This window comes from Podarcis erhardii (assembly GCF_964252035.2).
Source record: "Podarcis erhardii genome assembly, chromosome: 13".
NCBI lineage: Eukaryota > Metazoa > Chordata > Lepidosauria > Squamata > Lacertidae > Podarcis > Podarcis erhardii.
Window position 1 is genome coordinate 20,611,573 of NC_138502.1, and position 258,064 is coordinate 20,869,636.

Here is a 258,064-nt window from a genome sequence, read left to right on the forward strand (position 1 = left end):
ACATCTCAGGTCCATCTAATCCAGCATGCTGTTCTCACAGTGGCTAACTGCAAGCTTGCAAGCAGGACTTGAGTACAACAGCATCTCCTGTGGTTTTCTAGCAACTGGCATTCAAAAGCATTACTGCCTCTGTCAGTTGAGGCAGAGCAAAGCCACCAAGAATCCCATTACAGTTTGGAGTGTTTTCGTGCTCATTTGGGAAGTGTACAACAGTTAAGTTCACATAGACCATGGTTTTGGAAGGAAGCTATTGGTCTGGTGCCGCAACAGCATCCTCTAGAGTCCATCTAGCCCTCTTTTTTAACCACCACAGAGGGGGCAGATAATTCAATGGCATTGCAGAGATGTATGTAAACTGCTCCTCCGGCTGAATGCTTTTAGGGACCTTAGAAACATAGAATGCTGGCAACTTGTAAATTCCTAGACACTGTACTCCAGGTGTAGTCTGACCAAGGCAGAACAGAGCAGTACTATTACTTCCCTTGATTGGGATCCTATACTTCTCTTGATGCAGCCTAGAATAACATTAGCTATTTTAGCTTCTGCATCATACTGTTAACTCATGCTAAGCTTGTGGTCTACTTCGACCCCTAGATCTTTCTCCTATAAATGAGCACGTGCAAATCTGTGTTTACAGCAATGCCCCTGTTATGGGATCTACCATCTAACTCCTACCAACCTGTCTGAAATTATTTATTCCCATTGCTGCACCTATTTTTTTAATCAAACACACACAAACATATGCAAATACAAAGATGCCTTAAGCATAACACCTTTTTTTCTATAGAGCAATTGTGAAAATTTATGTAGGCTTAATCAATGAATTAATTCATTGACTATAGACCGCACAATTAATCACCCAAGGTTTCTGTAATGAGTTAGCAGCCTTCACCAAAGCATCTGGGACACTTATGTAAAGCTAATCTCTGATGATATTGAGTGAACGTGCCAGAGGTTTAGCTGCCAGCCCAGATTTACCGCAGAATTTCCATGAAATTCCTCTGCTCAGGACTGGGAAACAGAACTGGAATTCTTCCAGCAGGTCTTGCATGCACTAGGTTTACTATATTAAAAACACATCCCTTTGAAACCAATACTATACAAATAGTGTCGCCAGCACATGAGGACTATAGCTCAGTGGCAAAGCACAAGTTTTTCAAGCAAAAAGCACTAAATTCAGTCCCTGCCTATACTCTGGTTCTTTCTGCATTTACTCTTTATAGTGGTATAGATGCTGTTTCTTCTTCTTCTTCTTCTTCTTCTTCTTCTTCTTCTTCTTCTTCTTCTTCAATTTTTGGCATGCTGCCAAACGACATAGAATAATAGAATTGCAGAGTTGGAAGGGACCTGATGGTCATCTAGTCCAACCTCCTGCAATGCAGGAGGAATCCTGCACACAGCTGTCCCTGGTTGGGCACTGACCTATTGTACCCATCATTATTCAACTAGTTTTCCAAATTAATGTACTCAAGGAAACGCTTCTACCACCCCAAAAAAATCTGACATTTGTGAACAAACCAGAATGGATCCTGAATATTTTCATTAGCTGGGCATGTCTAAAAGTATCATTCTGGTTTCTTTGTTGAGGGTAGGGGTTGATGGGCATGGTTTTAGAGATGCCACTTCCCTTTCTCTGGTGTGAACTGTCAATCTGAGAGTTTAGTTCAGAGGACGGACATGGCAGACAGAGACAATGGTACTGAAGCAAAGTACTGCTCATGACAGCAATCATTAGCTGCAGGCAAAGCCTCATCACATTCACCAGGTTCACCATAGCTCAGGCAGACACATAGCTCCTCTTCTAATCCCACAAGATTAGAATTATTGAGTACATAAAAATAAAATATACTCATACTCATAATCCCAATATTTACTGGCTGGAGGAACATGGAGATGCCAAGAGGTATCACTACGGCCACTGAATTTTTCTCAGTTTGGGCAGAACCTGCCATTACTGTGGAAAGGAGAACCCAGAACTCATAACAACAGTGACACGTGACCAAAAGGGCAGATGAGCAGCTACAAGTTGTTATTATTTAAAATGTCTGATCGAACAGCAACTATACTGCTATAAATGTTAAGTGCAGAAACACCCTAGGAAGGGCCAAGAAAAATCCCAGTCTGGCATCCTCGCAAGCTGCTGCCAGTCTGTGTAAACAGTACTGAATGAGCTAGATGGCCCGACTCAGTCAGTACAAGGCAATTTCCTTCGGAGGTATGTCTTGATTGTTTGTAACAGCCTTTACCCCAACTGTAGTATATAATCCAGTGTGGGGGTTGCTTCTAAACATCAGCATCAGTTCTGAATGTTCCCCGTGAACATTGTATACAAATTTCAACCAGCTGTGTCTTGAAATCCACATTACCTCATCCTTAGAAATCTCAACCAGATGGCTCCAATTTTGAAATCACAGTAAAGAGAATTTGTCTTTCTGCCTGAGGGAAGAGTTATGCCAAGCATTTATTAGTTTGCTTTTACTCCAGTTCTCCACAGACCTCTCATGAGTGGACTCACAAATCCTACCAACATCTATTTTCAGCTGCAAATAACTTTCCCTTGTGTCTCCATCAGGAGAATATATATCTTAGTAAACCTCCCTACCTCCCTGGATTGTTCTAACATTTGCTTGATGGTCTATTAATTTTACAAGTTCTTGTGTCCTTCATTGGCATCAGGTCAGCCAGTGTTCCCTCTAATCGGTTTCTTAACACTCCTCCAGGACATATTTTCAGAAACATTCCATCTTCCCCTTACAGACATTAAATCATTCTGCCTCCCTTTATGTCTTATGATGGCTTTGCTTGGCTTTTTTGCTGACTGCCTCCAAGTTCTCTTTTTTCCCTCCTGCTTCACCCTTTGATCTCTGTTGATTATTCCTGTGTGGTTGTGGTTTTGTAGAGATTCTAATCAGCGATCTTATAGTTGCCTTACCTGCTTTGTGCTGCCTTATAGCTTAACTGCAGCTGGTTGTTATTATAAGTAAAGCATTTAGACATTCTCCTATCCTTTCAACTGTAGAGAAACTTAATTTTTATCCAGTTCCCACTCTTTTTCCATAGTTCTTCTTCAGCTCAACTTTTTTCTTTTTGGTTCTCCCATCAACCTTGCAAAGTAGATTAAGTTCACAGATTTCCAGAGCCCAAGGTTACACTGTGAACTTCATGCCTGAGCAAAGATATGAACCTGGATCTACCTTACATTCTAACCACTACTGCACCCATCTTCTGGGATAGGTGAACCAACGTTGTGAAACTGGGCCTAGTTGGGTCTAGATCTTTGGCCTGGCCTACACATACAGCAGAATGAGGTGGTAGAATAGATGACACTACTTCACACTGCAGGTGAGGGCTCCATTTTATTTAACACTGCTCCTTGTCACAACCCCCTGTAAGTTGAAAAGTCATGCACTGAGGTCAAAGATTCTACTCTATCCCTCTTCCTGCTGAGCTTGGCTTCATTTTTAACACAGGGAAATATTCAAAAATGTGATTCCCACCCACCTGTAGTCTGAAGTGCTACAGCCCATTCTACCACCTCAGCCCCCAGCACTTGACCACTTGATTCCCATCTCATTTGCTGCTTGAGCAGGCCCAGCCACCTCATTCTGTGGCTCATTATGCTGCTTGGTATTGCTGGGGTTAACCCTTTTCCTTTACATCACTGCAAATCAGTTGCCATTTCCTCTGGAGGTTTTCAAGTCAATGGCTGAATCTTGTAGCATGTGAGGCAATCGGAAAACATCTCTGAACATGTCTGATGTGCCTCTGAATAACTGCAGCACACCCTCCAGATCAAAATAAGGATACACTTGTTAATAGTGGCAGAGAAAACCCAGCCAGATGGGCAGGGTATATTATTATTATTATTATTATTATTATTATTATTATTATTATTATTCCTCCTCCAATTTTCTCATACCAAGTTAGGGGGCATGGGAATTACCATTATATCAGATGAAACCATTGCTCCATCTCAGTATTGTCTATGGCAGCAGCATTGCCCTTCTTTTTTTAACAATTAAGATCCACCCTCTATTGTGTGGGCAGGTAATCCCTCCCCTTACCTGGCCTGGTTTCCCTGGCAACACTTCCCCCAGGTGGGATTGGACAACTCGCTGGGGTAGGCGGGGACCTCCAGGTATCCCACCTGAGGGAAGGCAAAGCCTATGCTGATGGGGCCACTCCAGATCCAGGGCTGCACGCGTCCACACAAAGGGCGCCCCCCGTTTTAAGTGGGGAGCGGTCATTACTGAAGAAGAAGAGTTTGGATTTGATATCCCGCCTTTCACTCCCTTTAAGGAGTCTCAAAGCGGCTAACATTCTCCTTTCCCTTCCTCCCCCACAACAAACACTCTGTGAGGTGAGTGGGGCTGAGAGACTTCAAAGGAGTGTGACTGGCCCAAGGTCACCCAGCAGCTGCATGTGGAGGAGCGGAGACTCGAACCCGGTTCTCCAGATTACGAGACTACCGCTCTTAACCACTACACCACACTGGCTCTCATACTGGCAGCCTCATACCCAGCATTGCTTGGTGCAGGCCCACAATCTAAAGTTTAGTGAGGGTGGTGGAGAGATGAAACCATTATAAACCATCCATGCTTGGAAGTTCTAAGAAACCCAAAAAAAATTACTGCAGTTTTCAGATCAATGGTTAAAATCAATGCTGTTTTGAAAGGTCCTCACCACTCTTTCATTCAAAATGGTGTCCACTTGTAGCCAAACATGTATGAAAATCTGCTCCTTGATCTCAAGAACCAGTATACAAATTTTGCCTACTATATCTTATGACTTATAATGAGCAATCAACTTTCCAAAATATAAAGTAGATTTTAACTTTATCCCACCATAATTTCAATTGATTTCATTTCAAACAAGGTGAAATGAAACATTTTTGGCCATACTCACATTTCCTCACCCACTTTCACCTTTGACCCAGTCTGCTGCTGGAATGCTGACCTGAAAGGGTTGGCTACGTTTGAATCATTAAATGTTCCCTGCTTTAGGTCTACACTGCCTGCCAGTAGCTCTCTTAAGTTTTCAGATGAAGACTTTCCTGACCCTACTTGGAGATCCAACAATGTGAACAAGGCTCTTTTGCATGCAAAGCATGCATTCTAATCTACCAGTGACTTGTGGTGCCAAGCATCAATGCCAATGCTTCCTCATCCATTATTACACTGTTGCTCAAGTCTCTCTTCTACCTGTTGTATGCTGCATTCATTTATTCTGCAGCTGCTTGAAATCCACTGATTGAAAACCAAGGCATGTTTGTTCCTTGGCTTAATAATGCAATTTTTCTGAGTAGAGAGAAGTTCTAGACCCAGTGCATAAGGCAGCTCCTAGGGCTGGCTTATCTACCTGAATAAAGTTGTGAGACTTAACAAATTCTCTCTGCCTCTGACTTCAGAGGAACTCAAGACCTGAGGGAAAATTTGTGGCTTAGTTTTTGTTGCTTCTCCTCCTTTTTAAAGTCAGACACTGGAGAGACCTGTCAGGAGTAAGCATGGACCAATGGTATAAAATAGTATGGGAAACAGCTTTATCAGAAAAAACTAACTAATAAACTGAAACTGACATGGAGACAAATAGAAGAAGATGCCTTCACCCCGGTATAGTTCTTCTTTATCACATGCCCATCCCAACAAAACAACAACAACAATCCGCCAACAGCATACGAATCAATCTGGCTAACTTGATTCAAAAATACACACACACCCCGCTCACACACAAAAGCCAAATCTCACTACAGCCAACCAAAGACAACCAACCACACCCTAAGCCACCCCAACCTCTCTCACCAGCAAGGAAATACAACAAGCGAATAGTAAGAGAACCCATACAAGTAACGCTGACACAAAACCCCACACATACACTAAGTAGAAGAATAGAAGAATAACCACCTGACCCCACCCCACTTACCGTTCCCCCTTTCCCTAACCTAACACTGTATGTCACACTAATGTCTCACAACAAATGAAACTGATCTGCAGAAAACACAACTTGAAAAAAGAGACAACACGTGTATTTTTGTAAACTAAGAAACCTTTAATAAAACTATATTTAAAAAAAGAAAAAAATACTAACAAGCAGAGAGATACCATCTTAACGATCCTGCACCAGACATGTGTCTGCAAGGAAGAGCCATTAATTGAGATGAAAGAGACATCATAATAGTTTCTTTAGTTGATTTTGATGATGTTATAATTGGGTTTCAGGGTGTTGCCAGGTAGGTGGGGGAAAGTAAATTACGGCTTTGCTAAATTAGTGTTCGAGAGAGAGGTTACTTTGGGAGCACAGGTTCTTGACTGGAACGGAAATTGTGATGCCACAGTACAGAAGGAGAGGCTGGTATGATCAAGATGGACAAGGTAGCATAGATGTCCCAGACAGTGAGGAATTATGAAGCATACCAGTCTATTGTTTCCCAATTGCAACTGGAGACATGGATGTATGTGGGCTGTTGGGATGAAGATATGGGCTAGACTTGCAGTCGGCTTAGCTGCCCCACCTCAAGCCCAGCTAGAGCCAACAATCCACATACAACCACCCTGTTGACCTGCCTCATAATCCTGTATAATTGCTGCCCACTTCCCAGTTAAAGGCCAAACAGAATATGTGTCTGTGTGCTGTAATTTCTGAGAAAGAAAAGAGAAGGGATTTTCCAGTCCCACCCAGGAGACAGGAATATGTATACAACAGGAGAAACTTTTCATTCGGGATTTCAGCTGAATGAGCTGCTTGTTTTGGTTTGATTCTGGTAGAACCAGTTTTTGTTGATGTCTACCATTTTACTAAGATCATTAAAAAAGAATTAATCCCATCCTCTAAAATGTTTGCACTCCCTCCCAATTCTGATTCATCTGCAAATTTGATACATTAATGCAACCTGCTCATTTGTCAAGACTGATGTCAGGACATCAAGAGATCAAAACATACCTAGAGAGCTTTTATCTGGCACATTCACTGGGAAAGGGAATGATGATGACTACTGATGGTCCATAGAGTTGTACATATTGTTGTGTTGGCGTTGGGACGTCCTGGAGGGAATGTATGTTGTCTTTTTCAAGGATGCTTCCTGTCTCAAGAGCATTGGCTTGGAATAAAGTAGAGCTGCTGTTTGGAGATACAGTGCAGCTACGCCAATGAGTCTTAGATCCAGTGAATCTCATCAAATTTCTTGGCACCCTCTCACTGCTGTCCTGTCATGTTGCAGGTCTGCAAGAAGTTCAGGCTACCAGTGGTGAGTGTACATTTTCTGCATTTCTCTTCCTTCTGTTTCAAATGTATTGATGCATGTCACCCCAATCTCTAAACGGTTTGAGATTTCAGGGGTTGAAGGCTTTTATGCAGGGTTTGTGTTTCCCCTCCAAATTCAGTTTTTTCATTTGAAAATATTTGGATTAGCAATTACTTTGTCTAGTAATTGCCCAGCTGTGTATTGGAGCATATATGTGAGGCATGGAATAAGTAATTTAAATATTTTTTTGCATGTCGTGAGCCCAGATTGTTCATCCACAGAGAAGTCTTCTAAGGAGCTGTTTTGCTAGCACTGAGTAATTTTTTTCTCGTTTCTGCCTTGGGGCAAGTGAAGCACAGATTACCTTTTGATGCAGAGACACTGCAGGGGTGCCAACTAGAATAAATATAGGAGGCAGATAAGCCCTGCCCTGCACAATTAATCACATGATGCGGTGCATGCACATTATTTGAATGGCAATTGAAATCAACTTTGGGGGCCCTAGCCCCTCAAATATTTTATTGGGGTGCTGAAGGGAACCTGGCCCCTAGGAGTTGGCTCCTATGAGAGACGGAATTCCCCCGCCTTAATGAGATTCTGCCCATTGCACCTATATAAGAGTCACTGCTGTTGGCTTGCTTTTTTCTCACCAGCGATACTGTAATGATGAAGGTGCCCATATGATTATGTGAATGTGCTGTTAAGGTTGCGTCAAACCTGTCTCCACTATATTATCAATTAGAATCCATATGATCTCAGTGTCTCCTCTGCATGCTAACCTCATGGCAGTTTGAATGAATCTTTGTCCTTTCTTGCAGCCTGTGGGCGGCCTCATGTCAGCCTCAACCGGATTGTGAAGGGACAGGACACAGTGCCAGGGGAGTTCCCCTGGCAGATCAGCTTACAGCTGAACAAAAGGCATGTGTGTGGAGGGTCCCTCATCTCCGACGAGTGGGTGATAACCGCAGCACACTGTTTCTATCAGTGAGTATACAGGGTGGGATGGCAAACCTGGGTTACTGGTGCCTTTGGATCCCGCATCCCAGAATACTTGATCTGGCAGAGTTGCCATATTTCAAAAAGTGAAAATCTGGACACAAAGGTTGTTGAGCATTTGGGGGGGGGGGGGGCGGGTGTGCAAATCAGAAACCAACATTGCTGACACGTGTTGCAATATGTCCGGATTTTTTCAGACATTTAGCTGATTTCTGATAGGACACTGCTTCTGACTACAGTATTCCGGGTATATCTGGGAAATTCCGGATGTATGGCAATCTGGCCTTTTGAGAAGGAAAGGACACGCAAAGAAGTTACCACAGCTTGCTCTGGCTTGCTTTTCTCCCACTCATCCCCCACTCCACCCACAGGGTCAACTATCAAACTCACACTTTCTGAAACAAGATGCAAACTGACACAGAGCCATCATTCAAAATGTGCACTGATCCAGATTTTGCAGTGCAGTTCTCCAGCAAAATTTTGCTCCAAAATCCAGCTCCAAATCCCATTCATTCACCTATCCCCACTCTTTCTGTCATGTTTCCAGGTTCAGGGATCTCTCCCAGTACCAGGTCCTCCTAGGGGCCAACCAGCTATCCAATCCTGGCCCCCAGTCATGCTGCTTGGGAGTGAAGAAGGTCATTGTAAACCCAACTTACGCAGGACAGACCAGCAGCGGGGACATCGCTCTTGTGCAGTTGGCCAGGAAGGTCCACTATTCAGAATTTATCCTACCCATTTGCCTGCCTGATGCTTCTGTGAAGTTTCCTCCAGGCAAAGTTTGCTGGGTCACCGGCTGGGGCAACCTGCGTCATTCAGGTTTGTTCGTGTGTGTGTATGTGTGTGTGTGTGAGAGAGAGGGGGGGGAGGAGGAGGAGGAGGAGGAGGAGGAGACAGGGGCAGGAACTTGTGTGGAGGAAAAAGATATAGTAATAACTTCACAATAGAAATCAGGGTACCCAGTAAAATTGCTTTATATTAAATTAAAATCTAAAATTGAATATGAATACCCTATACCAAGGAAAGCAAAGGTGGGAGGGGTGGCGTGGCGATGTCACCCCCCCCCTCGGGGATGACATCCAGAGCAGACTGCACCCCTCGCACCCCCTTCCTCCGCCAGTGACAGTAGGAGGGAGAAAGAAAAGGAGGAGTGGCTAAGAGACCCTGTTTGGTATAGTGATTTGAGTGTTGTACTAGGGCCTGACATATTCAAGTTCAAATCCCCACTCAGCCACAAAACATACTGGGTGACAGTGGGACAATCACTTTCTGCCAGTCTAACCCAGTGGCGAAGCTACATGGGGATGGACAGCAGGCAGGGGTGCGGCTGGCACCCCCAGGGGTGTGGCACGCGTTCTGGAAGCATGGTGCCCGGCACACGGGGGTGCGGTGCGTGTCCGGGGGGGGGGCCGCCGTGATGGCATCCTACTGGAATAGTGGTCCCAGGGGTGGTCTGCTACCTCCACACTCCTGTTCCTCCGCCAGTGTCTAACCAACTACATAAGGTTGTTAGTGAGGATAAAATGAGTAAGGGGAGAACCATGTACACAACACTAGGCTATTTGGAGGGAGGTAGGATATTAATGTGATAAATAAATGAAGAGAATAGATTGGTAAATATGAGAAATGATGGGACAGAGAAGCTCAATGCATGTCACTGTATGTATGTGAGGACACACACTCCCTCCCCAAAAGTGCATTTAAGGGGGGGGGAGTGCTTCAGCTGTGTATGTTGTTGTCATTACAGTCGACCTTCCATCCCCACAAACCCTGCAGAAGTTGCAGGTGCCCATTATTGACTCCAAGACATGCAGTGCCCTCTACCGCACCAACATAGCTGATGGCCCGATCCCACGGGTGATCAAGGATGATATGATCTGTGCTGGCTTTGCAGAGGGCAGGAAAGATGCATGCAAGGTGAGAGTGCTTATCTGTTCATTCACTTCTAAAAATGTGTAAATACTCCTCCTGATCCTCTATTATTGCTTGGCAACTTCTGCTGCTAGCACAGATGGATATTTGTGTGTATGTCTTAGGAGAGTTGAAAGTAGTTTGAAGGCCAAACTAGATATGGCAGGAAGGCGGGATTGCATTTAATGTTTTTGGGTTTTTTTAAAAAAAAAATCAAATAAAAACTACAGAGGGGAGGAATCACAGAATGCAGGAGTGATTAGCTCTCCCTTCCCACTGTGGTTTCAATTAAAATTTGATGGCCCCCATAGCTGCTGTTAGCTACAAGAATAGCTGCAAGAATAGAGATGGTGTTTCAGTTTTGGTTCTGTTAATTTTTCATTTCCCCAACTCAATTCTCTACTCCTTCAGCTTCCAGCATCAGACAAAATGCACCCTGGCCTATTGTTCTCCTTCCTAGGATGAAGTGGTATCAAACCAGGTCAGGGGTGGGGTGTAGAAATGCTTATTCCCCCCCCCCAAGCATTTTTTATTTCTCATTATGACATCATCTTATCTTACTCTTTGAGATGCCGATGAAGCCAGCCAAGGCAAAGCAACTGGTTCGAGCAGTTCACCAGGTTTTTTATTTCAGTTTCTAACCTCACAGACACAGGATCAGAGGCCTGGAAGGGACCCCACGGATATAATTCAGATTGACCAGTCCCCCTCCCCCTCAAAAAAATATAACAACTGTCATGGCATGCTAAATTTCAATTACAACAGTGGGCATGGTGTGACACAACAGCAGATGTCAATGGAAATGTTGCAACTTTTTATTTGCATGTGTGCTTCTGTTCCCCTAAGATTGCCTCATGAAAACGGGGGGTGGGGTCGGGTGGGGTAAATAACTGTATGCTGGAACACTGCCTCAAGTTTCATCACATGCTGTGAACCACACAAACACCACAAAACTCCTGCACTTTTCAGGGTTTACACAGTTGCAAGTATTTTTGTTCTGGAACCAATCAATATAGGAATAAGTACGGAACTCCTGCTAGCTTTCATGTGCTTTTTATGTCACGTGAAAAGCACATAAAATGCAGCATTCATTGGGTAAGAAAACATTGGGGACACAAAATAAATTGCTGTCTAAATGCAGTCTTAGTTCATTCTGCAGTGCAAAAAATAGAATGGAAATAAACCAGAACATTTGTGGTATAAAAAGTTATGGGATTTCAGCTGAAAGTCAAGGGATATGCACTCACTGGAAATGGTAGGTGACTGTTCCAAATCTTCTGCACGCACAAACAGTACTGATAGTAGGATTGTGTGTGACAGCCCCAACAGCATCATGGGTGCAAATCATCATGAATGTGCATTAAATGTTCATTTCTGTTTCTTTGCTTCACAGGGTGATTCTGGAGGCCCCATGGTATGCCCAGTTGGCCAGTCATGGGTCTTGGCTGGCATTGTGAGCTGGGGTGAAGGATGTGCCATTGAGAACCGCCCTGGTGTGTATAGTCGGCTCACGTACTACCAAAAGTGGATCCACAGCCATATCCCAGGCATCCAATTTGTCAAAGACCCTAATAGCCATGGACTACGCGAATGGCGTGACATACATTACTGGAGGTCAGACACCAGTGGGCAAAAGCATCCCGGAGTCCACTTACCTTCCCACGCCTCTTCTCTCAGTGCCAACCTTCTGATGTTCTTGCTGTGTCTACTGATTCTCGTATAACCAAAAGACAGCAGGGAATGTGTTTCCTAACCAGCAAGATTATGAAACAGAAGGATGCCATCAGGCTTCTCACTGACCTTTCTGAGGTGTGGTCTTTATTCCCCAGTGAAGCATCCCCATTAGCTGTACCAAACAAGCTGGCTTTCATTATCTCCTTTTTCAAAGGGGGGTGAGGGGGGGGAGATCATTATTTTTATTTATTGTTGGAATTTTTTTATTAGAATTACTGCTTTCTCTGATGTGAGAGACATTTCAAGAACTTCTAGGCAAGACAAGCAAACCAGTTAAACCAAACATTGTTCTTCAAATGCAAAGGATGATTATTAAGTTGGGTAGAAATTAGGGCTTTATTTTTATATTTGTGCATGGTCAATGAGGATTTTTGCTGGCAGTTTCTTACTTATCAGTACAAAATATGGTGAATATTTCCTTAACCTGTCAACTTCCTGTATGTAAAATATGTTTTCATATTCTGGAGTTATCAAAAGTTTCTATCTGCTTTATACACACACACACACACACACACACACACACACACACACACTAACTGCATTTCATCCTGGTTTAACATTTTCAAATGTGACTCTGAACACTGGATTTAAATTCTGGAAATACTAAAGGTTTTTTCTCCATTTTGAACCTGTATTTCAGCTGGGCATATTTGACAAGTCTTAAGCCAGATGTTGAAAGAATCAGGGTTCTGTGTTTCTTTCTTTCTTTGTTTGTTTGTTTGTGTGGTGGGTGGAGAATCATATTTAATTAGTGGAACTTGGTTTGTTTGTTTTTTGCAATCTTCTTTTTCACGCCATGTTGTAATTTAAATTATTTCTCCAGTAGTACTGAGAGGTGTATTTGTATGGGTGTGTGTTGATTGTCTAGTTCAGTGTACACAGAGATTTCAGGGGGTGGGGGCCTAAAACAATCAGGCACTGTCAGGCCCTGGATTTAATCTTTATAAATGTCTCATTTTCTCCCCAATCACTCCGCTCCACAAGTATGTTATGCTATATTGCATGGGCCACATTAGTTGGTTCCTTAATTGCACTGAAGGGAATCTCACTATGCATGCTGGAGTCACTGAATGTGTGACAAAGAACCTCTTGATTGGGCTGTGTGACTCTCTATGATACATAGTCATGGGAAAAAGAACATGCACCCTCTTTGAATTCTGTGGTTTTACATATGAAGACATAATAACAATAATCTGTTCCTTAGCAGGTCTTAAAATTAGGTGATTACAACCTCAGATAAAAAACAACACATGGCAAATTACATTGTGTCATGATTTATTTAAGAGGGATAAAGCCAAAATGGAAAAGTCATGTGTGAAAAATGACATTCTCTTAGACTGTTAGATATTGTGTTATTTTCAAGACAACAAACAAATGACCAACTCCAGCAATGTATTTCACTTCATAAAGTATTAGATCAGTGTGTCCAAAACTTCTGACACCTACTAGTGCAACAGTCCAAGCCCTTAACCTTCAAGGCAGCGGATTTTACTTTGTGTCTCTATTATGTGTACAGATAGTGCCAAGCAGAAAACCTCCATTTCACAGTTGTTCCCCTAAGCACAAATTCCATAGTGGAAAAAGGACATGGATTCCATTGCCAGAGATTTTGGCTTATGTCCTTGGGTAGCACAACAGCTCTATTTAGCTGTAAAAAATATTATGCCTTTGAATTGTTACAGGAAGCAGTTAGCGTGCATGCATGTTCAAGAAATAGATGAATTATAAAGTTGGGAACTGGATTTAAATCAACCCCGTTTCTGGGTGAATTAAATTATAATTCAGATGCAAGACATAAGTTGCCTTGATTTAAATGGATCCATCCTGAAAAAGGACACAAAGCCAAGGATTTGTGTAGAAATTGGTCAGGCTGACAGGAATTGGGGTTTGAGCCCACTAAGATCAAGGAGGAATCTACATACATATAAAAAATACCGTGAAAATGCTTTTTTTAAAAAAAAACAACAACACGTTTTGAAAAATATATTAAATTTCCCATAGCTTACCATCACCATCTAGTGTCACAATTGTATACTGCACTTTACAACACACTTAAAATGTTTTATTTGCAGCTGTATAGCTGAGTCCCTAGAAGGCTACAAGCTCCCTACCCTGCTGTGTGACTACACCAGGCATAGGCAAACTCGGCCCTCCAGATGTTTTGGGACCACAACTCCAATCATCCCTGACCACTGGTCCTGTTAGCTAGGGACGATGGGATTTGTAGTCCCAAAACATCTGAGGGCTGAGTTTGCCTATGCCTAGCTTAGGGGTTGTGTAAGTAAACTGCTAAGAGTTTCCTTTTTAATGGTTGCTTATACAGTGGAAGGAAAGGGAGCTCATCCTAACTATTTTAAAGGCATTTGCAATATCCCCTCCCCTCTAAAGGCAAATCTGGGTGAAGAGGACCCACTGGTTTGCTAGGAACAGATACCAGAAATCAGGTATTTTCCTCAGTAACAATGATGAGGACTTTGTTACATATGTAGTCATAAAACACTGGGTGTGCCTGAGACTATCAACATCACAACATCCATGGGCTTGTTAATATCTGCTGATTGAATCTTGTTAACTTCAGTGGATTGATCCAGGCATGATATCTCTATGTTTCAACATATGTCACTTCACTTTATCTTTTCAATCTCCCCCTTGCAGAAGAGTTTCTTCCCACCACCGCCCCAATCCATGTGTACATCTTGCACCCAACCTATTCACTTTATCTATCAGGCAAAGTTGTTTCTTGCCTATAAAACCTCGTGTCAGAATTACTGTGTTCAGCAGTGCCAAGGGTTTAAACTAGCACTATTACACTCCCACTTATTACTTCCACCAAATGTGATACCACCATCAGATACTACCAAATGTGATGTGTTACTGTGTGTGATGCACGCAAACATTGCTCCCCTGCTCACTAATCCCCTTTTCACTGCCTTTCCCAGCATTTCTTCTACACAGGGGTCAGCAAACCTTTTCAGCAGGGGGCCAGTCCACTGTCCCTCAGACCTAGTGGAGGGCCAGACTATATATATTTTTGGGGGGTGGGTGGGAAATGAACAAATTCCTATGCCCCACAAATAACCCAGAGGTGCATTTTAAATAAAAGGACACACTCTACTCATGTAAAAAACACGCTGATTTCTGGACCATCAGTGGGCTGGATTTAGAAGGCGGTTGGGCTGGATTCGGCCCCCGGGCCTTAGTTTGCCTACCCATGTTCTACAACATGACAATACCCTGCCTCATTTCCTATCCCAAAGATAGGAATTGTGTTCTTTTTCTCTCTCAGCTTCTGAACCCACCCAAGGATCACAACATCCCCCCTACCACCAGCCAAGCTTTCTCCCATCCACAACTTGTCCCCCAGAAAGGACAACACTATTATCTCTTCTCCCTCTTCCAAGTTTCTCTCTCTCTCTCTCTCTCTCTCTCTCTCTCTCTCTCTCTCTCTCTCTCACACACACACACACACACACACACACACACACGTATGACTAAAAGCCTCCCACAGTGTCAAAGAGGAAGGAGAGCCCATCTGGCAGTGCTTCCCTTCCTATGCTCCTCCTCCATCAAAGGTGACCCAAAGGTGACCCAAGGAGTGTGGTGGAGTCTCCTTCTTTGGAGGTCTTTAAGCAGAGGCTTGACAACCATGTCAGGAGTGCTCTGATGGTGTTTCCTGCTTGGCAGGGGGTTGGACTCGATGGCCCTTGTGGTCTCTTCCAACTCTATGATTCTATGATTTGAACGCTGTGGCGGATTCCTGTAAGTGCCAGCTTTCAAGTCCTAGCTCAAGCCACATGATTCTTGTGCCTTCTAGTGGCTCAGACTGTCATCACAGCATGATGACAGGCCAATGTGTGTATATATTTACACCCCCACCCCTATTACCCCACCCCTTCCATTCTTACACAATTTACTTATTTGTTCAATCTTCCCCATCCCTTGCCATCATGTATTTAAATTGCCAGTCAACAATAAACCTCATTCCACCCATTAGAAGCAGTGGTACAAAACAGCACAGCCACTATTTTAAAGTGGGGGGGAAAGTAAGTTGCATTTTACTATTGAATAACAATTAATAAGAACAGATGGTCTTGCTGGCTTGAATGGTTATTATGTAATTGAACTTGGCTACTGTTGCTTCAAATCAAATGTTTACTAGGTTGTTACTTTACAAAGGCAGCCCTGATAATTTCAGCTTGTCCCCCTATTTAAACCTATAGGAATGCAGCCTCAACTGTAAAAAAGAATATTATTTACTGGTGTAACAATTGCATTAGCATGGACAGGCAGAGTCCCCCCAACCCCAGGCGACCCGGGTGGAATAATGACTCAAGACACTGTGTTATGGGATTAAAATTGGCCACAACTTATTAAAACTTCAGATGTAGGGAGACCTTGGCTTAGGCATTGGGTGTTTATGCCTCCCAGTCCCTGGCCTGGGATCTGGGGAACATCAGAGTTATCCAGAATGTGTGGGAATTGGGCTGGCTCTGGAGAACATATGTTCAAGCAGAGAGCCTGCCCCCCGTTTCGCCGCCATTGGAGGGGAGAGCAATGACAACCTCTCGGCGTATGGCCAATGCCTCTCCTCAAGACCCCTTTAACGGGAAACCCTGGGATCAGCGCTGCAAGGGGGGCGTGGGTCACTGCTTCACGCCTCCCCCCCCCCCCATTTAGGAAGACAGGCTAAAGGATTCTGCCCAAGGCCTGAAACCGCCAAAGTTGTGACGTTTTGCTACAGGGAAGGCAAAACCTGCCAATGCAGGAAAATTGATTTCCAGTCCTTCAACAGCGACCATGACATAGCAGCGCCCGCATAACTGGAGAAGAGGTTAAACTGCAAAAGAAAGCTTAAATGAGGGAGGGCAGGGTGGGAGAAGCTCTGGAGCCAACTGAGGATTCCCAGGTAAGTTCCTCCCTCTATTGTGTGGACAGGCCGGTCCCTCCCCTTACCTGGCCAAATCACCTGGCAACGCCTCCTCAGTTGGGATTGGATAACTGGCAGAGGTACACAGCGACCTCCAGGTGTCCAGTTGGGGGGTGAGCCAGGCTGTACTGCCGGGAGCCACATAGGTCCAGGGGGGCTGCGCTCAAGCATGCAAAAGGTGCCTCTCATTTGATGTGGGGAGCGGTCATTGCAGTGAGAGCAGCCAATTTGTGATAGTCCCATGGTTTTATATATTTACTCTAAGGTGGGATCACAACGTTTTAAAGAAATGAATTCCATAAATGAATGGAAAACGTGGATATCCAAAGGTGGAGACCCATTCATTGGGCTACCTTCCAATCTTTGGTCTCACTTTGAAAGGGGTGCCTTATGAATCAATCCTAAGTGAAAACAATGCTTTTGGGCAACAACAAAACGATTACAGTGAATCTCCCACCAAGAGAAGGCATCTGATTTTCCTGGAACATGCAGAGGCTGAGTGTTCTTTCTTCTTGCTTCTCTCTCACACACTTTGTTTTTCCAACTCTCCAGTTCTGTCTGAGAGCTAATTGGAAACAGAGGAGGGGTTTCAGCTTCCTATGGCCCTCAGCCAACACCCCAATGTGGCCTCAGGTGAATTGTTGGTGGGAACAGAAAGGATGTGGAGGGCAACTCAGGCCCATCTGGCTTTGACATGCATATGAATAAGGATGCTGGGGGACATGCTGGCTGGTTGGGATCCAGCTCTGGGTGAACCTGAAAGACCCAGCCAGCTGCTGCTGAAGCAAAAGTCATATAATTAAAAGCAGAGGAGAAAGTTGCATTCTCTTTGGACAGTGCCAAAAAAACCTCTGGCTCCAGCTCCCAGCTTCCCACCCCATCCCTGCCTGGGAGCTGATATAGATAGGATAGTGTCCTTTTCAAGCTCAGCTTATTTCCCTTCATTCATCCCACTGATGTGTCCAGTCACCAGATTAGTGCCCACACAGCATCTCCTGATTGTCATGTTCTGGAGAAGTAGATCTCAGTGTCATCGGTGTCCTGATGGCATTTTGCCCCAAACTCTTAATGACCACTCACAGCAGCTTCATGCAGATATTGAATAGCATTGGGGATAAAGTAGTGCCCTGCTTGGTGTTTGGTTGGCTTTGGAGTGAGACCTCTTTCACTTGCCTTCTGGACTTCATCTTGCTTGCTTCACAGCCTGAAGACCCCCCCACCCAAATACCAAGAAGCCATTCAGACTTCCACAACACTGAACTGAGTGCTCAGGGAGTCATTGTGTCAAACCCCCATTCTTGCATCAAGAAGCCTATATACATCTGAAATCTATAGGACTATAAAATCTATAGCAACATCAGAAGAAGAAGAAATACAACATGGCTGTGGCCAAGCAGATGGTGTTGAGGAGGGCATCAGCAATAGTGTGCAGAAGGCTCCTTCCCTTAGTCGGGCATCAGTTCTGCTTGGCTCCCTGGCTTCTTTCTTTACCATTGAACATCAAGTTCCTTCAGAGGTCTTTGTTCCCAGGCTCTTTACTTTCTAACCACTAAAGCTCCCTCACCGAACCCAGGAAAGTTGGCTCCTATAATTCCAACACTCCACTGGATTCCACAGACCACTGGATCCCACAGGCTGTTGGAGAAGAGTCTTGATCGCCAATAATTCTACTCTCTCCATCCAAAGTTTGAAGTTAGCCCTCCCTTATTGTGCACACACACACACAACTTCTTGCACGTGCGTGTGAAGGGTGAATAATGAAAACTTGTCTGTGCCAAGAGCCCTGGACAGCGTCTAAGCTCTTGGCTTGTTTAGTCTCTCTCTCCCGCTCTCCCCCAACTTTCATTTCCTGTCTTGCAGTTATTTTATAGGCCCCCCCCCCTCCACACACACACACTCCCAACCCTCCTGGCTTCTTATTCTTGCAGGACTATAAATCCAGGATTTACATATTGTCTCCGATCCCTGGCCTTGGGGGGTGTTAGTGGGCAGGCATTGGGAGTGGGAAGGGGTAAATAGACAACCTGTTTGCAGCTGCATGCCAGACCCGGCAAGAGGAGAAGAGGAAGGTGGGTGGGAGAAACAGCTTCTAAAGGAGCAGGGAAAAGATCTGCACACCAGACTTATAAATACAGGAACAAGAACAGTAAAGGAAGAGGAACTGTAGGACAACATGAAGGTAATGTAGTATCTGAGGGAAGGGTATTTGATATGTGTGGTGGTGGCTGGTGTGGAAAGCTGGGTCTAATTTTCTTCACAGGGCTTTTCAATATCCCCCCTATTATCAGTGGCTTTTGGCCGTGATCTACATAAGTGTAAGATTTATTTAATTCATGGGATTCACTGATCAAAGACTTGCAATGGCCTGAGAGTAATTGTTTTTAAAAGAGGAGAGGGCTAACAATGGTTGTTACTCATCGTAGTACCTTGTGGAGCTTCCAGCTTCAGTGATAGTATATCTCTTAAAACCAGACACTGATGAGGGCTACTGAACTCATGTCTGTCCTGCGTGCACCATGGATTATTCAGGCTAGCTGCAGTGACAAGCAGAATGCAGGGCTAGAGAAACTTTGTGTTTGATCCAGGAGGGCTTTTCTTGCATTCCTAAATCTAGTCATTTGTTCTACAATTGACATCCCCCCCAAGCCACAGGTATGCTTATTCTACTAGCCATATGTCTAACAATATCTAGTGCCTGCTTTCTAAATGGAGAAATTCCACCGGAATACTAGAGCTTTGATCCAAAACAAGCAAGCGATCTGTATCCAGGATGTATGGAGTTATGGAGGACTCATCAATCAATGATGGTGCTGGTGATATGTGACACTATTCACATATCATAACCATAATAGAGACTGGCAAATTAGCAGAAGCACAACTCTTTAATTTTGACTGGAAAGGTGATGAGACAAGGAGAGCAAGGACAAGTAAGGTTAAATTAAATAAGGGGGAGAAAAAGAATGAGAGACGCACAAGTTGTAAAAGCAGTGGCACCATTAGCTAATTTTAAAATACAGATTTAATGAGGTCATATCCAGTTAAGTCATACCAAGAGCAGACCCACTGAAATAAAGAGACTCAAGTTGCTTAAGTCCCTTGGGTCTGCTCTGAGTATGAATAACACTGAATATCACCCAAAGTACATCTGGTTGTTTGTACAAACTCTGCAACTTTTGCAGATTGCACAGAGAAAGCCTCCCCACTCCCACTGTGTGTGCAGAAGTTGTTATATAGGTAGCAATTGGGAGCAAGAATGGAAGGCAATGATCCCTATTCCTCCCATCACAAATTCAATGAACATCTGAAAAAGGAGGATAGTTTAATGCCACTGCGGGTATTCCATTGCATATAATATTTGCCCTACCTTCCTAAAAAGGGGGGGTGGCTCAAGGGGGGTCGTGAAAGCTTCAGAACAAGCCATAAAACAAAGATTAAGCCATGCATTTGAAGATTAAAAATGTATGTCCATTTTAAGTTTCAGTCTGAGGGAAGAGGGAGCTGTTTCAAGCAAGATTGGCATGAATGCTAACTTAGATTTCTTTGTGGTGCGTTCTTGCTGGATGTCAGGCCGTTGGCCAAAACTTCCAGTTCAATTCCAAGTAAAACAAAGTGGTGGCTTTCTCACTCAGATTTCTTTGAGGGAAATCTCAGCACAGGATCCCCAGCATAGGACCAAACTAGCCGACAATCTTTCCCTGAAATTTTGTTAGTAGTAGTTACAAGCGAAATCTTCAACAAAATGTCAGGATTGCAGTGACTGTCCCATTCACCTCAAAGAACTTTTCTGTCCCCACCCCTCACCAGAAGACAGCCAGCATCTTGTAGCCACTGAGTAAGCTCTGTCCTTGCTGGTTTGTTTCTGGATCTTCCTCCCCTGCTTAGTTCTCCCCACTAATTTGTTGTGAAATTGTTCTGCAATTTTCAGTGTTCCTCCAAGCCTACTGATGCTTCCCTTTTGTGAATGGGTGGTAGCCTTTTGGATACATAGGCAATAACACTCACAGCTTGGAAATAGAGAATGATTGATCACATTTTTATCTTGCCTTTCCTTCAGTGAATACAAGGCAATCTACACACACACACACCACAACCACTGTATCCTTACTACATAGGATGTTGCCTTATGCCAAGTCAGATTATTGCTCCAGCTACCCTGGAGAGCACCTCTCCATGTTTTCTGTTTTGTCCCCAGTATGCACCATGTTTTAAAATACCATGCTCTTTCCTCTTGGCTCTCCCAGGCCTCTCTATTCCAGCCAGGCTTGCTGTTCCTCCTCCTCCTTGTTCAGTTGCCCACCTCACAAGGACAGGCCATCAACCCTGAAGGTAAGACCTGCTGACTCTGCTATGTGGAGCCTGCCCAAGCCCCTCATGTTTATTGTCTGCCATTCCTATCTCTTCCCATTGGGGCCATATAGCTCAGGGACCCTTTGCATGAAAAAGATCCCATCTTCAATCTCTGGCATCTCCTCTGATGGTTGGTTGATGGAAACCAGCTACCTATCCATCGCCTTCTTTGCCAGACCACACTCACATCCTTGAGTGGGGGCTGAGCATAAACATTTTGGCAGCTGAAATATACAGCAGTGAAAAGATAAGTTTATTTTGTGTTTGTGTTCTTTTTGATATAGAGGGTTGGGGTTGTTTTTTTGCAATGGGGGTCTCTTAGGGCACACTCTTGCTTTGGGGGGGGCATTAATGGTACACCAAAGACTAGCAGAATTCGACAAGACACATAAGAAGCAGCTGCCTTAGAATCATAGAATCATAGAATCATAGAATCATAGAATCATAGAGTTGGAAGAGACCACAAGGGCCATCGAGTCCAACCCCCTGCCAAGCAGGAAATGCCATCAGAGTACTCCTGACATATGGTCGTCAAGCCTCTGCTTAAAGACCTCCAAAGAAGGAGACTCCACCACACACCTTGGCAGCAAATTCCACTGTCGAACAGCTCTCACTGTCAGGAAGTTCTTCCTAATGTTTAGGTGGAATCTTCTTTCTTGTAGTTTGGATCCATTGCTCCGTGTCCGCTTCTCTGGAGCAGCAGAAAACAACCTTTCTCCTTCCTCTATGTGACATCCTTTTATATATTTGAACATGGCTATCATATCACCCCTTAACCTCCTCTTCTCCAGGCTAAACATGCCCAGCTCCCTTAGCCGTTCCTCATAAGGCATCGTTTCCAGGCCTTTGACCATTTTGGTTGCCCTCCTCTGGACACGTTCCAGTTTGTCAGTGTCCTTCTTGAACTGTGGTGCCCAGAACTGGACACAGTACTCCAGGTGAGGTCTGACCAGAGCAGAATACAGTGGCACTATTACTTCCCTTGATCTAGATGCTATACTCCTATTGATGCAGCCCAGAATTGCTTTGGCTTTTTTAGCTGCCGCGTCACACTGTTGGCTCATGTCAAGTTTGTGGTCAACCAAGACTCCTAGATCCTTTTCACATGTACTGCTCTCAAGCCAGGTGTCACCCATCTTGTATTTGTGCCTCTCATTTTTTTTGCCCAAGTGCAATACTTTACATTTCTCCCTATTAAAATTCATCTTGTTTGTTTTGGCCCAGTTCTCTAATCTGTCAAGGTCGTTTTGAAGTGTGATCCTGTCCTCTGGGATGTTAGCCACCCCTCCCAGTTTGGTGTCATCTGCAAATTTGATCAGGATGCCCTTGAGTCCATCATCCAAGTCGTTGATAAAGATGTTGAATAAGACCGGGCCCAAGACAGAACCCTGTGGCACCCCACTAGTCACTCTTCTCCAGGATGAAGAGGAACCATTGATGAGCACCCTTTGGGTTCGGTCAGTCAGCCAGTTACAAATCCACTGAGTGGTAGCATAGTCAAGACCGCATTTTACCAGCTTCTTTACAAGAATATCATGGGGCACCTTGTCAAATGCCTTGCTGAAATCAAGGTAGACTACATCCACTGCGTTCCCTTCATCTACCAGGCTTGTAATTCTGTCAAAAAACGAGATCAGGTTAGTCTGACATGACTTATTTTTCAGAAATCCATGCTGACTATTGGTGATCACAGCATTCCTTTCTAGGTGCTCACAGACTGTTTGCTTAATGATCTGCTCCAGAATCTTCCCTGGTATTGATGTCAGACTGACTGGGCGGTAATTATTTGGGTCCTCTCTTTTTCCCTTTTTGAAAATAGGGACAACATTTGCCCTCCTCCAGTCTGCCGGGACTTCGCCTGTTCTCCAGGAATTCTCAAAGATGAGTGCCAGTGGTTCTGAGATCACATCTGCCAGTTCTTTTAATACTCTTGGATGCAGTTCATCTGGCCCTGGAGACTTGAATACATCTAAACTAGCCAAGTATTCTTGTACTATCTCCTTAGTTATTCTGGGCTGTGTTTCCTCTGCTGAATCATTTGCTCCAAATTCTTCAGGTCGGGCATTGTTTTCTTTATCGGAGAAGACTGAGGCAAAGAAGGCATTGAGGAGTTCAGCCCTTTCTGTATCCCCTGTTTGCATTTCACCATCTTCTCCTCTGAGCGACCCCACTATTTCTTTGTTCTTCCTTTTGCTACGAACATACCCATAAAAGCCTTTTTTGTTGCTTTTAACCTCTCTAGCAAGCCTGAGTTCATTCTGTGCTTTAGCTTTTCTGACTTTGTGTCTACACGTGCTGGCTATTTGTTTGAATTCCTCTTTGGTGGTTTCCCCCCTTTTCCATTTTTTGTACACATCCTTTTTTAATCTTAGCTAGGTTAAGAGTTCTTTAGATAGCCACCCTGGCTTCTTTAGGCACCTTCCATGTTTCCGTCTCATTGGTATTGCCTGAAGTTGTGCTTTTACTATCTCCCTCTTAACAAACTCCCAGCCATCATGAACTCCCTTTCCTTTTAGTATTACTGTCCATGGGATCTCACCCAGCACTTCCCTAAGTTTTATGAAGTCGGCTTTCTTAAAGTCAAGAAATTGAGTCCTAGTATGCTTGGCTGCTCCTTTCCGCTGTATAGTAAACTTCAGGAGAGCATGATCACTCGCGCCTAATGATCCTTCCACTTCTACCCCACTAACCAGGTCATCGACATTGGTTAGGACCAGATCTAAAATGGCTGTTCCTCTTGTTGCTTCTCCCACTTTCTGGACAATGAAGTTGTCTGCAAGGCCAGTGAGGAATCTGTTTGACCTTATGCTCTTGGCTGAGTTTGACATCCAGCAAATATTTGGGTAATTGAAGTCCCCCATTACTACTATCTCCCTTCCTTTTGCATGCTTGGCCATCTGTTCCAGGAAGGCATCATCTATGTCCTCCGTTTGGCTTGGGGATCTATAGTAAACTCCCACAATGAGGTCCCTGTTATTCTTCTCTCCCTTAATTTTGACCCAAATGCTCTCACTTTGGCTTTGAGGTTCTAAATCTTGGATCTCTTCACAGGTATACACATCCCTGACATATAACGCCACTCCTCCTCCTTTCTTGTCTGGTCTGTTTCTCTGAAATAGATTGTATCCCTCCATTATTACATTCCAGTCGTGGGACTTATCCCACCAGGTTTCAGTGATGCCTATTATGTCATATTTAGTTTGCTGTACCAAGAGCTCAAGCTCATCTTGTTTATTACCCATGCTTTGCGCATTAGTGTACAGACATTGAAGTCCATTAATCATTCCCCCGTGTCTCTTATTTAAGGATTTTTTCCTCCCATCACTAGGTCTGCGTGCTGTTTGCTCCATTCGGTCTATGACATTTGGACTCCTACCTTCAGGAGCACTGTCTCCCTCCCCCTACCTTCAGGAGCACTGTCCTTATATTAAGTCAGACCATTGGTCCATCTAGCTGATAGTCTACACTGACTGCACACCCTCCAATGCAGTGCGGCCCCAATCCAGGACATCTTCCGGGTTCAAAATCCTGCACAAGTCACATGACCAGTGCAAGATCATACACCTGGAGAAAATGCTTTTTTGGGGGTGAGATCTTGGCCCGAAATCACAAGAGAGCAAGGCGCCAATTATGGATGCCATGCTCTCGCAGGAAAAAAAACCAGGATGTCCCAGTTTTTCCAGGGCATGTGACTGGAAGTTGGTCTTCAGGGTTTCAGGCAGGACTTCCTGAAGATGTGGGTTATTGAACTTGGGACCTTCTCCATGCAAAGCTGATACTGTTCCACTGAGCTAGAGTCTCCCCCCCCCCCAATGTTGGATGTTTGGCTGCTTCCCGGAGCTGATTTACATTTGTAAATAAACAGACTTTACAAATCATGGCCTTACAATCCAGTGCAACCAATAGACTTAGGTGTGTCTTACACTGAGTAGCTTTCAAGTCTCCAGGAATCTTTTCTTTACAAGGGAATTGATCCTGTAAAAGGTACTCCCTGAAACATCCCACTGCTTGGAAAAGCTGATAGACTAAAACAACACTGTCACACAATCCCCACTTCAAGGATTGGTGTGAGGTTCCGGGGAGCACAGAAAGTTTTGATTTCCTTCCAAGAGTGTGCTTTAAACTTATAAACCCTATTCAGCAATTCTACTCCACATGTGAGGAGTTAGATGAATGCAGAGGAGGAGCGATGACTCTCCCACAACATCCCTACATTGAGCACATACATTTAACCTCTGTTAATATATATATATTGCCTCCACTGCGGCAGCCCGGCAGCCACAACACTGCGAAGATGGCCTTCCACTAGACTGTGAAGACATTTATGACCAAGGCTCTGAGACAGATGGCGTGTACCTTATTTATCCCGCGGGCCCCAATATCCCTGTGCCTGTGTACTGCGATATGACCACCGACGATGGAAAATGGACGGTAACAAGAGCAAAGTGTGGGATGGGAGGTCCACCTCAACCTGGCAGTAGGGATCACAGGGTTGGGGCAGATTAATGGAGGTAGCTCAGCTGTTTCTGTGTTTTCCCAGGTGTTTCACTGTGGCCCTAAAAGACACCACAATGAAACAAAGTTTGTGTGTGATTTTTGGTAAATAATTTCATCTCTCTCCTCTTTTTGACCATTGTCCTCTCTCTCTCGTTCTCTCTTTGTCTTTCTCATTTGTGAGTATATGGATGCATAATTGCACTCACTCACTGTAGTGCATAGTTACAATGTTTCCTGTTTTTAGCCTTTGGATTTTTTAAATACCCTAGTTGAAATTTTCTTATGTTTCATTTTTTATATTCTGTTGTGTTTCACTGTTTACATTTTTCCACCTTCATGAGTATTTGGCAGCAGGAAAGGCAGGCTTTAAATACAGTTTACTTTTAAAAACACAGGAGGGAGTGAATGTTTATGGGAAGAAGGGATCTTTGTTTTTATACCTTGAAGGCACACCATCTCCTTCATGTAACCACCACTTTGGGATTCCTGTTTTCCATGGTGATGGGAGGAATGCCATTGGTGGCAGGGATGAGGAAGATGATTGGGTACCAGTTCATTAGAAATTAATGCTGTCATTTCCCTTCCGCCACATTTTCCAGGTTTTCCAGAAACGATTCAATGGTTCAATCAGTTTCTTTCGGGGATGGAATGACTATCGGTTTGGCTTTGGCAGAGCAGACAGTGAATACTGGCTGGGTAAATAGAAATGAGTAACGGGAAATACCTTCTTTCTCCCCCCTCCTTTTAAACAACAACAACGACAACAATAAAACAGACAATATGAATCATTGACAACCAAAAAGTAACATGAATTCAATACAAGGAGGTTTTGATGATAAAATCCAAAAGCCAATTGGTCAAAAATCATGAGTAAATGGAATGGATATTGGGCTCATCCACACTTACCATTTGCCCTGCACTTTTTAGGCACAGATCCATGCTTTAAAGTTGAGTACTTTTCTTTCCCCATGAAAACCTGCTCTTTTAACACAATTCAAGTTTTCTGTGGGTTGCAGTTTGTTCTGATTTAGTGGTAAAGAGAAGGTTTTCATGGGGAAAGTATTGGGGCAAACAAGAAAACCCAACAAAACACTCTTGGGCCCTTTGAAGTGTGGACCTGTGCCTAGAAACATGGCACACAAGAGTGTCTGAATGAGCCCATAATTACGAAGTTGTCAGAGGGGTGGAAAAACTCAGCTTACATTGCACAACAAAGCAAATAAGAGGAAAGGGGTTCCAGCCCATTTACAGACAAGGATTTGTCACCTGAGTGACTGTGTTGTCACGTAGTTAATAAATAACCGCTAAGAACAGGTAGAGTCAGAAAGATCAGCATCACCTTTAGTTGCATGAAGATTACAATTTCTTTGAGATAGTGATGAACATAACTTTCTTGAACCAGTTATCTAGGCTATAACGTGAGACCTTTTTCCAGCCCTCTTTTTCTCTTCTCAGCAGGCCATGGGTTTTTTTCTCTCTCCCCCCCCCCCCCGCCCCCGGCTCTTGACACAGACATTTTACTTTGCCAGGACATTCTGGAACACCAAATGTTTGGGTTTCTTCCCTAAGCAGCTGAAACATGTTCCTGGGCCCAGACAATTCCAATGTAAAATGTGAGCATGTTTACAGTGTCTTTGAGCCAGGAGATGCAGCCAAGTTCCCCTTAATTTTTCTGCCTGCCCACCACTTTTCTGTCCAAAGACACTGGCTCAGACAATACATAGCTCCCAACAAAAAGAGTGGGTGGTTGCGTGGCTGTCTTTTGTTCTGTGTGTATACAGTTTGGGTTCCTACATAATACTTCTTATCTGCTCTATGGTCCAGGGCTGCAAAATATCCACCTCCTGACCCTGAAGCAGAAGTATGAACTACGTGTGGAGCTGGAGGACTTTGAGAACAGTACAGTCTTTGCCAGATATACGGACTTCTCACTGTCGCCACATGCTATAAGTGCAGAAGAGGATGGCTACACACTGCATGTGTCTGGCTTTATTGATGGGGGAGCAGGTGAGGGGCTGTGGGTGCCAAGTTACTAGTCATCCCTTTCTACTGTTACTTCAGCCCCCCACCCCATAGCCAGGATTGGGCAGGGTGCTAGCTCCTAACACATTGGCTCTACCCCCTGAAATAGATCCTTCAACTACAATAGCAAGGGTGGAGAGCTTCAGGCCCTCAAAATGTTGTTGGATTTCAAATTCCATCAGTCTTAGCCAGCATGGACAATTGTCAGGGATATGTGGAGTTGGAGTGCAGCACTGAGGAACGTGTGGACCTCCATATGTTGGACTCCTAACTTCCATCTGCCCCAGCCAGTATAGCTGATGGGGGTCCAGGAACAGACTCCCTGCTACTGTTATAGAGAGTCCTGAAGTGACCTCCAATCCCATTCAACACCATATAATCCAGAAGTCCGGTTATGAGTCACATAAGGACAATGCATTGGATCAAACTCCCCTCCCAGGGATTGGTTCTTAACTTTGGGGGAATTTTCTATACATCAGTGTGGTTAAGTATAATTGCCCCGAAACTCAGATCACAAGAAAGTCCACTCATCGGAAAGCATGCCAACAGCCAGTTGTATCAAGCTAGGCCCCCTAGCTGCAAGTGAATCTACTCTAAAGTAAGCACACTACTCCAGCTTTTTATTCCAGCTGGCTTCATGGCAGATAGCTGACCTCAAATGTTGCAGAGCTAAAGCTCCCATCATCCTTGACTGCTGGCCTTCACAATGAGCTTGTGGGAGTCTAGCAATATCTGAGGTGCCACAAATTACCCACCCTTGCTTTATGGAATCCACATTTTTGTCACACCATTGTCTTTGTGCTCCCACCAGGTGACTCATTGACCTACCACAATGGCCAGAAGTTCTCCACGTTTGACAGGGACCAAGACCTTTTTGTGCAGAACTGCGCGGCGCTGTCTTCGGGTGCCTGGTGGTTCAAGAGCTGTCATGTTTCCAACCTGAATGGCTTCTACCTTGGTGGGGCCCACCTCTCCTATGCAAGTGGCATTAACTGGGCCCAGTGGAAGGGCTTCTACTATTCCCTCAAGAGAAGTGAGATGAAAATACGCCGTGTCTGAGAGACGGGGTGGCCTCTCCCATTCCTTCTTTCCAGTGGCCTTCTGAAGATGAATTTCCATTGAAACCAAAACAAAAATAACTATATTGTGGATAAGGTTGTGGAACTGGGATTGAGCAGGTGGGGACTAGGGCTGTGATGGAACTAAAGCCATTGCCAACACAAACAACTTTAACCTTGTCTTAAACTTGTGCTGTGCTGAAATCTGTCTTCTAATTCCTTGAAAATTTCCTTTCCCAGAGAAAGATGCTTGCATTTTTCTGCCTCTTTCTCAGTGCACTTCAGAAAGTATTTGCAGTTACGGTGAGTTGGGGGTGAGCTTACTTACTTTTATCATTCATTGCAAAGGTGGCCAGTAGTGGTAGGGTTTTGTTTTTTTGTTTCAATCAATTTCTCCAGCACTCTGTGGCCATCTTGCCTGTCTGTGCTTCCTGATCTGAAAAAGCCACATGGGAGGAGTTATGATTTCTTTCCTTGGGCTTAAGTCAAACTGGAGGAAGCTGAGGAGGTTGGCTACCAACTGCATGAAACTGGTCTGTCCTTTTACCTTAAAATCAAAACACAATGCCACAACATCCACATAAGGATCACTTTAAAAATAAAAGAAGATGTTACTTTAAAAACATCAACCATCAGGCAGCTATCGTGGGCATGGTAGACAACCTCTACAATTTCTAGTGCTTTCAGGAAACCTCACCCAAGGAAGTCATGAGATGCTCAGGAAGTACAGACTACAGATTGCAGACCACCAGAGGGATGTTTTGAAGAAAAGGAAGAAACAGGCCACGCCAAAAGTCATGTGAGTGCAACAAAACTCCCATACCACACTAATAATGATTTCACCCAAAGTCTGATCATTTTCAAATGCAATTTCTTTTTACAAAAAACAGACAATCATTTTAAAAAGAGCTCTCTCTTTTTTGTAAAGCATTGTTTCAAACCTGTTTAACTGCCATGACTACAAAGCAATGCTCTGGATAATCCTTTAAGGAAGGTTTTCTAATACTCTCAGAAAATGATTCTCAGAGCTCTTTGGGAAACAGTGAAGCTACTCTGAAACTCACAAGTGCACAAGAGAGACATACCTAAATCTGCTAAGGGGAAGAGATGATCTTCATTTTGTTTGAGGCCAGGATTAAGAGTCTGCAGCACAGATGACTGGATTAGCATTCAAGAGTGATAAAATGGTGGGAAGAGGGGAATAACACAGGCAAAAGCAGCCCAACCAGTTTTCCAAGTTTAAGAATAATTATAATCCTTTGTACCCCTTTGGTTTTTACTTTGAAATAAAGCCACATTCTCTGAAACTGAGACAGTGATACAACTGGGTTTTTTTTGGGGGGGGGAGCTTTTTTGAGGCCAGGAGTGAAAAATCTGTAGCCTTCCAGATGTCATCCCTGATTGTTGGCCATACTGATGGGAGTTAGTACAGCAACATCTGGAGAGTGACAGGTTCCCCTCCCCAGGTTTAGGTAATTTGTTGTTTCTTTACTGGTCAACCTCCCTGCACCAAGAAAAAGAGCATTAGTTCTTCAAAATGTGTGCTTCTTTTGACATCTGGCTGGCCTGTGTAACCATCCAAACTGCAAAGGAAACTTAGAAGATGGAAATGAAGACTAAACACTGCTTTCCCCAGCCTTCTCGTGTCCTGCCAATAAGCTTGTTTTGACTCCAGGCTGTTCACATCTGGATTTTGTCCCCTGCAATTAAGGCAAAAGTCACCTGAGGCTACAGCATTGTGATGGCTGAGAACCAGGATATATGGTGTTCTTTTTGTGTTCTCATAAAACTGGTTGTGTTTTTGGTGTGTGTAGCGGGGGTGGGGAGATGGGAGGGGGAGGAAACAGTGGTGGAAAGACCTACCACACAGGTTTGGATCTTGAGCTGCAGTCTGAGCAAGAAGGGGGTGGAAAAACCACACACAAAGCCAAGCCAGGTGAAATAAATAAATGTATTTCCTGAAACATGAGCCAAGACAGGCTGGGTGGGCAGGCGAAAGTAATAAGCAGCCCCCAAAGCCAAGGCACTTGGATATAATGCCGGGAATATAGAGTATTTCTGACAATGAATTAGCTTTCCTAAAACGTGTTGCGTCAGAACATCAAGTTTCTGGGCGCTTCAGAATACACTATGGAGAATCAATGGGAAGGTTTCCCTGAGGATGAGAGAGGCTTTGTTCCCATGAACCAGTGCAAATTTCCCAGCAGCCTTTCCTGTTCAATAGAATCGGGAACTGCATCCCTCACTCACCTGACATTGCATACCTGAGAGACAATCAGCAGGGTGCTGAAACTGATTAACCCCCCATGAACATAGTAACAGCTGAAAGGTTTTGACCTAAAATAAAATGCAGGGAGAGGGTGCAGCTTAACTACATGAAGAAGAAAATAACTTCTTTCCATTCCCTGACTTCACACTAGAGGCTAAAGTGAGGGCTCACTTTTCAATATGTACCTCTTTAAAGAGGTGGCAGTAATGTTTCTCCCAGGATGCCCTTCTAGGATGCCACTAGGCTGCTCCCTAGCTTGTGTTGCTGGTGCTACAGATAGGCCAAGGAAAAAATAGGAAGGGACCAATTTCCCCGTCCCCTCTGCTCTGCTTATTATCTCAGCAAAGGTGTTGGGAGCAAAAGTAACCTGCAAAAGGTTCCATGATACTCCAGAGGCCTCCTGTTCTGCACTACCTGTCCTGGGCACTGAAGGAAGCTGGAAATGGACACAGAAGGAAGCACTGCTCCCTTACCTACCACTAGAGAGAATGCAATCACCCTAGCATCAGAAGGCCGCATTACTAGGCCTCAAGTCATCACTAGTGTGTCACCTCTCCATGTTGATGAACACTAAGGGCATGCTATTTTGCTATCCCTTAATCAGCCACGAGAGGGAGAGGGAGAACAATTCTTAATGTGTTTTACAGGACAGTATGTAAGATCCATTCCCCTGCCGCCATCCACACCCTTGGAGATATGCCTGAATGAGAAAAGGAGAGGTGTGCAGGCTACAGTGATCTGCCACTTGTTTGCAGGGAAGCTGTAGGTCATAGGACTGCCTCTTTGTCAACCCTAAGGTGAGTTCCGTGACCCAATGAGGCATCTTTCGTCTGAGAGGCTGGTCTCCTCTTCACCTTCAGGGTCATCTTCACTCACATTCTTGGCCTCCTGGGTCCTCCTCTCCCCAATGCTGCTCCCCACGCCAGCCCCCACACCACCCCCAATGACTGCAAAGGTGCTTGCACCAGCCATGGTCCCAATGGCAAACGTAGCGGCAGTGCCAGTGCTCAGTGCAATAGCTTCTGCGGCCAACACGGCAGCTGCCACGCCAGCCCCGATGGCTCCACCAGCTAACCCCACAGCACCCACGCCAATTGCCATCCCAGCTTTGAGGGCATGGGACTTGTAGCGACGGTGGTAGCGCTCCTTAAAAATTTGAGCTTCGTGCTTCAGGTGGTCCTCCAGCGACAAGATGGACTCTGTCCGGCCCGGCTCATCACCCTGCAGAGACTCCTCACACCGCCGCATTAATTCGCACTGCTTGCTCAGAAGGCGCCGCGTCATGGACTTGGGAGTCACTTGCAGGCCAGCAATCATGGGACGACAGAGCTCGTCCTGAGTGGAAGAAGGAAAAGATGTGTCAGGGTTACAGAACTGGGTAGGAGGGAAGGGAAACAGAAAGGAGATGCCAGTTCATGACCCAAGACAATCCCACTTCATAGTAATACAATTGTATTTCTCATGCCCTTTCTCCCAGAGGACCATATGGCACGCATAGGGAACCTTAGGCCTGGGGGCTAAATGTAACTCTCCAGGCCTTTCTATCTGGCCCTTGGGGACTTTCCCCAAGCATAGCTAGGTCCCCTCTTTGCTAGTCACAGGCCTCACCACTCCTACTTCAAGCCCTTCATTGCGAGTTTGTTGTTGTTTTGCCTCGCTGTAATGTGTCCATGAATTCTGGCAATGCCTGGTGCTTGCCTGGATATCGGATAGATAGAGATGTGTGAGTGTGTGCAGAAACTAGCCTACCATACAAAAGTAAAGTCACTCCTGGAGTTTCACATCCTATCCAAATCATCTAAAAATTTAAATGTTCCTGGGCAGTTCTCTCAAATGGATCCTGCAGACGACACCACCTGTTATCCCTAAAGTGCAACCAACAGTGGTCCAATATTATAAATATGTCCTGCCACCAACAACCTGCACAGCACATTTATTTCCTTCTCCCAAATCCAACCCTCAGAAATTCCTCAAAATCTTCTTTGCCAACATTTGTCTTAACCCACAGCCGCACCTGTTGATTTGGTTCTGCTCATACCTGGTTTCTGATGAACTCTGCAAACTCCTGCCGCAGTTTTTCCTGGGTGTCCAGATTGTGTAAGGTGATGGCCATCTGGGGAGGGTGGAAGGAAAGAATGGAAGATTCTCATTTTTCAGTTGAGTCCCCTCAAACCCCATTGCCAGAAGAGGCAAAGGAAGGTAAGTGTTCATTCATGTACCAATCCTGCTTGTGCTGGCCATCTTCTTCAGTTTGCATATGACATATTCCTTGTGGGGATGGACAGGACTAGAGGCAACTGCCTTACACCAAGCAAACCATTGGTCCATGTGGCTCAGTGTTGTACTCACTGACTGGGAGTGGCTCTCCAGGGTTTCAGACAGTAGTCACTCCCAGCCTTACCTGGAGCTGCCAGGGATTGAACCCTGAACTTTCTGCATGCATAATGAATAGTCTACCACTGAATTACAGCCCTTCCCTATAGATAACACAGCAACAGAAGCTGTCAACCCCCCCCCCACTCACTGACCTCTCAGTCCCATCTCAAGAAGGTTTTTATTTTATTTATCAAGTGATGAACACCAGTGGTCTGCTATCCAAGCACTAACCAAACCCAGAGCTGCTTAGCTTCAGCAAGGTTATTGTATTATTTGCCATTGAAATATACCCTGGCTGATGGATGCAGTGTCCAAAAATGCAGTGTCTGCTTAAATAGATCAAACAGGTAAGCCAAACAACAAGCAATATGGGGGCCTGGTCAAGGAAACAGAAGCAGGGCTGATCATGGACATCAGATGATGAGAGTGAAGTTTGATACCTGAGTGACTGAAGAGAAGCCAAACTTATACTTCTTCATCAGAGAGGAGAAATTCTGAAAAGGAGAGAGAAGAAAAGGAGTGGCATCTGAGGATGGGGTTTACAACTGTCTCCTCATACCAAAAGACAGTCACATACTGTCAGAAGCCACAGTGCTGCAGTTAAATACATTCACAGTTCACACGTACATCACATTTGTTTTCCCACACTGGGAGTTTGTACATTCATTTGCTTTTTTTTACAAACAATGTTTTGACTTTCAGCCCTAATAAGGCAACCTCACAGTTAAAAAGACCTTAACATTTAATTAATACAACTAGGATAATAAAAATATCAAGATTGCAATGAGATTTAGAACAAACAAACATAAGAAGCAGAACCAATGACAAACACAAGAGAAATGGAGTTCAAGCTAGGGCAACTGACAAATCCCAAAAAGGGAGAGAAAAACAAAAAACAAATCTTGACTTTGGCATCATGGCCTAAGTTCCACTGCTGTGGAGTTGCAGCTCAGCCTGTGTGCTAGGACAAGCCACACCCACACTAACATTTGGACATGCTGAAGGGAGTCAACGGCACCACTGAATTGCAGCAGTGTGCCTGACGGAGAGGTCTCATATCTCGAATTTAGCAATAGCAGCACTGGCTACACTAGACCTGAAGTACAGCTTAGCAAGTGAGGTGAGTGGTAGGGATGGAAATGAGTTGGTCCCTGTCCCAAAATACATAGGAAGCTGCTTTATACTGAGTCAGGCCATTGGGTCCATCTAGCTCAGTACAGTGGTACCTCGGGTTAAGTACTTAATTCGTTCTGGAGGTCCGTTCTTAACCTGAAACTGTTCTTAACCTGAGGTACCACTTTAGCTAATGGGGCCTCCAGTTGCCGCCACACCGCCGCTGTGCGATTTCTGTTCACATCCTGAAGCAAAGTTCTTAACTCAAGGCACTATTTCCGGGTTAGCGGAGTCTGTAACCTGAAACGTCTGTAACCCGAAGTACCACTGTACTGTCTGTACTGTATGCTGGCCAGCAGTGGTTCTCCAGGATTTTAGGCAGGAATCTTTCCTACCTAGAGATCAAATCTTCTGTATGCAAAGGTGTTGCTCTAACACTGAGCTATGGATGCTCCTAATTAATACAGGATGTAGCAAAGTCAGAGTCCATCGGGCTCAGTACTGTCTACACTGACTGGCAGCATCTCTCCAAGGCTTCAGGCAGGAGTCTCTCCCAGACTTACCTGGAGATGCTAAGAACTGAATCTGGGACCTCCTGCATTCAAGGCAGATGTTCTGCCACTGAGTTACATCCACCCATTGAATATCAGCCAGGTCTAAATTATTTTTAGATTAGAACCAGTGGGTATCTCTTTTTCCAAGAGTACACCCATCTATACACATACATACTTCCAGCCTTTCTTCACATAGCCAAAACAGCATCACACAGACACCGAATCTTACTTCAACCGTGTGTTGCAACAGTTACATTTCAGAGAAAAACTAGACTTTGACTGGCCAGCTTTTAAGTCAGCCCCTACAGCTGTGCATTTAACAGTCACACGGTGTCCAGCTATTAGCATGCAATAATGTTTAGCTCTGGGCTGTGAAAAACTTCACCTGCTGAAAAGCAACACAGGGATGAAGAACACCTGCCCTGCCACCAATGCTTATGGATTACAGCTCCCACCATCTCTGACCACTGGCCAAATTGGCTGGGGCTGATGGATCTTGGAGTCCGACAACAAGAGGGCCAACAGATCAAATTTCTGTCATATGTACATGTACATGTTAGGGCAATGCTTTTATTGGTCAATCTCTTTTAGCACATGCCTATACTTTAGTGCAATTAAACTCTAATTAACAGGAGAGCCTCTACTTCTTAATGGCAGTGTAGGGGGGTTTTCGGCAGGCAAAGTGCTTTTGCACTCAGCGTCTCCTTGCCCCCCACATTCCATGCCGGAGTAAGAGCCAGGTACCAAGACGAACTACCCCCATCCCCCCAATCCCTGTGTGGGGGGGGAGGATTTGCAAGGATAATTACCCTCAATCGTCCTTGTTTTCCCTTTGCCAACAATCTCCTGCTGTCATGGGGTCTTCCTCCATTAAGGCAGAGCGGAACCAAAAGCCTCTACTCTTTTATATAAGCCTACCCTAAGCCATCTCTTTGCACATAGCACATCTTCTTTGCCTATCAGAGCAGTGTGATGGGCAGAAATCCAACAGGTGGAATTCTCCATGTTCTGTCCAGATTAGAGACTTGATTCTGCATCTCCTACCTTCACCTTGGCTGCAAGTTGTGCCCCTGTAAGGGCTCTTCCCTCCTGGTCACTCTTTACATGCGTTACAGCTGTTCTGGCTATGTCGTTCCCATAAGCCTTCAGGCAATCTCTAAAATCCTTATCCATGTCTGGAAGGGGAAACAAAAACAAAGCAGGCAATTCAGGCAAAGGAACTGTAACAAATGATGCTCTCAGAACAGCTGCTCCCCCTGGTGGCCACAAAGAATGATGCTGAAGGTTCAGTAGCCCTCCCCAATTTTACATTTGACCACGCCACTGAATATAAGGAGTGAGAAACCTAAAAGCACGTGAACAGAGCATTTGGAGCAGTAACTTAGAACCACAGAATTGTAGAGTTGGAAGAGACCCTGAGGGTCATCTAGTCCAACGTCCTGCACTGCCATCCATGGGTGGACTCGAACCACCAACCTTCCGGTTAAAGGTTTGCATTCAATACCAGGAATGGGTAACATGGGGTCTGCCAGATGTTTTTGAACTCCAGCTCCCATCAACCCCAGTCAGAATGGTCAGTGGTCAGCGTTGATGACATGTCACATGTTCAGCTACCTTGGTCTGGGGCTAGGCAATGAGAAGCTGTAGCTTCCACCCTCCTGCAGCCTGATCCAGGCTGCTGCTGCCCAGTTAGATCTGGGTGGGAGAAAGTGAGAAGAAATGGTAGATCAAAGTGACAGATAACATTTGTTTGCATCACATTTAGGTTTGGCATAAGTGATGCCAAAGCCTGAGAAACTGGAAGGATTAAAGGACCCAAGTTATTGCAAGTTGTTTTAAACTTTTTTTAACATTTTGTGTTTGTTCTTGCGACCCACCCTGGGGCCTTGAAGTGAAGGGTTGGTAAATAATGAAAGAAACGTCACTTCTTCTTTTTTTACATGATAGAAGTGGGGAAATGCTTTTCTATTGCTTTGGGGTTAAGTAGTACATGCTGTACTCTTTTCTATGGGCAGACTAAAGAAACAATGAGGACATCAAAGGGAACCAGTAATTCCAGCCGCCAGATAGCAGAATTAAGCAGTTTTCTCCTCTTTAAAGTCTTTGGCTAGCAAGGAGAAAACGCCACTATGGATTAACAAAGGAGTTTATTATGGAACCAAAGCTCCACTTAGTGGATGAATGAGTGAACAGCTCACATGCTGCACAGAGCTAATGCAGATTAGAGGAGCAAGAGTTGGATTTGGAGCTACTTGTGGAAATGATGGAAAGAGAAGAGGTTCTTACCTGCAAGTGTGCCCTCAGTTCCCACCACCAGCCTCTTGCCAGGGAAGGGCATCAGGTAGCAGCGGGTGCTGGTGCTCCTGAGGGCCTCCAGGGCCCGTGGGTGCCTTTTGGGATCCAGTTTCTGAGGAGAAAGAATGAGAGAGAATTAGATGTAGCCATCCAAAAGCAACCACCCGGAGCCAGGCTTGTTGTGAATGGGACTTCTCAAGCACTCTTCCAAAGCAGCTAGTTGGGTTGAATTGATATATTCATATTCATATTTGTATTCATATTCATACCCCACACATCCGGCTGGGTTTCCCCAGCTACTCTGGGCAGCTCCCAAAAGATTAAAAACAGAATGAAACATCAAACATTAAAAACTTCCCTAAGCAAGGCTACCTTCAGATGTCTTCTAAAAGTCAGATAGTTGTTTATTTCCTTGACATCTGATGGGAGGGCATTCCACAGGGTGGGCGCCACTTTTATCTCTGCATGGTTTTCTAATCCATTCAACAAGCCATAACTTCAACAGTAAAAATAATAGAGCCGATGAGCAAATGATAACTAATACAAACAGCAGTTGGAATAAAAATCCAGAATCCTACATAAGTCCAGAAGCTAAAAGCAATTAGAACAGAAAATCAGGAAGGGGGAAAGTACTTGGTGCAAGAATTTAAATATGCCTATTGCAATCAAAGCAGTGGCCCAGTTACACCCACCAGGACATTTCAGCCAAGCCATGCCCACTTACCCTAGACCTGTCATCATATTTGATGCCAGGTGTGGGGTAGGTAAAGATGTGACTGGGCCCAAAGGGCATCTCCTATCAACAGCACCTGAAAAGTACAAAGCTGTGCCCTTCAAAGTATGTGGACAAAAATGAGTTATCTGCATCACTGTGATGACAGATGAGTGATCCTACCCACCAGTTCAAGCTGCCCATGAAGGTAGATGAGATAAGGACCCACCCCACCAGTTGGATCTCATTCCCCATCCCTGAATCAATGGGTCTGGATAAACAAAATGACCTTCTATTCAACCCTAAAAGGCCATAGATTGGGTACCAGGCAAGTGTTCCTTCAGAAGGCATTCTATAAAATGGGGTGCCACCAACAAAAAGGCCCTCTCCCTGGTAACCACCTTACTCACATGGTTGGAATGGAGAAACTGGAGAACGGCTCTCCATCCAATGCTTCCACTGTCACATTTACCTGTATGGTACTTTGGAGGTAATTCTGTCCCTCCTGGAATCCAAATTCAGGTGGGAAGAACCAGTCACGCACCAGGACATCAAGATGCTGTAATAGAGAGACGAAGCATGTGAACTGCTTTTCCTACAGCTACAATATGCTTCTATTCCTCTTACACAATTCCTTTCAATGACCACACTTTGAATACTGTGTCCAGCTCAGGCACTGAGTCTGAAAAGGGATAATGTAAGGCTGTGCAGAAAAGTGCAACCCAAATGATGCAAACAATATATCATTTAAATCAGAACCAGTGAAAGCAGTGGATGTCCTGTGTGAGTGTCTGGAGGTGGTTGGAAGGTGGATGGTGGTTAACAGACTGAGATTGAATCCCAACAAGACAGACATTTCTAGGGGGACAGGGCAGGTGTGGGGTCTCCCTGGATCTGCACTGAGTAACTGCCACTAAAGGACCAGTTTGCATTTCTTAGTGCAGAAAGTATTGATCTGATGTGTAGAGATCATTCCTATTCTGATTAATACAAGAGGATTCTAGAAGCTACTAGAATTTTCTGTGTGTGAGAGAAGCAAGCAGAAGGGTCATGATTGTTTTGGTTATACCTTCTGGAAGCTGAGTACAGCTGGTTTGAACTGGTTCTCTTATTATGCTGACTATAAATATAGGCCAGAAAGAGCCTGGGTTTTACTTTCTCTTTCTACCTCTCTTCCTTCTGGTGTGGTGTTCTGTACATAGTACGTTTACTGTTAAGTTTTTGTACTGTAAGTTCTGCAACTGGATTTTTATGGACTGTGCCAATCCTGAATGTACTGGATTTGTAACCATTTATGCTCATTTGCCTTCAGCACCAGTAAAGCTCTGCTGGATGAAGTACAATTGCTTCTGGTCTATTTTTGGAAACTGCATCGTGTTTAAGTTTTTCCTCCACACATATGACAATGCATAGCCACTGGTTCTTTTGGACTCACCGCTGTCAATGGAAGCACAGGTTAACCCAGACAGATGGGTGGCTAATATTATTATTATTATTAACGGTTGCATTTGTGCATTTTTACCTTAGGAAAAATGTGAATAATGGGGAACATGACAGAGGCATAGAAAACAATGCCTGGTGTTGAGTAATACAGAGAGGGACATGCTCTTTTTCCTGTCTCATAATACACAGGGTCATCCATGAACGGTGTGAAATTCAGAACAACAATGGAGAATCTTTCCTCACATGGAGCATTGTTTTAACTATGGAAGATGCAGCGGCGACCATCAACCTGGTCAGGATAAAGTTACCAATCGCTACCATTGCTACTGCTCAGGTATCACAGGCAATACCAACTGCTGGAGAATGCCATTGTGCTCGGGTTCTCTTTGCAAGCTGAATAAAGCCAAACATGGGAAGATTCAGGGCAAAGAAAAGGAGGCATGCCTTCACACAGCACATACTTAAATGATGGGATTCTCCCCAAGCCATACTCCCTCCTTTGAGCCCTCCTTGCATTCTGATAACGTCTCTTGCTTGCCTAGATTAAGGACAGAGAGGGGAATGCAAGTGTCTGCAGAAACTTGCCTACAGTACAAAGGTAAAAGGCACGTCCCTTGGTCTTCTCATGTGTGCTTCTGGCCCTACTCACCATTGGCATGTGACACCTGGAAAGTGACCTAGAAAGAAGCATGGCCCTTTGCATGAATGAAATTCCCAACCTTGGGATAGGCAGAATTGCCCAGAGCTGATTTACATATGAATTGGGTGGACAAATCAATGTCTGCCCAATTATATATCATTTTTGCCTTTTTTCATTCCATATAGAGGTGTTATTTTGGGTTTGTGACACTCTCCTTATGACTGAAAAGAAATGCAAAGGGGTGTTTTAAAAAGCAACAACAAAAACAGTGGGAAGAGCAAATTATTGGGCGCTTGCAAATGAGAGAAAAAGAGATGTGGGTGCCAGGCAGAGGAACACGAGGCTGGGAGAGGTGGCTGAGGCGATGGGAACCCAGGAACAAAGGAGCTCTTTGACAGATTGGCGAGGCGGAGAACATGAACAACATGGCAATCGTAGAAGGAAAAGAGAATGGAACAAAGAGAAGGAAGTGGAACAGCCGGTGCGCATTACCTGAAAGGGCTTTAATCTGCAGGAGCCTCCTACCGTCTCAGCTACATACATGAACATCTGTGGGCAGAGGAAGTGGGAGACCCACCCAGGAAATGAAGAAATCTGGTTTACTTAGTCCTTTAGCCCAGCCCACAAGATCTATTCCCCTCTCAAGAGGCTATGGGCTTCAGAAGCAAGGAGCCAAAACCAGACAGGATAAATTTATGGCTATGGTATTTATTATATTGTGGTATTAGTTATGTACATCACCATTTGTATCCCCACCCCCACAACAATAGTTAGAGTCATCTCATTTTATGGTCATAATATCCCTTGGAGGTAGGCAAAGCTGAGGAAGTCTTGACTGGTCCATGATTGAACAACATTCAAACTCAGTCCACAGCAATCTTGGTCCAAAAACTCCATCCACAACATCTGGAGAGCTACAGGTCAGGGAAAGGTGCCCTAGGGATTTATTGCCTTTCACTGTGGTGTACAGCATGGCTTGCTCAAGCCATCTCTTGGCATCTGCTTTTCCAGCATTTTCTGGCAGTGCACGGATTCTCTGCTTGCAGTGTGAGGCTGTTTTGGCTGCATGGATTGTTCTGCTGGGCAGAAACCTGCCTTTTGTCTAACAGGGACTGTTAGTCAAAAAGAAACTTTGTCCCTTCCAGTTCTATGTATCCAGCCTTCTGCTTCCCTGAAACTTGGGGGAACTCAGGGATTCTGGATCTTGCCCACCCACCTTTCCATCCCACATGGAGAGAACCAGGTATTTTTATTCCAGCCAACTATTTTCCTCATCCTTCCCCTGGATAATGCCCAATCCACCTTTTCCCTTTTACAATCCTACTCACCTCCAGGTATTCCAAATCTGGGTCCTTCATCATGGTGGCTAAATTGAGTATCTAGGAAGAAACAACAGGGGTGTCAGAAGATGTTCTGAACTTACTTTTGCAGCAGGAAGGAAGAAGTGACTGCACACCTAGAAAGGAGGGATCTGGTAGGAACCCACCTGATAGGAGCTGAGCAGCATGGAGAAAGCTGAGAGCTTGACACCATCTTCAACGTTTCTTTCCACATCCATCGACCCCTCTGTGTCCACCAAGAACATGGCAATCTAAAGGGACAGTAAGATATTAATGGACTCTCATAGGAGAAGTTTCCTGAGAGAAAAGGAATTAGTTTGGCCAGCAGGCTCCAAAGTACCTACTTATAGCTTATAGGTGGCATGTGTCTGTTGTGGATGGTAAGCCATATTGGCTCCTTGTCCATTGCTGAGCCCAAGTGAGTGGTATGTGCCTTGAACATCCTAAATGTCTTGGGATCCAAATTCCCCATGAAGTTCTTCTCACACTCACCTGCCAATGTCATGAGATCTTCCAGAGAGGCCCTGATCTAAATGCCCACCATAGAATTTAGAGGATGTGCAGTGTAGTATAATGGTTAGAATATCAAACTATGATCTGGAAGGCCAGAGTTCACTCAGCCACAAAGCTCACCAGATAACCACAAAAAAGTCACTGTCTCTTAGCCTAACAGACTTCACAGGGTGGTTGTAATTCTGCAAGGAGAATTCTGCCTTTTCTGTGGTGTCACTCCAACTTCAATCCCCAAGGCTGCAGTTCCAGTACTAACATTATAAGCTCTACAGTGCAAGGAGAAGACCTTCCCATTTGCCTGGGCATTTTAGTACTTTGGACCACGACTCCAGTACTGTCTGAGGCTTATGGGAACTGTAGTCCACAACATCTAAAGAACAGCAGGATGGGGAAGGCTGAGTCAGGATGCGAGGAGTGTGGGGCAGAGATTATGTGGAATGGAAGTATTTCATGAGGACATCTCCAGGGGGCTGGGATGACCAGAATTTCCAGGATTTCCACTGAGGGAGAGAAGCTTTCTTGCTCTTGTTCTTTCTCTAGTTACCTTCACAGCCTGTGCTGTGCTGTTCTTACCTTTTCATGTTCACTCTGGACCCAAAATGGCCGACTCCATATCCACACACCCTTGGTGGTGGTGTTAGGTCCTGGTTGCCATTCAAAACCCGTCAGTGCTTCATCTTCCTGACCCATCCATGATCCGTCCTCAGCCTCCTGTCAACAAGGAAGAAAGGCAGAGGATGGTGATCTTGTTAAACCCACAGAATGTTCATGAAGACAGGGGATGGAAAGGCAAGCTATGTGGTACTGAGCTAGATAGGACAATACCACTCTCTGGTTCAAAGCCCATAAGGGTGGAAGAGAGCAAGAGTGTCTCTGGTTGCCCTTCCCATCCACCTGGAGCATCTGCCCTGCATACAATGTATATCTATAAATACCAATTGTAGAGAACTGCAAGTGGGGAGAGGGCTGTTGTATTCAGGTTCTATTTGAAGGCTTCCCATAAGTATCTAGGTGGCCACTGTGAAAACAGGATGGACTACATGAAACTTTGCCCTGATCCATCTTCTTATACCTCTGATATCCTTAGATGTCCACAAAGCTGCTTAACCTCTGCTCTGACCCCAAATGTGTCCCAGGGTATAATTTGAAGGTGCATGTGGTCACCACTTTGTTAAAGCTAAGCAGGTCTGGGTCTGGATGGCTGACCACATGCACACTGCCCTTATTTAAAATGTCAGGATATAAACAAAATAAAATAAATAATATTTCAGCTCTGACTTGCACTTGCACAAAAGCCCATTTTGTACAGCTGATTACCTAGATGACATGGGGCAACATGATCTGTGAAGGACATTCATCCAAGTCAGACCCTTTTCAAATGGAAATTCTGCAAGCATCACCTACTGACCCCCCCCCCCTAACAACACACACAGAGAGAAGTTCCCATGCATTTGTTCTCACCAGGTTCTGAAGCCGCCGCAGAAGAAAGTTCAGCAGGAAGGATTTCCCTCGCCGTTGCTCCCCAAGAATGGAGACGAGGCAGACAGGGGCGTTCTTCACCTGCCCCTGCTCCAAGCAGCGGCTCAAGGCTTCCTCATCCAGGCAGAGATCTCCATCATCATCCAAGCCCACCAGCTGCACTGGCTTTCCTGGCTCCAGTATCTCCTGAAAGAGAAGGGAGATGGATAGGTCACCCAGATCTGAAGATGCTCCACAGTCTGGCAACCCCATGCATCTTAGAGACGTCAACACAGAAGAAAGCACAGCAGATCAATTTATAATCATGATCAGTTTTACATCAGGCTGGCAACTGAGCATCCGTGCACCAAAATCATGCTAGCACATGACGACTGTTGGCCACCCACTGTATATACAGATCTTCCTTTCTTGACCAATAAATCTCACCACAGCAGGCTAGAATTTTAAGGTGTTTTAGGGCATATTGCTATTTGGAGGTGAGCATTCATACCATTCATTTTCTATTGGGAAAACTCATTGTTAGAGGAGGAGCTAGGAAAATGCAAAATATGATTCCCCAGCCAGCACTTGCATTGATGCTGTGATCCCTTCATGTTGCATCAAGTGTCCTAGTGGAAACGGTATAAGATGGTTACTTATATAAGCCAGATTGGGTCTTACCAGTTCCTCCTCAACCACCTCTTTTACAGGCAACTGTCCAATTTTTTCCACCAGGCTCCGCAGCCGAGTGTCCGGGATCATCCTCTCCCGGCTGCAGGGATGGCGGCATTCGGGGCAGCGGTACCCATAGCGCGAGGTTCCACTCCAGTGGGCAGAGAGGCAGACCCTGCAGAAATTGTGCCCACAGTCAATGGATACAGGGTCTTCAAAGGGTTCGAGGCAGATGGAACAAGTTATGTCCTCTTTCAGGTCCTGGATCATGCCTCCTGCAGATGTCTTTGTGGGGCTTGCCAGTGAGCTCAGCCTGCAAAAAGCAAACAGATAAAATACAAAGCTGAACAGTGAAACTCTGGTTTCTGACAGTACCTCATTCTGCTGTGTCCACAAATAAGGCCTTGGTTAAAACCCAACTGTAATCATGTTTACGCATTTCACTCAGTTAATTGTCTGGGATGTGACCTCCCCTTGCTGAATGCTCTTTCTTGGAAGAACAAAGTTGAAGAAGCCATTTGCAATGTGCTCCCAATGAATATCAGGCTTCTGCTTAGACTCTGAAGGACCCTGAATTCTGTTTTTGCCAGCTGCTGTGGAAAAGAGAGGTGGGGTACATAAGCAAATCCACCTGCTCATTTCCACCTGGCAACCCTGCTGATCTTGAGGCCCATAAGTTTCCTCAGGATTGGGAAGGGGGAAGAAACACCAGCTGTGGCTTACTACCTGATTTTCAGCCTAGAGATGCCATCTCTCAAGACATTGGAGGATCCTGAATTCTATTTATGCAGGCTGATATGGGGAAGAGTGATGGGGTAGGTGAGTAAACCTGTCAACATTTCTCTACCTGGTAGCCCTACAGATTTTGAAGCCTATGAGTTTTGTTGTGACAGAGAGTGAAAGAGAAACACCAGTTAAGGCTTATTGCTTAGACAAGGAGCTATAAACCCCAGACCTGTTCTTAGATTGCCTCTGGGCAGGGCAGGCAGTCTGAGGAGGATGACTCATAGAAAAAGCTTCCTGGAGTTAACTCCTTATGCACACACCAAGGTGGACACACCAAGGGTACAAAAATGAACTTCAGGAGACTTGAGTCCTACAGTGACACATGGGAATGCTCCCCTCTGCAAAAGAAGAAGAAGAAGAAGAAGAAGAAGAAGAAGAAGAAGAAGAAGAAGAAGAAGAAGAAGAATTGTCCCTTGAACTAAAGACATCTTAGCAGCGATGTGCCCATCATAGTATTATTACACTTAGAACTCACCAGTGATTCCAGTGAAGTCAAGGTGTCCCAACTCAACCCACTTTTATCCTCTCAACAACTCTGTACCATTCCCTAGGCCAGTGGTGGCAAACCTTTTGGAGATATAGTGCCCAAACTGCAACCCAAAACCTACTAATTTATCATAAAGTGCCAACATAGCAATTTAATATGGGATGATAATTCACATACCATAATAAAATGAGCTGGGGGGCTGCCCTGAGTTGTTGAGCTCTTTGGGGGGGCTTGGGACACAGTTTTTTTTGGGGGGGGGAGAAAAACACTCTCACACATTATAAACGCTTCCTATGGCACACAGAGCAGAAACAACACATAGTCTCAAGGATCGCAGGCAGCAACCAATCAACAAAAACCCTTGACAAAGTCACCAATCACAGGAACTACAGCCTGCTGGCTGCAAAAAATCCCACCAATTGCTGGGGGTGGGGCAGGAATACAGCTGCTTTGTGGAGGTAAACTGCCTCTAAGCTGCTGCCGGGGGGGGGAGTGGTTTACTCACAAGGAGGCATGGGGGGAAGTGGCTGCCCAATTTGAAAACCCCAAACAGCACTGCTGGCATGATGGCACGTGCCAACAGAGAGGGCTCTGCATGCCCACTCTGGCACCTGTGCCATAGGTTCGCAACCACTGGCCTAGGCAGATAGTGATTGATCTGCTGTCCACCCATCAAAGGACAAGGATGATTAGGGATTTGACTCTGGGTTTCCCCAGTCCCAGTCTGACACTCTCATTCCTATGCTACAGTGGCAGTAATAATCATGGGGGGAAAAAGGTTGAATCAAATCTAGATATTGTGCTGATTCTTTCAGACATCATTCCCTAAGACATGCATTTCTTTTTCTCAGTGGCGTAGCGTGGGGGGTGCGGGGGGGGGCAGCCGCACCGGGCGCAACATCTGGGGGTTAGGGTTAGGGGGTGCAAATCCACGGGTTAGGGGGCGCAAATTACTTGCCTTGCCCCGGGTGCTGACAACCCACGCTACGCCACTGCTTTTTCTTTCCTGGTAGAGCCAGTGTGGTGTAGTGGTTAAGAGCAGTGAACTTGTAATATGATGAACTGGGTTCGCTTCCCTGCTCCTCCATATGCAGCTTCTAGGTGACCTTGGGCTAGTCACACTTCTCTGAAGTCTCTCAGCCTCACTCACCTCACAGAGTGTTTGTTGTGGGGGAGGAAGGGAAAGGAGAATGTTAGCCGTTTTGAGACTCCTTAAGGAGAGTAAAAGGTGGGATATCAAGTCCAAACTCTTCTTCTTTTCTAGTAGGGTTGGTGGGTGGGTGAGGAGAATAGCTAAACAAGAGCCAACTCACGGTTTAGTATTTGTGTTTCCCATCCTGGGGATAGGATGATGCTGGCAGCCTCCCACAGTATAACCTTCCCTGCTCCTAGAACAAAAAGATAGTGTTACTGTTAGCCAGTGCTTCCTTTCCTCAGTATCCTCTGGTGTAATGTAAGGAATAGAGAAACAAAGGAGCAGCAGCAGGAGGTGGTAAGGGTGCATAGGAGATCACTAAAACACATGGAGATCCCCCTCTTTCACCTTATTTGGGATGCAATAATTATTTATTTCATTATTCATTTATTACATTTCTATCCCACTTTTCCTCCAAGGAACTCAAAGTGATGTACATACTTCTCCTCCCAGTGTTTTTGTTTTTTAAGAAAAAAAGGTGCAGCTACTCACCACGAAGCTGTTACAGTAAATGTCACACTTTTAGCATGGGGGGGGGGGGATGCCACCCACATGTAAAAGAAAGAGAGTAAGAGACTTGGGAAAACCCAAAGGTTTGCCAAGGTAGAAGAAATAAGGGGGAAACTTAAAGGGGAGGGTGAACCCCCACAAACAGCCCAATGCTAAGTAGCCATGGCATGCAGACTATTTAGAGAAAGAGAAAATGGACTGGAGTCACTAGAATTCTGAACAAAAGCACTCCATGTTGCAATATTTAGCTGCAGGTACTACATAGGTATATTTTTTCCTATTTACTTGTCATGTCTGGCCTGCCATCATTATAATCATCTTACACTTGTAAGTCATCATGCGGCGAGTATGAAAGTGTGAACCATCAGCTCAAAACGATGGCGTTACATAGGATCCAATGGAGTCACTTCTGTGTTTGGGGATACAGAAGGCATTTATACAGGTGCAACTTAAAGGATGGGGCCAGGGAGAGCGAAGTTCAAATCGCCACTCATCTATGAAGTGCCAATCACATCCAACCTACCTTACAAAGATGCTGTGAGGGTAAAATGGGCAGGTGGGAGAACTACAGCTGTTGCCTTGAACTCCTCGAAGGAAGAATTTTCTTTTTTCTTTTTAAATGTCATGAAAAAAACAAACTGAATAAAATGAAATGGAGGATGGCGGAGGCTGAAGCTGATGATATGTTTGTGTGTATGCTGCTCTCCCAGACTGAATAATCTACCAGTGGGCCAAAAACGTTTCAGGAAGTCTCTGCTGTAAGGGTGTTGCTCACAACAGGCTGGCGGTTAGAGATATCAACTCCACAAACTACCAACTTTAATCTTTTAAGTCGTAATGAAGCTCCAACTGAGGCACCCTTCCTGTAGTAGTTTTCTTTTTCTTTTTCTGTTTTTAAAATTTTATTTGCTTAATTCAAATAAACAAAAGAAAGATTCTTCATCATCCATTAATACAAAATTATAAAGCAAATCAACTAAAAGGGGGAAAACCCTAATATAATAAAATAAAGAATATCTTCTTACTTTACATATAACTTCCCATCCACTCCATTTTTCACAAATTCATTATTAACTTATTGCCAAAACTTGTCAGATTGTAATGAAGCTCCAACTGAGGCACCTTTCCTGTAGTTATCAGGCTAATCTAGACAAGCATGCCTACACAGAGAAGCAGAAGTGAGAAAAATCTACTCCAAAGCTATTCTATGATTGTTTTTTATATTGTCATTTTATGTTGTAAACCGACCTGAGATCTACAGAAAAAATACATACAGTGGTACCTTGGTTCTTGAACTTAATCCATTCTGGGAGTCCCAAAACCATTCGAAAACCAAACTGTAGCTTCCAATGGGCTGCAAGAGCTTCCTGCACTCAAGCGGAAGCTGTGTTGGATGTTTGGCTTCCGAAAAACATTTGCAAACCAGAACAAGCAGCAGAGAAAGCCAATTGGGCACCTGGGGCGGTGTGTATGCCCTGGGCCCAGAGGTGGGGGCAGCAACCCACAGGGCGGGGCGAGCCTGGGCAGAAAGCTCCATGGGGCCTCCAAGGAGTCTGCCTGCCTCCTCCCACTCAGCTGCCTTACAGCTGGACTGTTTGGGGCAGAGCGGAGCCTGCGGGCACCCAAGCCACTGTGCCACTCCCAGGAGAGATGCATGGCTCGGGTGCGCTACAGGCCCCATGCTGACTGCTGCCTGGCATTTTGTCACTCCCCTCAGTGGTGACACCCGGGGCAGACCTCCACCCCCACCTCACCCCCCCTTCCTCCACCCCTGACTGGAACACTTCTGGGTTTGAGGCGTTCGGGAGCCAAAACGTATGAGTACCAAGGTGTTCGAGAACCAAGGTATGACTGTACTACTGTAGCAACAACAACAAACAACAACACAGTTTTAAAGGCCATAGATTGAGGATCTTAAGGGCTGCATGTGGCCCTCGTGTTTTTTATTTGACCAACCCTGCCTGTTTGGCCAAATGGTGGCACAGGGATAAGCACTGAACACTAGCAAATATTTTGTATTGCAGTACAACTCCCATTAGCACCAGCATTGGGGTAGATTGTTTGGAGGGCACCAGGTTGCAGAGACCCACCTAGATATAGGGAAAGACCTGAAAATGCCCTTGAATTAATGGAGCAGTCATGCAAGCCTCTGCATTAAAAAGAGATGAGGAGAAACTGTGTCGGAGGCGAGGAAACAGATGGCAAAGATAAGTTAGGCACTTCTTTGTTTTGTTCTCTTGGTTTAAATGCTGCCTGGTGCAAAACTGGGCTTGCATGAATGTCTGAGAGAACCAGGTATGAGTGGGCAAGAGATAGGGGCAGAGGAAATCCTCCTTGGTGGTGGTTTAAATTCACAATATTTCTTCTGCTCAGTTTGCCAACTTCTGAAATAAGATACCGGGCATCTTCTCCAAAGGATGCAGAAAACTCTTTGCCGCTGGATGTAAAGATCTGCATGTGCTCAGAGGCACTTATGCATCAGGTTATGTGACCTTTACTTCCAGTGGAGAGAGCAGCTTCCCTGTACAAAAACCTGCACATGGAGGACTGTCCTAGAATTATAGAGTTGGAAGGGACCCTGAGGATCATCTAGTCCAACCCCCTGCAATGCAAGAATATGCAACTGTCAAACCAGCAACCTTGGCATTATCAGCACCACACTCTAACCAACTGAGCCAGGAAGCCATTTCAAATATGAAAGCTCCACACATGCATGGGAGCCCCTGCAATCAGTTTGCACCATCAAAAGTGGCACTTTATAATTAAATTCCAACCCTGTGCAAAAATGACCAAAGGCACATTTATTGAACGTTAGAGAATTCACTGCACACACATTAACTCGGTGATCTTGCCCTTTAATTTCCTTAAAATTATTGTGGTTTCCTTCATTAAGTGGAAGAACGTTGGCAGATTACCTAATTGCTCTCTCTCTCTTGCGGATATTTACTAACAGTACAGCATGCAGGCCTTCAAGACTTGTGCAACCTTCTCCTTGAGGGTTCCTTGAGGTGCCCGTTCCTTCAGATGTCTGATTTGGCCACAGCAGCATACGCCTTAGTTACATCCTGTTTGTATTACTATAACCCGTTCTGTGTGGGGCTGCCTTTCAAAAATGCTCAGAAACTTCAACTTGCTCAAAGAGCTGCAGCCAGTTTGTTGACTGGGGCTCATTATAGGGAGCATATGACTCCCTTGCTAAGGCGGTCTGCTTCTAAGGACAACTCAAAGTGCTGGCTGTGACCTATAATGCTGTACAAGGCTTAGATCCAAGCTATCTGAAATACCATATTCTCTTATATGAACCTGCCTGGGTTCAGAGATTTTCAAGGGAAGTCTTTTTCTTAGTCCTGCCAGCATCTCTGGCACACTTGGTTGGGGACATGGGAAGAGGCCTTCTTGGTGACTTCTCCCAGATTTTGGATCTCCCTTCCTGGACAAGCTAGGCTGGCTCCCTCCTTGTTGTCCTGCTGCTGACATGTGAATACCCTTTTGTTCCCACAGGCTTTTGGGAATTGACAGCTTTTATGGAAAGGGCTGGTGCTGTGCTGTTTTTTATTGTAATTATTTGAATGTTTTAAATAGATTTTATATCTGTATATACAATTAATTCTATTATTATTATTATTATTATTATTATTATTATTATTATTAATCATTGTAATGATCGTTTTTCCTGAGTTTAAAGTGATTATAGTTTTTATCTGTAAGCCACATAGGTGCCAGCTCCCTGGGGCCCTATGTGCCTGAGCACCCACAAAATCCCCCATGAAGGGGCCGGGCACCCACAAATTCCAGTGCCAGGGCCATGCACACTGCATGGCACCCATGGCCACAGGGCCAAGCTGTAAGGTGAAATGGCAGGGTATAAATAAATACATTATTATAATAATAATTTGTCCTTTCAGGCCAGTCACCGTATTTTACCCATTCACTGCACATATGCAGAGTTTCTCTCCCTCTTTCTGTTTAGAGGTGCAAAATCTACACAGAAAGTCATCAGCACTCTCCATACTCCCAAAGGTATGCTCCAAATTATTGCACTGTTATATTGTAGGAGAACCAGGGGTCAAGGATGAAAGAGAGTGACATGCCTAAAGCCAACTAGCAAGTTGTGACTGAGGGATTTTGGCTCCCTGCAATACAGCTCAGTATCTTACAATCTGATCCAACCCGTGAATTGTGCCATCAAGTTATCCCCAGATGACTGGGTTTGAAATTACAGTCTTAGTCAGACACCAGTACACTACAGTGGCTCTGGTCATTAAACCTCAGTAGCAACAATAAAGGGTGTTGGCAGCCTTTAAGTTATTGGGCATTGTTGCTGAGTTATTCTCTCTGTTAGTATAGGAGGTATAAATAGCAGACTTTATCTGGGAAAGGAGGAAGGGAGGGATGGACCTCTACTCAGGGAGGAGGATGTTGTCTTCATGGAGAAAGGGAGGGAGGAACCAACCTCTACTTGGGGATGGAGGTATTCTCTTTAGTGATGAAATGGGAATAACTGAGCAAGAACAGGATTTTCATCCCTTAAGGATATAAACAAACAAGGAAGCTTCATTATACCAAGTTAGACCATGGATACATCTAGCTCATATTGATATCAACCAGCATCAGCTCTCCAAGGTCTCTGGCAGGGAATTTTTTTCAGCCCTGCTGGAGACTGAACTAGCCAAGTATCTTTTGCATATGGAACAATGCGCTAGTGCGAAGCTATATGTGTCTGAGGAACTCTAATTTTGGAAAGAGGATCTACACCTACTTCCTCTCAGTCTTCAGCTTAATTTGAATCAGGGACACCTAAAGTGTTAAGCCCAGAACTGTTACCTTCACTGCCAGCACCTAACCTCACAGCATCCAAAGCAAGAACATCAGGCTGGATCCAGAGGTTAAGTTAGCTACACTTTTGTCCCAATGGAATATAAAGTCAAGCCATGGCCATTGATTTCAACAGGACTACAGAGTAGCTTGAACTTTCTTTGTATCCAACCCACAGTGTCTGTGAGCATTTACGAAATGGCTCAATGAGTCAGTGTGTCTGGTTCTTAACCAGAAGGTTGGTGGTTCAAGCCCACCCAGGGATAGATGTGAACAGGATTCCTGATTTTGCGGGGGGTTGGACTAATTAATCCTTGAGGTACCTTCCAACTCTACAGATACTACTATGATCACTGACACACAGAAGACATGCATAGGACACCATATATTGGCCTTCCTATGCAAAAAGGCTGATAGGATACATTTTGTACAGGAGTAGAGCTAGAAATGTGTGCTTGAAGGTGAGCCCTGCCTTTCCTTGAGATAATACCCTTCATTTATTCACTGGATTTCCATACCAACGTTGATACAAATATTACCGAGGCAGTTTACAGTAAAAACATAAAGCAACTAGAATTTCAAGGGAGGAGGGAAGGTTGCCATTTATCATTTCTGCTAGCCCTTCATTGACTATAATGGGTACAAAGTATAGGAACCAACCCCTAGGGTTTGTGGGGACTTCAGCCCCCACAATAAAATATTTGAGGGGGCCGGACCCTCTCAAAGTTGGTGGGCATTCCCATTCAAATAGTGTGTGTGTGTGTGCGCGCGCACACACACACACACACACACACACACACACACACTGTGTCATGTGATCAGTTATGTGGAACGGGGCTTACCTGGGCCCCCACAATATTTTATTCAAGTTGGCACCCCTGGTGTAATGATCAGAATGGCTATAAAGGTATGTTTGGTGAGAAATTGGCTCTCTTCCTCTTTTTACCGCTTAACTTAGCAACTTTTAGAAGTGACACATTTCAGGCAAATTGAACCAAGGAATTGGAGACGCAGGCACCAATGCTATAAGCCCACTTAACAGGTCATGGATAGCCAATGTCTGACATGCCCTCCAGATAATTTAAACTACAACCCCCATCTGCCCCAGCCAGTATAAATTACTGGTCAGGAATTATTGGAATTGTAGGCACCAAGTTGTCTAACCCGGGACTAGGAGGTAAGGCAAAGAGAACAGTGCAGCACGAAGCTTTCTTAACATTGCAATAACACCGAAATGATCCCTAAACGTTCACTTCGATGTTTTTATGCCCAATCCTGTCCCCAAGCCGTCCTCTCTCCTGCTTCGTATCAAAATGCACTCGTAAAGCATCTAAGGGGAAGAAATGCATTGACACACCCACACCCCGCACTTTGTGCACCTTCCTCTTTTTTAAAAAAACAACAACAACAAAACAAAACCTGCACTTGTCAAAGGTGGAGCTGAAATCCCACCCGATCTTCAGGACGCGAAGTTTCCCAAGCAACGAAGGCAGAAAGACGAGGAGGCTAAATCTATCTTTAAAACACAAGCAAAAGAAGAAAGAAGCCCACGAGGAACGAGGAAGAAGGGACGGGAGGCTCCCTCTCCGTCAGCTGAGCATGACAATGCATGGCACAAGGATCAGCCTCCTGCATGCCAGAGGAGGCAGGAAAAGGGGGCGGGGGCGGAAAGAAAAGCCCCTTACACAGGAGGATTCATCTGCGGGTGCACGCTCCTACCTGCTCCCGATCACGCTCCGCAGACCCCTCAACAATGCCTGCGGGCGAAGGCGTAAGAAGTGAAAGTAAAAACATCGTTGTTGCACGAAGAACGCACAGCTACTTCCCCATTCTGGCGATGCTTCTGAGAAGGCAGGAGCGATTGGCCAATAGAAGGTGACTCCGGACTGTGTCTTTTTCGGGGGGGGGGGGAGAGAGACTTGGAGGAGACAGACAGAGGGGCGGGGCAGCGAGAAGAAAGGATAAAGGAAAGATAAAGGAAATGGACAAGAAAAAGTGAGTCAAGTTGTTTTAACATTCTAAGTCAGGGCTTTGGCGGGGTGGGGACGGATGAATCAATCCTGTCTGATTCTAGCCCCCTCTCCCCTCATGCACGCGCACACAACTCCTGCTGACACAAGTCAACTTTCCCAGTTTCCCTCTCACTCCACCGTCCTTCCTGGTTTGTTTTAAAACTGCTTTGCATGTCATCTCTGCCCTCTCCGCAAAGGTGGAGATCGTTGTTAAACTGAGCCACCCTATGATAAAAATCGAGTGTGGCAGGTGCATGGCCTGGGGCGCTATCGTCCCTCTCTGACTGCCCCCTTCCCTCCCATGAAATGGATTTTGGTATTCTGATACAAGTTCTTATCCTCATAGGAGCCAATTCCTAGGGCCAGAGGTCTCTTCGCCCCCCTCCTATAAAATTTTGGAGCCTTCTTCACCCACCCCAGTTGATGGGCATTGCCATTAAAATGGTGTGCTTGTGCCACGTCTTGTGGGGTGGGGGTTACCTGCGGCCCCCCCCCCCCAATATTTTCCTCAAGTTGAAATCCCTGCTTACCCGCCACCAGAAATTTAGTGAACCATTTTTTCCTTTCTTGTACATGCATGACAGATGAATATCTCTGGAACCTAGCTTTCTTTGAATAGTGAGATTTGGTTTTTTAAAGAATAATCACCTCTGTGTCTCAGTAAGAGTACGGGGCTGTATCCAAGCAAATGTTTACTTCACACTCTGGAGTTTGTTGAAATAGTTACAGTTTCGTTTCCTGAGTGCTTCTGAATCTATGGCAGCCACACACAACATCTGCAGTCTGGGTACATTGATAGATACAGATATATAATTGGGTGGGGGCAAGGAGTATGTAATTTTGCTCCACAGTTTGGTCTGAGCTTCAGTTTGGGAAATAGTGGTTGTGGTTGGGGTGTTTGAGAGAGTTACTGGAATTCCTTTATTGCCGATAATTTGATTTTTACTAGCTTCTCACATTTTTACCAGGTAGTGAAAAAGTAGGTTCAGAATAGAATAGAATTGTATTGTGTTGGAAGGGACCACGAGCATCTAGTCCAACCTCCCCTTGCCTCCGAAAATATACTCTGTCACCAGTATATGCTCCCTGCTCACGTTTTCCTACCATTCAAGGAACAGTGTGAAACTCCTGTAATTTTACTTTAAAGTGCAGTGATCCACAAAAGAATTGTGGAGGCTTAGGGAATATGGCATGGGCAGAAAGAGTAAATCTACAGTTAGATTATCAAAAGATTTCACATATTGATTTAACTTAACCAGGGGAAATGAAACTCGTTGTGCAAGTGAGTTAACCCCGACATCTAGTGGCTGATGTAATGATTGCATATGTTGCAACATGAAAAAAGGCTTTAAAAATAAACAAAAATAAAACAAAGAAGAAAAATAAGCAACAAAAGAGATAAAAAGTACAATGAAAGAAGTAATGAAATTATTACCAAATCAGGCATCATTTTGGCAATTTACAATTTCCAAAAGCACTTTTGCTCAGAGCCTTGCACCAGCTAATGCAGAGAGCCAACCTATAAATAAAAGAAATAAAAAGAAATCTAGTGTCTGACAATTGATAACACATATTTTTCTTTCATTGTACAGTTTTTGATGCCTGCTAACCAGACATATAATTTAACGTGCAATATTATTATGTACATTTGTTTTAAAATATATTCGTTTCCAGTGCTTTTTCTTTGGGGGAAAAGGTCTCGGTACTCACAATGAAGTTGTTACAGTGCCACACTTTTAACATTTGGAGGGGAAGCACTGATCGTTTTATATTTTGATAATTTTATTATGTTTACTATTAAAAGTCTGTTTCAATGCACATTTTATACCACAATATGTACATTGTTTTGAGATTTTTTAAAAATTAAGCAGTAAATAAATTTTGCTATATAAGAATAAACATATTTTCTGGGATAGAGCACTTTGTGTGCCATCCCAGTAAAGCTGTGTCTAGAACAGGGTCCCAAGTACAAAAGTGTGCAGCGTGGAATCTCTCTTATCTCACTGGTTCCACAAATTCATCTATGATGAGCCAGAGGCATCTGACGATGTTAGCTATTAGTCATGGATAATAGCATAATCTGAAAACAGAGAGTCATAAAACAGAGGTGGGGGACCTCAGGCCTAAGTGCCAAATGCAGCCCTCCTTATGACATCACTTCTCTCCCAGCCAATGCCTCACACCAGCCCTGCTTTGCACCTTCTTTGAGTGTTTTTGCCTGGTTGAAATGAGTCCTTGAACTTTCATAATGCCTCTTGCCTCCCTCAGTGGAGGACAGAGAAGGGTGTGTGTGTAGAAACTAGTCTACTGCGCCAAGATAAAAATTACTTCCACTCTTGCCCTGCCTTTCATTTGTATGTGGCCCCTGGCAGGGCGCCCAGAAGGAAATGCCATCCTCAGGCTGAGAAATGTGCTCCACTCCTGCATTAAAGGTTTGCTTGAGCTTGGAGAAAAGTAAGATTAACAAAAGAGGAACCTCCACATGCATTTCTCCAATGAAAATAAGGAAGCCCTGTAATAATAATAATAATATAATAAAAAATAAAAAATAAAAAAATAAAAAATGTTGCTATTTTAGCCCCAGCAGCTCCAACATATATAAAAACACAATATAACATTAAACATTTAAAAACTTCCCTATACAGGACTCTCTTCAGATGTGTTCTGAAGGTTGTATACCATATTTTTCGCTCTATAAGACGCACCAGACCACAAGACACACCTAGTTTTTGGAGGAGTAAAACAAGAAAAAAAATATTCTGAATCTCTGAAGCCAGAACAGCAAGAGGAATCGCTATGCAGTGAAAGCAGCAATCCCTCTTGCTGTTCTGGCTTCTGGGATAGCTGTGCAGCCTGCATTCGCTCCATAACACACACACACATTTCCCCTTACTTTTTAGGAGGGAAAAAGTGAGTCTTATAGAGCAAAAGATACGGTAGTTACTTATATCCTTGGCTCGGGGGGGTGTGTGCATAACTCCTTACCCTCCAACATTTCTCTGATGAAAATAGGGACATCCTAAGGAAAAGCAGAACATCCTGGGATCAAATCAGAACCTGGGGTAGCTTCTGCAAATCCAGGACTGTCCCTGGAAATTAGGGACACTTGGAGGGTTTGCCCTCTAGCTTAGCCCTCCAAAGACTTGGGCAAGTGTATCCAGATGTGTTCCCCAAAAGATGTGTCCCCACTCTGCACAGACTAGTTGCAGGCTAGCAGGCCATGTAGAAGAAATAATAGTATATTGCATTCACAGTTGGTTTCAAAGTCAGAGAGAGAGGTTAGGTCTGCTAAGCTGCAAGAGGGAAAGAAAGTTTGGCCAATTCATGCCGAGATAATAAGAATCAGCATACGATTCGGTTAATTTGTTTATTGCTCCTCTTAACAGTAAAAGATTGTTGTCCTCTGTAGGCAGTAATAAATAACTGCTGAATTTGGATACATCTGCTGTGTCATGTTGTTTCCCACTGAGAACATTGTGAAATTGTCTGATGCTGGGAAACCATCTGAGGCAAAACTAGACTTTCATATCCTCATCACACACTTCTCCATTTTGCTGCTGTGGGAAAACAACAACAACATTGGGCCATGTTGCAGAATTTTATGTGTGTATCTTCTGCTTCTAGGTTCAGAACAGAAGCATGTGATCCTACTGACTGTCTATGGGTGAAGAAAGGAGAGGCTATTGTCCACCTACTTTTCCAAGCCTACACTGAACTTTGCTGAAGGCACATTTCTGTCCATGGTCCTCCATGCTTCACAGTGGCTTCTCTTCTATAAGCTTGATCAGCAAGCTGAAGGCTGTTTTGCGTGTTCAGACCCAGAGACCTCCCTCCTAAATAAGGACACATTTGACTCAAACTTTAGTTTTGGTTTTTGGCAGAATTTAGGCCATTGCATAGTGATTGCATAGGCTCTGGTTCGACTAGCTCCCTACACCCTTACAGGTAGTGCTGACCCAGAGCTCTATCATAGGTCAGCCAAGGGTGAACACCTGAGGCAAGTGAAAGGCCTGGGAACAGACTCTGTTCACTCCCCAGATGTTCCCCTGGACTCAGGCACGGGCACAACCCCCTCTTGGGGGGTTGACCAAACCAAGTTGAGTCCCTGGATTCCTTTAACAGAATACCCTTCACATAGGGATGGTGAGACCATTCTCCCATCCCTATCACATGAACCAGTGCCTATCCGCAACCTTACAAGTTGTGACAAATTGCTACATGGCAGGCGAAACCCAAATGGCAACAGCCAATCAGCCAAGTGGGGAAAATTCCTGCCGTGCCCCTGTCCCAATGACAGATGACACACGACGGCATAGCAAGGTCAATCGCAAAATGCCCTAAAATTAGGGATAGGTGGGTGGGTGTTCCGATGCATGAGCTGAAAGAGGAAGCTATGGGACATGTGCATAGGTCTATCTAGGTCCCTCGATCCGTTTAGACAGCACCCATTGGCCAGATTAAACCCAGCAATGAGGGACCTACCAATCGGGTGTTGTGGTTATCCAATAGACCCTCAGGCAGCAAAATGGCTTGGGTCACTTACATACTTATGGCCAAACATCCATACTTTCTCCCCCTGCCCTAAACAAGACAGCTAATCCCTGCTCTCTCTCCTGCCCTGTGCTGAGGGTCCTGTGCTGCCCTGTGCTGCGGGATTCAGAAGTCCTACCTGTTGGCGAGGTTTATATCAAAGAAATAATCCCCAGTCAATAGCAACAGACAACTTCCTAGGGCTGTTGTGATGAGTCAACATTACATTACAAAGTCCACTGAGGAGGCTAGGTTACAGTTCTATCTATATTCTTCTATATTTCCTCTACATGCTGAGCATTGCCTCTATTGAGAGTCACTCAGTCAAGTCAGGACGTCCTTAAGCGGAAGATGTGTTCTCTTAGGATACAGGAGCTCATAATCTTCTCCATTCTGATTGGTAAGAAAATATTTCTGTCTCAGCACACCTGTTTTCAGAATGTGAAGCTGGGGGATGTGCAGGGATCCACAGAGCCACCTCTTCTTCTCTGCTTTCACTTTCCAGGCTCTCCCAAGGCAGATCTGAATTATTATTATTATTATTATTATTATTAGGGGGGAGAGTATGTTGAAGGTTTAGGTTGAGAAATTCCACTACATTTGGTGATCTTACTGAATTATGTGGAAAGACCAGTGGGGTTAATAATAATAAATTCTGGGCAGCTTTCAACAGAACATTAAAAACAGAATAAAACTTCAAACATTAAAAACTTCCCTAAACAGGGCTGCCTTCAGATGTCTTCTGAAAGTTGGATAATTGTTTATTACCTTGACATCTGACAGGAGGGTGTTACACAGGACGAACGCCACTACTGAGAAGGCCCTCTGCCTGGTTCCCTGGAACCTCACTTTTCACAGTGAGGGAACAGTCAGAAGGCCCTCAGAGCTGGACCTCAGTGTCCAGGCTGAACGATGGGGGTAGAGATGCTCATTCAGGTATACAGGACCAAAGCCAAATCATAAAGAACTAGCATCTTATATGCTGGCAGCAGCAAATACTCTTTGCAAGGACAGGGAGGCTGCCAATTACCGGTATATATCATCAGTTAAAGAATGGCTTGATTTGCTTTAGTGGCCATATTCAACACATTTTCTTTAGCATAACTTTAGGATTAAATGGGGTAACTTTACCAAATTCAGCAATAAAAATGGGTTACTATCAAACACATGCTATGTGTGTACGATATTTTAATAGTAATAAAGAAAAAAGCTGGGCTAACTGCCCTAATTTTTATTACACAGAGAGATAAGTTATCATTGTGTTATCAAACAGGTTAGATAATGTAGAATTACCTTCATATTTTCATCCACAAGCTTTGACTGAACATTTTGTTAAATCATATATAAATTGTATTTCATACGTACAATTCTGTTGTCTTAATAAAGAAAGTAAATGAGAAGTTTCCTGGATTGGCAGAGACATGGAAGGTGTGTTGTAATGTGATCTGAAGGTTTGTCTATTTCATTTGCTGCTGTCCTAGGGACTTTCCCATTTCACTTGATGTACTGTTAATTTCCTTGTTAAAAACAAAAAATTCTATTCCTCCAAAGAGGTCAGAATGGCATGTATGATTTTCCCCATTCTGTGAGATAGGTTAGGCTGACACCAACCAGGGGTGCCAACTTGGAAAAAATATTGAGGGGCACAGACTCTGACAGAAAGGAGCCAGACGCTGCAGCAGTTACACAGCAACTGCCCGGTCCTTCTATTGCAAGCACTCCTCCTTCTCTGACACGGACGCCACAAAGAGCCTTGCACATTGCTGAGCAACGGGCCAGACAAGCCCAAGGGGGAGGAGTCCCTTCTTCTCACCTTAGTTTACATCTGCTTGTGAGGAGTCTGGAGGAAGAGGGCTAGAGAGCAAAGGTGGGCCATTGTGTCTCGAGTCCAGTTCTGGGCACCACAGTTCAAGAAGGACATTGACAAACTGGAACGTGTCCAGAGGAGGGCAACCAAAATGGTCAAAGGCCTGGAAACGATGCCTTATGAGGAACGGCTAAGGGAGCTGGGCATGTTTAGCCTGGAGAAGAGGAGGTTAAGGGGTGATATGATAGCCATGTTCAAATATATAAAAGGATGTCACATAGAGGAGGGAGAAAGGTTGTTTTCTGCTGCTCCAGAGAAGCGGACACGGAACAATGGTTCCAAACTATAAGAAAGAAGATTCCACCTAAACATTAGGAAGAACTTCCTGACAGTAAGAGCTGTTTGACAGTGGAATTTGCTGCCAAGGAGTGTGGTGGAGTCTCCATCTTTGGAGGTCTTTAAGCAGAGGCTTGACAACCATATGTCAGGAGTGCTCTGATGGTGTTTCCTGCTTGGCAGGGGGTTGGACTCGATGGCCTTTGTGGTCTCTTCCAACTCTATGATTCTATGAGTCTTCATTCTTTTTTTCTTTTTTTGGTTAGATAATTTATTCATTTTCAATAACTTCCAATTAATGACAAATCAAATCAGTCCAAATTACAATAATAACAATACACCAATTATATTTTCCAATTATAAAAAATTTCTTGGGACTTCCCATGTTCCAGATGTCTGAAGATAACCATCATTCATGTCTCTGCATTTTCGGTATTTTTCAAATTCAAAACTAATATTATCCATCCTTCTTCTCAGTCTTATCAGCCGTTGTTTCTGTGGCTCACATCTTGTAGCAAAGTTTCCATGTAGTTAACCCGCAAGAGGCATTTTTTAAATCATCTTATTCTCAGGTTAAGAACAGTTTCAGGTTAAGAACAGACCTCCAGAACGAATTAAGTTCTTAACCTGAGGTACCACTGTATATTTTAGAACAAAATACACCCCAAGTCCAAAGGAGCTCTTTTCCATAAGAATTCATTTCTTTTGTAGCTGCGCAATAATAATCACCATTTTGTTTCCATCTTCAGCCCGAGTTGCCATATCTGATCTTGTTTTGCCAACTTCTCAGAGTTTTCCATTGAGGGCTGTGGATCATGCATTCAATTATAATTTTCGTCTCTTGTGTTTTGTTTAAGTAATTAAATTCTTTCTGGCTGAGCTTCGCTAAATCATGATGTAACATAGCAAATACGAAAAGATAGTGGTTGCTCACCTCCTTAATCCATGTTTCAAGATGAGAGTCCGTTTAAAGTCCAAAATTCAACATCCAGCGACTGTATAATTTTGCATGTCCCCCCCCCTTTTCCTCCTCCATCTGGAACATGCCTGCCCCCCCAATCTTATAATTATGAATAAAAGGTGTCTGTTGTGTGTATGAGTGGCTCTGGAGAGTGCTAGCCGTGCTGTTCTCTTAGACCCAGCGTCCCTGCCGCTTACACCTTGATGCAAGCTGACAGATCACGGACGATCTGCGGGTCTGTGAGACACTTCTCCCCCACCCTGGGAAGTCTGCCGGGGCTAATTACACCCATATCAACCCTGAATTACTAGCACGGCTAGGGTCCGCTCGTGTGGGAGGCAGCCATTTCCCATAGCAAGAGACCAGAAGTTTGAGTCTTCATTCTGACCTGAAGATGGACCCGCCTGCCTGACAGCCCTGACACTTACACATCATCAGAAAGAGGAAATGTGTTGTCAAAAAGAGGATAACTGAGGATATAGATTTGCCCAAATGTTGCATATGCTAATTTATGTAAATTAATGCAAATGTATAAATAATTACTGCAAGAAGAAATACAATACATCAAACCATAGTGGGGGCAGCTGTGGCTAGGTGGCCTGTGTCTGCTGCCCAGGTGCTAAGCCTTGCTGGCCTATTCCACGGCCCTTGCTCTCCCTTCTCATTATTCTTTATCTTTAAACTTGACTATGATCAGATAATGTCCTTCATATAGAGGATACTTTCTGACAGCCAAGAGGATAGCTCAGTCGGTAGAGTGTGAGACTCTTAATCTCAGGTCAGGGTCATGGGTTTGAGCCCCACGTTGGGCAAAATATTCCTAGATTGAGGGGTTGCACCAAATTATCCTTGTGGTCCCTCCAAACTCTACAACTCTATAATTCAAATAGAGAGCCATTCTTTGTAAAGGGGGACACATAGCCTTCTCTATGTAAAGGAGGACCTGAGACCATAGAGGGATGCGGTAACTCAGACTAGACAATACTGAGCTGAATGTTCCAGTAATCCTATTCAATATAAAACAGCTCCTTTGCATACAGCCACTCTCTCATTACAACCATTTGTGGCCAAAAATGATGGAAAGTTGTGGCTTCTAATATTTTTTTCCTCCCTTGTCTTTGCAGGTATTAGAGAAGCTGAGCCATCACCAGGTGAGTAACAACTTCTTTGATGGGGTTTGTCTTTTTGGGGGGGATCTCCTTTCCAATATGCTCACCAGCCCATCTTGCTCTCTCCACAGCCTGTGGCCAACTGGTCCCCTCTGCCCGCATTGTAGGTGGTGAGGAGGCTGAGGTGGGTGCATGGCCATGGCAGGCCAGCTTGCAGTTATTCGACTCACACCAATGTGGGGGAACCCTCATCGCCTCACGCTGGGTACTCACAGCTGCACATTGCTTTAGCAGGTGAGAAGAGAGCCCCCAGACTTCTCTATCTTCTTAGGGAAACCTGGAGACCTTGTTTCCATCTTTTTTTATTTTTTTACCTGTAAAATGATACTCCCCTTTCAGACAATCCAGGCATTCTGGTAGCCATCTTCTCTCATTTCCTCACCAAGGTGGTTGTCATTTGCTATATATCAGGGTTGGGAAACCTCAGGTCTGAGGGGCCAAATGCAACCCTCCTTTCCTCTTTATCAGACCCCTCAGGAGTCTCCCAGGCCATGCCCTCTCCCCTTCATTAAGCCCCCTTGCTAATCCTGCTTTGACTCATCCTCATTCTGGTTGGAATGTACCATTGAAGGTGTCTTCCCCTTTTCCTTTCTCACAGGACTCTGGAAGTATTTTTACTCATCTGCTCTCATTTCTTCTCCCCTTCTTCTTTCACACTTTTGTACCCTATTGCCACCCCCAAATTGACAGTTTCCTTGAAACCAGAGCTCTGAATACACTACTGCACTTTCTCCTCTTGTGTTTTATTAGCCAGCATCTTTGTCTATAGTATTACAGATCCCTCCTTGTTTGTCGTCATATTGGGAGCCCACAATCTCTCATACCCTGGACCTGAAGCTGTGTCAGTTCTTGTGAAGCAAATCATCATCCACACTGACTTCTTGGGATACAGGGATGGCAATGATATTGCGCTTATGGAACTGGAAGGCCCCGTCAACTTCACCCACCGCATCCAGCCTGCCTGCATCCCAGGACCTTCCATCTCCTTCCTTCCAAGGTTGGGGTGTTGGGTCGCAGGCTGGGGAAACATCCAATCGGGAGGTGAGGAAGTCAGGGCTGGCTACACATTTGATGGGGCTCTGGGAGGGCTCCTCTGCTGTGCCTCTCTCTCCCATGTTGCTGGAAAATCTTTGCCTGGAAATAACTGGTGAGCAGCAAAAGTACCACCACCACTTTTATTTTCCACGATGCTCTGAAATTTTGGGATATTAAAATGGCAGCTAGACCCAGTCACCTGATGCTGCTCAAGGCACTGGACCAGGAAAAACCTTTCCAAAGGAAACCCAGGACACCAATCAGCAATGGGCTCTTCGAGGGTGCTAGGATCCAAGCTACTCAAGGCTGCCACCTGCCGGCATCAGATTTGTTAGCAGTACACCAGAGTTCCTATTTACCTAGGATAGTTCCTGCTTTCTTTTACCTGTCCCTGGCAAATCACTATGCTTGATGTTTGCCTCTGGGGGGCTGGCCATTTGGGTGGGTGGGTGCTTTTAATAAAGAAAGAAATCTTAGGGAGAACGTGTATTCCATCCTCTGTGTTAGTAAAATGGTGGCTAAAATGGAAACACTCAAGGTCACTTTGTCAACTCATTAGTTAGAGTTTAGTAGCCAGAAAGTCCTGTTTCAAAAAGTGCAGAGCAGGTTTCAGGAATGAGTCTTTGCTCAAAGTACACCTTGGACAAAATTGCATTATCTCCCACCTCTCTCTCTTTCTCTCTCTCTCCCAGTCCCATTACCTGAGCCAGAGCTCCTACAGGAAGTGCTGCTTCCGCTGATGGATACAGCTACCTGTGAGGCCCTTTACAGTGACTATAAAGATGAAAAAACTCCAAGTACTAGTGTAATTAAGGATGACATGATGTGTGCAGGATATGTGGAAGGGAAAAGGGATGCCTGCCAGGTACAGTGTATTCATTTATGACATTTTTATCCTACCTTTCCTCCAATTAGCTCAACCTTCTGCCCTCCTGAAACACATTTCATCCTTACAACAGCTTAGACTGAGAGAGGCACTTGCTCACCTTTCATGGCTGAAGAGAAATTTAATTGGATGCTTACTTCTTCCTGGGTGGGTGCCTGTTGCAGCCTCTCACGCTCAGTCACCGTTGGGGGCATTTCCCACTGAGTTCCCACTGACTGCTGCATCTCAAATTGGCCAATCAACGGCCTCTTTTGGGGGTGTACCTTGCAGGCTGAGAGAACATTGGCTGCACACATGCCCTCACAACCAGTGAGGCATAAAAGCCGGGCGTGGTGGCCCTGTCTAAGCACTTCCTGAAGCTAGTGTGACACTAGTGCAATGACTATCAGTGGCACAGTTAGGTAATTTTGAAACTGGACTTAATTGTCTTGTGCCTCTCTTCTTTAGATGGCAATGATATTGCTTCACATCCTCTGATATTACTTTCTCTGAATACCAGTTACTGGGAAACATAGATGGGGCATATGGTTGGCCTCTGTGAGAACAGAGTGCTGGACTAGATGGGTGTTCGGCCTGATCCAGCCATGTTCTTAGGAAGATCCTGTTGGATCACACCAAAGATGAACCTAGTCTAGCAATCTTGTTCCCACCATGGCTAGCCTGAGTACAACAGCACTCTCACCACTTTTGATGAGCAGCAAGTGGTATTCAGGGACATATCACCTCCTCTGGAGGTAGGATGTAGTCATCGTGTCTAGCAGCTTTTGATAGTTATTCTCTGAAAACTTGTCTAAAATCAATGTCTGTGCCCATCAGAATGGGTGCTATATATTTCATCAGATAATTGCAAATGGGTGATTGGCAACAGGTTTTAATTTAAATGGTAAACATCAATCCAGATTAAATGGGAATGAAAATAGAGGCTGGAATTTTCATAACAACATCATGTGGATGCTGAGAAAAATTTGCATACATGAGGCACACCAATACAGCACCCTCGTTGAAGCACCCTACATCTTGCAGAGAACTCCATAATGTGTGCATTGTTTAAAAAAACAAACAAAACGAAAAAACAATAACACCCTTCTGGCCCTCCAGTTGTTGATGGACTACAATTTATGTCATCCTTGACCCATAGCAATGATGGCGGGGGCTGATGGGAGCTGGCATCCACCATCATGTGGAAGGCCACTAGTTCCTAATTACTGTATTAGTCCTTCCTGGGCTGGCCTTCCTTGCCAGACTTCTGCTAGAGATATCCACATAGCTTTTGGGTCCTGGAGGCAAATATCTGAGACACTATTGGAGCAAGGATCTTCATATTCTCTTGTCCCTTCTTTGTTATCCTAATGCACCAGAACAGTTTAGCATGGAAGAGTAAAAAGTATGCCCATAATGGTTGACCTAACCAATGGTTGACCTCTGAAGAAGTGTGCATGCACACGAAAGCTCATACCAAGAACTGACTTAGTTGGTCTTTAAGGTGCTACTGGAAGGAATTTGTTTTGTTTTGACAATGGTTGACCTCACCACTGATGAGTTGACACATCTATAGTTTGCAGCTTTCAGTCCTATTTTGTATAGTAATCAAGCTACTGAAAGAAGAGCTGGGCTAGTAGTGCTCTTAAAGTAAAAGGGAAATAAATTACATCAGAAACAGCCAGCATGGTGCCCTCTATATATTATCGTACCACCACCATTGTCCAACAACATCTGGAGGGCATTACAGTGTTTATCACCCATGTATTACACTTTGTAGCTGGGCACAGCTGGCTGTGTCTAACAGCACCTTCTCAAAATCATTTTTTTTAATGACCAGCAACATAGAAACAAAATAGGAAACACATAAAAAACCCAAATGCATATAATAGAGTAGAATGGGGATGGGGTGGGGGAATAAGGTAGGGGAAAAAATAGCATAGAGTAAAATAAGCAACTTAAAAACTTAGAATCCTGTCACAAACTCCAAAGAGGAAAATTACAAAATGTCTAGAATCAGTTCCTGGTAGGTTTTGCTTGCTGCAGCACAGTGCTTGGCCACACAGAGAGTGAGAGATGCATGTTGATCCAAAAGGAGCTAAAGGATGTAAAATGCATCTGATCATCCTGGCAGATTTGATAAGAAAGGTTCAATAGACACTGTGCACCATTCACAATAAAAGGAGCCATACAGGAGGACATGAGTCACTAATCTGATCTCTCTGGAGTCATGGGGGCACTTCTGCTTGTGGGAGGGGGTGCTTGTGTTTTTTTCATCTCCAAGGTTTCTGCAGAGAGGACATTTAGCACTTCCTGCATAAGATGCAAGTGGTGGCAGTGGTGGGATTGGGGTTATGTATTCCTGGTGGATAACCATTTATTCCTTTATTTTTCCTTACAGGGGGACTCAGGAGGACCACTGATTTGCCCGTGGGGTGGGGCTTGGCTTGTGGCTGGTGTGGTGAGCTGGGGGGATATTTGTGGTGCCCCTAAGCGTCCTGGTATCTATACCCGGGTCAGTGCCCACAGCAGTTGGATCTTGAGACATGCCCCAGAAGTGACTGCCAATTTCATCAATGGTGCCTCAAGCAGGGGTTGTGCCCAGTTTCTGGTACTAATAGTGCTACACTGCCTTCATTAACTACCAACAGTATGCAGGGTGCAGGTCAGGATTGCTATGGCTTCTTTGCTGTGTCCAATATCTGGCAAAGGTGACTGGGGAAGCATTTTTGGATATATGAAATACCTGGAGTTCTGGGAAACATCATAAAACAATGGTACCTCATCTGTGTTACAGGAGAGAGCTATCCTATAGACTTTCTGTCAGCTTTACATTGTATTAAACCTAACCTTAATTTATTTTAATGACTTGCCACCAAGCAAGTGGCAGGTGTCTCTAACTTTGGTCCATGTGACTGTTACAGTTCTTCCTGTAGTCAAGTTCAATTTGAATAGTTCCCACATCCAAGCTTGATGAGAAGTCTTGCTTGTAAATGCAAAGGCTTTCTGTAAACTGTCAATCATCTGAGTAGCTGTGTCACAATTGTTGGTGTGAGCCAGTTAGGAGTGTGAAAGACTATCCATAATAAAAGACACTGCTATATCATTTAGATGTCCCCATAGGCTTATTGATGTTGCAACATCTGTAGGCTTCTCATGTTTGATCCAAGAAATGACCCCTCTTATTCTCAGAGTGACTTCCAATCTTCTCATCCATTGGGTAAAGTTACTCGCTGTGAGTCTAAGCCATGGGTAGGCAAACTAAGGCCTGGGGGCCAGATCCGGCCCAATCACCTTCTAAATCCGGCCCGTGGACGGTCGGGGAATCAGCATGTTTTTACATGAGTAGAATGTGCCCTTTTATTTAAAATGCATCTCTGGGGCATAGAAATTCGTTTGTGGGGCACAAGAATTCTTTCATTTATTTATTTTTTCAAAATATAGTCCCCCCCCTCCAAGGTCTAAAGGACAGTGAACTGGCCCCCTGCTGAAAAAGTTTGCTGACCCCTGGTCTAAGCAGTCTGGGACTATGAGCAACAGTGGGATTTTGGAAATATATTGTAAACACACACACATACCAAAAAGAATTTAAATAATGGCAGACAAAAATGCCAAATATTGAAAGATTGTTCTCAAACCTGGAAAGAAATAAAGGTCTAAAAAATAAAAAGTGGCTCAACTGAAAGCTTACTTTGTGTTGTCTGACTCCACATATGTTGCCAGAACCAACATAGTACAAGACATAGATTCAAGACACTATTTTTATGGAATTTTTAGCCAGGACACCTTCAGACGAGAGAGCACTTCTATGCACAAATAGATGATTAGTGATTTCAGCTGCAATTCTAGCCCCATTTAGCAGGGTGTGAATCAGATTAAATTAAATGAGACTCAATGGTCATTTGGAGCAGATGTTCAGGCATGTTTAGCACCTATGATTATTGTCTCTAAGACAAATTCTCATCTCATTTAAGTGGAAGGGGAAATGTCTGCTCAGATGTAACAAGGGATTTTATTCAGCATTTCCACAGGTAATCCCTGACTTTCAACTGGTTATTACCTTCCCCTTTAATTATCACGAGGACTGCAATTAATGCTGCTGCTTAAAAAAAACACCATGTGAAATTGCAGTTGCCAAAAGTAGCGGGGAAAGGAGTGATATAAATATATCACTTAGCATTTGGTGCTGGGGCTAGGAAAAGAATAGCCAAGACACTTTCAGTTTGATCTCTGATGCTTTGGCTTTTATTTTAAATTCAAACCTTCAAAGATGGCAATAGTTGTATCAAAATGGTACTGAAAATGGTGAATATTGTTTTCTTGATTCTGTTACTGCTTCCTCATATGGCATGCAAGGCACATATTGTCAGATGCATGGTTCAAGATCCACACCCTCCGCTTCATGAATATCATCAGTCAGGTGACCTCTTTATTGGTGGAATTGCTTCTCACAGCTTCATTGTCTCCAATTTCATCCCCTTCAAAACTGTACCCCCACAGGCATCCTATGAGGAGCTTATGTAAGGCGATTTGTTTCTCTCTCTCTCTTGTATTGTGTCCTGGAAACTGTCATTGGTGCATCTGATTGGGTCTTCTTTTTTCAAAAAGCAAAGCAGTTAAAAGTGTCAAAATTAAATTACTTCATAACTGGAATTTAAGCTCCTCCCACATCTCCTTCTGCTTCTCCCCAGTTTTCTTCATGATTACGTTGCCCCATCTCATGTCTTTGTCTATGTCTCATATTCTGCTGTCCTTGCTGTCTTCTTCTAATCCTCCTCCTCCTCCTCCTCCTCCTCCTCCTCCTCCTCCTCCTCCTTCTTCTTCTATGTTGTTTTGAAGGTGCAGGGAAGGTGTGTTTGCTATTGTATTATAAGTGAACATGTGAAATAACTCCTGATATTTCCAGTGGTTCTCATTCTAGTGTGTTGCCTAAGAATTATCAGCATATCTTGGCTTTGGCATTTGCAGTCAAGGAGATCAATGAAAACCCTCAGATGTTACTCAATGTCACCTTGGGCTTCTACATATATGACAGTTATTTCACTATAAAATGGACCTACCATGCAACTTTGCTACTTATACAAACATTGGAGAAGTTTGTTCCCAATTATAAATGTAATATTGCATATAACCTGATTGCGGTCATAGGGGGATTGGACCCCCTAACCTCCCTTCATGTGGCAACTGTTGTGGATACTTATAAGATCCCACAGGTAGGATGTATGTGTGTTGGTCTCTGTGTGTGCTGAATATAGAATTTTAACTGTTTTGAAAGAGATGGGGTAGGAAGAAGAAAGAGGCAGAGATGCATGCTGAAATGGGCATTCTTTTTGAGTGAGCATCAAATCTTCCCTAAGAAATACAGCCACGTGGGTTATTCATAAATCAGAAACAAGACAAAGTAAACCCTTCCTCAGAAGTACTTGTTCTCTCACTGTTCTTGTAATAATAATAAAAATACCAACACATTGTTTGAACAAGCTAATACCTGGTGACAATGCATATGAAAATGTGACAAGAATAAACCATGTTCTAATGATTACTGATATGATATTTGTGAATTACTTTCAACACTTGGAAGCGTGAAATGAATGCTATTATCTTCTTTTCCCCTCCACATCTATCTTTAGCTTATTTATGGCCCTCCTCCAGTGATGAATGATAAAACACCAGGGCTTTCCTTCTACCAGATGGCCCCCAAGGAAGATTGGCAGTATGCAGGGATTCTCTCTTTGCTCCTGCATTTCAGGTGGACATGGATTGGGATCCTTACCTCTAATGATGAATATGGAGATAGATTTCTACAAACTGTGGTTCCAGAGTTTACTCAAAGTGGTATCTGTTTTGCCTTCATAGAAAAAAGTCACACACATATGATTTTCACTGAAATTAATGACATGTTCAATCAGGGAGCAAAGCTACATGATAACATTATTGACAGCAAAGCCAATGTAGTAGTGGTTTATGGAGAATCTCATACTATTATGTTTTTGAGATGGTTTCCATATCTATCAGGGCAAGAGCACATGACAAATAAACAGAAAGGCATAGTGTGGATAGTAACAGCCCAGATGGAGCTGACTTCCATTGCTTATCAAAGGACCTGGGATACAGACATCCTTCATGGTGTTCTGTCTTTCACAATTCATTCCAATAACCCACCAGGATTTCACAAATTTATTGACAGTAGAAAACATCTTGAAACCAAAGGAGATGGTTTTATCAGACACTTCTGGCAACATGCATTCAGCTGTGTATTTCCAAATTCAGCGATGAGCAATGTGGATGGGGATATTTGTACAGGGGAAGAGAAGCTGAGCGATCTTCCTGGGCCATTTTTTGAAATGAGCATGACTGGCCATAGCTACAGCATCTACAATAGCGTGTATGCCGTGGCCCATGCGTTAAATGCAATGTCCTCATCTAGACACAAATATCGAACAATGGCTGTCGATGGAGGACTGAAGTTTCCAAATCTAAAGTTGTGGCAGGTAATGGGGGGGGGGAAGGTTACATTGCTTGCTCCATTTTTAATATTTCTTCCTTTCCACGTGAGCTAGAAATACACATGACTCTTTTTTAAAAAGACCAAAGCTCAGAACATTTACTTTTAATAATAAATTGATAAATAATAATTATTTTAAGAGTTCCAGTTCCACATGTCCATAAACTAATTCCAGTTCACCTTAGACCCTTTACAAAATGAACTAGTTCTGTTTACATTCAGTTCACTATTCAATTCAGATTCATTCAAATGATCCTTGAATTCAGAATGATACAAGCTGCTGTGATTAAGTATATAATATTTTTTTTAACACACTAAGAAAACTTCAAAACATGCACAGTGGAATGTGAGCAGTTTAATTTATTTCCCCGTGTGATTATTATCTTTAAACTTAAAGACTCAAATTGTCTGAAGAGGGAAAAACATATGCAAGAAAATGAGCTTGAAGATGAAATAGAAATACTTTAGAATTCTACCCAGAATGAACTTAATTCAAATGCAGTTTTATGAACTGGTTCATTCCAAGCACTGAAAAAGAAAAACATACCATTCCTTTTATTCCCATTTCTCTTTCATTTTTTTCTGGATTCCTACACTGAATAGGCAATGCAATACTGAGAGGATCCATTCTCTATAAGGTACTATTTAGCTGAAACTTATAAACTTTCAAATATGAAAAAGTATTGTTTTATTATCCACGGCAGGGGGAAGGAACTGGATCTGGCTATTGGCAACTTGGTAGTTCAGCCAATACAGCAGACTTGACCTCACCATCTGTCAAGTGATAGGTGGTTACTTTAAGTCCTGCTTATGGCTGGGGTTAGCTCTGCTAGTGAATTCAGTGTGAGGAGCTCAGTAGCACAGCAGATCCTTCCAAAGTTGCTATCACCAACCATCAACTGTTTGGTGATGACAGCAAACCTCCCTTGCCAGTGACCAATCAGGAGTGCCACATTAGGGCTTCACACCTGACATCACATATGACCTCAGGTGTAGGGCAGGTGGATGTGATTTCTGGAAATGGCCTTATGGGTCTAACTGGGATCCATGCAGGATCTAATAGGTATTGGGCTGGAAGTTCCCCAACCATGGTCTATGACATTGTTGGTCTGGGAAAAAAATGAAAACAGTTTTGACAAAGAGACAATAGTCTTATACTCTGAAAGATCCAGAACACTGTTGTCTAATCACAGCCTTACCTAAACTTTTGTGTTGGCTTTTTCAATCTAGCTCCATCACTATCTGAGAGGTGTTTCCTTTAACAACAGCTCTGGTGATAAGGTTTCTTTAGACCAGAATGGGGAGTTAATCACTGGATATGATATTATAAACTGGCTTTTTTCTTCAAACCAATCCTTTCACAGAGTGAAAGTTGGGAAGATTGATCCACAAGTTTCACCAGACCAAGCATTCACCATCAATGAGAATGTCATAGAATGGCACCATTGGTTTAAACAGGTAGGGTCTTCAGATTATGTGACATTGTGCTGTTCTGGGCAACATCAGACCCCTCCCCCCATCTCCTTCCCAAGTCAGCATGTCTGATACCTATTCATTTGTGCCCAAATTTACTAGGCTTCAGACAAGCATTCTGTTTTTCATACTAGGTTGAAGTCTTAAAATGTGGGAAAATACTGTTGAGCATCTACAGCTGGGATGGGCAACCTTTTTGAAGATATGTTTCCATGTTTTCGCATCACGGCACTGTGGTAATATTTGAAAGACCGAAACTAGGTAGAGGGTGACTACCACACACACCTCATTATAATGGATAATTGGGTGGAAATCCCCTAGACAATACTAACACACTTCTACAATTTCCAGCATTAGCATAGTGGCATAAATTAAATACATGCAACATAATTTCTTTCATGTCTTCATCCCATAGCACCATGATAGCATTTGAAAGTCCATGGTAGCATACAAAATATTGCAAATGGGTGGAGGATCTTTCAGACCTAGTTATAGGCCTCCTTTCCCAGTCTAGTGGCAATAGGATGGATGCACATAGGTCATTGAATGCACCATCATGCTCCTATGATGTTCAACATTAACACGGTGGTATATGCTTAAGTTATTCAACAATGGTTCAAATTTCATTTTCAGTTACAGGATATATGTACATAGGTGGGTATATATATATATATAGAGAGAGAGAGAGATTTACATCTATGAGGATCTAAATTGATTTTTCTCAAGATTAACATTCTGCTCTTTCATTTCTGGATCAGGTTAAGCCTCTTTCTGTATGTAGTGAGAGTTGCCATCCCGGTTCGAGCAAGAAAATGAAAGAGGGGGAGCCATTTTGCTGCTATGATTGCACCCCATGTCCAGAAGGGAAGTTTTCAGAGCAGGAGGGTAAGAAATATACTGTGTAAAGTTATCGTGTAATTTGGCCAGAATGAAGAGGACTCATCAAAGTGCAGCATCACAAAGCAAAAACAAAGGAGAATGAGGAGGATGCAGCAGACTAATTTATTTCTCCAAACTGCATAAACATAAATCCCAACATATTTCAAACACCAGACCTTCATTAGGGTAGCGTAAAAAATGTATATTTAAATATTGCAATGAATGTTGTGAAAATTGTTTTCTAGCAAACCTTGTTTGACATGTATTGGACTTGCTTTGCAGTGCTATCAGTTATTCTCTCACACCTCTTATATGCTCATGTGTTTCTTTAAGTCAAAATAAATTACACATAAAATAACTGTCAAAAGTAGTATCTAAATGGAATATTCATTCACCAGCCAGTCTACGATCATTAGGTAAAAAAGGATCACATATGTGTTCAGGGGAGGGGGAATCTTGTGCAGATATGAGTGAATTTGGTCATCCTGTCTGCAAGTCCAGTCCCCACTGAATAATACATAAAATACTGTACATAGGAAAGTGAACACAAATAAATGCATAGAAACAAGCTGGTTGCTTGAGACTGGAGATTTTGGCATTAGATAAATAGAGCTGGTCAAATGAAATGGGCAAACTTTAGAGATCCAGCCATTCACAATGGCTTTCACCAGTAGTTCCCTCTGCCAACCAATAAAGGTAGGCACGAGGTGTTCAATACTACAAAATAAGGGATTGTGTTGAGCCGTGTTTGGGCATTAACCTGAAACTGGGCTGAAACTATGGGTGAAGGTATGGGAGTGCATGGGCGTTCACACCCTCAACCTCTAGATGTGCGGACTCCGCTTCAGATCTTTAAGTATTTGGCATGAATGGCTGAAGGGGGTTTCTAAGTACATTCAGTTGAATCCCCTTAGAAACATTCATGCAAACACTTGAACACAGTTTTGTTGTGCTGCCTATCCTGTTACTTAACAGCTCATGAAAATTATTCTTAGCATGTTGTTGGATAGCCATGGACTTCTGTGCTGGGATAGTCGCTTGTGAGAGATTATTCCTTATGTGACTCCTTTCCTCCCTCAATGTTACATAATGTGAGTGGAAGTGCCATATCAATTGCATACCACTTATTCCACTTCAAAACAAAAGGAGAAAAGCCTCAGGAATGAACAAAGGAAATGATAAATACATAAATAAATATGTTGTTCGAAAGGACATGAGGATGCTAGGTAATGAATGGTAACCTACTCCACACATTTCAAAGGATTGACCTTAAAAGGATTCCCTAATAAGAATTGGTTTTTTTAAAAAAAACCTTATAAGATAAAGAGTTACAACATGTTTGGCTTGTATTTGAAATTGTGGTAACTAATTTGTTTTTCAGACATGAACGACTGTTCTACATGTACGGACAAAACCTATCCAAGCAACAGACAGGATTTTTGTATTCCTAAGGTCATTGCATTTTTGTCTTACACAGAACCTTTGGGGATCAGTTTTACCTTTTTGGTCCTTTCTTTTTTTTTATCACAGCTGTGGTGCTAGGAATGTTTATGAAGCACAATGACACTCCCATTGTCAAGGCCAACAATCGCAATCTCACCTACACTCTCCTTTGCTCCCTCCTGCTCTGCTTTCTCTGTGCATTACTATTCATTGGCCAGCCTGGGGAGATGACATGTCTCCTTCGACAAACTGCTTTTGGCGTCATCTTTTCAGAGGCTGTTTCTTGTGTGCTGGCCAAAACCATCACAGTGCTTCTGGCTTTTATGGCCACTAAACCTGGATCTAGGATGAGGAAGTGGGTGGGGAAAAGACTTGCCTCCTTCTTTGTTCTTTTCTGCACCCTTCTTCAAGCAGGCATTTGTGCTGTGTGGATAGTAACCTCTCCCCCATTTCCAGATGTTGACATGTGGTCAGTAATGGAGGAAATTGTCCTGGAATGTAATGAGGGTTCAGTGACTATGTTTTATTGTGTTTTGGGCTATATGGGCTTCCTGGCAATTATCAGTTTCATTGTGGCTTTCCTTGCCAGGAAGTTACCTGACAGTTTCAATGAAGCCAAATTCATCACTTTCAGCATGTTGGTCTTTTGCAGTGTTTGGCTATCCTTTGTTCCAGCCTACCTGAGCTCCAAGGGTAAATACCTAGTTGCTGTGGAGATCTTTTCTATCTTGGCCTCCAGTGCTGGACTGTTGAGTTGCATCTTTGCCCCAAAATGCTACATTATTGTGTTGAGGCCTGAGCTGAACAACAGGGAACAGCTAATAAGAAAGAAAGCATGAAGATATATTTAACCCTATTCAGGCATTAGAACAAGTGGTGTAGCTCCCCCCCCCACCTATTTTCATGGCCCTCGTTTCATGCAGGGTAAGTGTATGAATTAGAGAGCATCCTATATCCACTGAGGTTCCTAATACAGTGGTACCTTGGGTTAAGAACTTAATTCATTCTGGAGGTCCGTTCTTAACCTGAAACTGTTCTTAACCTGAGGTATCTCTTTAGCTAATGGGGCCTCTCGCTGCTGCCGCGCGATTTCTGTTCTCATCCTGAAGCAAAGTTCTTAACCCGATGTACTATTTCTGGGTTAGCAGAGTCTATAACCTGAAGTGTCTGGAACCCAAGATACCACTGTATGTTTATGATGATATGTTGTTGCTTGTCAGTTTCACTGACTCCAGATTTCCCTTTAGAGCTGTAGTTTAACAAATGGAGAGGTCCAGAGCACTGTCTGTTCCATCTGTACAGTATCAGTTTCAGTTATTGAAACCTGAGTACAAGATGTTTGCAGTTGTACATACATAAAACATTCAGAATAATTCCTAAAAATCATTAATAGTTCTCCTCACCATAACCATGCAAAGAGTACACCACTAAACAGGCCCCTGTGTCATGTGGTTGTCTGTACAGTCATACCTTGGATCCTGAAAGCCTTGGTACTCAGACATTTTGGCTCCTGAACACCGCAAACCCAGAAGTGAGTGTTCCGGTTTTCAAACGTTCTTTGGAACCTGAATGCCCGGCGGGGCTTCAGCAGCTTCCTGCAGTCAATCAGAAGCCGCACTTTGTTTTCCGAACATTTTGGAAGTCGAACGGACTTCTGAAATGGATTCCATTCGACTTCCAAGATACGACTTATAGTTCTTTGTCCTAGGGTTTCTCAAAGTTCACAGTTCCAGTAGATTAACTGGCCAAAATTGCAGGTTCCTTCTTTTTGGAGCTGTTCAAATTCTCCAAAGAAAACTCCCTAGCTGCCTGCACAGCATCATGAAGAAACAATGTTGGAAAAATTGTGATCATATCTTCTTTCTTACTAACACTGTGGGGTACCTCTCCAATTTTCTCCCCTTTGCTACCCCAGGGCAAATCTACTTCATCTTCTGCCCCACACCACAAATCAAAATCCTGCCACCAGGCTTTGTCTGGAGGCACCTAATTTAGAAACCCCTGGCACAGCTCACTCAGATTGGTGGCTAGAAATCGCTCGATGCTTACTCCAATCATCTCTGAAGAGCTTCAATGGGCTAAACAAAGGCATATGACTTTCCCAGGGACTTTTGACATCCAAACACATGGGTGATCTGGGCTGCTTTCCGTAGCATTGGGAAGCACACCCCCACCCCACAAAGCCATCTGGAAGTACCCAAAGGGCAACATCACTGGCACTTTTTACTTCACCAAAATCAGCAAGAGACTCCTGCTCTCCTGGCGCATGCAGGCACATCTCTTGGAGGTTTGCCTATGTGTTTCCCCCCACTGAGGGAAAACTGCAGCATCAACTTGAAGTGCTCAAAAAGTGTTGCCGGCACTCTCATCCAATAAAACTGAATGTTGGAAAATCCATGCCAGTCAAAAGGAAGTACATTTTTGGGGCCCTGAAGTTTGAACTGTTATGGAGTCTCCTTTGTTCAGATGCCTCAAACTTCTTTTTCCAACTCCATTTGTGAAAAACAATTTTAAGTTGATGATTACCTTCTCCTGTAATTTTGAAAAGGACTGTAATTAATTCAACTACTTGGCAATGCTTCTTCCCGAGGAGTTTCAGTGGACAGAAGCAAAAGTAATAGCACAGTGTATGAAGGATAATATAAATATTCAATTTAATAGTTAGTTGTAGGAGCAGGAACTTTGGGGGGGGGAAGCAAGGAACCACCTGTTTGAGTCTAAACACAATCTCTGCTTAGAGAGGACATTTGTACTGAGGATGGTGACATTAGTAGTCTCGATATTGGTACTACTTCCTCACATGGCATGCAAGCCTCACATTAACTGCATGGTAAGAGCTCCACACAATCCAATTCACGAGTATCATCAGTTGGGAGGCAACATAATTGGTGGCATCACTTCTCAGACCTTCATAATCTCCAACTCGCTAACCTTCACTGAAGCACCTCCACCCGTGTTGTTTGAAGAGCTCGCGTAAGACCTTGATGTTACTATTGTTGGTTGTTACAGTTTCTGTTTCCATTAAGGATGTGAATTACAGTCTTTCTCCAAGTTTGTCAAACAATTTTCATGTGAACTTAAATACTAATTTAATTATATTCAGAATGGAGACAGATCAAGTTAATCTGATTTTGACAGTACTAGTGATGGCTTCCTTCACTTAAATATTTTAGAAACTACTATCAATGAAGCCAGAGATATTAATGGTCAGTGATAAGCTATCTTAATTTGTATTTCTTACCACTTGCTCTGATTGATGTCATTTTTTTAATAGAATTTCAAAATGTCTTTGTAAGAGAGCTGGGGTGTTTATATATTTGTATATAATAAGGAAGGAGATGTCAAGGGAGATGCAACAGTTTTACAAAACATGGAAGTTTCTCAAATACAGAATACAACTCTAATTCTAGTACAGTTATCACCACACTCTGAACATGTACTTAAAATATGGATTTCATCTTCAACTGTTGGAGGTACTTCGCCAAGAACTTATAAAGTGTTCTGTATTCTGATGCATTCTTAAGAAAAGATCCAGTAATGTCATAGAATAAGATATATATCAAGAATGGGAGTAGGTGTTCACATGCATCGAATACAGCCTTCTGAAAATGTCAAATCGCATTGTTCATTATAACACATGTAACTTTATATTGGTAACTTATCAATAAACTATATTGAGTGCATTGTTGTAAAGGAGAATACAGTTGTCTAATATTTGTGCAGCCTACTTAGGGCTAAGAATTGCCTAAAGAAAGTTTGTACATAAATACTGTAAGGAAGTATAGGGAGTACAACATAGTCCACATTTTACAATGTGTGGGATAACCTAATATGCTGCCCTTTTTTTTTTTTCTTTTTTTTTTAGGGTAGTGCCTAAGAATTACCAGCACATCCTGGCTTTGGCATTTGCTGTAAAGGAGATAAATGAAAACTCTCAGATTTTACCCAATACTTCCTTGGGCTTCCACATTTACGACAGTTACTTCAATGCAAAGAATACCTATCATGCCACAATGCAGCTTATGTCTTCAAAAGAAAAAATAGTTCCCAACTACATATGTGATGTCCAAAATAAATTAATAGCAATTGTTGGGGGGCTGGACCCTCTAATTTCTCATTATATTGCAACTGTATTGGATATCTACAAGATTCCACAGGTAGATTGTGTAGATGTCTCTATCTTTATGTGGAATGTGGGAGTTCATCCATTTAAATGCTTTTTTTCACCACACAGGCAAGATTGTGGGTTTGGAAACTGAAGTGGGTGAAGGCATGTAGGAAATATTTCCTTGTTTAGGAATGTCAAATGGAAGCTGAGATACAGTTCATTATAAATGAGAGTTTTGGAAATATAACAGCACCTACAGAAGAAAGTAAATTGTCAAGTGATGGTGGTAGGTGGAAGAAAGAAAATCAGCAATAATTACAGCCACAGCATATGACAGGCAGACCAATCCCCTGACTTGTTGTAAGTAAGATGGCAGCCAGATGTAGACTTTCTGAGAAAAGACAGAGGTTGATAAAGCATTACCCCATTTGCCATACTGAACCAGCCTCCATTAAAACAATTCCTGTGCTTGTAATAAAAATTTATATACCAACAGTTTGAAGAAAGGGGTTCTGTGGGCCAAAGTTGGGCTTCTAGTTAGTTAGTTAGTTAGTTAGTTAGTTAGTTAGTTATTCATTCTTATTTCCTTTTTTTAGCTTATATATGGCCCTGCTCCAGTGATGAATGATAAAACCACAGGCCTTTCGTTCTACCAAATGTCTCCTAAAGATGCTCTTCAGCATGCAGGCATTCTGACTTTGCTTCTCCATTTCAATTGGACATGGATTGGGATCCTTACATCCAATGATGAATATGGAGAAAGATTTGTGCAGACAGTGTTTCCTGTATTCTCCAGAAAGGGTATTTGTTTTGCCTTCATAGAAAGAAGCAACAAATTTACCATTGTCACAGAAATGTATGATAAGCTACATGAGGGAGCCAAAATAAATGATAGAATCATTGACAGCAAAGCCAATGTAGTGGTTGCTAATGGAGAATCCTATCTCATTGTGTATTTGAGGTGGCTACCATATGCCTCAGAAAGAGAATGTACAGTAAATAAAGTGTGGATATTAACAGCTCAGATAGAGCTCACTTCAATGGTGTTTCAAAGAACCTGGGATACAGACATAGTCCATGGTGTTCTGTCCTTCTCTGTTCACTCCAGTGATCTACCAGGATTCAAGACATTTATTGAAAGCAAAAGCCCTTCATTCACAACAGGAGATGGCTTTATCAGGGATTTCTGGCAGCAGGCCTTTGGTTGTGTATTCCAAAGTATAGATGGGGATAAGGTGGATGGAGACATTTGCACAGGAAAAGAGAAGTTGGAAAGCCTTCCTGGGACATTTTTTGAAATGAGCTTGACTGGCCACAGCTACAGCATCTACAATGCTGTTTATGCTGTGGCACATGCTTTACACTCTATGTCTTCATCTCGACTGAATCATCCATCAGTGGTTGAAGGAAGGTGGAGGAACCTTCAGAATCAGCAGGTGTTGCAGGTAATGGAATTGAATTCCTCCTGTTGGATGGCAACATATCTCTCAGAATATATAACAATATGCTCCAATCAGATCTTTCTTGTGGGCTTCCCATTGACATCTGGTTGGGCATTGTAAGAACCATACACTGCACTTGATAGGCTATGGACTGATCTAGTAGGTATCTATTCTGTTTGGTAAAAGGTCTCCACAAACTCTTCCCATCCTCTCATTGGCATGTTCTTTCTCATGTTACTGTGAGCAGGCTCTGAGACTATAGAATTGTAGAGTTTGAAGGGACTACTAGGGTAATCTTGTCCAATCCTGTAATCTACTATAAGAACTGTATGCTGGACCAGGGAGGATTTTTGACTTATCTAGCAGGTCTTTTTTTTGACGAGAACCAGCTCGCCATCAGTAAGAATCAGTCTCACACAGAGATGGGTTGAAGAATTCTGGCTGCCCTAGAGCTGCTGCAGCACAGCCTTTATTGAGTAAAGTCCGAAAGATACAAAATACAAGGAATGCAACTTTTTCTAAGCCAACAGATAAGGGCCATCGCACTAGACCACACAGACGATCAGGCTATGTACGTGGACCAATCATTAGGACAGCATGAGCTGTCCGCACGTTGATCATGCTCCAATGATGCTTTTAGCTATGAAAGCACCCTGCAATATTAAGAACTTTGCTCATGCTCTTATGTACAAGCAATCATTTTCCCACATTTTTTTTATTCTGTCTAATAAAAGGTCTCCCCAAACTAGGGTTGCCATATTTCAAAAGCTGAAAATCTGGACACAAAAATTGTTCTGCTTTTTTGGGCAAAGTTATTGAACATTGGCAAAGTTGTTGAACATTTTAGCCACTTTCAGAATATTCCACCTGATTTCAATTCTGAACCTAAGGCAGACCTACCCCAAACTCTGTTCATTCTCTCCTTTCCATCTTCTTTCTCTATTTTAGTGTTAATATGTTCTGAGATTATAGAATTGTAGAGTTGGAAGGGGCCACTAGGGTAATCTATTTGCCCAACGTGGGGCTAGAACTCCCAGCCCTGAGACTAGGAGTCTCATACTCAACCGACTGCTTCCCTCTTTTTCCACTGGTGAACTTAAAATATACACATTATAGTTTTGCTGCTATACATTTACTAATTCATGCTACCTCTGATTCATGCTGCCTCTTGGCTCTCAGAAACTGCCACAACTACACTGTGAGTCTGTTAAGAAGTCTGTGTATTTGCTGGTAAGAGGCTTTCAGATTCAGTAATGTTGTGTTTAGAAGAGACAGGTTTCTTTAGAAGAAGATGTTGTCCAGTAGAAGTAAGATAGAACCTTTGAAACTCCGCAACTACAGCCAGAATCCAGTTTACTAAGGGCAGCCCTACTATGTTTTTTGACCAGTAATGTTGAATAAGTTTAGGAAGTGCTAAATTAATTGTATATGGTGAAAAAGGCGATGGATTTAGAAAATGCATTTGATACCTAATTTAAAGTGCACTCTTTAACCTTTAAAACACTAAATGACCTTTAATCAAGAGTGACTGGCCCAAAGTGCAAAGTGAGGCAACTGCCTTAGGTGGCAGGATCCATTCGGGCAGCAGAGCCTGATGTTGGTATTTCTTTCCCCTTTGCTCCTAATGCATATCTTCTCTCACCCATTCTTTCCTGGAGCCATTTCGGGGTCCTGCAATTCAGAATGGGATGTAAATGGGTTGCTTCCACCCGGGGAAGATGTTTGTATGATTTGCTGTAAAAGATTCCACAGAAATGCAGCCTCTCCTAAGCTTCTTTTCCTTTTCAACTCAGCTCCATCACTTTCTGAGAATTGTCTCCTTTAACAACAGTGCTGGAGACAAGATCTCCTTTGACCAGAATGGAGAGTTAGTGACTGGATTTGATATTATTAACTGGATTATTTCCTCAAACCAATCCTTTCATAGAGTGAAAGTTGGGAGAATGGATCCCCAGGGTTCTCCAGACCAAGTGTTCACCATCAACAAGGATGCCATCACATGGCACAATTGGTTTAATCAGGTAGGATTCAGTTGGGAACTGCTTGGGAAACTATTCAGTTTCATCGAATGAACAATGTTCAGCCCATGACAAATACCGAGTTTTGATTAGAAATGATAAAACTTATGTAGAAATTAAGACTCAAAAAACTTTTGCACTGTTTGCTTTGCTGTTGAGTATATTAAATGTGGTGAAAAAAATAAACATATGTTTGTGCTAGTTGGATTACACACACCATGCCACAACAGGCAACAAGATGTCTATGAGAAGACTGAAAGCAGGACTTGAGAGCAGAAGTGTTCTGTCCATTTGCAATTTGTAGTGATTGGTATAATAATAATAATAATAATAATAATAATAATAATAATAATAATAATAATTTATTTATACCCCAGCCATTCTGGGCGGCTCCCAACAGAATATTGAAAACATGATAAAAGATCGAGTATTAAAAACTTCCCTAAACAGAGCTGCTTTTAGATTTTTTCTAAAAGCCATATAGTTTTTTAGTTCCTTGACATCAGATGATAGGGCATTCCACAAGGTGGGCACCACTACTGAGAAGGCCCTCTGTCTGGTTCAGACAATTGTTGCTTCCAACAGTTGTGGTAAAAATTAGCTAGTGGCCCTTGGTAGACTTATTCTCCATGAATTTGTCTAATCCTCTTTTCTAAGCTAAAAATCCCCAAATATTGTAATCTTTCCACATAGGTTTTCTTTCCTTTAAATTTGTTTCTAAATGTTTAAAATTTTTTATTTTAATAGTGTATTAAGATAAAGGGCTTGTTAAGGATGATGATGACAATGATGTAGTTGCTCCAGCACTTTGATGACTTTGCTTATTCTTCTCTGAACCCTTTTCAGTTCATCAATATTCTTTTTGAGGTGCAGTATCTAGAACTCTTCTGAACATTCCAGCTGTGGTCTCACATTAAATTTGTGACTGAGCATGAAAGAGACATTCGCATCAATGTGTGTACCTCACTGAAGATATTGATCAAGTGTGCAACAGCTGTGAAAAAGCCAAATTCTAAATTAGGGAACATTAGGAAGGGGGGTGGAAAATTCTGTCTTGTTGACAGAATTAAAACCTATGGTGTGACCACACTTGGAATACCTTGCACAGCCCTGGATATTTCACATCTCAGAAGAATGCTAGATAAAGTTATGGATGAGTGGTTTCAGTTATACATGAGTGGTTTCAGTTATACATGAAGATCATCTTAAGAACTTGAGACTTCTTTTCAAGATAATCATTCTACTCTTTCACTTACAAATTAGGTCCAGCCTCTTTCTGTATGTTCTGAAAGTTGCTATCCCGGTTCCAGCAAGAAAGTGAAGGAGGGAAAACCGTTTTGCTGCTATGATTGCATCCCATGTCCAGAAGGAAAGTTTTCAGACCAATGGGGTAAGAAATAGAGTGAACAAAGCTGGGGAAAGTTTGGTCATGATCAAGGAAACACATCAAAATTGTAGCACCACAAAGCAGAAGCAAAAGTGAATGTGATAGATGCAGAAGACTTGGTCCAAATGATATACATGCTAACTTCAATGTGTTTCAAACACTGCTTGTTCATCTGGGGATTATATTAAAAGGTGTAAAAATTCATATGAGTTGCATCCAGTTGGTGTTCATCTGCACACATACATTCAATTCTTGTGGTGTCCAAAAACAAGTAAAGTCCCATGTTGATGGAATATATCCACTGGGTTTAGATCACTCCAAATCTTTACAACAGGAGTCGGCTAGTGTTGAACCAAGACATGTTGCAATGCAAGGTCTCACTGGGGAAGCAAGGTCTCACTGGGGAACCAGGATGTAGATTCCAACCAGGCAGTTGCTGAACCCACGCTTGGGTTTGCCATGGTCAATCCTCTCCTCAGGCACCTAATGGGGGCATCCTATACTATGTTGATCCTGCCCAATGCCATTTCCGCCCTCATACAAACAATATTATTCTGCCTAACCAGGGAAATCCATGATTTCACTGAGGCAAAGGTGAAGAAAAAACCCAACCATGTGCCAATTGGGTTGAGAGAAAAGAAATCCTTTCCAGCCCTCTCAAAGCAAAATGGCTGTGACCTCCAAGGGAAGAAGCCTTATGTAGGCTTTCCCCTCCTATCTGCAGCAAGGGCTCATGGGCCAGATTTTTCCCAGCAGTCCACCACCCAGAGAAGATACTGAATAAAACCTTGGCCAGTATTTTGCTGCAATCTGTGGGCCACAGCGCTGCTCGGCAAAGGTACCCCATGCTTAATAGGCATGGGATGTCTCTAATGTCTCTAATCTTAGCTCACTACCTTGCAGATTCAACTAATGGTGCAGATGTGCATTCAAAGAGCTCTAAAATACATGAGATCATAACATTTCCAGGAAGGTGAATGGGAATTCACATAACCAACTCCTCACCTTCCATAGTTTGAGAAGACTGACACCAAAGTAATACCCTAAAATGAATGGATTATTTCAGATGTAGAAGAGAAAACATGCTTGTGAGATGTCTGGAATCAATTTGAAATGAAGCCCATGTCTTTTCTTTTTCAGACCTGAATGCCTGTTCTATGTGCACTGCAAAAACCTATCCAAGTAAAACCAGGGATTTCTGTATTCCCAAATTCATTTCCTTTTTATCGTATAAAGAACCACTGAGCATCAGTTTAGCCTTTTTTGCTCTTTTCTTTTGTCTGATAACAGTCTTGGTGCTAGGAATATTTCTGAAGCACCACAACACTCCCATTGTCAAGGCCAACAACCGGAACCTTGCCTATACTCTCCTTATCTCAATCCTGCTCTGCTTCCTTTCTGCATTGCTATTCATTGGACATCCTAAGCAGGTGTTGTGTCTCCTCCGACAAACCACTTTTGGCATGATCTTCTCTGTGGCTGTTTCTTGTGTGTTGGCAAAAACCACTACTGTGGTTCTTGCTTTTATGGCCACCAAACCAGGTTCCAGGATGAAGAAGTGGGTGGGGAGAAGACTTGCCACTGCCATTGTTCTTTCCTGCTCCCTTATTCAAGCAGGCATTTGTACTGTATGGTTGGTCACCTCTCCCCCATTCCCAGATGTCGACATGCACTCAGTTGCTGAAGAAATTATATTTGAATGCAATGAGGGGTCCATGACTATGTTTTACTGTGTTTTGGGTTATATCAGTTTCCTGGCCATAATCAGCTTTGTTGTGGCGTTCTTGAGTGATTTCTTGAGTGATATCCTGAGTACCACTTAGGTGGGTCATTAGGTGTGGATTAGTTGTTAAAGTCTTTGTGTCTTGACCTCTTGAACTTTGTGAAGAGTTTTCCTGAGAAGATGGCTGTACTGTACTTAGTTGTGCTCTGGCTTGGCTTCGTGTATAGGGGCGAGCTGTGGTTTTGTGGCTTGTGTCAGCCAGATCTGTGTAGGGATTGCAGGGGGGTGCAGCATCCGGAGGTGCCACCATGGATTGGCTACTGGATGGTGTCTGTAATTCATCTGTGGAGAGGGTCTGGGTTTGGGTCTGGTGTGGTTGATTGGTGTTGGCGTTCTGTGTGCCTCTGGATCTGGTGTCAGTTTTTGTGGGGAGGGCTAATTTCCAGATGTCTGGCAAGCGGGATGTGTCGTCACGCTTGTTCATGTTGTGAGGGTGTTTCTCTATCTCGATGGCTTCCATGATTATTCTCTTGTGGTGATGTTCCGTGTTAAAGAGCAATTTGGAATCTGCAAAATTAATTTCGTGTCCTGTTTCTTTCATGTGTTGGAAAAGAGAGGAAGTTTTTTCTTCTTTTTTGACGGCATTCTTGTGTTCTGCGATACGTGCATTTATTCGTCTGTTTGTTTGTCCAATGTACGTGGCTGGGCAGACTTTGCAGGGTATTTCATAGATTCAACTAATCCACACCTAATGACCCACCTAAGTGGTACTCAGGATATCACTCAAGAAATCACTCAAGATATCTCTCAAGTAATTAAGGAACAAAAGAAGAAAAGGCACACTAGCCTGGGAACTTCCTCTCTGCCCAGAACATTGGAGGCTATACACCACACCCCCTCTACAGTATTTATAGGAACTCAAACACTGAGATCCTGCTCTGTTCCAGTAACAAGAAGCCGAAAGCACCAGCCTGAAGATGACGAGTGAGACCTCGTCGAAACGTCGCCTAGACACCCCAACTTTTACACGGGAAGACACCCGAGGACACCAAAACCTGCATTCCTGTACCCGTGAAAATCTACGAAAGCATATATATATATATATATATATATATATATATATATATATATATATATTTCAATGAATGTTGTTGTGAAAATTGTTTTGCATGACCAGGCCCAGCTCCCAGGGATAACCCAGAAAGGAAAAAAGACTTGTGATAACGTTTTATGGAATTAAAATTTGGCCACAATTTTATTAAACTTTTAAATGTAGGAAGACCTTGGCTTAGGCATTGGGCGTGTTTCCCTCCCAGCCCCACAGCCAGGGAGGAACTGAGGCTCATCAGGGTAAATGGCATATGTGGGTGCCCTGCAGGCAGCCCTCCCCATATCCCCGCACGCAGGGTAGTTCAATGACAACCTTTCAGTGTATGGCCAGTGACACCCATAATAAACCCCTTTAAGAGTTGCTGGAATTGCTGTTGTGTGTGTGGAGGGGTGATGAGTCACCACTTCACATCCACCACCATTTAGGGAAGAAAAGACTAAAGGATTCTGCCCAAGGCTTTGGGAAGACAAAATCTGCCAATGCAGGAAAATTTATTCCTGGTTCTTCAACAGCAACCAGTCAAAAGACAGTAGCAGTGCCCGCTAAACAGGAAGAAAAAGGTTAACCTGCAAACCAGAAACATTAAACAAAGGGAGGGGCTGGGTGGGTGAAGCTCCTGAGCTGACTGCCTGGCTGCTGCCGGCTCCACCCCCTATTTATGCAACTGGCCCCACCTCCCAGCAGTGGAGGTAGTGAACCTCCAAAGAATAAACTGAAAAGCAGGCCAGCCCATACAACTGGTAATTTCCCTGGGGTCCAAAGTGCCACGCGTGATCCCGCAAAGGGCACCCACAGTGTAAAGTGTGTGTGAGTGCTCATTCTAGCAAATCTCATTTGACATGTATTGGACTTGCTATGTGGTTCTATCAGTTATCCTCTCACACCTGTTATATGTTCAGGTGTTTCTTTAAGTCAAAATAAATTGCATATAAAATAACTGTCAATAGTAGTATCTAAATGGAATATTCATTCACCTGCTAGTCAACAATCAGTAGGTAAAAAAGGATTGCCTATGTGTTCAGGGGAGGCGGAATCTTGTGCAGATATGAGTGAATCGGGTCATCCTTTCTGCAAGTCACCGATTCTGCATCCAGTCCCCACTGAATAATACATAGAATACATAGGAAACTGAATACAAATAAATGCATAGAAACAAGCTGGTTGCTTGAGACTGGAGTTTTGGCATTAGATAAATAAAGCTGGTCAAATGAAATGGGCAAACTTTAGAGATCTACCCATTCACAATGGTTTTCACTAGCAGTTCCCTCTGACAACCAATAAAGGTAGGCATGAGGTTTAAATACTACAAGTGTTTCAGTTAAAAGTGTTGTAAATGTCATATGAGAAACTGGGTTGGCAAAACTGGACTGGTGTCATAATGAATATACAATGCTTATAAAGTGCTTTTTCTTTCTCAATGTAGCTGAGTCCCTAATTACTTCCAAACTACAGCCAACTTGTCCTTCTCTGAGACATTCTCCTTGCCTTCAGCTACAGATTGCATCTCTACATAGTCCAAGCCCTTTAACCTCCCATCCACATTGTGGGTCTCTCTGGCCACCCCTTCCTTTTGGGTACCTGGCAGCTGGGCTCCAGGGTCACTTGCAGACTCCCATAGCATCTCACCAGACAAGGTTCCCACCTCACAGAGAGCCATACTTTTCTCTGCAAGGAGACTTCTAATGCACTCTGCTTGCAGCTGCTTCAATTCATTGAAGCACTGGTTCTGCCACTGCCCCATTAGGTCAAGCTGCAGGCTTTGCCATTGCTCCATTCCCTCATGCTGCCTATGCTGCTTTAGCATCAACTTGAATTGCTCAAGAAGTGTTGCTGGCACTGTCATCCAATAAAACTGAATGTTGGAAAAACCATGCCAGTCAAAAGGAAGTACATTTGGGGGGCCATAAAGTTATGGGCACCCTCCATTACCTCATGCTGCCTTTGCTGCGGTAGCATCAACATGAACTGCTCAAGAAGTTGGCAGATCCATGCCAGTCAAAATAAAGTACATTTCTGGGGCCCTGAAGTTTGAATGGGGGGGGGGGCATCCTAACCACCTCCATGGAAAAAGAAAAAACCTCTGTTCAGATGCCATTCTCTCTCTCTCTCTCTCTCTCTCTCTCTCTTTCTTTCTTTCTTTCTTTTTGCAACTCCATTTGTGAACACCAATATTAAGTTGATGATTACCTACTCCTGTAATTAGGAAAAGGGCTGTAATTAATTCAACTACTTGGCGAAGCTCCTCCCCGAGGATTTTCAGTGGAGAAAAGCAAAAGTAATAGCACTGTTTATGAAGGATAATATAAATAATCACTTTATAAGTTAGTTGTAGAAGCAGGAACTCAGAAAAATCAAGGAATTACCTGTTTGAGTCTCCTAAGATGGAATAGAACAATCTGTGTTTAGAGAGATAATTGGTACTGAGGATGGTGATATTAGTAGTCTTGATACTGGTACTACTTTCTCACATGGCATGCAAGTTTCACAATAACTGCATGGTAAGAGATCCACACAATCCACTTCATGAGTATCATCAGTTGAGAGGCAACATAATTGGTGGCATCACTTCTCAGACCTTCATAATCTCCAACACACTAACCTTCATTGAAGCACCTCCACCCGTGTTGTTTGAAGAGCTCGCGTAAGACCTTGTTGTTATTGTTTGTTGTTTCTATTTCTGTTTCCACTAAGGATGTGAATTACAGTCTTTGCCCAAGTTTTTCAAACAATTTTCAAGTGGTGAACTTGAAATATTAATTTAATTATATTCAGAATGGAGACAGATCAAGTTCATCTGGTTTTGACAATACTAGTGATGGCTTCCTCCACTTAAACATTTTAGAAACTACTATCAATGAAGGCAGAAATATTAATGAATCAATGATAAGCTCTCTTAATTTCTATTTCTTACCACTTGCTCTGATTGATGTCATTTACAATTTCAAAATGTCTTTGTAAGAGAGCTGGGTGTGTGTGTTGAATTCAAAGCTAAGTCTGTATATATGTGTAAATAATAAGGAAGGGGATGCCAAGGGAGAAGCAACAGTTTTACAAGACATGGTAGTTTCTCAAAATAAAGAATACAACTCTAATTCTAGTGCAGTTATCACCACACTCTGAACATGTTCTTAAGATGTAAATTTCACCTTAAACTGGTGCTGGTACCAAGAACTTATAAAGTGTTCTGTATTCTGAGGCTTAAGAAAGAAAGAAAGAAAGAAAGAAAGAAAGAAAGAAAGAGAGTAGGTTTGACCTATGGAAAATGTAACTTGAAAAAAAAGACATTGCGCATCCCTTTGTAAACGAAGAAAACTTTAATAAAAAAAATACAGCCTTCTGAAAATGTCAAATCGTATGGTTCGTGATAACACACGGAACTTTATATTGGTAATTTATAAATAAAGTATATTAAGTGCATTGTTGTAAAGGAGAATACCGTTGTCTAAGATTTGAGCAACCCACCAAAGGCTAAGCATTGCCTAAAGAACGTTTGTACACAAATACTGTAGGTAATAATAAGGAAGGAGAGGCAGGACAACATAGTCCACATTTTACAATGTTTGAGATAGCCTAATAATCTGTACTATTTTTTAGTGTAGTGCCTAAGTATTACCAGCACATCCTGGCTTTGGCATTTGCTGTAAAGGAGATAAATGAAAACTCTCAGATTTTACCCAATACTTCCCTGGGCTTCCATATTTACGACAGTTACTTCACTGCAAAGAATACCTATCATGCCACAATGCAGCTTATGTCCTCAAAAGAAAAAATAGTTCCCAACTACATATGTGACATCCAGAACAAATTAATAGCGGTTGTTGGGGGACTGGAGCCTCTAATTTCTCGTTATATTGCAACTGTATTGGATATCTACAAGATTCCACAGGTAGGTTGTGTAGATGTCTCTATTTCTTTGTGGAATATGGGTTTCATCCATTTAAATGCTTATTTTCACCACACAGAAAAGATTGTGGGTGTGGAAACAGAAGTGGTTGAAAGCATGTGGGAAATATTTCTTTGTGTAGGAATGTAAAATGGAAGCTGAGATATAGGTCTTCATAAATGAGAGGCACCTACAGAAGAAAGTACATTCTCTAGTGACAGAAGGTAGGTGGAAGACAGGCATATCAGCAATAATTACAGCCAGAGCCAATGACAGGCAGAGAAATCACCTGACCTTTTGTAAGAGGCAAGCAGGTGTAGACTTTCTGAGAAAAGGCAGCACCCCATTTTCCCTACTGAAACAGCCTCCATTGAAAATGTTCTAGTGCATGTAATTAAAAATTTATGCATCAACTTTTTGAAGAAAATGTGGGCCAAAGTTGGGCTCCTATTCATTCATTCATTCATTCATTCATTCATTCATTCATTCATTCATTCATATTTCCTTTACTTAGCTCATATATGGCCCTGCTCCAGTGATGAATGATAAAACCACAGGCCTTTCCTTCTACCAAATGTCTCCTAAAGATGCTCTTCAGCATGCAGGCATTCTGACTTTGCTTCTCCATTTCAATTGGACGTGGATTGGGATCCTTACATCCAATGATGAATATGGAGAAAGATTTGTGCAGACAGTGTTTCCAGTATTCTCCAGCAAGGGTATTTGTTTTGCCTTCATAGAAAGAACCAGTAAATTTACCATTGTCACAGAAATTAATGACATGCTACATGAGAGAGCCAAAATATATGATAAAATCATTGACAGCAAAGCCAATGTAGTGGTTGCTAATGCAGAATCTTATCTCATTGTTTTTTTGAGGTGGCTACCATATATCTCAGAAAGAGAATGCACAATAAATAAAGGAAAAGTGTGGATAGTAACAGCTCAGATAGAGCTCACTTCAATGGTGTATCAAAGAACATGGGATACAGATATAGTCCATGGTGTTCTGTCCTTCTCTATTCACTCCAGTGATCTGCCAGGATTCAAGACATTTATCGAAAGCAAAAGCCCTTCATTTAAAACAGGAGATGGCTTTATCAGGGATTTCTGGCAGCAGGCCTTTGGTTGTGTATTCCTAAGTGTAGATGGGGACAAGGTGGATGGAGACATTTGCACAGGAAAAGAGAAGTTGGAAAGCCTTCCTGGGACACTTTTTGAAATGAGCTTGACTGGCCACAGCTACAGCATCTACAATGCTGTTCATGCTGTGGCACATGCTTTACACTCTATGTCTTCATCTCGACTGAATCACCACTCATTGGTTGATGGAAGGTGGATGAACTTTCAGAATCAGCAGGTGTTGCAGGTAATGGGATGACGTTCCTCCTGTTGGAAGGCAAAATACTTCCAAAATGCTTTTTGGCAAAGTTGTTGAGATTTTAGCCGTTTCAGAAAATTCTGCCCAGACACAATACTGAACCTATGGCAGCCCTAACCCAAACTCTGCCCATCCTCTCCATCTTCTTTCTCTATATTAATTTGAGCATGTTCTGAGATTATACAGTTGTGGAGTTATAAGGGGTCACTAGGCTTTAAATGAAGGATCCACCAGGGCAGCAAATCCTGATGTTGGTATTTCTTTCCCCTTTGCTCCTATTGTATATCTTCTATCACCCGTTCTTCCCTGGTGCCATCTTTGGGTCCTGTGATTCACACTGGGACTTCAGTGTGTAGTTGGTTAAAAAAAAAAAAGCCCAAGACTCACCCCACACGAGATACTTCTACAAAACAACAATATTGCAATGAAGTGTTGTTGGGCAAATGTGACACTGACTTTCATATGTCTGAGCATGAAAACAAAGAACTATGCTGCTTCCACCCAGGGAAGATGTTTGCATGACATACTGTGAAAGATTCCACAGAGATGCAGCCTCTACTAAGCTTCTTTTCCTTTTCAACTCAGCTCCATCACTTTCTGAAAATTGTCTCCTTTAACAACAGTGCTGGAGACAAGATCTCCTTTGACCAGAATGGGGAGTTAGTGACTGGATTTGATATTATTAACTGGATTATTTCCTCAAACCAATCCTTTCATAGAGTGAAAGTTGGGAGAATGGATCCCCAGGGTTCTCCAGACCAAGTGTTCACCATCAACAAGGATGCCATCACATGGCACAATTGGTTTAATCAGGTAGGATTCAGTTGGGAACTGCTTGGGAAACCATTCAGTTTCATCGAATGGGCAATGTTCAGCCCATAACAAATACCGAGTTTTGATTAGAAATGATACAACCTATGTAGAAAGTAAGACTCAAAAAATATCTGCACTATTTCCTTTGCTGTTTAATATATTAAATGTGTTGAAAAGAATAAACATATGTTTCTGCTAGTTTGATTACATATTCAATGCCACAACAGGCAACTAGATGTCTTTGAGAAGACTGAATGCAGGATGTAATTGCAGAAGTGTTCTCTCCACTTGCAATTTCTTTTTTTAGAATAATAATAATATTTATTAAGTTTTCCAATTTTACAATCAAATAAAGGCCACATTAAAGACATTCTGAATTATAAAATAATCAAACAGTCCAAATATTAAGCCAAATCATAAATCTTTGTTTGTCTTCCCATGCTCTGAGGTTGGACGATTGCCATCATCTCACATTTGCGCTGCTTTCTTAATTAGTCCAGGTGGTTCCCTAAAATCAATCCTATGTTAATCCGTTCATTTCCACAGCCTCTGAGTTCGTCAAGCAAGCAAGTTATATCAAAACAGTATCTTTCTGTGTGGGTGTTTATTTTCTTCCATGTCTTTCACTTTTGCTTTTTCATGCCAGTAGTTATCCAATATGACACGTCCCAAAATGGAGGAAATCTGGCTTTCTGCCAGTTGTTCCAGGAATATGTCCAAACCTTTTCATTTCATCTTATACCAGAACAGATAAGCCTGTACTTTGCCTAGAAGCCTCTTCGGCTTTTAACAACCCATCAGAATTAATTGCAAGTTTGTAAATCTTTTCCACACAGTTAATAATTGTGTACCTAATCAATCTGTATTCAGACTTTCCAGGGGGGGTTGCCAAGTAAAGTCGCAAATACACAATATATCAAAAAGAAACAAAGGTGGCTCCCCCCTTTTTTGTTCTGACATAAAAGTTCCATAGTAAAGATAATCTCTCTTCCACTTGAATCCTTTGGCTCCTCAGTGGCTGAATCAGTTAGCAGAGTAGTTTATCTCCCCTCACTCAGAGTATGCCCATTAATTAAGTCCAAATTATCATATTAAAAAACTGGAGTTTGTTCACTCAGGCGGTGACTTTGGAGAGCTACCAAAGAGACACATGGTGTTTTCCACCCAGAGCCCCCTGCCACCTCATTCCTACTACATTGGGGCAGGTGTTGGGTGATCTGCTTGTGAAGCTGCCCCCACTAGCCCCAGAGTTGGGGGGTTGGGAGGATGATTACTCCCATCTCATCCTCAAAATATCCCATGTAAAACAACACAGATGTAATCAACAGCCTCAGCCATGGCAAGCCAAACCAGAAGTTCCCCACTTGCAATTTCTAGAGATTGGTATTCAGAGACTTGTTGCTTACAATGGTTGAGGTAGTAGCCCTTGGTAGAATTATCCTCTACGAATTTGTCTAATCCTTTTTAAAGGCATCCAGGTTTGTAGCCAGTGCTCATTTTGGTGAATTTTGGATTTTAACTATTTTGTTTTATGAAGAAGTACATCTTTTTGTTATGAATATTACAACATTCAGCTTCAGTGTAAGATATTTTGTTGTTGCTGTTGTTTAGTCGTTTAGTCGTATCCGACTCTTCGTGACCCCATGGACCAGAGCACGCCAGGCACTTCTGTCTTCCACTGCCTCCCACAGTTTGGTCAGACTCATGTTTGTAGCTTCGAGAACGCTGTCCAACCATCTCGTCCTCTGTCGTCCCCTTCTCCTTGTGCCCTCAATCTTTCCCAACATCAGGGTCTTTTCCAGGGAGTCTTCTCTTCTCATGAGGTGGCCAAAGTATTGCAGCCTCAACTTAAAGCTTTTGCAGATGACCTAGTTTTGACCCTGCAGGAGCCAGAATCTAGTACGAAAAGAGTATTACAATTGATTCAAGACTTTGGTCGGGTGGCGGGATTTAAATTAAACAAACAGAAAACCAAGGTATTGGAAAAAAAATTGACAGATACAGAGTCAGAACGGTTTCAGAGAGAGACAGAATTAAATGTGGTTAAAAAAGTAAAGTACCTAGGGGTAAACATAACAGCAAAAAATCTGAGTCTTTTTAAGGACAATTATGAAAAATGTTGGTCAGAAATTAAGAGAGACTTAGATAGTTGGACAAAATTGAAACTTTCTTTGTTAGGCCGAATTGCTGCTATCAAGATGAATGTATTGCCAAAAATGTTGTTTTTGTTTCAAACACTACAGATTGTGGACAAGATGGAGTGCTTCCGGAAGTGGCAGAGAGACATTTCTAAGTTTGTCTGGCAGAGCAAAAAGCCCAGAATTAAGTTTAAGATATTAACTGATGCGAAAGAAAGAGGGGGCTTTGCCCTGCCAGACTTAAAGTTGTACTATGAGGCCGCAGCTTTCTGCTGGCTAAAAGATTGGCTACTTCTCGAAGACACTGATGTATTGGATCTGGAAGGTTTTAACAATGCTTTTGGTTGGCATGCATATTTATGGTATGACAAGGTTAAGATCAATAAGGCCTTTAAGAACCATATTGTCAGAAAAGCAGTGTTTAATGTCTGGACAAAATATAAAGACTTATTGGAAAATAAAACTCCAAGGTGGCTTTCACCGCTGGAAGCTAAGGCCCGAAAAAGACCCAATATGGAGGCCAAATGGCCAAAATATTGGGAAATATTAGAAAAAGATGGAGACAATTGGAAATTGCAGAGTTTGGAGAAAATGAAGGATAAAGTGCGAGACTGGTTACACTACGCTCAGATTAATGAAGTTTTTAAAAATGACAAAAAGTTAGGGTTCCAGGTGGAGAAATCGAAATTGGAAACAGAACTGTTAGAACCTAAGACTAAGGTACTTTCAAGAATGTATAACTTGCTGTTAAAATGGAATACACAAGATGAAATGGTTAAATCGGCTATGATAAAGTGGGCACAGGACATAGGGCATAATATCATGTTTGAGGACTGGGAAAGGTTGTGGACCACTGGGCTGAACTTCACTGCATGTAATGCTTTGAAGGAAAATGTAATGAAAATGATATATAGATGGTACATGACCCCAGTTAAACTTGCCAAAATATACCATTTGTCTGATAACAAATGTTGGAAATGTAAGGAAAATGATGGAACATTCTTTCACCTCTGGTGGACTTGCCCCAGAGTGAAGGCCTTCTGGGAAATGATATATAATGAGCTGAAAAAGGTATTTAAGTATACCTTCACTAAGAAACCAGAGGCCTTCCTTTTGGGTATTGTCGACCAGAAGGTGTTAAAGAAGGACCGAACTTTTTTTATGTATGCAACAACGGCAGCAAGGATACTCATCGCTAAGCACTGGAAAACTCAAGATCTACCCACACTGGAAGAGTGGCAGATGCAACTGATAGACTATATGGAACTAGCCGAGATGACCGGCAGAATCCGAGACCTGGGAGAAGAGAAGGTTGAAGAAGATTGGAAGAAATTTAAGATTTATTTAAAAAAGCATTGTAATTTGGTTGAATATTAAGATGGAGGCTAGATCATAAATAATTGACCACCACTAAATTAGATGCAATTAGGATGATAAGTGAGATTGAGGAAAAATCATAAATCTTTGGGAGAACTATTAGATTATATTCTAAATGAATGGGACATAAGAATGTAAACAAGATGATAAATTGCGGGCAAGAATTGACAATGATGCAAGTGGGAGCGGAAGACGTGAGGGAGTCCAAAGAAGTTAAGAAACTATGTTATGATATATGTTACATTGTTTATTATATTTGCATTTATGTTTAAAAATCTTAATAAAAAAATTATTTAAAAACAAACAAAAAACAAAGTATTGCAGCCTCAGCTTCACGATCTGTCCTTCCAGTGGGCACTCAGGGCTGATTTCCTTAAGAATGGATGCGTTTGATCTTCTTGCAGTCTCTGGGACTCTCAAGAGTCTCCTCCAGCACCATGATTCAAAAGCATCAATTCTTTGGCGATCAGCCTTCTTTATGGTCCAGCTCTCACTTCCATACATATTTAGGCTTTATAAATGTATGATTTCATGTATCCTTACTCTTTCCTCTCATCTGCCTTATTTCTAAGCTTAAAAGCCCCAAATCTTTCCCCATAGGCTTCCTTTCCTTTAAATTTGTTTTAAAATGTTTTTAATTTTTAATTTTAATGGTTGTAACCACACTTGGAATACCTTGCACAGCCTGGTTATTTCACATCTCCGATGGATGTCAAATGAAGTTACGAAAGAGTGGTCCCAATTTGGTTTCAATTATACATGAAGATCATCTTAAGAACTTGAGACTGCTTCTCAAGATAATCATTCTACTCTTTCAATTTCAAATTAGGTCCAGCCTCTTTCTGTATGTTCTGAGAGTTGCTATCCTGGTTCCAGCAAGAAAGTGAAGGAGGGAAAACCATTTTGTTGCTATGATTGCATCCCATGTCCAGAAGGAAAGTTTTCAGACCAGAATGGTAAGAAATAGAGTGTAGAAAGCTGGGAAAAGTTTGGTCATGGTCAAGGAAACACATCAAAATTGCAGCACCACAAAGCAGAAGCAAAAGTGAATGTGATAGATGCAGAATACTTGGACCAAATGGTATACATGCTAACCTCAATGTGTTTCAAACACAGGTTGTTCATCAGGGGAATACATTAAAATGTGTAGAAATTCATATGAGCTGTATCCAGTTGGTATTCATCTGCACACATACTTTCGATTCTTGTGGTGTCCAAAAACAAGTAAATATGATGTTATACTTTGAGATGGTACACAAATCCTTTCCTTGTATACTGCTCTGTTATTTGATAAAATTGGTTTTTTTTTATTTCTTTTGGAATTGAATTCTTTTGGAATTGAAAGTGGGAAAACTGTATCTAAACTTCACAAATGAGCAAAGAAATTTTCCAAGCAGGAACATTATGTGATCTGTTAGAGCAGCAAAATAACCAGACTGAACAATGGTGATGGGATAAAATCGGGCCAAATCTTTATTGACAGCAGAATGCAGGACAAAGGTTGGCATGGGTCCCAGGATCAGTTCATCATTTCACAAGCCCCATGTTGATGGAATGCATCTGCTGGGTTTGGATCACTCCAAATCTGTATGATGGGAGTTGGCCAGTGTGGAATCTTGCCATGTTGCAATGCAAGGAAGCAAGGTCTCACTGGGGAACCAGGATGCAGATTCTAACCAGGCAGATACTGAACCCACGCTTGGGTTTGCAATGGTCAATCCTCTCCTCAGGCCCCTCAGGGCCCTATACTATGGTGATGCTGCCCAATGCCATTTCCACCCTCATACAAACAATATTATTGTGTCTAAAAAAGGAACACCATAATTTCACTGAGGGAAAGGTGAATAAAAAAACCCAACCAGGTGCCAATCGGGTTGAGAGAAAAGAAATCCTTTCCAGCCCTTTCAAAGCAAAATGGCTGTGACATCCAAGAGAAGCAGCCTTATATAGGCTTACCCCTCCTCGCTGCAGCAAGGGCTCATGGGACAGCTTTTTCCCATTAACCCATCACACAGAGAAGATACAATGGTACCTCGGGTTACAAACGCTTCAGGTTACATACGCTTCAGGTTACAGTCTTTGCTAACCCAGAAATATTACCTCGGGTTAAGAACTTTGCTTTGGGATAAGAACAGAAATTGTGCAGCGGTGGCACAGCGGCAGCAGGAGGCCCCATAAGCTAAAGTGGTGCTTCAGGTTAAGAACAGTTTCAGGTTAAGAACGGACCCCAAGAATGAATTAAGTACTTAACCCGAGGTACCACTGTAGTTGACAAAACCTTGCCCAGTATTTTGCTGCAATCTGTGGGCCACAGTGCTGCTGGGCAAAGGTGTCCTCTGCTTATTGGACACAGAACGGTGCTTATAAACAAAAAAAAGTCTCTAATCTTAGCTCACTACCTTGCAGATTCAACTAATGAGGCAGCTGTGCATCCACAGAGCTCTAAAGTACATGAGACCATAACATTTCCAGAAAGATAGATGGCAATCCACATAATCAACTCCTCACCTTCCTTATTTTGAGAAGACTGAAACCAAAGGAATATCCTAGTATGAATGGATTGTTTTAGATGTAGAAGAGAAAACATTGCAGTATGCTTGTGAAATGTCTGGAATCAATTTGAAATGAAGCCCATGCCTTTTCTTTTTCAGACATGAATGCCTGTTCTACATGCACAGCAAAAGCCTATCCAAGCAAAACCAGGGATTTCTGTATTCCCAAATTAATTTCCTTTTTATCGTATAAAGAACCACTGGGCATCAGTTTAGCCTTTTTTGCTCTTTTCTTTTGTCTGATAACAGTCTTGGTGCTAGGAATATTTCTGAAGCACCACAACACTCCCATTGTCAAGGCCAACAACCGGAACCTTGCCTACACTCTCCTTATCTCAATCCTGCTCTGCTTCCTTTCTGCATTGCTATTCATTGGACATCCTAAGCAGGTGTTGTGTCTCCTCCGACAAACCACTTTTGGCATGATCTTCTCTGTGGCTGTTTCTTGTGTGTTGGCAAAAACCACTACTGTGGTTCTTGCTTTTATGGCCACCAAACCAGGTTCCAGGATGAGGAAGTGGGTGGGGAGAAGACTTGCCAGTGCCATTGTTCTTTCCTGCTCCCTTATTCAAGCAGGCATTTGTACCATATGGTTGGTCACCTCTCCCCCATTCCCAGATGTTGACATGCACTCAGTTGCTGAAGAAATTATATTCGAATGCAATGAGGGGTCCATGACTATGTTTTACTGTGTTTTGGGTTATATCAGTTTCCTGGCCATAATCAGCTTTGTTGTGGCCTTCTTTGCCAGGAAATTGCCCAATAGTTTCAATGAAGCCAAATTCATTACTTTCAGCATGTTGGTATTTTGCAGTGTTTGGCTCTCCTTTATTCCATCCTACCTGAGTTCAAAGGGGAAATATATGGTAGCTGTGGAAATCTTTTCTATCTTAGCCTCCAGTGCTGGGCTCCTAGGTTGTATCTTTCTCCCCAAATGTTATATCATTGTGCTGAGGCCTGAGCTGAACAACAGAGAACAACTAATAAGAAGGAAGGTCTGAATAATCTCAGTGTCTTTGTTTTTTGCTATTTTGTGCCACTCAGGAAAATTTGTGCATGAATTATCATTCAGACCTTTACTGTATTGCTAGAGAAGACTTCTTTTAAATGTCACTGTCCATTACACTTTCTCTGCACTTGGATACTTGTGTGAAGGTAGCTCTGTAAACACTTACAACTCATTTAGGAGAGTTTTTTCTGGAAACATTGAACAGTAACTGAAGTTATTCTTTTAGAGATGAAACACTCACTGGTGCCTTGAAATCTGAGTCAAGAGTTTTATTACTTGATCAGTTACAAAAGCATTACGGTAGCAACTATTTACAATCATTAAAGCAAACAGCTATAGCAGCACGCTTTCAGTTACAGTTTCTCTCTCTCCAGTCTGTAATCAGAGATACATCAGCAGTCCTGACTCAGCGGATTTTCAGGCAGCACTCATTTGTCAGATGTCTTCCATCTGCAAAAGCAAAACCGATAGTTCCTCTTTTTATTGGCACTTCCAGCCGAAACTACACATGCTCAGAGTGCCACTCCCATGCATAAACGAATGTTCTGGAAACTTCTACCTGTTTCTGACTCAACGAGTCCCTAACACCCCCTCTCACTCATACAGAAACAGAAGGTATAATGACCATGTACAGAGTGTTTACACATTATGTATCACAAGTCCCAACTTTTCAACTAGTTGTGCATGTCTCTCAAAAAGTAAGAGATTTTGTAAACACATCAGCACCATTTTGTCTGCTTTCACAATACTGCAGTTGTATCTGATTTTGCTTCACATTCTCTTTCACGTTTTGGTATTTAATATCCATGTGTTTCATTCTACTTTTAAACTGTTCAGACTCCATCACTGCAATGACTGCCTGATTATCCTCCCATACCTGCCCTGGATATGTACACTTTACTCCCATGTCAGTGAGAATTTGTACATCGTACTTCAATTCATTAATAGATCAGATTGAGCACTGATCTATTATTATTCATCTTCTGTGGAAGAAGTGGCTACAATCCCTGGACTTCCACCCCACCAAAGAATTGCCAAATTGAAATACCATCCCAGACACTGATTTCCTGTCTGGTAAATTTGCCCTATCACTATCAACAAAACACAGTAATTCGACTGATCCTGAGGATGACAACTTGAGACAATAATCAAGTGCATTCTGTAAATAACGGAAAATGTGTTTTACCTGCTTATTGCTTTTAACAGTATAAAGTAAATCAAAGACATATGAAAGACACAGATCATACTTATCATGTTTGTCACCAAAGGGTCTACATACAGTTGTCAGCTATACTTCTTTTGAAACAAAGTTTAACTTCAAAACACTGTCAAGACATTCATTCCAATATCTGACACATTGTCTGAGCTCATAGATCACTTTATACAATCTGTATACAGAACCCTGTTCACCTGCCTTGAACCCAGGTGCTTGACTCATGAATATTTCCTCTTGAAAACCTGCATTGAGGTAAGCAGTTTCAATATCAAAATTATTCATCTTGAACCCGCATTGTGCTGCTACAGCCAGCAACAAACACACACTCTCATTCCTTGCAGTTGGAGAAAAGGTTTCATCAAAACTTTCTCCTTTTCTTTGAGTAAAACTGCATGCTACTATCCAAGCTTTGTATTTAATACTTCCATTGGCAAAGTTTTTAATCTATACACCCATCTACAGCCCACTGCCCTTTTCCTTCTGCCAATGGTTCAACTGTAAACATGTTATCTTCTACCAAAGACTTCATCTGATTTAACATATGCCTTTATGTTGCTTACATTCCTGGTGGGCAGGATGGGTTCAATAATGGGATTTAAAACACATACACACACTCCCACCCCAAACCCCATAATCTATCCTCTTCAACCAAGCACAATTCAAAGAGTTGGTGCTGACCTTTAAAGCCCTAAATGGCCTTGGTCCAATATATTTGAAGGAGCGTCTCCACCCACATTGTTCTACCCGGAAACTGAGGTCCAGTGCCGAGGGCCTTCTGGCGGTTTCCTGACCATTAGGTCCGGTCGTGACCAACTCTGGGGTTGCGGCGCTCATCTCGCTTTATTGGCCGAGGGAGCCGGCGTACAGCTTCCGGGTCGTGTGGCCAGCATGACTAAGCTGCTTCTGGCAAACCAGAGCAGTGCAAGGAAATGCCGTTTACCTTCTCGCCCGATCAGTACCTATTTATCTACTTGCACTTTGACATGGTTTCGAACTGCTAGGTTGGCAGGGGCAGGGACCGAGCAACGGGAGATCACCCTGTTGCGGGGATTTGAACCGCTGACCTTCTGATCAGCAAGTCCTAGGCTCTGCGGTTTAACCCACAGCGCCACCCACGTACTTTTTAATGGTTTACTGTATTTTAATATTTTGTTGGAAGCCGCCCAGTGTGGCTGGGGAAACAGCCAGATGAGAGGGGTATAAATCACCATCATCATCATCATCATCAAGCAAAAGTGCATTTTGGCAGTAAGGGTCATATTGATGATCAGGAGGAATGCAGTGCTTAATCATATATCTTTCAGTGCATATGTTGGCTAGTAATCCTTCAGCTCTTAAATGTACTCCCCAGTTTTTACAAAGAATACCAAGCTAGTCCAGGGTTTCCAAACCAACCAGCTATTTTTGGACTAAAATTCCCATCATCCCTGACCATTGTGATGTTCTGTGCAATGTCAGCCCCCACCCCAATCTCCTTCCCAAGTCAGCATGTCTGATACCTATTCATTTGTGCCCCAGATTTACTGGGCTTCAGACAAGCATTCTGTTTTTCACACTAGGTTGAAGTCTTAAAATGTGGGATAATACTGTTGAGCATCTACAGCTGGGAAGGGCAACCTTTTTGAAGATATATTTCCATGTTTTCATAATGCACCACTGTGGTAATATTTGAAAGACCAAAACTAGGTAGAGGGTGACTACCACACACACCTCATTATAGTGGATAATTGTATGGAAATCCCCTAGACAATACTAAGACACTCCTACAATTTCCAGCATTAGCATAGTGGCATAAATTGTTAGAGTGGGATTTGCCACTGGTGGCAGATGACAGAGACTGTGACACCATGAGACCGGTGTAAAACCAAATTAAATAAAGGTTTTATTTCAAAACAACAAACAAAAAAGTTTGTGCGTGTTTTTCCTGCAGGCAAAGTACAAACTGCAGCTTTTCTCCTTTTGTAGCCATGGCCAGCTGCACCCAATCAGCCCACAGCTTACAGAAACTCTTCTTAAAGGTACAAACATGTTTCTGTGCAGAATGATTCTTTCCCAACATAAATTAAATACATGTAACATAATTTCCATGTCTTCATCCCATAGCACCATGATAGCATTTGAATGTCCATGGTAGCATACAAAATATTGCAAATAGGTGGAGGATCTATCAGATGTAATTATAGGCCTCCTTTCCCAGTCTAGTGGCAATTGGATGGATGCACATAGGTCATGGAATGCACCATCATGCTCCTTGGCCAAGTATTCCTGAAGGACCGTCTCCACCGCCATCATTCTGCTTGGACACTGAGGTCCAGCTCTGAAAGCCTTCTGGCGGTTCCCTCACTGCGAGAAGTGAGGTTATAGGGAACCAGGCAGAGGGCCTTCTCAGTAGTGGCACCTTCCCTGTGGAATGCCCTCCCATCAGATGTCAAGGAAACAAACAACTATCTGACTTTTAGAAGACATCTGAAGGCAGCCCTGTTTAGGGAAGATCTCTCTGGCCTCCACTTCCTTTTGGGTATCTGGCAGCTGGGCTCCAGGGTGACTTCCAGACCTCCATAGCCAGTGCTTTCTTTCTGACGGGATGCAGGGGTACACATATACCAAAAGATTTTGTAAATCTCTGTACTGTTGTTCATTTACTGTATTTAATTTTTTCTTGATTTGAATTATAAAATGCTGATTTTTGTGAGTCAAAATTAAAGTACCACTAAACATTTTTTTAGAAAAAAAGCACTGCCCACAGCATCTCACCAGGCAGGGTTTCCACCTCAATGACTTTTCCTCTGCTTGCAGCTGCTTTATTTCACTGAAGCACTGGTTCTGCCACTACCCCATCTGGTCAAGCCACTGGCTTTGTCATTGCTCCATTCCCTCATGCTGCCTTTGCTGCTTTAGCATCAACTTGAATTGCTCAAGAAGTGTTGCTGGCACTGTCATCCAATAAAACAGAATGTTGGGAAATCCATGCCAGTCAAAAGGAAGTACAGTTTTGGGGCCTTGAAGTTTGAACTGTTATGGAGGCCCCTTTCTATCCAACTACATGGAAGGAGAAAAAACCTCTGTTCAGATGCCCCAAGCTCCCCCCCCTTTTTAAACTCCATTTGTGAACACCAATATTAAGTTGATGACTCCTTACTCCTGCAATTGGGAAAAGGGCTGTAATTAATTCAAGTACTTGGCAATGCTCCTCCCCAAGGATTTTCAGTGGGCAGAAGCAAAAATAATAGCAAAATGTATGAAGGATAATATAAATATTCACTTTGTAGAAGCAGGGACTCAGAAAAATCAAAGAAACTACTGCTTTGATTCTCCTGAGAGGGAATAGAACAATCTGTGTTTAGAGAGAAAATTGGTACTCAGGATGGTGACATTACTTGTCTTGATACTGGTACTACTTCCTCACATGGCATGCAAGCCTCACAATAACTGCATGGTAAGACATCCACACAATCCACTTCACGAGTATTATCAGTTGGGAGGCATCATAATTGGTGGCATCACTTCTCAGACCTTCATAATCTCCAACACACTAACCTTCACTGAAGCACCTCCACCCGTGTTGTTTGAAGAGCTCGCGTAAGACCTTGTTGTTATTGTTTGTTGTAAGCTCTCTTAATTTCTATTTCTTACCACTTGCTCTGATTGATGTCATTTACAATTTCAAAATGTCTTTGTAAGAGAGCTGGGGGGGGTGTTGAATTCAAAGTTAAGTCTGTATATATGTGTAAATAATAAGGAAGGGGATGCCAAGGGAGAAGCAACAGTTTTACAAGACATGGAAGTTTCTCCAAATACAGAATACAACTCTAATTCTAGTGCAGTTATCACCACACTCTGAACATGTTCTTAAAATGTAGATTTCACCTTAAACTGGTGCTGGTACTTCACCAAGAACTTATAAAGTGTTCTGTATTCTGAGGCATTCTTAAGAAACGATCCAGTATTGTCATAGAATTAGATAAATATCAAGAATGGGAGTAGATGTTCACATGCATCAAATACATCCTTCTGAAAATGTCAAATTGTATAGTTCGTGATAACGCATGGAAGTTTATATTGGTAACTTATCAATAAAGGATATTTAGTGCATTGTTGTAAAGGAGAATACAGTTGTCTAATATTTGTGCAGTCCACATAAGGCTAAGCATTGCCTAAAGAACGTTTGTACACAAATACTGTAAGTAATAATAAGGAAGGAGAGGCAGGACAACATAGTCCACATTTTACAATATTTGAGATAGCCTAATAATCTGTACTATTTTTTTAGTGTAGTGCCTAAGTATTACCAGCACATCCTGGCTTTGGCATTTGCTGTAAAGGAGATAAATGAAAACTCTCAGATTTTACCCAATACTTCCTTGGGCTTCCATATTTACGACAGTTACTTCAGTGCAAAGAATACCTATCATGCTACAATGCAGCTTATGTCCTCAAAAGAAAAAATAGTTCCCAACTACATATGTGACATCCAGAATACATTAATAGCAGTTGTTGGGGGACTGGAGCCTCTAATTTCTCATTATATTGCAACTGTCTTGGATATCTACAAGATTCCACAGGTAGGTTGTGCAGATGTCTCTATCTGTATGTTGAATATGGGATTTCATCCATTTAAATGCTTATTTTCACCACACAGGCAAGATTCTGGGTGTGGAAACTGAAGTGGGCGAAGGCATGTAGGAAATGTTTCCTTGTTTAGGAACGTCAAATGGAAGCTTTGATACAGATAATTATAAATGAGAGTGTTGGAAATATAACAGCACCTACAGTAGAAAGTAAATTGTCTAGTGATGGGGGGAAGGTGGAAGAAAGGAATATCAGCAATAATTGCAGCCACAGCATATGACAGGCAGACCAATCCCCTGACTTGTTGTAAGTAAGATGGCAGGCAGGGGTAGACTTTCTGAGAAAAGGCAGAGGTTAAAAAGGCAGCGCCCCATTTTCCCTACGGAAACAGCTTCCATTGAAAATCCTCTTGTGTTTGTAATTTAAAACTTATACATCAACTGTTTGAAGAAAGGGATTCTGTGGGACAAATTTTGGCTCCTATTTTTTCGTTCGTTCATTCATTCATTCGTTCATTCATTCATTCATTCATTCATTCATTTGTTCATATTTCCTTTTATTTAGCTCATATATGGCCCTGCTCCAGTGATGAATGATAAAACCACAGGCCTTTCCTTCTACCAAATGTCTCCTAAAGATGCTCTTCAGCATGCAGGCATTCTGACTTTGCTTCTCCATTTCAATTGGACATGGATTGGGATCCTTACATCCAATGATGAATATGGAGAAAGATTTGTGCAGACAGTGTTTCCAGTATTCTCCAGCAAGGGTATTTGTTTTGCCTTCATAGAAAGAACCAGTAAATTTACCATTGTCACAGAAATTAATGACAAGCTACATGAGCGAGCCAAAATATATGATAGAATCATTGAAAGCAAAGCCAATGTAGTGGTTGCTAATGGAGAATCATATCAAATTGTGTTTTTGAAGTGGCTACAATTTATCTCAGATAGAGAATGGACAATGAATAAAGGAAAAGTGTGGATAGTAACAGCTCAGATAGAGCTCACTTCAATGGTGTATCAAAGAACATGGGATACAGATATAGTCCATGGTGTTCTGTCCTTCTCTATTCACTCCAGTGATCTGCCAGGATTCAAGACATTTATCGAAAGCAAAAGCCCTTCATTCACAACAGGAGATGGCTTTATCAAGGATTTCTGGCAGCAGGCCTTTGCTTGTGTATTCCCAAGTATAGATGGGGACAAGGTAGATGGAGACATTTGCACAGGAAAAGAGAAGTTGGAAAGCCTTCCTGGGACATTTTTTGAAATGAGCTTGACTGGCCACAGCTACAGCATCTACAATGCTGTTTATGCTGTGGCACATGCTTTACACTCTATGTCTTCATCTCGACTGAATCACCACTCATTGGTTGATGGAAGGTGGATGAACTTTCAGAATCAGCAGGTGTTGCAGGTAATGGGATGACGTTCCTCCTGTTGGAAGGCAAAATACCTCTCAGAATATATAACAATATGCTCCAATCAGATCCTTCTTGTGGACTTCCCATTGGCATATGGTTGGGCATTGTAGGATCCCTACATTGGACTAGATAGGCTTTTAGACTGATCTAGCAGGTCTCTTTTTATTCTGTCAAATAAAAGGTTTCCCTAAACTAGGGTTGCCATATTTAAAATAGTGAAAATCCAGTTAGAGAAATTCCTGCTGGACACAATTTTTGAAGGGCGAATCCCATCTATATCTGGGAAATTCCAGACATATGGCATCTCTATCCCAAACTAGGCCATCATCTCCTTTCCATCTTCTTTCTTTATATTAGTGTTGGCATGTTCTGAGATTATAGAATTGTAGAGTTGGAAGGGGCCATTAGGTTAATCTAGTCCAACCACTGCAATGCAGAAATCTTTTGCCCAACGTGGGGCTGGAACCCACAGCATTGAGATTAAGAGTCTCATGCTCATCCGACTGAGCTGTTTCCCTCTTTTTTCTAATGGTGAACTTAAAGTATACACATCATACTTTTGCTGCTATATATTTGCCAATTAATGCTAACTCTGGTTCATGCTGCCTTTTGGCTCACAGAAACTGCCACAACTACATTTTGAGGTCCTTAAGAAAAGTCTGTATTTGGAAATTGGTTGGAAGTCTTCTTGCTCTGTGTATCTCTTTTGAGTCACTTGGGAGAAATAGGTGGTATATTGAATTTTTAAAGTAAATAAATAAATATTTTTCCATGGGTGAGGAAGAAGGCAGTATGGCAGAGAATAGGCAATGATTCTTGGACTAGTGTGCTCTTAATATTTGTAGGAGGGGTGTTTAGCTCCTAAGACTTGTCTCCTAGATGGCTGTTGGGATGCTGCTGGTAAGAGGCTTTCAGAATCAGTAATGTTGTGTGTAGAAGAGACAGGTGTCATTTAGAAGAAGGTGTTGTCCGGTAGAAGCAAGATAAAACCATTGAAACTCTACAACTACAGCCAGAATCCAGTTTACAAAGGCAGCTTTGAGCTCTACTATGTTTTTGGACCATTAATGTTGAATAAGTTTAGGAAGTATTTCATTAATTGTATACAGTGAAAAAGGCCATTGATTTAGAAAATACAGTTGATATGTAATTTAAAGCTCATTATTTAACCTTTAAAACACTAAATGGCTTTAAATAAAGTGTGCCTGGCCAAAAAGGAAAAGTGAAGCAACTGCCTTACATGCCAGGATCCACCGGGGCAGCAGATCCTGATGTTGGTATTTCTTTCCCCTTTGCTCCTATTGTATATCTTCTCTCACCCGTTCTTCCTTGGTACCATTTTGGGTTTCTGTAAATCAGACTTGGAGTTAAAGACTGACCCCACATGACATTCAGACTGGCAGGTCAAGACTCACCCCACATGAGATACTTCTTAAAAACAAGAGTACTGCAATGAACAGTTATTTGAAAAATGTCACATCATCTTTCACAAGTCTGAGCATGAAAACAAAGAACTGTGTTGCTTCCACCCAGGGAAGATGTTTGTATGACTTACTGTGAAAGATTCCACAGAAATGCAGCCTCTCCTAAGCTTCTTTTCCTTTTCAACTCAGCTCCATCACTTTCTGAAAATTGTCTCCTTTAACAACAGTGCTGGAGACAAGATCTCCTTTGACCAGAATGGGGAGTTAGTGACTGGATTTGATATTATTAACTGGATTATTTCCTCAAACCAATCCTTTCATAGAGTGAAAGTTGGGAGAATGGATCCCCAGGGTTCTCCGGACCAAGTGTTCACCATCAACAAGGATGCCATCACATGGCACAATTGGTTTAATTCAATTGTGAAGTGCTTGGCAAACCATTCAGTTTCATTGAATGGACAATGTTCAGCCCATGACAAATACTGAGTTTTGATTAGAAATGATACAACTTATGTAGAAAGTAAGACTCAAAAAACTTCTGCACTGTTTCCTTTGCTGTTGAATATATCACCGGTAAATGTGTTGAAAAGAATAAACATATGTTTGTGCTAGTTTGATTACATACTCAATGCCACAACAGGCAACTAGATGTCTATTAAGAGATTGAAAGCAGGACCTGAGTGCAGCAGAGTTCTTCCCATTTGCAATTTCTAGAGATTGGTATTCAGAGGCTTGTTGCTTCCAATGGTTGAGGTAGAAATTAGCTAGTAGCCCTTGATAGCCTTATCCTCTATGAATTTGTCTAATCCTTTTTTAAAGGCGTCCAGGTTTGTAGCCAGTGCTAACTTTGGTGAATTTTAGAGTTTAACTATGTGTTGTATGAAGAAATACATCGTTTTGTTATGAATATTCTAACATTCAGCTTCAGTGTATGATATTTTGACTTTATAAATATGTATTCTTATTTATTTTTTCTAAAATAAAAATGCCCAAATTTTGTAATATTACCCCATAGGCTTCCTTTCATTTCAATTTGTTTTTAAAATGTTTTTAATATTTTATTTTAATGGTTGTAACCACACTTGGAATACCTTGCACAGCCCTGGATATTTCACATCTCAGAAGGATGTCAGTTGAAGTTACGGAAGAGTGGTTCCAATTTGGTTTCAGTTATACATGAAGATCATCTTAAAAACATGAGACTCCTTCTCAAGATAATCATTCTACTCTTTCACTTTCGAATAAGGCCCAGCCTCTTTCTGTGTGTTCTGAGAGTTGCTATCCCGGTTCCAGCAAGAAAGTGAAGGAGGGAAAACCATTTTGTTGCTATGATTGCATCCCATGTCCAGAAGGAAAGTTTTCAGACCAGAAGGGTAAGAAATAGAGTGCAGAAAGCTGGGAAAAGTTTGTTCACGATCAAGGAAACACAACAAAATTACAGCACAACAAAGCAGAAGCAAAAGTGAATGTGTTAGATGCAGAAGACTTGGACCAAATGGTAGACATGCTAACCTCAATGTGTTTCAAACACAGGTTGTTCATCAGGGGATTATATTAAAAGGTGTAGAAATTCATATGTGTTGTATCCAGTTGGTGTTCATCTGCACACAAACATTCAATTCTTGTGGTGTCAAAAAACAAGTAAGGATGATGTTACGTTATGAGATGGTATACAAGTCCTTTCCTTGTATACTGCTCTGTTATTTGATAAAATGGTTTCTTTCTTTCTTTTGTATAGCACTTTGGAATTGAAAGTGGGAAAACTGTATCTAAACTTCACAAATGAGCAAAGAAATTGTCCAGGCAGGCACTTTATGTGACTCTTGAGAGCAGCAAAATAACCAGACTGAACAATGGTGATGGGATAAAATCAGGCCAAATCTTTATTGACAGCTGCAGATGGGGCAAGGGTTGGCATGGCATTGGGTCCCAGGATTAGTTCATCACTTCACAAGCCCCATGTTGATGAAATGGATCTGCTGGGTTTGGATCGCTCCAAATCTGTATGACGGGAGTCAGTTAATGTTGAACAATGCTATGTTGCAAGGCAAGCAAGCAGGGGTTTCACTGGGGGACCAGGGTGCAGATTCCAACCAGGCAGATACTGAAACCATGCTTGGGTTTGCCATGGTCAATCCTCTCCTCAGGCCTCTTATGCCCCCCCCCATACTATGTTGATCCTGCCCAATGCCATTTCCACCCTCATAAAAACAATATTGTGATTCGAGGACCCTCCGCCCTCCTGAGGATAAGAAAGACACATGGACGCAGTATATTAGGTTAATGGGCTAAAAAAGGCCACAACTTTATTGATTACAGCGTGTGAGAGGTATTGGCTTAGGCATTGGATAAAACAGCAGAGCTTGACTCCATCCCCTCAGGAAGGGATGAGTCTAACAAGGGTTAGCCACCAGTAGCAGGAGACTGTTGATGCAAATGCAACTGTAAGATCCCTCTGATGTCACTGGGGGTCATGCCATGGCCCTAGTCACCAGCAAGGGAATCGGACAGGATCCACAACCACCAGATTCCTTTAACAGAATACCCATAAAGTGGAGGGGTAGGCGATGGCCACACCCTGCCCTCCAACACACCAACAACATATTTGAATGCCTAAACGCCAATAAGTAAAAGTTGTGATGATTTGCTACGAGGTAGGCTGTGCTAGTCCGGGGGAAGGGTTACTGTTGGCATAGTCAAAGTCCGGTCCTGGGTCACTAGCCTGGAAACAGTCCACAAGGAGTGGGGTGAGGTCCGAAGCAGGAAGCCGGGCGGGAACAGGAACACTGGAGAGTCAGGTCTGGGTCTGGGCAGGAACAGGCACTCAACAACGACGTTGCTCCCACAACCTGGGACCGGGCTGACTGGCCTTTATCTGCTCTGAGGCCAGGGGTGGTCCCGGCCCCCAGGAGACCCGCGTCTCTTGGCCTTAAGGCAAGCACTCCTCCTGGGAGAAACCAGTTCCCTTCGCCTCTCTGCCCTGAGCCTCTGCAGTTCAGGAGAGGCTGAAGGGTTAGTGGGCCCAGGGGGGGACTCACCTGCAGGCACTGAGTCCTCAATCACCTCTGGAGCCAGAGTGGAATCACCTGGTGCCTGCTCCTGAGGATCCGGCACAGGTGCAGGCACTTCATAATCAAGGCGCTGCCCCAGATCAGCCGGCCCTGGAGGCGGGGACTCCTGTGCAGGCTGGGATTCCTCTGGTTCAGCCTCTGAATCGGAACCCCAGGCCATCACATAGGTGAAAAACCAAGTGGCTGGTGCCAATTTGGCAGTTGAATAAAAATTCCTACCATGCCCCTTGAACAACCAAGGTAACCAACTACAGACCCATAGCAAGGTCAAGCACGAAGCAAAGAACTAAAGGGAAGGGTGGGTGGGTGATCCGTTGACACCCGGCAGCGAAATGAGGGGAAAGTGCTGCTGTGGCTGCATTTTAGCAGCTAAACCCTGCCCCCAAGCCTCCCCTTGATTGGTTGGCTGCCTGGGGACACGGCGTGGCAGCAGGGACAGCCAAGCAGGGGCCGGTATGTGCAAAACACAGGAAACGGCTCCTGCTCACAACTCCTTCCCTCCTTCCCTTCTTCTGCCTAACAAAGAAAGCCATGATTTCACTGAGGGAAAGGTGAATAAAAAATCCCAACCAGGTGCCAATGGGACAGCTTTTTCCCATGAGCCCACCACAAAGGGAGGTACTGGGTAAAACCTTGTCCAGTATTTTGCTGCAATCTATGGGCCACAGCCCAGTCAGACAAAGGTGTCCCATGCTTATTGGGCACGGAACGGGGCTTATAAACATGAATTGGCTGTAATCTTAGCTCACTACTTTGCAGATTCACAGAGCTCTAAAATACATGAGATAATGACATTCCCAGGAAGGTGAATGGGAATTCACATAACCATCTCCTCACCTTCCATATTTTGAGAAGACTGACACCAAAGGAATATCCTAGTATGAATGGATTGTTTTAGATGTAAAATAGAAAACACTGCAGTACACTTGTGAGATGTCTGGAATCAATTTGAAATGAAGCGCATGCCTTTTCTTTTTCAGACATGAATGCCTGTTCTACATGCACAGTGAAAGCCTATCCAAGCAAAACCAGGGATTTCTGTATTCCCAAATTCATTTCCTTTTTATCGTATAAAGAACCACTGAGCATCAGTTTAGCCTTCTTTGCTCTTTTCTTTTGTCTGATAACAGTCTTGGTGCTAGGAATATTTCTGAAGCACCACAACACTCCCATTGTCAAGGCCAACAACCGGAACCTTGCCTACACTCTCCTTATCTCAATCCTGCTCTGCTTCCTTTCTGCATTGCTATTCATTGGACATCCTAAGCAGGTGTTGTGTCTCCTCCGACAAACCACTTTTGGCATGATCTTCTCTGTGGCTGTTTCTTGTGTGTTGGCAAAAACCACTACTGTGGTTCTTGCTTTTATGGCCACCAAACCAGGTTCCAGGATGAGGAAGTGGGTGGGGAGAAGACTTGCCACTGCCATTGTTCTTTCCTGCTCCCTTATTCAAGCAGGCATTTGTACCATATGGTTGGTCACCTCTCCCCCATTCCCAGATGTCGACATGCACTCAGTTGCTGAAGAAATTATATTCGAATGCAATGAGGGGTCCATGACTATGTTTTACTGTGTTTTGGGTTATATCAGTTTCCTGGCCATAATCAGCTTTGTTGTGGCGTTCTTTGCCAGGAAATTGCCCAATAGTTTCAATGAAGCCAAATTCATTACTTTCAGCATGTTGGTATTTTGCAGTGTTTGGCTCTCCTTTATTCCATCCTACCTGAGTTCAAAGGGGAAATATATGGTATCTGTGGAAATCTTTTCTATCTTAGCCTCCAGTGCTGGGCTCCTAGGTTGCATCTTTCTCCCCAAATGTTATATCATTGTGCTGAGGCCTGAGCTGAACAACAGAGAACAACTAATAAGAAGGAAGGTCTGAATAATCTCAGTGTCTTTGTGATTTGCTATTATCTGCCACTCAGGAAATTTTGTGTATGAATTATCATTCAGACCTTTACTGTATTGCTAGAGAAAACTTCTTTTAAATGTCACTGTCCATTACACTTTCTCTGCACTTGGATACTTGTGTGAAGGTAGCTCTGTAAAGACTTACAACTCATTTAGGAGAGTTTTTTCTGGAAACATTGAACAGTAACTGAAGTTATTCTTTTAGAGGGAACAACTAATAACAAGGAAGGTCTGAATAATCTCAATGTCTTTGTGTTTTGCTATTTTGTGCCACTCAGGAAATTTTGTCTATGAATTATCTTTCAGATCTTTACTGTATTGGTAAAGAAAGCCTCATCTGAGTTAACATATGCCTTTATGTTTCATACATCCCTGATGTGCAGGATGGGTTCAATAATGGGATTTAAAACACAACCCCTCCCCCCCCAAAAAAAACCCTGTATCCTCTTCATAGATTTAAGTAAAAGCACATTTTGGCAGTGAGGGTCATATTGATGTTCAGGAGGAATGCATTGCTTAATCATCTATCTTTCGGTGCATATATTGGACATTGCTTCTTCAGCTCTTAAATGTACTCCCAGGTTTTTGCATAGAATATAAAGCTAGACATGGGTTTTCCAACCTTCCAACTCTTTTTGGACTACAATTCCCATCATTCCTGACCACTGCTCCTGCTAGCTAGGAATTATGGGAGTCGTAATCCAAAAACATTTGGAGATCCAAGTTTGGGAAACCCTGAGGCAGACCAACCTTTGTCCCAGCATGACTCCTGAGCTCTCTGTCTGCTGCTGATCCATTCTATATCATTATCTGCATGAATAAAAATCTATTTCTCATTTACAAGTAAGAGTCTCTTGCTGCTTTTTTAAAGTTGGGAGCCAGGACAAAGAACATCATGTGATCAGCTTCTCTCAGAAGTTTCAAATTCATTGTACAGTTGCATGCATCATAACAAATAGGGATTTGCATCAGGCTCAGTCAAAACCCAAACTAAATCTATACAGTTTGAAGGAGATATGGGCTTCAACTTAGTCCAGTGGAGGCAGTCTGTGATCACCCTAGGTCAGGCATCCCAGCATGAGCCAGGCCTGTCTGGGGGTGGAGTGTCAGGTGGGAAGAAGGAGCTTTAGCTGCATGCACCTGCTTTCCAGTAAGGGAACACATGCACAGAGTCAAACTGAGCAGGATTTAACCCTCTGCTCATCAGCTGGTGAGTGGAGAATTAAATCCTCCAGGCTGCAGGGGTCTGCTTCATCTGCATGTTCCCCACAGGGAACAGTTTTCTCTTCATGCACTGCATCATTCCCAACTCATGTGTTTGAGTTCCAAACTCAAGCAGGATCCCTTCCTATCCAACTATGTGGAAGAGAAAACTTTCCCCCCAGATATGACAGACATTGTTTCTTCAGCAATTCCCATTGGGAGCACCAACTTTAAATTATTGATCATCTTCTCTGATAATTATGAAAAGGACTGTAATTAATTCCTTGCTCCCTGAGAATTTGCTATGGTCAGAATCAAAACAATTCCCACAGTCTAGAAAGATTGATATAAATAATCACAAGAACATTTAGGTATGCTACCAGAGACTATGAAAAGACAGGGATTCACCTCAGTCTCCTGAAATGGAATAGAGACTGTTTAGAGAGAAGATTAGTGTTCAGAATGGTGGCATTAACAGTCTTGATTATTGTACTACTTCCTCACATGGCATGTAAATGCCAAAACATTAAATGCATGTTAAGAGACCCACACCCACCACTTCACAAGTATCACCAGCTGGGAGACTTCATCATTGGTGGCATGGCTTCTCAGACCTTCATCATCTCCAGCTCAATAACCTTTGTTCAAGAACCTCCCCCAGTATTGTTTGAAGAGCTTGCGTAAGTAACTTTTGAAAAAGTTTTTGGGTTTCAATTAGGTATCTGAACCAGAGGGAACAATTTTATAAAAGTAAAAAAAAAAAAAAAATAGATTAATTGAGTGGGGTTGCGGGGGGCTACAGCAATAGTGGTCTTCATCTATTTATCTATATTAGAATGAGGGTATACCAGCTTCTGAAGTTTTTGAATCACATCATTCATTTTAGTACATGTTAGTATTGAAAGTGTTATATTCTGAAGAATAGCTGATATTCTTCAATTGTTTCATTTTTGCTAAGACCATCTAAGGCTAAGAAGAAATGTGCACAGTAGTAGTGCAAAGGATATTAAGGGGGGGAGAGAGGGCAACATGGGGTTCAAAATGTAACTCTAGCAATCTATTTAAAATACCTTCTTACATTCACTTAATTATTCCGTTTAGAGTAGTGCCTAAGAATTACCAGCACATCTTGGCGTTGTCATTTGCAGTCAAGGAGATCAATGAAGACCCTCAGATTTTACCCAATCACACCTTGGGTTTCCACATCTATGACAGCTATTTCAATGCAAAGAGGACCTTTCATGCCACAATACAGCTAATGTCCACAGTGAAAAAATTTGCCCCCAATTACATATGCAACATCCAGACTAAACTAATGGCAGTTGTCGGAGGATTAGACCCTTTAACTTCTCTTCATGTGGCAACTGTATTGGATCCCTACAAAATTCCCCAGTTAAGTTACATTCTGTGTAGATGTTTCTGTATAAGTGGGATGTGGGGTTTTTACACTTATTACTTCCTTTGTCAACACAGATAAAATTGTATGGTTTGGATGCAGAAATGTGTGTATTTGTGGCAAAAGACAAGTGTAATCTAAGAAACATGTTTATGGATGAGGATCTTGAAAACATAGTGGAACCTTCATAGAAATTCAAATTCCATGTAAAGAAAATATTACAAGTCTGGTGTTTGATGAAGGGTATCCAATGTTATAATTAGGAAGTTTTTCTAAATGATTAGAGCCACATCACTAAATAGCAGAACACCTAGAATGGAATTCAGGATTCAGCTTCAATTGATCTTGATGAAGAATTATTCACATGTAAATCACTGTTGGAAGCAGTATGCCTCTGAATATCTCTTGCTAGAAATCATAAGGGTAGAGAGTGCTGTTTCCTTCAAATCCTGCTTACAGATTTTCCACAAGCATTTGGTTAGTGAAAACAGGATGTTAGACTTCGACCTGATCCAGCAAGGCTCTTATGTCCTTATGTTTTTATTTGCTTGTGCTTTAGCATACAAATATAAACCCACCCAGTTCATTTAGATATTTCCCCTTCATTGGCTGTAATAGTCAAAGCAGTAGGTTGCTAGAAATCATAAGGGTAGAGAGTGCTGTTTCCTTCAAATCCTGCTTACAGATTTTCCATAAACATTTGGTTAGTGAAAACAGGATGCTAGACTTCGACCTGATCCAGCAGGGCTCTTATGTTCTTATGTTTTTATTTGTTGTGCTTTAGCATACAAATATAAACCCACCCAGTTCATTTAGATATTTTCCCTTCATTTGGCTGGTATTGTGTAATAGTCAAAGCAGTAGAGTCTGGTTCATAACTGTGAATGAGACTCTTCCTCACCAACATCAGTTTGCCTTCAGTCATCTGCCTTTGTTCTTACTTACAACCAGTCCATGAAGCACTACCTGTGAGCTTCCTCCTCCTTAGTCTCAATGTCACTCCTGTAGAACTCAACAAAGAGCAGGTTGGAGGCCAAACTAAAAATAGATGGCTCTGCCTGTCATTGGCTCTGGCTGCAAGTGTTGTTGGACTCCCTACAATTTACTCTACCAGTCCCATGTGGAATGTAGCACGGCTGGGTTAAAAAAAAGAAAAAGGGAGTTGTGAAGGAAGTAACAAGTTGAACCGTTATGCACTTTATCTTGGCTACAATATCAACCAACACTGTTACTAATTTCTTATCCATAGTGTGTAAACTTCTATATTGTAAAAATAATAGTTTACGAACAAAATAGTTGCAAAGACTTCTGGTGTAATGCATGTGAAGAACTTTGAAGCTCCTGAAAGTGACATGTAATTTCATAAATGCTGAAGATGGTGGTGACAATGCTAATATGAATACTAACATCTATCCAATTTAAAATCTATGTTTAGCTCATCTATGGCCCTGCTCCAGTGATAAATCATAAACCCCCAGGTCTATCCTTCTACCAGATGGCCCCTAAAGGAACTCTTCAGTACACAGGCATTCTCTCTTTACTTCTGCATTTTGGGTGGATATGGATTGGGATCCTTACTTCCAATGATGAATATGGAGAAAGATTTGTACATACTGTGTTTCCAGTCTTCTCCAGGAATGGTGTCTGTATTGCTTTCATAGAAAGAAGCAGCAAATTTACGACTATCACTGACATTCATGAGAGACTAGAGAAAGGATCTCAAATACATGAAACAGTGATCAATAGCAAAGCTAACGTTGTGGTTGCCTATGGAGAATCTTATCTTATTGTGTTTTTGAGATGGTTTCCCTATCTCTCAAAACATCCGACAAATAAACAAAAAGGCAAAGTGTGGATAGTCACAGCCCAGATGGAGCTCACTTCAATGGTCTATCAACAGTCTTGGGAGACAGACATAATCCATGGTGTATTATCCTTCACTATTCACTCAAATGACCTGCCAGGTTTCAAGTCATTTGTTAAGAGTAGAAACCCTTCCAACACAAAAGGAGATGGTTTTATCAGGGATTTCTGGCAACAGGCTTTTGGCTGTGTGTTCCCAGATCCAGCTCTGAACAAGATGGATGGGGATGTTTGCACAGGAAAAGAGAAGTTGGAAAATCTACCTGGGACTTGTTTTGAAATGAGTTTGACTGGCCATAGCTATAGCATCTACAATGCTGTATATGCTATGGCTTACGCTTTACATTCCATGTGCTCATCTAGATTCATTCACAAATTGCTGGTGAACAAAAGGGAGCTTAATTTTCAGGATAAACACGCATGGCAGGTAATGATATAAACATCCTTATGTTTTATGATACAGTATAGGTGGTTGTAGTAGCAGGCTGCCATGTGCAAAATAAAAAGTCTCCCCAAACTCCTCCTGTTCTCTCATTTTCATCTTTTATTTTTAAGTTCATCTGCAATATTTCTCCTGACTGATGAATACAACAATTTTCTAAATTATATTCAAACAGCATTGTTGATAGATTGACCTTCAATATTTGGAAGCCAAAAGATCTGCCTCTGACCCAGAGTTTAAACAAGTCCATTCTAAGCTTCAGTTCTGTTCCATAGAATAAACACTTTCATTTACCAGAACCTGGTATCTGGTGAAATGTGGATAGTTTTTCTAAAACTGTATAGAAGATATACAGTGATAGCCATATATAGAGTATGACTAATATGAGATACTGCTACAGACAATATCAGTTCACTTCAATGCAGCTTCGAGATACAATACATAGTTTGACCAACAATGTAGAAGAAGTTTTGAGAAAATGCTAAGCCGTAAATGGTCATGAAGGCCATAGGTTGGAAAATCTGTTCAGCACATAAGCACTCAGACTCTTTCAATTATTTGAAAATCCTGTTAATTGAGAAGAAATTGTTGCATTTGCCTCTATTCTTAGGACTTAGACATGGCACTGAAGATTTGTAATTAGCTTACATGTATTTTTAAAAATTTGTTTCAAAACAGCTATGGGAAAGGTGTGGCTCCGAAAATGCCTCAGTTCAGAAAAAGTGAATGTTGCTTCCAGCCACTGAAGATGTCTATATATCTTAATAATTTAATCTGGTGTTTATTATGATCAACTGACAAAAAGGACAAAATCTGAAATGTGTGTGTGTGTAGGTAGATATATATATATATATATATTAGCAGCTTTTCATTTTTTAAAAAAAACACAAGTGTTTCTGATATATATATCAGAAACACTTTTTAAAAATAAAATAAAATGAAAAGCTGCTAATAATGAATTCACAATATATTTATTAGATCCCTCAAGGAAGACACGGGTCTTCTAAGAATCAAAGAAACCATTTCATAGATGGATATATTATGCATTCTCTTACTCCCTTTTATTAAAAGCTACAGTAAATTTCAAACTCTGAATGGTTATATAGACATAATATTTTCAAAGGCATCTCTAACAAACTAGCAAATCTTCCATCTAAATTCTTACTTTAGGAATTAATTTCCAACTATTAACTACATGAAGTCATATATTATATATAAGTTGTACTTATTTTCAGAAAGAAGGATGAACATAAGTCAATCCTTAAAAATATCTCAGGATCTGTTTTATACATCTATTAACTGAAAATTGAAGAATGAATTAGCAAAGATGAAAGCATAATGTAGGAGTATTTCTTTTCTTTTTTCAACTTTTTTCCATTTTATTTTGCAATATTACATCCAATTACATCTTTATCCATTCTTTGCAAAACAGACTATATATATCTATTTCTATCTATATATAAATCTATCTATTTTCCATATTTGTACCATTGTGACTTCCCTCCACCCGTGCTCAGCTTCCATTGTTTTTCATTCCTTTAATATTGTGTTAAAGAAAGTTATTTACATATTCCCCATTAATCCCTTTTCATCTTTTAACCTTAACTTTACGAACATCAGACAATGCATATCAATGAATTTGTTTTGGAACAATGTTTTGTCATGTATTCTTCCACACATTCCCATTCTTTTCTTAATTTCTGATTACAGATAGGTAGCCGTGTTGGTCTGCCATAGTCAAAACAAAAAAATTCCTTCCAGTAGCACCTTAAAGACCAACTAAGTTAGTTCTTGGTATGAGCTTTCGTGTGCATGCACACTTCTTCAGAGCTGGACCTCTTATCTCTCTGCCTTGCGCTTCTGTTTTTAATGTAAATATAAAGTCACTTACTTCCCTCTTCTGTTAGTTGTGAACTGGTATTTTCCTTGGGAAGCATATATTTTTATATCCCAGTCTTAATTTCAGAGAGACCTGATGCTGTTTTGCTTGGGTCCTGAGGCGTTTCACAGTCGGGAATGCCCCCCCTTTTTGCGCTGAGGTTCTCCCATCTTCTTCCACTTATATAGTGCCAAAACCATGGGAAACCCCTTTCCATACCACTCAGTGCCCTTCAGTTTGAGAACTCCTCTCAAACCTTTCCTGGGGAGTCAGCGTCGCCCTCACTATCACCTGGTTCCCGTTAACTGTGATCGGGTGTGTTCCACTGCTTCAAAGTCCATAAAGTAGGAGAATTTCTTTGGTTTGTAGAGTACCATTCATCTGTTCAGAAAGCCACAGGACTGTACACTCTGAATATTTTAACCTAGCATTTGTTTGACGCCTCATTATAATTTTCAGGACTCAAAATTTATTTGGAAGAATTCAGTCACTGCATAAATTGAAAAACGTTGATGCTGCTGCTGTAAACATTTGCTCGTTAAGTAGTTGGCAGAGATATATGTGTCAAAAGTCCAATTTAGGTATTCTTGCCTCTAGGTTTGTCAACATGGAAGCAAGGGTTTGCAGAGTAGCTCAGTAATTAGTCTTTGTGTGAAGAATGTTACTGCCTGTAAATAAGGAACCTTCACATGCACAGTTGTAGGTCTGGAAATGTTCACATAACCAAGAACCAACTGGAACAAATTTGCCTCCTTTTCTGAAGAAAACTCCAAGTACCACACAATTAAGGCTAAAGATTCCATGAAACTGCCAATTATTCTAAGCTTTTCCCTTTTCTGTTTGAATCAAGCTGCATCATTTTCTGAAAGGTATCCACTTTAACAACAGTGCTGGGGATAAGATCTCCTTAGACCACAATGGGGAGTTGGTGGCTGGATTTGATATTATCAACTGGATTATCTCCCCAAACCAAACCTTTCATAGAGTGAAGGTGGGGAAGATAGATCCCCAGGGTCCTCCAGAACAAGCATTCAGCATCAGTGAGGATGTGATAACATGGCACAAGTGGTTTAATCAGGTAGGATCCAATTTTGTGTTTGGAAAATAGTTCAGTTTTGAGTGACCACTGACGTCCTGTCCTTTCCCAAAGCCATCTGAGTTGGTAGCCATCACTGCCTCCTGTGGAAGTCAGGGTCCTGAATCTTCCAACATTCACCATCACTGGAGGTCCATGAGTAGAGAGTGCTGGTGCATTCGGGTCCTGCTTCTGGGCTTTCCATAGGCATTTGGAGCAGGCCAATGGCACATGTAGTCCACCATCCTGTTACCACAGTGATCAACTATTGAAAGCCCTACCGCACTTGGGATTCCCAGTAACTGGCATTCAGAGGCATAAGAGACAGAAAGCTGCCATCATGGCCACTGTGAGAAGGCAATGCTGGTCTAGAGGGCCCTTTTGTCTGATGTGGCAGAACTATTCCTATGTTCTCATGATGAGTACCCATCCTAGCGCCGAGGGCCTTCTGGCGGTTCCCTCATTGCGAGAAGCAAAGCTACAGGGAACCAGGCAGAGGGCCTTCTTGGTAGTGGCGCCCGCCCTGTGGAACGCCCTCCCATCAGATGTCAAAGCGATAAATAACTACCTGACATTCAAAAGACATCTTAAGGCAGCCCTGTTCAGGGAAGTTTTTAATGTGTGATATTTTAGTGTATTTTTGGTTTCTATGGAAGCCGCCCAGAGTGGCTGGGGAAACGCAGCCAGATGGGCGGGCTACAAATAAATTATTATTATTATTATTATTATTATTATTATTATTATTATTATTATCCTACAATAGGCACCCATCTTGAAGCACAAAGCAGTTGGGTCTGGAACATGCCTATTTTTCTCCCCATCAACCTCCCAGCATTTCCAAGTTTAGCACAGAAGCACAAAATGAAACCTTAGAAGAGTAGTTCCCATGCTACTTCAATATCATATAAAAGCCCTCATATCATTAAGATTCCAATGTTATTGTTCTCTAAAATCCTGTCGTTTCCTTTTGAAATAGGTACAGCCTCTTTCTTTATGCACTGAGCATTGCAATCCTGGCTTTAGAAAGAAAATGAAGGAGGGAGAGCCATTTTGCTGCTATGATTGCATCCCATGTCCAGAAGGGAAGATTTCAGAACAAAGGGGTAAGTAATATTTTGTATAGTTGAACTATTCCATTTTCAAAATGTTTGTCTGACTGCTACAGTTCACATTATACTTGAGCTTTAACATGATGTTAAAACCACTTCTGGATATATGTCAAGGAGCTTTCAGGCAGGCACAGATCATCCACAGGGCAGGAAAGAACGTGAGGCATGAAGTGCAATTAGCTTTTATTCAGAGAAAGTAACAGCACAGCAGAGTTCTTTGCCTCCTCCCACTCAGCTGGAGCCATTGCAGAAACTGGCCACTGGCCCCGCCTTGCTCCACTAGCCCCACCCCCGGTGTATCAATTCCAAGCAGACAGACTGTGGCGAGAGGGTGGACTCCTCCTCTGAGTCTGTCTGGCCCATTACTTGTTTCACCAATTAATTTCTATTAATTTTCCAAATTTTCAACAGATTAACAACAAATTTATTCAAATTTAACACAATTTATAAAATTGACTTTCCACCCCCCCTTTCAAGATGCTACTTTCCCCTCCCTCTTTTACTGCTCACAATAAAATAATACTTTTTAAAAAAAAAATCTAATACTTTCCCATCTATTCTATTTCCATCAACAGTTCATGTTCAATTCCTGGTTAGACTTTTAAGTCAAGTTCAGTTCTACATACATTGGATGCTTACTCAGTTTCTATATATAAAAAACCCTAAAACACCCAATTGGCTTGGCATGACAAACTTCCTTTCAATTGGGATGATATCTGATGTTATTGCTAAATATGTATTCTGTCGGTACAGCGCCTTAAAAGAGTCAGTGGGAGCATGCTATCCATTTGAAATTTCCTGAATTTTTTTAAAAGAAACATCAATAAGTCCTCGCTTCATAACTCAAACTTTTTTGTTTGTGAAACCATGAACTTGCCACAGTGCTATTTGTGATATAGCCTCAGATCTCTGGGATACTATAATATAATATATAATTTTTATTTTGTTTTATATGCCCAGAACTCTGAAATACTTACAATACAATGAAAAGGGTATGTGAATTATTTTAAATATATTGAGTTCATTTCCTCATGGAACAAATTGCAAACTTCTCCAAAGGCAACCCAAATAAGCAACAAATATGGAACTCTCCTGAGTCCTCATAACCACTGTAAATTTGCTACTATAAACCATAAAACTCTAAAACAATTGAGAACAGACACTTCAGAGCATCAATGTGTTGGTGCAGTTCATGACTTTTTAAGTTTAAGACCCCTTTTTTTCAGACCAGAATGACTGCTATGAATGTAGCAATGAAAACTATCCAAACAAAAACCAAGATGCATGCATTCCCAAGGCTATAACCTTCTTGTCTTTCGAAGAACCTTTGGGGATCAGTCTATCCTGTTTGACTTCTGCCCTATCTTTGATCACCATTATGGTGCTAGGAATGTTTGTGAGGCACCACAACACTCCCATCATCAAAGCCAACAACCGGGACCTTACCTACATTCTCCTCATCTCCCTTCTGCTCTGCTTCCTGTGTGCTTTGCTATTTATTGGCCAGCCTGGAAGGGTGACATGTCTCTTCCGACAAACTGCTTTTGGTCTCATCTTCTCGGTGGCTGTTTCTTGTGTGTTGGCAAAAACTATCACAGTGATTCTGGCTTTCATGGCCACCAAGCCAGGATCTCAAATGAGGAAGTGGGTGGGGAAAAGACTGACCAATTCCATTATGTTACCTTGCTTCCTTGCCCAAAACGGAATTTGTACTGTTTGGTTGGTAACCTTTCCCCCATTCCCAGACACCAACATTCACTCATTTGCTGAGGAAATTGTACTGGAGTGTAACGAGGGGTCTGTAATTATGTTTTACTGTGTGTTGAGCTACCTCGGCTTTCTGGCCATTGTCAGCTTTGCTGTGGCTTTCTTTGCCAGGAAGTTACCTGACAGTTTCAATGAAGCCAAGTTCATCACTTTCAGCATGTTGGTCTTTTGCAGTGTGTGGTTGTCTTTTATTCCATCCTACCTGAGCTCCAAGGGAAAGTACATGGTTGCAGTGGAGATTTTCTCTATCTTGGCCTCTAGTGCTGGTTTGCTGTGTTGCATTTTTGCACCAAAATGTTACATCATTATGCTCAGGCCCGAATTGAATAACAAGGAACAACTAATAAGAAGGAAAACTTGAGTAACTGAAATGTCTGTGCATTTAGCTATAGTCTGCAGTGTGGAGCTTACAGTGTGTTACTGAAACCTCTTTGTGAAATCTGTGGGATTAGGTAAAACATGACAAACAATGAACACATTTTCTTTACTTGGAACCATAATTACTGAAAACAATACAGCACATGCCCACAAAGATGTAAACATGAAAGATATTCAATCTAGTGAAGTTCTTTTTATCTGCCATGGCACCACACTTTATAATGTTAAGTTGATTTGAAATCTTCTGATGAATATTATGGATTTTCCTTTACCTGGTGATCCTGCTGTTTTGTTTTTACTCTTTCATATCACCTTGTCTAAGGATTTTCACTGATGATCTATATATACATCTTCAAAATACATACATATGTTCCTAAACAGAGCAGTTCTAGCATTAAACATATTCTTCTCTGACTCTTAGACAACACCTTGGACTTCTGCAAAGCAAGCTATAGCAAGCTGGTACTTATACCAATATGTCAGTGTAAGTTTTCCTTATTCCAATTCTGTTCAGGAGCCTCTGAGAAGGCTTTCTGTCAGGTAAGACTTCAGATGAGTGTGGGCCTGGATTTTGAGGATTGCGCCCTAGATGACATGCCTGAGCTGAATTGAGTTTGAAATAGATGCAAGTCTCTCCTTGTCCTACCCATCACCACTTCTCCAAACACACCCTTTTTGGATTTATGCCATTTTAAGTTACAGCAGCTGATCCCTAGCTCAGCCAGGGTGAAAGAATTACACCAGCACAGCCCTTCTGGGTCAGGAAACTCCAAGATCCACTAAATGCAAACTTCATAACATACTGCATTTTTTTTTTAAACATAAGCCCGTGTCCCTTCTAATCCAAGTAAAGGGGGGGTTGATTCTTTTCAGAGGGGACAAATGTATTTTCTTCAGTAATTTCACAGGGAATAACAAATTTTGAGCTGGTGTTTAACTTCACTTCTTATTATCAAAAGGGCTTGTCAAATTCATCAGCATGTTAGCAACCACCACTAGAAAACATAGCATGCTGCGATGGATTGTATAAATTAGAACATTTAGAGTTACAGTTAGAGAGTGAGATATGCAGGCTGCTCTATGATATTTTACACATTAAACTTGAGCCTTCAAAAATGAAAATAGTTGGATATTGGATAATTTGTGCTGAAATAACTTCATTGACATTAGTGCGTTTGCTTCCTCACATGGTATACAGTGCACACATTGCCATGTCCATAATCCATACCATCCACTTCATGAATGTAATAAAAAGGAGACCTCATCATAGGTGGCATTGCATGGCACAGTTTCATCATCTCCAGCACCCACAAACACCCCCACCATTGCTTGTAGAGCTTGAATAAATTTATTTCTATCTGTCTCTTTCACAATAACTCAATCAGAATGAGTATTTCTATTTCTCTCTATTTCCTTTTCCTCTGTGTGGAATGATGACTCCTAGGAGCTCAAATCCTAAATAAATCCTAAATAAATGTGGTTTTCTTCATAAAGAGCTGGTGGCCATATCTGTAGCTGGAGATTGTATGTAAATTGTAGTACAACATTTTCTTACCACAGAGCTTTGTACCACCAAATGAAGGCTGTTTCTGTTTTACTTAATTTTACGTTATATTTTCGTAATCTTACCATTGATATAAAAATGTTCATTAATCCAGTTATGTGCCATTCCTTTAAGACCATTCTCTTTCAATTTAGCTCTTATGTTGGCATTTTATGTGGTTTGCACACTACCAACATGAGATATAAAATTAGTTTTAGCGATGTATAAATGAATAGTTTGACTCTTCTTTTTCTGTATCTTTATGGTTCCTTATGTGAAACTCTGAACTACAAACTCTGACTACAAAATTCCTTGCCTATCTATCTCTGAAGGATTGTTTGCGTAGCATGAGGGCATATAAAATCAGAATGTTTAGGCTACAAGCTTCAGTGAGATCCCCAGATTGTAGGAAACTGTAAGAATAGTATGTTAAGGATGTTTTGGAGGACTGATTGTCAAGGATGAAGGACGATAGGTGGGTGAAGTGAGGCATTCCCAAAGTAAAGGAAGGATTGAACTCTGATTAATAACAATACACACAAAGGCTTGAACCAGAAAGACTCTGGGAAGGGTGCATATAATAATAACCTTGTCCACCCCCCGGCCCAGGTCGTTTTATTCATAAAAGAATTTTTTGCACTGTATTCGTAAGAACCAATCAGATTATCTTTGAGCATTTCAACAAATGGGGACAAAGTTGCACTACAAAAGCTAATTAAGCATCCACTTCTGGGGTAAATAAAACAGAACTACAAAGGAGTGCATCCAGCAACCCCAGGGGTCATAAACAAGCAATATACATGATAAGAAGGTTAGCAAGGAGGATAGGGATCATTATCACCTTTATGTGAAAATCTGTTTCCTGGCCCTAAGATTAACATATCAGAAAGGCTACATCAAAGAAGCTGTCCACTACCTTTTATGGCCCAGGATGCCTGCCTGGCGAAGCAGCTGGCAGCTGGGCTGTGTACGTGACTTGTCAAGCAGAGAGAAATGGAACAGGGATGCAGAGGTGTGGATTGATCAAAAATCATATCAAAATCGTTTAAACCCAGTCAGCGCAATGCTTTCATTGATGACACAGATGGCTTACTCTACATTTGTTATAATTCCTTATAGCAATCCCACCTTATCACTACAGTGAAGCATGATTCCTGAGACTCCAGAGTACTGGAGTACGCAAGATAATGTAGGAAAGAAGAAAAGGCAGTGAAGCAAGACAGTTTGAACCCCTTGACCTGTGACCCCCTCTTTATGCATGTGTGCATGATGTATCGTGCTGGAAAACCCCCATAAAAGCTTTTTTAAAATGTGACTTGAGGGCAGTTCCCTTAATTGGCAGTTCTCTGAACAACTAGTTTAGGGAGGCAGCCCTATTTCAATAACTCCTCTAATAAGCTGGGTCCCTACCGGATGCTGAGCTTCTATATCTCTCTTGGCTGTGTGGTTATTTAAGGTGCTATTTCCTCACCTGGACATGAACCATAATAGCTGATTTAGGAGTAAATTCTCATCGCAAACTCATCTCATCATCATTCTGACTCACTATCATTCATGATATTTCTGTGATGCATTAGCTTGAATTATAGCAGGGGCTGTTTGTATCATTTAATATACATTTGTAGACATTGAAAGGTGTCTTTAGATGAGGTTGCCTCTGTTTTCTCTGGGCCCTTGGATTATTCATCTGGTAGTTCTAAACATATTCTTGCTTTGGCTACCATAGCCTTGAAAAACTCAAAGTGAAAAAGTCTCCCTTTTGGAGGTGGTTCCTTCAACAATTCCCCTGAGATTTCTCCTTCTTTTTCCTCTAAAGGTGCCAAAATGTATTATTTTATGTATTTCATAGAATCATAGAATTGTAGAGTTGGAAAGACCTAAAGGGTCATCTAATCAAATCCCACAAAATGCATATATTTCAGCTAAGGCATCCCATGGCAGATGGACATCCAACCTCTGCTTAAAAACCTCCAATAAAGGAAAGTCCATAACCTCAGAAGGGAGTGAATTCCAAACACCTCTTATTATCAGAAAGTTCTTCCTGATGTTGAGGCAGAAAGGCATTTGTCCCAATTGAAATTCAGTTTGTAAGTGTGGATCCAGTTCTCCCATCTGTTAAGGCCACCTTGAATCCTTATTAGCTACCCCTTCCTGTTTGGGGTCACATCCAAATTTGATGACCATCCCTTGAATTCCCACAGGCAAATTGTTTATAAAAACGATTAACATCAATGGGGACAGAATGGAACCCTGTGGAATCCAACCTGTCACTTGCTGATATGAAAACCTCCACAGGGAGATAAGAATTGCTTTCAGTATTCAATAGCAATCATGTGAGAATAATATTACACTGTACTATTATGAAAGGAAATGTAATTTGTGGGTTTCCTAGGGAACGTTTGATTCAGTCTTCACCTTAAAATTTGCAACCATGTGGAGAAACTAAAAAGAAAAAATCAAAATGGATAATTACATTATTTGAGATTTTCTCCTGATCAGCTGTTCCTTATTGTTCAGCTCAGGTCTCAAGACAATTATGTAACATTTTGGGGAAAAGATGCAACCCAGCAGTCCAGCACTGGAAGTTAAAATAGAGAAGATCTCCACTGCCACCATGTATTTTCCCTTTGTGCTCAGGTAGGAAGGAATAAATGATAACCAAACACTGCAAAAGACAAACATGCTGAAAGTGATGAACTTGGCTTCATTGAAACTGCCAGGTAACTTTCTGGCAAGGAAAGCCACAGTGAAACTGACAAATGCCAGGAATCCCAGGTAGCCAAGCACACAGTAGAACATAATCACAGACCCCTCATTGCATTCTAATACAATTTCTGAAGTGAAGGAGTGCATGTCAACATCTGGGAATGGGGAAGAGGTTGCAAGCCAAACAGTACAAATAAGTGCTTGGAGGAGGGAGCAGAAAAGAACAATGCAGCTGGCCAGACTCTTTCCCACCCACTTCCTCATTTTGGATCCAGGTTTGGTGGCCATGAAAGCCAGAACTACCGTGATGGTTTTTGCCAGCACACAAGCCACAGCCAATGAGAAGACGATGCCAAAGGCACTTTGTCGGAAGAGACACATCACCAGATGGGGTTCTCCAATAAACAGAAATGTACAAAGGAAGCAAAGCAGGAGTGAGATGAGGAGAGTATAAGTGAGATCCCGGTTGTTGGCTTTGACAATGGGAGTATTGTGGTGTTTTATAAACGTTGCTAGCACTAGAGTTGTGATCATAGAAGATGAAAGAGCTAAAGAGGTTAAACAGAGGCCCAAAGGTTCTTCATAAGACAAGAAGCTGACATCCTTTGGAATACATTGGTCTTGTCTTTTGTTTGGATAGTTTTCATCTGGGCATTTATAACAATCAGTTGCATCTGAAAAAAGGGATGGAATCTTTGTGTAGCTAGAAATTACAGCATCATGCAATAAACATATGGCTGTAATCTCTTAATGCCTTTGGAAATCAGACATTTGAGTATTTTAATATACTTGAGATCAGGCTTGGATATTGTTGCAGGTTTGGTTTGGAGGCCCATTAAAACAAAAGTACTTGTCCCCACAGTCCTAAGATTGTGAGACTCACAGCACTGACTGCATCAACAGATCTCATTTCTCCATGCTTCACAGCTTTGGATGTAGCACAAATCCAGCATGTCTTTGTCTCTCAGCTTCTCAGCCTTCTGCCTGTTTTCAGCTCAGCTCTCTTACACCACATTGGCTATGATTCTCTACCTACCTGTCAGGTGAGTTGCCAGAAGGCCCATCCATTTGACCAGAGAGTACTATTTGTACTGGCCAGATTACAATAATGATCTTAAAATCCAAATCATTATTTTAGGATGGGGGTCATAGTGCCCAGCCATAGCCTAAATAATTAAAGGGATGTTTATGAAGGTGCTTAAGTGACACACTAAGGTCATTATCTTACAACTGCCCAGTTAGCAATGGAATCTTTCAACGCACCATCCACCTCCAAACCCACAACAATATTCAAGGCTAAGCTCAAGTATATTACAATACTTAAATGTCCAATTTAAGAAGACTTTAAGACATTACAACCATATGTTTTTGAATGTTGCACTAGAAATTATCCACTGGTGCACAAAAGAAAGCCAAGACAATCTATCTAAGGAAATTAAGCTCCACTCTGTTGAGAGAGATAATTGTCTGGTTTTGAAAGGCATGGAAAAGTGTTTCTTCAGCTGATATACTGCTGCTCAAAAAGAAACCCAAGTCTCCATGTCCAATTATTGAAAGGAAGCTGAGCTACATCTGTCTGGCAATGCTGTATATAAAATTTTTTACCTTTCTGATCTGAAATCTTTCCTTCTGGGCATGGAATGCAATCGTAGCAGCAAAATGCCTCGCCCTCTCTCACTTTCTTGCAAGAACCAGGGTAACAACTCTCACTGCACACAGATAGAGGCTGTGCCTAAAGTGTAAGTGAAAGGGGTTAATGATAATCTTGATGATAAGGAGCTTGGAACCCTTAAAATCTAGAGCAATTCTCGAAAGTTACACAACAATCACAAAATCCAGCATTTAATAGGGGCAGTAGAGTATTATCCAAAACTGTCTCTACCTGGTTAAATCCCCTGTGCCATCTTATAGCATCCTCATTGATTTTGAACACTTGGTCTGGAGGAGCTTGGGGATCCAGCCTCCCAACATTCACTCTATGAAAGGATTGGTTTGCGGGGAAAATCCAGTTCATGATATCAAAACCAGCTGCTAACTCCCCATTCTGGTCAAAGGAAACTTTTTCCCCTGCACTGTTGTTAAATGAGACACCTTTCATAAACCAGTGGAGCTGAATTGAAAGGGAAAGAGCAGGAATTAGAAAATTCTGCAACTTAAGCTTGTATGCAAAATGATTAATGTGACATAGATTCCATTTTTGCAAAATTTCCCAAATATAACGTATTTTGAATGCTATTTTCATTAAAAAGCTAATTTGGGGGTTCACAGTATGTTACTTTTTTGCTCACAATATTCGATTGGAGAACAACATTGTAAAATCAGGAGAATTTTGGATTTCAGAGGAAAGCTGCATTTAAATTTCTGTATTAGTTTGGGAAATGTGGATTTGTATGCATTAAAATATACACAGAATGAATTTTCCTCCATCTCTAATATTCATTACCTGCCAAAGGCATTGGCCTTGACAATTCTGCATGCCTCTGTTCTGCATTGCACTGTGCTTGAAACTAGATGTAGACATAGCATGTAAAGCATGGGCCATAACATAGACAGCATTGTAGATACTGTAGCTGTGGGAGGTCATGCTCATTTCAAAAAAAGATGCAGGCAGACTCTCCAGCTTTTCCTCTCCTGTGCAAATGTCTCCATCCACCTTGACTGCATCTGTATTTGGGAATATGCAGCCAAAGGACTGTTGCCAGAAGTCCTTGATAAAACCATCTCCTGTGGAGCTGGATGGGTTTCTGCTTCTAACGAATTCTTGAAATCCTGGTAGATCATTGGCATGAATTGTAAATGAGAGAGATCCATGGATTATTTCTGTATCCCAAGTCCTCTGATACACCATTGAATTGAACTCCCCCTGGGCTGTTATTATCCACACAATACCTTTTGACTTCTTCTTTATATGTTCCTGTCCTGACAGATATGGAAACCATCTCAAGAACACAATCCCATAGGATTCCCCATATGCCACCACTACATGGGCTTTACTGTCTCTGATTTTATCATCTATTTTACCCCCCTTGTTAAATATGTCATTAATATCAGTGATAAAGGTCAATGTTGGGCTTCTTTCTATGAAGGCAAAGCAGATACCACTCTGAGAAAAAGGTGGAACCACATTTTGCACAAATCTTTCTCCATTGTCATTATCCATAGTTAGTAGTCCAATCCAAGTCCACCTGAAATGCAGAAGCAAAGAAAGAATCCCTGAAAACTGACTGTTTTCTCTGGGCACCATCTGGTAGAATGGGATGCCTGGCGTTTTGTCATTCATCACTGGAGCAGGGCCATAGATGAGCTAAAGAAAAGAGTGGAAAGGAAAGAATGGGACTGTGTTGTTATGAGTTTGGGGGAGGAAGTAGGCTGGATGCCTACATACATAAGACCCTTAGAAGGTTCTTAACCATGTGGTTCAAATCAAATAAATCAACTTGCAAACCAATATTGCCCTCACTGAACATCAGCAACACCAATCAGTATTGTGTAGAGTAATGGACAGCATGCACTAGGGTATCAGTAAATCTATGCTGATGAGCAACCACATGGCTCAATATTGTCTGCACTGACTTTCAGCAACGCAAACCACAATAACAAGTAAGACCCCCACAGGAAGCGGGACTTATTATCAATAATGACTACACCGACAAGCAACTATCCTTATCATAAAAAACATGTACACTGACAAGCAGCCACCTGGCTTAATATTGTCTACAGTGACAGGATTGACTACACCAGGGGTCATCAACCTTTTTATACCTACCGCCCAGTAATGAATCTTTCTTGATGGTAAAAATTCCTTACTGCCCACCAGTGCTCAATGGAAGGAGGATTCAGCTTGTGCCGTAGAACCCCCTACCGCCCACCTAGAATCCTGAAATGCCCACTAGTGGGAGGTAGGGGCAGGCTGACAACCCCTGGAATACACAAACCGGCAGCTGTGCAGTTTAGTATTGCATATACAGGCCTGCCACCAACCACGTGCAATGCTTAAACCACTCAGACGAAGAGGTAAGGAAAAACAAAAACCCACCCTGAGGATTCTAACCAGCAATACAAGGATACACTGCCAACTTCCAACTGATTGAATGGTACACCATGGAGAACAAACTTAAATTAAGGGCAGTGGGACACAGACATGCTCCAAATTGCTGGGAAGGCTGCTTCTCCACAGTAAACCCACAAAAGCTCAAGGCAAAAAGAAGGGGCAATGGCCAGCCTGCCCACACACCCCAAGCTGCAGAGTAGAAGGCACACAGCTATCCAAAGCCAAACGACAAGAATCGCAACAACACAAAAGCAAGCACATTCACACCCAGTCTCCAAGGGGGTGGTTGCCAAGAACACATGAAAATGAAATGACTTAAATAATGAGTGAAACAAACACATGCAGCACACAAAGGCTTTGTAAAAGAAAGGGGGGGTCCAAAATGATCTCGCCCAATCCTTTAAAGAAGCGTGCGTGCGCCCGATGGCCAAGCTCCTTTCAGCAGCAGAGAAACGCGCTGCCTGATCCTAGGGCTTTGCAGATCACTAGATGCGGGCACCTGGCACACGCAGACAAGAGGAAGCCACTTTCTGTGTAGATGTAGAAAGCTTTGCTGGGGAAGACAGCAATGATGAAACAAAACAAAGACTGACGAAAAGAGCAGGAAACGATGAGGAATACAAGGGTAGAGATCTGATGAAGCAGATTAATGGAGGCCACCTTCCAAGCCATGCTGAAGTTTAAACAGCACATGGCCACCCCCCACCCCCAGCTAAGCCAATTTGTCAGCCGGGGGACGTGATGTGGTGGGATGTCCTAATGATGTGAGCAGCATCCCTCTGCCCACTGCTGGATCACTGTGAGGTCCTAGAACCCCTCCCACAGTCAGCCCACCCCCGCTCCCCAGAAAAGGTGAGCTGTCCTGCTAGGACAAGCGAGAAATAGAAGGAAGGATTCAAGTTGTTATATAGCCACAATGGATGTGGCCCTGCATCAGATGACAAATGAGTGGGGTCCCTTCCCTCAACTCTTTGGTAGTTCCTGTAGTTAGAAATGACAAAAGACAAAGCTGAGCTGTGTGTGTGTGAACTGGAATAAGCAAGCTGGGAAGCCAGAAAGAGATAGCCATGCTAGATTTCTTTTTGAATCCGGGGTTGTGGCTATAGGAGAAGTAAGATCCCTTTGGGGTGTTTCTGAATCCAAGACTGCAGCTATGGGAGAAGCAAGAGTGTGAACCTCCCCGTTATAGGCTCAGGTTGTATATATGCATAAAACCATGTATCATAAAGACTACGCAGTCTCCACTTTACCCCATTTCAAGGGAAACACAACCCTGGGTAGGTGCCTGGAACCCCTGGATTCTCAAACTGCCCAGAGATTGGGGTGGCAGGCAACAGTATTTTATGAAGTCCTACTCAGGGTAGAGCCACTGAAATCAATGAATCTCAGTTATGCATGTGCATTAATTTCAATGGTTTAATATACCTGTAAGTAGGACCAGTGTTGAATACCACCTATAGACAGAATTTTCAAAGAAAAAATAAACCCACAATTTGTCAATAATATTTTCAGTAAACATGTAATGTTAGTGGCTTTTCTTTCAGCAGAGGTTCCTGTAGCTGAGCCAGTCAACTTCTCAGTAGCATAAATAACAACTAGGGATACTAGAAGACACCCAAATGCTCTGGTTAACACAACACCAACTACATGCCCTCTTAAACAACCCAACAGTAAAATCAGCAGCAACTAGGCCCCTGAGAACCTTCAAAAACCTCCTCTTAACAACAAAGGGAAACGGTAAAGGGACGGTATCCGCAATGTACAAAATACTACTCCAAAATCCCACAAATCCCCTAGACGCAATCAAAAAACAATGGGAGATTAACCCCACTCAATGGACCAGAATGTGGTCTAAACCCCCCTTTAAATCCATATCAACAAAAAGAAAAGAACTCACACCGAAACTCACCTACAGGTGGTACCTAACACAAAGGAAACTAGAGCTAATACACCCAGGAACCTCACCAAAATGCTGGAGAGGGTGCACCTCCACAGGCACATACCTCCACATGTGGTGGGAGTGTCCCAAAACCCAACTATTCTGGACAACAGCCATACAAGAAATGTGTAAAATAACTAATCAAGTAATAGACATCACCCCAGAATTGGCCCTACTAAACATCTTCCAAGACAGCAATGCCCATTTACACCACAAAGAACTCATAACCCACCTACTTTCAGCAGCCAGAAACACCATAACCAGACACTGGAGAGACCTGTCAGGAGTAAGCATGGACCAATGGTACCAAATAGTATGGGAAACAGCCCTACTAGAAAAATTAACTAATAAACTAAAACTGACATGGGGACAAACAGAAGAAGATGCCTTCACCCCGGTATGGCTCCCCTTTATCACATACACAGCCCAACAGGACAATGACAATAATCCACCAACAGCATACAAATCAGTTTGGCTAACCTGATCCAAAACACCCACCCACCTCACTCACACACAAAAACAAAGATCACCACAGCCAATCACAAGCAAACAATCACACCCTAGGCCAACCCCAACCTCTCTCACCACCAAAGGAACACAAGTGAACAACACAAGCAACGCTGACACCAAACTCTACATACATTAAACATAATAGAAACACCGCCACCCGACCCCACCCCATCCATCTTTCCTTTCTCCACCCCCCTTTCTTTTTTCTTTTTGTTCTTCTCCCCCTAATGCCTCAACAAATGAAACGGATTTGTAAAAATGTTACAGGGGGGAAAAAAATTCGAGGCATTCCACTTACTTCTGTAAAACAAGAAAATCCGTAATAAAATATATATATATTTTTTAAAAAATAACAACTAGGGATTTTTCTTTTAGTAATTTGAGAACATGCACAGAGATTTCACAACTTACATTTGACATTTATAGGAAGGAATGGCCATATTATTCTCTTTGTATACTAAAAAAAAGATAAAAAGGGAAATGTGATGAAGTACTAAAACTGTATAAGTGCACATAGAACCAGTGCTTTTTTCTGGGGGTACTCAATGTTACATAGGTTAACCTTTCTCTTTCCAAATGTAAAAAGTGTGGCATTTCCTGTAACAATCTCATGGTGACCTTTTTTTCTTAAAAACAAAACAAAAAAGCACTGTATAACACACAAAGAGAGACCCAGCATACCTGTGGAATCTTGTAAATATCCACAAGCGTTGCCACTTGAAGTGAAGTTGGGGGGTCCAGTCCCCCAATGACCCCAATCAGGTTCGTTTGGACATCACAGTTGTAATTTGGAACAAAACCTCCCAAGGTGTATATGAGTAGCATTGTAGCATGGTAGGTCCACTTGTCAGTGAAATAGCTGTCATAGATGTGGAAGCCCAAGGTGACATTGTGTAAGAGCTGAGGGTTTTCATTGATCTCTTTTATTGCAAAAGCCAAGGCCAGCATGTGCTGATAATTCTTAGGTACCACACTAGAAGGTAAGTTGTATTCGGAATCATAAGGAACCATCACATGTTGTAAAAAGTATTGCAAATTTTATAAAAATAATGTTTTCTGTATATAGTCTATTAATTATTATTATTCATATTTATATAGAAACTTTCCTGAGGTAACCTTACCTTTAGGTGGCCCATACAAATTTTGCAACAACAACAACCAAACATTACCATTATTCATCATAACATATATTATCCTATTGTTTATCAGTACAGTAGCAATTCAGAGCACGGTGTTCCAAAATAAACAGTATAATTTAAGATCTTCAGGATATGATATTTCATACAAACGTCAGAACACATCTATCTTTTTTTTAAAAAGAGTTGTTTCTCTGGATAGTTTATTACCTTTCAAAACAATTCATGGAATGACAATTAAGACTGATAACGAATAATAGTTTGAAAATATTACAATGAAGCCCTTACACAAGCTCTTCAGGCAAAGGTGATGGGGGTTTTTCAATGAAACTGATTGCATTGGAGACGATGAAAGTGTGGGAAGCGATAGCTCCAATGATTAGGTCTCCTGACTGGTGGTACTCATGAAGCGGAGGATCTGGATCATCAAGCATGCACTTAATGATGTGCGCTTTGCTTACCATGTGAGGAAGCAGTACCAGAAGCAAGAGGAACAATAACAGCATTGTGGGCAGAAATGTTTTCTCTAGATGCAGATTTCTTCTTTTTAGCTCTTAAAGCTCAGAAATCAGACTGACACATTCCTGTCTAATAGTCTTAAATCCTAACCTCAGTCCTAGATTTCTGGAGGGTATATTTATACAGTTATTCAGAACTGGGCTATTAGTTTTGCTGGAGTCCACAGTAAACTCCACTGTGGTGTTGGAAAGTATCTCAGTTGATTAGAGTCCTTGGATAATTAAAGAGGGAAGCAGTCACCAATTCAACAAGATGCATTCCATATGGAATTGCTGAAGACATGTTTTTCATGTCTGAAATTGACATGTTCCTTTTCCCTATCCCTTAAGGATCTCAAGGGGCACCTGAATTGGCTGTGAGAAACAAGAAATTTGTCCAGAGCCGGGGGAAAAGTGGGTGTTTTATCATGAGATTTTCTTGCTGCAGAACCGGGGTACCCAAAGTGAATCCTCCAGAAGTTGTTAGAGCCCCCCAACCCCATCATAACTGACCACAGCCCAGGCAGACGGGATTTTGATTCCAAAAACCTATTGAGTACAAGACATTGTCTATGCCTGTTTCAGGACACAATTGGAACTGGTATGGCAGAGAGGCCAGCCATAGGTGGAAATAGAGCTAATGAAAAGCAGAGCCAAAGTTAGTGGTCAGCACAATCAATTCTATTTGAATAGAGAATCGGGGGGCCAACACTAAAGGCAAGAGCTGTATACATACAGCTAAAGAACGTCATATGAACTGCAATCTGCCAGCAGAACATTTTCCTCTTTTGTGTTGCCCAGGCAAGTGCATTGTGTGATCCATGACAGCAGCTAATAACAAGACTGTACCGTAGTGATGTGATAAAAGCAGGCTAAATCTTTATTGACAGCAGCAGGCAGGGTGAGGCTTGGCATGGCCTTGGGTCTCAGAAACAGTTCATCATTCCACAAACCATGTAACATATGTAAAATGAGATCATATATGCTTATCAGCTTGCTTTGAAGCTTTTGAGCCTTGGCTGCTGGCTTAGCTAGTTAAGAGAGGGGTGGCTTCTATCCATCACACTGGCTTCCTCTCAACTACTCCTTTATCTGAAAGTAACTGCTCACCTGGAACTCCAGGAGGGCAGTGGTTGCCACATGGCATGGTTGCGGTGGGTTCAGGGAGGCTGTTCAGGAGCCTCTTAGAGAGGCTACTGTTGGCTAAGATATAAAATGAGTGTGGGCCTTGATTTTGAGGATTGGGTCCTAGATGACAAGACTAAGCTAAATGAATTTTGAAATAGATGCAGGTCTCTCCTTGTCCTGCCCACCACCACTTCCCCAAACATATCCTTTTTACATTTATGCCAGTTTAAGTTATGCCAGCTGAGTCCTGGCTTAGCCAGGGTGAAAGAATTATACTAGCACAGTCCCTCTGTGCCAGGAAACCAAACTTTCTCATCCTAGTGGAACTTGGGTTTGGATTGTTCTGTCCATCACATTTTGTACTACGGGTCAATGCAAGCCCAAGGGTGCCTTCAAATCCAGGTAAAGGGGGGGGGGCGTCTCTTCAGAACTACAAAATTCCTTGCCTATCTATCTCTGAAGGATTGTTTGCATAGCATAAGGGCATAAAAAAGTCAGGATGTTTAGGCTACAAGCTTCATTGAGATTCCCCAGATTGCAGGAAACTGTAACAATGATATGGTAATGAGGTTTAGGAGGAGTGATTGTCAAGGAAGATGGACGATAGGTGGGGGGAGCATGACACTTTGAACCCCTTGACCTGTGACCCCTATTTATGCATGCATAATATGACTTAATGATGTATCATGCTTGAAAAACCTCATTAAAGCTTCGTTTAAATGTTCCTTCAGGGCAGTTCCCTTAACTGGCAGTTCTCTGGACAACTGATTTAGGGAAGCTGCCCTATTTCAATAGCTCCTCTAATAAACTGGGTCCCTACCGGATGCTGAGCATCTATATCTCTCTTGGCTGTGTGGTTATTTAAGGTGCTATTTCCTCATCTGGACACGAACCATTAATAGCTGATTTAGGAGTAAATTCTCATCACAAACTCATCTCATCATCATTCTGACTCACTATCATTCATGATATTTCTGTGATGCATTAGCTTGAATTATAGCAGGGGCTGTTTGTATCATTTAATATACATTTGTAGACATTGAAAGGTGTCTTTAGATGAGGTTGCCTCTGTTGTCTCTGTGCCCTAGGATTGTTCGTCTCGTACTTCTAAACATATTCTTGCTTTGGCTACCATAGCCTTGAAAAACTCAAATTAGAAAAGTCTCCCTTTCGGAGGTGCTTCCTCCAACAAATCCTCTGAGAATTCCCCTTCTTTTTCCTCTAAAGGTACCATAATGCATTTATTTATGTATTTCATAATAGCATAGAATTGTACAGTTGGAAAGACCCAAAGGGTCATCTCATCCAATCCCATACAATGCAGAAATTTGAGCTAAGGCATCTATGGCAGATGGACATCCAACCTCTGTTTAAAAACCTCCAATAAAGTCCATCAGAAGCGAGTCTATTCCAAACAACTCTTATTGTCAGAAAGTTCTTCCTGATTTAAGAGCATTTGCAGATGATTTAGTGTTAACTTTGCAACAGCCAGACACCAGCACTAAAAGAGTATTAGAATTAATTGAGATATTTGGTCAAGTAGCAGGATTTAAATTGAACAAACAGAAAACGAAAGTGTTGGAAAAAAATTTAACAATGGAAGAAAAAGAGAGATTTCAGAGTGAAACTGGTTTGGAAATAACGAAAAAAGTGAAATACCTAGGGGTGAACTTAACATCTAAGAATGTGAACTTATTTAAAGATAACTATGAAAAATGTTGGACAGAAGTAAAGAAAGATCTAGAAATATGGTCTAAACTGAGACTTTCCTTGTTAGGCCGAATTGCTGTTATTAAGATGAATGTACTGCCTAGAATGTTATTTTTATTTCAGACCTTACAGATTTTAGACAAAATGGACTGCTTCAAGAAGTGGCAGAAAGATATTTCTAAATTTGTCTGGCAGGGCAAAAAGCCCAGAATAAAATTTAAGATTTTAACTGACGTAAAAGACAGAGGGGGCTTTGCCCTGCCAGACTTAAGACTCTATTATGAATCAGCGGCCTTCTGCTGGTTGAAACACTGGCTACTTCTTGAAGATGCAGATATTTTGGACTTAGAAGGGTATGATAATAACTTTGGATGGCATGCATATTTATGGTATGACAAGGTAAAGGTGCATAAAGGGTTTAAAAACCATATTGTCAGGAAAGCATTGTATAATGTTTGGAACCGATACAAAGATCTATTGGAAAGTAAAACCCCTAGGTGGTTGTCACCAATGGAAGCTAAAGCGGTGAAAAAACTTAATATGGATTCTAATTGGCCAAAATATTGTGAAATCCTAGAACAAGATGGTGAAAAGCTTAAACTTCAGAGTTATGAGAAACTAAAGTTCAAAGTTCGAGATTGGTTACATTACCATCAGATAAATGAGGCATTTAAGCAAGACAGGAAATTAGGATTTCAGAAGGAGAGGTCAAAGCTAGAAATAGAACTGTTAGAACCCAATACTAAGAACTTGTCTAGAATGTATAACTTGCTTTTGAAATGGAATACGCAGGAGGAAACGGTTAAATCAGCTATGATTAAATGGGCTCAGGACTTAGGTCATGACATTATGTTTGCTGACTGGGAACAGTTATGGACCACTGGCATTAAGTTTACGGCGTGTAGTGCCTTAAAAGAGAACATAATGAAAATGATCTACAGGTGGTACATGACCCCAGTCAAGCTCGCAAAAATTTACCATTTGCCCAATAATAAATGCTGGAAATGTAATGAGTCTGAAGGAACCTTCTACCACCTTTGGTGGACCTGCCCAAAGATTAAAGCCTTTTGGGAAATGATCTATAATGAAATTAAGAAAGTCCTTAAGTGGACTTTTTCAAAGAAACCGGAGGCTTTTCTCTTGGGCATGGTTGGCCAATTGGTGCCAAGGAAGGATAGGACATTCTTTATGTATGCAACTACAGCAGCAAGAATTCTTTTGGCAAAGTATTGGAAGACGCAAGAACTACCTACTCTGGAAGAATGGCAGACAAAGGTGACAGAATTCATGGGATTGGCAGAGATGACCGGCAGAATCCGCGACCAGGGGAGAGAGACAGTGGAAGAGGACTGGAAGAAATTCAAAATATATCTCAAAGACTCTTGCAAAATTGAGGATCGTTAAGATGTCAAGGGGTATGAATTAGAGAATTACAGCTGTAAACAATAATTTTAAGTAAATCTAAAGAGAATTAATAGGGAAATTGATCAAAGGGTTGCTAAAGAATTGTGAAATAAGGATGCAGGGAAAGGGAGGTAAGGGGAAGTCATGTTTTATATGTTTTTGTTTTGTGTTCTGTTTGTTTTGTTTTTGTTGTGATGTGTCAGAAAACTTAATAAAAATTATTTTTTAAAAAAAGAAAGAAAGTTCTTCCTGATGTTTAGCAGAACAGTGAGCCTTTTAAATAAATCAATAAATAAAATCTCTGCAATGCAGGAATATGCACGGGGTCCCATACAGAATAACCTATACGTCACTTAAATGCACCGCTTGTATTTATTTATATTTATTAAATCACAACCCAGCAAGAGTTCAAGCAGCAGCGCTCAGCTAGTTGTTAGCACCTGGCTCCAAGGAACAGACCCATACACAAAGAAACCTCAACTGCAGTCAGACAGAATTGGAAGATAATTGCCTACAATTAAATGTTGCCCCTTTTAAACGATAGGCAAATCTAGGCGCAAAGCAACACCAAGTAATCAAACAGAATGGAAAATAACTGCTTACTAGGAAATGCCCAGAAGCTGCAGCCAAATTAAGAGAAAAAGAAATCAACAAGATTCCAGGCCCACACCAATGGCCCTCTGAAAAGGAGGGGTGAGGTTGCTCTTAAGGGGAATATCTCACTACTGGGAAAACGTCTACCAAACAAAGGAAACTTTGCCAAACAAAGAAAAGTAAATCTTTGCCCACAAGGTCAGCTCCATAAGGGTGCTTAAACAGACAAAAGACTGCAAATGGTCAAACTGCTGGTTAGTTAAACTGACAATGCAACTAGAGCTGCTGAACTGCCAAAATGAAGTGGAAATATAAACCGTGGGTTAGCCTGGACTTTTCAGTAAGGTTCTATAAACCGCAACCTTTTTTGTTTTGTTTTTTTGTTTTTTGTTTAAAAGCGGTTTTCTTTAGGGACCCTGTACTGGCAAGTGAAGCCACTGACAAGAACCAGGCAAAGGTACACCTTCAAAGGTTCTAAACGTATAAATGTACAATGCTGAGGAATGGTTCCCTGATCAGAAACCCTGAATTGTCCACCCCAAGCCCTGCCTTATTTCTTCCCCCAAACGCCAAGCGAAGAGTGGGGGGTGGCTTAGATAAAGTAAGAGGGGTGAGGTTTAAATGCACAGTCTATTCTAAGCCCCGGCATCATTTAAAATTTCAGAGGGGGCTCCCGATTTAAGTGGTACCAATGGAAGGGATGGCAAGGTAAATCAAACCCACACTAAAAGAGTAAAAAATTAACAAACGGCAGGCACAAACACACGCTGCCAGCACACACACACACACGACTTAAAATTAGAGAGGAACAGTCAAGGGCAAGGGAGGGGGAAAACGTACAAGCACCCTGGCCAACAAATTAAAATGTAAGGCAAACCCACTCAGTCACCCAGACCAGCCAGGCAATCAGATGGGCAAGGGCAATAGAGGGGAAAAAACATACAGGCACACTGGCCAAAATTAAAATAAAATGCACAGCCACCAAGGCAGGGGCTGGGGAAGGAAAGTGAGGAGACAAGGGAGATAGAAAGATGGCATTCACACAGGCCTCGCTGGTGGTGGAGAGACCATGTGCTGGGCAAAGGAACAAGCTGGAGCTTAAGAAAGGTAATTCACACTTAAAACGCCCAAACAAATCCAGCACCAGGAGTGGGGGAAAATAAAAGGTTAAATGTAGGTTTTTACACAGAAAAGACGACACAGCAAGACAGCGAGGCAAACTTGGGTGCCTAGGTTTTTAAAAGCAGTAAAGCAATGAGCGCACACAAGCCTCCTAAATTTTAAAAGGCAAGCCAGGAACCAGACAGTCTCCACACACACAAACACCCCCCAACTCCAAACCTCGTGGCTGAGCTCTTCCCTACGAAGAGGCATGCTATTAAATTGGTGGATTATTTTCAGAAACTACTTTCATTATTGTGACCAGCATCAGTTGCAATGGTGCTAAGAAATATAGCTGCACCAGCCACACACTAACAGTCTGAGTGGAGGGACTGACAACCATCTGGAGAAGGGGCTTAGATATTTTCTCTCTGCTCATTTTCCATGTCTCTCACGCTAAAGAAGATACTTGTGGAACATCTTCTAAGCCTTCTAGTTTAGTGCTGCTGCTACAGAATGCCCATAAATCACAATTGTGAACTATATGTTTGTATTTGTGAATGAGAGTTTGCCAGGACTCCCTCTCATTCAAGGAACTGAAACACTCTTATTTTCAATCTTTCCATTTATAAAATCAATCAAAACCTAGTTTAAAAAACATGAATCTTATATCTAGTTCCACACCTAAGACTTGTATTTCCCGAGTTCTTTCCTTGCCATAGGCCAGTCCAAGCCCACCATGATTATTTCTGTTCAAATAAGTTCAAAACTTCTGCTAACACACAAGAATTATTTTCTTCTTCAAATCCACAATTCCCTGACTTTGGCTTGGCAATTACTTCACCCATTAATTATCATAAAGTGTGTAATCAATTCTGCTGCTTGTAAAAAAATAAAAATAAAATAAGCCCTAAGGCATTGAAGGTAAAATTAAAATCAAGAAATCATATTGTATGTGAAGGATGTCATAAATATACCTTCTTGCATTCAGAGAAAGGTTTAGGCACTAGAAACAGGAACATTAGTATGATTACTGATATTTGTGTTCAGGGATCTTGATTTCAGGTTTCTTAGAAAACATAGATAAAAAGGGAAGAACCTACAAATATAGTAGAATAATGAGCATTTCTGCTTAGCATAATGGCATTAGTGGTTTTGCTGCTGGTACTGCTTCCCCATATAACATCTGAAACTCACATTCATATGTGCAGGGTCCAGCACCCACCTCAGCCTGTTCACAGATACTATCAGAATGGAGACCTCATCATTGGTGTCATTGCTTCTCAGAGCTTCATTGTCTCTAGCTCAATAGACTTCACCAAACAGCCGCCTCCAACGTTGAATGAAGACTTAATGTGAGGAAGTGCTGCCTTTTTTAATTAAAAAAAAATCCATTTCCTTCCTTTCCTTTTGTCACTTTTCTTTTCTTTTTCATTTTTGCTGGGAGGGGAGGTATTGCAGTAAGATCAGTTTTGGGAGTGCCAAGCTCCCAGTAGTGAATTATGGTGTTAGGTTGTAAAATTGCTGATACAATTAAATCTACACAAAAAAGAAGGCACTGATTTAATTTTAATTTAGAAGGTAAATGAGTTTGCTTCAAAAATTCTTTCTTTAGTTTGATTGAAATAATAGAAATCTATCAGCCAATGAAAGTGACTGCTTTTGTCTAGTTCTTCATATGTAATATTCTTTAATTAAATCATTTTAGTTCCTCCATCCTCTGTTTTATTTCATCTTCTTGTACAATTCAGTTTCATTAAACTTTTTATTTTGTTATAAATATGTATAAATACCTATCTATGAAGGGTTAAATAAAAAGAGGAAAAGGTAAGGCATTGGGTGAAGAATGCTGAAAGAATGTTATCAGTAGAAAGTGTATTGTATTAGAACACAATTGCAAAGACTGGATATGTTTGAGACTGCATTAAATCACATATTCAAATTAATTTAAATCATATGGATCATTTTAGTGCATTCTACTCTAAATAGTACTTTTGCAGAAACATATCAGTGTTGCATTTTTAATGATAAACATTGATATTGGCAGCTGTTTAATATTTTTGTAATTTGTATTTGAATAAGCCTCTATACTGAAATAATCCTGATGATGACTAGGCAGATCAGAGTGGCATATTCTTGTTCTTGTTATATCCTTCTGATACACAATGGAACTATCATTCTAGTATAGTACCTAATAATTACCAACACATCCTGGCCTTGGCCTTCTCAGTAAAGGAGATCAATGAAAACCCTCAGATCTTACCGAATATCACCTTGGGCTTCCACATTTATGACAGCTATTTCAATGCCAAGGCGACCTATCATGCCGCTATACTACTTACTTCAACTCTGGAGAGATTTGTCCCCAATTACATATGCAATATCCAGAATAATCTAATAGCAGTCATTGGGGGACTGGACTCCGAAATCTCCCTTCATGTGGCAAATGCCTTGGATATTTACAAGATTCCACAGGTAGGATGTACATGTGTGTTGATATTATTGCTATTATTATTATTATTATTATTATTATTAAGCTCCATTTATGTGCACGACACCTAGTAAGAACAGATATGGTAGGTTGCTATCCCAAGGCACTTACCATATAACAAAACAGAGCAGGGAAACAACAGAGCTTTGTATTGTATTTTATAGACACACCACACAACCCCTGAATGCAGATTGTGGCCACTTGGACTAAGGGATAGGTAGTTCAAAGGCTTCTTAGAAATATAAAATTTTGAGGAGGCTGGTAAAGAAAACAAGGAAGGTAGTTGCATGGATGTGAAGAAGTATTGTGGCTTGGGAGCAGAGGCTTGCATCTATCGTGTTAAATGTATGATATTGCCAACAGTTACTTGTCAAGCTTTTTAAAGAAGCAAACTGACCTTCTTTGCTCATGACTGCGTCCTTTGCCACAATCTTGTTCTTAATAAACTTCTCATTCAATAATGAGCGTTGTATGATTCAAGCTTCAGTTTTCTGATCTGAAGAATGAATTTTTGTTAAGAACAAAAAGTTAACTGAATGAGAGTGCCTTTGTGTACTACTCACCAAGAGCAAGGGTGGGGAAACTAAAGTCTTCTAGATGTTGTTGGATCCTGACTCCCGTTATCCAATTATGAATGGTTTGGGTGATGAAAGTTGAAGTACAATAGCATCTGGAGAACCCCAATTTTCCCATCCATGAACAAGTGCATTCCAGAAATTGTGAAAGCATTCTTTTAGCTTAGTCTTGGAGTGAGTTGTCTCTGGAGTGGCCCAAATATATCAGTCGGGGTATAAATAATATACTGTACAGCTATGTATACATCTAGGAAAGTAAATATTATCCACATGAGCCACAGTGTGTAGAAGGCAACCAAAATGTTTTGACAACCCATCAACTTGAAAATGATATTGGAACCATGACATTGATCCTGCAAATGAAATTCAAGTTTCTAATTGTATGAACTGTGAGTGGGCTGGTAACATCACACTAATGTTAAACAAAGCTAACAGGAAAGACTCTCCTTCATTGTAAGTTTTCAAGCTGAGGTTGGATGGCCATCTGCCATGGATGTTTTCTTTATTGCAGGGGGTGGACTATAAGACCCTTGGGGTCCCTTCTATAATTCTATAAGAAGTCATTGTTAATAGAATCATATTTACACTATCTCCTGACAAAGGTTTATAACCAGACATGTCCAAATCAAGAGGTTCAGGCTCAGGCAAAACATCTGAGAATGTCTTGTTAGGTAGCCACCCTACCCCTTCAAAATATGTAGAAAAAGAATTTCAAGTGTACACCTAACTTACAGTTTGATTTTAAGGACAATTGATATAATTTACTGCAAAAATATAAGCATCTAATTTTCCACTTCCATTTTCCATTTATCTTTAGCTAACATACAGTCCTGCTCCAGTGATGAATGATAAAACTCCAGGCCTTCCCTTCTACCAGATGGTCCCTAATGAAGCCATTCAGTATACAGGAATTCTTTCTTTACTTCTGCATTTTCGGTGGACATGGATTGGGCTTGTTGTTATGGATACCTCAGATGGAGAAAGATTTGTGCAAACTGTAGTTCCACTGTTTTCCCAGAATGGGATCTGTTTTGCTTTCATAAAAAAAATTCCAATACTGACTTTTATTGCTGACATTAAGAATGTTCTAGAAGAGGGTGAAAAAATACATGATGTAGTGATGGGCAGCAATGCCAATGTATTGGTTGCCTACGGGGAATCATATTCCTTGGCATTTTTTAGATTTCTTCCATATATAGCACAACAAGAACACATGACAGGTAAATTAAAAGGTAAAGTCTGGATAGGAACAGCACAGGTGGAACATACTTCATTTGTTTATCAAAAGTCATGGGATGATGAACTATTCTATGGTGCTCTCGCCTTCAGAATTCACTCCAATGATGTCCCATGGTTTCATGAGTTTGTTGAGAGCATAAATCCATTCAGCAGGACAGGAGATGGTTTTATCAGGGACTTCTGGCAAAGTGCCTTTGGCTGTGAATTTCAAATTCATGCTCTGGATGAGGAGAAGGGGGACTTTTGCACTGGGAAGGAGAAACTGGAAAGCCTCCCTCATTCTTTTTTTGAAATGAGCATGACTGGCCATAGCTACAGTATCTACAATGCTGCCTATGTTGTGGCCCATGCTTTGCATAAAATGTCCTTCACTAGACTCAAACAAAGTGCAGTGGTGAAGAAAGATGGACTGAAACATCAAAAACAACTTTCATTGCTGGTAAGGAACTTAAAGTTCGCTTGTAGATGAACAGAATATTTTGAGTGAAATAATAGATCATAATGTGCAAACTAAATTCTTTGTGATCTCACATTTTCATCTTAATTCTAGCTCCCACAATCCTGAATGAAAACAAAAAAGTTAAACTTTCATTCAGCAATCTTTTTTCTTCTTCCTGGGGCCTATGAGGTTAACATTAGCCCAGATCACACTGCTGCACCTTTGGCTCACATTGTATCACCTCCTGTGTTATTTAGTGTAGTGATTGACAGACTCCATCTTCCCACATCTTCACAGAAATGAAATAGTGTTATTTCAATAGCTTAAATTGATGAATAGGTTGGTGAAATATTTTCATGTGCACAGCAATTCAAACTATTTCAAACTATTTAGTTTGAAAGATCCAACCCCATCACTCTTGATCAGGAAAAAATGTTCAAGCATTAGTGGGTTTAAACAACTGCAACAACAACAAAATCTTTTAATTGTGACCTATTTTGTGAGGTTGCTTTATTTTGACAACTGCCACGAATTTTCTTTGTTATGCCTTTCAATGCAGCTCCATCATTCCCTAAGAAGTATCTCATTTAACAACAGCTTTGGGGAAATGGTTTCCTTTGACAATAACAGACAGTTTGTAGCTGGATTTGATGTTACCAACTGGGTTAATTCTGGAGACAAACCTGTAGTGAAAGTTGGGAAGATGGATCCCAAGGCACACTCAGGCCAAGCGTTCACCATCAACGAAGATGCCATTACATGGCACAGCTGGTTTAACCAGGTAAGATTCACCATCCAGCAATTTGGTAGCTATTCTTTAATACTTGAATGAGAAGAAAGTCACTGTCTTTGTGTATGTATGTGTGTGTGTTTGTGTGTACTCTTAAATATTTGCTAAATAAGGGCAAACTCCAAAAAAGGGGAATTAATGTGAATAGAAACACAATAAATAGAAATGTATGGAAACATATATCAACTGATGACTTGAAAATGATTATTTATTTTGAATACATGATGGGCCTCAACTGGTATATCCCAAGAGTAGCACAGTATTATACAGAGGTTGTCAAACTAAGGCCCACAGGTCGGATACGGCCCACCCGGCTCGTTAATCCAGCCCACGAACCTTGCGGACCCTGCCGCCCACTTGGTCAGTCCCCGCGCTAAGAAGGGGCAGAAGCCTCTCCACATGGAGAACGACTTCCATGACACGGCATGGCTTCTGATTGGCTGCAGGAAAGTCCTGCAGCTAATCAAAAGCCATGGATGCCTCTGGGCACTGCCCCTTCCTTCCCGCTGAGGTGGCCGAGCAGGAGGAATCGGTGGCAGCGTGGAGGCTGCCCTGGCCAGCGGCATCAGGGTGCCATCTCTTCCTTCCCGCTGAGGCGGCTGAGTAGGAGGAAGCGGCTGAGCAGGAAGGAAGTGGCAGCAGCATGGAGCCTGCCTCCACTGCCCAGGCAAGTGGCATGGGCTCTGTGCCCCGCCGACACAGAGGATGCCAAAGCTGGTGAAGATGAGGCAGCATTGGCGGCTGGGGCGTGAGTCACATAGGCGGGGGGGGGGCCTTTCGGGAGAGGGGTGCTTTTGGGAGGTGGGGGGTCCAGCCCCCCACAAGGTCTGAGGGACAGTGGACCAGCCCCCTCCTGAAAAAGTTTGCTGACCCCGGTATTATAGGATGAAACCATGGAATAGTGAATCCCATGGAGATCAGCAGCCCCAGTAAAAGTCTTCTTTCTTTTTTTATGACTAGACACAACCTGTTTCTGTGTGTACTGAGAGTTGCCATCCTGGTTCCAGCAAGAAAGTGAAGGAGGGGGAGCCATTTTGCTGCTATGATTGCATCCCATGTCCAGAAGGGAAGATTTCAGATAAGGATGGTAAGAAATAGACTTTACAAAGATTAGGTCCAACCCCACACAGCATACAAACTTATTTTTGTTTTCTTCTGTTTGGACTGGATGTGAACCTGAAGAAGAATAAATAATTTGTATTACTCTGGGGAATCATGTGCCCCTCCTTATACTACTCATATTCAAAAAGCCATCATTAAGTGTTCAGCTGGGATACATAAAGGCAAACACGTATATGGAGATAAAGGTAAAGGTACCCCTGCCCGTACGGGCCAGTCGTGACCGACTCTGGGGTTGCGTGCTCATCTCGCTTAAGAGGCCGGGAGCCAGCGCTGTCCGAAGACACTTCCGGGTCATGTGGCCAGCGTGACGAAGCTGCTCTGGCGAGCCAGCACCAGCGCAGCGCACGGAAATGCCATTTACCTTCCCACTATAAAGCGGTACCCATTTATCTACTTGCACTTAAGGGTGCTTTCGAACTGCTAGGTGGGCAGGAGCTGGGTCACACCTCCATTCCTGGCCTCTATGTGATCACAAGAAAAATATGAAGGAGCCTTGTCAGTGCATTTGCCGGAACATGTTTATAAGCCTCATTGTGAAGAAGAGCCGTGATAAGGCCACATTCCTGATGATGGGGATACTTGGAAGCATAAAAGCAAATGCATTTACACATCATTCAAAGAGTTTTCCCCATCTCATGTTGCTTTCTCAGAGCCCTTGTGAAGCAGAACACCACAGGATTGAACCTTCCTGCTCTCAGAACTATGATTTCTACTCGCTATATCTTTTTTACACACACAAACAATTTATTCTTCTGGCTGTAAGGTACCTCAATTCTGTATGTGTCAGGTATAAATAATAAATTCATTATGAACTTCTATCTTGAAAAAAATTGGCCTCTATATCTATCATCTATCATTTATCATCTATCATCTATCATCTATCAATCATCTGTCTATCATCTTTGGTGAGATGTGTACAACTTATCTGAAAGGTAAATAACTATTTTTTTTCAGATTTGAGTGATTGTTATGAATGCACAGATGAAAATTATCCAAACAAAAACAGAGATTTGTGTATTCCCAAGAATGTAAGCTACCTGACATTTGAAGAACCTTTGGGACTCACTTTAGCCTGTTTGTCTCTTTCATTTTGTTTGATCACAGCTCTTGTCCTAGTGACCTTTATGAAGCACCATGACACCCCTATTGTCAAAGCCAACAACCGGGACCTCACCTACATTCTCCTTATCGCCCTCCTACTCTGCTTCATTTGTGCATTGCTATTCGTTGGCAAACCTTGGAAGGTGACATGTCTCCTCCGGCAAACTGCTTTTGGCATCATCTTCTCTGTGGCTGTTTCTTGTGTGCTGGCAAAAACCATCACAGTTGTCCTGGCTTTCATGGCCACTAAGCCAGGATCTAGGGTGAAGAAATGGATTGGGAGAAGCCTTGCCTACTCCATTGTCATCTCCTGTTCTCTCATTCAAGCAGGCACCTGCCTTGTGTGGCTGGCAACCAATCCTCCATTCCCAGATGTTGACATGCACTCTGTGTCTGATGAAATTATACTAGAATGTAATGAGAGCTCTGTAACTATGTTTTACTGTGTTCTTGGCTACATGGGCTTCCTGGCTATTGTTAGTTTCACTGTAGCTTTCCTTGCCAGGAAGTTACCTGACAGTTTCAATGAAGCCAAGTTTATCACTTTCAGTATGCTGGTCTTCTGCAGTGTTTGGTTATCTTTTGTTCCAACTTACTTGAGCACTAAAGGGAAATACATGGTAGCAGTGGAGATCTTTTCTATCTTAACCTCTAGTGCTGGGCTGCTGGGCTGTATCTTTTCTCCAAAATGTTACATTATTTTGTTGAGGCCTGAGCTGAATGACAGGGGCCTGCTAATAAGAAGAAAGTCTTAAAGAAAGTCCTTGTCTGTGTCTTGGTTATTGCCTATGATACAGTGGTGTTTGTTGCATTTATGTAATATATTATCATGTGTTGCTGTAAGAAACAGCATTATGAATATATGCCAACTCACTTTCCTCAAGACTCTTTTCCAAATTCTTCATGAATTCCATAAATTCCACAGACTTTTTAAACATTTGGATTCATAGAAGTTCATGTTAAATGCATTTTTGGATAAGTCAGACATATAATGCCCTCATCCAATGTATTTATTTATTTATTGCATGGAATTTATATACTGTTTGATCATAAAAATCTCAAAGCTCACACTCATCTGCTATGTCAATAGTAGCACCTGCCGCAGAGTCCTGAACAAAACTGGGAGTAGTGATTACCTCTACCAGTAGAAGTTACACCAACCTAAACTATGCCAGCTTCCATGGATAAACTGACAGGACAGATAAGGGACCAAGCGAAACAAATATTGAGTAACGACTGGAGTATATTTAAACAATACCCGAAAGACCACTGTGGAGAACTAAATTTTTTGACTGCTTTAGATTAACTCTTGTAATGAGAAACATTAAATAGTAGAGAAAAAGCTGATTACCAACAACCTAGATTTATCATGATATGCAGCATGTGACAGGCAGCTGGCTTGAGAACTGGGAAAGTTGAAATCCTCCCATTAATCCACCTTACTGCTGGGACTTCATTAGTTTTAATAAATATAACCTGTTACCCATCTTTCTTGGGTGTGTTGGCAAAGGTTCCTCCTCCCCCCTTTAAGTACAGAAGAAGTGTGTGCAATATCAATTGACCAGTTCACAAAGTTAACAAAATTCAGGCTTCCTATCCTGAAAACATTCAGAAATTTGACTCTCCTCTGAATGATGTGAAAAGGTCCCATGAAAATGAATTTCTATCATTGTTTCTCTGTTTTTCATTACTGTAAGCTCAAATGCCCAACTTTCACCTAACTAAGTGAAAATTATAACTTCTTTTTAGATAGACAAACAAATTCAGTTTCACAATTCCTCAGAGAATTGATAGATTTCAGCTGGTGAACATATTTCCTTTAATTATCATAAGTATAGTAATTCTCCAATTTCTCTATTCCCCCATGAATGTGGACACCATCAAAGCTAATGAGACAGTCTGTAAAAGATAATATACACAAATCTTCCCCCAAATGATGTCCTCCAACTGTTTTGGACTACAACTGCAACAGAACCAACCAGTGGTTAATGCTGGAAATTGAAATTCAAAACATATGGAGGGTGCTCAAGAAGGCTGGCAATCTCTAGCAATCACAGCTGCAATTAGGGAATGTGAATAGACAAGGATCTGCAGCATGATCAGGGTTTTTATTTTTAAAAAACATTTTCTTGCACTCTGTATTTTATACATATAAGGAGACTAAATTGCCAATGTTTTTTTCTCAGTGATACTGTCATCTTTAGAAATAGTTGTTTTCAGTGTTAAGGCAATGTTTATAGCAAGGATGGTGGCATTGTTGGTCTTGATGTTGATGTTACTTCCTCATGTAATATCCAAGACTCACATTGTTAAATGCAATGTCCCTGATCCACAACCTCCACTCCACCAGTATCATCAGAATGGAGACTTCATCATTGGTGGAATCGTTTCTCACAGCATCATCATCTCCAACTCAATAGCCTTCAGCCAAGAACCCCCACCAGCATTACCTGAAGAGCTTAAGTAAGGAATTAATAATTTCAGGTTTCCACTTTGATTCATACTTTAATCCCTTATATACCACGGCAAGCAAGTGGGTTCATTACATGTTGCAACATCTGCATAGGAGTTCAGTCCTTGGCAAAGAATTAATGCATATCATTTTCTAGACCCCTCAAATTAGAATGGAAAAAGAACAGTTGTCTCCTTGTTGATTTTTTTAAGTGGAGGGGAGGGGTACTCTGATTATTTTTTAACCAAGGCAAGGGAATCTTTGATGGGCTGGATGGGCTGGTCCATCTCAAAAAAACCTTAATGAACACCAAGGTGGATTGAAGCTTTTAATTCCTCTGTCAAGTTATCTGCCAAAAAATGTTTCTGCATGGTTACTCTGTCCCATTGTGTGCCTTGTACTCCGTCTCTCCTCCTGCACCTCGAGTGTGTGAGTGTGTGTCTCACAATCATTTTTCATAATCAATGTTGTAATAAAATAACACATGTATATTTGCCCACATTATTTAGAAATAGTTAATTCCTTTTTTATCCTTCTGCAAACATGATATTTAATATTCTAGAATATGATACATAATATAAAATAGACCCTCTTCTGAAAAAAATGAAACACATTTCCACACTTATCCCCTTTTATTCTCACAACCATTTCAAAGTTCTTTGAATTTCTCTCAGACGTCTACTTTTATACCGATATGGATGATATCACAGTTCAATGAAAGTGTGTTAAAGTTGTGTTATATGATTGGTCCAATTAGCTCAGTTTGAACTCTTACTGGCAAGAGGTCTGAGATAGAAATCTTTCACAGTCCCATCCTCACATCCTGTGTCTAAGATAAGTTGATGGAGATTTGGGCTGTGTATAGGTTAATGTCTAAAAACACTTCTAGATCATTCTTTTTCTTGATTTGGATTAAAGCTGGTTTGGGGGGAAATGCATCAAAACACTGTATTTTATAAGATGAAATGAAAGAGTAGATACAGGAAAGACATGGATTGCTGCTCATGTCACATGTACACCTTGTCCCAAACCAGCAGTGGGGGGGGGTTAATGGTTGTAGATTAATTGGGAGTGTGGATACAGTCTTAATCTATCTGTATACAAAATGTTTGCAACTTTCCAGCTTTGACATTGTGTGATAATTATCCCCACCTTCTTTGTCCTCCCCTCACATTTAAAATTGTTTGGTTTTTTAAAAGCACAAGCTACTTAGTTTGAAGCCATAAAAAATTATTCTTTGCAATGTAATTCTGAACTGATGCTCTGTTATCTCTGAGATTTCTGAGACATGGAGTAGAGTTCATTTATTTCATTTAGTTAATGTTGCAGGCTAGACAAACACATTTGTCTAGAAAAAGAGGTGCTGGAACTCAGCCACTCTTGTTATCTTATAATGGCAATGGCACCCACTGGCAAATTTCAGCTGAAAAAAAGCCCTGGTTATAGGAAATCTATCACTGTTTTCTAAATGGTCAGTATTCCTCTCATGTGAAGACCGAATTGCTCCTTTGAGGCCTGCCCCATAGGCAGCTGCCTAACTGACCTAATGACAAGCACTGGAACTCAATGTAGAACATAGCTGTGAAGCATTTACAAAATGTGGCATACTTTTCTGATAAGGAATGCAATTCTCTTTCTAGTGTGGTGCCTAAGCATTACTAGAACATCCTGGCCTTGCAATTTGCAGTGAAGGAGATCAATGAAAATCCTCAGATTCTACCCAATGTCACTCTAGGCTTCCACATCTATGACAGCTATTTCAATGCCAAATGGACCTATCATGCCACAATGTTACTCACATTACTTTACTTTACTTTAGTGTGCTAAAGTTGTGTTATAATGTGATTGGTCCAATTAGCTCAATTTGAACTCTTACTGGCAGTAGTTCCTCAAGGTCTGAGACAGAAATCTTTCTCAGCCCCATCCTCACATCCTGTATCTAAGATAAGTTGTTCGAGATTTAAGATATGTACAGGTTACTGTTTTTGTTTTTTTTTTTTTAAATAATTTTTATTGGGTTTTTACATTTTATAACAACAGACACACACACAAAGACAAAGACAAACAAACACACATATACAATTACATACCCTAAGTTTCTTTACCCACTTTCATTGACTTCCCCCCACCCCCTCCTCTTACATCCCAATTCCAATGTTAATTCAGCAAGTTCTTACCTAACCTCTTAAAGATATTCACATTACTTTTGAAAATTAAATTCTTTTGTTTATCTATATTCAACTATCCAATTCTCTTATAATCAATAATTTCTTTTTTTTTAAGGTCGGTCTAACTTCCCCTTCACAAATTTTCCCTTTATTATGTTAATTATAGGTCACATTGACCAAGTAAAACAAAACATAACATTTTATAATTCTATTCTCTCCCCCCCCTGCCCCGGTTTCTGTCCCTTCCTAGACAAATGTCCAGAAAACAAACAAAAAATAGTTCTAGCCCGGATTCCTCACGTCCGAGGCGTCTGATTCTCTGTCAGTCCCTCTCTGCCAACTATATTGGTAGTCCTCTTTGATGGTCCTAAGACCCCGAAGGAGTTCAGTCAAAGTCAGATCATATTTTCTTTCATTCAGAATGTTAAAGAGTGTTTGCTGCGAAAGACCATCTATTTTTCCATACTCAAGAGAAAAGTCCCAATCATGTTGCTTTGTTCTTTCTAGTTTTAATATTCCAAGTACTCCAGGGGCTTCTCTCTTCTTCTTTCTCATCTTTCGCAGGTCTGTAATCCAGAGGTCTTCTTGCTCATACTCTAACGCTGCAGATTCTTGGTTGATATTTTCCACTTGTAGTGTCTGAACTCCTTCTTTTTTCTCTGTCAATTCCAAAGGCATCTCTTCCTGCTCAGCTGCAGAATTTTTATCATGCATCTCCTTTGTGCATTCAGCAGAGTTGTTTGTTTCAAGATTCAAGGTCATAAAAACTTTACTCAGAGCCATACTCTGCTCCTGCAGGATTCCCACGAGAAAGAACATTTTTTCTATCTCCGCCAGTAATTTTCCCTCTGCAGCCATTGTAATGTCACTAATTCCCCCTAGGGGGCTTTCAGTTATTTAGTAGTCCTTTTCCAATAATCTGTTACTTTGTTATTATCAATACTTTGTTTCCAGTCGCCTCAGTCCAAATGTATCAGCTTTAATTCCAAGAGTTATTAAATAGCAAAATTCTTTACTTTGTCCGCCCGTTTGACAGCTTCTTTGACAGCTGTCAAACTCCTTTCACTTCTTCCTCCGGGACCCAAATAGGACACTCCCGGGTTTTTTGGGGGGGATACACACAAAGTTCCAAATTCCCTTTCTCTCCAGCACAAAAATCTTGTTCTATCAAATTTGTGAGAAACTTTTAAATCATCAAAACAGTATTCATTCCGCCTTAATTCTCCGTTCCTTGCTTTGAAACGTCAATAAGTAGAGGGGGTGCGGACTTCCCTTTAACACATCCCCCGATCGTGCCGAATTCACAGGATAAAATTTTAAAGTCCAAATTCCACTACTCACGGGTCCTTTGTTATCCAGTCCAAATTTTGGGAAGAAAGTCAGCGCTCTCCGGCCATGGCTTGCGGCTTCGCTCTACCGAGGTAGCGATCTACTCTCAGCACCACGCCACTCTCCGTACCCTCTCCGCAGCCTTTAAAAAGGCTCTTCGTGGGTCGGGGAGGGCGCTTAAGGTGCCCACCGAGTCACCAAGTCCGCAGGCTTCCGCGCCTGCGGTTTCTGAGGGTCCCCGTGTCGCCGGCACGGCAAGACCCGTCCTCAGTAGAGCCGATTCCCTCCGGAGCTCGGAGGGAATCCGCCATTAGCCGTTCGCGCTAACCCGGAACAGGTTACTGTTTTTGAACACATCTAGATTATGCTTTTTCTCGATTTGTATTAAAGCTGGTTTGGGGGGAAATGCATCAAAGCACTGCATTTCATAAGATGACATGAAGGAGCACATACAGGATAAATATGGATTGCTGCTCATGTCCCAAACCAGCAGTGGGGAGTGGGGAGTACTGGTTGTAGAGTAATTGGGAGTGTGGATACAGCCTTAATCTATATTTATCTGTATATAAAATGTTTGCCACTTTCCAGCTTTGACATCGTGTGATAATTATTTCCTTCTTTGGTCAAGGCTTCATGGCAATTTGACGGCTGTAGTTTGCCCTCCCCCCACATTTAAATATTTTTTTTTTTAAAAAAAGGGGGGGACAGGCTACTTAGGTTGAAGCCATAAAAAAATTATTCTTTGCAATGTAATTCTGAACTGATGCACTGTTACCTCTGAGATTTCTCAGACACGGAGTAGAGTTCATTCATTTCATTTAGTAAACATTGCAGGCATTGCTATTTTTCTAGGAAAAGAGGTGCCAGAACTCAGGATGAATGCCACCAGTGTTCTCTTATAATGGCAATGGCACCCACCTAAGTGGTGCTAGCACTGGTTCCGGCAAACTTTAGCTGAAAAAAGCCCTGGCTGCAGGAAATCTATCACTTGGTTTCTAAATGGTTAGTATTCCTCTCATGTGAAGACAGAATCACTCCTTTGAGGTCTGCCCCATAGGCAGCCTAACTGACCTAATGACAAACACTGGAACTCAATGTAGAACATAGCTGTGAAGCATTTACAAAGTGTGGCATACTTTTCTGATAAGGAATGCAACTCTCTTTCTAGTGTGGTGCCTAAGCATTACCAGAACATCCTGGCCTTGCAATTTGCAGTGAAGGAGATCAATGAAAATCCTCAGATTCTACCCAATGTCACTCTAGGCTTCCGCATCTATGACAGCTATTTCAATGCCAAATGGACCTATCATGCCACAATGTTACTCACATCCACACTGGAAACATTTGTCCCCAACTACATCTGTGACATCAAGCAAAACCTTTTAGCCATCATTGGGGGACTGGACTCCCAGACTTCCCTTCAAGTGGCAACAATATTGGATATCTATAAGGTTCCACAGGTGGGATATTTCTCTCTTGGTGTCCAGAATAGGGATTTACTCTATGTTGGATGATGTAGTTTAGAAAAACAAATCTGTGCATTCCAAATAACTAGAGGGACATATTTTTTGCATAAATGTTGGATGGGAGATTTTTAAAATGAAGCCTGCTCCTGAGGCAGAAATAAGGTTTTTTTTCCCTTTTCATTTCAATCACTGCAATGACAATTTGGGGAGCATTCAGGGAACTTCTTATCTCTCGAAAACTTTTGGCTCTGCTTCAAGATATATATACCTCATTTCCTACAATTTAGTATCTAAAGAGTGTGACTTTTGAGCCCAGAAGTCCTCAGTGTTGTTGCTACACCTTGAATCCATTGGAAATCCTTACACATGACACTGTTCTCTTTGCTTCTGCCAGTGACACAAATATAGGTTGGTGTGAGCGGTTTCCTCACATCAAGCTGAGGGTGCCCAAAACAGCAATAAATAATTAAGGAATTATTGTGAAAATAAGAAATATTTAGGGGAACAACAAATTTTGTCCTTGCTCAGGGCACCATATTACAAAAGTCTTGCTCTACCTCCACTCTCTAGCCATAGCATTTTTGTAGCACCATTGGAAGAACTGCTGATATAACAACATGTTTCAGAAGTGGTTATCACTTCTGTCACTTTCTTCCTTCCCCACATTTCTCTTTAGCTCATATATGGATCTGCACCACTGATGAATGATAAAACTCCAGGACTTTATTTCTACCAGATGAGCCCCAAGGAAGACCTCCAGTATCAGGGGATTCTCTATTTCCTTCTGCATTTCAAGTGGACGTGGATTGGGATCCTTACCTTCAACGATGAATATGGAGATAGATTTATACAAACTGTGGTTCCACTTTTCTCCCAGAGTGGTATCTGTTTTGCCTTCACTGAAAGAACTCAGAAATTCACTTTTGTCACAGAAATTAATGCTTTGTTTAACAAGGGGGCAAAAATTCACGATAATATAATTAATAGCAAAGCCAGTGCAGTTGTGGTCTATGGGGAATCATATGCTGTGCCTTTTTTCAGATGGTTGCCATACCTGTCAGAACAAGAACAAATGCCAAGTAAGCAAAAAGGTAAAGTGTGGATTATGACAGCCCAGATGGAGCTAACATCATTTGTTTATCAAAGGACTTGGGATACAGAAATACTGCACGGGGCTCTCTCCTTCACAGCCCATTCTTGTGATCTACCAGGATTTCACAAATTTGTTGAGAACAAAAACCCTTCTAGCTCAAAAGGAGATGGTTTTATCACGGACTTCTGGCAACAGGCATTTGGTTGTGTATTCATAAATCAGGTTACTGGCAATATGGAGGGAGATATCTGTACCGGGGAAGAGAGATTGGAGAATCTTCCTGGTCCTTTTTTTGAAATGAGCATGACCAGCCACAGCTACAACATCTACAATGCTGTTTATGTTGTGGCCCAAGCTTTGCATGTCATGTCTACATCCCAAGTCAAACACAGATCAATGGAAGGCCGTGGAGATCTGAAGCTTCAGAATCAACAGCTGTGGCAGGTAAGGGGCTGAGCATCCTCATTTAACAAGGCATGGGCATTATTTGCCCTGCCTCTTCACTGTGTACCACCGAAGAGGGAATGTTTGAAAATTGAAGTAGGAATCTACAGCGAAAATGAAAATATGAGTTTTATTCCAGCTGAGTTCTAGTCTTTCCCTTTTTCATTCCGTCTTCACCAACATGTACTTTACAGTTCATAAAGTAAATTTTATTATCCACCTTCCTGAGATAATGTGGGTATATATTTGTGAAACCCTCATTGTTATTATTTTTCGTAAACAGTTTTGACTAGCAGATACATTTTCCCAATACAAGTTCTTTTCACAAATGAAGCATCACAAAACTCAGAGAAGTGTGAATTTGGGAGGAAAATTGTATTTCAGTTCACATATTTGTTCAAAAAGTGTGAATTGATTATTAAGATGCAAACAAAATTATATTTCTCCTCTTTCCCTATACGTTGGAATTGTAAAAAGGTTTTGAAATGTTTTCTTCATTACAGATACTGTACACTATTGTCCTATTTGTGTATGTATGTTCTATGTACTCAAACCCTTATACATTCTGTTTTATTTTGGAAGTAAAATTAAGTATTTCTATATAGAATGTTCCATGAACTTGAGTTATATACAATGCCCATTTACTACCTGAAAGGACCCACACAAAACACTGGTCTACATTCTTTATATGGTGAGTTCAAGCAATTCAGGATTTGCTTAGATACTGGGGTGTGTGAACATATGTATTATATTTATTTGTGTATTTATTTTTCATTATTATTAACTACTATGACATTTCCATTCTCCTACCTTATTTTTCAGTTTTTCTTTTTTTTTAATTTTTTTAAATTAAATTTCCAATTAACAAATCAATCATATCACATTAATTCCAAATTATACCAATACACAATACATTGCAAATCTTTAGCCAAATTTTAAATTTTTGTTGGGGGTACCCATGCTTCGAGTTCAGAAAAGGTCCAATCATCTAATATTTCTGCTGCTTTGATGTTCTATTTTTCAGTCCCCCCCCCCCCCCAACAAACAGTAAGCATTCTTTGGCTGCTACAGTAAATGCTCTCAGTCTTCATTTGGATGTTTGGGGGTTAGGATTAGGGGGCGCAAATCCACGGGTTAGGGGGCGCAAATTACTTGACTTGCCCTGGGTGCTGACAACCCACGCTACGCCACTGCCCCACTCAGAGTTTCCTTCGCTAAAGTCTTCTTTTGTACGGTACCTCTGCAAACCTTGGGGCTCCCCTAAACCTGCTCATACCATCCCTTTGCATGTGGATGATGGCTAAGGATCCATATTTACATCTTGAACTTGGAATATAGAAAGACTGATATGTAAATCCACAATGTATATTCCATGAAACCTACAGAGCCATCACTTTCAACAACTCAGAGATTGGGGTGGCAGACCACAGTATGTTATGAAGTCCTACTCAGAGCAGCCCCACTGAAATGAATGAATCTCAGTTATGCATGTGTATTAACTTCAATGGTTTAATATGAGTAAGACCAGTGTTGAATACCACCTATAGACACAACGTTCGAAGAAAAAATACACCCACATTTTGTCAATAATATTTTCAGTAAACTTGCAATGTTAGTGGCTTTCCCTTTCAACATAGAGATTCCTGTGGCTGAGCCAGCAACTTCTCCATAGAATAAATAACAACTAGGGATTTTCTTTTAGTAATTTGAGAACATGCCCATAGGTTTTATTTCACAACTGAGATTTGACATTTATAGGATGGAATGGCCATGAATTTATATTATTCTCTGTGTATACCAACAAAACAAAGCAGAAACAAAACAAAAAAAGGAAATGTGAAAAAGTACTAAAACTGTAAAATTAGACATAAAAACAGTGCTTTTTTATGGGGCTACTCAATGGTACATAGGTGAACCTTTTTCTCTCCAGATGTTAAAAGTGTGGCATTTCCTGTAACAAAATCATGGTGAATAGTAGCACCTTTTAGAATCATAGAATCATAGAATCCTAGAGTTGGAAGAGACCACAAGGGCCATCGAGTCCAACCCCCTGCCAAGCAGGAAACACCATCAGAGCACTCCTGACATATGGTTGTCAAGCCTCTGCTTAAAGACCTCCAAAGAAGGAGACTCCACCACACACCTTGGCAGCAAATTCCACTGTCGAACAGCTCTTACTGTCAGGAAGTTCTTCCTAATGTTTAGGTGGAATCTTTTTTCTTGTAGTTTGGAACCATTGCTCCGTGTCCGCTTCTCTGGAGCAGCAGAAAACAACCTTTCTCCCTCCTCTATGTGACATCCTTTTATATATTTGAACATGGCTATCATATCACCCCTTAACCTCCTCTTCTCCAGGCTAAACATGCCCAGCTCCCTTAGCCGTTCTTCATAAGGCATCGTTTCCAGGCCTTTGACCATTGTGGTTGCCCTCCTCTGGACACGTTCCAGTTTGTCAGTGTCCTTCTTGAACTGTGGTGCCCAGAACTGGACACAGTACTCCAGGTGAGGTCTGACCAGAGCAGAATACAGTGGCACTATTACTTCCCTTGATCTAGATGCTATACTCCTATTGATGCAGCCCAGAATTGCATTGGCTTTTTTAGCTGCCGCGTCACACTGTTGGTTCATGTCAAGTTTGTGGTCAACCAAGACTCCTAGATCCTTTTCACATGTACTGCTCTCAAGCCAGGTGTCACCCATCTTGTATTTGTGCCTCACATTTTTTTGTGCCCAAGTGCAATACTTTACATTTCTCCCTGTTAAAATTCATCTTGTTTGTTTTGGCCCAGTTCTCTAATCTGTCAAGGTCGTTTTGAAGTGTGATCCTGTCCTCTGGGGTGTTAGCCACCCCTCCCAGTTTGGTGTCATCTGCAAATTTGATCAGGATGCCCTTGAGTCCGTCATCCAAGTCGTTGATAAAGATGTTGAATAAGACTGGGCCCAAGACAGAACCCTGTGGCACCCCACTAGTCACTCTTCTCCAGGATGAAGAGGAACCATTGATGAGCACCCTTTGGGTTCGGTCAGTCAGCCAGTTACAAATCCACTGAGTGGTAGCATAGTCAAGACCGCATTTTACCAGCTTCTTTACAAGAATATCATGGGGCACCTTGTCAAATGCCTTGCTGAAATCAAGGTAGGCTACATCCACTGCGTTCCCTTCATCTACCAGGCTTGTAATTCTGTCAAAAAATGAGATCAGGTTATTCTTATTCTTAAATGAAGAAGAAGCACTGCATCGAACAACACACACACACACATACAAAGAGAGACCCGGCAAACCTGTGGAATCTTGAAAATATCCACAAGTTTTGACACCTGAAGGGAGGTTGGGAATCCAGACCCCCAATGAACACAACCAGCTTAGTTCGAATAACACTGTTGTTAGTTGGAACAAAAATTCCCAAGGTGTGCATAATTAATTAAGAGATTAATTGGATTGTTTATACCAGCTAACCTAGCTTGTGTGTGGGTTTTTTTGTATTTTGTTTTTGTATAAATAATGCATATACTATTAGTTCATCATAAGCAGTCATGAAGGCTTGCTGTTTCATTCATTCATTCCGAGCTGCAATGGCAAAAAAATGTGTACAGTGGTACCTCGGGTTACATACGCTTCAGGTTACATACGCTTCAGGTTACAGACTCCGCTAACCCAGAAATAGAACCTCGGGTTAAGAACTTTGCTTCAGGATGAGAACAGAAATCATGCAGTAGCGGTGCGACGGCAGCTGGAGGTCCTATTAGCTGAAGTGGTGCTTCAGGTTAAGAACAGTTTCAGGTTAAGAACGGACCTTCGGAACGAATTAAGTTCTTAACCCGAGGTACCACTGTATTGCCTTGTAAGCCTTTTTATATATGTCTTTATAATAATGCACTAGAACTGATCACTCTGCTGTTTTGTGCAATATTCTTTGGAATGTCTGCAACTGAGGCCTTTGGAGCCACAGTCAATCCTTTGTCATGGAATGTATTTGGGCTCACAGGACAGAAAAGTGTGCTGGGCTGCAAAAAGACTATAACCCTGGAAACTGAGGAGAGGCTGAGGATAATGTAAGTGAAATTCAAGAGTGGGACAGGGGGATACTTAGGTTAATCAACGGTGTTAATCCTTTCATTTCTAAAATGCTCTGTACTTAGTCTTTGTGTGAAGAATGTTACTGCTGGTAGCAAAGGAACCTTCACATGCACAGCTGTATGTCTGGAAATGTCCACATAACCAAGAACCAACTGGAACAAATTTGCCTCCCTTTCTGCAGAAAATCCAAGTAATTAGGGCTAAAGATTCCATGAAACTGCCAATTATTCTAAGCTTTTCCCTTTTCTGTTTGAATCAAGCTGCATCATTTTCTGAAAGGTATCCACTTTAACAACAGTGCTGGGGATAAGATCTCCTTAGACCACAATGGGGAGTTGGTGGCTGGATTTGATATTATCAACTGGATTATCTCCCCAAACCAAACCTTTCATAGAGTGAAGGTGGGGAAGATAGATCCCCAGGGTCCTCCAGAACAAGCATTCAGCATCAGTGAGGATGTGATAACATGGCACAAGTGGTTTAATCAGGTAGGATCCAATTTTGTGTTTGGAAAATATTTCAGTTTTGAGTGACCACTGACGTCCTGTCCTTTCCCAAAGCCATCTGAGTTGGTAGCCATCACTGCCTCCTGTGGAAGTCAGGCTCCTGAATCTTCCAACGTTCACCATCACTGGAAGTCCATGAGTAGAGAGTGCTGGTGCATTCGGGTCCTGCTTCTGGGCTTTCCATAGGCATTTGGATCAGGCCAATGGCACATGTAGTCCACCATCCTGTTACCACAGTGATCAACTATTGAAAGCCCTACCTCACTTGGGATTCCCAGTAACTGGCATTCAGAGGCATAAGAGACAGAAAGCTGCCATCATGGCCACTGTGAGAAGGCAATGCTGGTCTAGAGGGCCCTTTTGTCTGATGTGGCAGAACTATTCCTGTGTTCTCATGATGAGTACCCATCCTACAATAGGCACCCATCTTGAAGCACAAAGCAGTTGGGTCTGGAACATGCCCATTTTTCTCCCCATCAACCTCCCAGCATTTCCAAGTTTAGCACAGCAGCATAAAATGAAACCTTAGAAGAGTAGTTCCCATGCTGCTTCAATATCATATAAAAATCTTATCAATAAGATTCTAATGTTATTGTTCTCAAGATTAATATCCTGTCATTTCCTATATGAAACAGGTCCAGCCTCTTTCTTTATGCACTGAGCATTGCAAGCCTGGCTTTAGAAAGAAAATGAAGGAGGGAGAGCCATTTTGCTGCTATGATTGCATCCCATGTCCAGAAGGAAAAATTTCAGAACAAAGGGGTAGGTAATATTTTGTATAGTTGAACCATTGCATTTTCAAAATATTTGCCTGACTGTTACATTTCACATTGTATTTGAGCTTTAATGTGATGTTAAAACAGCTTCTTGATATATGTCAAGGAGCTGTCAGACAAGCAGATGTCATTCACAGGGCAGGAAAGAACGTGAGGTATGAAGTGCACTTAGTTTTTATTCACAGAAAGTAATAACACAGCGGGGGACATGGGTGGCACTGTGGGTAAAACCTCAGCGCCTAGGACTTACCGATCGCATGGTCGGTGGTTCCAATCCCCGCGGCGGGGTGCGCTCCCGTCGTTCGGTCCCAGCGCCTGCCAACCTAGCAGTTCGAAAGCACATTCGGGTGCAAGTAGATAAATAGGGACCGCTTACCAGCGGGAAGGTAAACGGCATACCGTGTGCTGCGCTGGCTCGACAGATGCAGCTTGTCACGCTGGCCATGTGACCCGGAAGTGTCTGCGGACAGCGCTGGCTCCCGACCTATAGAGTGAGAAGAGCGCACAACCCTAGAGTCTGTCAGGACTGGCCCGTACGGGCAGGGGTACCTTTACCTTTACCTTTAATAACACAGCAGAGCTCCTCTGCCTCATCCCATTCAGCTGGAGCAATTGCTGAAACTGACCACTGGCCCTGCCTTGCTCCACTAGCCTCCCCCTGTGGATCAATCCCAAGCAGACAGAGACTGTGGTGAGAGGGTGGGCTCCTCCTCTGAGCCTGTCTGGCCATTACTTGTTTCACCAATTAATTTCTATTAATTTTCCAAATTTTTAACAGATTAACAACAAATTTATTCAAATTTAACAAATCATAAAATTGACTTTCCACCACCCTTTCTAGATACTACTTTAAATTGGGATGATATCTGATGTTCTTGCAAATTAGGTATTCTGTTAGCACAGCACCTTAAGAGAAGCAATGGGGGCATGATATTCATATGAAATTTCCTGCAATTAAAAAAACCCCAAAACCAATAATAAGGCCTTTCTTCATATCTCAAACTTTGTCTTTTTTTTGGGGGGGGGGGACCATGAACACGCAATAGGGCTATTTGTAATATAGCCACAGATCTCTTGGATACTATACTATAATATTTTATTTTTATTTTGTTTAATATGCCCAGAACTCTGGGATACTTTACAATACTATAAAAAGTATATGTGAATTATTTTACATATACCAGGACCATTTCTTCACAAAAGAATTTGCAAACAAACACAACCCAAATAAGCAACAAATATGGAACACTTCTGAGTCCTCATAGCCACTGTAAACTTGCTACTATAAACCATAAAACTCTAAAACAATTGAGAACAGACACTTCAGAGCATCAATGTGTTGGTGCAGTTTATGACTTTTTAAGCTTAAGACCCCTTTTTTCCAGACCTGAATGACTGCTATGAATGTAGCAGTGAAGACTATCCAAACAAAAACCAAGATGCATGCATTCCAAAGGTATGTCTTGTTCTTGTCTTTCGAAGAACCTTTGGGGATCAGTCTATCCTGTTTGGCTTCTGCCCTATCTGTGATCACCATTATGGTGCTAGGAATGTTTGTGAGGCACCACAACACTCCCATCATCAAAGCCAACAACCGGGACCTTACCTACATTCTCCTCATCTCCCTTCTGCTCTGCTTCCTGTGTGCTTTGCTATTTATTGGCCAACCTGGGAGGGTGACATGTCTCTTCCGACAAACTGCTTTTGGTCTCATCTTCTCGGTGGCTGTTTCTTGTGTGTTGGCAAAAACTATCACAGTGATTCTGGCTTTCATGGCCACCAAGCCAGGATCTCAAATGAGGAAGTGGGTGGGGAAAAGACTGACCAATTCCATTATGTTATCATGCTTCCTTGCCCAAAACGGAATTTGTACTGTTTGGTTGGTAACCTTTCCCCCATTCCCAAACACCAACATTCACTCATTTGCTGAGGAAATTGTACTGGAGTGTAACGAGGGGTCTGTAATTATGTTTTACTGTGTGTTGAGCTACCTCGGCTTTCTGGCCATTGTCAGCTTTGCTGTGGCTTTCTTTGCCAGGAAGTTACCTGACAGTTTCAATGAAGCCAAATTCATCACTTTCAGCATGTTGGTCTTTTGCAGTGTTTGGCTGTCTTTTATTCCATCCTACCTGAGCTCCAAGGGAAAGTACATGGTTGCAGTGGAGATTTTCTCTATCTTGGCCTCTAGTGCTGGTTTGCTGTGTTGCATTTTTGCACCAAAATGTTACATCATTATGCTCAGGCCCGAATTGAATAACAAGGAACAACTAATAAGAAGGAAAACTTGAATAACTGAAATGTATTTGTATTTAGCTGTAGTCTGCAGTGTGGAGTTTACTATGTATGAATGAAATCTGACTGTGTGACTTTTTTTGATTAGGTACAATAAAACACAACAAACAATGAACACATTTTCTTTACTTGAAACTATAATCACTAAAAACAATACAGCACATGCCCACAAAGAGGTAAACATGAAAATTATTTGTCTGACATGTGAACAATACAATAGCTCCTATGAGTCCAAGGATAAAATTAGGCCTTTTTTTGCTTGAAAATTTGTGTTCAGGCAGCAAGCTTTACTTCAACTTCAACCAATGGCTTCAAGTTACAAGAAAGAGACTCCCACTGAACATACAGAAAAAACTTTGCAACAGTAAGAGCTTTTCAACTGTGGAACGGTCTCCCTCGGCAGGTCGTGGAATCTCATTCTTTGGAATTATTTAAGCAGAGGTTGAATGGTCATCTGTCATGGATGCTTTAGCTGAGATTCTTGCATTGCAGGGGGTGGATTAGATGGTCCTCAGGGTTCCTTCCAACTCTACAATTCTACAATTCCATAACTCTATAACCCACATCATGTTGCCAGCCTATGGATTTTCACTTTCTCAGTTTTTGCTTACTCCTTGCTTCACAATGAATGTGCAAAAAAAGTTCTATTCAGAACTTTCAGCACAACTCTAGTGAAGTCCTCTTTATTTGCCATGGCATTTCACTATATAATGTTAAATTGCCTGGTGTTCTTGCTGTTTTGTTTTGTTTTTTACTCTTTAAAAAAGCATTTTAATGTTTTCTTTTGTTTCATAACACCTTGCCAGGGATTTTCACTGAAGATGTATATACATCTTCAAAATACATACATAAGTTCCTAAACAGAGCAGTTCTAGTATTAAACATATTTATTTCTTCTCTGGCTCTTAGACAAGAGCTTGGACTTCTGCAAAGCAAGCTATAACAAGCTGGCATTATTTATACCAATATAACCTATGTTAGTATAAGTTATTCTTACTATGTTAGTATAAGTTATTCTTATTCCAAACCTTGTTCAGGAGCCTCTTGAAGAGGCTACTGTTGGCTAAGATATGAGTGTGGGCCTTGATTTTGAGGATTGGGTCCTAGATGACAAGACTGAGCTAAACGGAGTTTGAAATAGATGCAAGTCTTTCCTTGTCCTACCCACCACCACTTCTCCAAACACACCCTTTTTGGATTTATGCCAGTTTAAGTTATGCCAGCTGAGTCCTGGCTCTGCCAGGATGAAAGAATTACACAGAATTACACAGGGTGAAAGAATTACACAGTCCCTCTGCGTCCAGAAAGTCCAAGATTCACTAAATCCAAACTTTCTCATCCTAGTGGAACTTGGGTTTGGATTGTTCTGTCCATCACATTTTGTACTGTGGGTCAATGCAAGCCCAAATGTCCCTTCTAATCCAGGTAAAGGGGGGGGCTCTTTTCAGAGGTGACAAATATATTTTCTTCAGTTATTCTACAGGGAATAACAAATTTTGAGTTGGTGTTTAACTTCACTTCTTATTATCAAAAGAATAATTCATCAGTATGTTAGCAACCACCACTAGAAATCGTAGCATGCTGAAACGGATTATATAAATTAGAACATTTAGAGTTACAATTAGAGAGTGAGATATGCAGGCTGCTCTATGATATTTTACACATTAGACTTGAGACTTCAAAGATGGAAATAATTTTAGCTGATTTTCAGATGGAAATAATTTTAGCTGATTTTCACATTACCAACTAGATATATAAAATTTGTTTTAGCCGCTCATTATAATTATGTGTCTTATGACAATTGCATTTATTTTGCCTATAGAAGCTATATATAAATGAATGGTTTGATTCTTCTTTTTCTGTATCTTTATGGTTCCTTATGCGAAACTCTGAACTACAAAATTCCTTGCCTATCTATCTCTGAAGGATTGTTTGCATGAGGGCATAAAAAATCAGGATGTTTAGGCTACAAGCTTCATTGAGATTCTTCAAATTGTAGGAAACTGTAAGAATAGTTAAGGATGTTTTTGAGGAGTGATAGTCAAGGAAGATGGACGATAGGTGGGTGAAGCATGATTCCTGAGAATCCTGAGTACCTGGGTTCACAGAATAATGAAAGAAAGAAGATAAGGTAGTGAAGCAAAACAGTTTAAACCCCTTGACCAGTGACCCCTCTTTATGCATGCATACATAATATGACCTAATGACGTATCGTGCTTGAAAAACCTCATTAAAGCTTCATTTAAATGTAACTTGAGGGCAGTTCCCTTAACTGGCAGTTCTCTGAACAACTGGTTTAGGGAGGCTGCCCTATTTCAATTGCTCCTCTAATAAACAGGGTCCCTAGGGGATGCTGAGCATCTATATATCTCTTGGTTGTGTTTTTATTTAAGATGTTATTTCCTCACCTGGAAATGAACCATTAAATGGTGATTTAGGGGTACATTCTCATCACAAACTCATCTCATCATCATTCTGACTTGCTATCATTCATGATATTTCTGTGATGCATTAGCTTGAATTATAGCAGGGGCTGTTTGTTTCATTTAATATACATTGGTGGACATTGAAAGGTGTCTTTAGATGAGGTTGTTCATCTGGTAGTTCTAAACATATTATTGCTATGGCTACCATAACCTTGAAAAACTCATATTGAAAAAGTCTCCCTTTCAGTGGTGGTTCCTTCAACAATTCCCCTGAGATTTCTCCTTTTTTCCCCTCTAAAGGTGCCATAATGTATTATTTCACGTATTTCATGGAATCATAGAATTGTAGAGTTGGAAGGACCCAAAGGGTCATCTAATCCAATCCCACAAAATGCATATATTTCAGCTAAGGCATCCCATGGCAGATGGACATCCAACCTCTGTTTAAAAACCTCCAATAAAGGGAAGTCCATAACCTCAGAAGCGAGTCAATTCCAAACACCTCTTATTGTCAGGAAGTTCTTCCTGATGTTTAATCAGAAAGTCATTTCTTGTAACTTGAATCCATTGGATTGAGTCCTTTCAGTACATATGGTTCTTCATAGGTGTTACATTTGTCCCAACTGAAATGCGTTGTCTAAGTGTGGACCCAGTTCTCCAATCTATGAAGGCCATCTTGAATCCTAATTAGCTACCCCTCTCAGTTTGGTGTCATCTGCAAATTTGATGAACAATCCTTGAATTCCCTCATCCAAGTCATTTATAAAAACATTGAACATCAATAGGGACAGAATGGAACCCTGTGGAACCCCACTTGTCACTTATGATATGGAAACTTCCACAGGGAGGCGAGAATTGCTTCCAGTATTCAATAGCAATCATGTGAGAACAATATTACACTGTACTATTATGAAAGGAAATGTAATTTGTGGGTTTCCTAGGGAACGTTTGATTCAGTCTTCACCTTAAAATTTGCAACAATGCGGAGAAAATAAAAAACAACAACAAAATGGACAATTACATTCTTTGAGGTTTTCTCTTGATCAGCTGTTCCTTGTTGTTCAGCTCAGGTCTCAAGATAATTATGTAACATTTTGGGGAAAAGATGCAACCCAGTAGTCCAGCACTGGAAGTTAAAATAGAGAAGATCTCCACTGCCACCATGTATTTTCCCTTTGTGCTCAGGTAGGAAGGAATAAATGATAACCAAACACTGCAAAAGACAAACATGCTGAAAGTGATGAACTTGGCTTCATTGAAACTGCCAGGTAACTTTCTGGCAAGGAAAGCCACAGTGAAACTGACAAATGCCAGGAATCCCAGGTAGCCAAGCACACAGTAGAACATAATCACAGACCCCTCATTGCATTCTAATACAATTTCTGAAGTGAAGGAGTGCATGTCAACATCTGGGAATGGGGAAGAGGTTGCAAGCCAAACAGTACAAATAAGTGCTTGGAGGAGGGAGCAGAAAAGAACAATGCAGCTGGCCAGACTCTTTCTCATCCACTTCCTCATTTTGGATCCAGGTTTGGTGGCCATGAAAGCCAGAACTACCGTGATGGTTTTTGCCAGCACACAAGCCACAGCCAATGAGAAGACGATGCCAAAGGCACTTTGTCGGAAGAGACACATCACCATATGGGGTTCTCCAATAAACAGAAATGTACAAAGGAAGCAAAGCAGGAGTGAGATGAGGAGAGTATAGGTGAGATCCTGGTTGTTGGCTTTGACAATGGGAGTATTGTGGTGTTTTATAAACATTGCTAGCACTAGAGTTGTGATCATAGAAGATGAAAGAGCTAAGGAGGCTAAACAGAGGCCCAAAGTTTCTTCATAAGACAAGAAGCTGACATCCTTTGGAATACATTGGTCTTGTCTTTCGTTTGGATATTTTTCATCTGGGCATTTATAACAATCAGTTGCATCTGAAAAGAAAGATGGAATCTTTGTGTAGCTAGAAATCACAGCATCATGCAATAAACATATGGCTGTAATCTTTTAATGCCTTCATAAATCAGACATTTGAGTATTTTAACATACTTGAGATCAGGCTTGAATATTGTTGCAGGTTTGGTTTGGAGGTGCATTAAAGCAAATGTACTTGTCCCCACAGTTCTAAGATGGCGAGACTCACAGCACTGACTGCATCAACAGATCTCATTTCTCCATGCTTCACAACTTTGGATGTAGCACAAATCCAGCATATCTGTATCTCAGCTTTTCAGCCTTCTGTTTCCAGCTCAGCTCTCACACACCACATTGGCTATGATTCTCTACCTACCTGTCAGGTGAGTTGCCAGAAGGCCCATCCATTTGCCCAGAGAGTACTATTTGTACTGGCCAGATTACTATAATGATCTTAAAATCCAAATCATTATTTTATGATGGGGGTCATAGTGCCCAGCCATAGCCTAAATAATTAAAAGGATGCTTATGAAGGTGCTTAAGTGACACACTAAGGACATTATCTTACAACTGACCAGTTAGCAATGGAATCTTTCAGCGCACCATCACCTCCAAACCCACATCAATATTCAAGGCTAAGCTCAAGTATATTACAATGCTTAAATGTCCAATTTAAATAGACATGAAGAGATTGCAACCATATGTTTTTGAATGTTGTATTAGAAATTATCTACTGATGCTCAAAAAGAAGCCAGGACTAAGAATCGATTTACGGAAATTAAGCTCAACTCTGTAGAGAATTGTCTAGTTTTGAAAGGCATAGAAAAGTGTTTTTTCAGCTGATATTCTGCTGCTCAAAAAGAAACCCAAGTCTCCATGTCTAATTATTAAAATGAAGCTGAGCTCCATCTATCTGGTAATGCTGTGTATAACATTTTTTACCTTTCTGATCTGAAATCTTTCCTTCTGGGCATGGAATGCAATCGTAGCAGCAAGATGGCTCACCCTCTCTCACTTTCTTGCAAGAACCAGGGTAACAACTCTCACTGCACATAGATAGAGGCTGTGCCTAAAGTGTAAATGAAAGGGGTTAATGATAATCTTGATGATTAAGGAGCTTGGAACCCTTAAAATCTAGAGCAATTCTCGAAAGTTACACAACATTCACAAAATCCAGCATTTAATAGGGGCAGTATATTATCCAAAACTGTCTCTACCTGGTTAAATTCCCTGTGCCATCTTATAGCATCCTCATTGATTTTGAACGCTTGGTCTGGAGGAGCTTGGGGATCCAGCCTCCCAACATTCACTCTATGAAAGGATTGGTTTGCGGGGAAAATCCAGTTCATGATATCAAAACCAGCTGCTAACTCCCCATTCTGATCAAAGGAAACTTTTTCCCCTGCACTGTTGTTAAATGAGACACCTTTCAAAAACCAGTGGAGCTGAATTGAAAGGGAAAGAGCAGGAATTAGAAAATTCTGCAACTTGAGCTTGTATGCAAAATGATAAATGTGACATAGATTCCATGTTGGAAAGTTTCCCAAATAGAACATATTATGAATGATATTTTCATTAAAATCCATATGTTGGGGCTCACATTCCCCCAAATATATGTTCCTTTTTGTTCACAATATTTGATTGGAGAACAACATTGTAAAATCAGAAGAATTTCGATTTCAGAGGAAAGCTGCATTTAACTTTCGGTATCGGTAGGGAAGTGTGGATTTGTGTCCATTAAAATATACACAGAATTACTTTTCCTCTATCTCTAATATCCATTACCTGCCAAAGGCATTGGCCCTGACATTTCTGCACGCCTCTGTTCTTCATTACACTGTGCTTGAGACTAGATGAGGACATAGCATGTAAAGCATGGGCCATAACATAGACAGCATTGTAGATACTGTAGCTGTGGGAGGTCATGCTCATTTCAAAAAAAGATGCAGGCAGACTCTCCAGCTTTTCCTCCCCAGTGCAAATGTCTCCATCCACCTTGACTGCATCTGTATTTGGGAATATGCAGCCAAAGGACTGTTGCCAGAAGTCCTTGATAAAACCATCTCCTGTGGTGCTGGATGGGTTTTTGCTTCTAACAAATTCTTGAAATCCTGGTAGATCATTGGCATGAATTGTAAATGAGAGAGATCCATGGATTACTTCTGTATCCCAAGTCCTCTGATACACCATTGAAGTGAGGTCCATCTGGGCTGATATTATCCACACTATACCTTTTGACTTCTTCTTTATATGTTCTTGTCCTGACAGGTATGGAAACCATCTCAAGAACACAATCCCATAGGATTCTCCATATGCCACCACTACATGGGCTTTACTGTCTATGATTTTGTCATGTATTTTGCCCCCCTTGTTGAACATGTCATTAATATCTGTGACAACGGTAAACCTTTGACTTCTTTCTATGAAGGCAAAGCAGATACCTCTCTGAGAAAAAGGCGGAACCACACTTTGCACAAATCTTTCTCCATTGTCATTATCCATAGTTAGGAGTCCAATCCACGTCCACCTGAAATGCAGAAGCAAAGAAAGAATCCCTGCAAACTGACTGTCTTCTCTGGGCACCATCTGGTAGAAAGGGATGCCTGGCGTTTTGTCATTCATCACTGGAGCAGGACCATAGATGAGCTAAAGAAAAGAGCAGAGAGGAAAGAATGGCATTGTATTGCTATGAATCTGGATGAGGAAGTAGGTTGCATGCCTACATATATAAGACCCTTAAAGTAAGGTTGCCAGACATCCCTGTTTCCCGGGGACAGTTCCCGTAAAAACCAGTTCCCATACAAAATACATTGAAGTTGAAAAGATTCCCCAGATTCATTGAAAAAAATCTGGTAACCTTAACTTAAAGGGTCTTAACTGCAAGAACTGACAGGTTTTGAGATCTAAGGAAGAATTCAAGTGGTTAAATAGCCAGATAGGCTTCTTTGTTGAGGTAACAAACGGTCTGTGACAGATAACAAATGGGTGTGTTCCCTTCCCTCAACTCATTGGAAATTAGTTAGAAATGACCAAGGACAAAACTGAGTTGTGTGTGTGTGTAAGCTAGAAGTTAGAAGCTGGAAATAGCAGCCTGAGAAGGCAGAGAGAGATAGCCATGCTTGATTACTTTTTGAATCAGAGGTTGTGTCTGTTGGAGAAGTAAGACCCCTTTGGGGTGTTAATATTGTGAACCTCTCCATCATAGGCTCAGGTTGTATATATGCATAAGCAAACCATATATCATAAAGACTCCACAGTCTCCACTGTACCCCATTTCAAGGGAAACACAAATCCTGGGTAAGTGCCTGGAACCCCTGGAATCTCAAAATGCTTAGAGATTGGGGTGGCAGGCACTTGTATGTTATGAAGTCCTAATCAGAGTTGAAATGAATGAATCTCAGTTACACATGTGCATTAACTTCAATAGTTTAATATGGCTAGGATAAGTGTTGAATACCACCTATAGACAGAAAGTTCAAAGACAAACTACACCCACATTTTGTCAATAATATTTTCAGTAAACTTGCAATGTTGGAAGCTTTTCCTTTTAGCAGAAGTTCCTGTGGCTGAGCCAGCCAACTTCTCAGTAGCATAAATAACAACTACGGATTTTTCTTTTACTAATTTAAGAACATGCACAGAGGTTTATTTCACAGCTGAGATTTGACATTTATAGGATGGAATGACTATGAATTTATATTACTCTGTGTATACCAAAAAAACAAAAAAAATGAATTGTGAAAAAGTACTAAAATTGTATAATTACAAATAGAACCAGTGCCTTTTTCTGGGGATACTCAATGGTACATAGGTGAACCTTTCTCTCTCTGCATGTTAACATTGCGGCCTTTTCTGTAACAACCTCATGGTGAGTAATGGCACATTTTTTTCTCAAAAAAGGAAAAAAGGACTGCATAGAACAACACACACACACACACACACACACACACACACGCAAACACACAAAAGAGACCCATCATACCTGTGGAATCTTGTAAATATCCACAAGCGTTGCCACTTGAAGTGAGGTTGGGGGGTCCAGTCCCCCAATGACCCCAATCAGCTTAGTTTGGACATCACAGTTGTAATTTGGAACAAAACCTCCCAAGGTGTATATGAGTAGCATTGTAGCATGGTAGGTCCACTTGTCAGTGAAATAGCTGTCATAGATGTGGAAGCCCAAGGTGACATTGTGTAAGAGCTGAGGGTTTTCATTGATCTCTTTTACTGCAAATGCCAAGGCCAGGATGTGCTGATAATTCTTAGGTACTGCACTAGAAGGTAAGTTGTATTCGGAATCATAAGGAACCATCACATGTTGTAAAAAGTATTGCAAATGTTATAAAAAATAATGTTTTCTATATCTCATCTCATTATTCATATTCATCTAACAACTTTCTTGAGGTAACCTTACCTTTTTGTGACCCATACAAAGTTTAAAACAACAACGACCAAATATTACCACTGTTCATCAAAACATATGCTTTCCTATTCTTTAATAGTAAAGTAGCAATTCAGAGCAGGGTGTTCCAAAATAAACAGTATAATTTAAGATCTTCAGGATGTGATGTTTGATACAAATGACTGGGCATAGCTTTCCCTCTTTTTTAAAAAAACCAGTTGTTTCTTTGGATAGTTTATTACCTTTCAAAACAAATAATTAATGGAATGAAAATTAAGACTGATAACGGATAATAGCTTTAAAATATTATAGTTAAGCCCTTACGCAAGCTCTTCAGGCAAAGGTGATGGGGGTTTTTCAATGAAGCTGATTGCACTGGAGATGATGAAAGTGTGGGAAGCGATAGCTCCAATGATTAGGTCTCCTGACTGGTGGTACTCATGAAGCGGAGGATCTGGATCATCAAGCATGCACTTAATGATGTGCGCTTTGCTTACCATGTGAGGAAGCAGTACCAGAAGCAAGAGGAACAATAACAGCATTGTGGGCAGAAATGTTTTCTCTAGATGCAGATTTCTTCTTTTTATCTCAAAAAGCTCAGGACAGAAATATATAGGGTCAGAAATCAGACTGACACATTATTGTCTAATAGTCTTAATTCCTAAACCAGTCCTAGATTTCTGGAGGTCATTTTTATACCATTATTCAAAAACTATGTTATTAGTTTTGCTGGAGTCCACAGTAAACTGCACTGTAGTGTTGGAAAGTAGCTCGTTAATTAGAGTACTTTGGATAATTAAAGAGGGAAGTAGTCACCAATTCAACAAGGAGCTTTCCATGTGGAATTGCTGAGGACATGTTTTTCATGTCTGAAATTAACTTTTTCTTTCTTTCAATCATTTAAGGATCTCAAGGGGCACCTGAATAGGCTGTGAGAAACAAGAAATTTGCCCAGAGCCAGGGGAAATGGGCGTGTTTGATCATAGGAATGTCTTCCAGCAGAACAGGGGTACCCAAAGTGAATCCTCTAGAAGTTGTTAGACCCCCCAACCCCATCGTAACTGACCACAGACCAGGTAGATGGGATTTTTAGTCCAAAAACCTATTGAGTACAAGACATTGTCTATGCCCGTTTCAGGACACAGTCAGTGGTTTGAAGTTGGTGCCCACTGGAACTGGTATGGTAGAGAGGCCAACTGTAGTGATGTTGGGAAATCTTAGCAAGTTAAAACTTTGGCTCATGCTAAAGAAGAGCATTGTGTGAGAGCCAAATGCTGTAGGATCCTGGTAAAGTGTATCTGTTTCTTTAATTGCAGACTTTCTGTCCTTAAGAGTGTGAATAAATTATCTTCTCCATCTGTAGAAAAGGGAATTTCTAATTGATTTGTGGTTCTTGACACCTGGCTGTCCCAGACGTGGATTCAGTGTGAATTGGTTATCTTGTTTATTTACAACTCAAAGAATCTGGTTGCCTGTGGGAATGCTTTAATTTTCAAGGTCTTGGGATAAACAGCATTCTGCTGCCAATTCTCCTAAGAAGTTTGAGTTGTTGTTCCCCTATCTAACCATTGATAGTTTGCTAATTAATCTAAAGAACTGATTGGCTTTTGAGTTTTGAATCCATGTGGGTTCAAAGGGGATAAAACCTTAGGGAAAGGTAAAAGGTAAAGGTACCCCTGCCCGTACGGGCCAGTCTTGACAGACTCTGGGGTTGTGCGCCCATCTCACTTAAGAGGCCAGGGGCCAGCGCTGTCCGGAGACACTTCCGGGTCACGTGGCCAGCGTGACAAAGCTGCATCTGGCGAGCCAGAGCCGCACACGGAAACGCCGTTTACCTTCCCGCTGGTAAGCGGTCCCTATTTATCTACTTGCACCCGGAGGTGCTTTCGAACTGCTAGGTTGGCAGGCGCTGGGTCCGAGCAGCGGGAGCGCACCCCGCCGCAGGGATTCGAACCGCCGACCTTTCGATCGGCAAGTCCTAGGCACTGAGGCTTTAACCCACAGCGCCACCTGCGTCCCTTCACCCACAGCGCCACCTGCGTACCTTAGGGAACCCACTTGCAATTCGCAGCCCGCCTCACCTCTTCTATTCTACTATGTGGAACTTTTGTCATTCAAAGAGGGCTTGCCCTGATGCTCGGGGATGCGGAATCAGCCGAGAGTATTATGAACCTTTCTATTTCTTCTTTTCATTCTCATTGTGAATATGTTTTTTAGCAAGTGATATTATACAATGTTTTTATTTTCTGTTTGAAACTTGTAAGTGATGTGCAAACTTTTATGTTTGACTAATCTTGTTTTTTGATAAATTCTCGAAAAATGACTTTTTTCTGTTTCTGTCTTTTGTGCCTTCTGCTAGGGAAGCTAAACCAGCACCTGACCACTTAGTCGCCTACCACACCGGTTGGATTTCTGTCTGTGTCACGGTAAAGTGTCACAGGGTGGGGCAGACCGGTAACACTGAAGAGTAATCTCCTTCCTTAGGTTACTTTTCTGGGCTGTTCTAAGATAAGGAAGTGGTGGCAGCAACTACTGTTTTTGTTTATTTCCTTTTCTGAAAAAGAGCTTCTGCGCACCCCTCTCTCTCAGCCAGGTCTTGCCGGACTTGGAAAGCAGGTGGGGGAGTGCACACGAATGTTACACCAACCATAGGTGGAAATAGAACTAATGAAAAGCAGAGCCAAAGTTAGTGGCCAGCACAGTCAATTCTATTTGAATACAGAATCGGCGGCGGCGGGGGGGGGGGAGCAACAATAAAGGCAAGAGCTGAAGCAGTACCCCTGGAGCAGTACTGAGCTTTCTTCACACCCTGGAGTCTAGAATGATTTCTGCTTTGTACTCTTCCTCTCCTTCTATCATGACAGGAAGTGCAGGTGCATGTCTAGGTGCCTGGTAAGGGTGTGTAGGCACGATGGATGATCTGTGGAAGACTGGTTGAATCTTCATAGTTACAGGCAATTGAAGCCTGAAAGTCATGTGGTTGATCATCATTCCAGCTACGTGTCACTCCTTTAAGGCAATTCACTTTCAATTGAACTCTTATAATAGCATTTTAAGTGGTGTGCACATTACCAACTTGATATATATTAGCAACTCATTATAATTATTTATTTATGATAATTGCATTTATTTTCTCTATATAATCTATGTATAAATGAATGGTTAGTTTTTTCTATTTCTGTATCCTTATGATGCCTTATGAGAACCTCTGAACTACTAAATTCCTTGCCTGTCTATATCTAAAGGATTGTTTGAATAGTTTGAGGGCACAACAAATCAGGATGTTTAGGCTACATGCACTACCTTCATTGAGATTCCCCAAATCATAGGAAATGGTAAGAATAGTTAAGGATGTGTCGGAGAACTGATTGTCAAGGAAGATGGATGATAGGTGGGTGAAGCATGATTCCAGAGACTCCAGAGTACTGGGTACGCAATATAATGAAGGAAAGAAGATAAGGCAGTGAAGCAAGACAGTTTGAATCCCTTGACCTGTGACTACTCTTGATACACGCATGAATGCTATGACTTAGTAATGTATTGTGTTTGCAAACCCCGTAAAAGCTTTGTTTAAATGTGCCTTAGGGCAGTTCCCTTAACTGGCAATTCTCTGAACAACGTGTTTTGGGAGGCTCTCCTATTCCAATAGCTGCTTTAATAAACTGCGTCCCAACTGGATGCTGTGTATCTATATTTCTCTTGGTTCTGATTTTCTTTAAGGTGTTATATTCTCATCTGGGCATAAGCCATTAAGAGCTTGTTTAGGAATAAATACTTATCACAAACTCATCTCATCATAATTCTGACTGACTATTCTTCATGATATATCTGTGATGCATCACCTTCAACTATAGCAGGATCTGCTTGTTTCATTTAATATGTATTGTAGACACTGTACACATCAAAAGGTGTCTTTAGATGAGGTTGCCTCTGTTGGCTCCATGTCCAAGGATTGGCCATCTGGTAGTTCTAAAAATATTCTAATTCTTGAATAGGCTACAATGGTATTCAAGTACTCAAACTGAAAAAGTCTCCCTTGTGGAGGTGGTTCATTCAACAATTCCCCTGAGATTTCCCCTTCTTTTTCCTCTAAAGGTGCCATAATGTATTATTCTACGTATTTCAAAATGGACAATTACATTCTTTGAGGTTTTCTCCTGATGAGCTGTTCCTTGTTGTTCAACTCAGGTCTCAATACAATTATGTAACATTTTGGGGAAAAGATGCAACCCAGCAGTCCAGCACTGGAAGTTAAAATAGAGAAGATCTCCACTGCCACCGTGTATTTTCCCTTTGTGCTCAGGTAGGAAGGAATAAATGATAACCAAACACTGCAAAAGACAAACATGCTGAAAGTGATGAACTTGGCTTCATTGAAACTGCCAGGTAACTTTCTGGCAAGGAAAGCCACAGTGAAACTGACAAATGCCAGGAATCCCAGGTAGCCAAGCACACAGCAGAACATAATCACAGACCCCTCATTGCATTCTAATACAATTTCTGAAGTGAAGGAGTGCATGTCAACATCTGGGAATGGGGAAGAGGTTGCAAGCCAAACAGTACAAATAAGTGCTTGGAGGAGGGAGCAGGAAAGAACAATGCAGCTGGCCAGACTCTTTCCCACCCACTTCCTCATTTTGGATCCAGGTTTGGTGGCCATGAAAGCCAGAACTACCGTGATGGTTTTTGCCAGCACACAAGCCACAGCCAATGAGAAGACGATGCCAAAAGCACTTTGTCGGAAGAGACACATCACCATATGGGGTTCTCCAATAAACAGAAATGTACAAAGGAAGCAAAGCAGGAGTGAGATGAGGAGAGTATAAGTGAGATCCCGGTTGTTGGCTTTGACAATGGGAGTATTGTGGTGTTTTATAAACGTTGCTAGCACTAGAGTTGTGATCATAGAAGATGAAAGAGCTAAAGAGGCTAAACAGAGGCCCAAAAGTTCTTCATAAGACAAGAAGCTGACATCCTTTGGAATACATTGGTCTTGTCTTTCGTTTGGATATTTTTCATCTGGGCATTTATAACAATCAATTGCATCTGAAAAAAGAATAGAATCTTTGTGTAGCTATAAATTACAGCCTCATGCAATAAACATATGGCTGTAATCTTTTAATGCCTTTGTAAATCAGACATTTGAGTATTGTAATGAGCTTAGCCTTGAATTTTGTTGCGGGTTTGGTGTGGAGGGGCATTAAAAGCAAAGGTACTTGTCACCACAGTCCTAAGATGGTGAGATTCACAGCACTGACTGCATCAACAGATCTCATTTCTCCATGCTTCACAGCTTTGGATGTAGCACAGATCCAGCATGTCTTTGTCTCTCAGCTTCTCAGCCTTCTGCCTGTTTCCAGCTCAGCTCTCACACACCACAAGGCTATGATTCTCTATCTACCTGCCAGGTGGGGTGGGGTTGGGGAAGGCCCATCCATTTGCCCAGAACCATCACTTAGTTGAAGCTCTTGTAACTCAGATCATTATTTGAGGATGGGGGTCATAATGCCCAGCCACAGCCATTACCTAATTAAAGAGATCCTTATGAAGGTGCTTAAGTGACACACTAAGGATATTATCTTACAACTGCCCAGTTAGCAATGGAATCTTTCAACGCACCATCACCTCCAAACCGACAACAATATTCAAGGCTAAGCTCAAGTATATTACAATGCTTAAATGTCTAATTTAAGAAGACATTAAGACATTACAACCATATGTTTTAGAATGTTGCACTAGAAATTATCCACTGGTGCACAAATGAAAGCCATGGCAATCTATTTAAGGAAATTAAGCTCCACTCTGTTGACAGAGAGAAATGTCTGGTTTTGAAAGGCATGGGAAAGTGTTTCTTCAGCTGATATTCTGCTGCTCAAAAAGAAACCCAAGTCTCCATGTCCAATTATTAAAAGGAAGCTGAGCTCCATCTATCTGGTAATGCTGTGTATAACATTTTTTACCTTTCTGGTCTGAAATCTTTCCTTCTGGGCATGGAATGCAATCATAGCAGCAAAATGCCTCGCCCTCCTTCACTTTCTTGCAAGAACCAGGGTAACAACTCTCACTGCACACAGATAGAGGCTGTGCCTAAAGTGTAAGTGAAAGGGGTTAATGATAATCTTGATGATAAGGATCTTGGAACCCTTAAAATCTATACTAATTCTCAAAAGTTACACAACATTCACAAAATCCAGCATTTAATAGGGGCAGTAGAGAATTATCCAAAACTGTCTCTACCTGGTTAAATTCCCTGTGCCATCTTATAGCATCCTCATTGATTTTGAACGCTTGGTCTGGAGGAGCTTGGGGATCCAGCCTCCCAACTTTCACTCTATGAAAGGATTGGTTTGCGGGGAAAATCCAGTTCATGATATCAAAACCAGCTGCTAACTCCCCATTCTGGTCAAAGGAAACTTTTCCCCCTGCACTGTTGTTAAATGAGACACCTTTCATAAACTGGTGTAGCTGATTTGAAAGGGAAAGAGCAAGAATTGGAAAATTCTGAAACTTGAGCTTGTATGTAAAGTGATAAATGTGAAATAGATTCTATTTTTTCAAGGTTTCTCAAATAGAACATATTATGAATGCTATTTTCATTAAAATTCACATTTTGGGGCTCACATTCCCTCCAATACATGTTCCTTTCTCGTTCACATTATTCAATTGGAGAAGACCATTGTAAAATTAGAATAATTTCCAATTTCAGAGGAAAGCTGCATTTAAATTTATGTATTAATTTGGGGAGTGTGTTTGTATACATTAAAATATACACCGAATGACTTTATCTCTAATATTCATTACCTGCCAAAGGCATTGGCCCGGACATTTCTGCATGCCTCTGTTCTTCATTACACTGTGCTTGAGACTAGATGAGGACATAGCATGTAAAGCATGGGCCATAACATAGACAGCATTGTAGATACTGTAGCTGTGAGAGGTCATGCTCATTTCAAAAAAAGATGCAGGGAGACTCTCCAGCTTTTCCTCCCCAGTGCAAATGTCTCCATCCACCTTGACCGCATCTGTATTTGGGAATACACAGCCAAAAGCCTGTTGCCAGAAGTCCTTGATAAAACCATCTCCTGTGGCGCTGGATGGGTTTCTACTTCTAACAAATTCTTGAAATCCTGGTAGATCATTGGCGTGAATTGTAAATGAGAGAGATCCATGGATTACTTCTGTATCCCAAGTCCTCTGATACACCATTGAAGTGAGGTCCATCTGGGCTGATATTATCCACACTATACCTTTTGACTTCTTCTTTATATGTTCTTGTCCTGACAGGTATGGAAACCATCTCAACAACGCAATCCCATAGGATTCTCCATATGCCACCACTACATGGGCTTTACTGTCTATGATTTTGTCATGTATTTTACCCCCCTTGTTAATCATGTCATGAATATCAGTGACAATGGTAAATGTTAGGCTTCTTTCTATGAAGGCAAAGCAGATACCACTCTGAGAAAAAGGCGGAACCACACTTTGCACAAATCTTTCTCCATTGTCATTATCCATTGTTAGGAGTCCAATCCACGTCCACCTGAAATGCAGAAGCAAAGAAAGAATCCCTGCAAACTGACTGTTTTCTCTGGGCACCATCTGGTAGAATGGGATGCCTGGTGTTTTGTCATTCATCACTGGAGCAGGGCCATAGATGAGCTAAAGAAAATAGTGGAGAGGAAAGAATGGAATTGTATTCTTATGAATTTGGAGGAGGAAGTAGGTTGTATGCTTACATACATAAGACTCTTAGAAGGTTCTTAACAGCTAGAACCAGCAAATGTTTAAATCTAAGGAAGGATTCAAATGGTTAAATAACCAGACAGGCTTCTTGATAACAGCCCTCAAGTATGGGTGGTTAATGTAACAAAGGAAGTGTCTCTATGTCTGATAACAAATGGGTGGGTGCCCTACTCTCAACTCAGTTAGTTAGAAATGACCAGGATAAAGCTGAGTTCTGTTTGTGTGTAAGCTAGAAGCTGGAAATAGCAGGCTAGGAAGCCAGAGAGAGATAGCCATGCTTCATTTCTTCTTGAATCAGAGGCTGTGGCTATTTTAGAAGTAAGACCCTTTTGGGGTGTTAATGAATCCAAGACTGCAGCTATGGGAGAAGCAAGAGCCTTTTGGTGTGTTAATGCTGTGAACCTCTGCATCATGGGCTCAGGGTGTATATATATGCATAAGCAAACCATGTATCATAAAGATTATGCAGTCTCCACTGTACCTCATTTCAAGGGAAACACAAACCCTGGATGGTAGGCAACAGTATGTTATGAAGTCCTAGTCAGAGTAGACCCATTGAAATGAATGAATCTCAATAATGCATATGCATTAACTTCAATGGTTTAATATGAGTAGGACCAGTGTTGAATAGACAGAATGTTTGAAGAAAAATACACCCACATTTTGTCAATAATATTTTCAGTAAACTTGAAATGTTAGTGGCTTTTCCTTTCCTGTGGCTGAGCATAAATAACAACTAGGGATTTTTTTTTTTTTAGTAATTTGAGAACATGCACAGAAATTTATTTTACAGATGAGATTTGACATTTATAGGAAGGAATGACCATGTATTTATATGTATTTATATTATTCTCTGTGTATACCAAAAAAAAAGAGGAAATGTGACAAAGTACTAAAATTGTAAAAGTACACATAGAACCAGTGCCTTTTTCTAGGGATACTCAATGGTACATAGGTGAACCTTTCTCTCTCTGCATGTTAACATTGTGACATTTTCTGTAACAACCTCATGGTGAGTAATGGCACCTTTTTTTCTCAAAAAAGAAAAAAAGGACTGCATAGAACAACAAACACACACAGAAAAGAGACCCATCATACCTGTGGAATCTTGTAAATATCCACAAGCGTTGCCACTTGAAGTGAGGTTGGGGGGTCCAGTCCCCCAATGACCCCAATCAGGTTAGTTTGGACATCACAGTTGTAATTTGGAACAAAACCTCCCAGGGTGTATATGAGTAGCATTGCAACATGGTAGGTCCACTTGTCAGTGAAATAGCTGTCGTAGATGTGGAAGCCCAAGGTGACATTGTGTAAGAGCTGAGGGTTTTCATTGATCTCTTTTACTGCAAATGCCAAGGCCAGGATGTGCTGATAATTCTTAGGTACTGCACTAGAAGGTAAGTTGTATTCGGAATCATAAGGAACCATCACATGTTGTAAAAAGTATTGCAAATGTTATAAAAAATAATGTATTCTATATCTCATTATTCATATTCATCTAACAATTTTCTTGAGGTAACCTTACCTTTAGGTGGCCCATACAAATTTTAAATCAACAACAACCAAATGTTACCATTGTTCATCAAAACATATGCTTTCCTATTCTTTAATAGTAAAGTAGCAATTCAGAGCAGGGTGTTCCAAAATGGTATAATTTAAGATCTTCAGGATATGATATTTGATACAAATGACTGGGCATAGCTTTCTCTCTTTTTTAAAACAACAGTTGTTTCTTTGGACAGATTATTGCCTTTCAAACAAATACTTAAAGGAATGAAAATTAAGACTAATAACTAATATTAGTTTACAAAATATTATAGTTAAGCCCTTACGCAAGCTCTTCAGGCAAAGGTGATGGGGGTTTTTCAATGAAGCTGATTGCACTGGAGATGATGAAAGTGTGGGAAGCGATAGCTCCAATGATTAGGTCTCCTGACTGGTGGTACTCATGAAGCGGAGGATCTGGATCATCAAGCATGCACTTAATGATGTGCGCTTTGCTTACCATGTGAGGAAGCAGTACCAGAAGCAAGAGGAACAATAACAGCATTGTGGGCAGAAATGTTTTCTCTAGATGCAGATTTCTTCTTTTTATCTCAAAAAGCTCAGGACTAAAATATATAGGGTCAGAAATCAGACTGACACATTATTGTCTAATAGCCTTAATTCCTAAACCAGTCCTAGATTTCTGGAGGGTATATTTATACCATTATTCAGAACTGTACTATTAGTTTTGCTGGAGTCCACAGTAAACTGCTCTGTAGTGCTGAAAAGTAGCTTGTTAATTAGAGTATTTTGGATAATTAAAAAGGAAGAAGTCAGCAATTCAACAAGGAGCATTCCATGTGGAATTACTGAAGACATGCCTTTCATGTCTGAAATTAACTTTTAACTTTTTACTTTTTCCAATCCATTAAGGATCTCAAGGGGCAACTGAATAGGCTGTGAGAAACAAGAAATTTGCCCAGAGCCAGGGAAAAAGGGGGTGTTTGAGCATGAGATTGTCTTGCTGCAGAACAGGGGTACCCAAAGTGAATCCTCCAAAAGTTTTAGACCCCCCCTAACCCCATCGTAACTGACAACAGACCAGGAAGATGGGATATTGAGTCCAAAAACCTACTGAGTACAAGACTTTGTCTATGCCTGTTTTAGGACACAATCAGTGGTTTGAAGTGGTTCGTGCTGCCGAACATCCCCCCCCCCCATTTGGTGCTGCTCCATTGGCCTTGCTTTGGATTGGGTCGCCTGCTTTGGAGCAGGGGCTGGGTAGGAATTTTTCCATTTGGCAGCTTAGCTTCGGCCACTTGGTTTTTTGCCTACCCCCTTAGCAATCATCACAACTTTGTAAAGTTTGGTGGTTAGGCATTGGTTTATAGAAATGTGTGGGAGGGGAGGTGTGGCCATTACCTGCCCCTCCAGAATTAGGGTATTCCATTAAAGTAATTTGTGGGTCCTGGATCTCGTCTGAAGTCTGCTTGAGGGGCTAGGGCCATTCCAAGACCACAGGAACACCGGGGTGAGCTTCAATCAATCTTCACCGATGTTGTTACCCTGGTTTGGTGCTTACCCTTTCAGACTGCCAGCCAGAGAGGCAGGAGGCAATTATAGTCCCTGGCCAATGCCTAGGCCAATACCACTCATTTTTTTTTTGTAATCAATAAAGTTGTGGCCTAAATTTTGCCCAAAAACTTAAACTAAAATTACGTGTCTGTTTGAATTTATTTACTGGGAAAGGGCTTGGGGGCCTCGGGGCACAAATCACAGTTACATCAGACAGGAGAGGAAGTGAGAACACAAACAGAATAAACCAGTAAAAGAAATACCAATAAATTTTTATTTTTATTATTTTCATGGTGGATGAAGTTACAGTCGTACCTTGGTTTTCGAACAGCTTTGTTCTTGAATGTTTTGGCACCTGAACGCCGCAAACCCGGAAGTGTGTGTTCTGGTTTGCAAACTATTTTTGGAAGCCAAACGTCCAATAGGGCTTCCGTGGCTTTCAATTGGTTGCAGGAGCTTCCTGCATCCAATCAGAAGCCGCGGTTTGGTTTCTAAATGTTTTGGAAGTCAAACAGAATTCTGGAACAGATTCCATTTGACTTCCAAGGTACGTCTTTATATGATATGCAATGAAGTTGTACTCACAGTAGGCAAATTGAAATTAATTATCTTGGTGCTGTCAGGTCCATTAATTCCAATAGATCTACTTTGAATAAAACTTCATTGAACGCCACTCATTATTTTTAGGATCTAAGCTGATATCCCTCTAAATATCAGTGGCTGGGAAACATGAGCAGGAAACAGTTACTGTGTTCAAATTCTGTTTGTGAGCTTCATATAGGTATCTGATTGGACATCCAAAGAGAATACGGACCTAAATGTATCTTTGTCTGCTCTGTTTGTGTTCTCTTTTCTTTGCTATTTTTTTTATAAAAAATGTTAAGTGATTGTTACTATTTATTTACTGTTACTATCTATTTTTTGTTGTTGTTAAAAGAAATGTATTTTTCTCATATATAATAAACTTCAGAGGCATTACCATTCTGCATTTCCTGCTCATAAGTATATCATTTTTCATTACATATTTTACAGGATCAGCAAACAGGGCAATGAAGAAATACATACATTAAACTCTGATAAAAGCAACTACTTTATGTTTTGAGAGATTTGTGGCATACTTTTGGGTCTGATTACATCTATTCTTCTTTCAGACATGAATGACTATTATAAATGCACCAGTAAAGATTATCCAAACTGGAAATAGAATGTGTGTATTCCCAAAGATTTGACATTCTTATTTTATGAACAACCTTTGGGAATCTGCTTAAGCTTCTCTACTCAACCCACCCTCCCCTGCAATTCCAGATGCTGATAGTAAGTCAGTTGTTGAAGAAATTATATTACAATGTAATGAGGGGTGTGTTTTATGGTGTCTTGTGCTACATGGGCTTCTTGGCCATTGCCTGTTTTTCTGTGACTTTCCTTGCCAGGAAATTACCAGTCAGTAAGTTCAAGATAAGTTGATCACTTTCAGCATGTTGGTCTTCTGCAGTGTGTGGTTCGCCTTTGTTCCAACCTATCTGAGCTCCAAGTGAAGATTGATGGTTGCTGTGGATATTTTTTTAATCTTACCTACCAGGGCTGGCTTGCTGTGTTGCATCTTTTCTCCAAAATGTTACCTTTACCTACATTATTGTCTTGCGGCCGGAACTAAGCAATATGGAAAAGTTCATAAGAAGAATGAACTGAAAAACGAGTCTCTGTTCCTTCAGTGGAGCTTTTTGAGACACATTAATTATTTTTAAGTTCTGAAATCTGATGGTAGCTATCTTAGAAGAAAACTCTCAGAGGCATTCTCATATACAATAGAATTCACTTTTTGAATCAAAGCAGTAACAAGTATTACAGCAATGGGTCCAATGAATCTCTCCTATGAATGAACCTCAGTGATAGAAATGGATACATTAAATATTTAGTAGAGGTATTTTCCTAGGATTGCCATATAGCTTGAATACAGCATTTGTCAGCAGTGTCCTGGTGGAAATTGCTCCCATCCCCCCAAAAAAGTTCAGGAAAATTCAGCCAGCCCATACTAAATTTTCAATTTCAACATTCCCTACATAAAGTATTTTCTGTATGTTTGATTCTTCCGTTCTGTGTATTTATTTGGAATAAGCAATGACAATGCTCATGGGCCCTTTTCATTTACCCTCGTTTATTTATTAATTTATGCATGAACTCTTAAAAGCTATTAAATTGGTGGATTGTTTTCAAAAACTGCTTTCATTATTGTGAACAGCATCAGTTGCAATGGTGCTAAGAAACATAGCTGCACCAACCACACTCTAACAGTGAGTGGAGGACTGACAACCCTCTGGAACAGAGGCTTAGACATTTTCCCTGCTCATTTTCCATGTCTCCCACTCTAAAGAAGATACTTGTAGAACATCTTCTAAGCCCTCTAGTTTAGTGCTGCTGTTACAGGATGCCCATAAATCACAATTGTGAGCTATATGTTTGTATTTGTGAATGAGAGTTTGCCAGGACTCCCTCTCATTCAAGGAGTTGAAACACTCTTATTTTCAATCTTTCCATTTATAAAATCAATCAAAACTTAGTTTAAAAAACATGAATCTTATATCTAGTTCCACACCTAAGACTTGTATTTCCCGAGTTCTTTCCTTGCCATAGGCCAGTCCAAGCCCACCATGATTATTTCTGTTCAAATAAGTTCAAAACTTCTGCTAACACACAAGAATTATTTTCTTCTTCAAATCCACAATTCCCTGACTTTGGCTTGGCAATTACTTCACCCATTAATTATCATAAAGAGTGTAATCAATTCTGCTGCTTGTAAAAAAAAAAAAAAAAGCTCTAAGGCAAAGTTAAAATTAAAATCAAGAAATCATATTGTATGTGAAGAATGTCATAAATATACCTTCTTGCATTCAAAGAAAGGTTTAGGCACTAGAAACAGGAACATTAGTATGATTACTGATATTTGTGTTCAGGGATCTTGATTTCAGGTTTCTTAGAAAACATAGATAAAAAGGGAAGAACCTACAAATATAGTAGAATAATGAGCATTTCTGCTTAGCATAATGGCATTAGTGGTTTTGCTGCTGGTACTGCTTCCCCATATAACATCTGAAACTCACATTCGTTTGTGCAGGGTCCACCACCCACCTCAGCCTGTTCACAGATACTATCAGAATGGAGACCTCATCATTGGTGTCATTGCTTCTCAGAGCTTCATTGTCTCTAGCTCAATAGACTTCACTGAACAGCCGCCTCCAACACTGAATGAAGACTTAATGTGAGGAAGTGCTGCCTTTTTTATTTAAAAAAACCTACTTCCTACCTTTCCTTTCCCCTCTTTCTTTTCTGCTCGAAGGTGAGGTATTTCAGTAAGATTGGTTTTTGGAGCCTCAGGCTCCCAGCAGTGATTTATGGTGTTGGATTGTAAAAATGCTAATACAATTAAATCAATGCAAAAAAAAGAGGGAGAGGAGATGCTGATTTCATTTTATATGGCCACAGAAGAAGTGACCTTATGGCTCATAATGATTGGGTCCATGGCACTGACTTTGGCCTTACATTAATGCTCAGTGGGGGGGGGGGGGAGATCCCATTAATCATTGGAATGGAGTAGATATGCTAGAACTGTTTTAAGCACTATCTTAACTTACTTTATCAATTCCTGCATGTCACCAAGTTACTCCAATTCACTTACACATCATCCCATCTTACATCTTCCTTTCTCAATTTATGCATTCATCCTCTGTGAACATTCCTTTCTATGCTGTAGAAGGTAAATGAGATTGCTTCAACATTTGTTCCTTTAGTTTGATCGAAATAATAGGAATCTATCAGCCAATGAAAGTGTAATATTCTTTAATTAAATTATATTAGTTCCTCCACCCTCTGTTTTATTTCATCTTCTTGTACAATTCTGTTTCATCAAACTTTTTATTTTTTTATAAATATGTGTAAATACCTATCTATGAAAGGTTAAATAAAAAGGGCAAAAATAAGACATTGGGTGATGAATGCTGATAGTGCAGAAAAAGGATGTTATCAGTAGAAAGTGTATTGTATTAGAACACAATTGCAAAGAGTGGATAGGTTTGAGACTGCATTAAATCACATTTTCAAATCACATGGATCATTTTAGTGCATTCTACTCTAAATAGTACTTTTCCAGAGACGTATCAGTGTTGCATTTTTTAATGATAAACAGTGATATTGTATTTGAATAAGCCTCTATACTGAAACAATCCTGATGATGAATAGGCAGATAAGAGTGGCATATTCTTGTTCTTGTTATATCCTTCTGATACACAATGGAACTATCATTCTAGTATAGTACCTAATAATTACCAACACATCCTGGCCTTGGCCTTCTCAGTAAAGGAGATCAATGAAAACCCTCAGATCTTACCCAATATCACCCTGGGCTTCCACATTTATGACAGCTATTTCAATGCCAAGGCGACCTATCATGCCGCTATACTACTTACTTCAACTCTGGAGAGATTTGTCCCCAATTACATATGCAGTATCCAGAATAATCTAATAGCAGTCATTGGGGGACTGGACTCTGAAATCTCCCTTCATGTGGCAAATGCCTTGGATATTTACAAGATTCCACAGGTAGGATGTACGCGTGTGTTGATATTATTCCCAGTGCTTTTTTTCTGGGGGGACGCAGGGAGACGCATACCCCTAAACATTTTTTGAATCCAAGTTTGGCCTCATTGAAGGGCAGTTTTTCAATATGAGTAGGAAAATGAAAGTAAGGGAAGCAACAGAGCAAGTAGTGATAATAGGTAGCATAGATAATAGGTAGAGGATTATTATGTTAGTATTAGAGTAGCACATACTTTGGTTTAGTTGCAGTAAGTAAATGGATTGTGGCAGTGGTCACTGACAATTGCTATGCATCTTGGGAGACCACTTAATAGTTTTTCTGGGTCTTGTGCCAATTGCAATACGCTGTGTTGTATTATATTTAATTGTATTTTACAGACACACCACCAAACCCCTGAATGCAGCTTATGGCCACTTGGACTAAGGGATAGGTAGTTGAAAGGTTTATAACCAGACATGCCCAAATCAAGTTCAGGCAAAACATCTGAGAATGTCTTGTTGGGTAGCTACCCAACCCCTTCAAAAATGTACACCTAACTTACAGTTTGATTATAAGGACAATTGATATGTTACTGCAGAAATATAGGCATCTTATTTTCCATTTCCACTTTCCATTTATCTTTAGCTAACATACAGTCCTGCTCCAGTGATGAATGATAAAACTCCAGGCCTTCCCTTCTACCAGATGGTCCCTAATGAAGCCATTCAGTATACAGGAATTCTTTCTTTACTTCTGCATTTTGGGTGGACATGGATTGGGCTTGTTGTTATGGATACCTCAGATGGAGAAAGATTTGTGCAAACTGTAGTTCCACTGTTTTCCCAGAATGGGGTCTGTTTTGCTTTCATAAAAAGAATTCCAATATTGACTTTTATTGCTGACGTTAAGAATGTGATAGAAGAGGGCGCAAAAATACATGATGAAGTAATGGGCAGCAAAGCCAATGTATTGGTTGCCTATGGAGAATCGTATTCCTTGGCATTTTTTAGATTTCTTCCATATATAGCACAACAAGAACACAAGTCAGGTGAATCAAAAGGTAAAGTCTGGATAGGAACAGCGCAGGTGGAACATACTTCATTTGTTTTTCAAAAGTCATGGGATGATGAACTATTCTATGGTGCTCTCGCCTTCAGAATTCACTCCAATGATGTCCCACTGTTTCATGAGTTTGTGGAGAGCATAAATCCATTCAACAGGACAGGAGATGGTTTTATCAGGGACTTCTGGCAAAATGCCTTTGGCTGTGGATTTCCAATTCATGCTCTGGATGAGGAGAAGGGGGACTTTTGCACTGGGAAGGAGAAATTGGAAAGCCTCCCTCATTCTTTTTTTGAAATGAGCATGACTGGCCATAGCTATAGCATCTACAATGCTGTCTATGTTGTGGCCCATGCTTTGCATAAAATGTCCTTCACTAGACTCAAAAGAAGTGCAGTGGTGGAGGAAGAAGGACTGAAACATCAAAAACAACTTTCATTGCTGGTAAGGAACTTAAAGTTCGCTTGTAGATGAACGGAATATTTTGAGTGAAATAATAGATCATAATGTGCAAACAAAATGTTTGCTAAATTCTTTATGATCTCATATTTTCATCTTAATTCTAGTTACCACAATCCAGAATGAAAGAAAAAAAGTTCAACTTTCATACAGCAATCTTGTTTCTTCTTCTTGGGGCCTATGAGGTTAACATTAGCCCAGATCACACTGCTGCACTTTTGGCTTACATTGTATCACCTCCTGTGTTGTTTAGTGTAGTGATGGATAGAATCCATCTTCCCACATCTTCACAGAAATGAACTAGTGTTATTTCCATAGCTTAAAATGATGAATGGGTTGGTGAAATATTTTCATGTGCACAGCTACTCAAATCAGCCCAAACGGTGCTTGTCTTCTGTTCATTCTGCACACACCATTACTATTTTGTCTGAAACATTCAACCCCATCACTTTTGATCAGGAAAAAAATGTTCAAGCAATAAATGGGTTTAAACAGCAAAAAAGACTTTTGATTGTGACCTGCATTGTGAGGTTGCTTTATTTTGACAACTGCCACAAATTTTCTTTGGTATCCCTTTCAATGTAGCTCCATCATTCCCTGAGAAGTATCTCATTTAACAACATTGTGGGGGAAATGGTTTCCTTTGACAATAACAGACAGTTTGTAGCTGGATTTGATGTTACCAACTGGGTTAATTCTGGAGAAGAACCTGTAGTGAAAGTTGGGAAGATGGATCCCAAGGCTCACCCAGGCCAAGCATTCACCATCAATGAAGATGCCATAACATGGCACATTTGGTTTAACCAGGTAAGATTCACCAGCCAGCAATCTGGTAGCTATTCTTTAATACTTGTATGAGAAGAAAGTCACTGTCTTTGTGTCTGTGCGTGTGTCTCTGTGTACTTTTAAAAATTTGCTAAATAATGGCAAACTCCAAAAAAGGTAATTAATGTGAATAGAAACACAATAAATGTATGGAAAAATATATCAACTGACCATTCGAAAACTATTATTAGTTTTGAATATATGATGGGCCTCTGCTGTTTTATCCCAAGAGAACACAGTATTATAGGATGAAGCCATGGAATAGTGAATCCCATGGATGTCTGCACCCCCAGTAAAAGTCTTCTTTCTTTTTCATGACTAGACGCAACCTCTTTCTGTGTGTACAGAGAGTTGCCATCCTGGTTCCAGCAAGAAAGTGAAGGAGGGGGAGCCATTTTGTTGCTATGATTGCATCCCATGTCCAGAAGGGAAGATTTCAGACCAGGATGGTAAGAAATAGACTGTACAAAGATTAGGTCCAAGCCGACATAGCACACAAAATTGTTTTTGTTTTCTTCTATTGGACTGGATGTGAACCTGAAGAAGAATAAAAAATAATTTGTACTATATCTCTCTGGAGAATCATGTGCCCCTCCTTATATACTAATATTCAAATAGCCATCATTCAGTGTTCAGCTGGGATACATGAATGCAAAAACATATATGCAGATAGGCATGTGCAATATCCCCGCCCCCAAATATCACTAACCACACCTCCTCCACTCCTGCCTTCTGTGTGATCAAAAGAAAAGTCTGAAGGAGCCTTGTCAGTGCATTTGCCAGAACATGTTTATAAGCCTCCTTGTGAAGATAAGGCCACATTCCTGATCAGGCCACATTCCTGATCATGAGGATACTTGTAAGCATACCAGCAAATGCATGTACACATCACTAGAAATGGATGAATTGAGTTTTCCCCATCTCATGTTGCTTTCTCAGATATGCAGTAATAGGTCTGTTACTACAACTGTGCAAGTGATTCAGCTGAATCAAAGTTTTTATTCACATTTGGCAGATTTGGGCTGTTCGAGGTGACACTCAACTTGGCTTGAGACAGCTTTGGTGACCCAGAATAATCTAGGGCTGCCCAAGGGAAAGGCATAAGGCAGAAAGGAAAGGCAGGAGTTAGGTGGGAAGAAGGAGATACTGCATAAATAAAGTAGGCCAAAGCTACTTGGCCATTCATATATTTCCCAGTGAAGGTAGGGATGGGGTGGGGTGGGGAAGCTGTTGGAATTTGGGATGCAGGCTTTCTCATTTAGCTTCTCTTTCCTGGCTATTATCTCCCTCTTCATGGTCACCGCACCACCCCTTAATGCAATACCATGCAGGATGAAATCCTTCACTTAGCAGCTGGTAAGCAAGTGATTCCACCCTACAGGATTCAGGTTGCTCCTCCTTCCTACGAGTCATCCCTTCTGGGGAGGTACTTCTGCAAGAGGAATAATATGCTCCATGCAAATCAGATCCTTTACTAAGTATAAGATTCAATCCTACCTGCTGCTCCTTCACTAGGGGCTTCTCTGTTGGGAGCGCCCTTGTTAAGAAGCTGAACACCACAGGATTGAACCTTCCTGCTCTCAGTGCGATGATGTCTGCTCCCTATATCTCTTTTACACACACAAACAATTTATTCTTTTGGCTGTAAGCTACCTCAATTCTTTTAAATATAAGTGTTAGGTATAAATAATAAACTCATTATGAACTTGTATCTTGAAAAAGCTAGAAAACTGGGCCTCTATCATCTATCTCGTATCTATCAATCTATCTATCTATATTTATCTATCTATCTATCTATCCTATCTATCCTATCTATCTCATCTATCTCATCTATCATCTATCTATATCTATCATATCATCTATCATCTATCTATCTATCATCTATCTATCATCTATCTATCATCTATCTATCTATCTATCTATCTATCTATCTATCTATCTATCATCTATCTATCATCTATCTATCTATCATCTATCTATCCTATCTATCTATCTATCATCTATCTATCCTATCTATCTATCTATCTATCATCTATCTATCTATCTATATCAATCTTCTCATCTATCATCTATCTATCTATCATCTATCATCTATCATTTATCTATCATCTATTTATTATCTATCAATCTTTGATGAGATGTGTACCACTTATCACTAAGGTAGTGATAGGTAAATCACTATTTTATTCTTTTCCAGATTTGAGTGATTGTTATGAATGCACAGATGAAAATTATCCAAACAAAAACAGAGATTTGTGTATCCCCAAGAATGTAAGCTACCTGACATTTGAAGAGCCTTTGGGGCTCACTTTAGCCTGTTTGTCTCTTTCATTTTGTTTGATCACAGCTCTTGTCCTAGTGACCTTTATGAAGCACCATGACACCCCTATTGTCAAAGCCAACAACCGGGACCTCACCTACATTCTCCTTATCGCCCTCCTATTCTGCTTCATTTGTGCATTGCTATTCATTGGCAAACCTTGGAAGGTGACATGTCTCCTCCGGCAAACTGCTTTTGGCATCATCTTCTCTGTGGCTGTTTCTTGTGTGCTGGCAAAAACCATCACAGTTGTCCTGGCTTTCATGGCCACTAAGCCAGGATCTAGGGTGAAGAAATGGATTGGGAGAAGCCTTGCCTACTCCATTGTCATCTCCTGTTCTCTCATTCAAGCAGGCACCTGCCTTGTGTGGCTGGCAACTAATCCTCCATTCCCAGATGCTGACATGCACTCTGTGTCTGATGAAATTATACTAGAATGTAATGAGAGCTCTGTAACTATGTTTTACTGTGTTCTTGGCTACATGGGCTTCCTGGCTATTGTTAGTTTCACTGTAGCTTTCCTTGCCAGGAAGTTACCTGACAGTTTCAATGAAGCCAAGTTTATCACTTTCAGTATGCTGGTCTTCTGCAGTGTTTGGTTATCTTTTGTTCCAACTTACTTCAGCACTAAAGGGAAATACATGGTAGCAGTGGAGATCTTTTCTATCTTAACCTCTAGTGCTGGGCTGCTGGGCTGTATCTTTTCTCCAAAATGTTACATTATTTTGTTGAGGCCTGAGCTGAATGACAGGGGCCTGCTAATAAGAAGAAAGTCTTAAAGAAAGTCCTTGTCTGTGTCTTGGTTATTGCCTATGATACAGTGGTGTTTGTTGCATTTATGTAATATATTTTCATGTGTCGCTGTAAGAAACAGCATTATGAATATATACCAACTCACTTTCCTCAAGACTCTTTTTCAAATTCTTCATGCATTCCATAAATTCCATAGATTTATGGATTTCAGACATGTTTAGAAGTTTGGATTCACAGAAGTTTGGATTCAATGGACTGTCATAAAAGTCAGACATATGATAGCATAATGCCCTAATCTAATATATGCATTTATTTATTTCTATACTGTTTGGTCATAAAAACATCAAAGCTAGGGTTCTCACTCATCTGCCTGCTATGGCAACAGTAGTGCCTCCCAGCATCTCCTGAACAAAACTGGGAGTAGTGGTTACCTCTGCCAGTGGAAGTTACACCAACCTAATTTATACCAGCTTCATAAATATGCCAGCTCTCTTACAGAACTATCATAACTTTAGGAAGCCAGCATGAATTACCTCTAATCCAAGCTGTTTTTGACAGTGTGCCTGAGCCAGCCTAAGCTGGCATAGGGCACAAGAAAGAAAAGTGGGAGGTATCTGAAGAAACGAGTGTGGCTGCATAAGGCTGAGGTTTAAGAAGGGCATGCATAAGAAATGGAAGAAAGGGGAAATCATGAAGGAAGAGTATATATGTCTAGCCAACAGTTGAAGAGAGAAGGTCAACCAGACCAAAACTCAGAATCAGCGCATGCTTGCAAGAGTGGTTTAAAATAATACTAAAAATTCTTCAGCTATATTTGAAGCAAGAGGAAGAACTAGCATGTCATTCAAGATGACCTTAACAGACTGGAGACGTGGACCCAAGCTAACACCAAGAATTTCAATAGGAATTTCCGCAGGAAGGACCTGATGCACAAATATAAGATGGGGACATCCTATTGCAGATATTGTGCAGCATGAGGCAACTAGATGCAAAAAAACTGACTCCTTTTGGAATGAAACAATGTCCAGACCCATTAGATTGCTCTAAACTTCACTTGCAGAACTTTCTTCAAAACAAAACAAAAACATCGAAGGTACATCCAAATAATTCCACACAAGAATTGTGCTGTCTAGCACAGGCTCAGCATCTTAGAAATAAAAGAATTTATAATCAGAGTTGACAAAAATAGCTCTGTCTCACATAAGCTCCATTAGCCTGCATTCCAGCCCTTAAGGCTGTTGAGCTCCCAGAGAGGCTTCTTATTCCCACAAAGCCTGAGAACAAAGACTCAGCCACCAGCATGATGGTGAATTTGCAGTTCAATAGCCTCCCATGTGATCTAAGGTTAACATGAATTATCTACTAGAGAACAACCCATCAAGGAATTCAGAGACCACTTTGTATACTTCAGTGGAATTCCTCCACATTAAAGCCATCAGTAATACACATTTAGGCATTCCCCATTTCAATGTTAATTAAGCAATTATCCTTAACACATCTGGCTTGCCAGTAGTGCATGTGAAAAGGATCTAGGGGTCTTAGTAGACCACAAATTTCATATGACTCAACAGTGTGATGCAGCTGCAAAAAAAAAAAAAAAAAAAGCCTATTCTAGGCTGCATCAACAAAAGTGTCCAGATCAGTGGAAGTAACAGTCCTGTTCTATTCTGCCATAGTCAGTGCTATCAATGAATACATTAATTTCTTTTGTAGCTGTAGACTGAAGGCTTGTATGTCTAGTATTCATTCTTTGTTGTAGGTAATCCCAAGGCCAGAAATCATTTCCTATTAAACTACATGCAAAAGAAAAAATCCTGTTCAGATGTAGCAAACATGTATCCTTTAGGAATCCCATAGAGAATTTACAACTTTGAATTTCTGATTACTATCCTTTTATTATTATTGTTGTTCAGACTATAATTAACCACTGCTTGTGAACAACCCCTTTGTAATTTTAGTTCCATTATTAAAATTAATAACACTATGTGGCAAATGTCATATAAACCACCATATAACACTTAGAGGGATTATTAGGGATTAGAAAGATGCATTTATTCACCAGCCTGCTTATGGGGGTCTTGCATTTGACATCGTTGGCCTGAGAACACTCTAAACATTCAATGCGCACCACTGTAATCAAGCAGACTGCTGTGGCAATGTTATAAACTTAGACAGGGAAATATTTATGTAGAAGGAATATTTGCATCCTTGTGCAGGATGGTTCTAGTGCTACTGCTGATACTGCTTCCGCACATGCCATACAAGGCTCACACTGTGAAATGCAGGATCCAGTATCCACACTATCCTCTTCACAAGTATCATCAGTTAGGAGACCTCTTCATTGGAGGGATTGCTTCATATGGTGGCTTTATTGCCTATTCGATTGAATTCACTGAAGAACCTCCATCGCCACCTTTGGAGGATCTTATGTAAGGATTTAACTCTTGCTTGTTCTTAGTTCCATTTGTTTTGACAGTAGATTGGTCGTGCTAGAGTCACAGCCTCTGAATTGTGACGTATTAGCTGAGGCTGTTCAAATAAATTAAAGGATACCTTATATTTTGGGTACAAAAGGCTGCTTAATTCTATATTGTCAAACCAGATTTGCATGTAGGTCTGGTATGGATTGGGATCATCAAGATGGGGAAAGTGGTTTAACTTCTTTCAAAACTTCTTTTTTGCATTATGAATAGTCTCCCAGATTTATTTACTGATAAGGGAAAGTATTCACTTATCAAATCTACCATTCGTACACTGTAGCTGCTTTTCAAAAACTTCTTGTATTATATCTCTTTAGTGTTCATGTAACGTTTTAAGAAACTTGGTTTCACCAGAAGTGTGTGACATAATCAGTCCTTGATTAGATTTATGATACTGTGAGATTTCTCCCTCACCCTTAGAGCTTTACTGCCAGTTTCCATTCCTTCTGGTATTTCTGAGACTTACTGTAGTTTCATCTGTCGACAGTCCTGTTGACAGTCCTATTGACAATATATTCATAAGCAACTTGGTAAATAGTTAGAGTTGTGTCCAGCTAAGTCCTTTTCAGAATAGACTTATTGGAATTACCAGTAACGAGCCTGAGTCCTGTCCATTGAGTTCAATGGGTCTTCTCTGAGTAGCTAACTTAGGATAAAATTCATAAAATGTGGAATACCAATATCATTATTGCTACTGTATTGAAGAAATTACTGTATAGGATTTATAAGAAGCTATTATCAGATTTTGAATATGAATTCAAATATATGTAAGGCCTGCACATCTTGAATGAGAGTGAAGCATTGCAACCTGGAAGCATGCATTCTTTGTTGTGGGTCATCTCAAGCCCAGAAGTTTTGGTTATTGTTATTGATTTAGTATTTATATATACTAAAGCTAATTATTTCCTTCATAACGATTATGCTTGTGGAATATGCTTCTGATACAGAATCTGACTCTCATTGTAGAGTATTGCCTAAGAATTACCAGAACATCCTGGCTTTGGCCTTTGCAGTAATGGAGATTAATGAAAACCCTCATATCTTACCCAACATTAGCTTGGGTTTCTGCATTTATGACAACTATTACTATGCTAAGTGGACCTATATTTCCACAATGTTGCTTATTTACACATTGGAAAGATTTTTTCCAAACTACAACTGTGATATACAGAATAAGCTAACTGCAGTAATTGGTGGACTGGACTCCCAAACATCTCTCGATATGGCAACTATTTTGGATGTCTACAAGGTTCCACAGGTATGATATGTGAGTGGTGTATGGCAGATTAATAGTTTATTCATACATTTCCTTTGTCAGATAGCTCACTCTGTGAATTTATTAATAAGTTAACAGAACATTTTTGGAAGCTTCTTCTGTGGGACTACATTTTATTCCTAGAAGTGTCTAGGAAGATTTTGTGCCATAAATAATTTGAAGAGTTTCAAAACTGGTTGTTTATTGACCATTAATGATTATACAGTTATACAAAACTTGTGTGGAGGTTACATTACATTGGCTGTGCAATGAGCATTCATCCCAAAATATTTGCATGCATTTATTTATTTATTTGTAAAAATCAGTGAGGTATACAATTATAAATTAATTAAAACCCCTATAAATAATAATTAAAGTGACTAGCTGAACAGCTGCAAAGGCCTGTTGATATAAAAACATTTTTGATGGGCACCTGAAAGTCAAAAGTGCAGGTGTCTGCCAAATCTTTGCTGAAAGCGTGCTCCACTTGTGATACTAACTGTCTGACTCAAGCTGAAGTCAAACCTAACAAAGTTTATTGGTTGCAAGCCCATCAAGACATTCTCATACACAAACAATTAAAACAATAATATGCATACATGCAAATACATTATGCTGTACTAGAATATGATTAAAATTATACCATATCTGAAATTCATTGACAATGGCAGCTGTGAGCTAAATAAACACATCTCAAATGCTTTGATCAACTGGAATTGATAATTAAATGCTATTTTTATTTTCTAATCCATTTCACCTTCATATGTATCTTCAGCTAACATATAGCCCTGCTCCAGTGATACGTGATAAACACCCAGGCCTTGCCTTCTACCAGATGGTTCCCAAGGAAGAACTTCAGTATGAGGGGATTCTCTCTTTGCTTCTGCACTTCCGATGGTTTTGGATTGGGGTTGTTGTTACGGACACTGATGATGGAGAAAGATTTGTGCAAACTGTGCTTCCAATGTTTCCCCAGAAAGGTGTCTGTTTTGCCTTCATAGAAAGAGTTCCCACAACTGCCTTTATCTCTAACATTGAAAGTATGGTGAATCGAGGGAAAGAAATAAATTTTAAAGTGATGAACAGAAAAGCCAACGTAATTCTGGCTTATGGAGAATCCTTTTCTTTGTCCTATTTCAGGTGGTTGCCATATCTGTCAGATATAGAGCACCTGACAAAGAAACCAAAAGGCAAAATTTGGATAACTACAGCTCAGATGGAACTCACATCTTTTTCCTATCAAAGAAATTGGGATACAGACAAATTCCATGATGTTATAGCCTTCTCATATCAGTTCAAAGATCTGACAGGATTTCACCAGTTTGCAGAAGGTAGAAACCCTTACAGCATTTCTGGAGATGGTTTCATCAGGGACTTCTGGAAAAATGCCTTTGACTGTGTATTTCCAAATACAAATCAGGGTGAGATGGAGGGGAATATTTGCACAGGGAAAGAGAAGCTAAAGGACCTCCCTTTTTTCTATTTTGAAATGAGAATGACTGGCCATAGCTATAGTGTCTACAATGCTGTCTACGCTGTGGCTCATGCTTTACAGGCCATGTCCTCAACTAGGCCAAAACACCGACCAAAGTTGGATGGAGTGGATCTGAAGCTTCAGAATCAACAGTTTTGGAAGGTATCATATTTTGAATTTAACAGGGGCAATATTGTAAGTTCTGGATCTAATCTGAACAGAAAGCTTTCTCCACAGACACTTCCTATCCTTAAAGTTATATCTTCCTTCTTTCCACCAGTTAGAATTGTAAATCATTTATTGATCCCTCTCTTACTTTCTTTTTTTGTTGTGGTTAACACTAAAAGGCTAACAGCCAGTACAGAAGTAAACATTGTATTCCAACGTCCTGGACATTCCTAGAAAATAAAATAATAGCTGACATAAAGTTCTGAAGTTGCCTCTGCAAACAGATAGACAAACAAATGATGACATACATAACAAATATGAATGCACTTTTAGAAACAAATAAATGCATGGATTGTGAAACAAATGAAGTTTCTTGCTCTATTCTCACATATGTAGCATTTTCTAAACCTTTTATTATTATTTCAATATAGCTCCATCACATTCTGAGATGTATCTCATTTAACAACAGTGCTGGAGACAAGATATCCTTGGATGAGAATGGGAGATTAGCAGCTGGATTTGATATTATCAACTACATTTTTTTACCAAATCAATCAAAAGTGAAGATTGGGAAGGTAGATCCACAAGCTCCTTTAGACAAAATGTTAACCATCAATGAGGATGCCATCACTTGGCACTACTGGTTTAACCAGGTAGGCTCCAATACATACACAGTTTGGGTCATATTTGACTCTTGCTTGTATGCTGCAGTGTTTATACTGATAATCTAGCAATTCAGTCTTATACTGATAATCTAACAATTCAGTCTTTTTGCTGACTATAGCATCAGAACTAGACAATGATGCTGACTATAGCATCAGAACTAGACAAATCCTGAAATCAAAGACAAAGCAGGGTGCCTCAAAGGAATAATATGCTGGTCAGAGGTGAAGCAGAACCTGTATAAGGAGGCACAAATTGTAAGATGAACTTGTGGAGTTCTCTGTGGTGTTTTGGCAATTCTAAAATTAAAACAGTGCTATACAAGAATGCCATCATGATAGGATGGAATAAAGGGGAAAGGAGAGCAAACTCCAGAGTGGAAAGGCAGTATACAGAAATTTCTGTGGTTATTGACATGTCAACCTTGTAATCACAAAAAATCATTTTACGCAGAAAGCAAATCCCTTTGAGTTCTGCTCACTTAAAATCCCTCGACCTCTTTTTCTATGATTTTGCAATTTTCTTTCCAGGGCATCCTTCTCATGACCGATTTTCAGACAATTGCTCACAAATCATTAATGGAGTTTAAGTTATAGCTTTTTTTATTCATATCAAAATACTAACAGCTGGCCTTGTGGAAAAATTTTCTTTCTGCAAGCTGTAGTTCTGAAATTCTGGAGTATTGATGCTGTCAGAACTTGCTGGAAATTCCACTCAATTCCATAAAAAAGGAAAGTAAAAGAAAGGGGGGGCAGTTAATATAAAAGCCTCTTAAACCACTTACCTATATTTTATCAGGATTCATTCCCTCTTGGAGCACTAGTGTGCTTGCAAATTACATGAATGCCTGTCTTGTCTTTCTTTTTTTAAAAAATCCCAATATTGAATGGGTGTGTGGAATTGAAGCAGACTTGGATGGGCTTGGGTCAAGCATTATAGTTCCTCAGACAACAATTGTGTAGAATCAGTCTGAACCTAATGCTGTTATTGGTGCACTCACCTATTATGTATCTGCTTTAAATTTAGAAATATTACTTTCTTTTCTCCTGAGGTTGTTCAAAATAATAAACTGCCTGAAGAACAGTTTATTATCTACAGATCAGCATTTTTTAAACAGTGGGTTTCTACAAAGAAGACACTTATCTTTAGGTTACATTTGAGCTTCCTACACCAAACACACAATATAATTGCTATGAAGGTCCATGATACTTTCAGTACATGTTCGCCCTACCATGTTAGAAATCAGGATTAACTATATTAACTTAATGAAACACTTTCCTAATAAACCCCTTTGAACACTTGATTTTCTGCTCTGGAAACAGGAAAATAACAAATGAAATGTAGAACTAGTCATATTTTAAGCACTTCAGTTAAGAAAGGTAAGATATGAGTTCAGAAGTAATGTTAGTTGCTGGATGCGCCAAAGAGAGTGAATAAACATACTAGAATTGAAATTATTGGCAAAAATGCAAACAAATGATGTTTTTGATCTATTTTTGAGGAAAATCGGCAAAAACAACACTGCCAACACGGGTTGCCATACGTCTGGATTTTCCCAGACATTTTTTTTGCTGATCTCTGACTACAGTATTCCAGGTATGTCCGGGTGATCATCCTCAATATTTGTTTTCTCCTCTTTCCTCTATGCATTAGACACGACCTCTTTCGTTATGTAGTGAGACTTGCCATCCAGGTTCTAGGAAGAAAGTGAAAGAGGGGAAACCATTTTGCTGCTATGACTGCTTCCCATGTCCAGAGGGGAAGATCTCAAATGAGAAGGGTAAGAACTATATTGTAGAAGTTAGTATTAAGATTGGCTGTAATCCAGAGGAACTGATATGTAAATATCATTTTATTTACTTGTTTATTAAGGATGTTTCTTCACCATATTGTCACAGGGCCATGTACAATAAATGTTAATGCAGAATAAACTGACCATAAACAAAAATAACAGCAGATAACATAAAATCATAGAATGGTAGAGTTGGAGGGAACTCCAAGGGTCATCTAGTCCAACCTCAGCAATGCAGGAACCTCAACTAAAGCTTCCATGACAGATGGCCACGCAACCTCTGCATAAAAACCTCCAGTGAAGGAGAGTCTGAGGGAGTCCATTCCACTATTCAACACTCTTATTGTTGGAAAGTTCTTCCTGACGTTGGGAGGTTCAATTTTGAATGGGATTTACAGCTTTTCCTATAGAGTCAGTAGAGAGAGGGAGGGCAGGTTAAAGAATCTGACAATCACACCCTAATGAGCCGGGGCAAGCTGTGTTTTCTTCTAAATCTTTTCACTGCACTTATCCATTATTTTTCTGGTCATGAACTGTTGAAATGCTGCATGAACTAAGTAGAATCCATCCTCCTAGCTCAAATTTCATATAATAAATGCTTAAGTTCAGTTGTTGAAATTAACAGAAGAACCCAGTGTTATCAAATATCATAGCATCAGTCAAAGCAGTGATATGAACGAACAATGGGGTGAAATGAAAGGCAGGGTAACAAAGAAAAAAATTACATTTGACATTTTATTCCAACTTAAGATCTGTGGTGTGTGGGGGGGGTGTATGGAAAGCAATATCTTTGGTGGGAGACATGCTGTGCTCCTTCTGGGTAGTTTGTCCATCACTGGTCCCCCCTGCTGTACTTGGCTCTCATTTGTGACTTCTAGAAGCTGTCAACATCCAATAGTGGCCACACCCCGGGAACAGCTTCAATGGCCAGCTAACCAGGTGAAGGTAGCCAATGGCTATTTCCGTGAGTTAGGGACTTGCCCTTCATGAGAAGACAGGCTGCAGCAGACTGAATGGACAAGACCAATAGTGGGTCCAATGATCAAGAAGGTGGCTTCTGCACATGCTGTGGAGAGAAGTGTGGGGCAGATGGGACCATCAACCTGTGAAGGCTTCCTAATTTAATCTAGGAAAAGGAAAACTCAGAACCTAAACTTCCACTGCTTTGTGGCTGTATTAATTTATGAGGAAATATTCAGGAGTAAACCCCAAGAACAATCGATACCCCCTGCCTTGAAAGGACATCTCTTGGAAAAGAATAAGCTAAGAAGTAATTCAGGCATAGGCAAACTTGGCCCTCCAGATGTTTTGGGACTACAACTCCCATCATCCCTAGCTAACAAGACCAGTGGTCAGGAATGATGGGAGTTGTAGTCCCAAAACATCTGGAGGGCCGAGTTTGCCTATGCCTGAAGTAAATCATACTCAGATCTAGAGCTGAGGCCCTAATGCACTTGAATGGTGTCTTCTTTGCCTCCTACCGGCAATTCCCACAGCCAAGCTGGTGCCGAATGTATTGCTTTCCTTTCTTATTGATCACATCAGTGAGGCCAAAAGAGGGTATTGTCATCTGGGCAGCCCAGGACCTTCATACACATGAACCAGGATTGCACCACAAAGTTAGGGAGATCCTTGGGAGTGCCAGATCAGGTTGATAAGCTATGAAATGTGGACCAAATTTATCCCCCATTACTACCCTTGAGTCTAGAAATATCACAGGTTCTTTTGCTCTTTTCATTGAACAGGATGTTGTTCTCTCAGTCTTGTAGGAATAATTGGACAAATGATAACAGTGAGCCTTAGAAATCTTAGATCAGCTTTTACTCTTACTTCAAGATTTATAAATAGTTGCCTACTCAAAGGAAAATCAGGATTTTATAATCACTGTGATTTTAATGTAGTTGTCCTGTTGCATCACTGTCCTTAATCATGGGATATAACTGTTGTTATATATGTACATATATACTGTTGTTATATATGTACATATATGTACATATGGTGACTGTCACAAAACTGCCATGGACAAATCACTACTTCCAGTGTGTCAGGGTGGTAGGGCTACATATGCTTTAACTGTGCATGAGGAAAATTTACATCTAGTTAGTAAGATTTGTGGAGTGAAGATTAACATCAGACTTTTTGTTTTCAGATATGAATGACTGTTTTAAATGTCCAGATGAACACTATGCACCCCCACCAAAAGATGCATGTGTTCCCAAGAAAGTAAGTTTCCTGTCTTATGAAGAACCTTTGGGGATCAGTTTAGCCTGTTTTTCTCTTTCTTCTTCTATGATGACAGCTCTGGTGCTAGGAACGTTTATAAAGCACCACAACACTCCCATTGTCAAAGCCAACAACCGGGACCTCACCTACGCACTCCTCATCTCCCTTCTACTCTGCTTCCTGTGTGCTTTTTTATTCATTGGCAAACCTCTTAATGTGACATGTCTGCTCCGACAAACTGCTTTTGGCATCATCTTCTCAGTGGCTGTTTCTTGTGTGCTGGCAAAAACTATCACAGTGGTTCTGGCTTTCATGGCCACCAAACCTGGATCTAAGATGAGGAAGTGGGTAGGGAAGAGACTGGCCAATTTTATTGTTCTTTCCTGTTCTCTTATTCAAGCAGGCATCTGTACTATATGGCTTGCAACCTCCTCCCCATTCCCAGATGTTGACGTGCATTCTTTGACTTCAGAAATTGTATTAGAATGTAATGAGGGGTCTGTAACAATGTTCTACTCTGTTCTTGGCTACATGGGATTCCTAGCAATTGTTAGCTTCACTGTGGCTTTCCTTGCCAGAAAGTTACCTGACAGTTTCAATGAAGCCAAGTTTATCACTTTCAGTATGTTGGTCTTCTGCAGTGTTTGGATATCCTTTCTTCCTTCCTACCTGAGCACCAAAGGAAAAAATATGGTTTCAGTGGAGATCTCCTGCATCTTATCCTCCAGCGCTGGGCTGCTGGGTTGCATCTTCCTTCCCAAATGTTATCTGATTGTGCTGAGGCCTGAGCTGAATAACAGGGAACATCTAATAAAGAGGAAGGCTGAATGACTGTTTGGTACATGTTGCTATAAATTGCACACCTGAGGGGTTTTTGCCTGTACTCAATATATGCCTGGATGTTCCTCTTGCAGCACCTATCATGTTTACACTGCTACCTTTGTAATTTTCTGAATGGTTCCCTTATTGTGGTTAGATTTTCCTTAAAGCTTTCCAAACACACACTCTCAGTCTATTACGAGATCTGCTCATGTTTATGCATCTCCATGTACAAAAGAAGCCATATCACTTGCCATTCAGGCAAAAGCTACTATTTTATTTTACTTATAATTATAAAAAGATGTATATTCTGCTGCATAATAAAATATATCAAAGCAAAAAGAAATTAAAAACATTGCTTAGTGACCTCTATCTATCTATCTATCTATCTATCTATCTATCTATCTATCTATCATCTGTCTATCATCTATCTATCCTCACTTGCGGAATGTTGCTATGGCGTATTGACCTTTATTTATTTATTTATTTTCCTCACTTGCGGAAGGTTACTATGGTGTATGTAAAGTGAGTGCAAATTGTGGGCCCACTGAATTGCACTTATTACAGAGATTAAGTGCATGTAGGATGTTTATGCCTGCTTTTGCAACATTCTGTTTTGCCTGCTCTTTTTTCTGCCTCTTATTACCAGCTCCACTAGGTCCTAGATAGCTTCCAATACAGCTGGAACCTGTGCGCCTTTAACTGTTCACAGTGTCATAGAATGCATTGTATCTTTCTCCCCAGAGCTTTGAGTGGTTCAGTTGTCTAGTGATACTGAGTTTAAAATACTTTGTCTCAGTGTTTACATATCATCAAGGCTCTGTGCACTCTGGGAGCAGTGTATGGACCTTGTTAGTTGATCATTTAAGGAAAATTACAGAAGAATGTCCAACTAGAAGCAAAAGCAGAGAGGTGTTTGGGTCTTGCAACATCGAGGTGAACATTGGCCAATGGGCCATGGTGCATATGTGGTGTGTGTACACATACGCATATAGAGCACATGGTAAGGTGAAAGGAGTTTCCTTGGACCTTGCTGTAAAAACACAGCATGTGACAGGCAACTGACTCGGGAGCTAGGAAAGTTGAAATCCTCCCATTAATCCACCTCACTGCCCGGACCTCATTAGTTTTAATAAATATAACCTGTTACCCATCTTTCTTGGGTGTGCTGGCAAAGGCTCCCCCCCTTTTTAAGTACAGAAGTGGTGTGTGAGCAAAATCAATTGACCAGTTCACAAAGTTAACAAAAGTAATGCCTAACTTTCACCCAAATAAGTGAAAATTATAACTTCTGTTAAGATAGGCAAACAAATTCGGTTTCACAATTCCTCAGAGAATTGATAGATTTCAGTTGGTGAACATGTTTCCTTTAATTATCATAAGTATAGTAATTCTCCAGTTTCTCTATCCCCCCATGAATGTGGACACTATCAAAGCTAATGAGATAGTCTGTAAAAGATAATATATACAAATCTTCCCCCAAATGATGTCCTCCAACTGTTTTGGACTACAACTTCAATAGAACCAACCAGTGGTGAATGCTGGAAATTGAAATTCAAAACATATGGAAGGTGCTCAAGAAGACTGACAATCTCTAGCGACCACAGCTAGAATTAGGGAATGTGAATAGACAAGGATCTTTCAGCATGATCAGGATTTTTTTAAAAAAAAACACAAAACGTTTTCTTGCATTCTGTATTTTATACATATAAGGAGACTAAATTGCCAATATTTTTTCTCAATGATACTGTCATAGTAAGAAATATTTTTTTTTTCAGTTTTAAGGCAATGTTTGTAGCAAGGATGGTGGCATTGTTGGTCTTGATGTTGATGCTACTTCCTCATGTAATATCCAAGACTCGCATTGTTAAATGCAATATCCCTGATCCACAACCTCCACTCCACCAGTATCATCACAATGGAGACTTCATCATTGGTGGAATAGCCTCTCACAGCATCATCATCTCCAACTCAATAGCCTTCAGCCAAGAACCCCCACCAGCATTACCTGAAGAGCTTAAGTAAGGAATTAATAATTTCAGGCTTCTACTTTGATTCATACTTTAACCCCTTATATACCATGGCAGGCAACTGGGTTCATTACACGTGGCAACATTTGCATAGGAGTTCAATCCCTGGCAAAGTATTAATGCATATCATTTTCTAGATCCCTCAAATTAGAATGGAAAAAGAACAGTTGTCTCCTTGGGTTTTTTTTAAGTGGAGGGGAAGGGGACTCTGGTTATTTTTTAACCAAGGCAAGGGAATCTTTGATGGGCTGGTCCATCTCAAAAAGCCTTAATGAATACCAAGGTGGATTGAAGCTTTTAATTCCTCTGTCAAGTTATCTGCCAAAAATGTTTCTGCATGGTTACTCTATCCCAATGTGTGACTTGTGCTCCGTCTCTCCACCTGCACCTTGTGTGTGTGTATCACAATCATTTTTCATAATTAATGTTGTCATAAAATAACACATGTATATTTGCCCACATATTTAGAAATAGTTAAATCCTCTTTTTGCCTTCTGCAAACATGATATTTAGTATTCTAGAGTATGATATATAAAATAGACATTCTTCTGAAAAAACAAAACAGATTTGCACACTTATCCCCTTTTATTCTCACAACCATTTCAAAGTTCTTTGAATTTCTCTCAGACATCTACTTTTCTACTGATGTGGATGATCTTACAGTTCAATGAAAGTGTGCTAAAGTTGTGTTATAATGTGATTGGTCCAATTAGCTCAATTTGAACTCTTACTGGCAGTAGTTCCTCAAGGTCTGAGACAGAAATCTTTCTCAGCCCCATCCTCACATCCTGTATCTAAGATAAGTTGTTCGAGATTTAAGATATGTACAGGTTACTGTTTTTGAACACATCTAGATTATGCTTTTTCTCGATTTGTATTAAAGCTGGTTTGGGGGGAAATGCATCAAAGCACTGCATTTCATAAGATGACATGAAGGAGCACATACAGGATAAATATGGATTGCTGCTCATGTCCCAAACCAGCAGTGGGGAGTGGGGAGTACTGGTTGTAGAGTAATTGGGAGTGTGGATACAGCCTTAATCTATATTTATCTGTATATAAAATGTTTGCCACTTTCCAGCTTTGACATCGTGTGATAATTATTTCCTTCTTTGGTCAAGGCTTCATGGCAATTTGGGGGCTGTAGTTTGCCCTCCCCCCACATTTAAATATATTTTTTTTAAAAAAGGGGGGGACAGGCTACTTAGGTTGAAGCCATAAAAAAATTATTCTTTGCAATGTAATTCTGAACTGATGCACTGTTACCTCTGAGATTTCTCAGACACGGAGTAGAGTTCATTCATTTCATTTAGTAAACATTGCAGGCATTGCTATTTTTCTAGGAAAAGAGGTGCCAGAACTCAGGATGAATGCCACCAGTGTTCTCTTATAATGGCAATGGCACCCACCTAAGTGGTGCTAGCACTGGTTCCGGCAAACTTTAGCTGAAAAAAGCCCTGGCTGCAGGAAATCTATCACTTGGTTTCTAAATGGTTAGTATTCCTCTCATGTGAAGACAGAATCACTCCTTTGAGGTCTGCCCCATAGGCAGCCTAACTGACCTAATGACAAACACTGGAACTCAATGTAGAACATAGCTGTGAAGCATTTACAAAGTGTGGCATACTTTTCTGATAAGGAATGCAACTCTCTTTCTAGTGTGGTGCCTAAGCATTACCAGAACATCCTGGCCTTGCAATTTGCAGTGAAGGAGATAAATGAAAATCCTCAGATTCTACCTAATGTCACTCTAGGCTTCCACATCTATGACAGCTATTTCAATGCCAAATGGACCTATCATGCCACAATGTTACTCACATCCACACTGGAAACATTTGTCCCCAACTACATCTGTGACATCAAGCAAAACCTTTTAGCCATCATTGGGGGACTGGACTCCCAGACTTCCCTTCAAGTGGCAACAATATTGGATATCTATAAGGTTCCACAGGTGGGATATTTCTCTCTTGGTGTCCAGAATAGGGATTTACTCTATGTTGGATGATGTAGTTTAGAAAAACAAATCTGTGCATTCCAAATAACTAGAGGGACATATTTTTTGCATAAATGTTGGATGGGAGATTTTTTAAATGAAGCCTGCTCCTGAGGCAGAAATAAGGTTTTTTTTTCCTTTTCATTTCAACCACTGCAATGAGAATTTGGGGAGCATTCAGGGAACTTCTTATCTCTTGAAAACTTTTGGCTCTGCTTCAGGATATATATACGTCATCTTTTTTACAATTATGTCTCTAAAGAGTGAGACTTTTGAGCCAAGAAGTCCTCAGTATTGTTGCAATTATCTCTTACAACTTGAATCTATTGGAAATCCTTACACATGACACTGTTCTCTTTGCTTCTGCCAGCGACACATATATGGGTGGGTGTGAGCGGTTTCCTCACACCAAGCTGAGGAAACAACAATAAATAATTAAGGAATTATTGTGAAAATAAGAAATATGTAGGGGGACAACAAATTTTGTCCTTGCTAAGGGCACCATATTACAAAAGTCTGCCCCTGCTTCCACTCTCTATACATACCAGTTTCATAGCACCGTTGGAAGAATTGTTGATATAACAACATGTTTCAGGTTAAAGTGTTTATCACTTCTGTCACTTTCTTCCTTCCCCACATTTCTCTTTAGCTCATATATGGATCTGCACCATTGATGAATGATAAAACTCCAGGACTTTATTTCTACCAGATGAGCCCCAAGGAAGACCTCCAGTATCAGGGGATTCTCTATTTCCTTCTGCATTTCAAGTGGACGTGGATTGGGATCCTTACCAGCAATGATGAATATGGAGATAGATTTGTACAAACTGTGGTTCCACTTTTCTCCCAGAGTGGTATTTGTTTTGCCTTCACTGAAAGAACTCAGAAATTCACTTTTATCACAGAAATTAATGCTTTGTTTAACAAGGGGGCAAAAATTCATGATAATATAATTAACAGCAAAGCCAGTGCAGTTGTGGTCTATGGGGAATCGTATGCTGTGCCTTTTTTCAGATGGTTGTCATACCTGTCAGAACAAGAACAAATGCCAAGTAAGCAAAAAGGTAAAGTGTGGATTATGACAGCCCAGATGGAGCTAACATCATTTGTTTATCAAAGGACTTGGGATACAGAAATACTGCACGGGGCTCTCTCCTTCACAGCCCATTCTTGTGATCTACCAGGATTTCACAAATTTGTTGAGAACAAAAACCCTTCTAGCTCAAAAGGAGATGGTTTTATCATGGACTTCTGGCAACAGGCATTTGGTTGTGTATTCACAAATCAAGTTACTGGCAATGTGGAGGGAGATATCTGCACCGGGGAAGAGAGACTGGAGAATCTTCCTGGTCCTTTTTTTGAAATGAGCATGACCAGCCACAGCTACAATATCTACAATGCTGTTTATGTTGTGGCCCAAGCTTTGCATGCCATGTCTACATCCCAAGTCAAACACAGATCAATGGCAGGCCGTGGAGAACTGAAGCTTCAGAATCAACGGCTGTGGCAGGTAAGGGGCTGAGCATCCTCTTCACTGTGTACCACAGAAGACGGAATGTTTGAAAATTGAAGTAGAAATCTACAGCGAAAATGAAAATATGAGTTTTATTCCAGCTGAGTTCTATTCTGTGTTTTCATTCCACCTTCATCAAGATGTTTTTTAAAGTTTTTAAAATAAATTTTCTTCTCCACATTCCTCAGATAATGTGGCTATATTTGTGAAATCCTTATGTTTGTGTTTTTTTGCAAATAGGTTTGACTAGTATATACATTTTCCCAAGCAATTTCATCGAAATATAATATATATTCTTTTCACAAATGAACTGCACCACAAAATTCAGAGAAGTGTGAATTGGGCAGGAAATTGGTGTTTCAGTTCACATATTTGTTCACAGTTCACAAATTGGTTTTCAAGATGCAGACAAAATTGTATTTCTCCTCCACGCTTTCTTGTTGGAATTGTAAAAAGATTTTGAAATGTGTAATTCCTTACAGATACTGTACACTATTGTCCTATTTGTGTATGCAAGTTCTATGTACTCAAACCCTTTCTTGTACATTCTGTTTTATTTTTGAAGTAAAATCAAGTATTTCTGTATAGAATGTTCCATGAACTTGAGTTATATTCAATGACCATTTACTACCTGAAAGGACCCACACACAAAAATTGGTCTACATTCTTTATGGGTAATGGTGAGTTCAAGGACCTCAGGATTTGCTTAGATACTGGGGTGTGTGAACATATGAATTATATTTATTTGTGTATTTATTTATTATTATTAAATACCATGGCATTTCTGTTCTCCTACCTAGTTTTTCAGTTTTCCTCCCTAGCAAACAGTAAGCATTCTTTGGCTGCTAAATGTTCTCAGTTCTCATTGGGATGTTTCGGGGTTTGTACCCTCCTCAGTGTTTCCTTCCCTAAAGTCTTCTTTTGTACCTCTGCAAATCTTCCTGTTGTTGTTTAGTCGTTTAGTCATGTCCGACTCTTCGTGACCCCATGGACCACAGCATGCCAGGCACTCTTGTCTTCCACTGCCTCCCGCAGTTTGGTTAAACTCATGTTGGTATTTTTGAGAACACTGTTCAACCATCTTGTCCTCTGTTGTCCCTTTCTCCTTGTGCCCTCAATCTTTCCCAACATCAGGATCTTTCCCAGGGAGTCTTCTCTTCTCATGAGGTGGCCAAAGTATTGGAACCTCAGCTTCAGAATCTGTCCTTCCAGTGAGCACTCAGGGCTGATTTCCTTCAGAATGGATAGGTTTGATCTTCTTGCAGTCCATGGGACTCTTGAGGCTCCCCCAAACCTGCTCATACCATCCTTTTGCATGTGGATGATGGATAAGGATCCATATTTACCTCTGAACCTGCAGTATAGAAAGAATGATATGTAAACCCACAGTGTATATACCATGAAACCCATGGAGCCAACACTTTCAATAACCTATCAGTGCTTTTATGGTTGTTTGTGCATTTTTGAAACAGGATGCCATAATTATTGACAATCTGTATTTGAAAATTAACTTCAAAAAGTGATACACTTGTGGCTTCAAACTTATATTTAAACTGTGTTGTTTTCTAGGGAAAAAAGAAAAGAAAAAGATGGCTTCTATCCAGAATGGATATTTAGAATCTCCAGCCTTAAATATGCAATGCAACATTATTCCTTCCTGAACTGCCATTTCCTTTTCAATCTAGCTCCACCATTTTCTGAGGAGTATCTCATTTAACAACAGTGCTGGGGACAAGATTTCCTTTGACCAGAATGGGGAGATAGTAGCTGGATTTGATGTCACCAACTGGATTGTTTTCTCAAATCAATCATTTCAAAGAGTGAAAGTTGGGAAGATTGATCCCCAGGTTCCTCCAGACCAAGGACTTGCTATCAGTGAGGATATCATAACATGGCATAACTGGTTTAACCAGGTAGGAGGTAATCATCAACCATTTGGGAAGATTCCAATTTTGAATGAACACTCCTGAATAATATACAAAAGTTATTTTGCTTAGCATTTTTCAGCCCTTATTAAAACTGTTAGCTGTTGTTGGGATTGAAAATAGCAGAAACGGTTCTGCTGACAAACTGTCAGAAGCAGTTGTCAAGGGCAGGGCAGCAATAACTCACAAGGTGCCCATGAAGTTAACTCTTTATTCAAAGAAACAAGATAGCTCAAAAGGCCAGGCCTAGTGTGCACAGCAACTAGTCCTGTTGGATCTTGCCCCTATGAGGCAGTTGCAGGGACTGAAGATCCCCACCTTCCCACAGTTCCTCCCCCTCCCCTGGTCTTTCCCAAGCAACATGATGCTTCATCACCTTGACTGTCTCTGCTCTGCTCTCTTCATCCCTCTTTTGTTCTGAGACCAGGGGGGAGGGGAGATGGTTGCAGCAGGACAGGAAGACTCCGGATTCTTCAACAGCCTGCCTCGTCTCTCCCTTACCACTGACCTAAGAATAAAAATACAACTGCTGAATGAACCAAGCTGCTACAATAAATGATCTTTCAAACAATCATGTTAAAATAAGAGGCTACCTTCTTTTAAATGCTTTTCAGCGATTCCATCTATTTTACATGGCTACAGGCATCTTCACTTACCGGTAGTTAAGAAGTCAGGTTGATCAATAAACATGGCAAAACAAATCATTTCTTCAACAAGAACATTTTCCAGAATGTGCAATGCAATTATAATGTGCAATGCAATTATAATGGCAATGTTGATACCCGTGTGGCATTTCAAGTGCACTTAAGAAGTTCCAGAGAAATTATGATGATATAAGACAGGGGTCATGATAGCTCAGTTGGTTGAAATATAGTGCTGAAAATGCCAAGGTTAAAGGTTCGATCCTTGTATGGGACAGCTGCATATTCCTGCATTGCAGGGGGTTGCACTAGATCAGCCATGTCCAAAGTCCATTTTGGGGGCCTAATCCAGCTCGCCAGTCAGTTTAATCTGGCCCCTGTGGTAGTTTATTTCCTTGGGTAAAATCCTAAAAAAAAAGCTGAACTTCAATCTTTGAAAAAGGTCAACAACTTTGGTTGGCCCTTTGGTAGGCCCCCATGACCCTTCACTTCATCAAATCTGGCCCTCTTTGAAAAACGTTTGGACACCACTGCACTAGATGATCCCCTGGGTCCCTTTCAACTCTCCATTTCTATGAAATGCTAATTCGTTCATCAACTAATGAGCAGGATCTTCTCCTGTAACAATGCAGATTTCTTTCTCCCCCACTGTCTTCTTAAAAAGAAATGTGGAGATCCTGAACTACTAAGAAAGAAGTATGTCTATTATCTTAAAGTGCTTGGCAAAAGCTCTCTTTGGAGAACCGTCTCCCGCTCCCACAACAAATATCACTCAAGATGGGAGGCTCAGTCAGGAGTGCAGGGACTGTCCTTTGCTACTTCAAAAATGTCTCAGAAACTTGAGGATTATGGCTATATTATTCTGAGAATCGCATTTTCTCTCTCTTTCATTTCTGAATTAGACACTGCCTAAATCTGTATGCTCTGACAGCTGTCATCCTGGTTCTAGCAAGAAAGTGAAAGAGGGGGAGCCATTTTGCTGCTATGACTGCACCCCATGTCCAGAAGGGAAGATTACAACCCAGGAGGGTAAGAAATATATGCACAAATTTATATACAGTTCCCTAAAACAAAGAAAAATATCCACAGGAAACAATATATTCACCAAGGTTCTTGTTTCCAGTTTTTGAAACTTGGTAGAAAGATTTGGGTGGCAATGTACCTAATCATTTAGTAAACATATTTTTACACACAGCTTCATTAATTTGATTTTTTTTTTTAAAAAAATCCTCTTAAAAGTGTATGTAAATCTGCATTTTCTCTCAATATGTGTTTAGCAGTATCCATCCAAGTTCTTTTCAATTGTGCATTTACATTCATAAAACTTATTTAGATGTATATTTTAAAACTTTAAGCTTCAGGTAATCAAGTCATAATATTTTGAGAAATCCAGCAAAGAGCTAACTTCCAATCTGCACATACAGAGGTTTGCTAAGATTGAATTCTTTTTAATTTACTGATTAAGCATGCATATAAGTATGCAGTGACACATTCCCTCTATTATGCTTTAGAGAGGGGGCTACAGAATATTGACTGGAAACCCTTGGTTAGTTCTTGACAATGTGAAGTAAATCAGGAAGCATTTCCAACCCTTCTGCATTTTCACTCAGTTAACTATGCACTTCTGATTGGCTGCCTAAGCAGGATGGACTCCATCATTCACAATTGTAAATTTGAATTGTATATTCATGAAACCATTTTTGTTTTTGTTTTTTAAATGGAATAAAAAAAAGAAAAGAAGGAAAAGTCACAGTATGTTGAGGAAACGTCGTATTTTTGAGATTAATACAAAATATTTTCTTTTTCAGATATGATTGACTGTTATAAGTGTGAAGACAAAAAATATCCAAACAGAAATAGGAATTTATGTATTCCCAAGAGTACAAGTTTCTTGTCCTATGAAGACCCATTGGGTATCAGTTTAACCTCTTTTGCTCTTTCCTTTGCTTTCATTACAGCACTTGTGCTGGGGACATTTATGAAGCACCATCATACTCCCATTGTCAAAGCCAACAACTGGATCCTGACCTACACTCTCCTCATTTCCCTCCTTCTCTGTTTCATTTGTGCATTGCTATTTATTGGCCAGCCTCAGGTGGTGACATGTCTGCTCCGACAGACTGTTTTTGGCATCATCTTCTCAGTGGCTGTTTCCTGTGTGTTAGCAAAAACCATCACAGTGGTTCTGGCTTTCATGGCTACCAAGCCTGGATCCAGGATGAGGAAGTGGGTGGGGAAAGGAATGGCAAACTCTGTTGTTCTTTCCTGCTCCGTTATTCAAGCAGCCATCTGCACTATGTGGCTGGTGATCTCTCCTCCTTTCCCTGATGTTGACTTCACCTCAGTGGCTGGAGAAATTGTATTAGAGTGTAATGAGGGGTCTGTGGCTATATTCTACTGTGTTTTGGGCTACATGGGCTTTCTGGCTCTTGTGAGCTTCACTGTGGCTTTCTTTGCCAGAAAATTGCCTGATAGTTTCAACGAGGCCAAGTTTATCACTTTCAGCATGTTGCTATTTTGCAGTGTTTGGCTTTCTTTTGTCCCAACCTACTTGAGCATGAAGGGAAAATATGTGGTGGCTGTGGAGATCTTCTCTATCTTGGCCTCCAGTGCTGGATTGCTGGGTTGCATCTTTGCCCCAAAATATTACATTATTGTGTTGAGGCCTGAGCTGAACAGCAGGGATCTGCTAATAAGAAGGAAAACATGAAAATTGAACAGATCTCTGTCATTTTTTAATGATCTGCTGTATAAAGGTTTGTCTGCATCGGCCCTCCATCTTTGGAAGCCCCAGGCTAAAATGGGTTGCAGTATCTTCAGAGGTGTCCAAATTTTCAATGTTTCTGTCTACTGTCTTCATTAATGCACATTTCACTTTAGGAAAAAAAATGTTTTAATGCAGTTTTCATTTTGGTGCTATATACAGCATTCAGGTGTGGGTATCACTGTTCTGATGGTTTAAAACATAGAGTAAAACCTCCATTTTGGTAACCACTATACTACGTTTGGCAACAATAGTTTCAAATTTTCAAATCCATGCACTTTTGAAAAATCTGGTCCATCATCTTTATTCAAAATGGCTTCCAAAAGTATCCAAACATAGAGTCAACCCAACCCCTAAATTTCAATACCCATCATGTCAAATTGGACAATGATAACTCCAGATGTATCCCAAACAGTACAGTTTGGAATGGTTTGGTCTAACACCTTTATTCAAAATGGCATATGATGCTTTCCAATGATTCATGAAAACTAGCTCAACGTGGGGCTCAAACCCATGACCCTGAGATTAATAGTCTCATGCTCTACCGACTGAGATATCTCCACACTGTCCCTTGTTGTCTAACTAAATGAATGAGAAATGCTATTTTAATATAACAAGTATGTTTTCTTAGCAATTCCACAGGGAAAGCCCAACTTTTAATTGGTAACTCTCTTCCCAAAAGGAGTTTGCTGCTATCCAGCACATACCCTTATATTTGCAGTGACCACTAGAAAAACCAATAGGATGCCATAGATATAAACCATGCAAAATTCAAAGTTTGGTACTCAGAATGATATCATCGCTGGCTATACTTCTTGTACTACTTCCACCCATGGTGTGCAAGTCTCACATCATTAAATGCATGGTTGATGATCTACACTATCCACTTCATGAGTATCATCAGAAGGGAGACCTAATCATTGGAGCCATTGCTTCTCAGACCTTCATCATCTCTGAATCAATAACATTCAATGAAGAACCCCCACCAACATTGTTTGAAGAGCTTGCGTGAGGAGCTATCTTTTTAAAAACAAACGCAAATTTATGTATAATTTAATTCCTATTGTAGTTGTTCTTAGCAGTGTAGGGTGCTAGGAGAACTGTGATTTTTGGCTGGTGTTGTATGTATACAAAATGTAAAGGCAAATTACATAGCACTTGTGTATCCCTAAGAGTACAAATTTCTTGTCTTATGAAGAATCTTTGGGTCTTAGCTTAGCCTCTTTAGTTCTTTCTTTTTCTGTGATCACAGCTCTAGTGCTAGGAATATTAATGAATCACCACAACCACCCCATTGTCAAAGCCAACAACCAGGATCTTACCTACATTCTTCTCATCTCTCTCCTGCTCTGCTTCCTTTGTGCATTTCTGTTTATTGGACAACCCCATAAATCTCCTCCGACAAACTGCTTTTGGCATCACCTTCTCAGTGGCTGTTTCTTCTGTGCTGGCAAAAACCATCACGGTGGTTCTGGCTTTCATGGCCACCAAACCAGGATCCAAAATGAAGAAGTGGGTTGGGAAGAGTCTGGCCAACATTATTGTTCTTTCCTGCTCCCTCCTCCAAGCAATTATTTGCACTGTATGGCTTGCAACCTCTCCTCCATTCCCAGAGGCTGATATACACACAATGTCTGAAGAAATTATACTAGAGTGTAATGAGGGTTCTGTGATTCTGTTTTATTGTGTCTTGGGCTACCTGGGCTACCTGTCCTTAGTCAGCTTCACTGTAGCTTTCCTTGCCCAGAAGTTACCAGACAGTTTCAATGAAGTCAGGTTTATCACTTTCAGCACAGTGGTCTTTTGCAGTGTTTGGCCATCCTTTATTCCATCCTACCTGAGTTCCAAGGGAAAGTACATGGTTGCAGTGGAGATCTTCTCTATCTTGGCTTCTAGTGCTGGCTTGCTGGGTTGCATCTTTGCACCCAAATGTTACATTATTATGCTAAGGCATGGAACAGCAAGGAACATCTAGTAAGAAGAAAGGATCGAAAAATATGTCCACATCATTTATTGCAATGTGTAATCTAGCAAAGTATGTGTAGTGTGGATGCACCAGAATGTTTGCTTTCCTTTAGCTGTTCTAGAAGAAAACTACATTTGAAAAAAAATATGAACAAATTCCTATGCCACACAAATAACCCAGAGATGCATTTTAAATAAAAGGACAAATTCTACTCATGTAAAAACACACTGATTCCGGGCTGTCCACGGGCCAGATTTAGAAGGCGATTGGGCTGGATCCGGCCCCTGGGCCTTAGTTTGCCTACCCATGGTATATTCCTTGCATCAATTATTAAGGTTACCAGATTAATATCCAATCCTTAGGATGAATTTTTGCAATCCCTGCTCACCTAGAGCTCTGGGGGAGCAGAGTTTGCTGTGCAGAAAGGCCACAGCCCTGTCTGCACTGCCATAGGGGGGCACATTTAATGCTTCCCCTTCCAACTGTGCAGTGTGAAGGTTTGTCAGAAGGGCCAATCCAGTTGCAGAGGAAAGGGTAGATCAGGCCCACCACTTGACAGTACTTAAGAGGGCAACCTCAAGGAGTTCAGCATAAAATTATCAAATGAGTTTCTGTTCAGACTGGATGGGGTGCACCTATCAGCTGCAGGGAATGAGTTCTGGTAATAGGGTCTGGATAGGGGACTGAGGTTGCAGCCCAGCAATGTGGGGGTCCAGCTCAGATGGCAGATAAGGCATTGGGTTAGATATTTAGCTAATTGGTACCCTGTTAAAGGGGTCAGGGAAGGAGTCTCTGTCCAGGAGCCTACATGGGGGCTAATGGACCATAGCACCATTCTCACTGGTGACCCAAGCAGGGTTGATGCACCTGGTCCGTGTCAGGGGTGACTCCCCAGTTATGGATTAAACCCCACTGTATTTATAAAATTAACATAAATGACAGGATCACAGACAAGCTGAAGGAAATACGAGAAGGGTTTGTTAAATATTTTTCTGAGTTGTATAGACAAGGGAAAGAAAAAACATTTAAGATAGGACTTCCGGGTTGGCGCCATCGCCGAATGGCGGACTCCCTCCGAGCTCCGGAGGGAGCCCGCTTGGCAGGGGCTGGGTTCTACTGCGCCGGCGACGCGGGGACCCTCAAAAACCATGGGCGCTGAAACCCATGGGCATGGTGACTCGGCGGGCACCGTTTGCGCCCCCGACCCGCGAAGGAGCCTTTTTAAAGGCTACGGAGCGGGTGACAGGGGGTGGTGGTGCTGTGAGTCCTCCGCTTCCCCTGCCGAGCGAAGCCGCATGCCATTTGGCGGAGAGCGCTGACTTCTTCCATTGAAAATTTGGACTTAAAAGAATAACCCGTGAGTAATTGGAACTTGGATTAAAAAGGGGGAAATTTTTTTTTAAATTCGGAGTGAGCGGGGGAGGTGCAAAAAGGAAGTCAGCCTCCCCCCTGTTGTAGAGGAGCTAAAGCAAAGGATTTGACAACTAAGATCGAGTGCAACCTTTTTTTTGATAAAGTTATTAATTTCGCGATGGAAAATTATAAGCTGGGCTGGAGGAGAAAAGTGGAATGTGAATTAAAATGCAACCCCCCCCGGAAACCCCGGGAGCGATCCGTGAGAGCGCCGGAAGAGGAGAAATAGAGGTTTTGACAGCTGTCAAAGGAGCTGTCAAAGCGGAAGAACAAAAAGAGAACTTTGTTACGAGGACTTTGCTGGTTACATTTGTTATAAATTGGATATAAACTGTTTAAAACAAGGAATAATAAGTTACTTTGACTGTTGGGTGTGATCGGGAAGGAAACTGAGTTACTATAATCCCTCTAGAGGAGCTGTGGGACACTACAAGTATTGTTGGCATGGAACTTGAATAGGACTTTTTATCTCCTGGGAAACTGCAGAAATGGAACACTATTTTGTCTACAGAGGTCTATACACTAAAGGAGACAATAGATTTATCTATTGAAGAATGGAAGGGACTTGACGTAACATTTTGTTCCTGAATAACAAAGCCTCTGCAGAGGAATTAGAAGCTTTTTGGAATTAGAACATTTGTGCAGGAGAGCAGGAAAAAAAAAAGAGGAGGAGAGAGAACAACAAGAACAACAAGAATAACAAGAACTGGACAAAGTTGGAAGATAGACTCCTTCCAAGATTGGACATTCGAAACCAAAGATGACCAAAAGACGGCAAAGACTATTAAAAAGACGGCAAAGCGGACTGGTGAAGGACTATGGCTTAGATGTGGGAGCTCCAGGATGACAGTAGACATTGACAGACATTGGGAACGCAACCAGGAAAGGGGGGAGGGAAATTTGGAATCCAAAGGGTGTTAAATTATATTTTATTCTTTTTTCTATTTTTTTATGTTAATCTGTACTGCATACTAAAGAGGGGAACTCGTGGAAGGGAACAGGTCGATTTTAGGGGATGGGAAAATATTTTTTTAAATTGGGCCAATGATAATAATTTTAAAACTTGGGGTAAGAATTTGCTGAATCTATTTGAAAGAATTGGAATACAAGAGGGGGAGGGGAGGGGAAGTCCTGGAAAGAGGATGACAGTAGACATTGACAGACATTGGGAACGCAACCGGGAAAGGGGGGAGGGAAATTTGGAATCCAAAGGGTGTTAAATTATATTTTATTCTTTTTTCTATTTTTTTATGTTAATCTGTACTGCATACTAAAGAGGGGAACTCATGGAAGGGAACAGGTCGATTTTAGGGGATGGGAAAATATTTTTTAAATTGGGCCAATGATAATAATTTTAAAACTTGGGGTAAGAATTTGCTGAATCTATTTGAAAGAATTGGAATACAAGAGGGGGAGGGGAGGGGAAGTCCTGGAAAGAGGCCAATGAAAATAAGGTTTTAAATCTGGATGTTTTTCTTTTTCTGTTATATTTGAAAATCTTTAATAAATATTATTTAAAAAAAAGAAAAAACATTTAAGATAGAAGAGTACATCAGAAATAGCAATATACCATATTTAAAAGAAGAACAAAGGAACATCCTTAACTCCCAGATAACAATGCAAGAAATACTTGATGCAATAAAAAGCTCCAAAAATGGTAAGTCTCCAGGCCCGGATGGCTTTACGGCAAAATATTATAAGATATTAAATGAACAATTAGCGAACCCATTGAAAGATGTCATGAATGAAATACTGAACACAGGCGAAATCCCAGAAACATGGAAACAGGCCTATATAACAGTAATTCCAAAACAAGATGCAGATTTGCTGCAAAGACTCTCCTCCCTGAAAGAGAGGGGAGTGGTTGTGGGCGGGAGCCCGAACTCCGCTCCTGCAGGGGGTGTTGCCCCCTGCCTCCAGCTCACCTGGCTGGGGCTCACGCCCCCCCCAGGTGGCCATCCAACCAGGTGCCTCAGGGGTGTGTGTCCAGCAGCCTTTATGCTGTAGTGCCAGCCTCTCCCCGGCCTCATTTCTCCTCGTCGTCCTATGCAAGTACCTTTCCCATCTCGATGATCTGGGACGCGCTCCTAAAACCTTAAAGATTCACGTAGCCGCCACCAGCTTCTTTTAAAAAGCTACATTTGCTCATGTCCCGGGTAGCTACTTCTTGATCCGTAGAGCCATTGAGGGTTGGGGCAGGTCACAACCTCACAGGGCCGAGGGCCGTAAGCCGATTTCTTACGGGTTGTTATCACAGATACGCATAAATCTCAGGTCAATTTGCTGGTCCAGGTTCGAAGCATGTCTCTTTTCCGCAGCATTTGCTATCACCTTTTTGGCGTGCTTAGAGTTGGTGAGGTGGTGTTTGGAATAATGTGTTGTGGTGTGTCGAAGTGCTAGGTGTGGCCATCACCTATGCCTTCAATTTTTAGGGGTATTCCGTTAAAGGAATCTGGCGGTCGTGTATTCCCTCCGAAGCCTGCTTGGCGGGAGGCCATGGCACAACCCTCAGTGACATCAGGGGTGAGCCTATAGTTGGATTAGCATCAACAGGTGATGAACCTCTGGTGAATAAACCCACTTGTTTCGCGATCCAATGCCTAAGCCAATACCTTTTCATTGCTGTAATCAATAAAGTTGTGGCCTTTTATAGCCCATTAACCTTATATCACGTGTCCCTGTGTATTTATTTCACTTCGCGGGGGTTGGGTCCTCAAACCACAAATTAAAAACTATAGGCCTATTTCCTTGTTAAATAATGATTACAAATTGTTTGCAAATATCCTAGCTAACAGATTTTAAAAAATATTAAATGAATATATACATCAAGATCAAGCCGGTTCCTACCAGGAAGACAAATGAAGGAGAATATAAGGAATATTTTGAATATAATAGAATATTTGGAGGCTAAAAATGAAAAGAAAGTGGCAATGATGTTTATAGATGCTGAAAAAGCCTTCGATAATGTTTCTTGGAAGTTCATGATAAAGCTGTTAGAACAAATCAGAAGTGGTCCCAAGTTTTTAAAAGCAATAGCAGCAATCTATTCAGAACAAAAAGCCAAACTAAATATAAATCAGGTGATAACGGATGACTGTAAGATCCAAAAAGGAACAAGACAAGGAAGCCCATTATCACCATTATTGTTTATTCTGGTCTTGGAAGTACTTGCCAAAAACATAAAAGCAAATAAAGAGATTACAGGTGTAAAAACTGGGAAAAGTGAATTCAAGTTAAAAGCGTATGCAGATGACCTAGTGATAACAATGGAATAACCTAAAACTTCACTCCCTAAAGTAATAGAAAAAATTCAGAATTTGGGGGAAGTAGTAGAATTTAAGTTAAATAGGAATAAAACTAAATTATTAGTTAAAAACATGAAGGAAGAAGAAAGAACCAAATTAGAACAAAATATTGAGATTGAAGTCCATAAAAAAGTTAAATATTTAGGGATTTGGTTAACATCAAGAAATATAAACCTATTTAAAAATAACTATGAAAAAATTTGGCTTGAGGTACAAAGAAATTTAGAAATATGGAGCAGAATGAATCTCTCAATGTTAGGAAAAATATCAGCGATTAAAATGAATGTGTTGCCAAAAATGCTATTTCTTTTTCAGTCAATACCAGTCATCCTGAAAGATGAATGCTTTAAAAAATGGCAGAAAGAGATTTTAAGATTTATGGGGGGGGGGGCAAAAGGCCAAGGATAAAACATAAAATACTTACAGATATAAAAGATAGAGGTGGGTTTGCCCTCCCAGACCTTAAATTGTATTACGAATCTGCTTGTTTGGTATGGATCAGGGACTGGATGAGATTGGACAAGCAAGAGGCACTAGAACTAGAAGGTCATGACAACAGATTTGGTTGGCATGCATATTTATGGTACGGGAAAGGGAAGATTCATAAAAGCTTTTACAACCATATAATCAGGAAATCATTAATGAGAGTATGGGAGAGATATAAAGACTTATTGGAACAAAAGACTCCATGGTGGCTTTCACCACATGAAGCATTACTGCTCAAACCACTTGGAAAGAAAGGAAAATGACTCACATATGCTGATTTATTAAAGGAACATGATGGAAAATGGAAATTAAGAGATTCTGATGAGATCAAAGACCACTTTCAGAGTTGGTTGCATTGTGGTTCGAGGACCCGACCCCTGCAATGTGAAATGAAGACACAAGGACACGTGATATAAGGTTAATGGGCAAGGAAAGGCCACAACTTTATTGGTTACAGCAGTGAAAAGGTATTGGCTTAGGCATTGGATCTCTAAAACAAGTGGGTTTATTCACCAGTGGTTCATCAAGCAAAGACTGGATTTGCCTCAGTGTGATTTTCTTTAGGGGCAGAAGCTGCTGAATCAGCGCCTTAAGAGCGAACAGCTTCTCCACAGGAAGCCGAGACGTCTGCGCTACTGTATCCAATTCGATGCCTAAATAAACTAAGGAAGTTGTTGGACCCTCCGTTTTTTCGGCTGCCAGGGGAACCCCGAGTTCCCCTGACAAGGCTGTGAAGGCGTCCAGGAGGGCGGAGCAGCCCTGTGCACTGTCGGACACCAGGATAAAGTCATCGAGGTAATGGGACACGCCCACGGACCTTGATCTAAAGCGGAGGGCCCATTCAAGAAAGGTACTAAATGACTCAAATGCCGCGCAGGCCACAGAGCAGCCCATTGGCATTGCTTTGTCGACGAAATATTCCCCTTGAAATTTGAAGCCCAACCAACGGAAGTCTGCTGGGTGGACCGGGAGAAGTCGAAACGCAGACTCGATATCACATTTCGCTAGTAGCGCACCCCTCCCGAATTGCCGAATCATCTTAACTGCATGGTCAAAAGAGGCGTATTTGACCGTGCAAAATTCATGGGGAATAGCATCGTTAACAGAGCCCCCTTTCGGGTAAGATAGGTTATGGATCAACCGAAATTCCCCCGGGGTCTTTTTTGGGACGATGCCCAGCGGGGACAAGTGAAGCCCTTCAAATGGGGGCGCGGAGAAGGGGCCGGCCACCCTGCGAGCTTTAATTTCTTTCTCTATCTTTTTCCTGGCTATATCCGGCCTATCCCTAACTGACTTTTGATTTTCCGGCTCCCTGGGGGTAGGAGGAACTGACACGGGGATTCTGAATCCTTTGGAGAAACCCTCCCAAAGGTACTGCGCAGCTTTACGGTCAGGATAGAGATCTAGAAGGGTTTTCAGAGGCTGTAGACGGATTGGGGTATAGGCCAACGAAAGCTTGTGATTACTGACGGCTACTGGGACCTTGCTGGGCAGGACCGGGGGCACCTCTAGTGTTGTTGTGGAAGAACCCCCTGCCCCCCGAAAGGGCTGCTGCTTATTCTTAAAGCACGCGGTGGCGGGGTGGTTGCCCCAACACCGCTCGCACTCGTGGGAATACTTACAATAGGGGCGAGAACAGACACCCCGATTAAACTCCCAGCACGGGCGGTGCTTTTTTGGTTCAATCTTACCATTCTTGGCCGTGTCCTGACTTTTCTTTACTATATAGGGATTGACGTCCAAGCCCCAGTAGTTAGGGTCAGTCAGGTCCCAACGGGTGGACGGCAGGAGAGATGCGTTCCTGCGAAAATTCTCGTCATACGTTAGGGCTGCGTTTTCTCCGGCGAGAGAGTACGCTGTTCTCACGTGTGACAGGTAGGCAACTAAATCCATCGCTCTCCGTGGGTAAGTGGCGCAAACAATTCCCATAAAAACTTGGTACCCATCTTGCCAATTTTCGAAGGTGCGCTCTGCCCTAGGCGTTCTGTACCTCTTTTTTCCATAGGAGCGCCTCTTTTCACCCTTTCCCGTTAGCTTGGCCGGGGGGAGAAGGGTGAAGATATCTACGTAGTCCCCGTTGAGGATCTTATTCCTCTTCTTTTGGGACAAATGGTTCCCCACTATGAAATCTGTTGGCTGGTTGGTGGAAACTTTAACGTCCTCGACCAACGCTCCATCCTTCCAGTCCAGTACCCCCTTAAAAGTTTTTCTGTGGGAGTTGGCCCTCCTTTCGTGTGCCCAAAGGGGAATCCCATGATTGCTCTCGCCTAAAATCCAGTACCCCTCCATCTGATCCTCCGATTCTGATTCTGAAGAAGACGTACCTGAGTCGTCCTCCGTCTCCGATTGCTTGCTCCGCTTCCTCTTGGCAGACGTATGCTTCTTCTTAGCCTTCCTTTTACCCCCTTGTGCCTCACCTGTTGGCAAACCAGCGCTGGCCACCGGCTGAGCACTTGGAGGATCCGGCTGCTCCCCCTCCGAGCCGGAACACGCGCTGTCCTCTGTAGAGCTGTGCTGTGACTGCTGTTCCTGAAAAACACTAGGAATGTCTGCGGCCTGTGAGCAAGTGTTACCTCTGATGGCCTTGGAAGGTGCCTTCCCCTTACTGGGACCCTTTGCTGCAGCCTTCCCCTTTCCTAAGGAAAGGCTCACCTTTTTAGAGATAACCGTCTGGGCACGCGTATTGGGGCGGGTTGTTACCGAAGGCCCAGGAAGTGCGTTACCCTCCGCGTTCGCCTCAGGCCCTTGTTGCCCCTGGTTACTTGGGAGAGTATCAGGAACCATATCCTGAGATGGCTCGGGGGCTGGGAGTGCCGATGCACTTCTAGACTTGCATTTTTTGTAAAAGGTTTCAAAAGCCATAAAGAATTGGGCGAAGTCCTGAGGGTCAAATGGCATGGCCGGTAACTGCGTGCCTCCAGCAGTGTTAGATGCGGGCTGGGTGCCAGAGGTGGATGGCTGCTGGTCGCCGCCCGAAGCCATCTCAGAAAACCTAGGTAGCACACAGAGACTGGAAAAAGGCTCAGTATGGGCTACTCTAACTGAGTAATGCTTCACCTATATATTTATTTAAATATTTAAGTAATAAGCCAGAGACTAGAGGAGAGACCAATATGGGCTCCCCCCCTTTTTTATAATTTATTTATTTATTTATTTATTATTTATATTTATCTATTTATTTATTATTATTTATTATCTAAATTTCCTTTTGTTATCTATCTAACCTCTTTATAAGTAGTAAAATTCTTTTATACTGCTTGTAGAAAATAAAAGGATCCAACTTTCAGCCCTGAAATATGACTCCTGCCACTGCTAGTAAACCCCTGATATAAGCCAAGTATAACTAAGTATGTTGACAATAAAAAGGAAGAAGTTACTCCTAATCAAAAGAATCGAATTTAAAATTTCGGAAGGGGTGTAGTACTACACCTCCCACCACTAGATGGTGGTGTACACCAGGAATTTACTCCACAAACAAACGTAGTTAAATGCCCAAAATAGATAGGAGCTGCAGGCGACCTTCACTCAAAAACCCACAAAACTATAATAAAGTAGAGGAAAAGCCTAAATAAGCCAAGTATAACTAAGTATGTTGACAATAAAAGGGGAAGAAGTTACTCCTAATCAAAAGAATAGAATTTAAAATCTCGGAAGGGGTGTAGTACTACACCTCCCGCCACTAGATGGTGGTGTACACCAGGAATTTACTCCACAAACAAACGTAGTTAAATGCCCAAAATAGATAGGAGCTGCAGGCGACCTTCACTCAAAAACCCACAAAAACTATAATAAAGTAGAACAAAAGCCTAAGAATCTTCTAATTTATATTCAAATTCGGTCGTTATTAATAAGATTTCAATTACCAGACCCCTTTCCCTTATCAAAAATGGCTGCCCCCTTCAAAATGGCTGCCCCCTGTGTTCCCCACGTGGCTTCCAATATGGGGGCGGGTTATGTGGGTTTAAAGGGGTTTAAAGTAACACAATAAGAAGCACTGACTAAGGCAATGAGAGGCAAGCTGAGCAAGTATTAAATTAAGCTGGGACAAATAGCAAAATTAGGAAGATAGCAATTGACTGTAAGAAATTAGAGCGGAGCTGCAGCTTCCTGAATTGCAAAAGTAGCGAGGAGGGTTACAGGAAGGGGGAGGGCGGTGGGCGGGGAGCTGAAAACACGGATGAGAAAGCCCCTTACAGCAATGCAGGAAATTATAGATGCAGCAGCAATTTAAACCACTCTAGGTTAAAAAGTCAAACCCGGCCAAAAAACCTAGCCAGGTAAAAGGAAAAAATTTACCGGAGACTCACACTGACCACGTGCTCAGTACGCACACACAAAAAACCAAACCAGCAGCTCCCAAATTACCCCTTTATAAACAGACAGCAATGCAACTGGCAAAGACGGAGAGTGACTGTTTTAAGCCGAAGAAGAGCAGCACCCACACACAGAGCAACCGATTTAAAGCTGGGAAGAGCAGCACACAGACACAGTGTAATTAATTTAAATCCAGATAAGAGCAGCACAGCACGCACTCACACACAGAGTGACTGCCTTGAGGTCGGAGAAGCGCAGCACGCGCACACACAGGGGCTCTCTTGCTGTAAAGCAAAAGGCTCCAGAAACAGAAACGAAGCTAGGAACAATCAGGAAAGAAAAAGGGGGGAAATTAGAAGGCAAAAGAAGGCAAGACTTCCCTTTCTCAGAAATCTTCCTCAAGGTCCACGTGGTCGCTTCTCGACGCAAGAACACGGAAAAACCCAAAACCACTCCTCAGCTGGGCAAGGGGGAAAAGAGGGCGCTCCCCGGGCGTGCCTGGCCCTAAATAGCCCGGGCCACGCCTTCCCCGCCCGCCGATTGGCGGGCTGGGTGCAGTCACTCCCGGGGATTCCCCCAAGTCTCGCGGGGCAAGGGAAGCCCCCGCGAATGTGGGAGGATCCTGCACGCAACACCCTCTCCGCTGGAAGGGGCGGAAAGGGCTTTGTTTTATAGATCCAATGCCTAAGCCAATACCTTTTCACTGCTGTAACCAATAAAGTTGTGGCCTTTCCTTGCCCATTAACCTTATATCACGTGTCCTTGTGTCTTCATTTCACATTGCAGGGGTCGGGTCCTCGAACCACAATGCAACCAACTCTGAAAGTGGTCTTTGATCTCATCAGAATCTCTTAATTTCCATTTTCCATCATGTTCCTTTAATAAATCAGCATATGTGAGTCATTTTCCTTTCTTTCCAAGTGGTTTGAGCAGTAATGCTTCATGTGGTGAAAGCCACCATGGAGTCTTTTGTTCCAATAAGTCTTTATATCTCTCCCATACTCTCATTAATGATTTCCTGATTATATGGTTGTAAAAGCTTCTATGAATCTTCCCTTTCCCGTACCATAAATATGCATGCCAACCAAATCTGTTGTCATGACCTTCTAGTTCTAGTGCCTCTTGCTTGTCCAATCTCATCCAGTCCCTGATCCATACCAAACAAGCAGATTCGTAATACAATTTAAGGTCTGGGAGGGCAAACCCGCCTCTATCTTTTATATCTGTAAGTATTTTATGTTTTATCCTTGGCCTTTTGCCCCCCCCCCGATAAATCTTAAAATCTCTTTCTGCCATTTTTTAAAGCATTCATCTTTCAGGATGACTGGTATTGATTGAAAAAGAAATAGCATTTTTGGCAACACATTCATTTTAATCGCTGATATTTTTCCTAACATTGAGAGATTCATTCTGCTCCATAATCAACAAGGCTAGAAAGGTCTTGGAGCGGGCTGTGGAGCGTAGAGTGGCGGACCTGGGTGGGTGTGTCATAGGGCACCCTGGCATCCAGTTCAGCAATGAGGCCCTCTACAGATGGGATGGCGTGCATCTGTCAGATGCAGGAAACGACTTGTGGTTGGGGGACATCAGTGCAGGGATTAGGGGTTGGTTGCAGATTTGAAGGTATTGGCGGCGAGCTTTGCTCGGGTGGCGGTTAGGCATTGGCATGGGGCAATGTTAGACAAATGGAGGGGGGAAGGAAGCGCCATCACCTTCCCCCAATGTGAAGGGGTAGTCCGGTAGAGGACTCCGGGGGGCGTGGCCTTGTCCGAAGCCTTGTGAGGTAGGGCCCCCGGCACGCCCCCGAGCGGTGACGCCCGTGGGATCCTAGTTGGCGTACTTCAACAGGACTCCCGTGGTTGTGTTCAACCCTTCCCGGTCACCATGCCGGGTAGTCGATAGGAGCCAATGCCTAAGGCCAATACCTTCAATTTCCGTAATCAATAAAGTTGTGGCCTTTTATGCCCATTAACCTTACATCATTGTGTCCGTGTCTTTATTTCACTGGGGGAGGTGACTTGCCACGCAAGTGGGTTTATTCACCAGTGGTTCATCACCTGTTGATGCTAATCCAACTATAGGCTCACCCCTGATGTCACCGAGGGTCGTGCCATGGCCTCCCGCCAAGCAGGCACCGGACAGAATACACGACCTCCAGATTCCTTTAACGGAATACCCAAAAATTGAAGGCATAGGCGATGGCCACACCTAGCCCTTCGACACACCACAACACATTATTCCAATGCCTAACCTACCCACCAATACCACAAAAGTTGTGACGATTGCTACGAGGTAGGCGAAAAAACCAAAAAGCCTAATGCCAAATGGAAAAACTCCTACCAGGCCCCCTGGGCAACCAGGGTGACCAACCTAAGGTCCATAGCAAGGCCAATGACCTAAGCCCTAACTCAAAGGGAGTGGAGGGTGGGTGACTCGCGATGAGGCAACGGCGAAGAATGAGGCCGGGGAGAGGCCGGTGCTGCAGCCTACCGGGGGGTGTGGGCGCAGCCAGGTGAGGTGGAGGCAGGGGGCTAATGCCTCCTGCTAGGGGCGGTGCTCGGGCTCCCGCCCACAACCACTCCCCTCTCTTCCAGGGAGGAGAGTCTTTATCGACAACTACATGAAACTTATAAAGAAGACTGTAAGAAAGGATTTAGATATACTAGATCTAGGTTTCAAACGGAAGTGATTGAAGGGAAAGCGAAACTACTGAAGGCCACATATAGCATACTATTAGAATGGGAGACGAAAGATGAAGAGGTAAAATCAGTTATGATTAAATGGGCACAAGATGTAGGTCACAACATCATGATGGAGGATTGGGTTAAATTATGGGAAACTGACTTAAAATTTACAGATTGTTCCCTACTGAAAGAGAATTACATGAAGATGATGTACAGATGGTACACAACACCAGTGCAGTTAGGGAAAATGTACAAAACTAGTTCAAACATATGTTGGAAGTGTAAGGAAAAGGAGGGAACATTTTATCATATGTGGTGGGATTGTAAGGTAATTTAAAAAAATTGGGAAATGATATAAAATGAACTGAAGAAAATGTTCCATTTAACATTTGTTTAAAAACCCGAGGCATTTTTGTTGGGGATCATAGGGAAAGACCTGCCAAAAAAGTTGAAAAACATCTTCATGTATGCGACAACGGCCGCGAGAGTTCTGATAGCACAAGGATGGAAGACTGAAGAAATCCCAACTAAAGAATTATGGCAAGAAAAATTGATGGATTATGCAGAACTGGCAAAATTGACTCATAAGCTACGGGACAAGGATAATTGTGACTTTAAGGATGAATGGGAACCTTTCACAAAGTATTTGAAGACGCAAAAAAGCGAACTGGACTCCTTGGCAGGTTTTGAATAAACATCCACAATTTAATTTTTTTTTATTGATAATAATTAGCTAAACAGTTGGAGGATCTATACAACTCTGTAACATGCAGAAAATAGCATTATTGGAGAAACCCAAGACTGGAACTGAGGGAAGTCGGGGGGTGGGGTGGGGGGATGGGTTTTGTGGGGGGAGGAAAAATGGGGAGGGAATAAGGATATGTTTTTGGAAAATATGTTTTGTTACAACTTTGAATAAAAAAACTAAAAAAAACCCCACTGTATTTATCAACTAGCAGGTGGGATGCTTGATACTGAATTCATACCCAATGCCTTGGCCTAAAACTACCTGCATTTGTAGTCAATAAAAGTTGTAGCCCGTTTGAACCCAATGCCAATCTCCTATGTTTATTCCTATGTTTTCTGGTCCCTACCAAGCTTCAGGCAGCCTGTGATTATAACAAAAGGGAAAGGACTCAAGATCTTACCAAATGGATAAGAAAATATCTGGCAATGCCAAAACCATACTTTGCCTTGCAAAACCAAAGCCATAACTTACATTGACCCCTGCCCCTCACCCCATTGCCTCTGAGTGAATATCCTGGCAGTCTCCACTAAAACATTTCTGTAATCCTCAATATTGCCTTACCATCCCAGCCAACTCAATGTATTGGGTAGTGTATAAAAGGAATTCATCAAGGGAAGGGAGAATCAAGGCATCAGGCTATGTTTAAATTAATGACTTTCCATTTTATTTTATTTTATTTTATTGAAATTCAGAAATGTATTTATGGTATCTGTTCAAAAGGCATTCTTACTGACACTTCAGCTAAAAAAAGAATTGGAATGGATTACAGATTAATACAGAAGCAATACCATAAAATGAAACAAAATAAAATAATGATTGCTAGTATAGTACACTGGAATAGCCCAGTTGGCAGCGCATGAGACTCTTAATAGATGTCTGTGTCCTGATATTGTCATGTTAGTGTTAGCTAGCATGATGATACTGTTAGTGGATCTTTCTGTACATATGTATCTTTACTTCAAAGACTCTAATGCCTACATATAGTAGATAACAATATTTAGCTTTGTCTTGTATCTGGAGGCAATAAATACTTTATTACCCTGAACTGTTTGGGAGAAGAGTTTTCCCCTTATCGTGGGACTCTGGAAGAAGCTGTCTGCTAGGAGCTGCAAATCTCTGAAGACTTGGCTGGTGCACTGCATACACTGCTTAACCTTGGTTAAGGTGCGGTGAACCACCCACTACTTTTCACAAGTCACCAACAGGTGACAGTCAGTACTACCTACTTACAAAGGATGCAAGTAAGAAAGCAGGTAGGCAGGACATAACTGATGGAAAATTGAGGTTGGTGGGGCAATGTTTCATGGACCTGTTACCTATCCCTGTTCTGTAACAGGGCATGCCTTTGATCAAAACATTTTATTTCGTCTCTGGATTTCTTATTCTTTTGTAATTTCCCCAGTGAGTCACAACCAATTCAGGTACCCCAGGATATCTAACTGAGTGAAAGAAACCAGTTGATTTTTGATTTGACACAAATATAATATATATTTCTCAGCAATTCCATAGAGTATGCACAATTTTATACTCACTATTTTCCTCTTCCAGAATGACTGTAATTAAATATCCCAGTTGCAGTGGCCACAAACAAAGCTAATAACAGCCTTTGAAGGAAATTACATAAAGATTGTGATCAGACAAGGATATATCAGCCTCATCTCTGACACTCTGTATTTTAGTCCTGAGCTTTAAGAGATGAAAATAGTGTTGTTGCCTGGTGTTAACAATGGTGGTGCTGCTTGCCTTGATTTTGTTATTGTTTCCTCACATGGTAAGCAAAGCTCACATCATTAAGTGCATGGTTGATGATCCACATGCTCCACTTCATCAGTATCATCAGCCAGAAGACCTCAACATTGGAGCCATTGCTTCCCAGGCTTTCATAATCTCCAATCGAATCAGCTTCACTGAAGAACCCCCGCCACCTTTGTTTGAAGAGCTTGCGTAAGAGTTTAACTTATTCCTTTTTTAAAAAAAAGGATATCTTACTATGAATTTGCTTTTTTTCCTTCTTTTCTGAAGTGAACGGTACTAAGAGAGAACTGAAGGGGGGAAAGAACATTAAAATATAGAAAATAAAATAATTATTTTCATATGGATTTAACTCCTCCTTTTCTCTGCCAAATTCTTTGATTTGCAAATGTAAAAGTACTGGAAGAAGAATCTTTTGTTGCTGTTTATGCTAACAAGACTCTAATGTGTCCCCCCCCCATTAAAATAAGTGGTTAAGTTTCATTTGCAATATTTGCAATATCTGGGAGCTAGAGAACACCTCTGACTTTCTCACTTCCTTCTCTAGCATGTTATAGAAAGTTTATTCATGGTTGCTACCTTTCATCTTCTGCCTTCCACTTTGTCTTCTCTGCTGTACATCTCTTTCAGTATATATGCAATATGTCACCATTCTCATTCTTAACAATAATTCAGACTATCCTTTTATTTTCTGAGAGAAAATAATGAGCACTCTAAGGCATTATGAATACATATATGCATTCTAACCCCACCCTCCTTGGTTGTTAGATGTTTTGAGGCATATCCCAATTCAGTCCTCCTAATCTTATATTAAAAAAATGCTCCTCTTAAATATCCTAGAGGAAAAGTTTATCTAGGCAATTACATGGCACCATCTTTTACTGCATCAGATAGCAGGTCCAATTATGCCAGTTTTTCTACTTTTGGTAGCTGCTCTCCCTGAACTGTGACAGATATCTTTCCTGGTCCTGTTATTCACAAGGGGTCTGCAACTGAAGATGCTGTGAATCGAATCAATGACCATCTGTAGACAGTATATAAACCATGCCTTAAATTATAGTTCTTCTGCAGTCCTTCTCCTGCAATTTTATACCCGAGCTTTGGGACATGATTGGTGGCAGTCTTGGAGATAATGAATAAAACTCCAGTTTCAGCAATTCCTGGAGTTACTGCTGTGTCTTGGAACTTTTTATTAATCTTTCTGAAGAAGATGAAAAACAGTACCCCATATTCTGAAATGGTATTCCAAGTAAAAAAAGTATTTAACATTTTCAAAGTATTAATCGTTTAATAATATTTTTAAACCGATACAATGCTTTTCTAACAATTGCAATATCAGTGTGAAGTTTCCTTCTGATTCAGAATACAACTTACCTTCTAGTGCAATACCTAAGAATTATCAGCACATCCTGGCCTTGGCATTTGCAGTAAAAGAGATTAATGAAAACTTTCACCTCTTGCCCAATATCACCTTGGGTTTCCACATCTATGATAACTATTATACTGATAAGTGGACCTACCATGCTACAATACTACTTATATACACCCTGGGAAGATTTGTCCCAAATTACCAATGTGATGTCCAAACAAACCTGATTGGAGTCATTGGGGGACTGGACCCCCCAACCTCACTTCAAGCGGCAAGACTTGTGGATATTTTCAAAATTCCACAGGTATGCCATATGTTTCTGTCAATGTGTGTATGTTTGTGTGTGTTGTTCTATGTATAATTATAGTGATTTACTACTTTTAAACATTTCCTTTTAAAATGTTATGTTTTTGGCATAATCAGTGAATAACATACACACATGGCCATCACTTTGTGTAACTGTCAAGCCTTGATTGTTAAATAAAGCCTCTGTGGGTCATTCTTAAATTAGAATCAAGAAGCATAACAGAACTCTGCCATATCACATATCAGGTAATAATAATAATAATAATAATAATAATAATAATAATAATAATAATAATAATTTATTATTTATACTCCACCCATCTGGCTGGGTTTGGGGGGGGGCATGAGCTGTATGCAAGACAACTTTGCCTGGTGGCACGCAGTCCAGAGAGCAGAGTTGTGTTCCCCATTGTGCTCTAGAGAGAAATCTCATGAGAAGAGGAAAGGGCCATGGCCTTTAAAGGTTTGGGGCATTTTGCCCTGTGAGCTTCCCACTGATCTGTACCAGTGTCTGAGCCTTGCTGGGCTTTTGGGACCACTCATTGCATGTGGTGGAAAGGGCTTTCCCCCTCACAACCTAACTTAGGGTTGCCATTCATCTGGACACATCTGGGAATTGGATAGCATTTTGGCATCCGGGGGGATTTTCACAAAATTGGCAAAGATGCCCTGGAAAACCCAGATGTATGGCAGAGGGTGGGGTGGTAAAAGCTCTACAACTTTGTCCGGATTTTCAGCTTGGGGAATATGGCAATCCCAGGTTGTGGAGGTTCTTTTGCTGTTCTTTCAGTGGAAATGGTGTTGAGTAAGGCCTATTTGGGTACAATTATATTCTCTCCTTTCCACACTATCCTTTAGCTCATTTATGGCCCTGCTCCAGTAATGAATGACAAAACGCCAGGCATCCCATTCTACCAGATGGTGCCCAGAGAAGACAGTCAGTTTGCAGGGATTCTTTCTTTGCTTCTGCATTTCAGGTGGACATGGATTGGGCTCCTAACTATGGATAATGACAATGGAGAAAGATTTGTGCAAAATGTGTTTCCACCTTTTTCTCAGAGTGGTATCTGCTTTGCCTTCATAGAAAAAACCCATACGTTTACTGTTGTCACTGAAATTAATGAGATGTTTAACAAGGGGGGTAAAATACATGATAAAATCATAGATAGTAAAGCCAGTGTAGTGGTGGCATATGGAGAATCTTATGGGATTGTGTTGTTGAGATGGTTTCCATATCTGTCAGAACAAGAACATATAAGGAAGAAGTCAAAAGGTATTGTGTGGATAATAACAGCCCAGGGGGAGTTCAATTCAATGGTCTATCAGAGGACTTGGGATACAGAAATGTTCCATGGATCTCTCTCATTTACAATTCACTCCAATGATCTACCAGGATTTCAAGAATTTGTTAGAAACAGAAACCCATCCAGCACCACAGGAGATGGTTTTATCAAAGACTTCTGGCAACAGGCTTTTGGTTGTGTATTCCCAAATACAGATGTCAGCAAGATAGATGGGGACATTTGCACTGGGGAGGAAAAGCTGGAGAGTCTTTCTGAGTCTTTTTTTGAAATGAGCATGACCTCTCACAGCTACAGTATCTACAATGCTGTCTATGTTATGGCCCATGCTTTACATGCTATGTTCTCATCTAGACTCAAGCACACTGCCATGCAGGACAGAGGCATGCAGAAATTTCAGGATCACCAGCACTGGAAGGTAATGAATGTGAAAGAAGGGGGAAGATTCATCCAGTGTGTATTTTAAAGCAAATCAATTTACACCTTCCAAAATGAAACTTTCTTTTTCATCTTCCTTCATCCCTTAAAAAGAGATAACACTGACAGAATATTTTTGCCACGTTACCTCATTTTTCGACCCTAACATATACACTACAGCATTTTCTAACTATTGTTTTTTCCACTTCAATTCAGCTCCACGAGTTTTTGAAAAGGGTGTCATTTAACAATAGTGCTGGGGAGAGAGTTTCCTTTGACCAGAATGGGGAGTTTGCAGCTGGCTTTGATATTGATAACTGGATATTCCTACAAAATGAATCCTTTCATAAAATAACAGTTGGGAGGACCGATCCCCTGGCTTCTCCAGACCAAGTGTTCACCATCAATGAGAATGCCATAACATGGCACAAGGGATTTAATCAGGTAGAGATAGATTAAAAAAAATACTCTGCTCCTATAAAATCATGATTTTTTTTGTGATACCATATGCAAAGTCTCCTGGATTTTATTGGTTCCTTGGTGATTATCTTTAATATTACCATTAATATTTTTCATTTACACATTAGACACAACCTCTTTCTGTGTGTACTCAGAGTTGCCGTCCTGGTTCTAGGAAAAAAGTGAAGGAGGGGGAGCCATCTTGCTGCTATGATTGTATCCCATGCCCAGGAGGGAAGATTTCAGATCAAATTGGTAAGGCATATAATGTAATTGGACTTTTCAACATCAGAACAGTAGCTGAAGAAACACCATTAATAACTTTTAAATAGTTATCTCAATGGGGCTGAGTTTATTTTCCTTAAACAGGTTGTCAGTTTTGGCTCCTTTTTTAAACATCAGTGGATAATTGCTTAAGAAAAATAAAATAAAATATGGCTGTAATCTCTTAATGCCTTTGTAAATCAAACATTTAGTTATAGCTATGTACATCAGCTAAGCCTTGAATATCATTCAACCAGTAAACAAACACACACAGACACCCAAATGTTCAATTATGAAAACACTTTCTGCTTTCAAAATACCTCCTGGCTTAATACCAGAGTTAAGGCTATATTATATTACCTCAAGCTCCACAGTGTTGGGAAGCTGGAAGCTATGTCTGTAGCCGTAAGTGACATGCCGCATGGATAATAATATTGTGCACTACCACAAATTCTGCTTGTTTACTAGTTATCCTCGCTGTATGGCATGCTGTTCCTTAGTCTTTCAAGTTCAAGGGCAGGTTGGAAGGGGGGGGGGGAATCATTGGACCAGCAAAGGTGCATAAATCAACACACACAAAGATTAATCTAACAAGGCTCAGATGCTTTATTCCTGGACTGTGATGACAAAGCATCTTTGCTCATACAAATCTACTCACAAGGAGAATAACATTTATTTCATGTTGGGAAACTTTCTGGCCATATTTTCTACATAAAAATACCATTGTTTTTTCCCCCCAGATATGAGTGATTGCCATAAATGCACAGATGAAAAATATGCAAACAAAAAGCAGGATTTTTGTATTCCTAAGAATTTCAGCTTTCTGTCTTATGAAGAACCTTTGAGTCTCTGCTTAACTTCTTTAGCTCTTTCATTTTCTATGATGACAGCTTTAGTGCTAGGGATATTTATGAAGCACCACAACACTCCCATTGTCAAAGCTAACAACCAGGACCTCACCTATACTCTCCTCATCTCCCTGTTCCTCTGCTTCCTTTGTGCATTTTTATTTATTGGACAACCCCAGAAGGTAATGTGTTTCCTTCGACAAACTACTTTCAGCATAATTTTCTCAGTGGCTGTTTCTTGTGTGCTGGCAAAAACCACCACAGTGGTTCTGGCTTTCATGGCCACCAAACCGGGATCCAAAATGAGGAAGTGGGTGGGGAAGAGTTTGGCCAACTCCATTGTTCTTTCCTGCTCCCTCATCCAAGCACTTATTTGTACTGTTTGGCTTGCAACCTCTCCCCCATTCCCAGATGTTGATATGCACTCCTTGACTTCAGAAATTGTATTAGAATGCAATGAGGGGTGTGTGACTATGTTCTACTGTGTGCTTGGCTACATGGGCTTCCTGGCAACTGTCAGTTTCACTGTGGCTTTCCTTTCCAGAAAGTTACCCAACAGTTTCAATGAAGCCAAGTTCATCACTTTCAGCATGTTGGTCTTTTGCAGTGTTTGGTTATCATTTATTCCCTCCTACCTGAGCACAAAGGGAAAACACATGGTTGCAGTGGAAATCTTCTCTATTTTAGCCTCCAGTGCTGGACTGCTGGGTTGCATCTTTGCACCCAAATGTTACATTATTATGCTAAGGCCTGAATTGAACAGGAAAGAACAGCTAATTAGGAGAAAACCTCAAATAATTTAATTGTCCATTTTGTTTTTCCTGTATATTTCTGTAAATTATTAAGCTCAAAATGGAATCAAATGTTCTGTAAGAAATCTACAAATTATATTTAGTTTCATAATAGTATAGTATCAGTTTCTTCTCACATTGTTGCAACTGAATATGGGAAACAGTTTTTTGTCTTCCTGTAAATGTATCCACATCAGCCTCTGAATCACACAAAAAATGTATTGATTAGTCTTCTTGGTTTGAAGAGATTTTTCATTCTTTGGAAAGCCCTTGCTTTGACTGAGACAAATATCCTCTGTCAAATCAAGCATCTTTCTCTGACTAAGGAAATACCCCTGGAAACAACTCATTCTCTTAGATGTTTCAGGGCAGTGGAGCAATGTGTTCTAATGGTACCTTGCTCATCAAATATAATGTATGTACAGTTAAATGGTTAGGTATATGGTTCTGTGTTTCTGATAGCCAGTGTTCACATTGTGCTATAATTTAAGGAAGACTAATCCCCTCATAACTTTTATTGAAGGAGAATCCCTTAGGAAAAAAATAAGAGACTCAAGGAAGGCAATACACATGGACTTCTTCCTTTGTACTATACTATAAGACACAAAACTGAATGCTATTACATATAAATGAACTGAAAAAAATATAAACTACTTTCAGCACCATTTTCCCCACCCAAGTCTTTTCTGGGAATCCTTGTATCACCCATTTCTCAATTCAAGTCAATGGAGGAAAGTAGCTCATTTTTACAGTCCCCATTTCAGTGAAGGGGTGAGTGGGTAACAAAGCTGCATTTGTAATCATTCTAATTTTGTCCTGAATAATAACTTGAACTGGAAAGGTGCAGATCAGAACCACAGTCTCTGTTAACAATTCCAAGGCCCTTGGAGATTCAAGATTTGGTAGCATGTGGAAGAGCCTTTTCAGTAGTGACTCCCAAGCTCCGAAACTCCCTCCTTCTGGATGGACACCTGGCACCTATGTTGTACACATTTTGGAGACATGTAAAGGTGCAATTTTTCATCCGGTGTTTTGGGAATGGCTGAATGTGAGCTTTCCCTTCAGAATCTGATGCTGTATTATTTTACCTTGGCTTGGAGTTTTATATCTGTATTTTTAGATATGACTGTGGTTTTATTCTTATTGTACCTGGTTCTGACAGGGAAAGCAGTAAAAATATTTATATCAAATAAAAAAAACCCAAAATAAACATATGAAAGATATACATTGCCTACTGCTGATTTGAAGAAAGGCAGCCCTAACATCAAACACTTTTCTTTCCTGAAGCTGAATGCTGGAAAATACAGGGCTCACCCCAAAAAAGCATTCCTTCAGACAGCACGTGTATTATTAAATTAGCTGCGAAAAGAAGTGGTGATGTCATCAACTTGAAAGGCTTTAAAAGAGGATTAGACACATTTATGGAGGCTAATTCTGTCAATGGCTACTAGCCACAATTGCTATATTATACCACTGTCAGAGGCAGTATACCTCCAATACTAAGGGGAATCACACATGGGGAGAGGACATGTTATCCTCAGGTCCTGCTTACAAACTTCCCATGAGCATCTGGTTGACAAGTGTGAAAACAGGATACTGGACTAATTGAGCCATTGGCCTGATCCGGTACAATCTTCTTATGTTCCTCTCTGGCTCTGGAGAAAATTCTAGTTACTCTTGTGTGATTTCCCTACTATGTGTCACTCCCAACCTCGGTGTCCCTTGGTATCTAATTGAATGAAAGAAAAAGCAGCAATTTGAATGTGTCAAATCGGTTTACTTCTGCAACTCCAGAGGGAATGTTCAACTTTAAATTGGTGGTTATTTTTCCTTTGATTGTGAAATGGATAGTAATTAACTCTGCTGTTTTCCATACCCCAGTACAATAGCAGTGGCCTTTAGCAAAGCTAATAATACAGCCTATGAAGAGTGGTATAAAAAACCCCTCCAGAAATCAGAACTGGGTCTAAGGGGGTAAAATCAGACAAAGCTGTATCAGTCTGATCTCAGATACTTTATATTTTAGTCCTGGGCCTTTAGAGATGGATAAAAGAGGAGTATCTGGTGCTAGTGACAACAGATCTACCAGGATGGTGTTATTAATTGCCTTGCTTTTGTTATTGCTTCCACACATGGTATGTAAGTCTCATATTAATAACTGCATGCTTGCTGATCCACACCCTCCACTTCATGAGTATCATCAGAGAGGAGACTTCATCATTGGAGCCATTGCTTCCCAGGCTTTCATCATCTCTGGTGCAATAACTTTTACCCAAGAACCCCCACCACCTTTGTTTGAAGAGCTTGCGTAAGAATTTTACTTTTTCTTAATAAAACAACTTCCTATGAACCTGTATTGCTTTTCTTCTTTTTGCTTTGTGTACTGAAGGGTGCTAAGAGAATAGTGAAGTGTAACAAAAAGTTTGGATTTACAAAAGAAATAAAAAAATTAAATTCAAAGAAGACAATAGTGTGGGTTTTAACCTCTTCCCTGACAACGTTGTGCTAAAGTGCATGCAGGAGTATTAGGAGAGCGAAGAGTTAACAATAGAAAGAGAAATTGAGATTGTACAGGGGAAATGGTAAGAAAAGTTGATGTATCATACCTTTGGATGGTGCAAAATATATTTAAGGATGGAGTTGTCTTCTAAATTAACTCTGAACGGAGAGAGGGTCTCCACCTCTTTGTCAACTGGCACAGAACCTATGCTGTCTTGATGACTTTCTTAATGGACATCACCTTCTTTTTTTCTTCCTAATCATCCTTATCCCAGGAAATTCTCTTGTCAGGAAACTGGCCTGGCTTGTATGTTAAAAATTACTTGATCCAGGAATAAGTGGAGTCCAGGAATTAGAAGGAGGGGTGTTCAGGAATTCAGCCAACCCCCATAGCTCATAACCAGAGTTGTAGCTAGGGGGTGGTGAGGTGGGTCCCCGCCAGGAGTGCAGGTGATGGAGGGGTGCAAAATTGGCTACAATATGTCCATAAATATAAATATTGAATATTGCCTCATAAAAATGGTTTTAAATAGAGGGTGAATTGAATAGGTGGAAGGGGGGGGGCAGTTTGGAGAAGTGGAAAGAAGAGCTAATCTGTAAGTGGCTATGGGGCTCAATCTGGATGGTTCTGCCAATGGTGGAAGATTACCTAGCTATGGCTCTACTCATAACACCATGTTCTAAAACATTATGTTCTGAAAAACACAGATATTATTTGGGCTTTTCCTTTATTACATATACTACCTTAGGATATGGATTTGCTATAAAGAAGGATTGCATCTAAATACCATAATAAAGAACAATGAAGTAGATGTAGAAGACCACTACAAAGATTTTACAAGGCCTGGCATTTCCTTATTATTAAAAATGCATCTTTAATTCTAGTGTCATTCCTAAGAATTATCAACATATCCTGGCATTGGCATTTGCAGTAAAGGAAATTAATGAAAACCCTCAGATCTTACCCAATATCACTTTGGGTTTTCATATCTATGATAGCTATTTCACTGCTAAATGGACATATCATGCCACAATTCTCCTGATATACACCCTGAGAAGATTTGTTCCCAGCTACAAGTGTGATGTTCAGAATAACTTGTTTGGAATCATTGGAGGGCTAGACCCCTTAACCTCACTTCATGTTGCAAACATTGTGGACATTTACAAGATTCCACAGGTAGGATATATTTGTATGTTGTCCATATGTCATATTTTTCTGATTTGTTGATTTGGAGAGAGAATGATATGGGTGAATTTGGAATATATACATGGGTGTTAATTTATGCGTTTTTGACCTTAGCAACCGGTCTATTGCATTGGAAATCTTGCACTTCCACTTATAGGGTTATTGTAAAGATTGTTGACAAAATATGTGAAAATGAACACTGAAAAGTAATACATGTAAATGGCATTGTCATTGCATCTATTCCCCGATTTGCACCCATTTATCTTTAGCTCATATATGGTTCTGCTCCAGTGATGAATGACAAAACTCCTGGCCTTCCCTTCTATCAGATGGCTCCCAAGGAAATGCTTCAGTATGAGGGAATACTGTCTATGCTCGTGCAGTTTAGGTGGATGTGGATTGGACTCCTTACTTTCAATGATGAGAATGGAGATAGATTTTTGCAAACTGTATTGCCACTTTTTGCCAAGAGTGGCATCTGTTTTGCCTTCATACAAAGGAGTCAAACATTTTCTTTTGTCACAAAAATTAATGATATGATGAAAAGGGGGGCAAAAATACATGATACCATCATAGATAGTAATGCCAACGTAGTAGTGCTTTATGGCGAATCTTACACCATTGCACTTTTGAGGTGGTTTCCATATTTGTCAGAACAAGAAAATACAAGAAATAAACCCAAAGGCATAGTGTGGATAATAACAGCCCAGGCGGACCTCACTTCAATGGTCTATCAGAGGACATGGGATACAGAAATAATCCATGGATCTCTCTCATTTACAATTCACTCCAATGACTTGCCAATATTTCAACAATTTGTTGCCAGCAGAAACCCATCCAGCACAACAGGAGATGGTTTTATCAAGGACTTCTGGCAACAGACTTTTGGGTGTGTTTTCCTAACTGCAGATGCAGGAGAGGTGAATGGAGATATTTGTACAGGTGAGGAGAAGCTGGAGAGTCTTCCTGGGACCTTTTTTGAAACGATTATTACTGGCCACAGCTATAGCATCTACAATGCTGTCTATGCATTGTCTCACGCTTTGCATGCTATGTCCTCATCTAGAGTCAAACATGGTGCAATGGTGGACAAAGGACAGAAATATCAGAATCAACACTTGTGGCAGGTAAAGTGTCATATCTGTGGTTGTAAGAGCAGGATTTAAATTGCCTAGCCATCTTCCCAAATTCAGTATGGGTTCAAACACTATGTTAGACAAAAAGATCTCTGCATTGCAAGGGATTGGGCTACATGACCCTCATGGTCTCTTTCAGCTCTCTGTGATTCCTAAAAGCTCCTAATATGGCAAATAGTTCATGAAATGAAATGAAATTAATTTATTACGGTCATAGACCAGAAGAAAAACAAAAAACAACGGTAGTTTACAAGGGGAGTAATGGTGTCAATTTAAAAAAATATACATAAAAGCAATGCACATATGGAACCAAAATATACTGGGTGTTGTGTGTTTTTTGTCTATGAAGTTTTAAGACATGTACAATGTTATTTTTTTATTCATGTGTTATCCCATGTGTGCTTAAAGCAGGTTCCTCCCCATAACAATGAGTTTAGTTTTATTTTAATTTATTGTATTTTGATATCAATTCACTTTATGAAGTAAAAATGCAGAAAAATAAATAAAATCGTGCAGATTTTACATACTAAAAGTATTCATGTAGAGGACAAGTAATCTAAAACTGTATAAAATATATAGTAAAAACCCTTGCTGGCTCCACCAAATATGAGTTGAATTTACTTTTAGCTTATTTCTCTCTCTCTCTCTCTCTCTCTCTCTCTCTCTCTCTCTCTCTCTCTCTGTGTGTGTGTGTGTGTGTGCACATCCAGCACAAAATACACATGAAAATATATGCAATGAAGGGAAGGGAATGGCAAAAGAAATGAATTTTCAAGGCAAATATACCTTACTCTGCGCTTATTTTCTAACTTCACCTTTTTCTCTTCACTTCAGCTCCATCATTTTCTGAAAGGTGTATTTTTTAACAACAGTGCCGGGGATAGTGTCTCCTTTGACCAGGATGGGGAATTAGCAGCTGGATTTGATATTATTAATTGGATTTTTTCCTCCAACCAGTCCTTTAGTAAGTTGAAAGTTGGGAGGGTGGATCCGCAGGCTCCTCCAGATCAAATGTTCACCATCAACAAGGATATCATAACATGGCACAGGGGCTTTAACCAGGTACGGTTGATTGTTAATGGCTTTAACCAGGTACGGTTGATTGTTAATGACTTGAGAAGCACACTGCATACTCAATTTTGAAGGAAGATTTCCCTAACGATAGATGTTCGGAATACCAGTGGTTTAAAATAATTGAAATGAGCTTAGATTAGCCCAGCAGCAATATACTAACTCCCGACTACCAAGGATTCTCATTATAGTACTGCAAAGTCCCCATCTTTTATCAGCTTCAGTTTCTTCACTGACCTTATTTACAGCCAGTGCTTAATTTATCTGGAGACTTGATATCAACAGCATAGTTTGCAGTGTAGCAGGGAACTCTTAGCAACTATACAACTATACCTTTCACACCTTTTGTGATACTGATCCATATTTCTATAACCAAGGGCATTCAGATCAAATACAGGCCAAAGTGCCTGTTGCACCTCACAGTGGAAAGAGTTGAAAATGAAACTAGTTGGATGTATCTTTTACTCCCATTATCCCACCTGTCCAGATGAGGAGCAATCAGGATTTCAATATTTCACTGCTGGGTGGGTTGAAGCCAAATATTAGCAGCCTTCATGACAGCTAGATAACATGTGGCAGGTCCCCCACATCTTGAGAATACTTAGCTCATTTTCCTTCTGATTATTTTATCCCTTTTTATATTTGGAACATTAGGCCCAGCCTCTTTCTCTATGCACTGAGAGCTGCCATCCTGGTACTAGCAAGAAAGTGAAAGAAGGGGAGCCATTTTGCTGCTATGATTGCATCCCATGTCCAGAGGGAAAGATTTCAGACCAGCTGGGTAAGAAATAGCATGCAGAACCTTATCACAGAGATGCGCCTGACTGCCTTCCCTCCAATTTGATTCTTAGAAGCTTGGGTAGTTTCTAGAGCACCAGTGAGCAATAATGGATGAAATATTCATAAATTATGCAATTTTAATATACAGTTCTCAACCAGGTATATGACCATTGTATTACACTTTATTTGGATTTGCATTTGAAGATAAAAGAACTGTTAAATAGTATGATTCCCTGAGCCTTAAAAAGCTTGTGTCTCTACACACATGAATGCACTCCTCTGATTGACAAGGTATGGCGCTTGACGGTGCCCTTGGACTCATCAATGCCTGGAGAAGTACAGGTAGTGATGGTGGCCAAGAGTGATTTGTTGCAAGCTCTGACTGGAATGCAAGTAGCAGGTCAAATTATTTCTATGCCAAAACACTTAACATGGAACTGGAGAGGATGCAAAATGTGATTAGAAAACCAAACACAAATTTAATTCAACACCACTAGGTTTCCAGGTCCACACAATGCAATATTCACATGGCTATTTTGCTAAGCGAATAAAACACTACTGGGTTGCTGCCACCAGAGCTAGACATGGAACCCCATCACATGACTATTTTGAAGACCTTTTAGAAAGTTTGAGTAGTTTAGAAGGGTAATTATAGAGAAAGATACATTGGCCACGTCTCCCCTTGATTCAACAAGCTGGTTTGGGCCATTAAAAAGCCTACATTGGATTTGGCTAGTGGGCTGGATTGTTTTCTCAACTACCTCCTTATGTGACAACAAGGACATGGGGGGTGCTGTGGCCTAACCCACTTAGCCTCTTGGGCTTGCTTATTGTAATGTCGTCAGTACGAATCTACACGACGGGGTGTGCTCCTGTTGCTCTGTTCCAGCTCCTGCCAACGTACCAGTTTGAAAGCATACCAGTGTGAGTAGATAAATAGGTACCGCTGTGGTGGGAAGGTAAACAGCATTTCTGTGTGCTCTGGCTTCCATCACAGTGTTCTGTTGCACCAGAAGTGGTTTAGTGATGCTGACCACATGACCCAGATAGCTGTTGGCAGACAAACTCTGGCTCCCTCGGCCTGAAAGTGGAGATGAGTGGCACACCCCATAGTCAAGTTCAACTGGACTTAACTGTCCAGTGGTCCTTACCCTTACCCTTTACCTTTTACCTTCCCTTCCCTTACGTGACACATTTGACAAGTGGGGGAGGGGGGAATTCATCACTCAGTCAATGCTATCACAATGTTTTCAGATGACCCAATTTTCCAGGATGGATTATTAGCTAATCCTCATTACAAAGCAGAGCACATGAAAGTCCAAACTATCAGCTCTGCACGGGACTGATTAGCACTGCTTACAAATTCTCATTGACCCAGCCTCATCTTTACCTGATTTATCTCAGATGTAGGGCAGGTAGATAATAGATCATAGAATCACGGAGTTGGAAGGGACCATGAGCATCATCTAGTCCAACCTCCTGCAATGCAGGAATCTTTCACACAATGTGGGGCTTGAACCCATGGCCACAGTGAAAGTCCTGTGAACTAAACACAGAGGTCTGGTGAGCCAAGATGACCATGGGATAGAGGTTCCCTACCCATGCCATAGATGAACTTGATCTCACTTCTATCAGAAAGAATTTGGCTCATATACAGTTAAGAACAGTGGGAAGAACATTGTATGTCATTGCGCTTTCTGATATTTTTACTTTTTGAGATGAAGACTATATCTTTTCTTTCTCAGATATGAATGACTGCCATAAATGCACAGAAGGAAATTATCCGAACAGAAACCAGAATTCATGCATTGTCAAGCATATAAGCTTTCTGTCTTACAAGGAACCTTTGGGGCTTACTTTAGCCTCTCTTGCTTTTTGCTTTTCTTTGATTGCAGCTTCAGTGCTTGTAATATTTTTGAAACTCCATAATACTCCAATTGTAAAAGCAAACAACCGGGAGCTCACTTATACTCTCCTCATCTCCCTCCTGCTCTGCTTCCTTTGTGTTTTGTTGTTCATTGGACAGCCTAATAAGGTGACATGTCTCATCCGACAAGCTGCTTTTGGCATCATCTTCTCAGTGGCTGTATCTTGTGTTCTGGCGAAAACCACCACAGTAGTTCTGGCTTTCATGGCCACCAAACCAGGATCCAAAATGAGGAAATGGGTGGGGAAAACACTGGCCAATTCTATTGTTTTCTCCTGCTCCCTTATTCAAGCAAGTATTTGTACTTTATGGCTGGCAACATCTCCACCATTCCCAGATGCTGACAGACATTCAATAATGGATGAAATTGTACTAGAGTGTAATGAAGGATCTGTGATTATGTTCTACTGTGTCTTGAGCTACATGGGCTTCCTGGCAATTGTCAGTTTAATTATAGCATTCTTTGCTAGGAAGCTGCCTGACAGTTTTAATGAAGCCAAGTTTATCACTTTCAGCATGTTGGTCTTTTGCAGTGTTTGGTTGTCCTTTGTTCCAACTTACCTGAGTTCTAATGGAAAATACATGGTAGCCGTGGAGATCTTTTCAATCTTAGCCTCCAGCTTTGGTTTGCTGGTTTGCATCTTTTCCCCCAAATGTTATATAATTGTGCTGAGACCTGAGCTGAACAACAAGGATCAGTTAATCAGAAGAAAATCTGAAGGTGTTTAGTCATGTGTGCATTTTGTTAAATCTGTGTATTATGTGTGCATTTGCAACACTTTGCAAAAAAATTGCATCTTTACCCTGAGGCCTAAACTGAATAATAATAACTTGCATCTAATAGGAAGGATGTATTGAAGAATGCAAATGTTTGTTCATTTAGCTTTACTTTGCAATCCAGGGAGGAGAGGCTAAAAACCCTGAGTTTCTTCTTAACCATTGCTTGATACAACTTTCTCAAAGCTGACCTTTGTTTTAATATTCCATTGGAAAACTGAATCAAAATTAAAGGAAAACTGTGATGTAAAAATATTGGTGCACACACGTGTGAGAGCACACGCAAGCCTGGGCACGCACGCACACACATGCACACACTACAGAAATTACCCTCAGGTGGTTTCTAGTGACCAGATGAGGGAAACATGCATTGCCTACTATTAGGCAAAGCAAGGTGGAAGTTTGCCATGTCTCCCTCTCATGCAAGAAGTAAAACCAGTCTTTCAATCTTTCCAGAAAAATCATTTCCAAATCATTCAACTCCCATGTTCAAGGATTTAAATTTCCCCTCTGGCTCTATGGCAAGAACATTTAATTCTAATGTATTTTCCTTGCTTTGGGTCAATCTAAGCCTACATCACAATTTCCTATTCCAACTAGGTACAAAGTCAAAAATTCTGTTAACATACAACAACAACAAAAAATTTAATAAGAAATGCTACATAGAATCCCTGTGTTTGACTTGGTGGGTTCCTTAGCCTTTAATTATCATAAAGGTTGTAATTAACTTGGATGTTTGTCTCAAAAAGCAGACACAAAAATACCAAATCACTAGGGGCATTCAGTTAACAGTAAAAACAACTGTCAAAAAACCCCTCCCTCATGTGAAGGATAATTCCATAAATATATGCTCTATTTTTCAGATACAGGTCTAGGGACTAGGGACAGGAGCACATATACCAATAATGTCACTAATATTTGAGTTTAGGGATCTAGATTTCATTATTGATAGAAGACTATCTGAACATTCAGATCAGAGCATTACAATCATAGAGATGTTCCTGAAAGTGTTATAGATGGAACTGGGAAATCTGCATATATAAAGGAATGATTAGCATATGTAATCAGTATGGTGATACTAGTGACTTTGCTTCTGGTAATGCTTCCTCAAATGGCATGCAAGGCTCACATTCTTAAGTGCAGGTTCCAATATCCACACCATCCTTTCCACAAATATCATCAGGATGGAAACCTTATAATTGGCGCTATTGCTTCTCAGAGCTTCATTGTCTCCAGTTCAATAGACTTCACAGAAGAACCCCTCCCAACACTACATGAAGAGTTTATGTAAGGAATTATAAGTTTATTTTCATTTTCATTTACTTCCTTTTCACCCTTTTTTCAGGGGAAGTATGAAAGTGAGGTAAGATCCAGGACCTTACCTTAATTGTGTACAGCCCCATAAGATGTGCTAGTATCCCTGTTAAAGAATGGGTCTTTGGCACCAGAGAAAGGGCATTTATCCCTTTCTCACATGCCATTTTCTAAATCTGAGCTAATTACCCTGGTAGCATGTGAAGATGCACTATTTGAAAGGGGGGCAGTGTTCTGAATCTGATTTCTCCATTTTAACTCCTATTAACATTTTAAAAATTAAATTAGAGTCTGCTCAAGGATTTTGCCCCATACCCTGTAAGAGAAAACCCATAAACAGTTGCATTTGCTGTAAATATCACAACTTTGTCAATGAGTGTAGAAGATCTGGAGAAAGGCAGCAAGAGTGGGGAATGAACTCATGTGGGAGACAAAGAGCATACTCATGCCTTTACTCATCACTGTTCAACAGCCCAGCTCACTTTCAGCAAATGAAAGCAGCTGCTACCATCATGTCAAAGACCTGCATATTAAAGTGTATTACCGGTAGTTCCTCCATCCAGTTTTATTACATTTTCTTCAGAGGCAGATTTAGGGGAGTGCAAGTGGACTGTGAATGGGGTGCAGGAGGCAGCGTGCATGGCCTTTCACCAAAATTTCTGGGTGCCCAGCCCCTTCATGGGGAATTTTGTGGGTGCTCGGGCACCCAAGGAGTGCAGTCAGGGAGTTGGCACCTGTACCTATCTGTTTTAGGGAAATTCAATAAAAGGAATTAAATAATAATACATTGGGTGATGAATGCTGCTAGTAGAATAGATCACAATTGCAAAGACTAGATATGTGTGAAATAGGTTAATTTCTTGCAGTCTACTCTAAATGGTAATTTGCTAAGTATCTATACCACACCACATCTTTTGATGAAATCATTGATACTATCTATGCCCTATATTCTGATATATCACTTTAGAATAAGATTAATTTAATAAAGGATGTCTATAAATGCTATAATTGTAAAGGAAGGCAGATTTTAAAGAGTGGCATTTTGTCATTGTTGTTATATTTTTGTGATACAAAATTCAGCTCTCTTTTCCTAGCGTAGTACCAAAGAATTACCAGCACATCCTAGCCTTGGCCTTCGCAGTAAAGGAGATAAATGAAAACATTATGATCTTGCCCAATGTCACCTTGGGCTTCCACATTTATGACAGCTATTTCAGTGCAAAGTCAACCTACCATGCTACAATGCTACTTACATCCACGCTGGAGAGATTTGTCCCCAATTACATATGTGATGTCAGGAATAATCTAATAGCAGTCATTGGGGGACTGGACTCCCATATCTCCCTTCATGTGGCAAATGTTTTGGATATTTACAAGATTCCACAGGTAAAATGTATGTCTTGTGGTTGTAGTTGTTTTGTTCTAGCAGCACAGAGTGCATGGCAAAGAACAGATAAGGCAAGTCCACACCCCAAGGAACTTCCTGTGCAAAATGGATGTAGAGCAATGGGTTAAATTGTGACATAGTTAGAAAGGAGAATAATATGTGATGAACTCTGTTACTCATACTTTTTCATAGTTGCAGTAAGAACAAGGGAATGTTCGAAAAGCTTCCTGGAAAAGGTGAAATTTGAGGATGAAATTACAAGAGACAAGGAAGGTTGTTGCATGCTGGAAATCACAATGAATCATTGGGGGTGAGAGTTTCAGTAAAGAATATTTTTGAATGACTGCAGGTGATGATGCTCAGAAAATGATGGTCAAAGGAAGAAGCTGCTAAGAGGTCTTTTTTTTTTTTTTGCACTTCAAACAAAACAAAACAAAAATCCCCGGAACTCGAACTACCTCTGTTCGTAGTCTTTTTGTTTGTTTGCTTGTTTCACTTCTTTCTCCCCCCCCACCCACCAAGAGAAAATATATTTTTTGATTTTTGATTTTGACAAAATAATAAGAATAAATAAATAAGAATAAAAGTGTGCACCCCACCACTGAGACCATTCCATTGTAAGTATCCAGCCTCCCCAAATTTCAACACCTCTTGCGATGGTTTGCCCCTTTCCATTTTAACAATACAAATTCTACAAACACCTTCCACAGGTCCTCAAAATAATCTCTCCTGTGTATTTCCTGTCTTATCTTAATGGCACATGTTAATTTATCCTTAATAGCTATATCCCACACCTCTTTATGCCATTCTTCCATTTTATATTCTGCTTGCCCCTTCCACTTCCTAGCTATCATAATTCTTGCAGCTGTCAATAACTCTGTGAGCAAGTCCTTTATAGCCTGCAAACCATCCACCCCATTGCAAATTGATAATAATGCTACCTCCGAACTTTCACTCAGCTTTAACCCAGTGATTTCTGTTATCTCCTTAAACACACTTTGCCAGAAAAATTGTGCATATTTACGCCCCCACCATATGTGAAGATAATTTCCAATTTCCTGGCATCCCCTCCAACATAACACCAAATATTCCTTGTTTATTTGATTTAATCTGACTGGTGTTAACTACCATCTCTATACTAATTTATAATAATTTTCTTTTATTCTTATAGACAACATTTTCAATGCACAATTCTCCCATATTTCCCCCCAGCTTTGACAATCTATCCGCCCTGTTGTCTCCTTTCCCCTCACCTCTATTAATTGATCTTCTTGATCCTCCATTTCTACTAATATTTTATAAATTTCACTGGTTTTCCCTTTTATAACTGTACTTTCTTCTTTATCTCCCCCTTTTATAATCTTTCCCCCACAAATTTTGTGTATTCTTTTCAGTTCTTGTTTTCCCTTAACCGCTTCTTTGACAATTGCTCCAGTTGTACAGTATACAGTTAAACCAAATTATTTTACTTTCTGTTAGAGCTTCTCTTATTTGTTTTCTCCACCCAATACCTTATTTTAAATCTTTTCTTCTCTTTCGCTTCTTTTTCAATTTCCTTTTTTAAATTTACTGGGAAGTCTTCTATCATCACCACCAGAGCTGGTGGGGAATTTGCTGATATCAATTTTCCTTTATTTTTTGCCCATATCTCAATGGTATTTTTTAATAAGGGATTTTTAATCTTCTGCCACTATTGCCTATTTGGGATGATAAAAATATATATTCACTAACTCCTCCCTCATTTCCTGTGTAAAACTATCTAACCATTCTAACACTCCTTGTTCTGTTACCCCATCTATGATATATCTTAACTGATTTGCTATATATATAACTTTATGTTGGGGAGACCCAGTTCACCTGTTTTCTGGGGTTTATACCATATTCTTTTATTAATTCTAGGTTTCTTATCCCCAATAAAAAAATATTGATCATACTTTGCCAACCCTTTATTTATGTCTCCAATATCTTAATGGATAACATTCTAATTTTATTTAATTTATTAAAATTCTCTTGTTCTAAATTTTCTAAAATCCTTTTTATATTTATTCCCAAGTACTTTATTGCATATCTTGATTTTATATCTATTTTTATTTTCTTCAATAAATTTTGTTTTTCATCTTGATTATAGTTGAATATCATCATCTCTAATTTGGACTAATTAATCTGTAACCCTGTTATTTCTCCAAAAAAAATTCAAGTGTGCCTCTATTACCTGCATATTTTCCAATGGATTTTTGATTGTTTACATGGTGGCATCTGCAAATAAGCTTATTCTCTCTTTTTCTTTATTGCTTATTTCTTTTATATTTCCACCTTCTCTAATTATATTGGCCAGAGTTTCAATGACCAATACAAATAAAATTGGGGAAAGGGGGGCATCCTTGTCTTGTGCCCCAGGCTAGTGTTATTTGTTCTATTACACCATCATTCACTATGATGTTTGTAGTCTTATTGGACTCTTCATGCACCGTCTCTGTCTCTCTGATGACTGCATTGATTTAACAATGAATACATGGGACTAATGGGAGTGGTGAAATGCCCAATCCAAGTCTCCCTTCAATGTGGAACCAATAGATTGCCAAAGGGAAGCCACAGCTCTCTCCATCTCAGTACCAAATATTTAGAAGAAATGTTTAAAGTGTACACCTACTTTGCAGGGTAACTGTAAAGACTATTCATATAAAGCTATGGAATTTCTTTGGATACCTGAGAGTTTTACAGAAATGTTATTATCTTCTTTTCAATCTCTACTCTTCATTTATCTTTAGCTAATATATAGCCCTGCTCCAGTGATGAATGATAAAACTCCAGGCCTTCCATTCTACCAGATGATCCCCAAGGAAGTCATTCAGTATAAGGGGATTCTCTATTTACTTTTGTATTTTGGGTGGAAGTGGATTGGACTCATTGTTATGGATACCTCAGATGGAGAAAGGTTTGTGCAAACTGTGGTTCCAATGTTTTCCCAGAATGAGATCTGTTTTGCTTTTATAGAAAGAATTCCAACATTGACATTTGTCACAGACATTAAATATGTGATGGAAGATGGTGCAAAAATACATGATAAAGTGATGGGCAGCAAAGCCAATGTCATAGTGGCCTATGGAGAATCTTACTCCATGGCTTTTTTCAGATATCTTCCATATCTATCACAGCAAGAAAGCATGGCAAATAAACCAAAAGTGTGGATAGCAACAGCCCAGGTGGAACATACTGCATTTGTTATTCAAAGGACTTGGGATGATGAACTATTCTATGGTGCTCTTGCCTTCAAAATTCACTCCAGTGAACTCCCACTGTTTCACCAGTTTGTTCAGAGCACAAACCCATCCAGCACCACAGGAGATGGTTTCATAAGGGACTTTTGGCAAAATGCCTTTGGCTGTGTATTTCCAAATCAAGCTCTGGATGAACAGAAGGAGGATATCTGCACTGGGAAGGAGAAACTGGAAAGTCTTCCTGATTCTTTTTTTGGGATCAGCATGACTGGTCACAGCTACAGCATCTACAATGCTGTCTATGTTGTGGCCCATGCTTTACATAAAATGTCATCATCTGTACACAGATCAGTGATGAAGGAAGATGGACAGACCCTTCACAGCCAACTGCCATGGCAGGTAATGAACTTAACATTGTCAGATAAAACACAATATTATGGAGATGTAGTAGTTCACGAACTGTGACTAAATGTTTGCTGCCCCCCCCCCCCCGTGGTCTCCATTTCATCTTCATTCCAGAAATGAATTAGTATTATTTTCCTTCCTTGAAATGACAAGCAAATTAATTAATTAATTTTTATGGTGTTTGGCTGCTCAAGTATGTCTCAGAAAAATTAAACTTCATTGGAAAATACTCTTTCCTATGAGTTTTCCCTGCTGAGGTAGAGTTGAAGTAATTGTGCACTTTTGTGTGCCTGTGGAACGGATATATGTGGTATTTGGCATTAACTTTAAGATTAAGAAATGGCCTTTTCTCCTTCCATTTAACACACTCCCACCCCCCAAAATAGCAACAGACTCCTAAACATGCAAGCATCATAAGGCATTTATACAAATCTAGAATGTGGCCAAACTTGGAATACTCTATACTCGAATTTGCTTCCAGAAGAAGTAGTGATTGATGTTCTTCTAACTGTAGGTCCATTATTCCCTGAGAAGTGTCTCATTTAACAACAGTGCTGGGGAAAAGGTTTCCTTTGACCAGAATGGACAGCTAGCAGCTGGATTTGATGTTATCAACTGGGTTAGTTCCTCAAACCAGTCTATAGTGAAAGTTGGGAGGATAGATCCCGAGGCTCCTCCAGACCAAGTGTTTACCATCAACAAAGATGCCATAACATGGCACAGCTGGTTTAACCAGGTAAAAGGCATCCATCAGCAATTTGTTAGCTGTTCTTTGATACCTTTGTAAGTGCTAAGTCACCATCATGTTGTCTAAAATTTATTTTAAACATGAGCAAAAGAAATATATATGTATAGAAACATACAGCAACTGACCATCTGAAATAGAATTTTATTGATTTTGTATATGTGATGAGCCTGTTATAGTGTTCCAGGACTGGTACAATATTGTGGGATGAAGCCATAACATAATCAACCACATGTAGTTTTCATATCAAAAGGCTTTCTCTCTCTTATTTATGATTAGGCCCAGCCTCTTTCTGTCTGTACTGAGAGTTGCCATCCTGGTTCTAGCAAGAAAGTGAAGGAGGGGGAGCCATTTTGCTGCTACGATTGCATCCCATGTCCAGAAGGGAAGATTTCGGACCGTGAGGGTAAGATTGGGTACAAAATTTGAATGCAATCCAGGAAAGCTTAAAGATCTAATTTATTTTCTACTATTTGGAATGGATGTGAACTAGACAAAAATTAAATACGATCTGTACATTTTTGTGGAATCATACATCCCGCCAAATAGTCAAATAGGTGTTCTGCCTGAATACTTGAATGCAAACAAATTTATAAAGGTGGGTGCATGTTTGTTGTCCCCTCGGAAACTTCACCAGTAAACCTCCTCCACT

General features: G+C 41.2%; 10 protein-coding genes, 3 long non-coding RNA genes and 1 pseudogene across 17 annotated transcripts in view; 11 read left to right on the forward strand and 3 right to left on the reverse strand.

The window, feature by feature from the left end:
• The window catches only part of LOC309326695 (serine protease 27-like), a 14,824-nt gene extending 1,527 nt beyond the window's left edge, over positions 1 to 13,297 (forward strand). The window contains exons 2-6 of the mRNA XM_081835571.1: positions 7,214 to 7,240; positions 8,056 to 8,221; positions 8,781 to 9,052; positions 9,981 to 10,150; positions 11,538 to 13,297. Coding sequence (XP_081691697.1) covers positions 7,214 to 7,240; positions 8,056 to 8,221; positions 8,781 to 9,052; positions 9,981 to 10,150; positions 11,538 to 11,867 — 965 coding nt within the window. The 3' untranslated portion in view covers positions 11,868 to 13,297. The remainder of the gene's footprint in view (positions 1 to 7,213; positions 7,241 to 8,055; positions 8,222 to 8,780; positions 9,053 to 9,980; positions 10,151 to 11,537) is intronic.
• Positions 13,298 to 18,839: 5,542 nt separating this feature from the next.
• Positions 18,840 to 30,036, forward strand: MFAP4 (microfibril associated protein 4). Its single transcript, XM_081837151.1, has 6 exons — positions 18,840 to 18,984; positions 21,047 to 21,131; positions 25,423 to 25,583; positions 26,249 to 26,345; positions 27,474 to 27,656; positions 28,483 to 30,036. The coding sequence occupies exons 1-6, from the start codon at positions 18,979 to 18,981 to the stop codon at positions 28,728 to 28,730; spliced, it is 780 nt and encodes a 259-aa protein (XP_081693277.1). The 5' UTR covers positions 18,840 to 18,978; the 3' UTR covers positions 28,731 to 30,036.
• A 632-nt stretch (positions 30,037 to 30,668) lies between these two features.
• On the reverse strand, positions 30,669 to 53,827 carry RNF112 (ring finger protein 112). 4 transcript variants are annotated; one of them, XM_081837091.1, is made up of 15 exons: positions 53,627 to 53,826; positions 47,616 to 47,703; positions 46,701 to 46,775; positions 44,124 to 44,427; positions 43,446 to 43,649; positions 42,558 to 42,695; positions 41,618 to 41,722; positions 41,460 to 41,510; positions 40,624 to 40,680; positions 38,521 to 38,607; positions 37,328 to 37,448; positions 36,086 to 36,216; positions 33,815 to 33,868; positions 33,037 to 33,111; positions 30,669 to 32,333 (listed from the first exon to the last, which is right to left on the reverse strand). In XM_081837091.1, exons 3-15 carry the CDS (start codon positions 46,721 to 46,723, stop codon positions 31,791 to 31,793), a joined length of 1,893 nt encoding a protein of 630 aa, XP_081693217.1. In that variant the 5' UTR covers positions 46,724 to 46,775; positions 47,616 to 47,703; positions 53,627 to 53,826; the 3' UTR covers positions 30,669 to 31,790. The 4 variants fall into 4 exon arrangements, with proteins under 4 accessions (XP_081693217.1, XP_081693215.1, XP_081693216.1 ...); XM_081837089.1 differs by lacking the exon at positions 53,627 to 53,826 and adding an exon at positions 48,375 to 48,720; XM_081837090.1 differs by lacking the exon at positions 47,616 to 47,703.
• A 4,958-nt stretch (positions 53,828 to 58,785) lies between these two features.
• LOC309327717 (serine protease 27-like) lies at positions 58,786 to 67,532 on the forward strand. Its single transcript, XM_081837148.1, has 6 exons — positions 58,786 to 58,849; positions 62,678 to 62,704; positions 62,794 to 62,956; positions 63,492 to 63,763; positions 64,450 to 64,622; positions 67,024 to 67,532. The coding sequence occupies exons 1-6, from the start codon at positions 58,801 to 58,803 to the stop codon at positions 67,261 to 67,263; spliced, it is 924 nt and encodes a 307-aa protein (XP_081693274.1). The 5' UTR covers positions 58,786 to 58,800; the 3' UTR covers positions 67,264 to 67,532.
• Positions 67,533 to 68,044: 512 nt separating this feature from the next.
• LOC309326908 (vomeronasal type-2 receptor 26-like) lies at positions 68,045 to 89,669 on the forward strand (the record flags this gene model as incomplete). Its single annotated transcript, XM_081835936.1, has 9 exons — positions 68,045 to 71,113; positions 72,358 to 72,585; positions 73,359 to 73,485; positions 74,861 to 74,931; positions 79,627 to 80,475; positions 82,266 to 82,493; positions 83,754 to 83,880; positions 85,018 to 85,505; positions 89,484 to 89,669. Exons 1-9 carry the CDS (start codon positions 70,277 to 70,279, stop codon positions 89,667 to 89,669), a joined length of 3,141 nt encoding a protein of 1,046 aa, XP_081692062.1. The 5' UTR covers positions 68,045 to 70,276.
• A 1,706-nt stretch (positions 89,670 to 91,375) lies between these two features.
• On the forward strand, positions 91,376 to 99,856 carry LOC309326910 (vomeronasal type-2 receptor 26-like; the record flags this gene model as incomplete). The annotated part of the gene is made up of 4 exons (XM_081835940.1): positions 91,376 to 91,963; positions 92,561 to 92,788; positions 97,133 to 97,259; positions 98,955 to 99,856. 4 exons carry the CDS (start codon positions 91,376 to 91,378, stop codon positions 99,854 to 99,856), a joined length of 1,845 nt encoding a protein of 614 aa, XP_081692066.1.
• Positions 99,857 to 105,503: 5,647 nt separating this feature from the next.
• LOC309326680 lies at positions 105,504 to 108,878 on the forward strand. Its single transcript, XR_014150355.1, has 4 exons — positions 105,504 to 105,642; positions 106,214 to 106,418; positions 106,732 to 107,068; positions 108,689 to 108,878. It is a non-coding gene; the product is annotated as an uncharacterized lncRNA (long non-coding RNA).
• An 896-nt stretch (positions 108,879 to 109,774) lies between these two features.
• On the forward strand, positions 109,775 to 112,661 carry LOC309326681. Its single transcript, XR_014150356.1, has 2 exons — positions 109,775 to 109,872; positions 112,551 to 112,661. It is a non-coding gene; the product is annotated as an uncharacterized lncRNA (long non-coding RNA).
• Positions 112,662 to 115,218: 2,557 nt separating this feature from the next.
• LOC309326911 (vomeronasal type-2 receptor 26-like) lies at positions 115,219 to 124,576 on the forward strand (the record flags this gene model as incomplete). Its single annotated transcript, XM_081835941.1, has 5 exons — positions 115,219 to 115,364; positions 115,786 to 116,050; positions 117,576 to 118,370; positions 121,115 to 121,342; positions 123,680 to 124,576. 5 exons carry the CDS (start codon positions 115,219 to 115,221, stop codon positions 124,574 to 124,576), a joined length of 2,331 nt encoding a protein of 776 aa, XP_081692067.1.
• Positions 124,577 to 128,742: 4,166 nt separating this feature from the next.
• Positions 128,743 to 151,424, forward strand: LOC309326912 (vomeronasal type-2 receptor 26-like; the record flags this gene model as incomplete). The annotated part of the gene is made up of 5 exons (XM_081835942.1): positions 128,743 to 128,773; positions 146,796 to 147,656; positions 148,216 to 148,437; positions 149,407 to 149,533; positions 150,523 to 151,424. The coding sequence occupies exons 2-5, from the start codon at positions 146,820 to 146,822 to the stop codon at positions 151,422 to 151,424; spliced, it is 2,088 nt and encodes a 695-aa protein (XP_081692068.1). The 5' UTR covers positions 128,743 to 128,773; positions 146,796 to 146,819.
• A 1,490-nt stretch (positions 151,425 to 152,914) lies between these two features.
• On the forward strand, positions 152,915 to 167,269 carry LOC309326913 (vomeronasal type-2 receptor 26-like; annotated as a pseudogene). The gene is made up of 6 exons: positions 152,915 to 153,132; positions 157,787 to 158,078; positions 158,761 to 159,621; positions 163,960 to 164,187; positions 164,841 to 164,967; positions 166,367 to 167,269. The product of its transcript is annotated as a vomeronasal type-2 receptor 26-like (transcript).
• A 12,875-nt stretch (positions 167,270 to 180,144) lies between these two features.
• LOC309326914 (vomeronasal type-2 receptor 26-like) lies at positions 180,145 to 184,916 on the reverse strand (the record flags this gene model as incomplete). The annotated part of the gene is made up of 5 exons (XM_081835943.1): positions 184,854 to 184,916; positions 182,811 to 183,671; positions 182,247 to 182,474; positions 181,970 to 182,096; positions 180,145 to 181,055 (listed from the first exon to the last, which is right to left on the reverse strand). Exons 2-5 carry the CDS (start codon positions 183,645 to 183,647, stop codon positions 180,145 to 180,147), a joined length of 2,103 nt encoding a protein of 700 aa, XP_081692069.1. The 5' UTR covers positions 183,648 to 183,671; positions 184,854 to 184,916.
• Positions 184,917 to 192,701: 7,785 nt separating this feature from the next.
• Positions 192,702 to 194,191, forward strand: LOC309326388 (vomeronasal type-2 receptor 26-like; the record flags this gene model as incomplete). Its single annotated transcript, XM_081835045.1, has 3 exons — positions 192,702 to 192,891; positions 193,492 to 193,713; positions 194,054 to 194,191. The coding sequence occupies exons 1-3, from the start codon at positions 192,745 to 192,747 to the stop codon at positions 194,189 to 194,191; spliced, it is 507 nt and encodes a 168-aa protein (XP_081691171.1). The 5' UTR covers positions 192,702 to 192,744.
• LOC309326394 lies at positions 193,426 to 196,447 on the reverse strand. The gene is made up of 2 exons (XR_014150289.1): positions 196,149 to 196,447; positions 193,426 to 194,268 (listed from the first exon to the last, which is right to left on the reverse strand). It is a non-coding gene; the product is annotated as an uncharacterized lncRNA (long non-coding RNA).
• Positions 196,448 to 258,064: the final 61,617 nt, after the last annotated feature.

Bases quoted from the DNA above. Each gene is read 5' to 3' on its own strand.
- MFAP4 (XM_081837151.1), top strand. The intron at 21,132-25,422 runs GTAAGACCTGCT...CCACTGCGGCAG, and splicing joins ACAGGCCATCAACCCTGAAG to CCCGGCAGCCACAACACTGC. The intron at 25,584-26,248 runs GTAACAAGAGCA...CACATTTTCCAG, and splicing joins CCGACGATGGAAAATGGACG to GTTTTCCAGAAACGATTCAA.
- RNF112 (XM_081837089.1), bottom strand. From the start codon at position 48,417: ATGGTTTTGGGACTCCCAGAATGGATTAAGTTCAAGAACCAAG. The intron at 40,681-41,459 runs GTGAGTAGGATT...CTCTGCCCACAG, and splicing joins CAGATTTGGAATACCTGGAG to ATGTTCATGTATGTAGCTGA. The intron at 36,217-37,327 runs GTAAGAACCTCT...TTCCCCTTCCAG, and splicing joins AACTGAGGGCACACTTGCAG to ACATGGATAAGGATTTTAGA.
- LOC309327717 (XM_081837148.1), top strand. From the start codon at position 58,801: ATGTGTTCTCTTAGGATACAGGAGCTCATAATCTTCTCCATTCTGATT. The intron at 58,850-62,677 runs GTAAGAAAATAT...TTGTCTTTGCAG, and splicing joins AATCTTCTCCATTCTGATTG to GTATTAGAGAAGCTGAGCCA. The intron at 62,705-62,793 runs GTGAGTAACAAC...CTCTCTCCACAG, and splicing joins AGAAGCTGAGCCATCACCAG to CCTGTGGCCAACTGGTCCCC.